The following is a 287,562-nucleotide window of genomic DNA, read 5'->3' as shown; positions in this document are numbered from 1 at the left end:
TACTTAGATACAAACCCTAGTTTGAATCACAAAGTGCTGAGTGATGGCTAAGGATACATTTTATTAACTTAGAAATCATACAAAAATTGTAAATATATAAAACATTAAAAATATAGAAGTTGGGGCATAGAAATAAAAAGAATATGAGAATACTGGCCTCATCTTACACAAAGAAGAGAGGCAGCTGGAGAGGTGGCTATTCTTGGAGAGGACCTGGGTTCAAGTCCCAGCACCCATGTGGTGGCTCACAACCATCTCTAACTCCAGTTCCAGTGGATCCAAAATGCCCTTCAAAGACACAGACCTACACACAGGCAAAGCACCCATGCACATAAAATAAAATAATAAAGATGTGGCGGTTTGAATGAGAATGTCCCCATAGGCTCAGATATTTGAATGTTTGGCCCAGTTGGTAGACTGTTTAGGGAGGATTAGGAGGTGTGGTCTTGTTGGGGGAGATGTGTAGCTGGGCGTGGCTTGGGAGGTTTTGAAAGTCCATGCTAGGCTCAATCTCGATTTCTCTTGGCCTACAGCCTACAGATCAGGATGTGAGTTCTCAGCTACTGCTCTAGCATCCTGCCTGGCTGCCTGTCTCCATGCTCCCCGACATGTTCATCATGGACTTGCCTCTGAAAGTGTAGGCAAGTCCCCAGTTAAATGCTTTCTTTTGTAAGTTGCCTTGGTCATGGTGTTTTTCACAGTGATAGGACAGTAACTAAGATAAATTATATTTTTTTTTAAGAAAGGAAAGAACATAAAGAGAAGAAACAGAATGTTCTTTCTAAACTGGTTCTGGTTTTAATCAAAGGGATGATGTCTAAAGCAGACACAACTAATATAGAGATCTAAGGTTAGTATTTTCTTAAAAAGTCATTAACTCTGATGAAGCTATCAAGGCGATACCATGGCTATGTTGAAAGGAGAGATGTGCATACATGAGAGAAATCTTCCCTGATCATGTGGGAAATCGTGTTTAAAGTTACTAGTCAGCTATTGACCAGTAAGCAACAGTGAACACGTTACTCAGGAGGAGCATAAACAGAAACACAGTCCATTAAAAGGGCTGACACTGTTCTGTGGGGCAGGAGTGAGTCTGAGAAAGCTTGACAGAAGACTGAAGCTCTTCACAGAAAACCTTCTGGAGCTTTTGAAAATTTCAGTCCTTGCCACGTATTACTTTGAAGAAAAATAAAAGCACTTAACTATATGTTTACAACTTCTGTGAGGGAAATCCCGCAATTGCTATGGTTTAAAAGACTAATTTCCATTTACTAACAGATTGTATTATCTTCAAATTCCTATACAAAGATCAAATGTCTTCACATACAAGCTTGCAATGTTGAATAAATATTTTAAAGTCTCCCTCATCCCATCCCCACCCCAACCCTGGCTGACACACACACACACACACACACACACACACACACACACACACACACACACACACACAGAGTTGTGCCCACACACAACTTCTCTCTTAGCCCTGGCTGCCTTACTATATAGACCAGGCTGGCCTTGAACTCAGAGATCCACCTGCCTCTGCCTCTCAAGTACTAGGATCAAAGGCGGGCATCACCTTGCCCCGGCTCTGAATATTTTAAAAGTTTAGGTATACCAAATTGCTAATTTTCCTAGGAGGCCCTCAAGCCCTGATCTATTCTGAAATCATGTCAAGAACTGGAAGGTTGGTGGTTGCGGTGGCGCATGCCTTTAGTCCTACTGCTTGGGAGGCAAAGGCAGGCAGATCTCTGAGAGTTCAAGGCCAGCCTGGACTGATTTTTGACTTCCAGGCCAGACAGGGTTATACCTTGTCTCAAGAAAAACAGACGAGGAGGAGGAGGACGTGGAGGAGGAGGAGGAGGAGGAGGAGGAGGAGGAGGAGGAGGAGGAGGAGGAGGAGGAGGAGGAGGAGGAGGAGGAAGAGGAGGAGGAGCAAAGAAAAGTTTTGCTCGACAGTTTTCTAGAGCCCGGATAAGCTCCCACCCTCACTGTCTAACACACGCCATAGTTTTGTTCCCTACTTGGGAAAGAGGGGAAGCTAAGAAGAATCAAGAGGCTTCCTTTATGTTCAGGAGGAAATTCAAGCCTTTTGGAAGACGCCTGGGCCCAATGCCAGAGGTGAATCCAACAGAATGGGTGGTGTGGTTCAGTGAAGCCAGAAGCCCCCGCGTTCCCACCAAGCCGATGGAAGGGATCGAGGGAAGAGGACCAAGAGCACATCTTCCTCTTTCTGTCAGGGCACCCGCATAGGCAGCTTTGCAGTTTTTGCTCCAGCCTATAAAGAGGAGTGTCACTTCCTGTGACCCACGTCCATCCGGAACTTTATGGCTTCCCTTAATTTCAGGAGAGGCCTGCTTGCAATTAAAAAGAACAGAAACGGGAAACAGAGAGTCCTAAAGGCTCCCGTTCCGGGTTCTGGCTTCAGGGACTCTTAGATCCCTGCCCTCAGGACCTCTTTTCTTCTGTCTGTTTTGCTCACTGAGAGGAGCACAGGGTCCGGGTACATGGGTCTCTGTTTGTTGGCCTCACTAACAAGAGTTTTCAGATTCACAGCGAAAGCTCTACCCACCTGTGACCTCATAGCTCCCGGGAATGGAGACGTGCACCCCTAAGAAAGAGAATTTCCAATCCAGCTGCTAAAGGTTAAGAATAAACGTAATAAGAGACTCCATAATAAAAATATTGCCCAAGGAAATGCGTCATAAACCACTTCCCGGCCATATTCCCTGTTATTATAACCTGGAAATGCATTTCCAAACATAACTCCCATTGCTGCTATAATCTTTAAGGAGCTTTGGCTAACCGGAAATTGGTACCCGCCTTTGTTTCCTGTTCCTTGAGGGACAGCTTGGTTAGGGAGCCAGCTGGGGGGAGTTACCATCAAAGCTGCCTATTCTGCCCCTTTGAAGGAGGTAGACTCTTGAGTCTTCTGTTCCCATAAAGTTTAATGATCCATATTGACTTTGCATCAACCAACCAACCTTTGTCTTCATGGTTGTTTAAGAAAGGATATTACATCATCTGGAGAGGGGCCCTGGACCTAGCCATGTTTCCACACCAAGATAACAAGCAAAAAGAAATTACATTAGTTTACTTGTGACCTATTAAGAGCCTGTCAAGAATGTGAATGGTCCTCTCCTCCCTTGCATCAGGAAATGCTGAACTTTTATCGGTTTTCTGCTTGGAAGAATATTGATCATAATTTCACACGAACAGACCCTTGGTGTAGAGAGACAGTAGTAGTTCTATGTATTCCATTGCCAACTAGAAAACGTATTGGATATGTAGAGTTTAGATCCAGCTGTTGATTTTTTTAACTGACCAAAAGGATTTCCAGCTCACTGCTTCTTTAAAAACTAAGATAAAATGCAAACATTATAAATCTCACCCATCTGAGGAATAATTTGGTGGGCTTTTCTGTGTGCCCAGAGCTATGCGGTCATCATCATACCTCTAATTCCAAACATTTCTGTTGGAACCAGCTCGCTCCTACACAGTCTGAGAAGCACCGCCCCTCTCCTCAAACTCCACCCTCTCAGAGAATCACAGACAAAGACAAGACACCAAAAAGCCCAGGTCCACATTACTGGTGCCTGCAGAAGCTTCCTCCCCTGAAGTTGCCAGCAGCCCAAGTCCCTGCCTAAAGCATTCAGTTTTTGACCATACTTGGGCACAATCCCAGCTTGTGTTGGACACGTCATCACCTCTCGCCTGCAAGCTACATAACCGCCCTGCTCTAGTTCGGGCGCGCGACTTCTCTGGCCTGGATCTCTGGGACTGGAGAATTCATCTGGGAGTTGCTTTGCTCAAATAAACCTGTTCTTTTACTTTTTCAATTCGGCTTGATCTGGCTTACTGTGTAAGTGGAGAAACCTATTTTCAGGGTACGGAAAACCTATTAATTTCCTTTTAAAGAAACTCTGTAATGGCTAACAAAACTCCATGATTGTTAGCAGTCGCTTCCCATCTTCCCTCTCTTTGATCCTTTGCAACCATAAATCAGCTTTAATCTACAGCTTTTCATGTATGGATTTTCTCTTGATCTGCAAGCACCACCAAATTAAGCATTTTACACTTAAATGTGAGACTAGAGACAGTAAAAAAGAAATTGAAATATGAAAAGGTTTCTGGCAAGCGTGGTAAGCATGCAAATGTTTCTTTTGCTCATGTATCCACTTATCATTTACATTTACTGAACACCTTTAATCATTGTCTGGCTATGTATAAAGCAGGAGCATTTACAAAGACACACACTGGAAAAGACAAGAAATACAGCATAATACAAGAGTCTATAAATACAGTACCCCCTTACCAAATGGATACCAAACCCAAAGTAAGAAAAGATGAAGGGCTAGAGAGGTTGCGCAGCAGTTAAAGCATTGGCTCCTCTTCCAAAGGACTGGGATTCCCAGCTCCCACATGGTGCCTTGAAAGCATCTGTAACTCCAATTCCAGGGAATCTAGTTCCTTGTGGCCTCCACAGGCACTGGGCATGCAAACCAGCCCAAACTGGCTGGTTTGGTGTCAACTTGACACAAGCTAGAGTCATCAGAGAGGAAGAAACCTCAGTTGAAGAAATGCCTCCATGAGATCCAGCTGTAAGGCATTTTCTCTATTAGTGATCCATGGGGGAGGGCCCAGCCCATGGTGGGCAGTGCCATCCTTAGGCTGGTGGTCCTGGGTTCTATAAGAAAGTAGGCTGAGCAAGCCATAGGGAGCAAGCCAGTAAGTAGCACCGCTCCATGGCCTCAGCATCAGCTCCTGCCTCCAGGTTCCTGCCCTGTTTGAGTTCCTGTTCTGACTTCTTCCAGTGATGGACTATGATGTGGCAGTGTAAGTCAAATAAACCCTTTCCTCCCCAACTTGCTTTTTGGTCATGGTGTTTTGCTGCCGCAATAGAAACCCTAATAAGACACAACCAAAACACAAATACACATTAAAGAAAAAAAGGAAAGAAAGAAAGAGAGATAGGGATGGGAGGGGTGAACTGTATTAATGTCAATGTAAAAATGCTTTCTGTAAGTGTAGATTATAGAGTAAGGATGATGGAAAGAAAATATACCACTGCTTCTTCAGAAAAGAATGGGTACAAGGTGACTTTCCCTCCTTCCATGAACCTGGTACAGTGGTGCACACCCAACACTCAGGAGGCAGTTGGTTCTATGTGAGTTTGAGGCTAGTGAGGTCTACATAGAGAGTTCCAGGCCAGCCAAAGCTACATAGTGAGACTCTGTCTCAAAAAATAAAAGACTATTACGCTTGAGGAACTAGAGCCAACAGAAAGAACTATATTCAAATGCCAGGTTCCTCTCTTACAATGAAAGTTGAAAACTACATCCACTTTATATTGTTTCCCCTCATCTCCTACCAGTTATCTGTTTCTGAAAACAAAATACTCCAAGACATTGTGGCTTGTGGTGATGTATTGTGCACCCCAAAAAAGCTTTCCTGGGGATCAGAGGACAGAGCCAGCCACTAAATTAGACATAGAGGTCAGGCAGTGGTGGCACACACCTTTAATCCTATCACTGGGAGACAGAGATCGGAGATCTGTCTGGATCTCTGTGAGTTCAAGGCCACACTGGGCTACATGAGAGAAACAGAGCCAGGCAATGGTGTCACATGCCTTTAATCCCAGGAAGTAATGTGGCAGGACACAGAAAGGTATATAAGGCGTGAGGAAACAAGAACTCCCTCTCTTGAGGGGGAGGATTTCGTAGGGGTAAGAACTAGTAGCTGGCTGCTCTGCCTCTCTGATCTTTCGGCTTTTACACCAATGTCTGGCTCTGGGTTTTTTATTAATAAGACCATTCAGCAGTTCGTGTTACAGTGGTTGAACCCAGAAACCACTCATTCTGCTCACAGACTTGAACTTGTACAGAGCTCAGAGGAGACTGTGGTTTGGTTTTGCTTTGTTTAGTTTTCCACGTTGTTTTTGTGTAGAATGCTTTCAGTATGACCGACAAGTTGCTTCTTACTGTTGCCTGGTCTGGTTTATGGTCGTGATCTGTGTTTTGATTCCTATCCACATGGGCCTTTCAATGGGCTATTGGGTTCCAAAAGCAAGCATTTCAAGTGAAGGGACCAGTTTTATAAAACCTGGCCCAGAAAGTGACACAGAATTGCTGCCATGTTCTGTGGTCAAGAAGTCAGAGTTCAAATTCAAGAGACAGGATGTAGATCTCCCCTTTATACAAAAAGGATATCAAAGAATTTGGAAGGCATATTTTTAAGCTGAAATCTCTCTCTCTCTCTCTCTCTCTCTCTCTCTCTCTCTCTCACACACACACACACACACACACACATACACACATACACACACACTTTGCATATACACTGAAGTCATGCGGTCTGTTCGGAAAATCTAATATGAAGTACACACACACTCAGATGATATATCCAATTTCAGATCTGGAAAGTGATTTTAGATTCAAGAGTGAAAATGAACAGTTAGTGAGAAGAATGCCAATGGGGCAGGAGGAAGATATGAAGAGGAGAAAATGAAAAATGAAAGAGAAGTTAAGTCTTAGTCTTAAACACTGGGTTCAAAAGCAAAAAGTTGATAGTAAAAATTGTCATCGGGGATGGGCAGTGGTGGTGCACACCTTTGATCCCAGCACTTGGGAGGCAGAGATAGGCCGATCTTTGAGTTTAAGGCCAGCCTGGTCTACAGAGCAAGTTTCAGGACAGCTAGGGATACACAGAGAAACCCTGTCTTCAAGAAAGGGAGGAAGGAAGGAAGGAAGGAAGGAAGGAAGGAAGGAAGGAAGGAAGGAAGGAAGGAAGGAAGGGAGGGAGGGAGGAAGGAAGGAAGGAAGGAGAGAGAGAGAGAGAGAGAGAGAGAGAGAGAGAGAGAGAAAGAAAGAAAGAAAGAAAGAAAGAAAGAAAGAAAGAAAGAAAGAAAGAAAGAAAGAAAGAAAGACTGTTACCAGGACTTATATCTCTTCTACTCTTACAGTGTGTGCTTGTCAAATTTAGGCAATGGATATATATATAGTGTTCTATAAAGGCATAGTATAATATATACCAATCTTAAATACTCCATCAAAAATAGACATTTCAAGCAACACTGCCAACATAATCAAATCTGATAAACAATTAAAAAAATCTGTACTAACGACTTGTCTTTTTGCTACAATAAAATATCCCACAAAAACAACTTCAGGAAGTTATTTATTTGGCTTACGTCTCTGAGGGAAACAGTTCACCACAGCAGGGAAGATATGGCGGTAGGAGATGATGGCTGGCCACGTTGGTCCAGAATCAGAGGAATGGATTCTTATGTTCAGCTGGCTTTCTCCTTTTTATGTAGTCCCATGGTTTGGATCGGCTTTGGAGATGTTGGCATGAAGTCGTGACCTAAGTAGATAGGTAGATAAAGGTGTATCCATGAAAATACCTACATAAATATGCATGTGTGTTCACAAATATGTAATCATGTATCCTATCTATACTAACGGGGCCTAAAAGCAATGCTAACTCAACAGTAATGAGTGCTCCTAGGAACCCTAGCTGGGTTTCTAAATACCCTTCTGAAAAGGCATGCTGCTGTCACAGAGAAGAGCTCATTCTGGAGTGAGAACAGGAAAACACAAAATGAATTTGGGATATCTTGTGATGCCAGAAAGCAAAGTAATGTTCGTGAATGATGTGTGTGTGTGTGTGTGTAAGAGAAGCCAGCCTGAATGACCTGGCCTCTCTAAGGTCAAAGCTGGACAAATTGGGACAAGAAAATGAATGATTGCAATTTATAGATTGTTGTGGGAGGTCTTTCTGGATGATGTGACTATGTGTTACTCCCATTGGCTAATAAATAAAGCTGCATTGGCCTATGGCAGGGCAGGATGGAGCCAGGCAGGAAAATCCAACAGAGAGACAGGAAGAAGAAAGGCAGAGGCAGAAAGAGAGACTCCAGCCACCACCTAAGGAACAGCAAGATGTCAGCAGACTGGTAACGCCACAGCCACGTGGTCATACATGCAAGCAACTTATATATTAACAGAAATGGGTTGAGTTAAGTTGTAATAGCTAGCTAGCAAGAAGCCTGAGCCATAGGCTCAGTTCATAATCCAGTTCATAATTAATATAAGCCTCTATGTATTTACTTGGGACCAAGCAGCTGGGGGACATGGGTGGGCGAGATTCATCCTGACAGCAGGGCTGGGCAGGACCAGAGAAACTTACTGCTACAATAGAGTAAAATGGTTATTTATGTCTATATTAATATATATCATTTAATGATAAGTTAAGGGGAGACAAGAGAATTCTAATTAGTGAAACTCTCCTAGTCTGAAGTGTCTCCTCTAAGAGCCTTAGTGCTTCTAGGGGGACAGCCACACAGTGGAGACAGCACACACCAGTTCCCCAAGGGGTCAAAGTCAACATTAGCAGTGCTGAGACATGCTGACGTCATCGCCGCTCTGATAGCATCACTGAGAAGAAGTCAGAGGAAACCAAACTGAGAGATGTTCTGCAGAGTAGCAGGCCGGCCCTCTTTACACTTGTTGGCCAAGATAAACAGGAAAACCACACATCCCTCAGTTGGTGGAGCGAGAGAAGACAGATATGGCAGGGAAATGCGGTGTGCAACCCAAGGTCAGCTACTCGAACACAGAAAAGGACAGACTCTTGAGAGCCAACTGATGTTTGTAGTCTTGTTTACATTATTGACCGATGTTAATTTCTGAGATTCTTTTCTTGCAGACCCAGTAGAGCTGTCTGAGGAAGAAACAAAAACAAAATCTGTGAAAATACAAAATCATGTATGACTTGAGCTTATTTCCTGGACCATAAAAACTTAAATATCGAAACTTTAGTCTGGGCTGAGTTATCACGATAGTGACTGTTAACAGATCATTATTTAAAACTGCTTATCTTCACAACTGTTTATAAGTAATCATTGAACACAACTCATTTCTCTCTTTGGAAAGTCCATCTGCCATTCTGCATGTTTCTGGTGGATTAGTGAGCTATGGTATTGAGAAGGCTGTGTTCCCACATCTGTTATCAGGGAAAGACACAGTGAGATCACATCAGGCTTGTGGACATTGGCTGGTGAGTAATATCTGTAAAAAGAGAAGTAGAAGAAGGGTCGGCAGGGAACCATGAGAACACCAGTCCCTAAAATCTAGCTCTCGGGCTGCAGAGATGGCTCAGTGGTTAAGAGTACCGAGTCCCAGCACCCACATGCAGTCATGGCTGCTGTCTGCAATGTCACAACTGTCTATCCCTCTAGCTCCAGTGGATCCGACGTCCTCTTCTGTTCTCCTTGGGCACTAGGCACCCAAGGGGTGCGTGGTCATACATGCAAGCAAAACACCCATTCACACAAAATAAAAAGAAATAATTTTTAAAACAACAACAACAAAAATTGGCTGTTAACCACAGCCATCACAGATGTCCCACTGCTCATTTCCTGAAGAGAGGCCTTGCAGGGCCATCAACATTATATGACCAAGGTTTAGCCAGAGGTCTCCCAAGCCTGACTGAGGCTGACTCAAGCATGTGACCTGAATCAAGCCAATGGGAATGATTTCTGAACGTTATGGAGTTTAAAGGAAAAGCCCTTTTCTATGGTATTTTTTTTTTTTTTTAACCTGGAGTGAGAACCTGGTGTGGCTGAGGTGTCCTCTACGCAGGCCTCTTGAATGAAGTCTTGACTGTAGAGCGTGCCTACAGCAGACAGGTGACAAGTGAGAGGCGAGGAGACCCTGGTGGGGACAGTGAGACTCAGTGGGATTACCACTGAACTACCCCAGCCTCGGTTCTCCTCAGGCCACTCTCCTGAGTTGAATTCTGTGAGTGACTTGAGAATCCACACAGCTGGTTAAGCCAACAGTTACTCACCCCAAAAAACTCTTGTTCCCTTTGTTTAGAGAAGCATAAATCGAATGTAATTCCCGTCACTTGGTGGTTTAAACTCTTGAGCAATACTGTACTTACAATTATACTGTCCTGGCAGCAGAAATCTACTCTTTAAGAGAAGAAAGACTGGTTTTTTTTTTATCTGATTTTGAACTTTCAAGTAAACGATGGAGAGCAGTGGCTCTTGTCCTGCATACAAGATCACTGTGACCAAAGAACGCACTGGGGAGTTCAAGTGTATAAACTGGGGGGCCGGTGTGCTACTGAGGATCTAACTGAAGGCCTTGTTCTCACTGGGCAAGAATTCCATCCCCAAGGCACACTTCTGGCCCCTTCAATATTTCTTTCTTTATTTTTTTTTTTTCCGATTTAAAATTTTTTTTATGTGTGTGAATATGTTGCTCACATGTACATCTGTGTTCATGTGCATGCCTGGTGCCTTCAGAAGCCAAAAGAGACTGTCAAACCCCCCTGGAAATGGTGCTATGGATGGTTGTGAACCACCATGGGGATGCTGGGAATTGAGCCCATGTCTTTGCAAGAAGAACAAGTGCTCTTAATTGCTGAACCATCTCTCTAGACCCCTTGCTCCCTTCAATATTTCTTCAAGCTTGAACCAACTGTAGATGTAACAGAAAAGTTGCAAAGTTGGGGATAAAGTTTCTGGGTGTCCTTCAATAAGTCTCCCCTGAAGTTAACCTCACATGTGACCGTAGCCATGGTTAAAAACAGAAGTACGTAATAAGGGAGGTATCGTGTATCAATCAGGAAAAATAAACTTTTTATTTTTATGTGGTGTTGATGTAACTGGAATGCCCTGAGATTGTCTCTCTTCTTCTTACTACACACACACACACACACACAAAATTCTAAGCCATGACTTTAATCTCAGCATGAGGGAGCATAGGCAGGTGGATCTCTGTGAGTTCGAGGCCAGCCTGCTTTACACCATGAGTTCCAGGACAGACAGAGCTGTTATACACAGAAACCCTATCTCAAGGAAAAAAAAAAAAACCCACAATATATATGAGAGATGGTTCAGCAGTTAAGAGCACTGGCTGCTCTTCCAGAGTACCAGGGTTCAGTTCCCAGCAACCACATGACAGCTCACAACTGTAATCTAGCTCCAAGTGATCTGACACCCTCACACAGACATACATGTAGGCAAAACACCAATTCACATAAAATAAAAATAAATAAATCATTTATGCGCGCGCACACACACACACACACACACACACACACACACACACACACACACTTCAAAGTGACACCCAGCTCAACTGTCTAAAACTCACGTGATGACGTAGCACCTGCCCACATCTGAGACAGCCAACGCCAGGTGTGCCCCCACGTGCCAGTCCACTGAAGGAGGAAGTCGAAGGGCCAGGAGGTCAAGGTCATCCTTAGCAACAGAGAGCCCAAGCCTGAGCTACTGAGACTTTGTCTAAAAACTAGTGAAGTAATAGATAAATGAAGTGAGCCAATGAGAACGTTTACTCTGGCTCAGTGCCAGCCCCTGAGTGGTTGGTCCTGATGCTCTTGAGTCTGTGGTGCAGCACACCATCATAGCTCACCTCAGGGCTCAGAGAAAGAAAGAAGAAGAGGGCAGGGCCCCCCATCCCCTTCCAGGGCACAATGGTCACATATGACTTCCCAGTGGTACTCAGCCAGGGACCAAGATGACATCAGATGGGCCTTTGGAAGACAGTTAAGATCAAACTACTCCAGGCATGTATTTGGAGATTCAAGTTCTTTGTAGCAGTTTAATTCGGTTTTTCCCCTCATTTATCAAAAACTTGAATCACAGGAAATTCCTGTTACTTTCAGTTATGGAGACTCCATCTGTGTGGTCGTCCAGCTCTCTCATGACCGTTGCTTGTTTATATTTAAATTCTATTTGGAATTTGGTCTTTTGTTTTGGTTTTTGAGACAGGGTTTCTCTGTGTAGCCCTAGCTGTCCTGAAACTCACTCTGTAGACCAGGCTGGCCTCAAACTCACAGAGATCTGCCTGCCTCTGCCTCCCGAGTGCTGGGATTAAAGGCATGTGCCACCACTGCCCGGCCATCTCATGTATTTTTAAACATCATCTCTACTATACATCTCATGCTAGCCTTTCTTTTGTCTCAGCCTCCTAAACGCTGGCCTAACAGTTGTGCATCAACACACCCAGCTGAATTTTATCTTTAAAATACGTTATTTGTTTGCTTACTCCTATTCCTCAAAAAAGCCCCATAGTGATGAGTACCCCTGGTACCGAGCAGTGGTCTCTGAATGACGTCTCACACTAACAGAAACCTGGAGTCCTTCAGGAAATGATCAATTCCAGAAAAGAGCCTGAAGTATGTAAAAGCCCTGGGGGACGGGAGGGCTCAGCTGCTAAAGGCAGTTGACCCCAAGGCTGAGTTCACTCCCGAGGATGCTCACATGGTGCAAGGAGAGAACTGACTTCCACAAGCTGTCCTCTGACCTCCACACCTGTGCCACTGCGTGTACATATGAGTGTCACACACACACACACACACACACACACACACACACACACACACACACACACAATGAACGAATGAACGAGTGTGAAAAATATGTGGAAACGCAAGAAAGCAAGTAAGATGTCAAACACACACAATTGTAGCACCAATAACAACAAGAGAGATGGGAAGAAAGCCTTCCCTCCTGACTTTGTGACAATGTCTACTAAGCAGACAAACAAAACACATCAACTGGAGAGCAAGTCCTTTCCCAAACCCACCAGAATAAGTTACGGTTGGGTGGGGAGCTGCTTCCGGTGGGGTTGTGGTAGCTCTGTGTGAGCTGAAATGTGAACTTGAGTGAGAACCTGAGTGAGACCACAAGGAGAGGCAAGTGTAAGAGGAGGATGAGTGAGCTTTTGTCTCGACATCAGAAACCCTGCCGAAGTGAGGAGCAGGCGGGGCTGAATTTGAATTGTGTTCCAAGTGCCAGGGAAGGCAGCTGGAGTGGTTTTGCCAGGAAATAACAGAATTTGATTTGCATTTTAAAGAGGAGGTTCTGGCTGCTGAGAAGAAGGGGTGACTTAATAAAAACAACGTAAAGGCAAATAAGGAGATGTGTGTAGCAGTCCGCAGAATAACAGCATAGCGGTGCAGTGGAGGAAAGCGGGTGGGCTGGGCCGACACATCCGAGAGAAAACCGTACGGGACGATCTAGGCTTTCTTCCCAAAGCAATGAGTAGATTGTGGGGTTATTTGCTGCCAGGCAGAAGGTGAGGAAGAATCCATGAGAGAGGAAGCAAATCCAAGATCGGAACAGGAACACACACGGGAGCCTTGGTGAGCTGATTTGAATATTTACCTATTGAAAGATATGTAAAGTAGAAAGGTTTCACATATCTCACCATCCTTGGCAGTCAAGGTTTTTCGGGTCATCGCTGCGGCCACCTTGCCTTTTGTTGATCTATATCCCTTTCTTCTCAGCTGCTTGTATTCACAGCTCGGCATCATCTTCAGTCAAATCCGAGCTCCCGAGGGTAACCTCAGGCGGACAAATTCTCCTGCTTCCCCAACCTTAGGTAAACAAAAATGGTTATTTCCCATTGCATTGCACTGTCTCCATTTCCCAGCGGTCTGTAACTCACGATCTTGTGCCGTTCTCCAGTCGCTCCTGGTACCCCTCGAGAGGGTGGACTCAATGGTCCAGCACTTTCGTGCCCCACTCTGGGTAGCATGAAGCTATGTAACAGTTAGAGCTTGGCACGGTCAGGCCTTTTCTTGGGGACTCAGTCATTCAGGGTCAGGACCACATAGAGGCAAAGAAGGTACATATAGCCACAACATGTAGCGTGTTACTCACCATGAAATCGCAGGGTCAAAAAACACGGATATTTTTTATTCTTCTATGTACTATATAGTCGACAGTGCCTTCCTAAAAGACAGTAGCCACTTACAAAGCTGTCACAAATCAGCCAGTCTATCACGTGATGTTTTGTCAAAATTGGGTATCTACTTGCATGTGTATGTGCATGTGTGTGTGTGTGTGTGTGTTTATAATCATTATTGTTTCAGATTATAGTTGAGACTTAAAGCATTCTTTAATGACATTGCTTTACACATTTAGCATTAAAAACAGACCAAGCACAGTCAAAATCAGCGTGACATGGGATCTGTAGGACATACTAAGAACCAACTTAGGCGGGGCATGGTGGTGCACACCTTTAATCCCCACACTCAGAAGCAGAGGCGGGTGGATCTCTGAGCTTGAGGCCAAGCTGGTCTACAGAGCGAGATCCAGGACAGTGAGGGTACACAGAGAAGCCCTGTCTCTAAAACAACAACAAAAAAGAACCAACTTGAGGCTTACATTGTGAAATGAAAATTCAACCCACCTCTTTTCTTCCTCCCATCCTTCCTTCCTTCCTCTTCCTTCTTTCTTTCCTCCCCCTCCCTCCCTTCCTTCCTTTTCTTTCCTTCTTTCCTCTCCCTCCCTCCCTCCCTCCCTCCCTCCCTCCCTCCCTCCCTCCCTCCCTCCCTTCCTTCCTTCCTTCCTTCCTTCCTTCCTTCCTTCTTTTTTTTGCTTTTTCTCACAATCTAGTCCGTGCTGGCCTCAAACGCATGATGTTCCTGGCTCAACCTCCCCGGTGCTGGCATTCCTCACTCAGGACCAAGACCAAGTCAAGGGAAGAGGGTGAGGGAATCCTCCACAGTAGCTGCCAGTGTGACCCAGCTGGTAACGGTGTGACTGCCAATGTCCTTAACCATGGGCAAACTGTGAGGAGCGGTGATCTCTGCACGTCTCCATGTTTTCACCCAAGTTAATCACTGAAGGATTCGCACCTGCAAGAGAAAGGCCCTTCGAGTTCGGGAACAAATGTAAGTATGTGGACAAATGGACAGGGACAGACAGTGTGGCCAGAGCCTCTCTGCTAACCAAGGTTCGTGTTGAACTTGCAATTTCCTAACAAAGGCTGCAGTGGACGCCATAGGAAAAAAATTAGACCAGTGACTAATTCATGACAGAGATTATCGAGATAAAATATAATTCTGAGGCCAGTTTGAGCTTAATCGGCTTACCTGGGATTGTGGGGTATAGCACCCGAATATGAAGAAAAGAGCATAAAACACATTTCCTACATGTAGCAGGTCATTAGAACATGAGAAAAAGACACGTATCCTGACTCTTCATATTGTTACAAGTACAGGATAGAGGAAAAAAATCTAGTAAAAGCTGAAAGAAATTCACTGAAAACAGTTTAAACTACAACTAAAAAAGAAAGTCTGTCAGGTGTGGTGGCATGTTCCCTTTAATCCCAGCACTCAGGAGGCAGAGGCAGACCGTTCTCTGTGAAGTAGTGACCAGCCTGGTCTACAGGGATTTCCAAGCCAACCTGGTCTACCGAGCGAGTTCCAGGACTACACAGTGAGACCCGTCTCCAATCAGAAGAAAAAAGTCTATCAAAGAGGATAATAGACTTTTCCTTAGGACTTCTAGAACTGGAAAAGGGCCTACTAGACCTGTACAGAACAAAAGAAGTCATTTTTTAAAGGTATTTACATGTGTATGGTGTATGTGTGTGTACATACGTGTATGGGAGTGCCTAGGTAGGATGTGGAAGCCAGATGTTCACGTCAGATGTCTCACTCAGTCACTTTCCACCTTATTTTCTGGGACAGGGTGTCCCACGGGATCTGGAGCTCATGGATTAGTTAGACTGGCTGCCAGGCCCTGGGAAACCCAGCTCTACGTCTCAGCGCTGACACAGGTGTGCGTCACCACACCCAACTCTTTACGGGAATGCTAGAGATCCGGACTTAGGTCCTCAAGCTTGTACAGTGAACATTTACCCACTCCGTCCCCACCCCACCCCCACTTCCTCACCACCCCCACCCCCCACCCCCCATCCCACCCTGCTGAGCTCTAATGTCTTGAAGATGTAAGTCCTGGCTGTTTGGGCCACGCAAGACTTTTCTGAGTATATGCTGAGACATGCTCGCCTTTACTGAGGGATGTAATTGGTCAGAGGACTCAATGGACACACTTCACTCACACCAAAAATGCAATGGGAGATGGGTTGAGGAATGTCAGAATGTCAAAATGCTCTTGACGGTGGTTCCATAATTCTAGGCATCACAGTGAAAGTGGCCCCGGCAGAAACTCTCGTTGAATATAAGCCCAGGGTAAGGGGCTCGGCCCAACCTGGAGGTGGCTCCAAAGGTTTCCAGAACTCCTGTTTTGACCATCAGGAGCCACTGGTTAACTTTTAAGCCGAAGGACCGAAAGGTAACTGCTGCTAACCATGACGGCTGCTGGCGATTCCCGAGGCGCACGTGGTGGAAGGAAACTGTAGAGAGTGTAAACTGAGGCAAAGATATAAACTGAGGGAAAGGTGTGGTTGGAGGTGTGCACCAGTCCGGACGCTGTCAGGCTCGACTCTTCAAACCTCTGAACCTCCTGTGCAGGTGAAATATCCACCCCCAACCCCCTTCGATCACTTTTTTCCAACCCAAATTACTGTCATTCCTATGAAATTGCTTTTCCAAATGGGTGGATCCCTGGAATCCACTTGGTAAAGTAGAGAATGGATTCTAGAAAAATGTCTTCTGACTCTACACTCTAGCTCTATGACTTGCATGCACACAGACACACACACACACACACACACACAGAGAGAGAGAGAGAGAGAGAGAGAGAGAGAGAGAGAGAGAGAGAGAGAGATACATACACACCTCATGCACAATAAATAAATAAATAAATAAATAAATAAATAAATAAATAAATAAATAAAAATTTTAAACGTAGACCAGTCATTTCAAAATTGCTCTCCCAGTAGGGTTGAAACAAAGCGTATATTAGTTACTTTTCCCCACATGCTGACTGTCAGGTCCAAGCCTTCCTCAGGAACTTACGAAATGGGGTGGGGACAGGCGCCTGCCAGAAGGATCCACTTCTCGTGGGTAACTGAGGTTGCATGTCACAGCCCACGCTGACCTCTCCGCTCCTTTGATCCTTATCCACATGTACCTGCCATGCATTTCAAAGCCCACTCGAATGTCCTGGCCTGTCTCACCTCCTCCTCTACCTAACGCAAGCTTTTATTAAATACTGGCCAGGAGACTGGACTCTGGACTCTGGCCAGGTCCATCTCTGGATTTCTAGAAAATGGTCACGAGCCATGTTTTATAGAGGTTAAAAAAGGCAACCCCATGCCAGGATGGTGGTGGGACACAACTTTACCTCTGAGTTTAAGGCCAGCCTGGTCTACAAAGTGAGTTCCAGGGCAACCAAGGCTACACAGAGAAACCCTGTCTTGAAAGAACAAATAATAATAATTTTTTAAAAAGGTCAATCCCATAGGGAGATCCTGCCCCATGCCTCACAGAAGAGCTGGTCCCATCTGTCTGCCAAGGACCCACAGCTCTGTGTTGTGTGGGCCTAGGACAGCCAGCCCCACCCTGCTGCGGCCACCACAAGGCTCTCCTCCTCAGCTGATGGCTTCTGGCACAGATGCAGGCAGAGAAACACACACTCTCCCTTTGGGGACTGCCCACTAGGAGTTTTCCCAGGGAGTACATGGACCACACAAAATGGGCTTGGTTTTTGTTGTTGTTTGTTTTTGTGGGGAGCAGTCACGGGGAAAATGGTGGGCATGGGGAGATTGGGAGGTGAGTGCGATCGGGGTGCAAGATGTGAGATTCCCAAATAACCAATTTAAAAAAAAAATAACTATAAAAAAAAAAAAGGCAACCCCACAAGGCCATCGTATTTCCCATCACGTCTAATCAGGGGCAAGCAGAAATACTGGCGTACTTCTTGCGTTTGTGCCTCCCGTTTACACCCAACCAGGGACAATCGTACATCCTGATGTATTTCCTGCCCACATACCTCCAGCCTACATGTAATCAAGCACTCCAGTGAAGATGAGGTGTAGATGAGTCAGGCAGACTTGCCGAGGTGATTGGAAACATGCTGCTTGTTATCTCCCATAAGCAAGAGCCTCCAGCATCTCAGGAAGTATCTGTCCTTGGGCAAGGGGCTCACAGGTTAGATGCATTTTTATTTCATGGATCTCCTAGATACAGAAATGAAAACTTAAAGCATAGCTTTGGACCTCACAATATGCCCCCCAAAACATTAAGAATCGTGTCTTCAGGCCCAGTGAGATAGCCCAGCAGTTAAAGGCACTTGCAGCTAAAACCTGACAACTGAGCAGAGAGATGGACCGGCAGTTAAGAGCACTGGATGTTCTGCCATAAAACCACCCACCTGGTGGTTCACAACCGTGTATAACTTCAATTCCAGGGGATCCAACATCTTCTTTTGGCCTCTGTGGTGCATGGACACACACAATCAAAACATACATACACATAAAAATAAATTCAACTTTTTTAAAGAGTTGGGGAGGAAAAAAAAAAAAAGAAACCTGACCGTCTCGGTTTGATCCCTGAAATCCACAAAAACAAAACAAATAAACAAACAAAAAAGACACCTGATGTGGTGGCTCATAACTGCAATCCAGAACTTCCATAAGAGATGAGAGACAGAATTGCTCAGAAGCTCACAGCTGTGCAGCACAGCTGGAACAAAGACAAGGCTTTTCAACGGATGGATGGAGAGAGCAGACTTCCAAAAGCTCCCTTCTGACCTCCACATGTGGCTGTGGCACTCGGGTGGCTGCATGCACGGGCAGGCACACACCACAGATAGAGGGGAGCGGGGAATAATGATAATAATAATAATGATGATGATAATGATGATGATGATAATAAAACATTATAATATTTTCAAATAAAAAGAACTATGCCTAACGTCTGGCAAGTGCTCAGTCTGTTGTAGAAACAAAACAAAATAGGGCCAAGCATGTGGGTCAGAGCAGAGTGTTCACCTAGCATGCCCTGGCCATGCGTTCAGTCCCTAGCACTTCAGGGAGGAAGAGAGAGAGAGAGGCAGGAAAGAAGACAGAAGAGAAAGACAAAGAGAAATGTCTGATCAGAAGCCTGGCATGGTGGCACACATCTCTAATCCCAGCATTCAGGAGGCAGAAGCAGACTGATCTCTCTGAGTTCCAGACCACCCTACAAGTCAGTTCCAGGACAGTCAGGACTACATCGAGACCCCTGTCTCAAGAAACAAACAAACTAACAAAACACAGTCTGCTCGGGTCTGTAATTCCAGGTTGCCTAATGTTTCCTTATTTATTATATTAAAAGAGGGAGATAAGGTGTAAAAATCAGTAAGCTTTGCCAGGCAGGTAACACCCATCAGCTTCTGAGTGATTCACATCCCCTCCCCAGAAAGGTGTACAATCACAGTTAGTCCATTGTAAGGAAAGGAACATACCCTATTTGGTAAGAGAGATCTCTTATCCACTTCTGTCTGGTTTACCACAGCCAATCAGAACACAGGACTCTGCTCTTTGGCCGGCTGGCCGCCCCTGAAAGCTGATCACCTCGGCTCTCCTCCGAGCTTAACTTCTAGGAGGATTCCTCTCCAGACCACAGGACACTTCCTGCTTCAACCCTTTTCAACTGTAAGTACTCTGGTATTAAGAACTTCTTCAAACATGGGGGGGAAGTTTCCTTTAAAAGTGATTCTATTGTTTTGTTGTATTCCTACCGTAGCTTGAGATTCTGTTGGAAGATTAGATTTTTCCTCCCTTAATTGCTTTAAACTTAATAGATTTAGTGAAACTCAGCGATCACGGGGCAAGCATTTTGCTAAGTGTCATGCTTTGAGACATCTCCACTGGAATCCTCTGGAGACACTGTGCGCAGTGGGGGATGCATTTTATATGCTTTATTTACCAACTTGATCTGTGCCTGCCTCGCTTTCTTCACCGGAGCTGGCTTAGCTTCTTTGTGCATGAAAAATGTTTATCTGTTTAAACTACCTGGCAAAAACTAGGTGGGATTTTTGTAGGTTTCGTTTGTGAAGTTTGAGAATCCTTAGGCATTCTCATGAGAGCAAACATCTAACTACTACAGAAATTTAATTCTGGTACTCACTGATGTGCAAAAAGAGAAAAGCCACCTTTCACGTCTCTCATTTGATAGAGAGGTCATGTGTGACAGACAATATACAACAGAAAGAAGAAAATCTAAGCACATTGTTTAGAACCTGAGCTAATCAATATTATTAAGATTTATTAATATAACCAGGGCCATATAGCATGATTTTATTAAGCAAGTGTACTGTCTTTCTAAAGAGTGGGGTGTTCTGAGGCAGAAATAGAGGTACAAGAATGAGTCTGAGACTGATAGTTAAAATTAAGAGGTTCCACATGGAAGCCTAACAATACCGCAAGATTTCCTGGCAGAGACGTTCATTCCTTGCAAAGAAACTTCTGAAGGGGAAGGTGGTCATGCCGCTTCTCAAGGCTTGCCCACTGAGATTCCCGTTCCAATCTCCTCATCTCCATTTTTTTTTTTCTTTTTTTCCCCCGAGCCTTATCACTCTCTTCCCTGTTGTACAATCAAAGACGGTGTTCGAAGCCGAGCTCCGGGCAGGGCTGCCCCCACAGACAGGAAATTACAGGAACCTCCTCGGTCCACAGCAAATCTATCACAAGACGGTTACACTTGCGGATGGGTCAATACATGCTTTTTAAAATGCATGTGTAATTAGTAAAAACAGAGAGAAACAGACAAACCAAGAGGCTACAAGGTCTGCGAGGTACTAGAGTGAGGATCTCCACCCCAACCAAGGGGCCTGTGGGGTACCACGAGCTGATTTTGCATGTGCTGTGGCTGCCTGGGGAAAGAAAGACCTTTTTCTATAGATAATTGCCTTCAAAGCAGCCACGTGCCCTGTGGCACAGGGGCTGCAGCCCCGAAGATGCTGATTACAAACTCCCAGACCCTAGACTAACCAGTTTCCCAGGGTAGTGACCAGGAATCTACATGGCCATCAGCTTTCCTTTGAGACAGGTCTGGCAGAAAGGAAGACATTCTAAAGAGACACATGTGTCTCGATCTTACTATCAGGCTTGCGTGTTGAAAGAAATCCCCCAGGAATCTCATGCTGGGAGTAGGAAAAGGCTTTTTAGCCAGAGGAGCCGGTTTCTTAGAAAGGGATTCCACACAGTTCTGACACAGTCAGGCCACCTTACGGGATGCCACGAAAGCCCACATGGTACAGCAGCCTTCAGTTTAAACCTTACTCGGGATCCAGAGGACAGCCTCGGGGGTGGGGGGTGGGGTGGAGGTGTTACTGGGTTTCTCTGCCGTTTTTCCTGCTTTCCACTATTAATTTGACTCCTAATTGGCTTGTTGAGAAGGTGGACAAACACGGTTTGGGGCACAGTCTTCACATATCATAAACTCTGAGGGCGACGGAACAGGCACAAACATTAGGTCACAGAACACTTAGAAACATGACATAAACAACGTTAGGCAGATGCCGGGAAGATTTTTTTTTTTCCTTCACTTCCTGGTGACCTTTCATTTGAGTTGACTGAGGTTAAAGGCTTCCGCATCTTGATGGTTGAAGCCAATAGAAGAAAAAAAAAAGTCAGGTCCTTGGGACAGTCCGCATTGGATTTTACATTTTGTTGTAACTCCCAAGTGAGGCAGAGTTGCGGCAGGCTCACAGGGCTTCCTCAGAGTGCCCTGAGTCTGTTTGCCGGCTTCTCTTAGTGCTTTGTGGTTAGTTCTTCTGTGGGAGGGTTTTGGTGGTTAGCAGACTGAGGACCGGGAGCAGGGCAAGGTCGATGGCGCGTGCGTGATCAGCCAGCGCTTCTCTGAGCTGCACTTTCGGCTCCGCTCTTGGGTTTTTACATATGGAGGGGGGTGTTTCTTCTGTAAGAAACCGTGGGCTTGACAGTGTAAAATCCTCTTCAGAATAAGCCGAAAGTGGCAAATGGCAACCCTGGACCGCTAGTTCTCCTCTAGGAATGCTCTGGAGTGTACCGGGCAGAGCATCCTACCCCACACACAGCTGCAGACAACCTCCACCGGGGTCTGGGTATTCAGAACCTCTTGCCCCGCCCCCAGTCCCCTCACCCTTGCTTGGCTTCGGTTTCGGAAACACAGTGATCCCCCCAGTTTCCCACTCGGCAGTTTCCCAACTTCAAAAGAGGAACTTAGCTGGGCATCTTAGCGTGCACCTGCCGAACGCGCACGCAGGAGGCCTTCGGTTTAGTCCCCGGTACCACAGAGAAAAAGAAAGAAAAAGAAATCCATGAAAGAAGCACGCAACAGTTTAATGTATTGTTTTATTTGTAATTTGATTTTGTCTGCATTAGAAATAGAAAAAAAAAATACTTAGAATACCAAAGAGACTGAATATAATTCCGGTGTGTGTAGGGCATATTGTATATGTTTTCAAATTTCTCCTGGGTTAAGAAAATGAAAAGGAAGGGCTGGAGAGATGGGTCAGTGGTTAGGAGCACTTGGCTGCTCTTCCAGAGGTCCTGAATTCAATTCCCAGCAACCACATGGTGGCTCACAACCATCTGTAATGAGATCTGGTGCCCTCTTCTGGTATGTAAACATACTTACAGACAGAACCCTCATACATTAAATACATACACACATACTACATACATACATACATACATACATACATACATACACACATACATACATAATTTTTTAATGAAAAAGATATGAGGTTGTGTTATGGTTATTATTACAATATTTTTTCTTCTGCCTCCACCTTCCAGGTGCTAGTATTATAGGCACCACCACCTTGGCTAATAGCATACAACTTAGACTGGTGACTTTTTAAGCTACTCGTAGAGAAAGGAAAATATTTTTTACCGATTATCTGGCAATAAGCAGACAGACGTTCGGGGCACCTCTTTGCCTCAGGTGCAGATTGCCATGGACTTTAGAAGCACTTGGCCAGTGTTCAGGTCTCAAGTGATTGTGAAGTCAATATTCAAATAATACAAGAACACAAACATCTGCAATATGCTGAGTGAGGGTTGCCAGGCAAAGGATAACTACAGAACCACTGCCCTGTGCTTCTCTCTCAGAACTCTCCTGCTGCCCACTAGAACCCCAATGTAGGCTTCTTGCAAAAGAAGTGAGTTAAGGATTATAATTTCCCTCTGAAAACAATGGCAGAAAGGATGTTCCTTCCTTCCCTCAGCTGTCACTTATCAAATGCCAGCGTCATGCTGGACATTGAGCCCAGGAGTAAAACCAGAGCTGTAGATGACGGCTTACTCCCTTTAAAGATGTTAGTTGTCGATTTGATTTTCCCCCAAAGGGTTAAAAAAAAAAAGCTACCTCAAGATTTCATTATAAAAGAAATAAATGCTAGTTCTAATTTTTTTTTTGTTTTGTTTTGTTTGAGACAAGGTTTCTCTGTGTAGCTTTGGAGCTTTTCCTGGTAGTTCTAATTTTTTGTTGTTATGGTGGGGCTGCAGACCAGGGCCTATCAAATGCTAAGCAAGTACCCTACCACAGATCTGTGTCTCCCAGTCCTAACAGTTTTTTCAACACTATCATAAAAAAATTAATAATAAAGATAAAAGTGAAAAAATTATCAGCAGCTCACTCTGAGGTAACCACCCAGTATTCTTTTGTGTTCTTTCTGGCATTTGAATATTCAAAGGTAATGCAAAGCAAACTTGGATACACATGCTTTTCTGTTTTCTAAAATGCTTTGCTTTCCAAGGCATTGTGGTAAGTAATCATACAGAATATAATTTCTGACATTATAGTGTTGGAGTTTGGGATGGAGGGAAGCACTGGGAGACTTACGTGGGGAGGTCTGAACAGTCCTGGGAAACTTGACCCATTGCTGAGGTGCTTAGGGTCTGCCCACTCATCAGTGGGTGAAATGCGCCCCCTATGAGGGCATCAAGCGTATCCCCAGCAGATGGGGAAGCAGAGAACTTCCTAGCGGGGTTAGTGAGACCCCTTTCAGGGACCAGGTGCCTGCTACATTTTCAAGTCTTGCACCAGTAAACACTGCTCACAGACACCTGCTCTTGTTAGTTGTGAAGAGGGTCAGCAACGAAATCGAATTATAGCAATGTTTTTACTTTCTTTTTCTGAAACTGATGAAATAAATGTAGGGAGCTGCTGTTGCATCCTGTAAAGATATTTCAAGAAATTGGAAGATGGACACTCCAGTCAAAAAAAAAGAAAAAAGAAAAAGAAAAGAAAAGAAAGAAAGAAAGAAAGAAAGAAAGAAAGAGAAAAGGAAAAGAAAAAAAAGGGCAGGTTTTGGTGTTCAGTTGCTATGGTCCTTGCCTAGCAATGCAGGAGGCCCTGGATTCAATCCCCGGAATTGAGTGGGGCAAGAGATCCAGAGTACAAGATTATCCTTGGCTAGAAACAGTTTGAGGGGAGCTTAAGCTATATGAGACCCTATTTCAAAAAAGAAAAGAAAAAACTATGTTATATTGGGGCTACAGAGGCAAGGCGTATGTAGAGATTTCTGGAACGGTATACCAGGTGTGGCCCATGGTAGTTATAAGTTTCAGATAGACTTTTCTGGTCAACCATCTGCTGTTATTCATAGGTCATCAGACCTTATGGGTTCCACAAATCCAAGCGAAGTTTTGATTAGCATGTCTTATGGCTCGGTGTTAGCCCCTTTCCTGGAATAGCAGGCCTTGTGGTTAATCATTAGTGTACAATTGGTATCGTTCAGTGGCTGGGAAACAGAGACATTTTTCTTCACTGGTGTGGTCACTGGCTAGTTGCCCATGCTCCTGTGAGTAACCCTAATTACACTCATTCATACACACACACACACACACACACACGAGAGAGAGAGAGAGAGAGAGAGAGAGAGAGAGAGAGAGAGAGAGAGAAGATGAATGCATGCGAACATGAGCTAAATAAATCGCAAAAGAAAGAAAGGAATGGAGGAAACGGGAGGAAGAAAACAGAAGGAAATGCTTTCAGAGGAAGACCCCCCCCCCCCCCCCCCCCCGGCAAAAGTCCCAGGACAAGATAGAAAAATGTGGCCTTTTACCAGCTTGAACCTGTGGGGTGGCTTCAGTCAGAGCTCTCATCAACAGCAAAGCTAGTGAGGAACCAATAATACACAGGCCAGCTGTGTGTCCTCCGCAATGAGTGAAGTTTTAAAATGAACTGAAAGCAGCAGGAAGAAGTTTGTTCAACTTTCTGGTCAGTAAAGCTGCTGCTCCTTAACAAGTGAGTGTGAGTCACCATAAATTGCCCTTCACCTTCTGGTAGCATCTCTGTTTCCTGGTTTCTCTTCCAAACCATTCAATCGCAGCCTACATTCTCTAAGAACGCTTTCCAACAACTTCCTGGCAGACCACCATGCCTTACTATGAGCCTTCTCCCTTGAGCGAGTGCATCTCCTTACTTAATTACCTGTAGACTTTCTGTGGGGCTGTTGTCTTTTATTCTTGCTACTTAGTTGCTTTTGCTTTGGATTTGCATAGTCTCCCTACAGAGCACTGCCTGGCTTCAAAGTCACAATCCTCCTAACCTCCGCCTGGCTTACAAGTGTGTACTACCTGTTGCTCCAGACTCAAGTAGACTTCTTGCTGTTGTTACCAGACAGGGTTTCCTGTAGCTCAGGTGTCCTCGAACTCACTACTTAACTGACTTCTAATCCCCCTGCCTCCGTCTCCTGAGTCCTGGGATTGCTGGAATGTGTTACCCTGCCCACTTTTATACAGTGCTGGGGATGGAAACCAGGGCTTCTTGCCTGCTAAGCAAGCACTCTACCTGCTGAACTACGTTTCCAGCCCTCTTCAAACTCTGTCCTTTGGGCATTTGTGGAGATGTCGCTTTGTGGCCACCAATGCCTCACAGACTAGGTGGGGAAGCATCATGCCCGGTCTGGGCAGATTCTTCAGTGTTCTTCCTCGAGGGCCAGATTATCCAGTGGGTATATGTGATTGGCTGTCTGACAGAGGAGATCGGAAACTGTCTATATGGCCAACTCCAAGACAGAAGGATGGGAAGGAAAGATTAGTTTCTTTGACTTTGGGGAAGTGAAATTCCAGTCTCTATGGCTTGCTTTGGAGAAGGAAAAATCAGCCAGGAAGTCCAGGTAAAAATGAAAAATACCCTAGGAATATCACAGACTCCGCCCATCCATCTTGCCCGCAGTGGTTAGTACTATGGTGTCCACCAGGCGACGGTCTTATATTTCTGTTATTCCTTCTATACTCACTAACTGGAACTTTCTAAGGAAGAAAGTACCATCCTTTCTCTCCATTTAAAATTTAGTTTATTTACTTATACTAATATTATACAAAAATGATACAGATAATATATAGAGAGAACTACAGATTGTTTATTTTATGAGTTATAATCTGACAATAACATTACTTTTTGCTCAAATTCTAAATCTGGCCATCGAATTGCTCAGAAATCTACCCCTTCCCCCACTCAGCAGCGTTCCATTTGATTAGATCTACTCTTGAGGCCTCTTCTTGCTGATATCATACTCCCCGGGTTCATCTCAGGCCTCCTCTCCCCAGCTCTGGAGGAACGCATTAGTGAACCCTGCTTTTCCTTTTGAACAATGGCATTTGGTAATCAATGGGCACTAGGTGTACTCTCTCTGTGGATATAACCAGAACATATCTTTATGTACCTCTATCATATCTACCTAACATAATCAGAACGTTATCTTTATATACCTCTTATCATATCTATCTATGTGTCTATGTGCTCGTAAACCTGCTTGCCTCGTGGTTTCCTGAATCCTGGCACATGCCCTGATGATATTTAATTCTTTTGGTTTTGTTTTTTTTTTTAGACAAGATCTTGCTACATTGCTCAGGCTGGTCTAGAACTGGGCCCCAGCGATCCTCCTGCTTCGGCTCCCCAGGTACTGGAGACTATAGGCTGACAGTTTTGAAGTTTTGCTCGTCTTTGGGTCCTGCACCAATGTGTCCATAAGCCTCAGAGGGACCTCACCATTTGCATTTTCCAAGTTAACCCAGTCACAATCATATTATTCAACATAGTGCTTCCTGTAAGCTCTTCTCACCTAAGACACTTGCCTGTAGCTAGAGTTTTCCTGCCTTGCCCACAGTTAGGACAAATCTTTGTCACCCGCCAAAATCACATTTCAGTACAAATAAAATATCAACATACTTGCCCTCCAGCCCGTCCATACAATGTTCTTTCCTGACTGCTCTGACCAAGTTTTAGTGCTAAAGATCCACACTGGGGCCCTCCGCATACCGGGCAATCGCCTCACCCAAGCCCCCCAAGTTTTCAATTTTGCCTAACAGGTAGCATTTTTTCCTTACTGTTGCGAGACTTTGAGCATCTTTTTATATATTTAAGCTTTTTTTAAATTTCCATTTCTTTTGTAAACTATTTGATCCTGTCTTTTCATCATTTTCCTAACCTTGGGACTCTCAAATCTCTCTTGCTTTGGATTTTTTTTTAAACATTCTCCATGTCAAATATTGTACCCTACCTACTTATACTTGCTTTACTAAATCTTTTAAAACTACAAACTATTTGTATAGTATACTCAGTAATGGGAAGAGAAACATTTAAAGTTATTTACTGGTTATTACAATAGTCAACAGATGCTGGGCTGGGAATGGTAACACACACCTGTAATTCCAGCATTTGGAAGGCTTGAGGCTAGCCTGGGCTACGTGATGAGAGCCTGACTCGGGTAAACAGATAAACATCACCGCTGACAAAACACAATAGGAAACCAGTCAGGATGATTATCAGGGCTTGCTAGTTCCTGCCAGGTGTCAGGGGCTAAGCAGCCCGGACAAAGGCACAGCTTGGAATCAAGAGAGGTTGTCAAAACCGGAAGAGACAGATCAAGATGGGGAGGAGGGTGGCTATGCACTAAGTTTAGGCCATTCAGCTTAAGAGAAGGTTGTTTCCCATGGTCCCCTGACCCCACCACTGTCACAGGCCAGTCATTTGTTCCCCCTTCCTGGACAGCAGGTACCTGTCTGAAAATAGCTTACGATCAACACTCTTTCGTTTCTTCTGCCCATGAGACTCATCTGTTCGCCTTTCCAGTTCAGTGTTTTCCCCTGGGGCCTCTGCCCCTCAGAGGTGGAGACTGAAATACTCTGAGAGATCAACAAGCTGATTTCTCCAACCACGTCCCCAGCCAGCGGAACACAGCAGTTAGCTTAGGAGCAGGACCTGGCGCCTACCCACAGCAGCTCCAGGCAGCCAACGCCAACATTTTCTTTTTCAGACCAGGGCTTTTGAGACCTCGCATCGAAGATGGCTCAGGCACCCACAGTCATCGTGACTCAACCCGGATTTGTTCGTGCTCCCCAAAACTCCAACTGGCAGACCAGCCTGTGCGATTGCTTCAGCGACTTCGGAGTCTGTAAGTGGGGGGAAGGTGCCCCCAACATTGATACACTGCCCCATTCCTCTCCCGCTGTGTTGAAAGTTGCTAACTTATTACAGACGCCTGGGCAGCCCGGAATGATGCAGTCAAAATCAAAGACAGCCTAATGATTACAGCTGATTTTTCTCCTGTCTATCAAAAGTAATCATGTTATCCCTAAAATAACTCCTAGAGTTAAGGTAACATTGGAAGTCTTAAATGATTCTAAAACTGAATGGGCTTGGCCTAATAATTATAAACAGATTATACATGAATGAAACATTTTTACTTGAACCTAATTTTGTTTGTTTTTTGAGACAGGGTTTCTCTGTGTAGCCCTAGGTGTCCTGGAACTCACTATGTAGACCAGGCTAGCCTCAAACTCACAGAGATGCCTCTGCTTCCTGAGTGCTGGGATTAAAAAACTAGAAAAAAAAAATCTCTTTTTGGTTACACATATATTAAAATCTTGTTTCATAGTTACATCGTGTCCCATCACAGGACACTTCTCAGCCAGTTTTGGCACAGCCTCAGAGAACTAATTCAATCTGTACAGTTAAGTTTTCCTGCATGCAGCAATAAGATCTCTGTCCAAGCGATCTTGGAAGAAAGTGAGGTGGGGTAGCAAAGGGGACCAGAGACTGTTCTCAGCAAATCAGGAACAAAAGGTTTGCTTTGAAGCCTGTTCCTAAGAATTGTAAGGAAATACACAAGCTTTAACTTGCAATGGAACGGAACTTGAAACCGAAGGAGGCTAACAATTACAGGAGAGCATAGACAGAAGGAATTACATAGAGCGCTCTTTGACTTACTAGGTAACAGGGTCGACTGACTAACGTGTCTCAGGACATTGTTTCTGACATCTGAAAATCAAAGTGATAATAAAGACTTACAATAGTCAAATTTCCTAAACATTAACACTTAATCCTCCAGCCCCAAGTCACCACTCAATTATCTGAATGTACAATTACTTGGATACTCGAACTTTAATGTCGGGTTGTCAGGACGGCTCAGTGGGAAAAGTGCCCGTGGCCAAGTCTGACAGCCTGAGTGTGAGCCCCAGGAGCCACGTGGTGGAAGGAGAGGCCCAGCACCTGAAAATTATCCTCTGACTTTCACACTGTGTGCGCACTCACTAAATAAACTGTGGTTTTTAAGGGGAGGGGGTAGTCTTCACTGTTTTGTGGCAGGATTTCTTTCTTTTCTTTCTTTCTTTCTTTTTTTTTTTTTTTTTGTTGTTGTTGTTGTTGTTTTGGTTTTTCAAGACAGGGTTTCTCTGTGTAGCTCTGGCTGTCCTGGAACTCACTCTGTAGACCAGGCTGGCCTTGAACTCAGAGATCTGCCTGCCTCTGACCCTACCTCTCGAGTACTGGAATTGAAAGCGTGCACCACCACCACCACCACCACCACCACCCGGTTTATGGAAGATTTTCTTAATGCAGATCTGACCAAATCATTCTCTCCTTACAAAATACTTGGTGCCTCTTCCTGGCCTTGGTGGCAGACGTAAACACCTCCTAGTTTGTCATCACACACACACACACACACACACACACACACACACACACACACCACCTTAGGCCTGTCACCCCCTAACTTCATCCCTACCCTATCCCAGGACCTTGGCCACAGTGAATGGATATGACAAATGATCTCGAAGAGACTCTGTTCCCTTTCATTCACTTTAAAATTTTCTAACCACGCTTCACTCTTCGGCTCAGGAGGTATTTACCACTCAGGGCCTTGTGGGCTCCGCTCTGAAGTGAGCTGGTTCTCCACTGGACATTCTTTCCTGTTAGATCCCTAACGGATTCCAGGTGGGAGCATGGTTAGTACTGAGGGTTTTACCTGGAACCTGGGTAGGTTTCGGTAATTAACACCTGAGTGGCGCTGCTGCAGAAAGAGCCGGATCTTTTCCATGTGCAGTCGCTCTTGAAATGACGGGGGAGGGGGGCGTGTAACGAAGCTCCACCCAGACAGTGAAGACGGACTTGGCACCGAGAGGGGAAAAGCCTCCTGTTGTGACCGCTCCTGGTGGAGCTGCTGGGGGCAGACGAGTGACTTGTACCCCTGCTTTCCTGTTTCCAGGCCTCTGTGGGACGTTCTGCTTTACGTGTCTTGGGTGTCAAGTGGCAGCTGACATGAATGAATGCTGTTTGTGTGGGACAACTGTGGCGATGAGGACCCTCTACCGAACCCGATATGGCATTCCCGTGAGTCTCTCACCTTTTATCATTCCAGTCTGCAACCGGATTTACTGTAGCCGTTGGAGGGGTGGCTGCCATTTGATGGTGTCCAGGCTCTGAGTCTGATTAGCCAGAGGTGTGTGGCGTGTACAGTCTTCAGTCAACAGAGCAGTAGATCCTCTCCTTGTGTGCCCTTTGAACATCCTGGAAAGCAAGGACTTCCTATTTGCAAGTGTGTAACACAGTAGAGGAGGATTATTTGGAACCTATTATACTTCAGGTGCCTGAACTCTCCACCACACCGGTGATGCCTGTGTGTGGTGCGGGAGGGTCCGCCATATTTTACCAACAAAGGCTTCCAAGTGTGTAAGAGGTGTGCCCTGGTATCACAGAGAGTTGACATCCAATCCAAACTGTCCGTGGGTGCACTTTGCGTTACACCTACATCACCGTATGAAATGGGGTAGCATTTTAATCAGAGTTACACAAAGAAACAGCCCATAGGTAAGTAGATGTACATGCACATGTGTACGTACACATATTTCTATATATCATATAGGAATGTGCATTATATATGTATATATATTAAATATATATGTGTATACTTGCCTCCCTCTGTGTGTGTAGAGAGAGAGACAGAGACCGAGACAGCAGTAAAGAAAAAGTCAAATGGTGGTGGTGCACTCCTTTAGTCTCAGCACTCAGGATGCAGAGGCAGTCTGGTCTATAGAGTGAGTTCCAGGACAGCCAGGGCTACCCAGAGAAACCCTGTCTTGAAAAACCAAAAGAAAAAAAAGTCATAGAGAGAGATGTGTTATAAAGTCATGCAGTGATGGAAACCACTAAGTCCAACACTCAAAGCAGCTAGATAGTCATGAGTGAATTGAAGTCCACAGGCAGTGTACGAGCAGGACTCTTCCTAATTCAAGGGAAATCCATCTCCTCCTCTTCTGCTCCCTCTTCCTCTTCTTCCTCTTGTTCTTCTTCATCTTCTTCCTCTTCCTCTGCCAAGGTCTTCAACTATTTGAGCATGGTAGCACACACACCTGTAATCTTAGGACTTGGGAGGTTGAGGTCGAAAGGTTGGGCGTCTGAGCTACACAGTGTTTCCCTGTCAGAAGGAAGGGAAGGAAGGAGGAACAGGAGGAAGGATAAAGCTGAAGAGAGCTCAGTCAGTAGAAGGCTTGCTCTGCAAGCCTGAGTTCAGTCCCTGTCCTGGAAAGGGGGAGACAGATGGACCCCAGTGGCTCCCTGGCCGGCCAACCTAATCAGTAAGCCCCAGGTCCTAATTGTAAGAAGGTCTTCAACTAATTGGAAGAGCAGTCCATCTACATTATGTGAGGTAATCTGCTGTATTCCAAGTCTACAGGTTTAAATGTTAATTTTATCTCAAATAAATCTTCGGAAACCATCTAGAATAATGGTGAAGCAAACGCCTATGTTCAGCTGTGGCCTAGACAAGGAAACACACAAGCTTCACCGTCACAGGGACAAACGAATGTGCGACATTTTCTAGGGACCTATTTTATTTCAGTGAATTTTTTTTTCACTTGAAAATTTTAACTAGTTTTATTTTATTACAAAGCAATGTTAAAATACGTAGCAAATTTAAACAGAAATATATGAAATAAAAAGTGAAAACGGAACCTTTTAATAACCAAGTCTACCACTTGGTAATAAATAATAACTTGTTTCTATCCCTTTAACTCATAGAAATACATTCGTGTAAATGCTGATGGTGTGTAAACTGATAGTCTTGGAAGAATACTTGCCAGTCTCTCTCAGAGTGTATGTACCCTGTGAGCTAGCAATCTAATATTTAGGACACTACCCACTGTTTCCTGCCGGGCCTCTCCTGGAGCCCCGAGACCCACATGAGGGGGCCCTGGGTTTGATCGTCCAGGAGAACCACACTGCCTGCTTCCCACCTCCCCTGCTCCGTGTTTCTGAGCTTTGGGTTTATCTAGTGCAGTGTCCCCACCCATCCCCTAGTGCAGTGTCCCCACCCGTCCCCCAGGGCTGCTTCGGGGTGACGGTGACGGATCTGCGACTCTGCTTGACTTTCTCCTCCCCCGCGTTAAACTGCTCAGGATCTCCGGCCTTACCAAAGTCCCTGCTCCCTAGGTTGGCGTTCGTTTTTAACGGATGAAAACTCTGAACCAAACTGTTCTTTAAATGATAAATCTCATTTTGTAGATCGTCAAGAAAAACAACCATTCCCTAACTCCTTCACCTGTGTGACCCTCTACAGAGCAGTTTTTTTGTTTTTCCGTTGAATATTCGCTTCTTGATGTAGGCTTCGCCTATGGACTTCCCGGAGGCCTGGGCTGTGGTCCTGTGTCCTTCCTGGCTCCTACCCACTCCCTCCTACACAGGCTCCGTACCTTTGGCTAATTCCATGTCCAGCTTCTACATTGTGACCACAGTGCTGCTTCATTCAGCATCACAGTCGATGTCTCATGTGGTCACATTTCCTGCCAAACTTTTACTTTTTTCATTAGTACTTTGACCCCAAACTGTTTGCCACTTCCCTAATTCTCTTCCCAAAAACGTTCACAGAATCACGTGTCTCGAGTTTTTCATTCTGCTGTAACAACTTAGAACCAGGAGTTTCCTGGTTGTGAGATCTGACTTTCTGAATCTCTTTATTGTATTCTTGGGCTTGATAGTTAGAGTGGATCTTCTATTCTCAGAATCGTAGAGCACTGCAATGGAGAGGCAAGTGTCTTGTGGTCAGTTATGGTTTTCCTGGAGGTATCCGTCTAAACCGAATCCAGGGCCAGTGAGACGGCTGAGCAGATAAGCACTTCCTGTCAAACTGGAAGACCAGGACCCAAGTGGGGGAAGGAAAGAAATGACTCTTGAAGGGTTCCCTCTAGCCCTGTGTGCATGCTTTGGTTTTCTTTAAAATCCACAAGCCGCAGCAGGTTGTACATTCACACGCCTCCGTGTCTTCCGCAGGGATCTATTTGTGATGACTATATTACCACCCTCTTCTGTCCTGTTTGCTCTGTGTGCCAAATCAAGAGAGACATTAACCGGAGGAGAGCCATGAATGCTTTCTAAGGAGCTGGATTCGGTGAGTCAACGTGCGACTTGGGAAACAGAACTAGGGGCTGGGTAAATTATTGTTGGGAATAACAACTCAAAATAGCAGTTCCTTAAGTCTCCCAAAGCGCTTTCCAATGTCTCCACAGTACCAAAAGAACCCAATCAGTCTGTCAGTCTCTGCTCTGCAGACACAGACTCTTTCCAGAAGACCTTTTGTTCACAGCCAGATAGACATAGCTCCCCACCCCACCTAATCCTGGGAATTTTCATTCTCAACATTAACAATGTGAACAAATCATGTAACCACATATACACACTAATGGGTCAGCACAACTGAACTTTTTTTTTTCTCCAAGACATTGTTTTTCTGTGTAACAACAGCCCTGCCTCTCCTGGAACTTGCTCTGCAGACCAGACTGTCCTCGAACTCACAGAGAGCCTGCATCTACCTCTTGAGTGCTAGGAATAAAGGTGTGCACCACCAGATCCTGGCTGAACTTTTGTTTTTAATCTTAGAGAAATTAGTTCACTGAATCTTTGAGCTGGTTCAAAATAAAATATATTCCACGCTTCTGACTTCTGATGATCAATTTGGATATTCTGTCATTCGTTGACAATAAAACTGGACACAGGAAAGGGGTGAAGCTGGGTTGGTAGAGTGCTCACCAAGGGTGTACAAAGCCCTAAATTTGATTCTCGCTATTTTATAAAACAGACATACACCTATAATCCCGGCACTTGGGAAGGTAGAGGCAGGAGGATCAGGAGTTCAAGGCTAGCCTCAGTTGCAGAGTGAGTTTGAGGCCAGCCTGGGCTACATGAGACCCAGTCTCCAAACAAAACAAATCCACAGGGCTAGAAGGAAAGGTCACAGGTTCGATTCCCAGCACCCACATGATGGCTCACACTGTCCGTAACTCCAGTTCCAGGGAATGTGATGCTCTCTTCTGGACTCCATGGGAACTAGGTGCACATGTACACAGACAGGCATGCAGGCAAAACAGTCATACACATAAAATAATTTTAAAAAAAATTAAAAACAAATAGACAAATAAGGGGACTCTGATACACTATTAGATGAGAGGAACCTATAGAATATAATGACCCAGTGCAATTCAGCACTTGAACTGGGTCCCGGAACAGAAAAGGCAGCTTGGTAAAACTGAAGGAATCTGAATCCAGTCCACGCTGTGGTAACACCTGATGATAACTAACAGGAAAACGGGGCACAGGGTGTCTGAGAACTCGGCACCACCTGTGTAAATTCCCAGTGTTTCTAAGATGCTGTTGCAAATTAATGTTTATTAAAAACAGAAAGGTAGATTGAGGAATTCTGTGCTACCCTCACAGGGGAGAGCTCTTGCTGAAGCCGCTGAACCCAGAACACACCTCTTCAGCCGGAGTCTTTCCAAATCTTTTGCAACTGAGATATGATGGATGACGAGATAATTCCAAGAGGATGGCATTTTAGAAATTCGACTTTCCGATTTATTTTAAATGGATGTTGCTGTTTGACTTGGCTTCTCCTCGCTCCCGTATCATCAAATATTCCAGCTTATGATTTTTTTACACTTGAAACATAAACCAAATAAAAGATTTTACTAAGAGGATTGTTTCATTTTGGGTGTGGTGCCTCACAGGTCCAAAGTAATTGCTATACCCCCAAGCCGCTCTTTCAGCCCTTGCTACATACATTCTTTACGCATCTTTGCCTTCACCCAAATGCTTCCATCACCAATTAATTTTAAGGATTCAGCCTCATCATTGCACCCCCGCTTCCCCCTCCCGCTCAGGTGTTCAGTGTCTGGACTTTCAACAACAGCAGTTCAGCACTTGGATCCTCGAAGCTTGAGGTGGGGTGTGGAAGCTACGAGCTACAGATAATGAACTGTTCTGAGACACTTTCCTTCCCTGTTACTTATCAGCATGTTTCTCACAAAGCAAGGCCTTCCATAGTGAACATTCCAGGAGCAGTCAGACTTTTCTTTGGTCTGCCAGCTCACAACAAAACAAAACAAACCACTCAGAGACTTACTAATTATGAAAGCTTGGCCTATAGCTAAGACCTTGTCTCACTAGCTCTTATAACATAAATGAATTCATTTATATTAATCTACATTTTGCCCCATGGCTTTTTTTACCTCTCTTCCATTTCCCATTTCCTCTCTGTCTCCTCTGGCACCTAGATTCATCTCCTTTTCCTCTCTCTCTGCCCGGAGGTCCTGCCTAACCTCTTCCTACTCTGTTCTTGAATGATTTCTGAAGAGAAAGCCAATGTGACTCTTATTCATGTTTCCTCTACAGGTGAGGTGTTTTGTCTTTTTCAACATTCCCTGTCTTTGGTTGCTGCAATTCAAATGATATATCCGGGTGTTAAAAACAATTCATACTTTCCCGTTTGTAATAAGAGTTCTTGTTTTGTTTGAGACAGGGTCTTCTGACGTAGTCTAGAGGGCCAGGGTTAATGGTGTCAGCCACCACACGGACTATTTTCTGACGTAACTTTTTTCTACGTTTGTTTTTGGGACTGGAGAGTGAACCCAGGCCACATGCATGCTATGCATGGCTTTACCCCTGAGCTATACCCACAATTCCTACTTGATGTTTGTGTTATTTTATTTTTCCGAGACAAGGTGTCTCTTGGGCTAGCCTCAAACTCCAAATCCTCCCGTGTCAGCCGCCTGAGTGCTGAGACAGGCATGTGTTTCCATACGTGACTGCCACTTAGGTTTCTGAACTTCCTGCATCTGTAACTTGGTGTATATTACTAGCTTTGGAATATTGTTAGGCATTATTTCAAATATTCTCTTCCTTTCTTCTTCTGGTATTGTCATTACATGTGAACTTTCCTAATTTTCCCCGGTTCTTAGACATCCTTCCAGTCCCACTTTGTTGCTTTAGACTTTGAGTTTGGGAAGTTTTTACTATGGACAGCTTCCGTATGGATGGCTTTGGGCTCACCATGTCTTCTCTCGGCCACCTCCAGCCTGATGATAAGTTCAACAGTGGGCATTCAGTTCTTTCTCTGATTTCAACCTGTTTATCTACCCATCTGTTCTTATGTGTTGTCCACTTTTAGAGCCCTTGGCATATTAATCATGGTTGCTGTCAATTCCTGGCCTGAGAATTCCAACACCACCACCCCCCCCCATTTGACGTATTAGTCTTGTTCTGACTGTTAGCATTCTGAACCGCCCCTTGGGGCCGTCCAGCCTCTTCTTAGAAAAACAAACCCCCCCCCTCCTTTTTCTTCCTTTCCCTCTCTTCACGAGGCGTATCTCCCCCACCCACTGGGGCACCTCGCCCACCCTGCCAAGGCCTACGTGTGCTGTTTCACATTAACACTGACGCCCGCCATATCTCTTTTTTTTTTTCTGGAGCTGAGGACCGAACCCAGGGCCTTGCGCTCGCTAGGCAAGCGCTCTACCACTGAGCTAAATCCCTAACCCCGCCTGCCATATCTCTTGCAATCCTCGTCTTTTAGCGAGTTTGGTAATGTTCTGGCTGGAAGTCGGATGTGATGCATGAGGTACCAGGCTACTGGTAACTAGGCTTTTGGTAAGAGTAAATGCTAATCTGAGCAGGAGCTGGACTGACCGTCCCTACACCTGTAACTGAAAGAGGCTGCGGCTTCCTGCTTTTCCTCTTTGAGAGGAAATCCCTCAAAATTCCTTCTTCGGGTCTGTCTTGAACTCTCAAAGTCACAAATCAATCGACCCCTGAAGATATGGTAATACCTGGGAAGCACTCTATATTATGATCATGTTTAACTACGTATGATGTATGCGTGAAAGGGGCCACACATGTTCCATGATTTACATGTGCCAGTCAAAAGACAATTTTTAAATTATTTTTTTAGGATTTTTTTTTATGTGTATGTGTGTTCTGCCTGCATGTGTGTCCAGGCCTCACTTGCACACCTGGCACCTTCAGAGGCCAGAAGAGGGATATGGATCCCCATAACTGGAGTTAGATGGTTGTGAACCCCAAGGAGGGTGCTGGGAATTGAACCCGGGTCCTCTGGAGGAGCAGCCAGTGAGTACTCTTAACTACTGAACCCCATCTCCAGTCCCAGGAGACAAGTCTTTGGAGCTGGCTGACTTCCAGCCCCGCTCTGCCGCAGGGTCTCCTTGGGTTTTGCCACACTGCACACATACTCCAGGCTAGCTGGCTCTTCGGATTCAGGCCAGTTCTCCTGTCTCTCGCCTCACGTCTCGTCACCACCGTGTTTGGAATAGAGAAGCACGCCATTATCTTTTCCCGTGGGCTTCAGGGTTAACCTCAGGTCAGCAAGGTTGCTTGGCAACTGCTTCCACTGCATGAGCTGTCTTTCTGACCCCATGTGTCTAGTTCTTACTTAGCTGGAGTCCCTGGGCCTGGGCCCTTCTACAATTGCAGGAAACAAAAGATTTAAAGGAAGGTGGAATTGTGCATCAGTTCTCTAGGTCGACAAAGTCCTGGCAGAGTAATTTCCCTAAAAGGTCAAGTGTGTCTTATGGAAAATAATTTGGGTATTCTTTCAAAATAAGCTATTATTTCCCAGGTGTATTTCAAAACAATGAGAGTACTTCAAAAGTCACCCCCCCCGCCCCCCCCAACCACCCCACCCCCACCCCCGCCCAGTGCTGAAATGCATGGAATTCCAGTGATCACCTGAGGATCTGGTCTGCAGGAAGGTCAGCTCTGCTGAGGTGCTAAGCAGGCCTGGCTCCAGTGGCCTCACCTCCACCTCAGCCGATCTCAGCAACAATTCTCCACCCGCCCATCTGTGCAGGTTTGAGGGAGTTCATGTGACTTCAGTTTTCTGATGGATCTAAGACACTGATTTTCAATGGCCCAGCTGGTTTTTGTTCTAAATGTTGTAAATGGTGGGTTGCTTTCAAGCTCTTTATTTGCTGGGGTTAAATAAGGAGTCCTCTACCCTTCCTTTCTGCAGTCATCACAGTCCAAACGCCCCAGCTCCCCCGGTGTGCGTCCCAAGCACTCACCCTGCTCCCTTGGCTGGGTGGCTGGAAGGCTGCGGGCAGGCACGGTAACCTACTCTTGTATTTGTAGCACAAGATAGAAGTCACGGTTTCTAAATTCAAGGAAAGGGATACCAGATACCACGCTTTCCCACTCATTCAAACCAGCACTCCCTTTCTTTGGGTCATTGCTCCATTTATTAGAGTAACCACGTTTGGAGAGGCACAAAGCACTGAGGTTACATGACTACAAAGTTCTCACAAATCCCAGTTCTCTCTCTTCATCACAGAGCTTTCACTTCTGCTTAAAGAACAAGCTTTCAAAATATCTGAGCTGGGTTAACACACAGACCCCAAATACGTGGGAACCGCTATGTTTAGATGCTCAACTTCCTCTCTAGCGTCTTCTTGAAAGGATCCGCGTCAAGGGCTGAAATGTAGAGGTCATGATGCAAATGCTTTGGAGGGCAGTGAAGTCAGCCCGCACCAAGTGGCAATGCTGCAGCGTGCGCAGAGCTCGCTCGGCAAGGGCTCACTGGGCCATCTGGGCCTCCATGGCCTGTGCCGTCCACTCCGGGGCTGTCTGACTAATCTTCTCTAGAAGGTTGTTTACTTGGAAACAAAGTGATTGGATCTGCTTGTCCCATGTTGGCAGGGCTTCTCGTGCTAAAGACAGAATAAAAATGGAAAAAAAAAAAAAAAAAGAAAAGAAATTACTTACAAATCAAAGATAAATTACAACAGTGCTAATTTAAAAAAAAAAAGTTTATTCCGGAAATCTTGGCTGAAAATATCAATTAAGCAGCAGTTAAGAACTCCAATCAGGTGGAGCATGGCGGCACTCAGAGGGCAGCACTAGGCAGGATCTACAAAGAGACACTGTCTCCAAAACCAAACCAAACAAAAACACAACAAAACTCAAATCACTAACAACAAATATAAAACATAATTAAAAACAAATACATGTTATTATCAATGCCCTTGAAAACAAAACCCACTACTGAACACACCTATCAGGACAAAGCCAGCCACAGAAGAGCCTCAAAGCAGCCTTGCTGGAGGGCTGGTTCCTCACCAGTGTTTACAGGGGCGACACTGCCATCTACTGGGAAACACTGGACTTACATACAAGAACGTGCCTACCTCACCTAAAAACACAGCAGAAAAGGAACATAAAAGTAAAATCTACTCAAAACAGGATCTTGAATCTACAACTTTTTTTTTTTTTAAATGAGCAATAGTCAGAAATGAAAAACTTGGAAGAAGTCTCATTTAAAATAACATTTTAAAAGAACACAGACTGGGGGCTGGGGAGAGGGTTCAGCAGATAAGAGCACTGGCTGCTCTTCCAGAGACCCGGGAGGGTTCAATTTTCAGCACTCACATGTTGTTTCACAACCATCTGTAACTCCAGTTCTAGGGGATCCAGCACTTTTCCTTACATATATGCATGCAGGTTAAAGACCCACACACATAAAAATAATTTTAAAAAGGCAGTGTGAGCCAGGGGGATCCCTTGAAGCTTAAGGCCAGCCTGATCTACATAGTAAGTTCTAGGACAGCTACATAGAGAGACAACAACAACAACAACAACAACAACAATAAATTAAGCTGGGTATAGTGGCACACACTTAAATCCCAGCACTCAGGAGGCAGAGGCATGCAGATCTTTGAGTTTGAGTCCAGCCTAGTCTACAGAATGAGTTCCAGGACAGCCAGGGCTACACAGAGAAACCCTGCCTTGAAAAAAAAAAAAAAAGATCTGTTCTCTAACTTCGTTGAAATCCTCAAGGGCCACCTCTTCTGAAAACAGAAAAGCAATTAATCACACACACACACACACACACACACACACACACACACACACACACACACACACCCTCCAGAGCAAACACACTACTTTCAAGACTGCTCTACAGAAACACGAATGCTACTACCTAGATATGTACATGACAAACCACTCAGGAGTGGTGAACAGTGAACCCATGTGTTATTCAGCTGTAAACAATCAGACTGCTGCTTCCTGGTGTGAAAGTGTCCCCAGCACAGTGGATGAAAAGGAACCGCACTTTAAAATACACCCCACACTCCTACCTTTAAAACCTCTCTTCCCTACAAGTCTGCACTAACATCTACAGAGCGCGTGCTGGCAGAGGTGCTCGTCACCTCAGGCCCAGAGGGTGTGGCGGGAATGCAGACGGTGGGCTTCCCCTTGTCGCTCTCTGTTTAGCCTGTTCGGAACATGCTTATCAGTTTTCATCTGAACAACTAAAAAATTCCGCATTTTATTAGCTGTATCTAGACTTTTGTTTGTGAGTGTGATGCATGGATGTGGACATGTTCACATTTATGTTCACGTGTGGGAGTATACACACAGGGGTAGGAGTGGAGGATGTCTTCTATGCTCTCCACCTTATTTTTTCAGTTTTTAAATTTTATTTGTGGCTACTGAGATGGCTCAGTGGTTAACAGCACTAGCTGCTCTTCCAGAGGGCCTGGGTTTGAATCCTAGCACCCACATGTCAGCTCACTACTGTCTGAAATTCTGGTTCCAAGGGCTGCCGTCATCTGGCCTCCACCAGGCACTCGGTACACAGACATGCATGTAGGCAAAACACCCATTCACATAAAAATAAATCTTAAAAGAGAGAGATTCTCTTGCTCAATTTAAGTAAATATATGTGTGAGTGTGTGTGTGTGTGTGTGTGTGTGCGTGCGCAGGGGGGGGCAGGGCATGCACACGCAAGTGTATGAGGAATGAGGCAAGGCAGATGCCACAGAGAACAGCTCTGTGGAGTTTTCTCCCCTTCCAGCTGTGTGCAGGTCCAGGAATGAACTAGTCTCCAGGCTCGCACAGCAAATTCCTTACCCACCACCAATCTCACTGGCCTCTCCACCTTTTTGAGACAGGAGCTGATGTAGTCAGACTGTCTAGGACTGACCACCGGCCCTGCCAGCACAGGATCACAGCTGCACGGCTGCCATGCTTCTCTTTGTATGGGTGCTGGGGTTAAACTCAGGTCCTCGGGCCTGCATTGTAAGCACTTACCTACTGAGCCATCTCCCGGATTCTATCCCAATATAAAGAGATGTGAATCGTCTTTTCTTTTGGCGACACCTTTGTCCTATTACTTATTACATGTTCTGCTTCTCCCTTATTCCCAAGGAGCAGGACATTGACTGGGTACACCACGGAAAATAAGACAGACTTAAATGCCTACCCAGGGAGCATGGTTTGTGAGCAGATGCACATGTTCAGATAGCCCCACAGTTAAAACTCGGGGTGACATAGGAGCACATGATTTAAAGCTACACCTAGTGTGCAGGGATGGGAAGATCACCCATTGACACTGCTGATGCAAACTGAGACGTGAGACAAAGACGGCAGCTAGAGAGGGTGGGTGGTTTTTGTTTTTGTTTTTGGTTTTTTGAGACAGGGTTTACTCTGTGTAACAGCTCTGCCTGTCCTGAAACTTGATTTGTAGACCAGGCTGGCCTCAAACTCACAGAGATCCACCTGCTTCTGCCTCCAGAGTGCAGGGATTAATGGCGTGCGCCACCACCGCCCGGCTCTTCTTTTTCTTTTCCTTTTTTCTTTTCTGAAGGTGGATATTTTGCACTGCATGATGGGAAAGGGAACCACAATGCTGGAAAAACTAAAGAAGATCTACATGGACTGACAAAAGAGAGCTACAAAGGACCTGGTAGGGATGTGGGGGCTTTTAGACAGGCCACGTGATGTAGCCCAGGCTGGCCACAAGCTCAAGATCCTCTTGCTAAGACTGCATGCTTCCACCACCACATCTGGTGTCTTTCTTTATGTTTTCTTTTTTCAAAAGAAGACTCACTTTATTTTCTGTATGAATATTTTGCCTCTATGTATGTATGTGTACCACGTCCATGCCTGGTGACTAGAGAGGCCATAAGAGGGGGTAACCAGGAACTGGAGTTACAGAGGGTTCTGAGCCACCTTGTGGGTGCTGGGAACTGAACCTGGGTCTGCTCCAAGAATAGCAAGTGCTCTTAACTGCTGAGCTATCTTTCCAATCTAATTTTCTTTTTATTTTCCTGCTTTAGTTTGTTTTTAACTGAAATAGAGCTACATCACTTTCTGCCCCTCCCTCTATGTTTTCTTTCTTTTTTTTTTAAACACCACAATCACTCTGGCTACACTGGAAAAACTAGACTGGAAAGGAACTGTAGACAAGAGAAAAAATCCAGAGGCCAGGACAGCAGTGTTCAGGTAAGTTAAATAGAGAATACAAAACTATTTGTATTAGAGGGTAAAAGCACTTTCCAGGTGAGCATGACTTGAATTCAGTCCCTAGGACTCACAGTGAACAGAGAGAACTGACCACTGAAAATTGTCCTCTACCCTTCACACGTGTTCCAAGGCATGTGAGCGTGCGCGCGTGCGCGCACGCAGTCACACACACACACACACACTAATAATAATAATAATTACATTTAACTTTTTTTAAATGTTTTTTTGGAGACAGGGTTTCTCTGTGCAGCTTTGGCTGTCCCGGAACTCATTTTGTAGACCAGGCTGGTCTCGAACTCCAGAGATCCGCCTGCCTTTGCCTTCCAAGTGCTGGGATTAAAGGCATGTACCACCATACCCAATGGACTCCTGACCGTACTAGGAGCTATAATTATAGGGTAGGGAAGATGAGAGAGTTAAAAATAAGAAACTGAAGGAAAGGTGAACATGCAGCTTTTTCTGGCTAGCTATACTGGACACATGTTCACCCTACATGCCTGTTAGATAATCTGGTACAGACACCTTAAGAGTGAACTGGAGCCATGGGGCTGAGAACGAGGAGAGACCGGTCCACGTTAAATGCAGCCACTTCCACATAGATAAGCTCGGTCCACGTTAAATGCAGCCACTTCCACATAGATAAGCTGACAGGACCAAAGGGAAGAGATCACCACAGAGACCCAGTGCTGAGAGCAGGAAAAGGCCTGGGGTTAAGCCCAAGTCCCTGCCTGACGTTAAATCTAAAGGCATCAGCAGGCTCCATAGAGATGACAGCAAAGGAGGAGGACACACAGGAAGAGCGTCAGGGCGCATGGCTATGCTGCTGTGCTCAAAGGGGCGTGATCCACAAAGGAAGCTGACACGGGAGGAGCTCACAAGTCCCAGGCCAGCCTGGGCTACACAGAGCGTTTAGGTCAGTGTAGGCTACAGGGCTGCAGACTCTGCTTGCCTATGTGGGAGACCCCCGTGTGTTTAAATACAATGGAAAGGAGTCAGCAGAAATGTAAAAAGCTGAAAACAAACCAAGTGTTAATTCCAGTCTTCTAAAGCAGTTCTTTTTGGTGAGTGTGTGAACAGCAGGGTTAGAGAAGCAGCCTGAGGGATGGTGAAGGGTGGATGGGGCTAAACCCTTCTTCAGTTTACAGTGGTGTCTGTCTGTCCTGCCTCTTACCAGCGACACTGACTAGCTTAACTGAAAACATGAATGATAAGGAGGGTTTCCCTGGACAGCTGGAATAAAAGGTCAGTAAGTTCTACTTGCTGAGAGCTGGAGAACCAGTGTTCTCGGGGAAGAGCACACCAATTGGTTATCCAATACCAAAAGGTCAGCCCCAAACAAACATATATACAAGAACATTATACGGACAGAGCAGATTATATTTAAGAACATATATGTATCTGCATTTCCAAATACACAAATCACAGCAATTAATGAAAAAAAGATGACATGAACTTGAAAGAACAAGGAGGGTTTATGAAAGGATGTGGGGGGAGGGGAGGGAAGAGGGGATGTTGTAATTATATTATAATCTCAAAGGTAAAAGTAATTTAAAAAAAGGTCAATAGGCAGGTTAAATGTCCTAGGGAACCAGTGAAAACAGCACTGAACAAGGGGATCACAGGATCCAACCTAATCAGAAAGAGAAGGCAGAAAGGCCAGCACTTGTGGGGTGTCTTTCTGTACACTGTGAATGTGTTGCTCTCACTGGTTGATAATAAAGCTGTTTGGCCAATGGCAAGGCAGAATAAGGTTAGGCGGCACATTCCAACTGAAGACGGAGAGGAAGAGGGGGGAGTCAGGCAGAAGCTGCGAGCCACCACCAGGAGAAGATGTGAGAGAACAGGTAATGTCATGAAGCCATGTGGCAAAACACAGATTAATAGAAATGGGTTGAATTAAGTTATAAAGGCTAGTTAATAATGAGCCTGAGCCATAGGCCACACAGTTTGTGATTACTATAAGCCTCTGTGTGTTTACTTGGAACCGAGCAGCTATGAGACTGGGCAGGACACAGGAAACCTTCTAGCTACAAGCAATGACTAGAAGGAAGTAGAGGGCTGTGCGGCAGCAGTGGCACACGCCTTTAACCCCAGCACTTGGGAGGCAGAGCCAGGAAGATCTCTGTGAGTTCGAGGCCAGCCTGGGCTACAGAGCGAGATCCAGGACAGGCACCAAAGTCTCGGAGGAAAAAAGAAGGAAGTGGAGGTCAGCACACTCGTGGCCCTCCTGGTCCAGGAGGAGTTGTACAGAAAGTACAGTGATGGAAGTGCACTGCCAGTGCCCACAGCCGGCCACACCCACAAGTGAACAGTGTCCCAGCCCCAGATGTAAAGTGGGACTAAGAGCTGGAAGTCAAGGGTCCACTCCCCTGCCTACCTACGTTAGCTCACTGAGCTCGAGGAGGAAAGGCAATTGTCATGCCATGTGTCCCACACATGGCTTAGTTCAACAAAGGTCAGGTGACAAAATGTGCAAACTGATACAATCTCAGTTAAATTTCTCTTGGCTTAGAAATGTCGAGATTAATATATTCATAAGTATAACCTTTAAAATTATTTTAAATTATTTCTTTTGGAACAAGCTCATTGAGTAATAGATTTCAGGGTCAAAAACAATTCAACATATTTGAATCACAAACAAACAACAGCTCATTGCTATTTCACTGTAATGAGAATGCACAAAACTTCTTACTTTCAAAATGAACTATTCCATCAATCTGGTCAATAAATCCATTCATACGTCCTTCTGTTATCATTTGAGATGCTATCTTTTCTGCCTATTAAAAACAGAAACAGAACAACCTCTCAGAAACTGAGTATCACATAGAAAACCATTCCCACATACTCAAGTGAAAGCCTCTGGCTTACCTCCCTGTCACTGTGTGCTTGTCTGTCATTTGCAGAGGAACATGTCTTGTATTCCTAGTTTCTTACCCCATAGCTTAAGTTTACTGGGACCTATTTCATTGTGTTGGGAGTTGTCTGTTTTGGAAACAAGGTCTCACTATAGACCCTGGCTGACCTAGAACTCATGATCCTCTGGCGTCAGCCTCTCAAGTGCGGAGAATACAGACATGCCATACTTTTGCTGGATAAGATTCTAGCCATTTTTTTTTACCAACTTTCTCTTCTATTTAAAATCAAAATATCAAATTTTCTTCTCTCTTTTTCTTTTCTTTTCTTTTTTTTGATGAAGAGTCTCATAACTCCCAGGCTGGCCTCAAGTTGCTATGCAGCTGAGGATGAACTTAAACTTCTAGTCCTCCTGCCTCCACTACCCAAGAGGTAGCATTACAGGAGTGTACCCTCAGTCTAATTTATGCAGGTAAGACTGACTCCAGAGCCTTGTGTATGCTAAGCAGACACTCTACCAACAGAACTGCAAAACCAGCCTCAAAATTTCACTGAGGTCCACATCTTAAAAAGATATTTTTTTTTAATTGCAGGCACACAGTTCTGCTGCTGCCCTTGCCCAGTGCTGCCTCTAAAGCACCACACAGCCGAGCTCGGTGGCTGAGAGCGCCGGCTGTTCTTCCAGAGCGCCGGGGTGTGATTCCCACATGGCAGCTCACAACAGTCCGTAAGTCCAGTCCCAGGGGGTCCAGCCCTCTTCTGACTTCTACAAGCAACAGCATACATGTGGTGCAGAGACACACACACAGGTAAAACACCCATACATACAGGGCTTGAGAAGTGGTCATTGTAGAGGGGGTCTGAGTTCAGTTCCCAGCATCCACATCAGTGGCTCACAACTGACTGTAATTCTAACTCCAGTATATCTCAAGTCCTCTTCTGGCTTTCCTGAGTACACACAAACATGTGCAGAGCATACACATAAATAAAAATAATAAATCTTAAATTCCATAATAATTAAGTATCCTAAAATAAATAAATAGTTCTGGGGGGGACAGAAAAACCTGTTTTTCTTATATCAATTTCTGTGTATTCATTACAAAACACTTTGGTGTTTGGTCTATGTAGCCAAGACAAGCTTGCTACTTTCCTGCCTCCTCCTCCTGAGTCCTTCGATCATAAGATGTCCCATATTCAGCTATTTAAAAAGCCCAAGAACCAAACAAAGATACAGATGTTCATATTCACAAAGGAAATGAAGAGGATTTTAAAAGATAGAGAGGCAAAAGCAAAATGCTCTAAAGCCAGCTCCTATTGCCACAGTTAATGTTTAGCACACATGAGCAGATTAGACTGTGACTGGTCATTTTGTTTGGCTTGGTTTTGAAATGTGTATGGATGTTTTGCTTACATGAATGTCTGTCCACCACATGCATTCCTGTTGCAAGAGGCCAGGAGAGGGCATAGGATTCCCTGGGACTGGAGTTACAGATGCCTGTGAACCACTGTATGGGTCCTGGGAATCAAACCCAGGTCCTCTGCAAGAAAAGCCAGTGCTCTTAACTGATGAGCCATCTCTCTGGCCCCTGACTTGCTCATCTTTTACAGACATCCTCACAATCAATACTACATCATCCGACTGACTGATTATAATCTATTACTAACAATATATTCACTTCCCCTAGTCTCCACAAGAACCATTTCCTCAACCCTGAGAAGAGAGCTTGTTTGTCTTACTCTGTAGCCATCTTCCTACCTCAGTCTCTAAAGTGCTGAGATCATAGGTGTGAGCTACCATTCTTGGCTAAGAAAACATCTTTTAAATGGCAACTGTAGTCTCAGTTCCCAAATCAATCCACTTCCTTTACCAAACATGTACATGCAAAGAATTGTCAGAAAATCTTGAATTAAGACTGGTATTACACACCTGTAATCTCAGTAATTGGGAGGTAGAGGCAGGAGGATCCAGAGTTTAAGGTCATCCTTGGCTTCAGCCTCTTACTGAGTTTGAGACCAGTCTAGGCTGCATGAGATCCTATCTCAAAAAAAAAAAAGAAAGAAAGAAAGAAAGAAAGAAAGAAAAAATCCTAAATTAAAACTTCACAATTAAATAAACTGCATGACTTTACTCTCAGTATGATTTGAAATGAAGATGATATTTCACAAACAATAACACTATAAATACATTTGGTACTGTGTAGGGATTTGTGTATGACCAACCAAATCCAAAACATGAAGTAAGACTCCCTTAGTACATCAGTCAACTCCTTTGCAGAAATCACAATAGAACATCTTGGGGTCAGAGTCAATCCAGGGCAGAGAAACAGTACGCACCATCTCCATCTCACACTTCAGAAAGAAGACATCCTTATGGAAAGAGTATAACTTGGGACTTCTCTAAGATTTCCATCCTAAGTAACTATCATAAAACAGTCTGAGAGCTAAAACCACTAAGTTCATGGCATCAGTACTTCACCATTTAAACAGTCTCTTCTACTTACCCAGGGCTTTAAACACGTAGCTTTTGTTGTGATGGCGAACATTATCAATTATGCATTTTTTCCATTACTTCAATAGTTTTGGATTTCAATTCCCTGTTATAAAGTATCGAATTAATAAAATACCTTAGCTGCAGGGATCTCTAAAAGCGCTCCAAGTTCTTCAAATGTGATATTGTTATATAATTTGCTTGCTGACAACAAATTATGCTCAATAACAGCTCTGTCCAAGATGCTGGAACCTTAAATAAACATAAATAAACTCATTAAATGTTTGAAACTATTTTATGCTTTAAAAAGATATACCTTTTTTTTTTAATTTCTAGGCATGTGATAAATCATTAAAGTCAGTGTTACTTCTCTGATCAAGACATTACTAAATCTTACATTTGATATAATATTATTATTATTATTATGGTCCTCCCTGACAGGATTTCTCTGTGTAGCCCTGGCTATCCTGGAACTCACTCTATAGACCAGAATAGTTTCAAACTCAGAGATCTGCCTGCCTCTGCCTCCTGTGTGCTAAGATTAAAGGCAAGCACCAATATGCCAGGGTACATTTACCATTTTAGTTTATATACAATTAAATAAAATACAGTATTTAGAAAAGCAGTGTGACAGCTAATCTTCAAGAGCCAATCACATATGGAAACACATCTCTGGGCGTGTCTGTGAGGGTGTTTCCAGATAGGTTTCACTGAGCAAAGGACCGCCCTGGAAGTGGGCACACGGTTCCCTGGGCTGGGGCCTGGACTGAACGAAAAGCAGAAAGCCAGCAGAGCGTCCTTACTGTCGACATCTCCCACGCCTGCCATCATGCCTTGCACACTATGGTGGTCTGTATGCTCCTTCCTGTCTTCAGCTGCTTTGGTCGGGTGTTATGTTGAGGAAAGTAATACAGCGAGTAATTAGTAACTACCAAGGATGGATTTAGCCCTTTGCACGGGGGCTTTGCTTCTGGCTGACAAATCTGTTACCTTTTCTTTTTATGCTTCAAGCACATACTTTTATTAGCAAACAGCAGTATAACAATCATGCAATGTGCTCTGGGAGCCTCATAAAATCCCTCATCCTAATTTTTTTTTTTTTTTTTTGGTTTTTCAAGACAGGGTTTCCCTGTGTAGCTTTGTGCCTGTCCTGGATCTCGCTCTGTAGACTAGGCTGGCCTCGAACTCACAAAGATCCGCCTGCCTCTGCCTCCTGAGTGCTGGGATTAAAAGCGTGCGCCACCACCGCCTGGCAAAGATTCATTTATTTATTAATTTATTATGTATACAATGTACTGCCTGCATGTATGCCTACACACCAGAAGAGGGCACCAGATATCATTACACATGGTTGTGAGCCACCATGTGGTTGCTGGGAATTGAACTCGGGACCTCTGGAAGAGCAGTCAGTGCTCTTAACCTCTCAGCCATCTCTCCAGCCCCCTAATTTTTGAAGGTTTATTTTTATCTTTAACTATGTGTATTCAGGGGCATCATATTCTCTGTGGCTGAGTTACAGTAGGCAATGTGAGATGTGGGTGTTGGGAACTACCACAGGTCCTTGGGAAAGACAGTGCACACTCCTAACTACTGAGGCATCTTTCCAGCCCCTCATCGCCTTCTTTTGGTCACCCATAAGCACCTTACTGTGAGGCAAATGTGAGACGTGTCCCAGAGGCAGGATCAGCTACTTTTACCCAGAGCTCAGGAAGAGAACCCCACTTTAAGTTAGGGTTCACTAGTGCCTTGTGAAGCCCTGGCCTCAGCCCCGCCTGCCTGCCTGGCTCACTCAGCTGGTGTGTCTTTGTTGAGCATTTACTACAGATCAGGAGCTACAGCAGGGATACTCAGAGACCTCCAGGGAAGTAGTCTACAAAACCCTTTCTTACAACTGCCCACCATCCCTGTCACAATAAAGAAAGGAGGAAAGGAAGAAAGACAAAAAGACGAAAAATGATTAAGCCAAGGTTGGGGATGTAGACTGGTATAGTAGTAAAATGTTTGCCATTGAAGGCCACGAAATCAATCCCAAGCCCCAAAGAAAGGGAAGGAGGGACAGACAGTGGAAAAAGAGAAGACTGTACATGTACATACATACATACATACATACATACACAAATACACACACACATACACACACACACTTACAAAAAAAACCAACCAACTAACCAAAAAACCAAAAAACAAACACCTTGAACACAAAAGCCCAAAAGTGGAAACAATTTTCTTGTCCATCGGCCCACAAATAAGTAAAATGGCACATCCACGTAAGAGAATATTATCTGGCAATAAAAAGGATCGAAATAACATGGATGAGTCATTACACTAAATGGGAGAAGCCAATTATGAAAGGCCATAATAATATTATTATGATTCCATTAATATGAAATGTCCAGAACAGACAAATCTATAGGGCAAAATATATTGGTAGTAATGCTACATGACTCTAGAGAGAGAATAAACGGAAATGTTCTTGAAAGGTAGTTAAAGGATGGCTCAGACAGTGGGGGTTTGAATAGGAATGGCCTCCATAGACTCATGTGTATGAATGCTTGGCCCGTAAGGAGTGGCACTATTATGAGGTGTGGCCTTGTTGGAGGAATGTGCCACTGTGGGAGCGGGCTTTTGTGGTCTCTTATGTGCTCAAGTCATGCCCAGTGTGACAGTCTCCTTCTGCTGCCTGATGATCAAGCTGTAGAACTCTCAGCTCCTTCCCCAGCACCACGTCTGCCTGCACACTGCCATGTTTCCCACCATGATGATAATGGACTGAACCTCTGAACTGTAAGCCAGCCCCAATTAAATGTTTTCCTTTATAAAAGTTATCATGGTCATGGTGTCTCTTCACAGCAACAGAAACCCTAAGACAATATTTTTCCACTTACCTTTTATGACAAGAAAGCTCAAATTCAAATCCAAAGATCAACTATGTTAATTCTGGAAACTTTCTACCTAGCTTTTAATTAATTTATATATCAGGCATTTTTAAAAAAGAACCCATGGCTGCTTAGAATATAGAGGGTTAAAAATTCAAAAGGTAAAAAACCAATCAAAACAGGAGGAATAACTTCAATTAAAGCACATACATATTACTCAGTTGGGCTGCAAATTTAATTTTAATATTTCTAGAAGCAAAGCAAAATATGAGAATCAACTTATATTCACAATGTGTTTGACTAAGATAAAAGCTAATTGCTTAGAAGAACCAGAAATAATCCTACAACCATAAAAGAATTTTTCTGAGATTCCACATAGAGAAAACAGCCTGAAAAAGAAAATCTTAGGGTGGGACACACAACTCAGTATGTTTAGGACCTGAGTTTGAGTTTCCCCACAACCACACTGGGTGGATTACAATGGTTTCTAACACTAGCTGATGCAACATTATCTTCTGGCCTTCCAGGACATCTCCACATACCAGGCATATACTCATACTGACACACACATATACACATAAATTAAAAAAAAAAAAAGAAAGAAAGAAAGAAAGGAAGGAAGGAAGGAAGGAAGGAAGGAAGGAAGGAAGGAAGGAAGGAAGGAAGGAAGGAAGGAAGGAAGAAAGAAACCTTTAAAAAGTCATTAAAAGAAATGTCTTTAAGTAGAAAGATGGGGAACACCTGAGTGCTTCTTAAAGTATAATCAAATACAGAAAATGCAACAGGTCACTCATCTGGCTAAGCTCCAAGCAGTAAAGACTGGATAAAACGTCACCTTTCCACTAGCCCCAGTATAAATGACTCCTCACAACTAATTTCTCTTTGGTACAGGGTGACAGTGAGTCCAAGTCAGTGGGTCTAGCTGACATGCATGTTGAATCTGTTCCTTGAATGTTTCTCCATGTTTACATCTATATGTTTAGTATCATGGTCACTATAGCAAGTACTTTAAAACATCTGTAGACAAAGGTACATAAAATAATACTATGAAGAAAATATTTAAAAAATTTTTCCTGGCAAAGACATTCTGATTTAAGTAGACACATCATTTAAGCAGAAAATGCAAAGGAGCTCTATACTGACCAGTGAGCTCTGACAAACCTTAGGCAAGCCACAGAGCTGAATTTTGCTCTTAATCAAGAATGGATAATTATGCTCTATTACAGTCTATTATTTCATGTTATTTACTAGTGGCTTAAGCTTTTTAAAATCCAGGTGCCATAAGTATTCTCTATAATTTTTCAGTTTTCACAAGTTTCAAAAAAAAAAAGATAAAAAAGAAAAAGCATTATTTCACAAAATGCTCTCTAATAGGGACTCTTTTAGACTGTACCACAAACCCATGTCTGTGTTTGACATTCCTCATCTGTCAACAGTCCTCCTTGTATGAATCAGGAAAAGTTACTTGAAATACTCATCTAGCGTACTCCTACTAGCCTGTACCTAAGCGTCCACCGCACACACACGTAAGACATGGCCATTACCGTCGGCTGTAGTTGCTTTCTGGTGAGGCATCAGCATTGCAGCAAACTCTTGAAGCTGGTTCCCTCGGATGATTCTGTCTAGGTACATTTTCTCTAGGATCCCATATGCAGCGAGCTGCTGGCACCGTTCATCCTTAAAAAGAGTAGCGAGCATCCGAGAACGTTGCTGTCCTAGGGGAACACAGGACTGTCAAATATTGTTTCTTCAATGACAAAAATCATCGCATTCTATGACCCCACGTCTGCCTGCTAAAATACAATCTCCGTCACAGATATGTAGTATAACACACAGAATGTTCTAGGAAAGTCATTGCACCACTTAGTTAATACTCTGCTGCTGCTTCTATGGGAGATACAGAATTGGGTTCTTCTAAGCCCATAGGTAATTTTTTGTCAGCCTTAATCAATCTGCAACTTTGTCTCATGTTTCTATTTAGAATCTTACTTAACATATACTGTTAATTCATTAGCCTTGAACTCACAGCTGACACTAATTCTGCCAAAATAAAGTTTACATGACACCATTTTGTCACACAAAATCTCTACATCAGACTGCCCCTCCTTAGGAACACTAGAGGGCATGGTAGTGCACACCTGCAATCCCAGCTCTCGGGAGGCTGGAGTAGGAGGATTGCCGTAAGTTGGAGGCCGAGGCCACAGGTCAGCCAAGATCTGGTCCACAGCAAGATCTGGTCCACCTCTAGTTCCCACCAACACCGACACACACACACACACACACACACACACACACACACACACACACACACACACACACACCAAAACACCAGAGAATATCCAGCAGTATGTCGGGGACCATTTTAAACAGTAAAATCACCAAAAAACTATAGAAAATGAAACCCCCATTAGCCCACAAGAAGGACACTTGTTTACAGTTTAAAAGCTGAGCTACTACAAGATCACTCTCAGCTGGAAACAGGAATTGGATAACTCAGATTTTGCTACTTACTCTGCACATATCTGAAAATGATTTTTTAAAGAAAGCTGAGAGTTTGGGTTAGTTAAAAATAAATGTTAATGAATAGATATGTTCACCAACAAAAGACTACAAATAAATGAGGATAACTGAATATTCACATAAAAACTATATACGCCCAGCATGGAACACCCTTCTGTAACCCCAGAACCAGTCTGAACAACACAACAAGTTCTGGCCAGCCAAGCTGAACACTAAGATCTTGTCCCAGAAACAATAATAAATTCTTCTCTGCTAAGAAACAATATTCAGTTTCAACTTCTACATTGAAGGATCTTTATACAGCTGATGACAAAAATACCAAGTGAACAGAAGTAGTACTGTCAATCACCCGCCCCTTTAAAATATAACTCTAGGTTTATAGAATAAGAATGTAGCCACAAGGGCACCTAGCATCATCCAGTGTCTAAAGCTTGGATTTTGTCCTGGCTAGTTTTATACCAACTTGACTCAAGCTACAGTCATTTAGGAAGGAGAAACCTCAACGACAAAATGCCCACTAGACTGTTCTGTGGGCAAGCCTCTGGAGACATTTTCTTGACAGTGACTGATGGTAAGAGGGCCCAGCCCACTGTGGATTCCCACCCCCCCACCCCCGGCCCCTTGGGCTGGTCCTCCTGGATGGTATAAGAAAGCAGGCTGAGTAAGCAATGGGAACAAGGCAGTAAGCAGGCAGTAAGCATGGCCTCTGCTTCAGTTCCTGGTCTCCAGGTTCCTGCCTTGGCTTCTCTCAATGGATTAGGACCTGGATATATAAGCAAAATAAACCCTTTCCTCCTCAAGTTGTTTTTGGTCCTGGTGTTTTATTACAGCAATAGAAATCCTAACTAAGGGGCTGGAGAGATGGGTCAGTGGTTAAGCACAACCGGCTGCTCTTCCAGAGGACCCTGGTTACATCCTCAGCACCTACACAGCAGCTAACAAAAGCCTATTAAATCCAGTCCCAGGAGTTCAGGTATCCTCTTCTTGCCTCTGCACACACAAAGCATACATGTGGTATACAGGCATACATGCAGGAAAAACACTCATACACGTTAAATAAAATAAATGAGAGGAAAAAAAAAGGAATCCTAACTAAGATAGTATTCCATTTAAAAGAAATAAAAATATTTATAAACTAGATCTTAAGGCATGATTTTTGGCATGTTTTTTGTTTTGTTTTCCAGTGCTGGGAACGGAACATATTCCTAATGTATAGTAAGGTTATCTTTTATGTTAGAATGTAGGGAAATATTGAGAGACTAATAGGAACATGTCCAAGTCATACTGGGACAGTGGAGCATCAAAAAGTATAACAACTCAGGAGGCAGAAGAACTTCTGGGAGTTCAAGGTCAGCACGGTCCACACAGCAGGCTCCAGGACAGCCAGAGCTACACAGAGAGACCCTGTGTCAATCAAACAAATAACAATTGTAACACCATCAATGAATAAAAATAATCTCAAATATCTAAGAAAGACTCAGGCCGGGGATGTAGCTCAGTTGGTGGAGCTTGCCTGTCATGCACACCCAAACGGGAGCCCAGAACTGCACAAACCAGGCGTGTAGTACATGCCTGTAATTTTTCACATGTCCTCTTATTAGTTATTAATTTATTTGGGACAGTTTTGTATGTAGGCTGGCCTCAAATTTGTGACCCTCCTGTCTCCATCTGTGGGATCACACCACTGTACCCAATGAGAACATGTCTTTCTACTATTTTGTTTGACAAAATAGGAAATGTCCACCAGGCAGTTCTGCGTGTACAACAGCTGTCCCAGAGAGACACTGCAAGCTTAGTGTTCTTACTGCACAGATCCCTGAGATAACTGAGGGACAAGGTATGACTAGCCAGAGGGGTGGGTGTGTGTGTGTGTGTGTGTGTGTGTGTGTGATTTTGAGTGAGAGCATGAGTGTGCCATAGCATACAAATGTGGAGGTCAGAAGATAACTGTCAGGAGTTGGTTCTCTCCTGCACTAGATGAGGACTAAACTTAGGCCACAGGCTTGCATTTTGGAACCATCTTGCTAGCCCTTGGTACTTTTTTATAAATGAACATATAAGACAGGGTGTGGGAGGGGAGAGGTAGAGGACACAGCTCAGTAAGAGCGCTTGCCCACTATGTGCAAAGCCCTAGATTGAATCCCAGCACCACAAAATACTTTCAAAGCAAAAATGAGCAAAGTGAACCTGTAACAATAATAGAAACAAGCAGTGGTATTTGAAAATTAGAGTTTTCAAGTGCAATTTAAAACTTATACTTGTTTCTATGAGCTTGATAGCTTTTTTTTATACTTGAAAGTTTTTCTGATAAGATCAATAATAATATATTCAAATGTAATTTTTATAATGTCCACTAAAATGTGTCACTATTAGGAAGTTTATATAATTCAGGAAGCCAGTATTTTCCAAATCTAGTAAATGATGGCAGAAAATTGTGCCAGGGTAGACGCTTTCAAAGTGGGAGACAAAACGGCTGGGTGAGGTTCATGGCTGTAATCTTCACACTCAGGAGCCAGAGTGTAGGGGCAGGTTTAAGGTCAGCCTAGTCTAAGCAGAGAGATGCTTTCTCAAAAAAAAAAAAAAAAAAAGAAAAGAAAAGAAACGAAACGAAGAAGAAGAAGAAAGAGAGAGCGTACAAGGCAAACCAAAGCTCACCAGTGGTGTCTCAGATCCCACACAGCAATTAAAGTACAGGAAACTACAGCATTTGTAATGTTAAATATAGTGTCAAAACAGTATACCCACAATTCCTTCAAAAGTCATTAAAATGCGCCTCGATTCTGGGCGATACACCTGGCGAGCTAGATTTCCTTCACGCACTTAAAATGGCTCATGGAGACAGTGCCTGGAGGAGCACCCAGCACAACTCCTCGGTGCTCTACTAACCCAGCCATGTGACAGCTGCAGAACAATGGCAGAACATCCTGTGATGTGCTTAGCATGCATGAGGCCCCGGGGTCCTTCCCAGTGTCTGTCTGTCTGTCTGTCTCTCTGAACATACACATATGCACAAATAATAATGAACTTATGCATGGCAAGGTTTCACAAAGTCCATTATAGGCAATAAATTGGGGGAAAAATTATCATTTTCTTTTATACGTGAAGAGCTTTTACAACTCAAAAAGAAAAGGGTCAATGGACATGCAAGGAGCCAGGTGTGGTGGTGCACACCTTTAATCAGGTGGGACATTGACAACTGAGGCCTGTCTGGTCTACAAAGTGAGTTCCAAGACAGCCAGGGTTACACAGAGAAACCCTGTCTCAAAGAGAGAGAGAGAGAGAGAGAGAGAGAGAGAGAGAGAGAGAGAGAGAGAGAGAGAGAGAGAGAGAGAGAGAGAGAGAGAGAGAGAGAGGGAATGAGAACAAAGGGTTATCAACAATGACTTCTTAAATACACAAGAAAAGATGCATTCATTATAATAAAATATGAACTAAAACCAAACTGAAATGTTATCTTTCATCTACTAGATGGACAAATAGTGAAAAAAAAAAACTGTTAATACCTGTGAAAAATCAGGTACTCATGAACATCTTTGTTTGGAGTGTATTATCATAGCACAATATACATTTTCTATCAAAAGATTAAGAATATGTACCTTTGGACTTAGAAGTTTAACCTATCCACAAACGCATCCCTGTGCACAATCGCTGCTGCATACAGGTGTGTCCAATCTTTTGACGCTGTGAAATGATGTTATCAACTACAAAGTTCACACCAGAGAACCGTGCAATTGAGTTACAAAAACAAACAAACAAAAAAAAACCTCACACTTTAGGTGAGTTTACAATTTCATGTTGGATCATGGTCATAGCTATCCTTGGCTGCATACAGCTTACAGGCCACGATTGGATAGGTCTGGATGATAAAGTAAAACAATAGAAAATCAAAGTGAATTTATATACTAACATGCAATAATCACTGATACTTAGTTGAAAGAAAAAGTGGTGGCTTAACCCTTAATCCTAGCACTCTGGAGGCAGAGCAGGTGGATGTCTGTAAGTTCGAGGCCAGCCTGGGCTATATAGGGAGTTCCAGGACAGCCAGGACTAAATAAAGAGACCCCGTGTCAAAACAGAAGAGGAAAATAAATGAGAGTTCTAGGTATGTCATGAGCTCTCAACTTATTAGAGTTCCTGGAGGATTTGAGAATGGTTAGAAAAGCCACAGCTTAGAACTAACATTCCTTCACAACAGTCTTTTCTATTTAAAAGCTGTGTGCTTTATAATGCCACACTTTAGTAAATGTTGATGTGCTGAGGAAAAGAATGAATGCTAGGTCTAAAACTGAAGCTCAAAGGGTTAAACAACTGAAAGGCAGAATACCTGAGATTCTTTGAAGATTGTGTTACATTTCTTTATTTTGTATGCATGACATGATACACCTGTGGAGGTCAGAGGACAACTTCCAGGCGAGGTTCTCTCCCTCCACCATGGGTCACCAGGCTTGTCAGCAAGACCCTCTACTGAGGGGTCATCTCACTCACCCAATCTCTAGACTTCCTCTCTGCTTTCTCCTCAGTAGTTCTCAGTTAATTCAGCAACCAATTTTTTCTTCAATGAAATTTTAGAAATAAACTTACCTCTTAACCATTCTTGACATGTGGTTTACAGGCGGATTACATTCACCTTAAATTTTTTAAGAGAAATCGTTTTGTTCCTGCTTTTGTTTACATGTTTAACTCACCTTACTGTACACAGACACCCCAGAAGGAGAGTCCCTCGCTAAGCAGGCCAACGGTTACCTTACCCTAGCGTCACTGAGCAGAGCCCTGCTGCCCTGTGAGCACAGCGCACGCGTACCTGCCGATGCCAAGATGGTGCAGTGTAGGGCGTGCTTCAAGGCCTCCAGCCTCTCGCTCTCGTGGACGATGGTCTTGTAGGAGAGCTCATTGTATCTCTGGGCAGCTTCAATAAATTTTCTTCTGTAATCAAGGACACGTGCATAGCATACCTGCGGAGGAAAAACGTCCAATTAGGGGGAACTGGAAAGACAAAGTGTCACAGTTAGGGGAGGAAAGGGTTTACTTGATTTCTGATGACTTGAGCTTGTGTCAAGTTGACACAAAACCAGCCAGGACACACAAAGAAAAGAAGCAAAGGAAATTTCCCAAATTTATAAACATTCGTCAGATGTTTTGAAACATCTTGGTATATAATTCATCAATACAAAGTTAATTCCAAACTAGCTCATTTGTTACCTTATAATGTATTTGTAACTGTTCATTGGTGGATTCATTCTGAAGCAGGGATGCTCGATTTATATAGGCCTCAGCCTGAACAGGATCATCATCCTCCAGATACAGCCTAGCAATCTTCAGGTAAGTCTCCAGTTTATAATCTACATTGTACTGTCTAGGATAAATAAAAATCAAAACAGGACAAACAGACTGAGTATTTTGTCAAGAAAATTTTTAACAAATAATAAAATTCTTAATATAATACATTATAGAAAAAAGCTAAGATTCCCTGATCTTTTATATTTTTATCATCACTGGTCATATCAAAGCTGCTCCTAGTCCTCAGATAGTCTCATAGAACAAGTACACAAGTGCCACGTTTCAGGCTTATCAGACATTGCTAGTGGAAGTACACCCAGGCTCAGCCTGCCTGGACAACAATCTGGCATTAATTCCCCAGTGATCCTCTGAATTCTTTACATTGTATGTCTTTAAGCCACTATACTTTACTTCCAGATACCAAATCCTAAAGACTCAAGGGGATGTAATTACAGTAAGTAACAAGAAGTAACTTGTAAAGTTACTCATAATTACTTATGCTAGGAAAAAATGGAAATCACTGTATCGGATTTATAGGAATGAAGCTGTGGTGTGTAAAAAGGTGGAAAAATACGTAGTGATAATCATTACTAGGTGCTTACAGACACCATCTATTTTTTTTTTTAAGTGAAAAGGCTATGGCTGGGCATGGTGACACACACCTTTTATCCCAGCAATCTGGATGCAGAGCAGGCAGATCTCTTTGAGTTTGAGGCCAGCCAGGTCTACATACCAAGCCAGGGCTATATAGCAAGACCCTATATCAAAAACATAAACTGTGGAATACAGTAGCATGTCAAACATCATTACAATGTATTTCTGCTACCCAAGTAAAGAGCGTTTGTATACAGACAACAAAACCTCGTCTTGATTAGGGAAGTGGGGAGAGTGCAGGTGGCTTGCCTGCCTGCCTGCCTGCCTTCCTTCCTTCCTTCCTTCCTTCCTTCCTTCCTTCCTTCCTCACTGGTTACATCGTATTCCAGGAATGAAGAACTGGAGACCTTACATAACTCAAACCCACAATTCAAGATGAATACTCAGAAAAGTAATCTTTTCTATTTGCCAGCCAAAGCAATAATACCTTATAGCAAGAAAGGGGAAAAAAAAAAGCCAATTAAAATTCACTTGGCTCCCACCCTGAAATTAATTCTTGTTCTGATTGTTGTGGGGAAGGGACAGACCATGGGAAGCATGTCTATGAACTGAAATCGTTTGTTCAGCTTATTTATTATCAACAGTTTATGTTTTCCCACTCACAACTTAACTGATATGAATTGTTATATCACGTTAAGCTTCTTTAATTTTTCAATTTTCTATCAGGTAACCTATTCACTATTTTAAACATCCAATGAATAATTTCTAAGGAAAGGAAGTTCCCGTTTATCCAAAGTTCGACTCCTCTATTTCCCACTTTGCGGGTTCCCAGCCCCTCTACAACTGCAGCTGGTGCCTGCACCTGACTTCACTGAGAGAGCAACCCGAGGACCTGCACAAACCCCACTCGCACACACGGCCTCTTCTCCGTGTTCCTCACATCCCTGCGCCAAGTCTGCCCGCCAGGGAACATCTGGCATTTCTGACGGTTACGGCGAGGCATGGCATTGCCGCTGCCCTGAGAAAGGAGGGCCAGGGCTGCTGACCTTGCAGGACAGCCCTACACGAAGTGTGGCGAGCCAAGATGACGCCTGTCTAAGATGCCCACCCTCCTACCAGATTCCTCTCTTTTTATACTCTTCTTCGAGGTTCCTTTGCCAATTTCTCAACATCAAACTTTTGTTTTTTGAGATAAGGTCTCTCTATGTAGCCCTGGCTGTCCTAGAACTCACTCTGTAGAGCAGGCTGGCCTTGAACTCACAGAAACCCACCTGGCTCTGCCTCCAGAGTGCTGGGACTAAAGGCGTGCACCACCATTCAAATCTTAATTTCCAGATTTAGTTTATGGATCATAAACTAAAAACCTCTGAGCTGGAGAGATGGCTCAGAGGTTAAGAGCACTGGCAGCTCTTCCAGACGTCCTGAGTTCAATTCCCAGCACCCACATGGTGGCTCACAACCATCTATGATGAGATCTGGTGCCCTCTTCTGTAGTGTAGGAATATATGCAGACAGAACATTTTGTACATAATAAACAAAAAACAAACAAAACCCCTCTGGCCTTCACTGTGGTCTCCTACACTAATTATTGTCTCCTTTTTTATGAAAACTCCACCAGAGAGCTGTCTACATTCACTTCTCCAATCAGGCTTCAGTTCTCCTCAGTCTCACCAATACCTCCCGTAGCCTTGCCCGCCCCGACACCTGATGAATGCTAACCCCAGCCAACCCTTAGTCCACTCGTCATCAGCATGGCCTCACGCCTGCTCTTTCCCTCCTTTGGTGTCTAGGAAGGAGCACACTCTACTGTTCTCACCCCAATGGACAATCCTTCCCACGTGCTACGACTCCCTCCAGCCAATTCTCACTTAAGGTCGGAGTGCTCCAGGCCACAGTGCTCACTCCTCTTCTCTAACTACATCCTTTACCTCCCCTGGAAAGGATCAATCCAATCTAGTAGAGAGGCAATGGCTCCCAAATGTCTACTTGTAATCAAGCATGCTGCACTACGTGCAGACTAAAATACTCTACTCACTACTAGTTAACTTAACCTAGTTATCGCAATACAAAATGTACACTTGAATGCCCCTTAAAACCTACTCCCTACAGGGCACGGCAACTCCATGTTTCCAACTGCTCAGGACTTGACTATTTTGTATATTCCACAGAGGAAATTAAGCAAAGCCACAGGCGATCTCCAGAAGACAGCATTTCTCAGATCCTCCCCCTCAGCTATGGCTGTGCATAAGCTTAATATCGATATTTCTACTTCTGCTGCTAACAGTTTATTCTCTACCCAGTAGTCAGTGATTCTGTAAGACACAGATCACATCATGTCACTTTGCTGCTCAAAGTCATCTAATGGCTCACTCTCATTTTCCTTTTTTTGTTTTTGAGGGAAGGTCTTACTATGAAGCCCTGGCTAGCCCACTACTCACTGAGTAGACCAGCCTGGCTTAGAACTCACAGAGATCTGCCTGCCTCTGCCTCTTGAGTGTGTGGCCTTCTCATATTTCTTTGAATCAAAGTCCTTACAAATGGCTTCAAGAACCCATCGGCTCTGATCCCTAGTACTGACTTCCTTCTCTTGTCTTTCTCTGTGTTACCTCTACTCACACTGGTATCCTTATTCTTAAGAAAACACTACAAGTACGCTGACACCTTAAGACCTCTGTGTTAACAACACAAAGTGACTTGTCCCACGCTGCCCTCGGACAGCTCACAGTCACTTCCTGAGAAGCACTTCCTACCATCTGACACATGTATTTGTATTGTCTACACTAGGAGTAAGAAAGGGTGTTAGTGAGCACTTCTACACGTCCATCCAGATCCACTCTTTACTATACTTTTGTCCTGTTTCCAGAGGAATCCCCACCAACACTTGGGCTGCATTTCTCCAGTCTTCTTCTTTCTCATAGATGGAGGCAAGATGCTGTCTTATGGAAGCCACCTGGAATGACAGAGATGTTACTCTAACAGTGCTCTCCTTCAATACAGTAAGCTGACAAGAATGCACAGGTTTATGTAGATCATCCAATTTTTTCTATCAAGTGTGCATTCACAGAATATCAAAATAATGCACTGAAAGGACACATTTCTGCAATGTGGATTGTGGCAACATTTTGTTTTCAGTATTAAATTTTGCTTTTGTGTTGTAACATACATGATGTTGGAGTTTCCCTATGTCTTTAATCTTAACTTGTATATAATCTTACTAGGGCTACTGAGATTGCTCAAGACAAAATGCAACAAAGGCCTATAATCTGAGTTTGAGCCCTAGAACCCATAGGCACGCCAAAGAGCAGAACTAATTCTACAGACCTGTCCTCTGACCTTTACCTGTGCATGGTGGCACCTGTTTACATACCCACATATCACATAATAATAAATAAAATCAAATAAAAAATCTTTACTAGGGCTGGAGAGATGGCTCAGAGGTTAAGAGCAGTGGCTGCTCTCCCAGAGGACCTGAGTTCAATTCCCAGCAACCACATGGTGGCTCACAACCATCTGTAATGAGTTCTGGTGCCCTTTACTGGCCTGCAAGGATATATACAGGCAGAACACTGTATACATAATAAATAAATAAATCTTTAAAAAAAAACAAAAAAAAAAAACTTTACTAACTCTCCAGTTGGAGCTGCAATATCCTAATACTTATTGTAAATGCTGTTTGACACAATTTTATACAAAATATGAAACCAAGCATGTTTTTCCCTTAAGGAGTTAATAACATCAGATCATAAAAATAACCTATTATTTTAAGATCAAAATCTGCTGTTGTAACACAACACGTCTGGTACACATGTGAACGCACAGAGACTGAGCAGCCGGCACAGGGCCTGCAGAGGTTAAGCCAGCCTGGGCTCCAGCCCCGAGAGGTGCAGTAAACACACAGCCGTACACCTCCCCAAGAAGATGCTTACAACGGATACCCTATGGCAAAGGGACCATCAGTCTCTGTGGGTCTATCAGGCCCACACCCAACTCAATGGGATTTCCGTGGACTTCCTGTTTCATTTTGCTTTGTTTGGACATTTTATTTATTTTTGTTTTATGTGCATTGGTGTTTTGCCCACAAGTATGTCTATGTGAGGGTACTGGACCCTGGCATTACAGACGGTTGTAAGCTGCCATGTGGGTGCTGGGAACTGAATTCGAGCCTTCTGGAAGAGCAGTTAGCTCTTAACCGCTGAGCCATCTCTCCAGCACCCAACATATTTTGTCTTATTGCTCTTTTGTTCCTTTGTTTTGATTTTTGTTTCTTTGTCTTTGTAGGTTTTGTTCATTTGTTTCTTATTTTGGTTTCTTGGAGGTTTTTATGGATTTTTGTTTTTTTAAAGAAAAAAGAGGCCGGGTGGTGGTGGCGCACACCTTTAATCCCAGCACTCGGGAGGCAGAGCCAGGCGGATCTCTGTGACTTTGAGGCCAGCCTGGTCTACAGAGTGAGATCCAGGACAGGCTCCAAAGCTACACAGAGAAACCCTGTCTCGAAAAACAGAAAAAAAAAAAAAAGAAAGAAAGAGAAAAAAAGAATATAAAGTTGGGGTGGGTAAGGAGGTGGGGAGCTCCTGGGATAAATTGGGGGAGGAGAAAACATAATTAAAATACATTTTATAAAAATTTCTTCCAGGGCTGGAGAGATGGCTCAGAGGTTAAGAGCACTAGCTGCTCTTCCAGAGGTCCTGAGTTCAATTCCCAGCAACCACATGGTGGCTCACAACCATCTATAATGAGATCTGGTGCCCTCTTCTGGTGTGCAGACATACATACATACAAACAGAACACTGTATACATAATAAATAAATCTTTAAAAAAAAAATTTCTTAAAAAAAAAAAAAAAAAATTACCAGGAATTAGGAACTTCAGTCTCCTGATTCATTAAAACAAAATGAAACAAAGCAACAAAATCTCTAATCTAGACTTTTACCTGTTCCTCAAAGGAAATGACTCGAGGCTGGATCTTCTCCAAGGTGAAGTGATAGATCTCCTTGGCTGTGCTGTCCGGCAGGTTAGGGAGGTGTGTGCAGAAATCTGTCAGCAGTTGCCGTGAGATCACAAGACTGACGTTCTCATTCACCACTTATTAAAAATAAGATGAGAAATATGAAACATGAATAATCCTAAGTTTCCATTAAGTAGTTCAATTTCACTTAAAATTATCATTTAAAACCTCTATGAGGGCAGCTTTCAATGTATTACTCAGAGACTTATCATCTCATGCTACATAATTAGTTTCCTTATGCTGGATTTTACTAATTAGATTATCTACCACAAGGCAGGAAAAATATAGTAACTTTTCTAAGAAATGGAGAGACTGGGGAAAATTTATTTCTTGAAAATTTTATACTTTTCCTTTTTTCTCTTTATTTTTGTACAAAGGGAAAGCAAAGAGTATCTATACAAAACCTTAATTGGGGTTTTCAAATTTGAAGATAATTCAATTGAGAATTAACCCAACTGTAAGCAGTTAAAAGTCTGGAATAAAACAATCTCAAAGCACATTTACTGTTGGTTGTTGTACAACAGGTTGACGAGGCTTTCAAGAACTACTCAGTAACAGAAGACAAGCAGGACACTTCCAGTCTACTCACTCGCTTCCACAAAAGCTTTCAAAGCTTCTAGTTGTTCTGTCCCAGATAACTGGATGGCTTTTTCCAGAATCTGACGATACCTAAAACAGTATCACATAAAAATAATGAATGTTTAGTTCTACTTATCAACTTAAACTGATCTAGGACCACTGAGGAAGAGTCTCCACGAGGAGTGTCTTAGACTGGCCTGTGGACAATTCTGCAGGAGACCCCGACTGCACTAACTAAAGGTGAAGACCCTCCCCCTGCTGGCAGCACTATTCCCTAGGCAGGGGATTCTGAACACAAGAACTGAGAACGAAAGCTGAGCACAATCACACACGCACTTATTCTCTCTCTGCTCTTGACTGTGATGTGGAGCAGCCTCAAGCTCCTGCTTCCTTCACTTTCCAGCAGTGATGGACAGTCACCTGGAACTGTGACCTGAAATAAACCCTTTCTCCTAAGTTGCTTTCACCGTATTTTATAGTAGCAACAGAAATGAAACTAAGACAGTCACTGTCTAATAAATAAATTCCTAAGTTTGTTTATTCATCTTACTGTCTGTCTGTTTCTGGGTTTCTGAGTCAGAGTTTGACTGTGATATAGGTCCAAGCTGGCCGTGAATTCTCTACGTAGCCCAGCTAACTTGGCAACCCTGAGCTTCCCAAATGCTAGGATTGTGGTTGTGCCACCATACCCTGCCTATTTATTCATTTCTACCACTAACTTTGACACGTACTCAGTCTTTTCAATTTACCATACTTTCTCTCATTAATCTGTAGTTGGCAGTTTTCTTTACAGCATACTGAAAAAAAAAATCTGTATTTTTTAAAGTTTCCAGCCCATCACAAGAAATACTAAGCCTCAGGACTGGTGAAACAACTCAACAGATAAAGTTACTTTCCACCAATTCTGACACCTGAGTTCCATCCCAGGGACCCACACACTGGAGAGAACTGATTTTCCAGAATTTGTTCTCAGACCACTACACACACACACACACACACACACACACACACACACACACACACACCAAAAAATAATAATAATAATAATAATAAAATAAACAAACACAATCTTAACAATCTGGGGCATGAGCGGGGGTGGGGGTGAATTCAAGGCGGGGTTAGTTCTCTGTGTAACCCTGACTGTCCTGGAACTCGCTCTGTAGACCAGGCTGGCCTCGAAGATCCGCCTACCTCTGCCTCCCAAGTGTTGGGATTAAAGGTGTGCACTATCCCCCGACTGCAATCGTAACAATTTTAAAAATAAACACTAAACCCGTAAATCTAAGGTGCTACCTCTAGTTTTTAATATTGGGTACCAGATTTTTTTTTTTTAATGTTCAAGCCCATCAGAAGAGAAGTAAATTCATAACTGTGTTACTAGCTCTATATAATTGAATCTAACATGCCTTTTTCTTGAAAATTCCCATTTAAAATTAGAACTAAAACACTAATTTTGGGGCTGGAGAGATAGTTCAGCTGTTAAAGGCTTAGGTTCACAACAACAGAATACCAATTTTCTTCTTTGTTTAGTTTTGTTTTGTTTTTTGAGTCAGGGTTTCTCTGCATAGCCCTGGCTGCCCTGGAACTCTTTTTGTAGACCAGGCTGGTCTTGAACTCACAGAGATCCGCCTGCCTCTGCCTCCCAAGTCCTGGGATTAAAGGCATGCACCACCACACCTGGCTCTTTCAAGTGTCTTAAACAGTGAGCTACATTTTTCTTCAATTGTATGTTATACAGACACACAAGACCATTATTTGAGGTGACCAGCTTGTCAACCTCCTGAATCTAGGATCATCAACAATAAGATAATATTGCCTAGACAGACTTAATGTCTTAGTATGTCCAAAACAAACTCCACCAAGCCCAATGCACTAACAATGATCTTTATGTTGTCAGATGTCTGCATTCAGTTCTAGCAACTGGTTTACTATCCATTACCACATATGGTTCAAATTGGCACTATAATACAAGTAAGAGAAACGCTAAAAGTAAACAGTAACGATTACCAGGCAACAGTGAGTTCCTTCCTGAAACACAAGCCCAAAAGGACGGGAGCTTCGCCACTGAAATACACTGTCTTGAAGGGTATGTGGCACCAAGTGAGCAGATATAACATTGTACTTCTTAAACTGAGTCAGAAGAGGGCTAAATTTTATTATTTTCATCTTTTTATTAATCTTTAAGATTTTTTTTATTTATGTATCTGTTGGTGTGAGCATCTGACACATCTGTTGGTGTGAGCATCTGTCACATGAATTTGGGTGCCCATGGAGGCCAGGAAAGGACATCAGATCATCCCTGGAGTTGGTTACAGGTGGTTGTGAGCCGCCCAGTGTAGATGCTGGGATACTAACACCAGTTCTCTAGGAGTAAGTGGCCAGCACTCTAACCAGTGACCTATCTCTTCAGCCCTCTCTTTTGTCTTTTTAAAAACATTAACTGCCAGCAGTGGTAGTGAATGCCTTTAATCCCAGCACCTGAGAGGCAGAGGCAGGTGATTTCAAGGCCAGCCTGGTTTCCAGAGTGAGTGCCAGGGCAGCCAGGGCTACACAGAGAAGCCCTGTCTCAAAAAAAAAAAAAAAAAAAAAAAAACAGAACAAAAACCAAACCATTTACTATTGAGCCTCATGCGATGGAACAGTGGTTACTCTTGCAGAGGACCAGGTTCACTTCCCAGCACCCAAACGGTGGCTCACAACATCTGTAACTGCAGTTCCAGGGGTCTGACACCCTTCCTGGCCTCTGTGGACACCAGGCACACACACAATGCAGAAACACATGCAGGCAGAACACCCATACACATAAAATAAGTCTTAAAAATATTGTGGGTGAGGGCAAAAATGCCATGGTGTACATGTAGAAGTCAGAGGACCACTTTGTTGAGCTGGTTTTCTCCTTCCCCTTTACATGGGCTCTGGGGATCAAACCCAGGTCTCCAGGTTTTCCTAGCAAGCATCTTTACCCACAATCCAGGTCAACTACACCAATCTTTTTGCTTGTTTGTTTTTTGTTTTTCGAGACAGGGTTTCTCTGTGCAGCTTTGCACCTTTCCTAGAACTCACTCTGTAGCCCAGGCTGGCCTTGAACTCCGCCTCCGCCTGCCTCTGTCTCCTGAGTTCTGGGATTAAAGGCATGCACCACTACCACCTGGCTCCATTCTTTATCTTAACACATTATTTTTAAAAAGCACTAGTTAAAAACATTTTATTTGTTTCTGTTTTCTGAGCTAGGATCTCCCTTTATAGTCCACGTTGACCAGGAATTCAGCATCACCTTGGCTAAACTCAGAGACTCCTCCTTCCTCAGTTTCCCCAGTGTTTGAACTATAGGCACGAGCCAGCATATCTGGCTAGTTAAATGCATTTACAAACATAACAACATTTCAATAATTCAGAAAGTGGTTCAGAATGAAGCCTAGAAGAAAAACTTGCATAAATAGGACAGAGCATTCAGACTGGTGATATATTTTGTAGGGCCCATTTTCAAAGCTACCATCCAGTTTCATTCCCAACTCATCCAAAATCCCCATCCCTAGTTACAGAAAACCACAATGGAAGCAGGCGTGCTAGCAGGTGTAAAAAGAAAAGATGTAGTTAGAAGTTTTCCTGTGTCCTAGCCGGCCAGCGGTCAAGACAAATCTCTCCCACTCACTTCCCCCAAGTAAACACACAGAGGTTTATATTAATTATAACTGCTTGGCCATTAGCTCAGGCTTATTACTGACTAGCTCTTACACTTAAATTAACCCATAAATTCTTATTTATGTTTAGCCATGTGGCTTGGTACAGTTTCTCAGTTCTGCCTTATCATCTTGTTTCCTCTATGTCTGGCTGGTGACTCCTGACACAGTCCTCCTCTTCCCAGAATTCTCCTCATCTGCTTGTCCTGCCTATACTTCCTGCCTGGCTACTGGCCAATCAGTGTTTTATTAAACCAGTGTACAAGGGCATTATCCAACAGCAGAAAGGAAACAGTGAGCCTTTAGAGACAGAAGTGTTACTTTATGTATTATTAAGTCAGACTCTTTAAGGGATAGGAATGATATTAGAAAACTAATTCTAATGAATATCTCATTTTAGCTTTCTCACTCTTATAGTATACACACACACAAATTCATGTATACACAAATTATCTACATATTTATTGATCTGGGTACATTTTCAGATAGGTAATGCTTAACGATGTATCATTTTTTTGACTGATTTATTTTCAAATTCAATTATATTCTATTAAATCAAAGTTATAGCTAAAGCTTATATTTACATACTTCTAGAGTTTTTTACACATGCTAATATTCAAAGACGAGTACTTACATAAATTTGCTGCCTAACCTAAAGTTAAAATTTTCTGATGCCAGGTGTGGTCGCCCACACCTTTAGTCCTAGCACTTGGGAGGCAAAGCCAGGTGAATCTGCATAAGTTCGAGGACAGCTTGATCTACAAAGTAAGTTCCAGGACAGCCAGGGCTACATAGAGAAACCTTGTTTCAAAAAACCAAACAACAACAAATTGAGATTTATTTACTTTTACTTTGTGTATAGATGTTTTGCCTACATAGATGTCTGTGCACAACAAGCATGCAGTAACCACAATGGCCTCTGTGGCCCTCTTCTGGAAGAGTCTGGAACTGGAGTTACAGATGGTTGTTAGCCACCATGTAAGCAGGTACTGGGAAATGAACCTGAGTCTTCAATAAGAACAGTGTTAACCTGAGCCATCTCTCCAGTCCAATTACTCTAAATTTTAACACATAGTTTCAAAACTTATTAGTCTGTACTAGTAATAGGAAGAACAACCAAAAGCAAATAAAAGTTTTCAAATGAAGTTTTCAACTGACCCAAACGGCCTGCTTAAACTAGGTGTGGTGATGTGCCTATTACCAGCACTTGAAGGCAGAAGCAGTAGTAGGATCGTAAACTCAAGGCTAACCTGGGCTAAAAAAGGGGGACCTTTTTAGGTCTCAAAAAAACCCAAAGATAGCATGTAAGATTTTATGTATGGTACCAAAAAAATTTACAAATAACTTTAGTCTATGACAGTCTTATAGCAAAGAAGGTAACAGTAAGAAGTTGAGCAATGTATAGTAGCACATGGCCTGTAATCCCAGCTCCTGGAAGTCTCAGGTAACAGGGTTAAGAGTTCAAGACCAGGGGGCTGGAGTTGGCTCAGCAGTTAGGAACACTTACTGCTCTTCCTGAACTTGGTACTCATCACCAACCAGGTGCTCACAGCTGCCTATAACTCTAGCTCCAGGAGATCTGATATCCTCTTCTGACCTTCCTGGTCACCTGCACCCATGTGACATATACACTCAGACATACAAACACAATACATATAAGTTTAAAATAATTCATTTTTAAAATGATTGATACAAGTATGTACTTACTATTGGATTCCCATTTACAGTAATGATGAATATGTGACTGGACCAACTCTGTTAAAAAACAACATGGCTGGATTGGAGAGATGGCTCAGTGGTTAACAGCACTTGCTGCTCTTCTAGAGGATCTAGGTTTAGTTCCTAACACCCACATGGCAGCTCACAACCATCAGTAACTCTAGTTCCAGGGGACTGATGCCTTCTCTGGCCTTCAAGGGCACAAAGCACACACACGTATACATAGATGTAAGCAAACACTAACACATATAAAATAAAAACAAGCATCCATTTTTTAAAAACACAGCCAGAAAGGCTCCTAACCCCCCTGTGCTGGTTTGAAAGGAAATGGCCCCCAAAGGGAGTTGCACTATTAGGAGGTGTGGCCTAGTTGGAGTTGGTGTGGTCTTGTTGGAGGAAGTGTGTCACGGTGGACGGAGGCTTTGAGGTCTCATATATGCTCAAGCCACACCTGTAGCATGAATTCTAATTGGTCTTAATAATCAAAACTCCGTGTCAGATATCGGGGTAAATGCTAAAAGATCAGAGAAGTAAAGGAGCAGCCACAGTCACCTCTTACCTCCACGGCTCCTCAGACTGAAAAGGGGGCCGAGCTCCTGTCTCCGCCCATCTTATATTCCCATCTACTGGAGCTGCTTGTGCAGGGGTCAGAAGGTGTCTCCCACCCGAGTCACCACCTTGCCATCTAGGTTTTCCTCTTTTTCCCCTAAGCCTCTGAATGAGCTTGAGATTTATTCTGTTGCAGTCTCTCTGCAACAGACTCCACAGGTGCTTGGGCTCAATATACTGCCAGAGAGGCCCCTCACCACCAACCAGTGCTGCTTTTAGGCAGTTCCTGCTGCACATGTTTCTTCCCCATGATCCCTTGTGTACCTTCTTCATACAGTGGGTTCCCTGGACCCCCTCCTCGGGCTGCTGCCACACTAGGTGGCTGCCTTGACACACGCTCCAGCTTCTACTGTTCTATGCAACAGCAGTCAGCCTGACACTTCATCATTATCTGAGTCAGCAGCAGATTTGGGGAGACAACTGGGAATTCTTAAAGGGAGGAATTGGTTAAAAGAGAGAGATTTTTCCAACATTAAAAAATGGGAAATACAGCAGGACATGGTGGTGCGTGCTTTAATTCCAGCACTCGGGAGGCAGAGGCAGGCCTCTGTGAGTTTGAGGCCAGCCTGGTCTACATCGTGAGTTCTAAGGCAGTCAGAGCTGTTACACAGAGAAATCCTGTCTTGGGAAAAAAAAAGGGGGGGGGGCGACACTATTACAATGGAGGGAATTAGGTCTGATAATATGCTGGATGGTTTGAAAATAGAAGAATTAAATGAGAGCATAATTAATTTAGATGGGATTTATATAATGTCACTTATAAACATTATTGGTTTTATCTTTATCAATAAAAAAGTTGGTTAATATGAGTGCTAAGATACAAGTTTTAGAAAAACTTATTTAAACAGATCATAGAGATATTCAGACCCAGACAGAGGAATTTAAGGGAGAACCAATCTCAGTGCTGCATTATAAGGTTAGAGAGGAAACAGCCTCAGGTTTTCAAACTACCAACTTTAATTTATCCAGTAACCTTACTGGAATTGCCAAATGACAGATACCTCTAATGCTGTGTAAGAGCTGAATGGACTCCTGTGGAAATGTTAGATCTGAGGAGATTTAAGGAAGCAACAGTCTCATATGGCATGCAATCACCTTTTGTGAAGCCGATGTTAAACCATGGTCAATTTGTAATAGAATTATTATCTCAAGACTGGAGAGACTTGGTTACGGCAGTCTTGGAGCCTGGTCCTCAATTACAGTGGAGGACCTGGTGGAAGGATGAGGCTAAGCGCCTTCAACAACGAAGTAGAGCCGGGGGTATGGAAATGTCCCAAGATCAACTTCTTGGAGAAGGTGATTATGCTAATGTAGAAAAGCAATCTCTATATGATGACCACATTCTGGCTTTATACCACGCAGCAGCCTTGAATGCTTGGGACAGAATTGAAGAAGCAGAAAAGAAAACTGAGTCATTTACTAAAGTTATACAGGGCCGAAAAGAAACTTTCACTGATTTCTTACAAAGATTGACTTCAGCAGTAAATAAAATGATACCAAATTCAGAAGCTAGACAAATAATAATTGAATCTCTGGCTTTTGAAAATGCTAATACACAATGCAAAAGGGTAATTAGGCCATTAAAGGCAAGGTCAGCACCCTTGGAGGAATGGATCCGAGATATAATTAATATTGAATCTCATAACAATGATGATGCTTGGATAGGAGAGGTGATTTCCAGAGGGTTGAAGAAAAATCAAAATGTCAAGTGTTTCAATTGCAGTAAACAAGTTCACCTAAAAAGGGATTGTAAACGTGGCATTCCTAGAAACAATGTGTTTTCTAAGCATAATCCAAACAGAAAGCCCTCCCTTCTGGATTATGCAGGTGTGGCAAAGGCAAACATTGGACTAATGAATGAAAATCAATGAGGGACAGAAAAGGTAACCTGTTGCCATTAGAAAACGCCTTGAGGGGTCTCTCGTAGGACCCCATGTCAAATTCAGTTCAGTCATTTCCTGTCATCATGGAGGAAACTCCTTCCCAGAGCAATTAAAGAACTTAATGTTTATTGTAAGAAACCACACTGCTCTGGATGATAGACCAGCTATAGAAGAGAGAAGAAAAATTCAGGAGAAACCATATAGCAAAATTGATAAAAATTAGATTTGAACAAGAGAGACCACTTACTTAGAAGAGATGATAGTTCATCAAACAGCATGGCTGTTCAATCTAAACTAACCTATAAAACTAACAAATGCTTTTCATTTGATCAGATTTAACTTTCCAAAAGGGAACTTCCCCAAATTAGGGTTGGGGAAGAGTTTTGTTTTTGTCTTTCAGAAGAATGAAGGCATTCAGATAAGGAATCTGAAGAACACTGAACAAACAAGACATGAAGAAAAAGGACAAATTATCCAGAAAAAAAAAAATGTCCCAAGAAAGAGAGTAAATTGACCTATTGGTGTGTCACATATCCAACAGGTAACTTTCATAAATCTTCCCAAATGTTTGTTTCTGCTGTTCTGTACAAATATAAAATGCAAATAGTCTCTTTGTAGTCACAGTTCAATTGAAAATCAAAGCTGGCTTTAAAGTTGGAGCATGGCTCTCTCCTTCTCTAAACCCAAGCATGCTTGTTAAAGTAAACTCAAAATCTCTGTCTCAAGTCGAAGAGCCACCTAATATGAGACAAAAGAAAAACCAAAATTAGGGACTATTCTATTGCCACTAATCTCATGATCCTTTGGTTTTATTTTGACTCTGTAAAGCTTTTCTTAAGGTATATTATCTCAAAATTTATAAGATCAATATATTATATATATATGTATTTTTATTTTGTCATGACATTAATAGTCATATAAAGTACTAATTCTAGAAAAAGGCTTCATCTAGTTTCCTGTACATGATTTCAGGTCTGAGTCTCTATCAGGTAATTAGGAATTAAGATTTGTACTCTGGATGTACATAACAAATATTCATCCTTTAACCTCTTTGAAATCTACTGCAAATGACATTTAAAATGTTTAAGTTTTCTGCTGTAAACCATGACCACACCTAACAGCGACCTTTGAAGTCTCCAAAAGGATGATGGGACCCCACAATGACAATTCCACCTGCACTACAATAATGCCACTAAGCTGACAAAAGCCACCTAAAGATCAGCTTTGGAATACAAACTGCTCAGGACAATTTTGAGGTAGCTAGCTGAGACGACCCAGCCTCACAGACTACTCCAGCCAGGACTTGAGACAAGTCCACCTGCACTTTTCTATTACCCAGAGAATGGACAACAAATAATACGGTTACCTCTCCCAGGACTTGACAACCCAAATTTTTCTTCTCAGGATCCCCTAAAGATGCCATTGCCCCAGGCAGCAGGAAGTAATTTTAAGAAAACAACACCCACATTCCCAAGAGGTGGGGTAGGTAGTTTTTGGTCTTTCAATGGGTTATGGATAATTGTCATTGTTTAGGGTGGTTGGCTACAAGTTATATTGGTAATGGTCAGGAAAAAAGCTGAACAAAGGAGATTAGATTCAGGGTTCTTGTTTTGGAAAGAAAAAGGGGAATATAGAAATGATAGGATAAAAGGATAGACTGCCTAGCAAGCGCAAGTCCCTGGGTTCGATCCTCAGCTCCAAAAAAAAAAAAGAAAAAAAGGATAGATTATTGAATCTATTCTGAAAAATAAAGTGGGATATAGATATGATAGGATAAAAGGGTAGATTATTAAATCTACTTTTAAAAAGCAACTACTTGTTTTAAATATTTTACATTGATACGGATCTTTGTATATTGACACAAATTTGAGTTATTTTTGTTAGAACATACTGTATATACATTTCTACTGTTGTTTAAACTATTATACCTATACAACTCATCTAACAATGTAATGCAAATTTCTAGTCCTTGAAAGTTATTATTACAAACTATTAAGGATAGAAAGAAATTCAGGTAAACAGTCACCTATTACAATCAAACTTGTAGTCGTTAGGTATGTTTTCAAGGTTAAACAGGTATATTTTAGATAAACAAGTGGTCTTCAAACACTTCAGAGATCTACAGAATATGGCATTTAAGATGTTTTAAGCCGGGCAGTGGCAGCACACGCCCTAGCACTCGGGAGGCAGAGCCAGGCAGATCTCTGTGAGTTCAAGGCCAGCCTGGGCTACCAAGTGAGTTGCAGGAAAGGCGCAAAGCTACACAGAGAAACCCTGTCTCAAACAAACAAACAAACATACATTCTGGGTTAGGTCTTCAGCTCCGACAAAAAAAAAAGTTTTAATAACATAGGTTCTTTTTTTTTTTTAAATGACAATGAGACATGTCTGCTCCTGGCAGTACCAATCTACTTCAGAGAAGATGATGAGCATCGAAGAAACTCCATATGCAGTTTACTTTCTTTGTGGCAAAAGTTAGCCACTGGGCAAAAAAGCACTCTTGCCTCGACTGCTGACAGTATGCTGTCCAAAATGGACAAACAGGACACAAAAGAGAGTGACTGCCGAACTTTGCTAAGACAAGATGGGACAGCCCTTCAAAAATCCTGCTTCACAGATAAGTCTGTCAGATGTTAGGCCTGTAGGCCAAAGATGGATGCCCCAATGTTGCAGAGGAACCTTGGGTGACTGTCCAGGCCCCCAGCTGTCTCTGTCATTTCTCACATTTTTGGAAGTTGCTTGCTTGTACTTCCTGCTTACTCAGGTAATATTTCCTTCTCTGGTCTCTGATGGAGTTGAAGACTAGATAGTTATGTTATGGTTTTCCTTGTTAACAAATTCAGAAAAGAAACTCACTAAAGAGGTAGAAATGTTTTAGGGTTGAGAGACATTAAAAGATAGTTTTGGTGATGTAAGTTAGAATAGAAATTGAATTAGATACAACATTTTGGACTCACCAAGATAGGCTAGATAATGAAGTATGATCTCTGAATTTGTCAAATGTTTATGGACTAGACATTGTTAATGTATTTATTGCCTGTGTATATTGTATACAGTTATTGTAGTTACTGTATATAATTTTTCTTATATTGGTTATAACCTTTTATTTTAGACAAAAAGGGGGAAATGTGATTATTTTGTTTGTGCTCTACCAAAGCTTGCCTGAAGATCAGAGGGTGGGGCTAGCCATTAGTTAACCATAGAGGTCTAGAGGTCTGTATAGACAGGAGACAGGAAGTGATAAGGCAGGCAGACATAGGAGCTCAGCTCCCTTTTTGGTCTGAGTGTTGGGGAATATTATTTTAAGGTATGTTACTTTTGTTTATGTTGCATTTGTTTAACTCTGTGAAACTGTGTTATTGTGCCTGTCTAAAACACTTGATGGTCTAATAAAGAACTGAACAGCCAATAGCAAGCAGAAGAAAGGATAGGTGGGGCTAGCAGGCACAGAGAATATATAGAAGGAGAAATCTGGAAAGAAGGAGGACCCAGGGGACAGCAAGCCACAGAGTAAGAAACAAAAAAAGGTATACAGGAATAGAAAAGGAAAAGCCCAGATGCAAAATAGATGGGGATAATTTAAAGTTAAGAAAAGCTGGCAAGAAACAAGCCAAGCTAAGGCTGGGCATTTATAATTACAAGTAAGCCTCCATGTGTGATTTATTTGGGAGCTGGACGGCAGGATCCCCCCAAACAGTAAAAAGCAAAAACAAACAACAACATCTGAGGAGTTGTGGAGGTAAGAGGTGACTTTGTTCCTTTATTTCTCTGATCTTTCAGCATTTACCCCATACCTGACTTCAGGTTTTGATTATTAAGTCCAATTAGAATTCATGCTACACATGCCCAGTACTTACTGTTGCTTACGTATTAACATGTAGCAGCTCCTTCTCCAGCACCATGTCTGCCTGCATGCCACCATGTTGCACCATGATGATAATGGACTAAATCTCTGAAAATGTAAGCCACCTCAATTAAATGTTTTCCCTTTATTGAGTTGTCTTGGTCATGGTGTCTCTACACAGCAACAGAAACCCTAACTAAGACACACTAAGACACACACACACACACACACCAAACAACATAGGCAATTACCATTGCTGTGGTTTGTCCACTAGAATTAGATGGTAAGGTGCTATTGCTGAAAATCACACATGCTCTGGTTACAAGACACAGAGATATCAAGCTGGGCTAGAAGCTTCTGCTCTGCTGGTTAACCCTCACTGTGACAGAAGGTACTGTTGAAGGAAGAATTGTCAACAAGTCTAACTTAGCTGTGGACCTTGTATTCAACACTACTAACTGACCAAGCAAGGTATGCCCACTGGCATAATAATGCCAAGTCAATAATGGAGATAACCAACCACTTTCTGATTGGATTTGACTTTTGTGGGGGGAATTCATGTCTGATAGTGTAGACTGAGTCAAAAGCCCAGGGCTGGAGACGCTATAGGCCCTAGTATGGAAGCTGCTATAGGCATTTTGCAGACATATGCCCATCAAATGGCCTTCAAAATAATTATGCTTATTCTATAGATAGTGCTACTATCATCTTTAGTCAGAGCAGCTTCTTTTTACAGTGGGCAGTGGTAATTTATAAAGACTCACAACTGGTTCTAGAGTGACTAGGATAAATGACTGTTGAATATTCATCAATGAATGGGATTTCTACACCACCCTCTCCAAGGCTCAAGGAACATCCCAGTAAAGGGAGTGGAAAGACTCTAAGAATGCCAGTGAGCTAGCTCAGTAGAAGAAACACCTCTCATGCAAGCCTAATGTCTTGAGTTCTATCCTTGAAACCATGATGGAAGGAGAGAACTGATGACTTCTGAAATTTGTCCTCTGATCTCACGTGCACCTGCACACATGTATGCACGTGCACACAGTTTAAATAAGTAAATGGAAAAGACATGGGGAACAGGGAAAAAATAAGAATGTAAAGGTGAACCACAGCTTCGTCCTGAAGGCATTTTCTAGTCCTCAAAGCAATGGAGGGAGAAGTGAGGTGGTAGACACTTCTAATACAAAGAAAAGGTGGGCTCTACTTTGGAGCACTCTGTAAATCTGCTGGAAATACTGAAAAGCAAGTTGCTGTTTCTGGGAGACTAATTCAAGTTCTTTGTCTGCCAAACAAGGAAACTTAAGCACCTTGAAATAAGGTACAAATTCAATACCAAGGATTATCTAGAAGGAAAAAATCGGAAGCCCTTTGTCTTAAGACTGTTAGCAGGTGCTGAGAGAAGGAAATGAACATTTTTTGACACACGATTCTGGCTCCAAATTGTCTCTAAAAATAGCTTTGAAAATAATTTGCCAAAAGACAAAGATTAGTAAGGCACATGATAATATTAACAAGCATCAACAAAAGTAACAATTAATGCAAGAACTAGGAACTTATGCTGAAGCCAGAAAAACTGTAATACAATTACACTAGGGAGATAAGGTAAGCTCTGAAGCTCAACAAGGAAGTAGGAACTGTGTTGTGTCGTTTGGAAAACAAACCATAAGGAATTACAGAACTGAGAAACACTATAACCAACTTAAATACTCAACAGCAAATGAGACAGTTGAAGAACTTATCTAGAATGAAGCATAAAAATACAAAAAAACATGAGAGAGAAGATATACAAGTTCCAGTACATTGTTCTGAACAGAGGTTTCACTGGAGTCTAGAGGAGAAATAAGACAGAGCAGAGGTAATGAAGAGGTATTACTTAGACCACAAATAGCAGCTTATGTCTATAGTTGCAATACTTGGAAGGCCGAGGCAGGAGGATTACAGTGAGTTCAAAGTCAGTCTGAGCTATACAGACACTGTCAAAAAGGGGGGGGGGGGCGCAGGCAGACAGGGAAACAGATAATCTAACAAACATTCTCAGAACTGCTCACAGAATCTAACCCATTGGGCTTCCCAGTGAAGCTCAGCTGAGTAAGTTTGAATATTTTCAAAAGGTGGCCACAATTCTTTCACTCCCAGTATCTATGTCCTTTTGCAATTTGACTTGGTAGTTTTTCACATAAATTTTAAAAAAAAGTTTATTTCCCCACCACATTCTAAACTTGTTGACCAAGAAAATGTAGCAGAAATGAAATGCCCGTTCTGTCATTATCTTTGGAACCTTGTTGTCACATATAAGCCAACCAACTCACAAGACAGAGCAGTGCACCTGGTCTGCAAGCTTGCTGTAGATGCAGTCAGTGCACCTGGTCTGCAAGCTTGCTGTAGATGCAGTCAGTGCACCTGGTCTGCAAGCTTGCTGTAGATGCAGTCAGTGCACCTGGTCTGCAGCTCACTATAGATGCAGTCAGTGCACCTGGTCTGCAGCTCACTGTAGATGCAGTCAGTGCACCTGGTCTGCAGCTCACTATAGATGCAGTCAGTGCACCTGGTCTGCAAGCTTGCTGTAGATGCAGTCAGTGTACCTGGTCTGCAAGCCTGCTGTAGATGCAGTCAGTGCACCTGGTCTGCAGCTCGCTGTAGATGCAGTCAGTGCACCTGGTCTGCAAGCTTGCTGTAGATGCAGTCAGTGCACCTGGTCTGCAGCTCACTGTAGATGCAGTCAGTGCACCTGGTCTGCAGCTCACTGTAGATGCAGTCAGTGCACCTGGTCTGCAGCTCACTGTAGATGCAGTCAGTGCACCTGGTCTGCAGCTCACTGTAGATGCAGTCAGTGCACCTGGTCTGCAGCTCACTGTAGATACATGCAAATGACTACTGTTTTAAGTCACTGGGGGTTAGGAGCTCATAATATGGGGCTATATGCTGGCTTGACTACTATGTGACTTCAGTTTCTTTGTGTTTGTGTGTGTGTATTCCTCCCCCTGGAGTCCCTCCCACTCTCAGAAGTCCTTTCTCACTTTTCCTAAATAAAGCTGTTTACTTTGAACAAATAAAAAGTATATTTTCTGCTTTTTCCTCCATATATAATGCTAATAACATTATCTACTTGCTCCATAGTGTTTGTACACAAACAGCATTTATTCTGGACATGGGAAATCACTAAAACTGTCCTGGAGGATTAACAGAGAACCAAAGAACTTGAGTTAGAAGGGCCTTGGAGGTTACTGTCTCTCTGCCACTGCAGACACTCATGCATATGCTCATTTTAACATGTCTATTCCATTATTATTAAGAAAATTCTAATCCAAAGTCTACCTCGCTGGAGCAGAGTACACTCTTATTTTTTCTTCTGAAAAAAGTCTTCTCAGAAAGCAAAGGCAACTAAGAAGTCTATTACTAATAACTTTTTTTAAAATAAAATGTTAGTTGGTCCTGGCAGGGCACATTTGTAAACCCAGTTTGGGGGAACCTGAGGCAAAAGAATCAAGAAGGAGTTTAAGGCCAGCCTGGGCTACAAGAAACCCTGTCTCAAAACAACAAACAAAAAGAAATGTTTAAACTGCAAAACACCTCCCAGCCTTCTCTGGATTCCTCCCACACTCTAGAACTGGAAGGAAGAAGTTTTAAGGGTTGTATTTTCTTTTTTTTTTTTTTTTTTTTTGGTTTTTTGAGACAGGGTTTCTCTGTGTAGCTTTGCGCCTTTCCTGGAGCTCACTTGGTAGCCCAGGCTGGCCTCGAACTCACAGAGATCCGCCTGGCTCTGCCTCCCGAGTGCTGGGATTAAAGGCGTGCGCCACCAACGCCCGGCTTAAGGGTTGTATTTTCATAAGGATGATTCAACAAAGACCTATAACCAATGCCCTGATACCTGACCTCAAAGAAACAACATTTTAAAAATAAACTATATTCTGGTCCAGGAAGTGGACAAATGAACAAACAATCTAATCTATGTCCAAATAAAGGTAGGCTACTGCTGGGCCCAGGCAGACCAACAAAGCAAGCTCAGTGTGGGGATGGGTCTGAGTATGCCTTTGGTGCCTGTCCTGGATCTCACTCTGTCGAACAGGCTGGCCTCAAACTCACAGAGATCCACCTGGCTCTGCCTTCTGAGTCCTGGGATTAAAGGTGTGCGCCACCACTGCCCGGCCTAATTGAGTTTTTAACAAGAAAAGCAATATAGTCTTGTTGGTTAAAAGTGAGCTTTTGAGACAAACCTGGGTTCAATTAGTTCTGTCCCCTCCTGGCTATTTACTGATTTAACAATATTTCTTGAACAGCACACTGCATGGGAACCGAGGGCATCAGCATTAGGAATCTTGTACTTCCTAATTCCTTAACGTGGAAGCTGTTGTTTCTCAGTTCCAATATGAAAACCTTAGATGCACAGATGTCGCGGTGTTTCACAAAGGTATGTGGCTGGAGAACTGTTTTGTTAGGAGGGTAAACATCCAAACACATTCTTTTTGGTTTTTTGAGACAGGGTTTCTCTGTGTAGTTTTGGTGCCTGTCCTGGATCTCACTCTGTAGACCAGGCTGGCCTCGAACTCACATAGATTCACCTGTGCTGGGATTAAAGACATGCGCCACCACTGCCGGCCCCTAACACATTCTTACTGGTAAATACCCAGAGGCAAGGCCAAGAATATTCTAGAAAGCAGCACTGAGGGCTGGAGATGGCTCAGTGGTCAAGAGTGCTTGCTGCTTTTCCAGGGACCCTTAATTCAATCCCCAGCACCCGTCAGGTGGCTCACAACCACCCGTAACTCCAGGTCCAGGGGGTGATGCCCTCTTTTGGCACCCATGGGCTCCTGCACACAGACGGCACTCACTCACACACACGTAAATAAAAATAATAAACTGCATCTTAAGACAAGAAAGAAAGCAATATTGAGGGAGGACACCCCAGCTAGCTAGGACTGCATGGCCTACCATTTACCAAGCCAATTATTTAAACTCACGTGGCAAACTACCACAGTAACGGTGACTCACACCACCCTTGTCCATATTCCTTTGCAGTATCACTTGGCTACTAAAAAGTTAGTGGTACATTCTATTTCCTTTTCCCGTGAGCCCGGGCTGGTTTTGTTATTGCTTTCATCAGTCTTACAGAGTTGATGGGAAACTTCTTAACTAGCCTCAAGCCTTGCAGCTTCCATTCTAATCCAGGTAGAACACTCTGATGGAGGAAGTCCCAGAAGAAAGCCAGAGCCAAACTATGGAATGAGCATAAAAGACCCCGCCAACAATCAGATATCTACACAAGCCCAGCCCTAACAGAACTGCCAGCCAAATTAATCTGCATAATTGAACCAGGTAAGATCAGGGATACAACCCAGGCAACACCAGAATCCTGAGGGGAAAAGTACTTTTACACCACTAAACTGTGTATTGATTAAGCAGCAATAGACAAAAGAAACAACCCATTGGAGGCATACTGCTGTTCATCTCCACTTCAGCTTATGAAGTAGATAGAAAGTCAAAGTTCCAGAAGTCTTTCCAGTTGGAAAAGCTGTGTCTTATCTGATAACTGATTATGTTTTCTGTAATACAGTGGAGAAGCAAACGAAATACAAGAGAATACACAAGCTAGCTTTACTTTCATCCAAATCTATAAAAAGTATTAATACACACACACACAAAAAAGACTAAACAATGAAGACATAGTCAACTATTTGCAACTCCTGGAATAAGTCTGTTTGTATTTACCGAATGCTTAACAGTAACAATTCCATGACGTCTTCTATATACCAGGGACTGAATCAGTTATTTAAGTGTGGTAAGTACATAGACACACTCATTTTTTTGAAATTAGATAAGACTAAGTCTCATTTAATTATACTACCATTTTTTTAAGCAGAAAAATGAAGCATAAAGTAGTTAAGCCCAGGGTATAACTAAATTTACCAGCGAAAAACAGCACAGCCGCCACACAACATACACAGCATTTCAACGTGCAGGCCTGAGCAAGAGTATCCCACCAATTAGACTAACGTGCTCTCAGCAGAAAGAGCCGGGCTCGTCCTTAATCCCAGGACTCGGGAGGCAGAGGCAGGCGGATCTCTTGAGTTTGGGGCCAGCCATGTCCACAGAGTGAGTTCCAGGACAGCCAGGGCTACACAGAGAAACCCTACGTCGAAAAACAAAAAAACAAACGAACAAAAAACAAAAAACGCCTTTCCGCAGAAAGCAAAGCTGTGAAATCTACCAAAAGAGAACGACTTAAACTGTTCCACGACTACCTGGGGGAGCTGACACGTCTCCAATTCTGACGTGGAGCAGACCTAAGCATTCTAAGGGTTCGACAAAATTCCTAGGCAGCCTACGGGAAACATCACTGTTCTTGACATCCTAGGCCTAGGGCAGTCTGCCTGTGTTCTCCTCTACGGAGTTGGTGACAGACTGAGCACCCAGGACAGAAAGGACCCACACACGCTTAGGAACTTGAGAGGTGCTGGACGTCATGACAGCGGCCATACCTCCTCGGCGCCCCTGTCATCCTGGAAAGCCTTCTCTTAGAAACCAAACACAAACAAACAAAAAAACTCTGCCTCGAATCGTAGCATTATAAATGTATCTCCAGCAAGGCGAGGGCGGAGGCGGCCGCAAACCCAAGTCAAACTCGGTGTGGCTGGGCCGGCCGGAGACGCTAGCGAAGGCGGCCACCGCCGAGGGAGGCAGCCGTCATCTTCCTCGCCACGCTTCCCGGGGCCGAGGGAACCCACAGAGGACGCTATCAAGGACTTGAGACGCTGGCGGTCGGCCCGGGTCTCGGGGCGCTCAGGACCCAGCACACGGTCCCCTGCAGGGCTCCGCTGCTCCCTGCATTTACCGCCAGAGCCGCCTCGAGGCCCGCCCCCCTGAGCCCGCGGGCCTACCACCTCGGCCCCAGGCCCGGGGGACCTCCGCCACCCCCGGGAAGGTGGATGGGTGGCTTCGCTCCCGCCTCTGGACTCCCAGGGAATACTCACTTGCCCGCCAGATCTTTATGGGAGCCGCTCGAATTCATGAGCTGGGCCAAATCCTGTCGCACGGCAGCCGCCATCTTTCTCCCAGCGCAGCCACGGCGGCGGGACCTCTCGCAGCCAAAAAGGAAACGAGCGCGGTCCTCCAGGGCGCGGGCAGAGGGAACCCGGAGGGGCCATAGAGTCGCGCCTTGACGGGCCAGAGCGCCGCGTCTGGGAGCCGGCATTGGCTCCGCCCTCGGGCTTGAGTGACACGGAACTCCTCTCCTCCGCTTTGAGACCCGCCCAGGCCTCTCGAGGGACGCCGGCTCTCACGCTCCGACCTGGGATTGGCTGAAGGGCCTGAAGGCGTGTGCCTTGTGCAACTGCAGGAAGGGCCCGGCCCCGTTAGAACTAGGGCGGCGGTTGTCAGTTCCGGGCCTAAGGATGATCGTTCTCCCCTTCTTTCTTTAAGGCCTCTCTTAAACTACCCGGGGTAAAGAACGAGCTGTGTGTGGTTTTTATTTCCAGGCACTGAGAAAACAAACAAACAAACAAAAACCCCAACACACACACACACACACACACACACTTTACCTAGGAGGGAATGCACCATGATCAAGAAAATGACCCTCCCAGGACAAGGCTGCACCATTTAGGTGTGCTGGTGTCTGTGTGTCGTCTCCCCACACACACACAAACCCACCTGTGAGAAACTCAGCCTGCATACTTTGTGATAATGGTGGACCGCTTTCAGCTCATTCCCCTAAAATAAAAACAATAAACAAAAAATAAATAATTTTTATTTAAAAAAGCCAAGCTGTAATACCAGAGCTTCAGAGGTGGAGGCAGGAGAATCAGGATCAGGAGTTCAAGGCTATGTCCCTGAATTTAGTGAGTTCGAAGCCAGCTTGGACCACGAGAGACCCAGTCCCACAAAAGTCTAAGATACAGATTTCATGTACACACACTCCCCTTTCTCTGTTGCACCCTGTATCTTTTAAAAGTATTGGTCACATATCCCACTTTGTTCAGAACAATGCTATTGTTCATCTATTGTCCTGAAGTAATTATTAGTGATACTGCCTTCGCTTTAGAAACTGTTACTTGAATGACAAGTTACATGGTCATCTTACTTTTACATGAGACTGCGTTAGTACATTATTCACGTATTCTTACAAAACTTTCCAAAAGTACAATCAAATTAATGTAAGACTTGGTATTCTCTTCTTTTCACAATAACACAGCTTGTTGGTCTGCCTTTGGTGTTTTCACTTTTCAGGTGATCTAGCCATATAAGTCCAGTTCTTTTTTTTTTTATCATTATCCTTAAAAGTAGTGATGATAAATTATATTTAGTCCTTGTTTTTAATACAGCAACAATGGTGCAGTGAATATCCTTATATATGCATGATTTAAGACAGCTGCAAGTAAAATACACTCCCAAAAGTGAACCAAGGTCCACAGTTTGGGGCAGATATTGCCAAATTGCACTCTGCAGGAGGATTCTAGTATTTTGTCCTCCAGTCAGATATATTTAGGATTGCAATGCAATTTCTTTTTGTTTTCTTTTTTGTTTTGTTTTGTTTTGAGACAGGGTTTCTCTGTGTTCCCCTGGCTGTCCTTGGACTCCCTCTGTAGACCAGGCTGGCCTCGAACTCACAGAGATAGGATTGCAATTTCTTACAGACTTACCTACAACAAATACTAAATTGAAGCATTTTACCATCCTGGTATGTTATAAATACCATATTCTCTCTATTGGAAAGGGCACAGAACAAGGGGAACAAAGGAAAGTAGAGAGTATCCACACCAATCCAATCATGTTCTTTTCACAAGGATGCCTAGCATCACTGAGACTGGAAACTTACTTCCCAATAAGGTTTTAAAAGGGGGGCTTATGCCCACAAAATGGTAGGTCAGGTCTGTTGTCACAGACCTCTTAAGAACTGCCTAGAGAACTTAGAGGGACCCTGTCTAAAAATAGCGAGTAAAAAGAAGACTAGGGCTATACTTTATACCTAAGTGGTAGAGCATTGGCTTACCATATATGAGGCCCTAGACTAAGTCCCAGTCCAAGAGTGAGGGAGAGGAAAAAATGAAGGAAGAAAGAAGAGAGAGAGATGGACCCAGGGGATGAGGGATAGAGGGAATTGGCTGTCTCTACTACAACCTGTCCATCTGACCACCTAAATATCTGTGTGTCCTTTTCACAGTAGAATAGCTTCCTTCCTTCCCCGAGGAAGAGAGTTCAGCTTCCCACACAGTGTTAGCAAAAAAACAAAAAACAAAAAAACACTACAATATAAAGATCTTCAGTTGGATATACTTTTTATTTTAGCACTTTTCAAAATAGAGTACATGATCCAAGAAGAGGCACACAGTTATATAGAAACCACCACCCCCAACCCCAAAAAAAGAAGACACAGGGAAAAGTGAGCCTGGCATAGGAGCTGGTGCCTGCAATCCCAGCACTCAGGCAGCTGAGATAAGGGGACGCACACAAGTTTAAGGCCATCCTGGACTACATAGCGAGTTCCAGACTAATCTGTACCACAGACTGAGATCCTGTCTCGAAAGGAAAGGAAAAGTGGTTCGGCTATTTCAAAGTTGTTTTCTTTGTAAGACAGGACCAAAAATATAATTTGAAAAGTCCCAAGTTACTTTGGGTTGATTTAGTTTTTTGTTTTGTTTTGTTTTTGAGATTGGGGAGGGGGGTTTTTGTTTTGTCTTTTGTTTTGTGAAAGAATAAAATGTTGAAGGAGTTTCATCAATATGCTAATTGAAATTGTTTGTTTGACAATCTCTTTAATCGTATGTCTCTGAAGGTGAAATAAATAGCTTGATGATATACGCTTCTGTGAGTCATTCTATTTTTGAATTATAGCCTAGTCTTTAGGGGCAAGAGTGGGAGCTTGGTTCAAAGCAATGGGATTCTGTGATTTTATGTGACACGTTTGCATCTGCTAAAAGTCTAGGATGTTAAAACAAAACAAGACAAAAAGGTTCCTGAGGGACTGGAGAGATGATAGCTCAGTGGTTAAGAACACTTGCTTTTCTTGCAGAGAACCTGGGTTCAATTCTCAGCATCTACATGGTGGCTCACAACTGCCTGTAACTCCACTTCCAGGGGGTCTAATACCATTTTCTGGCCTCCTGGAGCTCCCACACAGAAGCGGTACACATAAGCTCATACAAGCAAACACACATACACATGAAATAAAAAGAAATCTTTCAAAAGTAATTTTTAAAGTACCGGCTAAAAGGCTGGGGAGATGGCCAGTGCATAAAGAGTTTAATATACAAGGAGTTTGGATTCCTAGCGCCCACATAAAAAGTTAGTCTACGAGAGGTAAGTCCTGAGGGCTTGCTGGCCAGCCAGTCTAGCTGAAAGAGGAAGCTTGCAGTTTTGTGAAAATGAGGTGAAGACGGATGTAGGAAGACCGCTGGCCTCCACATGTGCACGCATGGGTGAGTGCACATTCACACACTAGTGCAAAATCATAACAACACAGACTCACTCTCAAAGTTTCTAATTTACCATGCAGCTTAGCAATCTCCACATGATTAATTTTTGTTCCTTGTTGAGAATGCTCACCTTTTTGCTTAACCAAACCCTCTTTGGCATATCAGGATTGCCAATATCATTGCCTGCTGCACTCTGGGGGCATTTATTAAGTAGAATAAAGATCACTTGAATGCAGGGAAGTGATAGTAGAGCTGATAACCAGGACAGCTACTGAATGATTGATAGAAGGGTGGCATACACATTGCCGACTCACTGAGCAAAGGAATGATTCATTCCCCAAGCAGCACTGAAAAGAATGGCCAGAGAATTTATCATACTACTTAAAACAGTGCTCAGCTTAAAACCTAGGGATTGTTTGCTTCTAGAATTTTCCATGTAACATTTTCAGTTAACTACAGGTAATTGAAGTCTCTGAAAGTAGAATCAGGAAGGTGTGGCACAAACCTCAACACTGTCGTACCTCAAACACGCCTTCTTGATCTCCTTGGGGTCAAGCATGTGTGGTGTAGTGGGTGTGTAAGGGGTTGAATGAAATTAAGAGTTACTATAATTAAGGAGATGTTTAAGTTCCTTAGGGTTTGAACAACCGAGGTCTTTCCTGTTTTTTTTTTTTAATATATATTTTTTTACATTTTATTTAGATGTATGTATGAGTGGTGACATAATAGGTGGTGACTGTGGCTGTTCTGCTTCTCTGATCTTTCAACTTTTCACCCTGATATCCGGCTCTGGGTTTTTTTTTTTGTTTTGTTTTGTTTTGTTTTTTTATATTATTAAAAGACCATCTAAGATTCGAACAACATATGAGTGCTCTGTATGCCAGAAGAGGGCACCAGATCTCATTATAGATGGTTGTGAGCCACCACGTGGTTGCTGGGAATTGAACCCAGAACCCCTGGAAGAGCAGCCAGTGCTCTTAACCTCTGAGCAGTCTCTCCAGCCCCTCTGAGTTTGTTTTTACTGTGGTTTCTTTGGCTTTCAGAAAACTCTAATAGTTTGCTTCCAGACAGTCCTGATGCCCAATGTTCTTTCTAGAGGTAATTGTTAAACCTGCCCTAGTTGGTTCATTCCACACTCACATTCCCTTCCCCTCCTCCTCCCCCACCCCACTTTAACAGTTTCCTTCGTAGTTAACTGTCTGGGCATTCCATTGCACTGACGTGGATCTCCTGGACAAAATCATAAGGGTAGAAAGCATCAGCTTTACAAACCACAGATTTGGGAGTTTCCAGAATCTACTGGTTCCTGAGAGTTCTCTGGCTAAGGATAGGTACCACATCTGTCAAACAATGTTGACAATCTTATCAAAGGTGACAGTTCCAGGGCTGGAGAGATGGCTCAGCAGTTAAGAGCACTGTCGGCTCTTCCAGAGGTCCTGAGTTCAATTCCCAGCACCCACATGCTGGCTCACAACCATCTATAATGGGATCTGGTGCCCTCTTCTAGTGTGCAAGCACACATGTGGGCAGAACACTGTATACACAATTAATAATTAAATCTTCTTAAAAAAGTGACAGCTCTGCTGTGTTGAGTGTTTTCTGTTTATTTCTACCCACTGGTTGTTCCTCGAGGGAATCTGAAGATGGTGGCTGAAGCAGGAGGTGCGACTTCAACGTGGGCTCCCGTTAGAATGAGCAGTCCCAGTGTGCTTTTCCAACTCACCCAGTCACAGTTTGCCTTGGTGATGCTATTCCCAGGATGTTTTCCCCCTGAAAACAGACAAGGGGAGGGGGCGCTGGTCTTGGAGACTCGGGAAGATGTGGCACAGACCTGGACACTGGTGTGCCTCAAATATACCACCTTGATGTCACTGGGGTCAAGTGGAAGTGGTATAGTAGAAGTATCCGGCACTGAAAGAGTTCAGATTCTGAAGAACATTGCATCTAAGCCACAGATCAAAACCAACATTGTGTGTGTGTGTGTGTGTGTGTGTGTGTGTGTGTGTGTGTGTGTGTGTAAGTGCGTGGGCAGGCATGTGTGTCCGGTGTCTTCTACCAATCTCCACCTTACTTTTTGAGGCAGGGCCTCTCACTGAACCCAAAGTTCACCAAGTGGCTTGACCAGCCAATTGGTGATCCACCTGTCTCTGTTCCCAAGGGACTGTGGATTTGAACTCAGGTCCTCATGTTTGAATGACAGGCATCTTACCCATTAAACAATCTCCCTAGCCCCAATATATTCTTTGTTGTTGTTGTTGTTGTTTGAGTTAGGGTTTCATGTAGCTCAGGCTGGCCTGGAATTTGTATGTAGCTGAGGATGATCTTGAGGTTTTTGATCCTCTGGCCTTCACTCCCTAACAGCTGGAATTATATGCACATGACACGACTCCTAGCTGGGCAATCTACTGTGTGTGTGTGTGCACGTGCGTGCGTGCCTGCATGCATGCGTGCGTGTGTGTGTGTGTGTGTGTGTGTGTGTGTGTGTGTGTGTGTGTTCGTCCATTCGAGGACCACCTACCACAGCCCAGGACGGTGGTTATACGTAGCACCATGTGTCCTGCCGTGGGCAGCTGTTACAGGGGTTGGGGTCCCAGCGTGTCAATTCAGGTCCTCACAGGTACCACCCAACTGAGCTGTCTCCTGAGCCATAGCCAATGCATTCTTGTTTTTTAAGTAATTTATTTGTATTTTATGTACATTGGTAGTTTGCCTGCATGTATTGAAAGAATACAAAAAGAAAGGTGAAGTAGGCACCTCTCGGCAGGCCCTGCCAAGGTACGCCACTAAGCAAACACTCCAGAGTTAGTGCACGAGGTTTTTTTTTGGGGGGGGTGAAAGAGCTAAAGGCCATGTCAGAGTGGGGACATGTGAGAGGCAGGCAGACAGACAGACAGACAGAGAGACAAGGGAGAAACGAGAGGAAGAAAAGAGGGAAGAAAGGAAAAGAGGCAAGAGAGCGAGCACCTGGGGGGCACTTCTAAGGGGTGCATATGTCACATAGCTAAGGGTGGGAAGGCACTTGGCCACAGGTGATGTCATAACTGCTTTGGCAGAGGCAGGCTGCTGCCGGAGGAAACTAACATGTCTGTCTGTGGGAGGGTGTTGGATCCTCTGGAACAGGGGTTACAGACAGTTGTAAACTACCATGTGGGTGCTGGGAACTGAATCCCAGTCCTCTCTATGGTTAACTAATGGCTAGCTCCACCCTCCTTCAGGTAAGCTTTGGTAGAGCACAAACAAAACATCATCACATTTCCCCTCTTTTTGCCTAAAATAAAATGTTATAACTAATATAAGAAAAATTGTATGCAATAAGTACAATAACTATATACAAATATATACAGGCAATAATTACATTAACAATGTCTAGTCCATTAGCATTTGACAAATTCAGAGAAAAATACTCCATTTTCTACCCTATCTTGGTGAGTCCAAAGTCTTGTACCTAATTCACCTTCTATCCTAACTTGCATTACCAACCTATCTTTTGATGTCTCTCAACCTTATGCACTTTACACCTCTTTTGTGATTTTTCTAAATTTGCTAACAAAGAATACTATAATTATGACTATAACTATCTAGTCTTCAACTCCATCAGAGACCAGAGAAGGAAATAATATCACCTGAGTAAGCAGGAAGTGCAAGCAAGTGACTTCCAAAAATGTGAGAAATGACAGAAACAGCTGTGGGGCCTGGACAGTCACCCAAGGTTCCTCTGAAACATTGGGGCATCCATCTTCGGCCTACAGGCCTAGCATCTGACAGACTTATCTGTGAAGCAGGATTTTTGAAGGGCTGCCCCATCTTGTCTTAGCAAAGTTCGGCAGTCACTTTCTTTTATGTCCTGCTTGTCCAATTTGGACAACATACTGTCAGCAGTTCAAGACAAGAGTGCTTTTTTGCCCAGTGGCTAACTTTTGCCACAAAGAAAGTAAATTCCATATGGAGTTTCTTCGACGTTCATCATCTTCTCTGAAGTAGATTGATGCTGCCAGGAGCAGACGTGTCTCATTGTCATTTTAAAAAAAGAACCTATGCTATTAAAACATCTTAAATGCCATATTCTGTAGATCTCTGAAGTGTTTGAAGATCACCAGTCTATCTAAAATATGTCTCTGTTTGACCTTGAAAACATACCTAACATGACTACAAGTTTGACTTGTAGGTGACTAACTACTAACCAGCATTTCTTTATTATCCTAAATAGTTTGTAATAATAACTTTCAAGGACTAAAAATTTACATTACATTGTTAGATGAGCTGTATAGATACAATACCTTGAAGAAGAGTAGAAATGTATATACAGTATGTTATAATCAAAATAACCTTAAATTTGCATCAATATACAATGATCCATATCAAAGTAAAATATTTAAAACTAGTAGTTGCTTTTGGTTTAAAAGTAGATTCAATAATCTACCTTTTTATTCTATGTCTATATCTCCCCTGTCTTTTTATTTATTTTTTAATCAATAAAGGTTCTATTTGAACAAGAGAGACCTTTTGTTTTTTTGTTTTGGATTTTTTCTTAATGATTTATTTATTCTTATTTTATGTACATTGATGTTTTGCCTACATGTATGTCTGTGTGAGGGTGTCGAATCCACTGGAGGTAGAGTTACAGGCAGTTTGTAAGCTGCCATGTGGGTGCTGGAAATTGAACCCAGGTCCTCTAGAAGATCAGCCAGTGCTCTTAACTGCTGAGCCATCTCTCCAGCCCCTCCCCTTTCTTTTTAGAATAATGTCCCTGAATCTAATCTCCTTTGTTCAGCTATTTGCCTGATCATTACCAATAACAATTTGTAACCAACCCTCCTAAATGATAACAAATATCCATAACCCACTAAACAACCAAAAATCACCCAACCTACCTCTTGGGAATGTGGGTGTCATGTTCTTAAAATTACTTCCTGCTGTCTGGGGGTGATGGTATATTTAGAGGACCCTGAAAAAATTGAGTTAATTTTCAAGTCCTGGGAAAGCTAGCTTATCATTTGTTGTCCAGTCTCTGTGTAATGGGAAAATGCAGGGCTTGCCTCAAGTCCTGGCTAGAGTAGTCTGTAAGGCTGGACCATCTCAGCCAGCCACCTTGAAATTGTCCTGTGCAGTAGTTTGTAGTCCTAAGCTACTCTTTAGGTGGTATTTGTCAGCTTAGTGGTGTTATCATAGTCCAGTTAGAATCAGAGGGGCTGGAGAGATGGCTCAGAGGTTAAGAGCACCGACTGTTCTTCCAGAGGTCCTGAGTTCAATTCCCAGCAACCACATGGTGGCTCACAACCATCTGTAATGAGATCTGGCGCCCAACGTGACAAGAATCCATTAAAAACTGCTTGGCTTGGCGGCAGGTCTGCTTTCCCGCAAGGGCGGCAGGCGGCCCGCGGCGGCGGCGGCGGCGGCGGCGGCGGCGGCAGCGGCGGCACACGGCGGCCGGCGGCGATCGGCTTCTTAGTCCGAGCTGCTGGCGTCCTAGTCCGGGTAGCAACTGCTAGCCCGGGCCTAGGTCTGTGAGCAGCTTGCCTAAAGCCGGTGCTACAAACAACTCAGACCTGCCCTGCCGAACAGGGCCCTGCCTGTAAAGCCAACGCACGTGGTCGGGGCTTAAGGAAGCCAGACCCAAGCCTTGACTCGGCACAAGAGGGAACACGTGGCTGCATTTAAGCTTTAGCCGGCTACGCTTTCTTGTGCGTTCTCTCTTTCCTCTCTCTCTCTCTCTCTCTCTCTCTCTCTCTCTCTCTCTCTCTCTGGATTTACACCTGGGACACTAGGTGGCTGCTTTGAAAATCCCCTCGGATTTCTACTGTTCTACGCAGATTTGGTAAGTCATAATATATCAGATATTTTAAAGGAAACTATCTAAAAGAATTTTTTTCCACATTAAAAAACAAATGGGTTTTATGTGTACATTGGAAGAAAATTGGTTTTTGTTCGAAATTTTAGGCAGTCTGGCAATGGAACAACTATATAATATTAGTATTGGTGGAATTATGCACCTCATCACTATAATAATCCACATTTTAATATTTAAAAAGATAGTCAATTTAAGTGCCAGGATAACAGCGTTAGAAGAACTTGTTAAACCTGTAAAAATTCAGACAGAAGAAATTAACAGTGAAGTTGTTTCAAGTCGGGATCATAAGGTTGCAGAAAGAAAGCCTGTTTTCACACAGTCACCCTTAATTTATCCTGTAACAGTACAGCAGATGCCTGATCAAATGGCTACACAAAATACTTGGGCTCCAATTGAAATGTTGGATTTAAAAAGGTTTAAGGAGGCAATAGTATCTTATGGCATGCATTCCCCATATGTAAAGCAAATGTTAAACACTTGGTCAACATATAATAGGATAGTACCACAGGACTGGCGGGACCTCGCACAAGGTGTTCTGGAACCCAGCCAGAGACTTCAATTTCTGACTTGGTTTAAGGAGGAGGCTAAAAACATAGAAAAACAATGGAGGGATAAAGGAGTACAAGTTTGCCAGGATCAGCTTATGGGCGAAGGCCAATATGCTTCAGCACAAGCACAATGTTTATATGATGTCCAAACCCTAATTTTATGTCGAACGGCAGCCTTGAATGCATGGGACAAAGTTGAGGAACCAGGAAAAAAATCTGAGTCATTTACAAAGGTGAAGCAAGGCCCAAAAGAGTCTTTTACAGATTTTTTACAAAGACTGGCTTCAGCAGTAAAGAGAACGGTCTCGGATTCAGAAGCTGGTAAGGCAATAATTGAATCTTTGGCCTTTGAGAATGCGAATGCAGCATGCAAAAGAATAATCAGGCCATTAAGGGCAAGATCTGCACCTATGGAAGATTGGATTAGAGAAACAATTAATGTTGAAGCTGATGAGCATGATGATACATGGGTAGGAGAAGTAATTTCAAAAGGTTTGAGGAGTGTTAGATGTTTTGGATGTGGAAAGCAAGGACATTTGAAAAGGGACTGTAGACAGGTCATTTCCAGAAACAATGTTTCTTCAAGGAACAATGGCAACAGAATGCCCCTTCCTTCTGGAGTATGCAGAAGGTGTGGTAAGAGAGACACTGGAGCCACCGCGAGGAGAAGAGCATGTAAAGACGCTGAGAAGCCACCAGCCACGTGGCAAGGTATAGATTTATAAAAATGGGTTAATTTAAGATAAAAGAACAGTTAGCAAGAAGCCTGCCACGGCCATACAGTTTATAAGTGATATAAGCGTCTGAGTGATTATTTTATAAGTGGATTGTGGGACTGCGGGGCTTGGGGAACCTGGAGAGAAGCCCTCCAGCTACAGAGTCCCATCATCTTTTTGGAGACTTCAAAGTTCACTGTTAGGAAAGTTTATCTTTCACTGTAGAAAACTTAAACATTATTAATATCAAAACGGAAAGTTTAAATTTTAAGATAGTACTGTACCTTAAGAAAAGTTTTAAAGAATCAAATTAAATTTGAAGGATAGAGATTTGTGACAATGATGATCCCTCAATTTTGGTTTTCTTCTGTTTCATACCAGGTGACTCTTCTGATATGAAATTGAGACTCTGAATTTTCTTTTAACAACATACTTGGGTTTAGAGAAGGAGAGAGCCATGCTCCAACTCCAAAGCCAGCTTTAATTTTTAATTGAACTGGGACTACAAAAAGACCATTTGCATTATGTGTCTGTAGAGAACAGCAGAAATAAATATTTAGAAAGATTTATGAAATTTTATCCTGTTGGAAATGTGATATATCAATAGGCCAATCTACTCCTTTCCTTGGCACATATTCTCTGGATGATTCATCCTTTTTCTTCAGATGTCTCATTTATCCAGTAGTCTTCAGATTCCTTAGCTGGATGCCTTCATTCTCCTGGAAAGACAAAAACAAAACCCTGCCCCAACCCCAATTTTGGGGAGTTTTTCTTTTGGTAAGTTATATCTGATTAAATGAAAAGCATTTGTTAGTCTTATAAGTTAGTTTAGATTGAATGGTCATGCTGGTTGATACATTAAGTCTTTTAATTACTCTAGGAAGGAAATTCCCCCCACAGTGAATGACTGAACCAAATTTGACATGGTGGCCTACAAGACATTTCCCAATGGAAAAGGGTTACCCTGTCTGTCCCTTGTTGATCTGCATTCATTGGTCTAATGTCAGTATTTGCATACTCCAGAAGGGAAGGGCCTTTTGTTTGGATTATTCCTAGAAAAGATATTGTTTCTAGGAATGCCCTATCTACAATCCCTTTTTAGGTGACATTGTTTGCCACAATTGACACCTAACATTTTGATTTTTCTTCAAGCTTCTGGAAATCACCTCTCCTATTCAAGCATCACTATGGTTATGAGATTCAATATTGACTGTATCTGAGATCCATTCCTCTATGGGTGCTGATCTTGCCTTTAAAGGCCCAATTTCCCTTTTGCATTGTGGATTAGCATTTTCAAAAGCCAGAGATTCAATTATTATTTGTCTAGCTTCTGAATTTGGTATTCTTTCTATTTACAGCTGAAGTCAATCTTTGTAAGAAATCAGTGAAAGTTTCTTTTGGACCCTGTATAACTTTAGTAAATGACCAGTTCTCTTTCCAACTTCTTCAATTCTATCCCAAGAATTCAAAGTTGCTGCACAGTATAGAGCCAGAGTGTAACCCTCATATAGAGACTGTCTTTGTACATCAGCATAATCACCCTCTCCAAGAAGTTTGTCTTCAGAGATTTCCATACCTCTAGCCCTACCTCATTGTTCAATGGTTGTAGTCTCATCTTTCCTCCAAGTCCTCCACTGTAATTCAAGACTAGGTTCCAATATTGCTGGGACCAAGTCTCTCCAGTCTTGCTGGACAATTCTGTTACTAGTTGACCATGAATTTTAACATCTGCTTCACAAAAGGTGAATGTACACTATATGCGACTATTGCTTCCTTAAATCTCCTTAAATGTAACATTTCTACAGAAGTCCAGTCAGCCCTTACAAGCCTTGGGGATATCTGTCATTTGACAGTTCTTTTATGGTGACTGGATAAATTAAGGTTGGTTGTTTGAAAACCTTGGGCTGTTCCACTCTAATTTTATAATGTAATGCTGAGGTTGGTTCTCCTTTAAATTTCTCTGTCTGTGTTTGTATTATCCCTATGATCTGTTTTAATAAGTTTTTCTAAGTCCTGTATCTTGGCACTCATAACAACTGTTTTATAAATAAACCAAGAATTATCAAACTGATAAGCTTTATATTCCTGTTTCCTCCTCGAAAGTGCTGGGATCAAAGGCATGATCCTCCTAGTACTGGGATTAAAGGTGTAATCCACCATTGCCCAGCTCTATTTCTCTTTTAGACTGATTCAATCTGGTGTAGCCCAGGGTGGCCTTGAACTCATGATCTTCCTGCTTCTTCCTCCCAAGTGCTAGGATTAAAGTGTGTGCCACCACTGCTGGCCTCTATGGTTACCTAGTGGCTAACTCTGCCCTCTGATCTCCAGGCAAGCTTTATTTGTCAGAACACACACAGAATACCCCACAACCATTGTTACAATTGATGACAGCCAGAATGCTAGGGATTCTCTTTCTATTGTATTAGTGATTTTGTCCTTTTCCTTGGACAGAACTAGAAAACATGTATTTTAAAGGTGAAATAATGCATGAGTTCATACAGATACTTCCAATCCCAACCTTGTCAGGGTTACACCAGTATCTTCTAATATTCATAGCCAGAGTCCCAGTTAACAAGTATATTAGGAAACCGAGATTCAGGATATCCCATAATCACTCATTATATTTGCCTCACACTAGGCTTCCAATAGCCTCCAAGAAAATACTAATATTACTACAGAAATATGATTAAGAGAACTATTGAGGGGGCAGTGGGATGCCTCAGCAGGTAAGGGAGCTTGCTGCTAAGTCTGATGACCTGAGTTCAATTCCAGGGACACACATGGTGGAAACTGAAAACCATGGCATGTGCATACTCTCACACATACACACATAAAATAAGTAAATCGGGCTGGGGCTTTGGTTGAGTGGTTCAGAGCAGTTCTTCTTGAAGAGGACCAAGGTTTGGGTCCCAGCACCCATATGGCAGCTAACAAATGCCTGTAACTCCAGTTCCAGGTGATCTGATGCCCTCTTCTGATCTCCACACTGTATGCACATGCATATAAACAACCATATACATAAAATAAAAATATATCAATCTAAAAAGAAATTGTAAGTTATTGTTCAAATGTAAAGATGTGTGGCTGTTTCAACCTTGCCTGCCTAAGGCACCTGATTGGTCTAACAAAAAGCTGAATGGCCAATAGCTAGGCAGAGGAGGGACAGGTGGGGCTGGCAGACAGAGAGAAAAGAGAAGGGGAATAAGAGAAAGGGACCCCAGGGAGCAGCCAGATGCTGGCCATCGAGGCAGGGGCTAGACAGACAGACACAGAGGAAGCAGAAAAGTAGGACATACAGAATGAAAGAAAGGTTAAAAGCCCTAAGGCAAAACGTAGATGAAGAGAAACAGGTTAAATTAAGTTATAAGAGCTAGTGAGACAAGCATAAGATAAGACTGAGCATTCATGACTACTAACAAGTCTCCATGCCATGATTTGGGGGTTGGTGGTCTGAGAAAGCCTGCTACAGGAAGTATAATTTTAAAGAGTGAAATACTTTCCTGCAACCCCCCCTCCCCATTTCCTTTGGTGCTCACTGGCACTCACAAACACCCGAGTGGCTAGGAGAACAGACTAGCATTACTGCTCCCAGGTTCCCATTTTAAAACTGAATTATAGCTACTACTATGAACTGTCTGTTCTTCATTTTTGTTTTAAACGGGTCTTGCTGTGTATTTCATTCTGGTCCTGAACTAGCAGCAACTCTTACCTCAGTCTCTTGAGTGTTGGGATTACAGTGCTTACCACCCATCATGCCCAGGTACTTTCTTCCTTCTGATTTGTATGTATTCTTGTGTCTACAGGTGATACATATTTAATGCTTACCATCAGCTCATATATTGGTATCTCTCTAGTCATTTTAGTTTTCTGAATCAAGTTCTTTATTTTATTTTATGTGCATAGGTGCTTTTCCTGCATGTATGTCTGCGCACTACCTGTGTGCCTGGTGTCTGCAGAGCCCCGAAGAAGGTGGTGGAAATGTAGTCACAGACAGTTGTGAGCTGCCATGTGGGTACTGAGACTTGAACCCCAGTTCTCTGGGAGAGCAGCCAGTGCTCTTAACCTCTAAGCCATCTCTCCAGCCTGAGACTAGTTCTTTAATAGAGTTCTCAGAAAGACTCATGGGGAAATATATTTTTCCATGTTCTTGGACGTTGTTATAGCTAGTGTCTTATCTATTTGAAAGTCACATGTGTTAGGTACTATAAACTGATACACTTTTGTTGAAAATCCAAAGATATTTTCTTCCTGGAAAATATCTGATGAGGGTCTAATTTTATTGTCACTTGTTTACTTTCTCCTTAAATAGTCACAGGCTCTTTTCCTCTGAAGTCCAGGAGTTTTGCTAGACAATGTGTCAAAACAAGGTTTCTCTGGTGACTTTGGCTTTGGATTTTTTGTTTGTGGGTTGATTTGTTTCGCAGACTCTGGTTATACACCCCAGGCTGGACTTGAACTTAAATCCTCCTGCCTCTGGCTCCTGAATGCTGGGACTGATTACAGACATATGCCACTATGCCTGACTCTTTGGGTTTCTTTCTTCAGAAACTATTATCATCTAGGTCAGTTCTTTATCTTTCCACTTTTCTTCAAAGTCTCTCAAGGATATATTTATATGTGTATGGGTGTGCAGAGTCTATAGCTGGATTTACTCATGGCTGTGAACTGTCTGAGTTCACTGTGAGTACTGGGACCTGAACTCATGTCCTCTGCAGGAGAAGCATGCTCTCTTACTGAGTTCTCTCTCCAGCCCTTACCATTTCTCTTTTGGTATTACTTGCTTTGTTATTTACTCTTGGTTTTCTTCAGGTTTAATCCTTAATTTTTTTTCAGTGCTAGCAATCTGAACGTAGGGCCTTGCATATGTTGGGCAAATAGCTAAGTCTTGGCTGTATCCTCAACACTAATCTTTAACTCTAACGTGACATTTTAAATTATTTTCCAAGTTCTGCCTCTCATGTAAGTCTTACTATGTTATTACAGTCAGTCCTATATCATTTTCTTATCCATTTTGGTAGTATGGAAGTATATTTAAAGATTTAAAAAAAAAGTTTGCTGGGCTGGCAATATGATTCATCAGGTAAAGGCATTTGCTGCCAAACCTGATGATCTGAAGTCAATCACTGGTCCCCAAGGTGGAAGGAGACAGTCTATCTCTGAAAGTGTCCTCTGGCTTCCCAGGCACACATTCACAAAATCAGTGAAATGTGAAAAACTGGACTGTCATTTCAGTTTCATGGATTACTATCCATCTTCTAACACTCACTCACTAGTAAACATTCTCTGGTATTCAACACAAGGCTCTGTCACTTCCTTCTTTCTAGACACTCAAAACATTGCTGTCTCTTAGATTTAAAGATTTATCTTTGCTATTTTTGTTATTTGTGCTTGTGTGTGTGTGTGTGGGGCTGGGAGGCAACTTCATTATCTAAAGTTCACAACAACACTGCAGAAAATCTACAAAAGCTGCATCCACTCCTGCACACCCCAGATGCAGCTCAGCTGGCCTCAGAGTCTCTTTTCTCAAGCAACTGTTGCTGTATAAAATCTTGAGGGAGGGGCCTTGTGAATCTTGTAAGTTTCAGGAGCTTCCTGAGACCCAAGAATTTTATTTCCTGAGATTTGTAAGTTTCATTTACTTTCTGGGCCTTAAGCAGCCTACATTCAAGAAATAATGTTTCAATTTGAAGAAAGTAGTTGCAACACTTGGTCTATCTGTGAGGTGAGGCTCCACGTAGCCTCCTCACACCATTCTCAGGCCTCAAGTTCTAGAATTCCATAATGACAGCACGTCCCAGCTAGGGTTCCTATTACCATGATGAAACAACATGACCAAAATGGAGTTGGGGAGCAAAATGTTTTGTGGTCCATCACTGAAGGAAGTCAGGCCAGGAACTCATCAAGCAGGGCAGGAACCTGGAGCCGGGAGCTGATGCAGAGGCCACACAGAGGTGCTGCTTACTGGCTTGTTCCTTGAGGCTTGCTCAGTCTCCTTATAAAACCCAGGACCACCAGCCTAGGGATGGCACCACCCACAATGGGCTGGGCCCTCCCTAATCGATCACTAATTAAGAAAGTGTCCTACAGCTGGATCTTATGGAAGCATTTTCTCATGGAGGTTCCTTCCTTTCAGATGACTTTAGCTTGTGTCGTTGACATAAAACTGGCCAGCCAGCACACAGTTGTCACTCTTATTTTAGCATTCACTCTTATTGATCCCTAACAGGATGTCCACGAGACGAGTGCTTGTGAAGGTTTGCGTGTCCATGCATGTCCATCACCCTGACTACTCAATGGAACTTTCCAGTTTTGTAGCCGCCCAGACCCAGTGCTGTGCTGCCTCTCACCAGTCCCTTCTCTTCCCACATCTTAGCAACATCTGTGTTCTAACATCGGAAAGCACTTCTGTTCATAAAGACTTACCCAGGACACACTTAGGTGTGTCCTTTTTTATCCATCCTGCCTGGAACACAGACAGGTCTAAGTCTATATTTGAGGGACGGACATTTCCTAGAAGCATTTAATTTTCACTGTTGTGTTTTCTGTTCTTTTTTTCCAGGTAACCATTTATTGGGCTGTTTAGATTTATCTTCTTAGTGACCTGTATTCTTCACCATAATTTCTTAAGATAAGATACCTTTTCCAGGCAGGTGTGGTAGCACACCCCTTTAATCCCAGTACCAGGGAGACAGAGGCAGGGAGAATTGTTGAGTTTGAGCTCAGCCTGATCTGCATAAGGAGTTCGGGGCCAGCCAGGGCTACATATTATGACCATGTCTCAAAAAAAAAAAAAAAATCTTTTCCACATCTCCACTGTGGGGTCTCCCTTTTCCTCACGGTCTGTTGGCCGCCAGTCTGAGAGGACAAAGGGAGCAGAGGCAGCTTGCAGGGCTTTGTAGGGTTGTGAGTACAACAGAAAGAGCCTTCCAGGAGTCAGCTTCAGTGAGACAGCTCAACCTCATCCCAGAGCGAGGGGAATATATAGGATGGGTACAGCAGCGGGGACATCACCTGATAGGTGCTCATGTATGTCTGCTTCCTTTGCATTTGGCAGCAGGGTCCCATCATACAGATGGGGGCACACCACCTAATTATCACATGGGCAGCAGGGGAGAGCATTGACAGGGACCTGTGTCAAAGGTCACACTTAAGTCAGGCATCCAAGCTCAGGGAGCTTCCAGAGAAGGTCAGGCAGAGTAGGGAGCCCCTGCAGGAGGAGTCTTCCGTTTTGTGCCTAGCTCGGAGAGCCGTCCAGACATGGTGAACTGCCACCTTAAACAGCAGGGCCGTCCAACATCAACCTAGTAAAGAGAATTCAATAATGTAATAATTCTCCTTCAACATATGAATGTAGTTTTTCTTAGAAATCCAGATTTGGCCAGGCAGTGGTGGCCCATGCCTTTAATCCCAGCACTGGGAAGGCAGAGGCAAAAGGATCTCTGAGTTGGAGGCCATCCTGGTTTACAGAGTGAGTTCCAGGACAGCCAAGGCTACACCGAGAAACCCTGTCTTGAAAAAAAAATATATTAATTTTATGTCACATTGAGCCAATTTTTCCCACTAAATGAGTTTGTCATAAGCTTCCAGAAATCTTCCAGTCTTTAAAAAAAAATTGTTAATAAGGGATTATCAGGTGTTGTATTAAAGAGGGTAATATGCTAAGGCTGGCCACAGAGGCACATACCTATAATCCCAGCAGCTGGGAGGCTGAGGCAGTGAGACAGGCACCAATCCAAGGCAAGCCTAGGGCTACACAATCAAGAGCCTGTTTCAAAAAAAAAAAAAAAGTGGAAGGTAGCATGTTCCTGTTGACTGCGTCTGTAGAGACTTCTTGGACTTCAGACAGGAGCTGTCACAAGCCACGGACATTTCCCCCCCCCACTCCCACCCCCAACCCCCTCCCCGAGACAGGGTTTTGCTATGTGGCTTTGGAGCCTCTTCTGGAACTCTCTCTGTAGCCCAGGCTGGCATTCAACTCACAGAGATCCACCTGCCTCTGCCCCCCGAGTGCTGGGATTAAAGGTGTGCGCCACCACCGCCTGGCCGCCAAGGACATTCTTGATAATCTTTTGGAACTGACCTGTGGTAAGGACATTTTATTAACTCATACTTTGTGACTAGTATTACATCTGGTACAAAATAGGTACTCAGTAATAATTTGTTGTTCGTTTTTACTCTTTTCTTGGGGGGTCTGCCACCCAGCTTCCAAATAAATTACAAATAGAGGCTTATTATATTGCTTATGAATGACCGGCCTTAGTTTGGCTTCGTTTCTAGCCAGCTTTCCTTATCTTAAATTATCCCATCTACCTTTTGCCTCTGGGCTTTTCCCATCCTCTAACTTATGTAAATCTTACTCTTACTCTGTGGCTTGCTGTGTAGCTGTGTAGCTGGCCCCTGGAGTCATCCTCCTTCTCTGGCTCCTACATCTTAGATTCCCAATCCCAGATTTCTCCTTCTATATATTCTCTGCCTGCCAGCCCCGCCTATCCTTTCTCCTGCCTTGCCATTGGCCATTCAATTCTTTATTAGGCCATCAGGTGTTTTAGACAGGCACAGTAACACAGTTTTACAGAGTTAAAACAAATGTAATATAAACAAAAGTAACACACCTTAAAATAATATTCTACTACAGTAATTTATTTAATTTTGTTTTCTAATAATCCTACCCAATGCCTACCTGTATATTCCTGCTTTTATTTTATTTTTTTTTTCTATTCTATTTTCCTCAGAATTGCTTTCAGTTAGACCTGAGGGCTTAGCTCAGGGGTAATATACTCCCTAAGCACTCAGTAAGTGTCCTCAGCATCAATTGTTTTTCCTTTTCTAAAAAATTGAAGATCGCTTACAATGTTTCCCCCAAGAATTGCAAAGCCACCATAGAAAGACGAGTGCAGTTGGCCACCCAAATCACCAATTCCAACGGTGGGCTGTGCAGCGGAGGAAATGAATACATGGTTCACCTGCATGCTTTATTTGTGTTTAAGTAAACCACAAAAACTGCAAAGCGAAAAATAATTGAAAAAACAAAACCCAGAAACCCAAGAATTGGGGGTGAGGACACCAAGCCCTCCATGGACAGTGGCCGCCTGATCCTCACAGCTACCAAATGGCAGGCCGGGATTCCAGCCCAGCCAGCGGATCCAGACACCAATGAACCGGAGCTATTTATGATTATTTTTTAATAAACACTATTAGTCTCTACAATATTTATATTTCTCACTTAAATTTTTTTAGCTTAGTCACTATGGAAAACATTAAATAGCTGTTATATCTCTACATTTTAAATTTTACATTTATTAATTTGTGGGGGGCATGTGTATGCCACAAAACACGTGTCTGAGGACACCTTGAGAGAGCTGGGTCTCTCCTTCCTTGCGGGTTCTAGGGGTCGAGCTCAGACTGTTATGCTTGGTAGTAAGCAGCCCACCTGCTGAGCTGTCCCAGCAGCCCCCACATCTCTACTTATTTATGAAGTACTTTTTGTTGTTGTCGTTAGAGACAGGGTCTCACTATGTAGCTCTGGCTGTCCAGGTTGGCTTTAGACTCACAGAGATCTGCCTGCCTCTGCCTCCCACGAATTCTGGTGTTAAAGTTGTGTATCACCAGGCCAGGCTTAATTAAGTTCTTGGTAAGAGTACTCTTGTAATAACGGGGATGGCCTCAAACTCACAGAGATCCACCTGGCTCTGCCCCCAAGTGCTGGGATTAAAGGCGTGCGCCACTGCCGCCCAGCTTAACTGTAGTCTTGATGCAAGGAAGGAAACCTTGTCTCTCTGTGTGTGACAGGGGTGGTGTCTCACTAATTAATGCAGCCTCAGCCTCCAAGAAGCTAGGATATAGGTGTGTGCCACCCAGCCCAGCTAAAAGCTTTGATTCTTGATCTTCTATGTATTTCATTTACTTATTTTTAAGATTTCATTTTTAAATTATGTGTATATCTGTGTGTGTTTGTGGTATGTACACATGAGTATGGGTGCCCTTGGAGGCCAGAAGAAGATGTTGGATTCCCTGGAGCTGGAGTTATAGGTAGTTGTAAGCCACCTGATATGGGGTGATGGGAGATATTGGGTCTTCTGCAAGAACAGTATCTGGTCCTAACCATGGAGAGCTCTCTCCAGCTCCTTCTAAGAACTGTAATAGGGTTTAGGGATTTAGCTCAGTGGTAGAGCACTTGCCTAGCAAGCACAAGGCCATGGGTTCGGTCCTCAGCTCCAGGAAAAAAAAAAGAATTGTAATAATCAGCATATTTGCTGAGTGTTACATAATGCACCCCAAGATATCATGTTTTTTCCTTTATAATAAATTGCACCAGTCTATTTACTCATGGAAGACTATCATTCTCCACATAGACTAAATACTTTGTCATGGTGTGCGCTCTTTTTACTACCGGATTGGTAACACTGATAGAATTGTAATGGTCACTCTAGTCTTTGTAACAAAATCACAGTAAAACCAGAAATGTTTCCCTAATCTTTAGGTGCTGTTTTACAGTAGTGATATTGTGCTAGCCCTGGGGGAAGGGACTCAGAATTCTTCTATCAGGGCGCATGCGTGAGTGGTGGGGTGGGATTTTCTCCTCAAAGCCAGCCAAATTTGGGAACTCCATCTCTGCCCTCTTCCTTCCAGAGATGCCCCACAGTACCGCTAGTCTCTTGACCAGGATTTCTGGCTAGTTCTCAAGGTTTCTCATAAGCTGAGTTCACAATGCTGATCCCCAATAAAACCCGTGTGTATTCTCCAACATTCTCACTGTTGGAGAATTCCCTCTAAGCCTATGCTAATTTCATCCCGTGGGCTTGCTGAAGCGTGGTTATAGCCTAACAGTTCAGGCCAGTATCTTGTAGTTGCTCCACACTGGTAGCAAGAATTCTATGTATTTAGCTGTCTGAATCCTGGGAAGTTATTTTTATTCTGTGGATGGAAAAATAAACACGTTACATAGGAATTAGTGGAGGTACCAGAACTTAAAATCAGGAATATGTGGTTTTAAAGTGATAGCTTTAACATAACTCTCACGGCCTCCATGCTGTTCCGCAGGTACTCATGTTACCTGCATGGCTTCCATGGTCCTTTAGCGACGCACTTCACAGTTGTACATTTACACTCTCAGGTTTTCTGTTCTTTCTTCTGTGTAGTTCTTGTCTGGCAGAATAGCTTGCGGAATACTCTCAAGGCCTCTTTTATTTCTTGGATTCATATAAATATCCCAGGAAGTGAAGGAAAAGATGATTTGTAGTTTTTTTTTTTTTTTAAAACTCTTTGCCCGTTGTGGGCCCAATATCCAGCTTCCAAATAAATACACAGAGACTTATTCTTACTTATGAATGCCTGGCCTTAGTTTGGCTTTCTAACCAGCTTTTCTTAAATTATCCCATCTACCTTTTTATTTCTGGGCTTTTATCTTTCTCTATTCTATATACTTTTCTTTCTTTCTTACTCCATAGCTGCCTGGGTGGCTGGCCCCTGGCATTCTCCTCTCCTCCTCTTCCTCTCTCCTGGATCTCCTTCTCTCTCATTTATTCTCTCTGCCTTCCAGCCCCGCCCATTTCTCTCTCCTGCCTAGCTATTGGCCATTCAGCTCTTTATTAGACCAGTCACGTGCTTTAGACAGGCAAAGTAACACAGCTTCACAGAGTTAAACCAACGCAATGCAATGTAAAAGAATGCATCACGACTTTGCATCGTTAAATATTCCACAGCATAAAACGAATGCAACACCTCTTAAACGATATTCCGCAATGATTGAATACAAAGAATCCATGCTGTATTCGTATAAGATGTGGACTGTCTTGCAAATAGAAATATCAAAAACTCCCTTTCAAAATAAGTTTTTTAACTCTGCCTGCTCCTCTCCAGGAGCATTTTGGCGCTCCTCCCAAAATTCATGTCTAAACCCTGAAGAGATTGGCATTCGAGAAAGGAGGTCGACTCCCGCCTCACTCAAGCTCATCCCCCAGCGGCCCCGGGGGCGCGCTGGAAACCGCACCTACTGTGTGGTCTTGTCACCGAGCCGGGAGCGTGAACCTGCGGGGTCCCCGCTCCGGGCCTTCGCTTTGACAGAGGCCCCAGGAGGAGTCACGTGGAGCCCGAGCGCGCTCCCCGCCAGCCTTGCGCAATGACGCGCGGCTCGGGTTGCCAGGGGGCGGGGCGGCGCGCGGAAGGGGCGGGGCGGCGGCTGCCGGCGGGGGCGGGGCGGCGCAGGGGCGGGGCGGGGCGGCGCGCGGGCGGGCAGGCGGGGCGGGGCGGGGCGCCCGGCGTATTATGGGATGCGGCGGTGGAATGGCGCTGGGCGCGTGATTTTGAACAAACCCGGGTCTGTGTTTCGGAGGCGCCGCCGCCGCCGCGGCTGCTGGGAGCCCCGGGAGCGCGGCGCGAGAAGGAGGCGGCGGCGCCGCCGGCTCGGGTGAGTGTCAGCTCCGGGGAGCCGGGGCTGAGCGGCGGGGACCGGCGCCGGGCCCGCGGGGAGGTGGCGCGAGCCGGGAGCGCCGGCCGGCCGGCTCCCGGGGCAGCTGGGCCGGTGGGCCGCGGCGGGCGGAGGGTCGTCGGGGCGCGGCCGCGAGCCGCCTGGCGCCCGAGAGCGCGGCTGTCACTCGGCGGGGTCGGCGCCGCCCGCTCCGCGCTCGGGAGGAAGGGCCCGGCGGCTGTTGACAGGCTCTCGGCGCGGCCCGGGAAGCAGCCACCGGCCCCGGGCTTCTGGGAACCGGTTTTGCTGCTGTGTCATTTCGTACCAGCGCCTCCTTTCGCTGCTGCCCGCCGCCGCCGCGTTCTTCCTACGCCCCTTTGTATGGACTCCTCGGGCTGTGTGTCCGTTTCCCTCGCGAAGCCCACCAGCCAAATGTCATAATGTCCCCGCGGTGCACGGGGAAGGGAGCGGGCTGGGACTCAGCCTGGCCAAGCAACGGTAAACAACCATCCGAGTGCCGGTGGACCCGGCTGTTGGTGGGGGAATAAAGTTGAAAGATGAAGGCACTGGGAACCCTTTATACGCTCAGCCTCTAGCGGGCTGTGTATAAAAACGCGCCGGGAGTGGGTGGGAGACAGCGCTTGAGTAAGCCAGAGCCTGCTGACTTTTATATGGAGTTGTCATTCAAACAAGGTAGGGAAATGAAATGGCTTCTGCTTCTACCTTATTCTTAGGTAAACTTAAGACAGTAGAATAGCCCTGTTCACAACCCTGAGATTCAATTTTAGGGCTTATGTTGTAGCTGAATGATAAAAGAATACAGCTTTTGAATTGGCAATTATTAAGGCTTTCTGAAATGAAACCGCTAATTTTTGGAGAATGCTGGTCCCATTAAGAAGCCTTGCAGCTTATGTGTTCTTATTCCTTAGATGATTAAGCATTCCTTGTATCCTCTTTTGGCTACTTATTAAACTAAACGAGGAGAGGAACTGGAAGGGGTGGATAGGTCATTCCGGAATCTTGTTCTAAAGCAAGCTGTTTATTTTCATTGCATTGAACAAGTGTATCAGCAGCAGATGGTTCTTAATTTGGAAACTTAGATCCTAAAACCATTTGGCAAGGGATTCTAGCGAAGAGCTGTGTTTTCTGTATGTTAGAAGGCGATCATTCAGGTTTCGTTCATGTCTCCACAGTTGGAATTAATCACTTTAATTCAATACACTTTAAATTTAGTGGCACTTGTACAACTTACACCAACGACAAATTGACGTAATGGTGTTGTTCATGGACAGAAGTGGCCCAAGTTAAGTGGAGAGGGGAGTAGTTCAGAACTCTATTCTTAAAAATTAAAAACAAAGCAAAACAAAACACTGTGGGATCAGCACCTGTAATTAAGGGGTGCCCGAGAGTCAGACACGCATATGGAAATAGCTGTACTGTCAAAGTAGTTCTGGGGGTGGAGAAGAGTGCCAAAGTTGGTGAGTGGCGTTAAAGGTCTCCGTCTCCGAAATGTACACAAAACACGGTCTGCCATCTCAAGTGTCTTTCTGGAAATGAAAGAGTTTGGGGTCTTTTCTGTTGTTCTTGTGTCAGATTCCGCATGGCTTGCCCTCTTAACAGATATCTAGGACTTGGAATCTCGCAGGTATCACGACTCCCGTTGGCGTTCCTGCAGGGCCCGCGGGAGCTGGGTGTCTGGTCCTGGGGTGCTAGGTCTGGCTCTGGCTCGGCTCGCCGGTGAGCCCTAGAACCTCCGGTGCGCGTTTGAAGGTTGGCGGGGCGGGCGGGAGGTTTCCCCGGATATGTGGGTGTGTGCTGCTCGGGAGGGCGGGCCGGGGCGGGAGCAGGAGGAAGGGGGAGGTGACTGGCGGCGGCGGCGGCGGCAGCGGCGGCGGCGGCCGGGGCTCGGCTGTCGGGGGAAGCTGCTGAGCTGTGATGGTGATGACGAGGTGAAAATGGCGGATCTTTCGAAATACAATCCCGGCCCCTGACATACCAGAGGCGGCAGCCGCGGCGACATCGCCACCCCGGCTCCCTCCTGGGTCCCCGGGTACCCTGTAGTGCTTCTTTTCGGGCAAACTGGGAAAGGAAGCAGCTGGACAGAGCTACCGTGCACTGGCAAAACAAGCACTTCCCCGGGCACGGAATTGCCCGGGACCTTCTGGAGCCCGCTCCTCAGAGCCGGAGGGTGGAGAAAGCAGCAGCCTCTGGAGGTACAGGAGAAGGGGGGTACCCGGGGGCTCTCTGTCTGCAGAGCTCTTTATTTGGGAGCTGGGGGAGGAAATGCGTTGCGGATCAAGAATGACTTGTCCGGAGTGCAAAGAATCAGTAGCCTCCTAATGACATCAACATTATTTTTTTGAGTATCAAGGGCTGAGTTCGCTTACACCTAAGGCTGCTGCTGAGGCCTAGAGGAACCGCTAGTACTTATCATGATTTCCTGATAGAATACTTAAAATACCCACTCTGGGGGGGTTGGCTGATGGTGTTCAGCAGTTCAGGGAGTTGTGTTTCTTTGGGGGAGGCAGAGCATTGGCATTTTCTTCCACATTTGATGTTGGTGACAAAGCATGGTCTAACTTGTTGGGGTGTGGGTCCTCACCTATTTTTGAACATATGGACCACTGTTGGAGCAATCAAAAAGAATTTATATGGCGCTGTCATCCTTGGGGTGGCACCTTTGAACCGGCCACTTGGCAAATAACAGTTGATACTGTAAATCATATTTTCTGCTCAGTTTTAAAGGGAATTTCTTCTCTGTCTCCATCTAATTTCATGAATTCAGAGAGCGAAGTTATGGAAGATTTTATAATAGGCTGTAAACTACAAGTGAACTTCCATTCTGCTTGTGAGTTAACCTTTACATGAAGCTTGATGCAAGCCTTGAGCACATTAACCTGATAAAGATACTGAAACCTGTTAGAGTGCAGATGCAGCGTCTTTGTCCAGGTAACTGGAGCACTGCCACCTTGATCTTAAGGCTTGATTGACCTTTAGAGTGGCCCCAGCTTACTTTGGTCACCTGAGGGTCCTTACTGTCCTAAGTGTGCTGCTGGGTCCTTAGCCAGTCTCCTTGTGTACAACAGGAATGATACTGGAATTTTGTACGCTGACTTGGGGTCCTCCTTATTTCCTCAACTTCAGTGGTAGAAGGTTGGGTCAGTGACCTTGAATTAGGAGAGCAAACAGGTTGATATTTAAGAATTGCCTACTAGTTATATTTATGAGTAGCTGGAGCTCCAGTGGCGCAATCGGTTAGCGTGCGGAACTTATATGAGTAGCAGTGGATTTTTCTTTCTCAAGTTGTCTACAAAGTAAAATGAAGTACTTCATATATTAACGTAGGGTATACTGTGTATATACAGGCAAATACCTTGTCTGAATGTGTGTGCACAGTCTGGACTTCGGCTTTCACCCACTGGAAGAATGAGAAGCCAAAGAATGTCTAAAGCAGCTGTTTGAAGGGTGCTTAGAAGATTTAATGATTGTTGTTCACTAAAAATACAATTTGAGGGGCCAGCCATATGGCTCAGCGGGTAAAGGCACTGGGCATGCTAGCACTCCTGAACCTGAGTTCAGTCCCCTGGGATGCACACGGTGATAGGAGAACACCACTGTCAACTTGTTCCCTGACTTCCTCATGGCAAGTGTGCTCCCCCAACAAATAAATCAATGTAGAGAATATTAAAAGTGTGTCTGAAGACATAACTCATCCCTTACGAGTGTTGTACCTGTCTGGAGTTCCCAGCACCCATGTGAGGCAGCTTCACGGCTCCTTTGAGCTCCAGCTCCAGGGATCTGATGCCTTCTTCCAGCTTCCTTTGGAACCTGCACACACGTGGCATATACACACATACATTAAAAAATGAATCTTTTTTTAAAAAGAAGAAAACATTACACACACACACAATTTGATCTTGCATTATTCAGTAGAAATCTGTTTTTTTTTTTAAATTAAATTATGCTGCAATTTTTTGGTCCACATCAATTAACTTACTTAGTAAGAATTTTTAAAACTTAAAATACTTTGTTATTTTTAAATGGGGTCTTGCTTTGTAGCCCAGGCTAGCTGTGTGTGTGTGTGTAGGAGTTTTGGCTACATGTATGTCTGTGCATTGCATTCATGCAGTGTCCTCAGGCCTTGAATACTCTGGAGCTGGGAATACAGACGGTTGTGGGCTGCTGCCATATGGGTACTGGGTCCATTGGAAGAGCAGCTACTGCCCTTAACTGCTGAGCCCATGCTCAGGTTAGTTTTACCTACCAACTCTGTTGTCTTTTTTGTTGATTCTTAGTGATTACCCCCAACCCCTCTCCATATTTAGTCTCTTTTGGTATCAAGGTTGTCCTGAAATTTGTATTGGCACAGACTAGCCTCTAACTCCGAATGGCCCTGCCTCCCAAGTGCTGGGCTTAACAGGTATGAGCTGCCATGTCTGGTTTGTGAAACCTTTAAACTATCTTCTCTCTCTCTTTTTTTTTTTTGGTTTTCTTTTTGGTTTTTTTTTTCGAGACAGGGTTTCTCTGTGTAGCTTTGCGCCTTTCCTGGAACTCAGTTGGTAGCCCAGGCTGGCCTCGAACTCACAAAGATCCGCCTGGCTCTGCCTCCCGAGTCCTGGGATTAAAGGCGTGCGCCACCACCGCCCGGCTAAACTACCTTCTCTTTGAGACAGGGCTTCTCTATGTAGCTCTAGCTGTCCTGGAACTCACTATTTAGACCAGGCTGACCTTGAACTCACAGAGGTCCACCTGCTTCTGAGTGCTGGGATTAAAGGCATGTGCCACTATACCCATCTGTGATTACCTTTAAATTTTTTTCTTTTTTTGAAATTATAATATAATTACATAATTTTCTCCTCTTTCCTCCCTTCAAAACCTCCCATATACCCCTTCTTAATCTTTTTCAAGTTCATGGCCTCCTTTTTCATTAATTGTTGTAACATAGATGTGTGTGTGTGTGTGTGTGTGTGTGTGTGTGTGTGTGTGTGTATGTATGTGTGTTTGTGTATTTCTAAACACATAAGTACAACCCACTCAGTCTATATAACGATTATAGTTATTTGTATGTATATGTATGTGTGTGTATGTATGTGTGTTTGTGTATTTCTAAACACATAAGTACAACCCACTCAGTCTATATAATAATTATAGTTACTTGTATGTATATGTTTTCAGGGCTGACCTTTTGTTTTGGCTAACTAACTGAACTGGTATACTGTTCCCTAGGGAAGACTATTTTCCCTATCTCAACATTCCTTAGGTAATTATCTTTTTTTTTTTTTTTCTTTTTTAGTTTTTTGAGACAGATCCGTCTGCCTCTCCCTCCCAAGAGAGAGGAGAGGAGAGGAGAGGAGAGGAGAGGAGAGGAGAGGAGAGGAGAGGAGAGGAGAGGAGAGGAGAGGAGAGTGCTGGAATTAAAGGCACTTGCCACCACTGCCTGGCACTAGAGCTCAGTTTTTAGATCATTTTAGTAAGGAAAATTGCCTATTAGTAATTTAAGTGTATTTGAATGACTGAAAGTAGAATTTGCCTCTGGAGAAAGTCAGATATCTGTTTTGTTTGAAGAGGAACAATACAGATGTTTTGCTTGTTTGGGTTGGTTGCTTTTTTTGGAGACAGGGTTTTACTGTAGCTCAAGCCAGTCTGGAACTGGAGATTCTTCTTGCCTCAGTTTCCCCAGTGCTAGGATTATAGATGTTTGGTATCACACCCACTTTAGAGTTTTATCATTATTTGTCAAACAGGTTAAACATCCCTAATCTGATCCAAAATGTTCACTCAAAACCTTTTAGGTTTTAGAACATTTGGATATTAATGTAGGGATAACATTAGAAGGAAAAGCTATACATATATCCCCAGTGTGAAACTTGAGAGTCTAAAATACTTCTGATACCAAGCATCTTGGATAGGGAATAGTCAGCCTTTATTAGGGGCTGTCTGTGAGTCCTATACTATTCTAGGGATATAGGAAAAACTAATTTAAATATGATTGCCCAAGAGGGCTTTCGGTTTGAGAATTGTTGGAGGTAAAGCTGAAACTGTAGGTTAAAGGGGCCTTACTACAGTAGGCTCTGATCGCATACGACTTTTGAGTAGAGTGGCAGCCTCACGAAGATACCTAGGGACATAAAGCCAGGAGTGTTTATATACGATGCGCTGTCTTGTCTGAGAGGAGACAAGTCGAAACACCATAGTGTACTCCAGGCTGGGTGGAGTAATGCGTGCATAATCTGCATTGTACAGGCTACAATACAGACTAGTATTTATGGAGGTGTGTCAAAGATGAAAAGATCTACTTTTTAAAAATTAATTTACTGTTTGTGTGCGAACTCACATGCTATGGCCCACATGTGGAGATCAGAGGACAACTTGAGAGTTGGTTCCTCCATGTGGATCCATGAATCACACTCAGGTCATCAGGCATGGTGGCAAGCATCTTTACCAGCCGGCTGCTGAGCCGTCACTGCCGCCCCAATTAAAAGAGCTTAAGCTTTTTTTTTTTTTTTTTTTTGGCATGCTTTATTGAGAAATATAGAAAATTAATGGCCTAGAGAAGAAAAACATGCAAATAAAGAGGAAAATGAGAAAAGAGATACAATGAATGGCTGAAGAAATGAATGTAATTTAAAGGAGATGGTATTTAGCTGGATATGGTGGCACTCACCTTTAAATGCAGTACTCAGGAGACAAAGACAAGTGGATTTCTATGATTTGGAAACCAGTTTGGTCTAGATAATAAGCTGTAGGCCAGCCAGGGGCTACACGGTGAGACCCTGTCTAAAACAATAATAATGACTTTAAAAAGACATTTGAAGAAAAGTATTCGGAAACTATTGACCAGTGTTCTTTTCCTTTTTATTCATTTGGGACATAGTGATGACCTTACTGGGTATCAGTAGGAGATGAACATGGGAATCCAAGAGGCTTGGTTAGCATCTGTCTGGGTCTGGATTCTGGTTGCTGTGATACCTGATGAAACCATCAATTCTAACTCACAACTCCAGGTTTCAGTGTGCCATTGCAGGGAAGTTAGGGTGGTGGGAACCTGAAGCAGCTAGCCATACCCTCCAGTATTTGGGGCAGGGGTGTCACTTCTCAAATTGGTTGATACTATCTTCTGGACATACCATGCCATTGCACCCATGACTCAGCAGCTGTGCTTAGCTGCACAAGACTGTCCCAGAACGGAACCGGTCAATCATGGTGAGGAAAGCAGGGTGACAGGAGCACAGACGAGGCTGGCTAGCAGTCTGGAAGCAGAGGCAAGTGTTGATGAAGGAATAGTAAATGCATAAAAACGGAACTTAAAGGGAGAAGCAAGAAAGAAATGTGGAGCTACAGTGCACCCATGTCTTCATAATGACCTTGTGAGTGAGTGTGAGATTACATGTGTAATGGCTGCTTTTGTGTGTCAACTTGACAGGATGTAGAGTCATCAGAGGGGACGGAGCCTCAGCTGAGGAAATGCCTCCATGAGATCCAGCTGTAAGGCAGTTTCTCAATTAGTGATCAATGGGGAAGGGCCGAGCCCATGGTGGGTGGTGCCATCCCTAGGCTGGTGGTCCTGGGGTCTATTAGAAAGTAGACTGGCAATGTTGGAGAGGATGTGGAGCAAAGGGAACACTTTGGTGGGAATGCAAACTTGTACAACCTCTGTGGAAATCAGTATGGCCGTTTCTCAGAAAATTAGGAATCGAACTATCTCAAGACCCAGCCATCCCACTCTTGGGCATATACCCAAGGAATGTTGATTCATACCATAAAGATACATGCTCAGCTATGTTCATAGCAGCACTATTTGTAATAGCCAGAACCTAGAAACAACCTAGATGCCCGTCAACTGAAGAATGGATGAAAAAAATGTGGTACATATACACAATGGAGTACTACTCAGCAGAGGAAAACAATGAAAGCATGAAATTTGCAGGCAAATGGATGGAAATAGAAAAAAATCATCCTGAGTGAGGTAATCCAAACCCAGAAAGACGGTCATGGTATGTACTCACTCATAAGTGGATTCTAGATATAAAATAAAGAACAATCAGACTACAACCCACAGAACAATGGAGGATATATATATATATATATATATATATATATATATATATATATATATATATATATATATAGCATGGAGGTCCCTAGGACGACTGTGGCTTATAATAAATTTCGGTTTTACTCAATTACTGAGCAAACCTCAATGAAACATCTCACTATTAAGATAAGAATACATACTCTTATCAAGCTGATAATGGAAAAATAAATAAATTAATTAATTTTAAACAATAAAAATAAGTAAAAATAAAAGAAAAATTTGAAATATTAAACAAACAAACAAAAAAAGAAAGTAGACTGGGCCAGGCGGTGGTGGCACACGCCTTTAATCCCAGCACTTAGGAGGCAGAGCCAGGCGGATCTCTGAGTTCGAGGCCAGCCTGGTCTACAAAGCGAGTTCCAGGAAAGACGCAAAGCTACACAGAGAAACCCTGTCTCGAAAAACCAAAAAAAAAAAAAAAAAAAGAAAAAGAGAAAGAAAGTAGACTGAGCAAGCCATGTGGAACAAGCTAGTAAGCAGCACCCCTCCATGGCCTCAGCATCAGCTCCTGCCTCCAGGTTCCTGCCCTGTTTGAGTTCCTATCCTGACTTCCTTCAGTGATGGACTATGATGTGTCAGTGTAAGCCAAGTGAACCTTTCCTCCCTGACTTGCTTTATTTTCATGGTGTTTTATCACAGCAATAGAAGCCCTAACTAAGACAACATGATAAACATCGAGTAGAGCCAAGATTGGAAAATAGGTCTTCGATGTGGAATCCTAATAGAGAGTGTGTTGTTTGAGATGAAGTCCTCTGCATAATCCATGCTGGCATTGAATGCATGGTACTCCTGCCTCAGCGTTATGGTGTGTTTCTTCTGTGGTAACACTCTGTAGTAAGCTCTTTAAAATGGAAAAGTGTAGCCTTTTATTTCCATCTATATTATGTAGATGTAACCAACCGTCTTATTAAATAAGAAACACAGAAACAATGTAAAAGAGAAAGCCGAGAGGTCAGAGCTCAGAGCTAAAATCTCACCCTTCCTCCTGCTGTCCCAGCTTCGCGAAAAGAGACCTACTTCCTCTCGGTTCGTATTTTTAAAGTATGTTGTTCTGCCTTCTCATTGGTTGTAAACCCAAACACATGACTGCCTCGTCACTGTCTGAATGTACAGCCCCCTAGGTCTTAAAGGCATATGTCTCCAATGCTGGCTGTATCCCTGAACACACAGATATCTATGGGATTAAAGGCGTGTGCCACCACCGCCACACTCTTGCTATGGCTCTAATAGCTCTGACCCCCAGACAACTTTATTTATTAACATACAATCAAATTAATATTTCAGTACAAATCAAAATAATACTTCAATACAATTAGATTACCACCACATTTCCCCTTTTCTATTTTAATAAAAAGAAAAAAAGCAAAAGGTTATGACTAACAAAAGAAAAACTATATACAAAAGTACAATAACTATATACAATATATACAAGTAATAAATACCTAAACAGGTATTTGACGAATCAGAGAAAATAATTCCATTATCTATCCTATTTTGATAATTCCAAGATGTATCTAATGTACTTTCTATCCTAATTAATTTTCAACTATAACTAACTAATCTTCAACCATAACTAACTAATCTTCAACTCCCTCAGAGACCCAAGAAGGGAATAATATTAGCTAACAAAAATAAAAACAGGAAGTGCATGCAAGCAACTTCCAAAAAAATTTTGTGAGTTGACAGAAACAGCCAGCTGCCTGGGCAGTCATCTGAGGTTTCTCCGCAGTGTTGGGGCATCATCTTCAGCCTATAGGCTTAGTGTATCTGACAGACTCATTTGTGAAGTAGGATGTACACAAGGTCAACAGTTCAACCTCACATTGGGTGAGAGCAGTCCACGTACCAGAAACACCTGAATTCCACCAGTGTCCTGTCATGATTCAGGATTTTAAATTCTGGAAATTGTTGACAGTTTTTTAATTCAGCTGTCCATTCTTCTTGGCTGTGTATATATGGCTTCATCTCAGCATCCCCTTCTTCTCCACATCCCTCTATTAAATGCCAGTCTACTTTTGAGAGGCATGAGCTTTCAGCTGCTGTTCCATTGTACAACAGAATCCATCGGCCCTCTGCCTGTTAAGCTGCCTTCGAAGAAAAGGGCACCGTACCTTTTCCGGATGCGAAGGCCACTTCAGGGATGGGGCCATATTGTCCTGGCCTCAGAAGATGCCTTTTGATAAAGCCATAACCACACTTGTTTTGGCAAGAATCAGTAGTCCCTTGTTTCGTGATCTGTCTGTCCATTTTGTCCTGTTGATTCGAGGATACTTTGTTGTCCAGTGGCTAACTTTTGCCAGAATGAAAGTTGACTCCATATGCAGTTTCTTCAATGCCCATATTTTCTCTAAAGTAGATTGGTACTGCCAGGAGCCGACATGTCTCAAAAAAGAAAAATTTTCTAAGTTATTAAAACATTTTAAATGCCATATTCTGTAGATCTCTGAAGGGTTTGAAGATGACCTGTCTAAAACATCTCTGCTCAATTTTTAAAACATATCTAATATGACTACAAGTTCTATGATAATGTCTAACTACTAGCTTTCATTTCTTTATATCCTAATAGTTGATAATAATAACATTCAAGGATCAGAAATTTGCATTACATTGTTAAATGGATGGAATAAATACAATTAGAAATATACATATAGCATTTTCTAACAATATCAGTTTCAAATTTGTGTACAATATAAAACAATTCAATCCAATGTAAAGTATTTAAAACTAGTAATTGTCTTTTTCTTTTCTTTCTTTCTCTCTCTTTTTTTTTTAAACAAGAACTTTAAATCTAATCTCCTTTGCTTAGCCTTTTTCCTAACCCTTGACAATAACTTGTAACCAACCCCCCTAAATACTGAAAATTATCCCAGACCCAAAACCCATTAAAAAGACCAAAAAACCACCCGCCCCACACCACCTCTTTGGGAATGTGGGCGTCGTATTCTTAAAATTGCTTCCTGCTGGGTATGGGCGAAGTTTTCTTTATCCTGAAAGAAAAATTTTAGGTTAATTGTCAAATTCTAGGAGAGGTAACTATATCCTTCATTATCCAGTCAGTGTATAATGCCAAAGTTGAGGGTTTATCTCAAGTCCTTATTCAAGTAGTCTTTGAGACTGGATCATCTCAGCTAGTCATCTCAAATTTGCTCTGAGCACCTTGTAGTTCAAAGCTGATCTGTGGATGATGTTTGTCAGCTTAATGATATTATTATTGTCCATGTGGAATTGTTGTTGTTGTGGGGCCCCATCTTCTTTCTGGAGACTTCAGTTGATGTTAGGCCAGGCCGTGATTTCCTGCAGAAAACTGATAAGAGACTCGAACACAAAAACATGTATATGCAGCTAGCCTTTTTTCTAGAATTAGTTAGTACTCTATGTGACCATTCATATCTTAACAAAGTTTAAAATGTATATATATATATTAATCTTGTAAATTTTGATATAAAATTTATACTTTGAGAACAGTTTAAAGAATCAGAATAGAATCAAAGAGTTGAGATTAGTAATAGAATAGTCCCTTAATTAATTTTGCTTTTGTCCTGTACCATAGCAGAAATGGCTCTTATTCTGGCATGATACAGGGAGTTTGCATTTTCCTTTTAACAACATGCTTGATTTTAAAGAAAGAGAGAGCCATTCTCCAACTCCAAAGTCAGCTTTAAATTTTAATTGAACTGGGACTGTTAGAAGACCAATAGTGTTAAATCTTTAGAGAAAAGCAGAAACAAACATTTAGGAAGACATAAAATTTTTTTAGATAATATATACCCATACACCGTTTCACTCTGTTTCTTGGGATAGATGATTTGTCCCTTTTCTTCAGTTGTCTCATTTGTCCAGTGTTCTTCAGATTCCTTAACCTTCATTCTCCTAAAAGACAAAAACAAAAACCTTTCCCCAAGACTAATTTTGGGGATGTTTCCTTTTGACAAGTTATTATCTGATTAAATGAAAAGGCATGTGTTATTGATACAAGTTAGTTTAAATTGGATGTTCATGCTGGTTGATGAACTATCACCTCCTCTAATTAAGAGGTCTCTCTTGTTCAAATCGAACCTTTATCAATTTTGATGGTACCCACAGCTTATCTTCTCCTGTAGAAACAAAAGCAAAACCACGTCCCCAATGTAATACATACCCTGGTTTCCATTCTGAGGTCAGCACATCCTTAAAGTATATAGGCTGATTTAATTCTGTAGTTTTTTCTATTATCCAATGTCTCTCTGCAGCTGTTGTTCCTTTCTCATTGGCATTCAGAAAATTCAAAGTTAGAAGAGCATTATGCAGTCTATTTCTGGGGGTTTTTGTTACCCATTTCTGTTTATTTAGCATATCCTTTAGAGTTCTGTTTGATCTTTCTATAACTGCTTGACCTGTAGGATTATGTGGTATGCCTGTAATATGCTTTATATTGTAATAAGCAAAAAACTGTTTCATTTTAACAGAGACATATGATGGAGCATTGTCAGTTTTGATTTGTGCAGGTATACCCATGATGAGTGATTACAGAATCAGCTTTTTCAGAACTCAAAGCAGTTGCCCATTGAAATCCTGAATAAGTATCGATAGTGTGGTGTACATATTTCAATTTTCCAAATTCTGCAAAGTGAAACACGTCCATCTGCCAGATTTCATTTCTCTGAGTACCCTTTGGGTTACATCCTGCTGGTAATGGCGTCTGATTGTAGAAGGAACAAGTAGGACATTTCTTTATTATTTCTTTGGCTTGTTGCCAGGTTATGGAAAAATCCTTTTTTAAACCTTTACTATTAACGTGATGTTTTTTATGAAATTCTGAGGCCTCCAGCACATTTCCTATCAATAATTTATCAATTTCATCATTGCCTTGTGCTAGAGGGCCTGGCAGACCAGTATGGGATCGAATGTGAGTTATATATAAAGGATGATTCCTTTTCCTGATTGTATCTTGTAATTGAATAAATAGTGAAGTTAATTCTGAAGCATCAGGAATAAATTCTGCAGTCTCAATATGTAACACCACTCTTTCAGCATACTGAGAGTCAGTTACTATGTTGAGAGGTTCTGAAAAATCCATTAATACCAACAGAATAGCATACAATTCTGATTTTTGCACTGAATTATACGGACTTTGAACCACTTTACTTAAATTTTCTGATTTGTAACCTGCCTTTCCTTCTTTGTTGGCATCTGTATAAAATGTATGAACTCCAGATATGGGTTTTTGCCGTACAATTCGAGGCAAGATCCATTCAGCTCTCTTTATAAGATCAATTCTATTGCTTTTGGGATATTTGCTGTTAATTTCTCCCAAAAAATTACTGCAAGCTCTTTGCCAAGGTTCACTTTCTGTCCATAATTTTTCAATGTCCTCCTTAGTTAATGGTACGACAATTTCTGCTGGGTCTATGCCTGCTAATTGACGAAGTCTCAATTTTCCTTTGTAAATCAAGTCAGAGATTTTTTCCACATAAGTTTTTAATTTTTTATTTGGTTTATTTGGTAAAAATATCCATTCCAATATAATATCTTCCCTCTGCATTAATATTCCAGTAGGAGAACGCCTAGAAGGTAAGATAACCAAAATGCAATCCAGCTTTGGATCAATACGATTCACGTGTCCTTCATGCACTTTCTTTTCTACCAATGCTAATTCTTTCTCAGCTTCAGGTGATAATTCTCTTGGACTATTTAAGTCCTTGTCACCTTCTAAGGTTTTGAACAAATTAGTCAGTTCATCATTTTTTACCCCAACAATAGTTCGTAGATGAGAAATATCTCCAAATAATCTTTGAAAGTCATTAAGAGTCTGTAGTCTATCTCTCCGAATTTGCACCTTTTGGGGTCTAATTTTTTGTAGCTCTATTTTATATCCTAAATAATTAATAGAATCTCCTCTTTGTATCTTTTCAGGAGCAATTTGTAATCCCCAGCGAGGCAAAATTTTCTTTACTTCTTCAAACATTATTTCTAAAGTATCTGCATTTGAGTCAGCTAGTAAAATATCGTCCATATAATGATAAATTATAGATTTAGAAAATTTTTTACGTATCACTTCCAATGGCTGTTGTACAAAATATTGGCACAGAGTTGGGCTATTCAACATTCCCTGTGGGAGGACCCTCCATTGAAATCTTTTAACCGGTTGAGAATTATTATAAGTAGGCACTGTAAAAGCAAATCTTTCTTTGTCTTTTTCTTGTAAGGGTATTGAAAAGAAACAGTCTTTTAAATCAATAACTATGAGAGGCCATCCTTTTGGTAACAGAGTAGGCAAAGGCATCCCAGATTGTAGAGAGCCCATTGGCTGAATTACTTTGTTAATTGCTCTAAGGTCTGTTACCATTCTCCATTTACCAGATTTCTTTTTAATAACAAATACAGGAGAATTCCAAGGGCTGGTTGATTCTTCAATATGCTGAGCATTTAACTGTTCTTCTACCAGCTCTTCTAAAGCCTGGAGTTTCTCTGTTGTTAAAGGCCATTGCTGGACCCATACAGGCTTGTCTGTTAACCATTTTAAAGGTAGAGCTGTTGGTGTCTTTGGAAGATCATCAGTTATTGTGCCCTGTTCTTGTATAATATGGATGGCTGGTGACCACTCATTAGAACAATATCTTCTAATATTTCTCTCAGTAACATGTGCTAGTTTATGATTTGTTTCTGAGATTGGAGGGATGTTAATCTGAGTATTCCATTGTTGCAACAAGTCTCGACCCCACAGGTTCATAGTTATGTTAGCCACATATGGTTTTAATTTTCCTCTCTGTCCTTCTGGACCTATACATTCAAGCCATCTTGCACTCTGTTTCACCTGAGATAATGTCCCAATTCCTAACAGTTGAACGTTTACCTCCTGAAGAGGCCAAGTTGGATGCCAAAATTCTGGTGCAATTATGGTAACGTCCGCACCTGTGTCTACCAGACCAGACAACAAAACACCATTTATTTTTATCATTAATTTTGGTCTTTGTTCATTAATAGAAGTTTGCCAAAAAATTTTCTTTATGTTTTCTCCTGAATTTTCTATTCTCTCTGTTTCATCATTCTGACCAGCATGATTTATTCCAATAGGCATTTGGTTATTTAATCGCTCTCCAGAGCAGGCATTTCCTCTATGGCTGCCGGAAAGGTTTGAACTGGATTTGCACTGGGGGCCTGCCTGAGGCCCCTCTGGGAGTTTCCCGAAGACTGAGGCAAAGGATTACCCTGTCTGTCCTTTGTTGATCTACATTCGTTGGTCCAGTGTTTTCCCTTACCACACCTTCTGCATACTCCAGAAGGAAGGGGCATTCTGTTGCCATTGTTCCTTGAAGAAACATTGTTTCTGGAAATGACCTGTCTACAGTCCCTTTTCAAATGTCCTTGCTTTCCACATCCAAAACATCTAACACTCCTCAAACCTTTTGAAATTACTTCTCCTACCCATGTATCGTCATGCTCATCAGCTTCAACATTAATTGTTTCTCTAATCCAATCTTCCATAGGTGCAGATCTTGCCCTTAATGGCCTGATTATTCTTTTGCATGCTGCATTCGCATTCTCAAAGGCCAAAGATTCAATTATTGCCTTACCAGCTTCTGAATCCGAGACCGTTCTCTTTACTGCTGAAGCCAGTCTTTGTAAAAAATCTGTAAAAGACTCTTTTGGGCCTTGCTTCACCTTTGTAAATGACTCAGATTTTTTTCCTGGTTCCTCAACTTTGTCCCATGCATTCAAGGCTGCCGTTCGACATAAAATTAGGGTTTGGACATCATATAAACATTGTGCTTGTGCTGAAGCATATTGGCCTTCGCCCATAAGCTGATCCTGGCAAACTTGTACTCCTTTATCCCTCCATTGTTTTTCTATGTTTTTAGCCTCCTCCTTAAACCAAGTCAGAAATTGAAGTCTCTGGCTGGGTTCCAGAACACCTTGTGCGAGGTCCCGCCAGTCCTGTGGTACTATCCTATTATATGTTGACCAAGTGTTTAACATTTGCTTTACATATGGGGAATGCATGCCATAAGATACTATTGCCTCCTTAAACCTTTTTAAATCCAACATTTCAATTGGAGCCCAAGTATTTTGTGTAGCCATTTGATCAGGCATCTGCTGTACTGTTACAGGATAAATTAAGGGTGACTGTGTGAAAACAGGCTTTCTTTCTGCAACCTTATGATCCCGACTTGAAACAACTTCACTGTTAATTTCTTCTGTCTGAATTTTTACAGGTTTAACAAGTTCTTCTAACGCTGTTATCCTGGCACTTAAATTGACTATCTTTTTAAATATTAAAATGTGGATTATTATAGTGATGAGGTGCATAATTCCACCAATACTAATATTATATAGTTGTTCCATTGCCAGACTGCCTAAAATTTCGAACAAAAACCAATTTTCTTCCAATGTACACATAAAACCCATTTGTTTTTTAATGTGGAAAAAAATTCTCTTTTAGATAGTTTCTTTTAAAATATCTGATATATTATGACTTACCAAATCTGCGTAGAACAGTAGAAATCCGAGGGGATTTTCAAAGCAGCCACCTAGTGTCCCAGGTGTAAATCCAGAGAGAGAGAGAGAGAGAGAGAGATAGAGAGAGAGAGAGAGAGAGAGAGAGAGAGAGAGAGAGAGAGAGAGAGAGAATGCACAAGAAAGCGTAGCCGGCTAAAGCTTAAATGCAACCACGTGTTCCCTCTTGTGCCGAGTCAAGGCTTGGGTCTGGCTTCCTTAAGCTCCGACCACCATGTGCTTTGGCTTTACAGGCAGGGCCCTGTTCGGCAGGGCAGGTCTGAGTTGTTTGTAGCACCGGCTTTAGGCAAGCTGCTCACAGACCTAGGCCCGGGCTAGAAGTTGCTACCCGGACTAGGACGCCAGCAGCTCGGACTAAGAAGCCGATCGCCGCCGGCCGCCGTGTGCCACCGCTGCCGCCGCCGCCGCCGCGGGCCGCCTGCCGCCCTTGCGGGAAAGCGGACCTGCCGCCAAGCCAAGCAGTTTTTAATGGATTCTTGTCACGTTGGGCGCCAGATGTAGATGTAACCAACCGTCTTATTAAATAAGAAACACAGAAACAATGTAAAAGAGAAAGCCGAGAGGTCAGAGCTCAGAGCTAAAATCTCACCCTTCCTCCTGCTGTCCCAGCTTCGCGAAAAGAGACCTACTTCCTCTCGGTTCGTATTTTTAAAGTATGTTGTTCTGCCTTCTCATTGGTTGTAAACCCAAACACATGACTGCCCCGTCACTGTCTGAATGTACAGCCCCCTAGGTCTTAAAGGCATATGTCTCCAATGCTGGCTGTATCCCTGAACACACAGATATCTATGGGATTAAAGGCGTGTGCCACCACCGCCACACTCTTGCTATGGCTCTAATAGCTCTGACCCCCAGACAACTTTATTTATTAACATACAATCAAATTAATATTTCAGTACAAATCAAAATAATATTTCAATACAATTAGATTACCACCACAATATTATTTTAAACTTTTAGATACAATTTACTTCTTTTTCATTGTCACTGTGCTAAATCAAATCTGTTTATCTCTGCTGTGGACTTTTTACTGTAATAACCCTTTAATTGTCTGTCCAATATAATGCTGAGATGAGGTTGCCTCTCCCAGGGTACAGCTATGGTTGTTCTGTTTGTTGAGTTGAAATCCTCTTTCCTTGGACTCGACTTCAACATTGATGAAGATACATATGCTAGCACATAGCTTCCATTCCTAGGGATAAAATTAGGTGATGAATCATATAACTAAAGGGCCAAACCCTTTTCCTGCCATGCTCACAAGCTGTGGAGGATTTGTTTTAGTGAAGGTTAGTATGCCCTGTGTGTGACCCTAGTTGAAATATGTAAGGATATAAGATGCTCTAGAGACTTTTGAATGGCTTCTGAAGGTAGCCCTGGCTCTAGAACTTTGTGCAGTCCCTGATTACTTACAGACTGACCAAATCAATTAAGCTTTTCCTATTAGAAGCTTGAACTCCCAGTTCAAAAAGGCATACACAGCTTCTAATCCTCTGTATTGTATGTGAGTCTTCGCTGTCTTGTTCCTGTCGTCCCTCTTTTCCTTCTTCCTTCTCTGCTTAGCCCACTCTGGAGTCTGGCTATGTGACTCAGGCTGGCTTTGAAATTGCCTCAAAATAAAAATCCTCCTGCCTCCCAAGTATTGGGATTTCTAGCATGTACCACCATTCTGTGCTATTCCAAGTCTCTTAACAGGACAAATGTGGACTTAGTTTTTAATAGTGGAACTTTAAAGGATAGGACCACAGTCATATTTAGGAACTTCAGTACTCTCTCTCAGTGGTTATAAAACAACAGAACAGTTGGTTTTGTGTTTTTTATTCAATAAGTTGCTTTCCTTTTTTCCTTGCTATGTACAGACAGTCCAGGCTTGCCTGAGACTCGGCAGTCTCTTTTCTGGGGTTAGTGGAGTAAGTGTTTGAATATGCCTGACTGAACATGAGTAAGGACATGGACTATGCAAATAATACTCAAAGTCAACTTGACCTAACATTTTAGAACACTACCTTTAGTTTATGTGTTCAAGTGCACAAGGTGAAACATTCACCAAGATAGATCATAACTCACTCCAAAATCTCTTACTTCAAATTATGGAAATGCTAGAGTTTCTGTCTTCATTGATACAAGATAACATAGAAAAATCTCCAAATGTTTAGGTATTAAATGCTATCTATTATCTGTGTGTCAACAATAAAATCACAAGGACTATTAGAAAATGTTTTGAAGTGAATAAATGATAGTAGAAATTGATCTTAATGGAATGCATCTAAAGTGTTGGTATTCTTTGTTTTTGTTAGTTTGTATTTTATGTCTTAATGGCTTATTGTAGGTATAGAAAACTTGGGAATCAATCATCCTGCCCTTGAGAACTGTAACTCTGGGAGCCAATGTGGTCTTTAGTATGTCTGGGCTGCACTTTGCTTTTTAGTAATTTTTTTTTGCTTTTTAGTAATGTTTTCTTGCCATTTTTGGGAAGAAACAAAACAAAGCTTTGTCAGTGATCTGTACCACAGCTTGAAAAATTATGTTTTTCTGGAGAAGGACAGATAGCAAACATTTGAAGTTTTTCAGGCATAAACTTGCTCATATATGTTATCCTCCAATCATCTAGAAATTTAACAAACAATAACAAAAATACCCTTAGGATGAGAGTGATGTAGATAGAACTACACTGTGGGCCTCCAGGCTGGGCTCACTAAGCCCTGACCCTTGTTGCCATTTTAAGATTCTGGAAAAAGGAGGTCAGATTACACCTGAAGCACTCAGAAGGAAGAAGGGAAGCATCGAAGACAACATTGAACAAGGCTAAAAAGGACATTGAAATCTCCAACTAGATTATCAGTCAGGAAAAAAGGGGGAGAGCCAAATACCAGTGGGAGGAATGAAGAGACGGCTTTTCTACAGAGCCTGCAGATGGTGAAAGGAAAGAATATTATATATAACTTTAATTATATATAATTAAATATAATTATATAGTGCTAATAAACTTGGAAACTTAGAGGAAATACATGAATTCCTTCAAAGACACAAACTATCAAATATCAAAGTGACTCATAAAGAGTTTATCAAAGATATTAAATTTATAAGTTTAACAAAAAACCTTTTTTGTAAGCCAGGCACAGTGATTCCTTTCTATAGATGTTTGCCAGGTTGAAGCAGGATCACTTGAGGCCAGCCTGTGTGCATGTAAGACCTTGTCTCTAGAACAAAAACAAAAGAAAGCTTCCTATAAGCTACGTGTCTCTATGTGTCTTAGATAAATTCTAAGCAACATGTAAGGAGGAAGTAGACAATTCTGTGCAGACTTTTTCTGAGCAGAGAATGTGCTCCACTTCATTTTGTCAGGCTAACACTATTCCCAGGCAGATGCTACAAGAAAAGAAAACTACAAACCAATACATATTATGAATATAGACAAAAATGCTTAGCAAAATATTAATATTAATTTGGCAGTTTATACAAAGTGTGATACTTGATGAAGTAGTGTTTGAGAATGTAGAACTGAATTGGTAATAAAAATCAGTTTAACTTGCAGACTAAAGTGGAAAACCATCTGATTTTTATTTTGATAATTTTAGAAAAAGCATATGGCAGAATTAAGTGTGTGTGTGTGTGTGTGTGTGTGTGCGCGCGCGGGTGTGCGTGTGTGTTGCTGGAAATAGAACATTGGGCCTTATATATAGGAGACCAGTGTTCTACCAGTGAGTTCTGTTTTCACCCCTCACCCTTCTGTGCTTGCATCTTCATATGGACATTGGTGGATTAGTTACTTTTCTGTGCTGTGATACAATACCATGACCAAAGAGCAACTTGAAGAAGAATGTTTATGTTAGCTTACAGTTCCAGGTGGCGAGTCCATTGTGACAGGGAAGGCATGGCATAGGAGCAGGAAGCTGGTCGAATACATTTCTCTCCATATACAGGAGGTGCATAGAGCAAGCAGGAAGTAGATGAGGCTGTTAACCCTCAGAGTCCTCTCCCAGTGATGTACTTCCTCCAGCAAGGCTGTATCTATCAAAGTTTCCATAACTTCCCCCAAACAGCCCAAAAGCTGGGGATTCATTATTTATACATGAGCCTATGGGGGCCATTGCTCATTCAAACCACTACCCAAGTTAACCCTGAACTCACAATCTCCCTGCCTCATCCTCCTAAGTCCTTGGATTATATACAAGAACCACCATTCTTCATTTAAATTTTTTAAAATTATTTTTACTTCATATATCATCCATCATATATGGATGCCTTGCCTGTGTGTATGTCCATGTACCATCTATGTACAGTGCTCAGTCCAGTAGAGGGTATTGGATCCCTTGGAAATCGAGTTACAAATGGTTGTGAGCTGCCATAGGTGCTGGGAGTCCAGCCCTGGTCTTCTGCAAGAGCAGCCAGTGCTGAGCCAATTCTCTAGGCTTGTTTGTTTTTTTTAAACGATAGGCAAGATGGCTTAGTAGATAACGGTGCCTTTGGCCGAGCCTAATGACCCACCTCCAGTCCTGGTGATTCACGTGGTGGAAGGAGAGAATCAACTCCCTCACTTTGTCCTCTGATCGCCACACTTTCACCATGGTCCTTGTACACTCACCCCACCACCACACAAATAAATATAATAATAAAAAAGATCTTTCAAAAAGTCAGAAAACAGAATGGAAGCTAACATTTTCAAGTTGATAAAGGAAATCTGAGAAACCTACAGAAAAACAAATGAGATTGGAAAGCAGGCAAGGATGTTTGTTTTCATTCCCCTAAGTCATCATTTTGTGTGATGTCACAGCAAATATTGTAAGGCAAAAGAAATCAAAGGTGTGCAGATTAGAAAGGAGGAATTACAGTTGTTACTTGCAGACGATATTGAGCATAAGTAATCTACATTGAAAAGCTACTACGGTGAGTAAGTGGGCTTGGGATGCAGGATACATGGACAGCATACAAAAACCAATTGTATCTCTGTATTAATGACAAACATTTGGAAAGCAGGGGAAAACCATTTACAGTAGCTTAAAAACATAGAGTACTTAGGGCTAGATTAAACAGTATGTAGCAGATGTATACACTTGGAGCATAAAACATGGCTGAGATAGATACCCTGACGGGAGACGATTCTGTGGGTCTTTGCATTTCTGTACAAATTGCAAGGAAATCAGTGACAGCTGGGCAGCTGTTTTTTTTTTTTTCCTTTCCTTTCCTTTCCTTTTATTTTATTTTATTTTATTTTATTTTATTTTATTTTATTTTATTTTATTTTATTTTTTTGAGACCGAGTTCTGCTGTGTAACAGTCCTGGCTGTCCTTGCTTTGTAGACCAGGCTGGGCCTCAAAACTCGTAGAGATCTGCCTGCCTCTGCCTCCTGAGTACTGGGTTTAAAGGCGTGTGCTACCATTGCCCAGCATCAGCTCTTGTTTTAAAAGATCTTTTTATGGTGGTGCATGTCTGTGATCCTAGCTAGTGGGTGACTGATGCAGAAGGATCCCAACTTTCAGATTAGCCTGAGCTACTTAACCAAACCCTGTCCAAAATAAAATAGAGTAGGAATGTAGCTCAGAGGCAGTGTATTTGCCTGTCGTGGACATGAGTCTGGGTTGTGTCCACCAAAACCAAAAGCAAATGGCCTTGGATGATACAGTATCCCTCCCTGTAGCAAAGGGTAGCTTTGCTTATTGTCCAATCTAAGAAAAACACTATCTCCCTCTGCGAGCAGTAGGGATGCCAACTTCCTGTATGTTGGGCATCAGCCTGGGCAACCCCTTTGTCTTCTCAGTGGGCCTGGGGTCTAGAGGAACTGGCTTCCACATGATTCTCGTGCTTCTGTTACTACTAAATGAACAAACAAACAAACTTTGTCTCAGACTCAGGACTTTGTGGTTTCTGCCTCTGAAGCAGTAACTGGTTACTTTGTTTCCTTGCTTGCAAATTGCCTTTTTAAAAAAACAAATCTCCCACCTCAGTTTGGGCTGTGGCTCCTGGAAAGGAAGGGAAAAGACAGGCCCTTGTGGGCTAGGAAAAGGATGTGTCTGGTAGTGAATGATGTCATCTGGGAGTTAGACAGCTTGGACGGAGAGGGTTTTACCTGTTGAGTAATTCGAGGCTCAACCGAAGAGTGGAAGCTCACTGAATGATGCTTACTCACTGTGCACACTCACCCCCATGCCCCTAGCTGAGGATTGTGAGCCCACAGGATGATACTTGACTTGTTGTACACATTCAACTCCATGTAAGTTAGGGAGCCTTCAAAACTTGTTGTGTGGGGACTTCAGCAGGTGGCAGCGAGGACATGGAGCTTTGTGTTGATTGAAAACCGCAGGAGTTTGGTTGGGCTACAAGAGTGAGTTCTTAGGATTGAAAGAAATGCCAACTTTGCTTATAAATGTGGAGTCCCAAGCTCCATCTGTGTCCTGATCTGAAGGAAAGAGGTGGATGAAGGTTGGGGTGAGGTGTCCCTGTCCTTAAGAAAGACCAAAGTCCATCCCTATGTGTCTACGCCCCATTTTAAAGCACATTATAAAGAAGGGAAAAACAAAACAAAACAAAACCCAGTTGAACTACTGTAAGTCAGGGCCCTGGTGTGCTCAGTCCCTGTGACACACAGAGTTGTATAGTGTGCCCTTGCTTGCAGTATGATTTTAGATCGATCTTTACTGTTGCACTCATTACTAGTTCTCTTCCTTTCAACTGTTAAATAATACTCTACAGCACAGATCTCCCACGCCTTGTATATCCATCCACGTAACACTGGGCATTGGAACTTTCTCAGTTTGAAACTGTTGTGGATAACCCTGCTGTAAACATTAAGTTCAAGGTTTGATGGTCTTTCCATTTCTTTTGAATAAATACCTAGCAAGAGTAAGGAGTCAAACTTTGATGGTTCTGTTGGATGCAGGCACTCAGATTACCTCATTCAGTAGGGGTAGAGCATCCAGGTCATGGTTGGATAATGGAGAGCCTGTGTGGCTGTGGGTGGGGCCCTCTGTTGTGTGTGGTAGAGACTGTGGCTATGGGTGGGGCCCTTTGTGTGTGGTAGAGACTGTGGCTGTGGGTGGAGCTCTCTGTTGTGTGTGGTAGGGACTGTGGCTGTGGGTGGGGCCCTTTATCATGTATGGTTAGGATTTTCACTGAAACATGTCATTGGTGTTGGTATTTTGTGAGCCTGTACTGTGAATGCCTGTAAACCTGTCAGTGTTCATGGAGCTATATTCAATACTCAGAGTGTTTATGGCTCCGACTGTATTCAGTACCCAGTTCGTGTACCATGCTTCACTTCTCCACTTTCCCCAAAGTCTGCAAACCCTAGTAATTACTTTCAGCTACAAATTATTGTGACTGATGATTTTCCAGCATATGTAAAGAACTCACTCAGCTCAATAAGAATCCTAAAAGCTAGCATCCCCCTAAAACAGGTCTTAAGGCTGGTGTTGCTGAAATTACAGGCATATGCTACCATGTCCCAGCTATTAACAAGCGCTCTCTCTCTCTCTCTCTCTCTCTCTCTCTCTCTCTCTCTCTCTCTCTCTCTCTCTCTCTCACACACACACACACACACACACACACACACAAACACACACACACAATTTGCAGGTGAAAAGATGGTCAGCATGATTTGTATAGTTGTCAGTGGTAGAGTATATACAAGGCAAGCACAGAAAAAAAACTAGATTCCTCATTTGCAAGGAATATCTTTTCTGATTGACTAATGTGATGATTTCCAATTACTGAATTCTCGCCTATAGAAACAGGAAACAACACTTGAGGAAAACATGTAGAAAGGATTGGAGCTGTAACTCTGTGATAATAGCTCTTGTGTAGCCTGTGCAAGTTCCTATGTTCAATCCTTGTTTCTAATCTTTAAAAGAAGATGGAACAGTCTCAGTACATTGATTAAAAATATAGAGATTGGCCTGATGTGGTAGCCCACACTTCAAACCCAGCATTTGGGAGGCTAGTGGGTATATAAATAACATAGCCAAATTTCATGCCTAATAAATTATAACCCAAGGGCTGGTGAAGTAGCTCAGAATAGAGTGCTTGCCCTAAAGCTAGTCCCTAGAACCACATAAATCCAGGTGAAAAAGCACATGCTTGGAATCCCAGTACTTGGGAGGTAGAGGCAAGATTAGAAATTAAAGGTCATTCTTGTCTACAAAGGGAGATCAAGGCCTACATTTGAACCTTTCTCAAAAATTCAACTTTTTTTTTTTTTTTTTAAAATATAGGCTTTGGAAATAACTGGCTAGAACGCGTTCCTAGCCTTCATGAAGCCCTGGTGTGATGTCCAGCACCACACAAACCAACACGGTGGCTCAAACCTATAATGCTAAAATTTAAGAGATGGAGGCAGGAGGATTAGAAGTTCAAGGTCATCCTTGGCTTCAGAATGTAAGCTAACCTGAACTGCATTCTCATGTCTCAGAAAACAAGCCCCCGCCCCTGCCTCAGTGTGGCTGGAGAGATGGTCCAGTAGTTCGGAGCCACTGGCTGCTCTTGCAGAGCACGTGGACTCAGTTCCCAGCACCCATGTGTTGCTCACAACTGTCTCCAACATTGTCTTCTGGCCTCCACAGCACTTATGTACACGATGCAGTTACATAGATGTAGGCAGAGCAGGCATACACATAAAGGTAAATAAACTTTTAAAATACAAAATCTTAGCAATTCTCATTTAGGTATTTATTCAAAAGAAATGGAAAGATGCAGCCATCCAACCTTGAACTTAATGTTTATAGCAGGGTTATCCACAACAGTTTCAAACTGAGAAAGTTCCAATGCCCAGTGTTACGTGGATGGATATACAAGGCGTGGGAGATCTGTGCTGTAGAGTATTATTTAACAGTTGAAAGGAAGAGAAATAGTAATGAGTGCAACAGTGAAGATCAATCTAAAATCATGCTGCAAGCAAGGGCACACTATACAACTCTGTGTGTCACTGGGATCGAGCACACCAGGGTCCCGACCTACAGTAGTTAACTGGGTTGGGTGTTTTTCCCTTTACAACAGTGGCTCTCAACCTTCTTCATGCTCTGCCCCTTTAACTCAGTTCCTCATGTTATGGTGACCCCAACCATAAAATTATTCTTGTTGCTACCTCATGGCTGTGATTTTGCTTCTGTTGTGAATAGTAGTGTAAATATCTGATATGAAGGATATGGGACAACCGTGAAAGGGTTGTTCCATGACTCCAAAGGGGTCCGGACCCACAGATTGAGAAGCATCACTTTACAACGTGCTAAGGTGGAGCTGGAAAAAGGGCTCAGCGGTTAAGGTTAAGAGTGCCTATTGTCCTCCCAGAGAACTGGAGTTCATTCCAACACCAGTATGGGGTGGTCCACAACAGCCTGTAATTCCCTCCAAGGGATCTGATACTCTGCTATCTAGTGGTTTGGTAGGTGTAGTATATATTTGACTTAGCATTTTATGATAGTTTTTCTGGAATAGTATCTTATGCTGAGGAACATCTGTACACGATTCCCTGTACATGAAGTTCTAGTATGAGCAAAAATGCAAAGCTTTTCTGATAGACAGCACTTGTGTAGTGTGGGCTGTAGATGTAACCAACCGTCTTATTAAATAAGAAACACAGAACCAATGTAAAAGAGAAAGCCAAGAGATCAGAGCTCAGAGCTAAAATCTCACCTTTCCTCCTGCGGTGGTCCTAGCTCTCCGAAAGAGACCTATTTCCTGTGTGTAAGTCTTTTCATAGTCTTTAGTTCTGCTTTCTCATTGGTTGTAAACCCAAACACGTGACTGCCTCGTCACTGTCTGTATGTACAGCCCCCCAGGTCTTAAAGGCATATGTCTCCAATGCTGGCTGTATCCTTGAACACACAGAGATCTATGGGATTAAAGGCGTGTGCCACCACCGCCACACTCTTGCTATGGCTCTAATAGCTCTGACCCCCAGGCAACTTTATTTATTAACATACAATCAAAATCACATTTCAGTACAATTAGAATACCACCACAGTGGGCTTTCAGGGCAGGGAGTTAACTGGGAAGGATTAGGCTGATTTCAGTCTCCGTTTAAAAACTCCAGTGGTACAATGTCTATGATAGTATAAATTTTCAGTTAAAATGACCAACTTTGGACCATACAAACCAGAGTTTGAATCTTGTCTCTACCATTCACTAGTTGCCTTGGGCAAATTTTTAACCTTTCTATGTTTTTTTTTTTTTTTTTAAATCTGTAAAATAGGGATGGTAATGCTACACACATCAAGTTTGGGGAGGAAAATTATGCCACTTTTGCCATAACAAGATGTCTCTACTGATGGCTTATTTTGGCAGCAGCAATATTTGCCACGGCTGCTAAGTGGTTTGCTGTTGGTATGTGTTAGTCTTCTTTCCTGTAACGCAGGCTGCCCCGGACCGTGCCGCCCCGTGTAACGCAGGCTGCCCCAGACCGTGCTGCCCCCCGGACCGTGCCGCCCCGGACCGTGCTGTGGTCCTTCCCCCCTCAGCTTCTCAGGGCTGAGGTTACAAGCGTGATCCACGCCAGCTGTGTGTGCACCAGCTGTGTGTGCTGCTCCTAAGTGTTCAATGCTTGTTGTGTATTTTAAAGAAATAAGGTGAGTGTGGCCATGACACCTGCGGTCCACGCCACCTGCCGTCCCAGCACCCAGGAGGCTGAAGGGTTAAGACAGCCTGCTCCGGGCAGTGAGATGACGTCATGCCTTCCAGAGGAAGAGGAAGAGTTGCTGATTGGGTTCTAAAGGGTTTTGAAGTTCTCTGAGCAAACTTCACTGCTGTCTAGTCTATCTAGATGTGCTGGGTTGTCTTTAATACATGTTGATACTGGAATTCACTCATTTTTTGAAAGTTCTGATTTTTAGCTAAAAGCATGACAGCTGATTTGTCCATAATCTGGACTTTTTTTTTTTTTTTTCATGATGGGGACTGGCTGTATATTCTTTTTCTTTTTTATATTTATTTATTTTTATTTTATACGTATGTGTTACCTGCTTGTGTGTGCTTTGTGCCTGTGGAAGCCAGAAGAGGGCTTGGATCGTCAGCAACTGGAGTTGTAGAATGTTGTGAGCCGCTGTGTGAGTGCTGGAAACTGAACACTGCCCTCTGCAAGAGTGACAGTTGCTCTGAATTGCCGATCAGCTTTCTAGACTTGTAAATTCTCCAATAGTTCCCCTTTGACACTTTAAATGGCAGAGGACTGGAAAATCTTTCCAAAGAAAAATGCTCTTAGTATGAAGCTAATTGATTAGACTTAGGCCACGTAGTCCATTTGATCTCCATTCATGAAGTGGAATCATCTAGAAACTCTTTTGACACTTAATGGATGTTTATAAACAGGGTATTGCTATACATGTATAGGACCCAGACAGATCATTGAAGATTTAAAGATATTTCCATATCTTAGATTCTTAAAAGCTATGATGTGTGAAAATGGTAAAATCTAGATAATGATCAGGAATGCCCTTCATTTACTTATTTACCAATTTCAGCACTGTTGTTTTGTCATTTACATTTTTCTTGAATGTATTTTTAAAAATCTGCTTAAAACCTGGTAACGATTTTCCCCTTTTCTTCCAGCACCCGGGCATCTTCCTAGAAGCAGAGCGATCATGGAGGTGGTGCCGGCCGAGGTGAATAGTTTGCTTCCAGAGGAGATAATGGACACTGCTATAACTTTAGTGGATGAGGATAGTATTGAGGCTGTAATTGTGTCATCCCCAATTCCCATGGAGACAGAACTGGAAGAAATTGTCAACATAAATTCTACTGGTGACTCTACAGCCACGCCCATTTCCACGGAGCCAATCACAGTGTACAGTAACCACACTAACCAAGTTGCAGTGAATACCACAGTTACTAAAGCAGATTCTAATACCACAGTGAAACCAGCATTTCCAAGTGGCCTTCAAAAACTTGGTGCTCAGACTCCTGTGACTATATCAGCCAATCAGATTATTTTAAACAAAGTATCACAGACATCTGATCTTAAACTTGGCAATCAGACCCTTAAACCAGATGGACAGAAGTTAATTTTAACAACTTTGGGCAAGTCTGGTTCACCAATTGTTTTAGCACTACCCCATAGCCAACTGCCCCAGGCTCAGAAAGTTACAGCTCAGGCCCAGCCAGGAGACGCTAAGTTTCCACCGCAGCAAATTAAAGTAGTTACCATTGGAGGGAGGCCAGAGGTGAAACCTGTCATTGGTGTCTCAGCACTGACCCCAGGAAGTCAACTGATTAATACTACAACTCAGCCCTCTGTGTTACAGACCCAACAGTTAAAAACAGTACAGGTAAAAACAAAAAAGGGGGCATATTACTTAAAGTGCATGTTAAAAAAATTAAACTGACTCAAAGTTGTGTTTATAGGGTTGTTAATTGCATAACTTTTAATGAATTCTTTTGAATGTTTTAAAGTAATTGTGTGGATTTGTTTTGTTTTTAAATTTGATATGTCTAATGCTCATGAAATTTTTTGCCAGAAAACTTACAGCAAACTAAGTTTTGGTTAAATTTCCGAATTGTTTATTTATAGCCTTTTAAGCATTTTATAGATAGTGGTAGTTTGGCTACAGGGGTATTATTTTGCTGGCATAAAGGTGCCCAACTTAGTGCAAAGCCATCAAGTAATCAGTCTTTCTCTTTTCTTGGTTCGTTCATGACTAAAGCTAGGAAAGCTTGGCTCTTTGCTCCAAGAACCCTCGGAGGCAGCAGTAGCTGATGCTTGCAGTGCTTGTCTCCTACGGGGAACTTACTGTCCATCACCGCTGTTCATGTTTGCAGTTTGAGGAAGACAGTGAATGTAATGGAGCAGAGCACAGGGCTTGCTTGAGTCATCCCTGTGCTGTCCTACTGGCTGTGGAACTGTGGGTAGCTTGCTCTCTGAAGTTTCTAACCTTAGCTTAAGATGGCTACTTGATCATTTAACAAAACAAAACAAAACAAAGCAGTATAGTATTACACAGTTCTCAAAACATTGAGGATCCTTCAGAATGGTACTTAATAGTATAGCCCTTAATAGCCCTCAAATAGTAGATTACCAGGTCATACATTAAATGTTTTTCATTTTTTTTTATGGCCAAAAAAAGACTCTTTTACGCTACCTTCAGAGTGCTTAGAAATACAGTGATTCGCTTAGATGAAGGAGACCACAGTATATTCCATGTTTGGAAGAGTTGTCTGTGAAAAGAAACCAGAAGGCAGTTCGTTGTTGTGGCTCCCACCTTTAATCCCAGCAGAGGCAGGTACTTTTCTGAGTTCAAGGCCAGCCTGGTCTCCAGAGAGAGTTCCCAGGACAGCCAGGACTACACAGAGAAACCCTGTCTTGAAAAACCTTTTTTGGTTTAAAAATAAAAAAATAAAGAGAAAAGAAACCAGAAGGCATGAGTGAAGCAATGTCACGGGAAAGAGTGTCAGGAGAATTGAGAGAGGCGCTTCCTCGTAGCTGACACTGACATTCAACTTTTGGTTACTGTGTGGGGAAAGCTTAGAAACTTGACTTCTCAGGATCTCTGCATTCAGAAGCTTAAGCTTTCCCAAGCCCTGTGACTTGCTCTGTCCTTTCCGCTGCTGTTTAATAGTTCATGTCCCCTGCTTCTTCGCCATTACCTCTCGATGTGATCTGTTTATTTTGCTGAGGCACTCTTGAATGAGATAGCCTAGCCTGTCACTGTGAAGTATCCTGTCCTTAGTGTTGAAACCTGTTTTGATTGGCTTTGGCGGTGTGGATCATTATCATGTTCTCAAAGAACTAATAATAGAAATCAGTGTACAGATATGGTTTCAATAACTGATTTATTTCTATCCACTAATTTCTTACCTTAGTTTTCTAAGTATTGACAATAAAAAGACTCTGGCCTAATACGCACTTGTTTTATTGTTGTTGGTTTTATAAAACCAGATTCCATTTGTTTTAAAAGCTTTATTTTTTAAAGGAGCATATAATAGAGCTGAGCATGGTGGAGCATGTCTTAGTCCCAGCACTAAGGATGTAGAAACAGGTGGATCTCCATGAGTTTGAGGACAGCTTGGTCTACATAATGAGTTCCAGGACAGCTAGGAGGACCATAAACCAAAAAAATAAGTAAATTAATTAAATAATTAAAATAAAAAAAAAACAAGGAAACCTATTTAGAATATTTTCTAAGTATCCAGTTGATTTTAGGTAGCTCAAATCTTTCTAACTCAGAAGCAACTTATGAACCCCTAAAACACTTCAAAAAAATAAGTAACTACACATTTATAGTTTTCTACATTAGGCCCCATAATAATGAGGTTGTTTCGAGGCATATGTGTATACAAATCTGATTTTAAGTTTGCTGTGGGCACTGAGGTTGTTGTGTGTGAGCAGCAGGCAAGAATGAAGGAGACCCATGTTGAGAAGTAATGAAGGAGCAGCTGGGGCAGGGTGATGGTGGGTGTGTAGTCACATTAATTCCAGACAGCTGACCACTGTCCCGGGTCGCAGTGCCCAGGATGGGAGAACAGTAAGCAGCGAGCAGTCGGGGGCAGCATAGCCCCTTAGTGGCTCCTGAATGTGTCCAGATATTGGCTTACTTTTCTACCTTACTTGTAAATTTTCTTTTTTTCCACTTTTATCTTAATTTGCCAATTCCATTAATTTATTGAAAATAATTCTTTAAAAAATTTTAAGGTTGCTTTTTGTTTAAATTTATTTATGTGAATGAATGTTTTCCTTGAATATGTATGCATGTATGTATGTATGTATGTATACCATGTGTGTACCTAGTTCCCACAAATCCCAAAAGGCATCAGGTCTTTTGAAACTGGACTTAGAGACAGTTGAGCCTTCATGAGGGTGCTGGGAATGGAACCTAGGTCCTCTGCAGGAGTAGTAAGTGCTCCACACCACTGATGAGCTATGTGCGTGCCAGGCAAGCTCTCCACATGAGCCTAGGCCAGGAATCATCCCCTTTTCACTTTGGTTTCTCAGCTACCCTAGAACAAAAGTGTAAGTAAAATAAAACTTGAATAAAGAGTCATTTTCAAGGGCATGCATAAAGCCCTGCATTCCGTATACGTAACATAAAGCCAGGTGTGGTGGCTCATGTCTGTAATCCCCATGCTTGGAGGTAGATGGAGAAGGATAAGGAGTTCAAGGCCAGCCTAGGAAATGTGAGGACTTGTTTCAAAAACTAATTATGGTTCCTTAATGGATCTGGAAATTGTTATTTTGAGCAGTGCTCCACTAAAGGAATATAGCCATAAGAGCAAGATGAGATCGTTTGTTTGAATAATTAACTTGCTTTTGGGTCCATTGTTTAGACTTTTTCCTGTTTGGTAAGCATATAGCATATAATGGTGAAGGCCAGGAAAGGGGAAGTACTTTCAAGTCTTCCTTTTAATAGCTAAGGTTATGTGTTTCTAAGACTATCTACCTCTGTGGTCACTAGTACTGTGTGTGTATGTGAGATTCCATTTTGCTTTAGAGCTTTAGAAAGACTTGAGGAGTACTTCCCTTCATGTCTCTGGATGGCTTCAACTTTCTAAAGTATAATTAATTTACTCAGATATGTCATGGTTTGTAAGCTGTGTCTATTGTTATACACTAATGGATTTCTTGTTTTTGAAAACATGATTTCCTGTCAGAGGTACTTGTGTCTCTAATAGGTTCTGAGTGTAAGAAAGGAACATTGTGAGTGTAAGATAGCATGCTGATGTAAGCTGAGCACATGGAGCTGATATGTAACTGTGATCAATACTATTTCTGATAGGTTGCTGTTATTCATGTTGGTCATGTTTATTCATTTGAGTCATCTCCAGTAATAAGTAATACTTTAGGGTCTCATTATGTGTATCTGCCAAAAGGTAAAGTATTTAATGTTCTTCACACACTAAACTTTGAGTTTTATGCCAGGTAAGTTTCGGTTCCTTCTTTTTAACAGCTGTGTCCTTGCATTTTGTGAGAATTCCAATGTAAAAACATTGATCTTGAGTATAGTGGCTCATACCTTGGGAATTTGAAGCCAGCCTGGTCTTCTTAATTAGCTTCACGAGAATGACCCTGTCTCAAAAAATGAACAAAAAAGTAACTGTACCACACTGGTACCTCTGTCTTCTTTGACTTGTGGCAAATTTTAGTTCAGGTCAACAATGTGCCCATTATTTTAACTTCATGTTGGATATGAGTTATAAGTAATGTATGGATAGTGCCTTCAAGGAGTTTAAAGTACAATAAGTACTATTTTAGTAAATATGTTTCAGAGCCTTTTACAAATCTTTGTTCTACTAAACATGTCTCTTTGTAATTGACTTCAACTGGTTCAGTTCTTCCTTTACTCTTGGTGTGTGTGTGTGTGTGTGTGTGTGTGTGTGTGTGTGTGTGTGTGTAGCTGAAAGTTTGCTAGGCATGGAGATGTATGCCTATAATCTTAGTACTTGGAGGCTGAGGCAGGGAGATTGCCATGAGTTCAAGGTGAACCTGGGCTACATAGTGGCTCCAGGCCAGCCTGAGCTGCTGAATGAGATCCTATCTCAAAAACAAAACAAGTGAAAAAGAGAGAAAGTGAAAAGAAAGAAAATGTAGTTGTAAATCTGTAATGTGTAATAATTTATATCTTGGATCATAGGCGAATGTAGCCATGCATATGTGTGCAGCGATACTTCACTGCTTGTATTGTATGTTTTGAACTCTGTCTCTTGTTACTGGATAGCTTATTTGGAAAACTAACATTGTGCATAGTGTTTCACTATTAAACATTATTATTATTATACTTTACTATTGTTTTCTCCATCTGCATGTTTCAGAGAGACTAGGGATTTATCCTGAAACTAGAGGTATTAGGACACGTGATTACAGATATGATCATACTAATATTTTGGTGAATGGATTTGTTTTAATTGTTTTATACATTAATACATAGATGAATTTGCTAAATGACCTGACTTTACGTGTACTACTGTATGAATCTTGTCTAACTTTTACTGCATAGATTTTTATGGAAACAGATGTCTTCATAGTTATTTATATGTTTCAGATCGCTAAGAAGCCTCGAACACCAACCTCTGGTCCAGTGATCACGAAGCTGATCTTTGCAAAACCAATTAATAGTAAAGCAGTCACAGGACAGACAACTCAAGTGTCACCACCAGTCATCACAGGTTATATTCCTTTATAGTCTCTCAAGTTACATGGATATCTTTCTTTTAGAGTTAGAGAAGGCTGTTCTGCCACCTTCAGATGTTTTCAGTGCGGCAATCATAGCTTAGTCAGTAATGTTTTTGCATTCTTTTTTGATGAAAGTAAATGTTTTCATACAATATATTCTGATTACAGTCCCCCTCCCCCAACTCCTCCTGTGTCCTCATTCTCCTCCAACTCCTCCCAGATCATCCCCATCTCCCCGATCCCAGTTCCTTTCTCTCTCTTTTTAGAAAACAAATAGGTTAACAGAATAAAAAACAAAACAAAATAACAAAAAACACAAGAAACACTACACACACACACACACACACACACACACACACACACACACAGAGAGAGAGAGATACATACACACAAAAACAAAATCTATGAAAAGCGAGATGGGAAATCATAACCCAGTTCCTCTGGCTAAACCACCTTTCCAGCCCCCACATGCAATTCTTTATCAAACAATAGTTACTTAAGTATTAACAGAATTTAAGCTATATTACATTTACCAGCACTCTCCTTAGTGTGACCCAGTTCCTCCCCCTCCCCCTTCTTCAAGACAGGGCTTCTCTGTGTAGTTTTGTTGCCTGTCCTGGATCTCACTCTGTAGCCCAGGCTGGCCTCGAACTCACAAAGATCCATCTGGCTCTACCTAGTGCTGGGATTAAAGGCACGGGCCACCACCACCCAGCCCCAGTTCCTTTTTATTTTAGACTTAAAATATGTTATTACCAGTAATCATTTTGGATATGCAAACTTCAAGTATTCTGTTAGGAATGTAGTTAAGATAGTAGAAAAATTGACTATGCCTAAGACCTTGGTATCAATTCTCAGTAATACAAAACAACAAGAAAATTCCAAACAATAACAGCTCTACCTGATTAGTATAGATACTACCATGGATGCTATTGTTCAGTTTTTTGGGTCATTTATAATATGTTGCAACTTAATCACAGATTTGCCTTGTAATTGCAGACAAAATCCATAGAGATACCTATCTGTTATGTTATTAGAATTATTGGTGCTAAGTTTAGTTTGCAGAGATAATTTCTTATTTGTGGAGGGGTGGAGGGGTAGGATCTTGCTCTATAGCCCTGGCTAGCCTGGCTAGTCTGGGTAGCTCTGTAGCCCAGGCTGACTTTTGAACTCAAAGTAGTCTTTCCTCCCTAGTGCTGGGATTATAAGTGTTCATTTAGTGCCCAGCTTAATTCCTTCTTTTGATTAGTTCTGTATAGCCTTTAATTGTTTTATATGTCACATTTTAAAGTACCAAAGTAATTGCCCTGTATTACAAGTAGTAGGTTATATCATTTTTATATTGTAACTAATGCTGTTTCAAAATATGTTAAGATTGTTTTTAAATGGGGAGTTCTCGTTGAAGATGGATTTACCTATGTATAGCTGGTTTCTCTAAAATACAAATTTGATCTTGTCAAAATCCATGCTTAAAATAGTCTTTGCTTTGTTCATTTCTTGGCTTTGACCTGTTGGGATGCCGGTGTTGCCGTAGCTGTTAGGACCTATGGGTAGCCTTTTCCCTCGCCCCCGCAGCAGCCCAGACCTGCTGAACTTGGAAGAAGAGATCTCAGCATGTGGCTCAGCAGCAGCCCCCTTGCCTGGCCTGGCTTTCTTTTCGCCCTTGCACTGACTTGCTCATTTCAACTCTCGGCCACTCCTCTTGGAAGTCTCTTGGGGTTTAATGAGGCACCTTCATGCCATCGTTTTCATATGTGTCCCCTCAAGTTTGATTATTTCTATCATGTATTTACCTTTCTGTTGTAGTTTATTTGTTTTTGAGGGTCTCACTGTGTAGTCCTGGTTGGCCTGGAACTCACTCTGTAGACATGCTAGCCTCAACTCACCTCCCAAGTTCTGAGATTAAAGGTGTGCACCACCACACTTGACATATACTTATCTTTAATTAATTTTTTAAACTGGCTTATAATCTGTCCCCTAGTTATACTCTATTATGATACCTGGTTTCCTTTTTTGTCTCCCCTATGCAGTTATGATTTTTCTCGATAGTAATCCCACCCCCCCTTTTTTTTATTTCAAGACAAGGTTTCTCTGTATATCTCTGGCTATCCTGGAACTCACCCTGTAGACCAGGCTGGTCTTGAACTCATAGAGATCGGCCTGCCTCTGTCTCCCAAGTGCTGGGATTAAAGGCATGCACCAACACTGCCTGGAGATAGTAATTTTTTGTTTCTTTACCATTTAGTTCTTTAAGAATTACTTTATTTAAAAACTGTTTCCCAGCCAGGTGGTGGTGGTGCACACATTTAATCCCAAAACTCAGGAGGCAGAGCCAGGAAGATCTCTGTGAGTTCGAGGCCAGCCTGGGCTACCGAGTGAGTTCCAGGAAAAGGCGCAAAGCTACACAGAGAAACCCTGTCTCAATAAACTAAAACAAAACAAAACAAAACAAAACAAACAAACAAACAACAAAAAAACCAACAACAACAAAAAAACTGTTTCCCAGTAAGGGCCCAGTGAATTACGTAGCAGGTAAAGGTGCTTGCTGCCAAACCCAGCAGCGACCTGAGATCAACGTTGCTGAAGGAGAGAACCAATCTTAAAAGTTGTTCTCTGACCTCCAAATGTGCATCATAGCACATACATGCATGTCTGTATGTATATACACAATGAGGAAATATTAAAATGTCCCACATAGGTGACTAGCTCAGTGGCATTGAGTATATTCACATTACTGTGCAATGTGTTGTCACCCTTTGACATCTCCAGAACTTCTCAACTTGCAAAACTTTAAAGTCATTAAACAGTTATTCCTCCTCATTCCTCCCTGTCTCCATGCATCCACTGTCCTGTTTCATGTGATCTTAAGTATGTTATACCCCTGTCCAGGTAAAATCATAGAACATTGATCATGTGATCTTGAGTATGCTATACCCCTGTCCAGGTAAAATCATAGAACATTGATCATGTGATCTTGAGTATGCTATACCCCTGTCCAGGTAAAATCATAGAACATTGATCATGTGATCTTGAGTATGCTATACCCCTGTCCAGGTAAAATCATAGAACATTGATCATGTGATCTTGAGTATGCTATACCCCTGTCCAGGTAAAATCATAGAACATTGATCATGTGATCTTGAGTATGCTATACCCCTGTCCAGGTAAAATCATAGAACATTGATCATGTGATCTTGAGTATGCTATACCCCTGTCCAGGTAAAATCATAGAACATTGATCATGTGATCTTGAGTATGCTATACCCCTGTCCAGGTAAAATCATAGAACATTGATCATGTGATCTTGAGTATGCTATACCCCTGTCCAGGTAAAATCATAGAACATTGATCATGTGATCTTGAGTATGCTATACCCCTGTCCAGGTAAAATCATAGAACACTGATCATGTGATCTTGAGTATGCTATACTCCTGTCCAGGTAAAATCATAGAACACTGATCATGTGATCTTGAGTATGCTATACCCCTGTCCAGGTAAAATCATAGAACATTGATCATGTGATCTTGAGTATGCTATACCCCTGTCCAGGTAAAATCATAGAACATTGATCATGTGATCTTGAGTATGCTATACTCCTCTCCAGGTAAAATCATAGAACATTGATCATGTGATCTTGAGTATGCTATACTCCTGTCCAGGTAAAATCATAAAACATTGATCATGTTGTTTTGAGTATGCTACACCCCTGTCCAGGTAAAATCATAGAACATTGATCATGTTGTTTTGAGTATGCTATACTCCTGTCCAGGTAAAATCATAGAACATTGATCATGTGATCTTGAGTATGCTATACCCCTGTCCAGGTAAAATCATAGAACATTGATCATGTGATCTTGAGTATGCTACACCCCTGTCCAGGTAAAATCATAGAACATTGATCATGTGATCTTGAGTATGCTATACTCCTGTCCAGGTAAAATCGTAGAACATTGATCATGTGATCTTGAGTATGCTATACCCCTGTCCAGGTAAAATCATAGAACATTGATCATGTGATTTTGAGTATGCTATACCCCTGTCCAGGTAAAATCATAGAACATTGATCATGTGATCTTGAGTATGCTATACAAAATCATAGAACATTGATCATGTGATTTTGAGTATGCTACACCCCCCTGTCCAGGTAAAATCATAGAACACTGATCATGTGATTTTGAGTATGATCCCTTTATAACATTGATCGTTTTGTACTTGCCTTGCTTAACATGCTGTAAGGTCTTCAAGTCCATCTGTGTTAGGGTGTGTTTGAATTTATTTCCTTTTAAAAGGCAGAACAGAGTGTTGTATGTGTGTACAAGATTGATGGTAGTTCTTTAATGTTTGTCATTTTGGCACTGAAGCTGTTTAGGTTGGTGAGTGTTGTTGAGTGAGTATGTGTATCTTAAAGACAGTGTAGTAATATGTAAAAACTACTGGAAGATTGGGCTTTCATTCTTGGCTCTTGAGTTGATTTTCTCTGTGATCTTGGATAAATATATTATTTGTTCATCTTGTGGGAGAGTGGTGTTCACACACAGTCTTCTTTAGCCCAGATGGAGCTCAAAGCTTACTGTGTAGCTGAGGCTGACCTTGAGCTCCTGATTCTTCTGCCTCCTGTCTTCCAAGTGCTGGGATTGCAGGTGTGGGATACTATACCTGGTTTTGTTTGTCTTATTTCTTTAAAATATGAATACCATCTCTTCACATGATCATTGAGATGGTTAAATGAGATTAGCGGACCCTGTTACGAGAGCTTCTAAGATGGTGGGTTACTTCATGGTAGCAATCTTTATTGTTGTGTAAAAACATCCACCAATGAATTGATCACTCTTAGAATCTGGGCTGAGCTGGGCATGGTGGCATGTGCCAATATTCTCATTTGGAATGCTGAGACAGGAGGATTACTGTGGGTTTGAGATCAGTGGGTTCCAGGACGACCTGGGTTACAGACAGACCCTGTCTCAAAAAACCAACCAAACAAAAAAGTCTTATAATTTAATTTCAAGGTAAATTATATTACTTGTATACTTCCTTGAATTTGCAGAATTTAAGATGAATAGTGTTAAGGGTTAGATTAGAAAATCATAAATGCCCTGAATATGGAAGCTCATATCTCTAATCCTCACATTTTGGAGGCTGAGACAGGATGGTTGCTGTGGATTCTAGGCTAGCCAGAATTCAACAGCATGATCCTGTCTCAAAGGGAAAGAGCATGACAGCAGCTGGCATGATACCCAGTGGGCAAAGGCTCCGCCACCACGCCTCACCACGCGGGCTTGATCTCTGAGACCCACACGGTGGAAGGAGAGAGCTGACTCACCCAGGGTGTCTTCTGATTTGCACAAGCACATCATGGCCTGTGAACAACCAGACTCACACCACTAAATGAATAATCCAGCAGATTCCTCAAAAACAATAACTTGAGTTTCAAAGTATATCATGAAATATTCAAATATTTGGCCAAAGTTATGCATCAAGCTGTATTTGCCCCTGTGCTGTATCACAGGTTTTCAGAAGGGACCTCTTTCTATCCACAGCATCAACAGCTCATTTGTGTTGTTCATCCTAAGAGGGCGTGACTTCCCCCCAAGAGAACATCAAGGCTTTATTGGCCAGTTATGTGGCAGTCCCACACTGCCAACTAGGTACCAGGATTTACAGAGCCTGTGATCTCTTCTTGAGGCTTAAGAGCCAGGAGAGTCATTCTTGGGTGTAAGTTCGGTGTTCCCAGCCCTTAGGAGCCAGCCTGGGCACCCGGGAGCATCTATGCAGACCTGCCTTTCTGTGCCGTTGGAGAAAGATGAGGGCTCAGCTCAGCCTTGGCTACACTGTGTAAAATTCTAGGCCAGCCTGGGCTACCCAAGAGCCTGTCCTGGATTCAAACCCTAAAGTAGAAACCCGGAATTCCCTTTGTAGCTAAGGGCCTGTCTTCTCAGGGTTATTCTCCATTTACTGTCCATTCAGGAGTAGGAGGAATCGGATTCCCTCCTACCTTAGCCTGCCTCACATAGGGCGGGCAGCCCACCAGGACCCACACTGTAACACATGTACTCATCTTCGTCTTGAATTGCCTGTGAGACCAAGCTCCTGGAAGGCTTGTTGGGAGGGGGGTGTGCTTCCAGGGCCCTCAGAGAGATAGGAGAACACACTCACATTGTGGCTTGTGCACATGTGCAATAATAAATCTTATTTTAAAAACAAAATTGTCCCAGCACTTGGGAGGCAGAGCCAGGCGGATCTCTGTGAGTTCGAGGCCAGCCTGGTCTCCAAAGCGAGTTCCAGGAAAGGTGCAAAGCTACACAGAGAAACCCTGTCTCCAAAAAAAAAAAAATAATAATAATAATAAAATAATGTACACTTCATTTGCGTGTGTGGGTGTTTGTGCCCATGCATGTACCCAAAACTGAGTGCAAGCCCTTGTGTACCTTAGAGTATGTGTGGAGGTCGCAAGACAACTTGAGACAGTCCCATCTCTTCCACCGCGTGGAGTCAGGCACTGTACTCAGATGCTCCCCCAGGCTCAGGTGCCCAGGTGGCAGGTGCCGTACCCGCTGAGCCATCTCACCAGACATAATAAGCCTGAGAGAAAAAGGGAAGGAATCACAGGTGGAAACTTAGTTGGGGTATCCAAAATCCAGATAGGGTTCTCGGAGACTTACTCACAAAATGGAATCACTTTTCCCTGAGGCAGAAGGGGATTCACCCCTTCCTCAAGCACGTGAGATCATCATACTCATAGCTTACATTAAATCTTGTAAAGAGTAGCCAATTAATAAAGGGTTTGTAGGCTGGGGCGTAACAAGTGACGGAACACTTGTCTGAAGTGCTAGAGTCTAGGTTTGTTCTACAGTGACCCACACCTCTATCCCAGAAGGTGACATCTGTGAGCAGGAGCATTGAGTGGCTACTTGTTCTGAATTCCTACTCTGGGACACAGGTTATAGCTGCTGAAGCGGTCTGACCGTGTGCGCATCTTGCCCAATCCCTGAGTTCAGGGTGCTTCAGCACCTCAACTGACCTCCTGGGTAACTGTCTGTGCCCAGCTGCTGTCAGGGACTTCCACTCTCACTCCCCTGTCCCTCTCCCTTCACCTGAGCGCAAGGGGACACCTCCAGTTGGTGTAAGGGGCCAGCAGCACTCTCACCAGCCTCATTTCCCAGGAGAGCGCTGGCTCCCAGCGGGCCAGCCCAACACTGGAGTTGGTGTCCTAAGGCAGGGATCTGTGAAGGGCACAGTGGACGGCAGGAGAAAGGAAGCAAACTTTGGCTTCTGTTTTCTTCCTTACCTACAGTTTGCTTTAAATTTTAAAACATTACTGTGTTGGTAGTGTGGGTGTGTGGAAATCAAGGACAACTTTCAGAATAGGATTTTCTGTTTTTTCTTTCCGAAATGAAATGAGGATTAAACTCAGGTCATCAGGTTTGGGTGGGAAGTGTCTTTACCCACTGAGCCATCTTGCCAGCCCTCTGCAGCATAATTTTTGCCCCGTGTTAGATGATTTCCCCCTAGTATTAGTTATCTTTAAGATCTGAGATTGTCTGAGTGTGTTTTCTGGAGAGCTGGTACAGTACACACTGCTCCAGTTCGGCTCCTGCACCCACACAGGCTGCCCACACTAGCTGTACCTCCCGCTCCTCTGCACCTAGGGGCAGTCACCTGTGTGCACAATGTATACTTAGACACACACAAGGCTGGAGGTGTGGCCTAGTGGCAGGCAGCAAATCTGCCTCTACACACACACACACACACACACACACACACACACACACACACACACAGAGTTTTTTTAATTTTTAGAGAAATTAGCGTGATGAAATGTAATTAGACTCTCAGTCAGCTTAGGCAAGCGTTCATCTTGACCAGTCTTACTTCCTAAACCCTCTATCCCTTCCATCCATGCACTGTTTTAAAGCAATTTCAGACACTAAGTTTTTTCCTGTAAATCACCTTAATCTACAACATAAATATATTTATAAAGCCAACCATAACAATATCAATATTCATAAAAACCAGTGACCTTATCGGTAGGTTCTAAATATCATAAAATACCACTGCCAATTTCAATTTAATGAAATCACTTTGATGTTAATATTTTCAAATACTTAAAGAAATAGTGTTTATTATTGTTGACTATGCTGTTTTCAATTTTTTAAGATTTAAAAAGATTTTTACTACATTCTTTATCATGCATATCAAAATTCAGGCTGAACAATGAGTTCTGTATTGCAGAGGATTTATTTTTGTACCCAGCTTTAAGTCTTTGGTTACAAGTTAAACAAAAGCTCAAACAAGCCAGGCGGTGATGGCACAAGCTTTTAATCCAAGCACTTAGGATGTAAATAGGTGGATCTGAGTTCAAAGCCAGCCTGGTCTGCAGAATGAGTTCTGGGACAGCCAGGACTACGCAGAAAAACCCTGTCTGAAGAAAAAAAACAAACCAACACCAAAAACGTCATAGTAATGCTATAATATGTACAATTGTTAAAAAATAATAAAAATAAAATCTTTTAAAAAAGTGAATGTTTCCTGAAAGACAATACCCATTTAAGATGAAGTATTAATACCTAAAGCAATGAGTGACATTCCCAGTTTATTCATAACTCAGTTGCCAATGGTAGTCACATGACTCTAGTTAACCTCAAGACTGGCAAGGGCATCAGGTCAGAGGTGCAAGTACAGTGTACTCCAGATGGGAGAATCAGAATACTTGGTGAGCAGCAGCAATGATTATTCCATGGACTCCTTCAGGAGTTCAGAGCTCCAGGGCTGCGCCTGACCATAGGTGAAGGCACCTGAGAGGAAAGAGGATCAGACCTTTGGAATTAGAGGTCTAGAATGGCTTTGTGTTCTCTTCTCACTGAGGAGAGAATAAAACTTCCTGATATTTCACCTATTGAAATATGGCTTCCAGTTCCCTAAGTCATCCAGACACCTTGCATTTCCCCAGGGTTGTTTCAGAAGAGTTATTATCCAAGACAGAGCGAAGTGTGGGATCTGGCCAGGGCAGCTAGATGAAATTTTTCCTTCCCTTTTGCTGCTCTAAAATCAGTGTCCAGGTTTGTCCATTCAATTATAGCTTTTATTTTTACTTACGTGTGTGTGTGTGTGTGTGTGTGTGTGTGTGTGCTGTCATATTTGTGTGGGTACCTTCAGAGGCCAGAAGAGGGAGAGCATTAGGTCCCATAGAGCTGAAGTTACAGGGAGTTGTGAGTCACTTGATGCGGGTATTGGGCTCTGACCCTGGTCCTCTGGAAGATTTGCAAGTACTGTTAACAACTGAGCCATCTCTCTGGCCCCCAGTATTTTTTTTTAAGTGTCTGTATGAGTTTTGTTTTTGTTTTTTGAGTCTGATGTATTCCTGGCTAGTTTATTTCTATGTAGCTGAGAATGACCTTGATCCTCAGGTCTCTGCCTTCCCAGTAGTGTCCCATCTTTCCTGGTTTATGAGGTTCTAGGGAGAGATCCATGGCTTCCTGCATGCTTGGCAAGCACTCTGCCAACTAAGCTGCGTGCCAGCAGAACTGTGGATCTTAATTTTGCCCTGCACGGTTTAAATTCAGATAGGAAGACAGCCATAGGACAGGTGTAGTTCAGATAGGAAGACAGCCATGGGACAGGTGTAGTTCAGATAGGAAGACAGCCATGGGACAGGTGAAGTTCAGATAGGAAGACAGCCATGGGACAGGTGAAGTTCAGATAGGAAGACAGCCATGGGACAGGTGTAGTTCAGATAGGAAGACAGCCATGGGACAGGTGAAGTTCAGATAGGAAGACAGCCATGGGACAGGTGAAGTTCAGATAGGAAGACAGCCATAGGACAGGTGTAGTTCAGATAGGAAGACAGCCATAGGACAGGTGAAGTTCAGATAGGAAGACAGCCATAGGACAGGTGAAGTTCAGATAGGAAGACAGCCATGGGACAGGTGAAGTTCAGATAGGAAGACAGCCATAGGACAGGTGTAGTTCAGAAGCAGACTCAGGGCAGAAGCCCTGAGTTGTCTCAAGCTCGCTCTCTGATGGATATGGCTTAACTGTGTTTTGGAGCGTATTCTTAGGCAATCCTTGGGTTCACTGTAGTTCATTAGGGTCTCACTAATGTCTCTAAAGTCATATATTGGTATATGTGAAACTAAAGCCCTTGTATATATAGGTCGTCATCATGTAAGTGTTTATAACTGTTACTAAATCCATCAACTGATGGGCTGCCTCTCATTTGCAGGTAGGGTTCTTTCACAGTCTACCCCTGGAACTCCATCAAAGACCATAACAATATCGGAAAGTGGCGTTATTGGATCAACTTTAAATTCTACAACACAGACACCAAATAAGATAGCCATCTCACCTCTGAAGTCACCAAACAAGGTAAAAAATGAAATCAGTCACAGATGCCAGATATTGTGATTGCTGCCTTTATTGTTTCACAAGAAACGTCAAATACTTTAGTTTTCATATATTTCCAAGTAGATATAGGAACTCAGTGAATACAGGATTAATTCAGTAATCAAATTGTTTACTTTCTTTTCTTGCTTATTGTTTAAGACTTGGTCTACTCTGTAACCCTAGGTGGCTGGCCTAGGACTCAATGTCTCCTGCTTCTGCCTCCCAGGTGTGGTGATCAAGGCCCCCCCATTCCCCCACTCTTCCCCCTCTCTCTGAGCTATATCCTCAACCACAAACAAGGAGTTTTTGCTAGTAAAGATTTTATCTTAAACGCTTGGTGCCATGTGGTGGTGCACGCCTTTAATCCCAGCACTGAGGAGGCAGAGGCAGGTGGATCTCTGTGAGTTCGAAGCCAGCCTGGTCTACAAAGTGAGTTCCAGGACAGGCTTCAAAGCTACACAGAGAAACCTTGTCTTGAAAAACCAAAAACCAAAAACCAAAACAAAACAAAAAAAACACTTGGTAACAGAGTAATCATTGGTGATTTTTATGGCCCTTATGAATATACTTTTTTTAAAATAAAGTATATGGTGTGGTTAGTTATTCTTCAGCTAGTATTTAGCAAAAATGACTCTTGGGTAGTAATAAACATATGTAGTAAGTTTGTAGTTATAAAATGCTAAAGTAGCCATTTCTTTATGGAGATGTGAGTTTTTGCTAGATAATATTCAGTACTAGAAAAGGATATTAGATGTTGCTAAGCATATTATCAGTATATTTGAAGCTTAACTACAGTTTATTCAAAGTATTTGAAAGCTTTTCATGTTTTGTTTTCATTCTAAGGTGGCAAGTATCTAACTTACTTCTCTAAGACAGACTGGTGTCATACCAATGTAGAAAAGCATACAAAGCAGGTATATTTTAAAAGCCACTTGGGTGGAAAACGTTTTTTGTTTTTTTTTTCCCTGTGAGATGCCACCCTATGATTCTGGAAATACATTATCTTTTGTCCCTGACTTTTTCCTTGATTTACAGCTATTCATAAATTAAACAAAATTGAATGTTTGCTTTATATGATATGTAAATATGGTATCTCATACAGCTTATTAAAGTAGGCATCCACATGCAATAATAGTTTTTTGCAATAGAATGGAGTCAGCAAATTGTTTCAGGCATAATGGTAAGCTCTGGAGCTAAAACTTAAATAAGGGTTTTAACTTCAAGGAGTTCAGTAAGAACATTAGATGGAAGCATGAAAAGCTGTGTATAGAATTTTAATGATTACAAGTAGACTGGTGTGTGTGTGTGTGTGTGTGTGTGTGTGTGTGTGTGTGTGTGTGTGTGTGTGTGTGTTCATGACCAAGATTTATACAGAGAAGGCTATTCTTGTTTTGTTTTGCCTTCAGTCTCTATAGCCTCGGCTGTGCTTGAACTCAGGGCCTCTCTCATAACTGTGAGAGAGATAAATTGAGGAAATACACTCACAATTACAGAACAGAGTAGACAGCTGAACTTGTCCTCTGATCTGACCGGGAGCCAATCCACCTCACAGGCAGGAGCAGGGAGAAGGGGCATGTGACCCTTCTCCAGCTCCTTATTAGAGGTCATGTAATTGTGTAGTGGTATTTGCTCTGCCCATGACCTTGGGCTATACACAATTCTGCAGATCTGAGTTAATGCCCAGCAAGAAAAAGAAATAAGAGATTAAAGTGAATGTGCAAACTTATCACAGTTCACTCATTTACATTAATATGCACATATAAAATGTAAAGACCACACCACAGTTGAGCTGTTAGAATTAAGGATTAAATTTAGCAAGATGACTGGACATATGGCCAGTGTGTGTTGTTTCTTCAGGACTTGGGATGCAGCTCATTTGGTGCAGGTGCTTGCCTAGCATACATGAAGCCCTGGGTTCGGTTCCCAGCAGTGAATAAAAGTGGACATGATCACACACACCTGCAATCTCAGTGGAGGCTGGTGACCCAGAAGTTGGAGGTCAAGCCAAGCCTCAGTTTGACACCAGCTTGGAATCATGTCTTTAAAAAAAAAAAAAGTGTGTGTGTGTGTGTCTGGACCCCCCCCCCATGTGTACATAAAATATATATATATATTTTATACTTATTTATTTATATTTATATAAATAAATATTTATATAAATAAATTTATATAAATTTATATAAATAAATATTTATATAATATATATACACACATATACATTTCTATCTATTGTACTATATTAATTTGCATTAGGTACCTACATATATATAATATATATATATATATAATTTTAAAAATTATTTTGGTGCTGGGAATTGAACTAAAGTATCATACATTCTGAGCCCAGGTTTTATCACTGAGCTGTATGCTCCTGCTTCATTTAACCAGTGTTATATAGTTTTTATTGTAGAACTTTCACTTTTCTGGTTAAATATATGCGTCAGTATTGTGGGGTTTGTGTTTGTTTTGGTGACTGTTGTAAATGTGGTCGCTTTCCTGATGCTGTTTTAGAGAGCTTGCTGCTCTTGGCCTGAGGCAGTACTGGTGGGTTTTATCTGTGGCAGGCCTGTCCAGAAACTGTTGAATTTGTTCCTTAGTGTTAGCCAGGTTTCCAGGTTTTCTGGCAGAGCCATCTGGTTTGCATGTGTAAGAGCATGTCATCTACTGACAGTGACAATCTGACTTCCCCTCCGCTGTGCACAGTGTTTCTTCTCTTCCCGCACTACTCTGTACGGCACTTGCAGCACTTCATTGAGTAACGAGTAAAAGGAGCTTTTCCCCCTTGTTTGAGATGTTTAGAGAGAAAGTTCTTGGTTCTTCCTCATCAGAAAACTAGCTGTTGTATTTTGTGTTTAAGTATGTTCCTTCTGGTCCTTGAAAGCCCTATCCCAAAGGGTTACAAAGTTTCATAAAAATCTTTCTTTTTCTTTTTTATCTGTTGAGATGATCACATGGTTGGTTGCTTACATTTATTGATCGTTGCTGTTTCTGTCTTACTTTGTAGTCCAGGCTGTCCTGGAGCTCTGTGTAGCCCAGATTAGCCTCCAGCTCAGGGCAGTCCTCTTCTCTCCCTGAATGCTGTAGGTAACACCTTTAAGGTGCTGTGTTGTTGATGTGGTAGTTACTGTTTCATGGCACTGGGGACCTAGCTTAGGCACACCCCGTGTCAATAACCCATTCCCCTTGATCAGTTGGCTAGTAGTCTGTTGAGGATTTTTGCATCTGGATTTGTCAAAGATGCCTGCCCATCGCTTTCTTTTGTGGTTGTATTCTTATTTTTTTTTTTTTTTTTTTTTTGGTTTTTTCGAGACAGGGTTTCTCTGTGTAGCTTTGTGCCTTTCCTGGAACTCACTTGGTAGCCCAGGCTGGCCTCGAACTCACAGAGATCCGCCTGGCTCTGCCTCCCGAGTGCTGGGATTAAATGTGTGCGCCACCACCGCCCGGCTGGTTGTATTCTTATTTACTTTTGGTGTTGCAATAGTACTGACCACATAGAATATCTTTGGAAGAATTCTTTGATTTTTTTTTGTACTAATTTAAACAAATTTGGTATGTGCTATAAATGTTTTAGTTGAATTCAGCAGGGAAGCTATCTGGCCCTGTCTTTATCTTTGAGAGGACTGAAGAAAGGATTTGGGAAACTGATGTAGTCTCCTTGCTTGTTACTCGTTTCTTCAGGTTGATTCTGTGTTTTTCTGAACAGTCATTGTATAGTTGTTGATGGTCATCCCTAGTGATGATTGTATTCCTGTGATGGCAGTTGGAATCTCTCCTTTTCACTGCTATCTTTGTTTTCTTTCTGAGATGGGATCTTATTGAGTAACCCAGCTGGCCTCATGCTTACTCTAATAGCCAGGTTAATCTGGAGTTAGCAGTCTTCTTGCCTTGGCCTCTCAAGTGCTGGGACATGCATCCCAAAGCTTAGTGAGGGTACCTCCCCAGACATCGCTCTTGTATATGTGAGTAAATCAGGAGTTACTGCCCTCCTTCCGCCATACTGTCCTAGGAACTGAACTCAGGCCCTCAGGCGTGGGGTAAGCCCCTCATCCACTGAGCCATCTCACTCACTTGCCTTCCGGACTTTCCTTTCAAGTCTCATTCTGTAGCTCAGGCTTGCCTGGAACTCTTTCCAAATATTGGAATTGCAGGTATGAGGCACTGTGCCCAGAAGTGCTTTTTTTTTTTTTTTTTTTTTTTTCTGTTAAGACAGGGTCCCTCCATTATGTAACCCTGGCTGTCTTGCAGCTTGATATATAGACCAGGCTGGCTTGAATTTGCCTGCTTTCTGCCTCTGAGTGCTGAGATTAAAGGCATGTGCTACCACACCCAGGGTCTCCATTTTTATCTCTGGCTAAGCATTTATCATGTATTTTCTAGAATAACTATACTGTTGTAGCTTTAGTTTCTCGTGCATTTTTATTTTTGCATGTCTACTTTTGCTGGGATCTTTGTTATTATTTTCTCCTAACCTATGGTCTGGTTTGTTCCATTTCTAGTTTCTTAAAATGTAACATACGTTGTGTTTTGATATCTTTCCGGTTTTTGATGTGCTGTATTTCCATTTTCATTTTTTCAAGAAATTTAAAACATTTCCTCTTGGTTTCCATAATCTATTGGTTATTTCAGAATAACTAGGATGATATGGTGGTACACACCTGTAATCCCTGTACTTGAGAGGCTGAGGCAGAAGGATGGAGACTTCAAGGCCAGCCTGGGCTAAGTATAAGACCATCTCAAAAAAGAAAATAAAGAGCTTGCTTTTCATGTATTTATATGATTTTCAAAGTTTTATTATTGTACCGATTTCTAGTCTTGCTGCATTGAGATTGGAAAAAACATGAGGTGTGATTTCAGGATTCAAATTTTGTTGAGCTTTTTTCCATGACTATATGATGTGTCTTGGAAAATGTTGCACATGGTAATGAGAAAAAAGTGTAATTTATAAGGATTGGGTGGAATGTTCTGTTGGTTTTTTTTTAGGTCCATTTGGTCTAGGCTGCAGCTTAAGTGATGTTTCTCTTGGTTTTCTGTCTGGATGACATTGCTGACTAGGGTGTTAGGGTCTTACTGGAACTGTGTGGAGTCTGCCCCTTCCTGCTCTGACACTGTATTTGTGTATAGCTACAATTGTTCCTTTTTCCTGATTGCCTCTTTATCCTCCTGACAGTTTGGTTGTCAGACAGTGGTCTTCTGTAGATGTAACCAACCGTCTTATTAAATAAGAAACACAGAACCAATGTAAAAGAGAAAGCCGAGAGGTCAGAGCGCAGAGCTAAAATCTTACCTCCTGCAGTGCTCCTAGCTTCCCCGAAAAAGAGCTACTTCCTGTGTGTCTGTCTTTAAATAGTCTTTCTGTTCTGCCTTCTCATTGGTTGTAAACTCCAACACATGACTGCCTCGTCACTGACTGTAAGTACCGCCCTCCAGGTTTTAAAGGCGTATGTCTCCAATGCTGGCTGTATCCCTAAACACAGAGATCTACCTAGCTCTTCTACCAAGTGCTGGGATTAAAGGCGTGCGCTGCTGCTGCTGCTGCCGCCGCTGCCGCCACCACCACCACGACCACCACCACGACCACCACCACCACCACCACCACCACCACCACTACCACCACCACGATCTTGCTATGGCTCTAATAGCTCTGACCCCCGGGCAACTTTATTTATTAACATACAATGAAAATCACATTTCAGTACAAATAAAATACCACCATAGTCTTCTTTATTGCTCCTTACTGTTTGTGAATTGAAATCTGTTTTACTTCATATAAATATAGCCACTCCTACCTCTTTTGGATTGTTTGCTTGGAATACTCCTATTCTGCTTCTTTGTGTTCTTTTGTGTTAGAAGTGAGGTCAGTTTCTTACAACAGCATGTGCTTGGGCCTTGTTTTTTCATCCAGTTAGTTGGTGTGTCTTAATAGGAGAATTTCACATTTAAGGTTAGTACATGCAGGTAATGTGTTTTCTCTTTCTATGGTTTTTCGAGGTAGGGTTTCCCTGTGCATCTCTAGCTGTCCTGGAACTCACTTTGTAGACCAGACTGGCCCCAAACTCACAGAGATCCGCCCACCTCTGCCTCCTGAGTGCTGGGATTAAAGACGTGCACCACCACTGCCTGGCATTTTGTTGTTTTATTATTCTTTCTCCCTCTTGTTTTTTTTTTTTTCTGTTTTTTGTTTTTTGTTTTTCAAGACAGGGTTTCTCTGTGTAGCTTTGCGCCTTTCCTGGAACTCACTTGGTAGCCCAGGCTGGCCTCGAACTCATAGAGATCCGCCTGCCTCTGCCTCCCGAGTGCTGGGATTAAAGGCGTGCACCACCACTGCCCGGCCTCTTTCTCCCTCTTGTACACTCTTCCTTTATGATTAAGTAATTTACTGTAGTAATGTGTTTTGATTCCAGATTATTTTGGTCTCTATTGAAGAGTATTTCTTTATGGTATTTCTTTAAGCTTACAGTAAAACTTGTTTTGATTGTAACAAACTGTTTTGAAATTATTTCAGCTTAAGCTTATCAAAAGACATAAAAAGAAATACAGAGAGTATATATGCTATTACAAATTGTGTCTGGTGTGGTGGTACATGTCTTTAACCCCTGCGTTCTAGAGGCAGAGCAGGTGGAGCTCTGTGAGTGTGAGGCCAGCCTGGTCTACCGAGTGAGTTTAAGGCCAGCCAGAGAGGCTCCATAGAGAAACCTTGTCTTTAAATAAGTAAATGAATCTTGCATCCGTAGGGCCAAGGTGTGGTCCAACAGGCAGACGTCCTTGATGCACGCCTGGTAGCCTGGGTTTGTTCTTCAGGACCCCCATGGGAGAAGAAGAGAACTGGCTTCTGCAGTTTGTCCTCTGCCCTCCACACTAGTGCAGTGCTATCTACACGTAGGTGTACATCACACAAATAAAAAACTAAATGTAAAAAACAACACCAAATTGCATTCTAGTACCTGGGAGGCTGAGGCAGGAGGATTGCCACAACATCAAGGCCAAGTTAGCCAGGGCTACAATTAAGACTCATATAAAAAACAAAGAAGTATTATAGAAGAATTTCAAGAGTATAAATGTAATGGTCTCTCTCTCTCTCTTTTTGTCTTTGTCTCTCTTTCTCTCTGTGTCTGTCTGTACTTGAAACAGTCTCACTGTATGGCTGTCCTGAAACTAGCTATGTATGAAACCACGCTGGCCTTGAACTCACAAAGATTCCCTACTTTTGACTCCCGAGTGCCGGGATTAAAGGTGTCGCTCTCTTTGCCTGGGTACAGTAAAAAATTTTAGATGCAGCTGGGCGGTGGTGGCGCACGCCTTTAATCCCAGCACTCGGGAGGCAGAGGCAGGCGCATCTCTCTGAGTTCGAGGCCAGCCTGGTCTACAGAGTGAGTTCCAGGAAAGGCGCAAAACTACACAGAGAAACCCTGTCTCAAAAAACAAAAACAAACAAACAAACAAACAAAAATTAAATAAATAAATAAATTAGATGCTATGGAATTTAGATACAAGTTTATAAAAGACAAAATACAAAATTTTCACTGCTATATATAGTCTGTGTTTCAAAGAATACAATGAATAATCAGTTAATTATCAACAATATGTTACGATACCAACACAGTTACCCTGATGCTCCTGGAAGATTGAGGCACGAGGATCCTGCATTCAAGGCCAGTCTAGGCAACTAGTGAAACCTTTGTCAGAGAAGGGGTGGAGGACGATGGCTCTTGGGTTTAATGGGATGCACTTTAAAAACGGATATAACCATCTATTTTCACATGCTGCTATTTAATGGACTAGAAGATGGCATAGGCTAGAACTTACAATTGGCTGAGTAAAGCTTCAGTCTTCCACTGCGCTGAAAGAGAAGACACAGGAAAGGCACATGAGGGAGGCTTTTACAGAGCACACCAGACAGTAAGCACTTTACTGGGTAAAATTCAGTTGTATCACTTTATTTTATGCCAAGAAGAACAAAGATATATCTGACTTTATGCTTAAAAAGCAGAAGTACAGATTTTTCGTAAGCAACGGGTGGTCTTTAATATTATAATTATTTGTATTTTTTACACTAAAGTGCTACATTCACATGGGTTATTGTCCTTAGCTAAGCAGAGGTTACCTGGGAGGTTAAATAATGATAAGGGCTTCCTGTTATAAGGAATTGTCATGCTCAGTTGTCGGTGGCTGTCAAGGTCTGCGGTTTTGTGTGCCCTCTGCTGACACCGTGGAAGCCACTGAAGGGCTTGCGGTAGGTAGGTGACAAAACTGAATGCAAGTAAAGCAGAGTCTTGAAAGTATTGACGTTGTGGTTAGAGTAATTGATGCAGAGGTACAGGGAAGAGGGACAGACATTGACTAAAGAAGCAAATGGAATTCTTAGCCCATAGTGTTTGTTTGCTAGAGTATATTGCAGTTGGCTTGTTTATACACTTTAATAGTTGCCATTTCTAAACTAAACATATTATTTATGAAATTTTATTTTAGGTTCATTTATCTTATTTTATGTTTGTGATGTTTTGCCTGCATTTATGTATCTGTATGTCTGGTGCTCTCAGAGCTCAGAATAGGGTGTTGGATCCTGTGCTGGCTGATTTTGTCAACTTAACACAAATCTAGACAGATCTGGGAAGAGGGAATCTTAACTGAAAAAATGCCTGCGTAAGATTGGCATGTAGGCAAGTCTGTAAGGCTTTTTCTTTTTCCTCTTTCTTTTCTTTCTTTTTCTTTCTTTCTTTCTTTCTTTCTTTCTTTCTTTCTTTCTTTCTTTCTTTCTTTCTTTCTTTCTTTCTTTCTTTCTTTCTTTCTTTTTTTTTTTTTTTTTGAGATAGGATTTTTCTGTGTAGTCTTGGCTGTCCTGGAACTTACTCTAGACCAGGCTGGCCTCGAACTCAGGAATTGACCTGCTTCTGCTTTATGTAGGTTTGGGTTACCATGCCTGGCTATAATGACTTTTCTTGATTGGTGTGAGAGACCTTGCTCCCTGGGGCAGTGCCACTCCTCGGCAGATGGTCCTGGGTGGTTTAAGAAAGCAGGCTGACATCATCAGAGAAGCTTCCTCCTGCAGCAGGTCGGAGCAAATGCAGAGACTTGCAAACAGACCTTACCTAGAGGGTGTGGAACACTCAGCCCTAAATGGGCATGTCTCCATCAAATCCCTCCCCTCAGGGTTCAGGGAACCACGTGGAAGAGGAGGCAGGAAGAGTGTAAGAGCCAGAGATGGGATGGAGGACACCAGGAGAACAAAGCCCTCTAAATCAACATGAGCAAAGCTCATATGAACTCACAGAGACTGAGGCTACATGCACAGGGCCTGCACAGGTCTGTGCCAGGTCCTATGCATATATATTATGGCTTCCAGTTTAGTGTTTTTATGGGATTCCTGAATGTGAGAATGAGTGGGTCTCTGATTCTTGTGCTTTCTCTTGGGCTCTTTTCCTTGTGTTTGTCTTGTTTAATATGATTGTTTATGTTTTAATCTTAATTATATTTTGCTATGTTATGTTTTATTTTTATCTCTTAGAAGCATTTCTTTTTAAATGAGAGATAGACAGGAGAGATAGATCCCCATTGGCGGGAGATGGGGAGAAACTGGGAGAAGTAGAGGAAGGGGAAACCATAACCAAAATATATTATGTGAGAAAAAATATATTTTCAATAAAAGGAAATTTAAAAAAGATAAAGGAAGAAGGCAGGCTGAGCAAGCCATGAGGAGCAAGCCAGTAAGCAGCACCCCTCTGTTGTTAGCTGTTTTTACTCTTTGGGAGGCCGCCACCCAGCTCCCAAATAATCACACACAGACTTAGTCTTTCTTATGAATGCCCGGCCTTAGCTTGGCTTGTTGCTAGCCAGCTTTTCTTAAATTATTATGTCTACCTTTTGCCTCTGGGCTTTTACCTTTCTCTATTCTAGATTCCTTTCTTTACTTCTTACTCTGTGGTTTGCTGGGTAGCTGGGTGACTGGCCTCTGGTGCCCTCTCTCCTTTTCTTACTCCTTTGATCTTCTCTTCCCAGATTTCTCCTCCTATATATTCTCTTTGCCTATATATTCTTTTGCCTTGCTATTGGCCATTCAGCTATTTATTAATTAGACCAATCATGTATTTTAGACAGGCAAAATAACATAGCTTCACAGAGTTAAACAAATGCAACAAAAAAGAATGCAATTTGCAGGGCGGCGGTGGCACACGCCTTTAATCCCAGTACTCAGGAGGCAGAAGCAGGCAAGTCTCTGAGTTTGAGGCCAGGTAGTCTACAGAGTGAGATCCAGGACAGGCATCAAAGCTACACAGAGAAACCTTGTCTCAGAAAACAAAACAAAACAAAAGAATGCAACTTAATATTCCACAGTACTCCTCCATGGCCTCTGCTTCAGTTCCTGCCTCCAGGTTCCTGCCTTGGGTTCCTGTCCTTCTTCCTTTGTTGGTAGACTGTGATGTGTAGTTGTAAAATGAAGCGAACTCTTTCCTCCTCCAGTTGCTCTGGTTATAGTGTTTTTCACAACAGTAGAAACCCTAACTAAGATGGATCCCCTGGAGTTGGAGTAGGGATGATTGGGAGCTGCTTTGAGTCCAGGGAACAGAACCAGGTTTTCCTCCAGAGCAGACGGTACTCTTAGCTGCTGAGCCATCTCTCTAGCCCCAACTAGTTTTCCAACATAAGGAAAGAAGATGTGAAAAAGAAAGAAAAGGGATAGGTACGTCCTAGTGTTCACCCACCACTTAGAAGCATAGACTGAAGGCCTACTGTATGTTAGTTAGGGCAGTACTCTTTTGAGGGAAAGGTGGATATATGAAACCTAAAGGTCTATGTAGGGTAAAGAAAATATTATTTTAACAATGAGCCAAATAATGGTACAAACATAAAATTTCAAAATCAAGAAAAGATAAAAGGGGTGGGTCGATGGCTCAGCAGGGCAGGCTCCTCCTGCCAGGGAAGGACCTGAGGACCTGAGCACCTGAGCTTGGTTTTGGGGACCCACATGGTGGAACAAGAGCACCAGCTCCAATGGTGCATCAGCTCCAGTGGGGAACACTGGAGGATGTGTCCCAGCATGGGAACACTGGCCTGAGCTATGTTTTCATGTAGATGTGTTTCTGGGATAGACGTCAGCCACAAGAGCACAGGACTGGAGATGATGAACATGTTACAGCCACTGTGATTCGAGGTGGTAATGCCTTGGAATGGAGAGGAAATAAACAGGGTCAGATGATGAATAATCTACAAAACAAAGCAAGTTTAGGACTAGTTGCCTTCCTAATTAGAAGGAGGTATGCACCTGCAGTGAGGTGCTAAAGTCAGAGAATGCTAGTCACTTAGTGTCTGACTGGCAGACGGGGCAGGCGAAGGCTCCTGAAACCAGTTCTGGGTGTTGTACAAACATCTGGAAGGAAGTGATCTGAGCGGTGACAGTACAGCAAAGCTGAAGGTTAGCACCGAGTTTGAGAAGTGGCCCCAAAGGTGGTCACTTATGCTGTGAGGCCTCTGTGTAATTTGAAGAGAAAGGATGTTATCTTCCTTGTATTCTGCTATAAACCAGTAAGAGTGAACTAGAGTAGGATCCTTTGAGTTCTCTGAATTTGTATTTTGTTTTTTGTTGGTGTTTTGTTTTAATTTTTATTACAGTGTATTGTGTGTGTGTGCTTGTGTTTGTGTTGGAGTGTGCATGGAAATCAGGACAGTTTGCTGGGAGCCTCACATATGTTCAACAAGTGCCTGACCATTGAACTATATCCTTAGACCTGATAGGAAGATCTTCAAACAAAAACTTTAAACTGAGATTAAGAATTCAGCAGTTTAGATGCATAGTAAGAACAAAGCTCCTTCCTTCCTTTTTGAATTTCCTGTCAATAGACCCACATTTAAGAAAATCCCACAGTGAATTCTTGAGGCAAAAGGTAAAGTAAGAAACATAAAGAAAACAGGACAGTAAAAGTAAGTTTGTAGATGTGCAAAACTAGTGCCATAAGACATTTGTGTGTGAGATGTCAGGGCCACGTCTAGGCCTTGTACATGCCAGGCCAGTAAGGACGGTAGCACTGAGCAACATTCCCAAAGCTCATGGAATATTAGCCCAAAGAAGACAAAAAAGGAGAGAGAGAAACAACAAAAGGTTAAATTATTTGAAAGGAGACTGCAGTGAGTGCTTGAAATGAATTATGTGACTGTATGAATGACATGTGAATAGACTTGGGCCAGCGATGCCTTAGTGGCTTAAAGTGCTGGCTGTACAGGTCTTGGCAACCTGAGCTGATCACCAGGAAGAAAACTGACTCCAACCCTCTTATCTCTGACCTCCAGGTCCATGTTATGGCACACATGTGTCTGTCCTTACCCAGGCAGACACATCATAACCACACATAATATATAATAATAATAGATATGTGCTTTAAAAGTGGAGACAGATTTGTATACTGATTTAAAATGTAGTCAGATCCGACTTAGGCAGTTGGAAACCAGTTAGGGATAGCTTATAAGAGTGGTAGCTTCAAGCTTAAGATAAAGAAAAGTTTAACAATGAAAAGGTCTGAGTTTTTGTTATTAACACTTTCTTTGTATGTGTATGAGAGTTTTGCCTTTCTGTATGTCTGTGCACTGTGTATATACCTGGTACCCACAAAAACCAGAAGAGGGCCTCAGGTCCCCTGGACCTGGAATTATAAAGGAGAGTTGTGAGCCAGGTCCTCCGCAAGTGCTGGCCTCTTGAGATTGCGTCTAGAGTGGCTAGAATTCTGCCAACTTCAGAAACAGGAGGAGAGCAAGTTGAGCAGAGGTACCCATTGCATTCCCAGTTTGCTCAGTAGCTGGCGATTGGAAGACACTCTGCAGCATCACTGGGGAAGGGGGAGGGGGAGAGAAAATAGCAAGTGCTTGTAGCTAGAGTTTTTCTGCCTTGCCCATAGTCAGGACAAATCTTTGTCACCTGCCAGTCCCACAGCCGCTCAGACCCAACCAAGTAAACAGAGACTTATATTGCTTACAGACTGTATGGCCGTGGCAGGCTTCTTGCTAACTGTTCTTTTATCTTAAATTAATCCATTTCCATAAATCTATACCTTGCCACATGGCTGGTGGCTTACCGGCGTCTTTACATGCTCCTGGTCATGGCGGTGGCTGCAGTGTCTCTCTGCCTCAGCCTTCTGCTTCCCACAATTCTCCTCTATCCTTCTCCCACCTACTTCCTGCCTGGCCACTGGCCAATCAGTGTTTTATTTATTGACCAATCAGAGCAATTTGACATACAGACCGTCCCACAGCAAGTGCTCATGACTACTGAACTGTCTCTTTGGTTATCTCCACCCCCATTTTTAAAAATTTGTTTTGTTTTGCAGTGCTGTGAATCAGGCCTGAGGCCACTCAAATACTAAACAAGCACTGTACTACTGAGCTCTGCCCTATGAGATAGAAAAAAAAAGTGTGAATAGGTGAATTTAGATTGTCATCTGGCAGTTGTCTGTGTGAGGCCTTTCTGTAGACTTAAGTGGGGGTATATGTAATCTTTTATGAGCTAATATACTACAAGAGATTAAACTGCCTTTATTTTATTTATTTATTGTTTTAAGTAGGGTTTCAATGTGTCACCGCAGCAGCCTTGACAAACTCACCATCTGGCCTCAGCTTCTTCACTGCTGAGGTTGCCAAGTGTCCACCGCCCACACCCAGTTCACCTTGGCTTGTATGGACAGTGTGTTAAACATGAGTCACACGTAAATTAGGGACATCTCATGAGACTAGTTGTTTTCTGAGCTGCTTCTGAAATTTCATTTGCTTCCCAGGAGGTCTCAGCTTACTATCTGGTAGAGAAAATTATTAAAACGATTTTTAAAATTTTACTCAGATTTGTTATGCCCAAAATTGGTTAGTTTCTCTAGACAACCATTGGTTGGAATAATTTTGAACTGTATTTGGCATCATGTCCATAGGTTTGTGTAGCAGGGTGGTGGGTGTTGTAGCCTTTCAAAATCAACTAAACTTGATATGGGAATAGAATGGTCCTTCTTTAGAACATATTCAATAAAAAAACAATGTAGTTAGTTTATTTGGCAAAAACATCTGTATTCTCTTTCTAATTCTGAGAGTCAAAAAAAGATAACTTTGTCATAAATGTTACCTAATAGCAACAAAATTGTGTGCATTCTTGCATTTTTTCAGTTTTAGTTTTTTTTAAATTTTTGAGACTATAATATAATTACAATGTTTTTCTCTTTCCTTTCCTTTCTCTAAGCCCTCCCATATCTCCCTTCCTGCTCTTCTTCAAATTCTCCTGAGTTTAAGATTTATTTTTGAGTGTGTGTGTGTGTGTGTGTGTGTGTGTGGTTTTGTGCGAATGAGTGCAGGTGCCTGGGCAGGTAGAAGAGGGCGTTGGATCCCCTGGAAATTGAGTAGCAGCAGGTAGTTGTGAGCTGCCTCACATTGAACTTGGGGACCAAACTCTGGTCCTCTGGAGAGAGCTTATCGCCTGAGCCATCATCTCTCCAGCTCCAGCTGAATAGTCTTTTTCATTTCTTTCTGAACAAGTTGTCGAGACTTAAGAGCACACTCTGTTACTTACCTTAGTGACTGTCATAAGTTAACAGGTTAATGGTAGACATGTTCTGTATTATTTGACAGGCAGTGAAATCAGCTGTGCAGACCATCACTGTTGGAGGGATGAACACATCACAGTTTAAGACCATCATTCCTCTGGCAACTGCTCCCAATGTCCAGCAGATCCAAGTGCCTGGAAGCAAGTTTCATTATGTCCGACTTGTTACCGCCACAACAGCCAGTAGTTCAGCCCAGCCAGCTAGTCAGAATCCCAGTGTAAACACTCAGCCTCTTCAGCAAGGTTTGTGACCATGTTTCTTTTAACGGCAATAAATGCTTTGAACACTGTGAAAGAACATTGCTTCTGTTTTTACATCTGGCATTTCCTCCAACAGTATGAACAAGTAGTGGTTACAGAAGACAGTGAAGTAAGAGCATAGTTGTATGTTACTACTGTTTCGTTCTGGGAGAAGTTAGTTGCTATAATACCAGATAATCATGAGTATCTGTTAATTGAGTAGCTATTTTACTGGTAATTAAACCCCTGCTATTTATGTCAATGGGATAGCTTTATTTACTCTCTGAACTAGACAGCTCTTTGCTAAAGCTTGGGTCAGTTGACATGACAAGTGACCAGTGTATAAATAAGAATGTGGCCAGGTGTTGGTGCCGCATGCCTTTAATCCAGCACTCGGGAGGCAGAGCCGGGTGGATCTCTGTGAGTTCGAGGACAGCCTGGGCTACAGAGTAAGATCCAGGACAGGCACCAAAACTATCCAGAGAAATCCTGTCTCCAAAAACCAAAAAAAAAAAAAAAAAAAAAAAAAAAAGTAACAGTTAGCTTAATCTTTTTTTGAATAGTACTTACTTTAAGATTATCATTGGCACTCTACCGATCAGCTGATGGAGTGCTTGCCTTGCATGCACAGGGCCTCAGTTTGCTTGAAACACTGCAGGCTGGGTGTGGCTATGCACGCCTTGTCAACCCAGCACTTGGGAGGTGGGTGCAGAAGGAGCAGAAGTTCAAGGTCCTCGTTTATGTGGCAGTTTCAAGGCCACCCTGCAGTAAGACTCTGCCAACAGACAAGCGTTCCTGTTACCTGATACAAATGCACACACGTAACTGTTCTCGTGCTTGGCTACTTTTCAAAAGTTGAGCAGAATGAAAGGTTGAGAATAACTTAGAGCTTAGAGCCTGTTTTTCTTTGGAAAAGTGCTTTATGTTCCAACACTGTCAAATTGAAGAGATGAGGATGTGGTTCAGTGCTGGGGTGCTTGCCTAACATATGTAAGAAGGGCTTAGGCTCGATCCCAACACCACAAAACCAAGCGCAGAGAGAAATGCAAGAACCAAATACCAGAAAGCTTTTACTCTGAGTTCCCCGTGGAGGGTGGGTCAAGTGTATTGCACTCATGTGGAGGTTCTCGTGGGGAAGCTCGTTCTCTCCTTGATTGTGTGAGCTCCAGGGATCAAACTCAGGTCTTTAAGCATGGTGACCAGCACCTCACCCCGAGCCATCTCCCTGGTCCTGTCATAGCATTCCTCTTCACTTGTTTGTTTGTTATGAGTGCTCTGTCTGCACATATCCCTGCAGGCCAGCAGAGGGCGCCAGATCTCATTACAGGTGGTTGTGAGCCACCATGTGGGTGCTGGGAATTGAACTCAGGTCCTCTGGAAGAACAGCCAGTGCTCTTAACCACTGAGCCATCTCTCCAGCCCCTATCATAGCATTCTTAATGAAAAGGAAAATGAAACTTACATTTCATGAACTAAAAGAGTCCTTTTTTTAGTTTTCAATACTTATACTTAGTAGGGATGGATCCAGTCAGTGGTATTTTATGGGTGTTTGCATGTGTGTAGTGTGCCATGACTCCATTCCCAGTGTAACACGAGCTTGTTTTATTCATTGGTAGAGTAAAGATAGTGAACTGTAGATGTGGGAAGGGAGAGGAGTGGAATTGGACGTCCCACAATTCTAATGTGTTTACTCCTTCCAGCTCCCATCTCTTTCTGCATCGCTCTACTCCGTTTTTGTCCTCCTTACAGTCTCAGACTGACTCCTGCGTCCAGACCTCTTTCCCTCCCTCTTGCCTCCTCCACCCTTCTCTGCCCTCTGCTAACACACCCACATACGTGTTCTGTGTGTGCAGCTTCTCTCATAGGCACCTGTGTTTTTCTTTTCTGTCTTTACATAGGAGATCTACATATTTGTATTATGTAGTATTTTATAGGAATAGCAAGTTGAACTAGATGAGCCAAGAAGGTGCTCTAGTTCATTAGAGCCGTTGTTGCAAATGTGGGTTCCTAAGTTTTCCAGGAGGCTGTGTGCAGCACACATCTGTGCATGCATGAGGAGGGGCGACGAAGACAGCCCCATATGGATGGGCTGGGCAGGTCACAGCCCTTCAATATTCTTTTTCTGAGCACCAGGGGATTATCCCATCCATGCTGCTTTTCTGTGTGCTCACAGGAGGGTGACCGGTCTCTCTTCTGTCCAAAGAGCAGGTGCTGGGGTCAAGTGTACATTGGAACTTTCTTTTTAAATCCAGTATTGCTAGCGCTCATCTGTAGTGGTTTTTATAACTTTATTCATCCTCTGGTGTAACTGAGGAGAATCAGTCTCAGAAATAACTTCAAATCCAATGTCACTGCACTGTGTTTAGTCACTGTTCTGCTGTGAAGAGACACCATGACCATGGTGACTCTTATACAGGAAAATATTTGGGGCTGGCTTACAGTTTCGGAGGGCTAGTGCATTGTCATCATGGTGAGAGCACGGCATGGCAGCAGGTATGGCCGTCGTGGTGCTGGAGAAGGAGCTGAGGGCTGGGTCCTTTCAAAGAGTTCCACCCCCAGTGGCCGAGCATTCAGACACGAGCCCAGGGGTCATTCTTATTCAAACCACTGCATACTGTTTATGCATTTTTATTGTAACTTTATTGAAATATTTTATATACACCTTCAAATTCTCTTTTATTTTATCTTTGTGTGTGCACACACTTGTGAGTTCAGGCTTACACTTGTCATAGCACATCTGGAGGTCAGAGGACAGACTCGGTGTCATTTCTTACCCCGTGGAGAACTCCTGTTGTCTCCTGCTCAGTACACCAGGCTAGCCCACTCCTTGAGCTTCCAGGATTCCCCTGTCTCACCTCCCATCTCACTACAGGAGTGCTGGAATTAGGCATCGTACAGCATCTGGCTTTTTGTGGGTCTGTGGGGCTCATGCTTAGGAGGCAAGTGCTTACCCCACTGAGCTGGCCGTCCCAAGCCAGGCAGAGTTGTGCGGTCATGCTCACTGTGGCACTGGTATGTGCCCCCTGGTGTGTGCTCCTTGGCGTGTGCTCCCTGGCGTGTGCTCCCTGGCGTGTGCTCCCTGGCATGCCTTGTACCAGCCTGCTCTCCTTAGAGCTGTCTTCCAGGGCCATCAGTGCCTCTGCCTTTAGCTACTAGCCTGCTGGTCTCCATCAGAGTCAAGAAGAGAGAATTCCATTGCTATCCTGATGGCCTTTTACACGAAGAAGGCTTTTTCATTTATTGTTAAAACAGCTCTTTCCCCGTGCTGTCTTCGAGACCAGGCTCCAAGCTTTACTCTTGCACAAATGAAACCCCAGGTGACATCCTTCCTGTCTTCTGTTCCCACCCCCTTCAAGGCTCTGGAAATGGCAGTAAGCAGTTTTCATAATTATACCTAATTGGCCCTGGACCATTTCCTGAGTTTATCCATTGTTTCTCTACATCAGGTTTCTGTCCTCTGCAGGACAGCTCACCTTGAGTTTTCAGTCTAACAGCCATCCTTGTTCGGATAGCTCTGCAATGACCAGCCTTTTCTTCCCTTCCACCCTGTTCCTGGCTTCACCTCCCCCAGGTCTCTGGCATGCAACCCCCCTCCCCGGCAGCACCCACGCCTTCATGTTTGCACTCTCCTGCTTCGTCTTGGTTCTTGCAACTTGAGTTGGCTGTTTTGTTTTTCACACACTGCTACCAAATACATTTTCCTTTGTGCTGTTGTAATAATGTTTAGGTACCTCAGACTCCCTAGAAACTTCTCATTGCCTACAGAATTAAAGATATAGAATAAGAGTGGGCATGATGGCTCATGTCTGTAACCTCAGCACTGGGGTAGGCAGAGGTAGGCAGATTTCTGTGAGTTCAAGGCCAGCCTTGTCTATATAGCAAGTTCCAGTCCAGCCAGAGCTAGATAGTTCTTGAGACCCTGTCTCAAAAATTAAAATTAAATTTAAGAAAACAAGCCCTTGCCGGGTGGTGGTGGCAGCGCACGCCTTTAATCCCAGCACTCCGGGAAGCAGAGGCAGGTGGATCTCTGTGAGTTCGATACCAGCCTGGTCTACGTAGCGAGTTCCAGGACAGCCAGAACTACATAGAGAGACCTTCTTCTCTCTCAAAAACAAACAAACAAACAAACAAACCAACCAACGAACCACAAAATAAGTGTGCCCTGCCATGGCCTGTGGCCGCCTCCACTCCTGCCTCATGGCGGGGCCTCTCCTGGCGCCCGTCTCGTACTCTCCCCACAGGCCCATTTTCTGCCAGCAAAGGTGTATATTTGTTTTTCGTTTCTTTGAAATCTCAAGGCTGTTTACCTTCTTGGTAGTAGTTTTTTTTTTATTTCTTGAGATTTAAATATAATAACATCATCTTACTTCTTCCTTTCCCTCCCTCCGTCCCTTCCCATGCATCCCCTCTGCTTTCTCTCAAATTCATTGGCTCTATTGTAGACGAATGTCTAAATAGTCTTATTAAATAAAAAACACGGAGTTAAATATAGGGTGAAAGTCTTAGATCAGGGAAATACGGAAAGCCACCAGCCAACCTCACCTCACCAACTCTGCAGCTTCCAAATGCCACGACTTCCTGTCTACCCATGCACATAGGCCTTGCTGTTCTGCCATCTGATTTGCTCTCTCCGTTCAACTACGTCACTTCCTCTTCCTACCCAGCTCTGTTACTTCCTCTCTGTCTGTACAGACCTCCAGACCTCCGTAGTTAACTAGTTTTGAATTTAAGGCATGTGCTATCGCACCTGGCTCTGTTTCCAGTGTGGCCTTGAACATACAGAGATCCTGCCTCCCACATGATAGGATTATAGGCGTGTGCTAACATTGCATGACTTCTGTGTTGTGGCTGGCTTTTTCCTCTGACCTCCAGGCAAGCTTTATTTATTAAAGCACAAATAAAATATCACCACATTTCAGCACGAATAAAATATCACCACATTGCCCCCTTTTTGTCTAATAAAAAATTTAAAAATGTTATAACTAAGAAAAACTATATACAAAAAGTACAATAACTATATACAATATATACAAACAATAAATACATCAACAATGTCTAGTCCATTTGCATTTGACAAATTCAGAGAAAATATCCCATTGTCTATCCTATTTTGGTGAGTCCAAAATGTACCTAATTCACTTTCTATCCTATCTTGTATTACCAACAGAAAACTCTCGTATGCTGTCTTTCAAACTTATACACTTAACACCTCTTAGTAAGTTTCTTTTCTGAATTTCTTAACAGGGAAAACTATAACTATCTAATCTTCAACTCCCTCAGAGACCCGAAAAGGGACTTTTACTTTAACTGAGTAAAAAGGAAGTGCAAATAAGTGACTTCTAGAAAATGTGAGTTATGACAGAAACATCCAGAAGTTTTCTCCAGTCCTGCCAGCCCCCCCTAGTCCCTTGGCCTGCTTTTAAAATAATCACTCAGAAGCTTATATTATTTACTACTGCTTGGCTATTAGCTCAGACTTATTACTGACTAGCTCTTATACTTTTTTTTTTTTAGCTCTTATACTTAAACTAACCCATAATTCTTATCTATGTTTATCCACATGGCTTGGTACCTTTTCTCAGTTCTGCCTTGCCATCTTGCTTCCTCTCTGTCTGTCTGGTGACTCCTGACTCTGACTTTCTCTTCCCAGAATTATCCTTGTCTGCTTATCCCACCTATACTTCCTGCCTGGCTACAGGCCAATTAGCGTTTTATTTATCAACCAATCAGAGCAACACATATTCATAGCATACAGAACGACATTCCACAGCACTCTATTTCTTTAATTATTGTCATACACACACACACACACACACACACACACACACACACACGCTCACACACGCTCATAAATATAACCTGCTCAGTTTCTATAAAGTACTTGTATGATTATGATTTTCGTTTTCCTGTGGGTCTTGAGAGGTGACTCAACAGTCCAGATAGCACATGCTGCTCTTGCAGAGGACCTGGGTTCAGTTTCCAGCACCTATGTGGCAACTCAACAATCGTCTGGAACTCCACTTTCCTGGGATTTGACACACTATTAGAACCAGACATGTGGTGCACAGACATAAAAGCAGGCAGGCAAAACACTGATACAAATAAGATAAATCTAAAGAAATTTTAAGTAGTTTTTCTTTTATTTGGGTGCTTGCCTAATCTGTTCAACAATATAATCCTAAGAACAAATGCTTTATATTTTAGTTTCCTGGGGAGCACTGGCCAGAATATCATTTATTTAGTAGCAGTGGTTATTTACTTAGTAGTAGTGTTGATAACTGATGTTTATGGAGACTTGCTATTTGCTGGAAACTATTTTAGTCCCCTTTAATGAATTAACATCTTTAATCCTTATATCCAGTCTGGGTAGTTACATTCAAAATCGCAGGCAAAGAGAACACACAGTTAAAAGTGGAAGAACTGGGGTTCGACCCACTAGATCCTCTGACCTTAGAACTTACTCTTTTCTAATTACTAATGTGTGTGTATACATTCCTGTGAGTGTGTATGCATATATTTGAGTGTGTGTATGTGTAGTTATGCTCATGTATGCATGTATATATGTTTGTGTGTACACGTGTGTGTTGAATGAATGTGTTCATGATTGTTGTGTGTGCCTATGCTTATTGGTGAATGAGTGTGTTGTATGTGCAGATGTGCACATGCATGTGTGTGTGTGTGTGTGTGTGCATGAGTGCATGGCAGGAGCACACATGGAGCTGGTTCTTCCCCTCCATCATATGGGTCCCGGGGACATCATATGGGTCATGGGGTCTGCTTTACCTGCTGAGCCATCTTGCCAGCTCAAGAACTCTTTTTGCCCTGTTGTCGATTTTAAATACTGAGTTGTACAAACATGATCTTTTCTCCAGCTTGAATTAAAACACAGAAATTAGGAATAGTAGCATGGAACGGTGTACTTAGCTGAATTTATAAATGGCAGATATTTGCTTGTGTGGTGAGCACAGGCAGAAGGAGTTCCAGCGGGTAGTCCCTCCGCTGGGTGGATTACTCACCTTAGAGTAAGCACCTTGGAAAGGGAACTCCCTTTTTTGTCTGTTTGGTTTTTGTTTGAGACTGGGTCTCTCTATGTAGCCCTGGCTGGCCTGGAACTCATTGTGTAGACCAGGCTAGCCTCCAGTTCACAGAGATCCACCTGCCTCTGCCTCCCAAGGAAGGTAACTAGCTTGATTAAAGATTGTGCAAAATGAGAATCGCGTGGAATGCTTTAAACTGTTTCTTAAGCATGTCTTGAAGGAGAATTATTCTTAAGTGTCTTGAGTACTGTTCTTTGTAAATAAATTGTTCTTTTTTCCTCCCCTTTTAAAAAGCAAAACCAGTGGTTGTTAACACAACCCCCGTTCGGATGTCAGTTCCATTCGTCCCAACTCCGGCCGTTAAACAGGTGAGGATTGCACCGTTTCTCAGTTGTTCCCAAAGGGCAGCTAGAGTTTTAAGTTCAAAGATCAGATTTGGTTATAAGAGGCTGGACATGGGGGCACATGCTTTTAATCCTAGTTCCCAGGAGGCAGAGGCAAGAGGGTCTCTGGCTGTTCAAGGCCAGCCTGGTCTTCAAAAGGAGGTCTAGGCCAGCAGGCTACACAGAGGGGGAAAAAAGATTTATGTGTAGGAAATTTATACTGAATTGAGCAGCTTAATTAATTGATTTTTTTTATTATTTAATCACAAATTTACCTTTAAAAATTTTTTTAATTGTTTAGGTTGTTCCAAAACCAATTAATTCAACTTCACAAATTGTAACTACTAACCAGCCACAGCAACGGCTTATCATGCCGGCCACTCCACTGCCTCAGATCCAGCCCAACCTCACTAACCTGCCACCAGGCACTGTGCTGGCACCGGCTCCGGGAACAGGGAATGTGGGCTATGCGGTGCTTCCGGCTCAGTATGTTACCCAGGTACGTGGGAATGGAGGGCAAATGCTTCAGACTGGCTAGTTGGCGTTAGAATGGCTAGCTCTGCTGTGTTGTAAGGCTAATATAAACATCAGCTCTGTGCTGAAATAGCTCTTCCTAAAAGTGGAAATATTAACTGAACATTTGAGTTTAGTTCTTTGTTTAGAATTTAGAAATATACAGCACAAATAAGATTGGGCAATTTGGGGCTGGAGAGATGGCTCAGTGGTTAAGAGCACTGGCTGCTCTTCCAGTGGACCAGGGTTCAATTCCCAGCAACCACATGGAAGTTCACAGCTGTCTGTAGCTCCAGTTCCAGGGGGTCTGACACCTCACACAGACACAGGCAGGCAAAACATCAATGCACATAAAATCAAATAAATCATTACAAGTTGGGCAATTTGGAACAGCTTGAGAGGGCAAGACTATAGAGTAGAGAGCTAGTTGACATTAAGATGGGTGGTGGTGGTGCATGCTTTGAGTCCCAGCACACGGGAGGCAGAGGCAGGAGGATCTCTGTGAGTTCAGGCTAGCCTGGGCTAGAGAGCAAGTTCCAGTATTGCCAGAGCTACACAGAGAAACCCTATCTTGAAAAACTTAAAAAAAAAAAAAAAAAAGAAAAAGAAAAAGAGTTAACATTAAAAATCAGAATCCTAGTGATTTAGGAAAACTTGTGCCCACACTAATGTTCATCTGCACATACCCTTGAAAATAAGCTGAAATTCACATTTCTTGGGGACTTCTTTTGAGACACTCGAGCCTAGGCTGGCCTGGAATTCACCATGCCTCCACCTTCAGTGTGCTGGGATGGGGGGATAGGCATGAGCCACTGTTTTCAACAAAGGTTTCATATCTTAGAGAGAGAGAGAGAGAGAGAGAGAGAGAGAGAGAGAGAGAGAGAGAGAGAGAGAAGAGAGGTGTGCATGCATGAGGGGCACATGTCTGCAGTTAAGTATGTGTATCACATGTGTGTGCTCACGTGTTCAGGCCAGAAGCCTGTGTTTTCCTCCATCCCTCTCCACCTTATATATTGAGGCATGGTCTCTGACTTAAACTCAGAATGTGGCAGATCGCCTAATATAGCTGGCCAGCTGGGGTCCTGCCTCCACCTTCCAAGCACAGTAATTTTGGTTGGGTATAGATGTAATTTTGAATAGTTTTATTAAATAAGAAACACAGAGCCAAATGCAGAGTTAAAAGCCTAAAAAGTCAGAGCAGCAGCCAAGGGCTAAGACCAAGACCACTTTCTTACCCCTCGCTGTCACTGCCGTCCTTCCCCTGAGAAAGAGACCTACTTCCTCTGTGTCTGTCTTTTTATTGACTTTCTGTTCTGCCTTCTCATTGGTTGTAAACCTAACCACATGACCTCCTCATTACTGCCTCTCTATAGAGACCTCCAGGTCTATATGGTTGGTATTGAGATTAAAGGCGTGTGTCTCCATGCTGGTGGTGTCCTTGAACACACAGAGATCTGCCTGTCATGTGGTCAGGATTAAGGGCATGTGCTACCACTGCCAGACTTCTGCTATGGCTTGCTATTATCTCTGACCCCCAGGCAACTTTATTTATTAACATACAAATAAAATCACATTTCAGCACAAATAAAATATCACCATACTTGGGTTACCACAACTGCTGGGCATTTACATGGGTGCTGGGGATCCAGACTCTGATCCTCTCTTCTTGTTTGTTTGGGTTTTTGTTGTTGTTGAGACAGGGTTTGTCTTAGTTAGGGTTCTCTTGCTATGAAGAGACACCATGACCACAGCAACTGTTATAAAGGAAAACATTTAATTGAGTGGCTTACAGTTCAGAGGTCCAGTCCATTATCATCATGGCAGGACATGGCAGCATGCAGGCAGACATGGTGCTGGAGAAGGAACTGAGAGTCCTACATCTTGATCCAGCGGCAACAGGAAGTGAACTGGTGGAGCTTGAGCAAAGGAGACCTCAAAGCCCACCCCCACAGTGACATACTTCCTCCAATAAGGCCACACCTCCTAATAATGCCACTCCTTATGAGCTTATGGGGGCCAATTGCATTCAAACTACCACAGCATTTCTCTGTGTATCCCTGGCTGTCCTGGAATTTGCTCTGTAGACCAGGCTGGCCTCGAACTCACAGAGATCCGCTTGGTTTTGCCTCCCAAGTGCTGGGATTAAAGGCGTGCGCCACCAAGTCTTGGTCCTCTCTCTTGTATGGCAAGCACTTTGCCCACTGAGCCATCTCTGCCCCAAGATGTCATATTTTAGTGATTTGTTCCTGCTCTCTTCCCCTTCTTTGGAATGGAAGCCATGTATTACCTCTTGTCAAGTTGGGTTGGGAGTGCTGGTGACAGGAAACAGATGCAGATGGAGCTTTCCTCTGCTGTGTCTGGATCAAGCCAATGAGCACTGTGTTCCAAACTGTTGAATTGATGAGTTCTGATCACAAGACAATGAAAACCCACATGTGTTCTTTGCTATTTACTATATTTTGTGTGGCTATGGTTTTCAAAAGTTCAGTATTTTTTCCATGACATTTCGTATGCTTACACAGCCTTGCAGAATAGAAGTTGTGCATGGACGGCCCCTTTTTATTGTTTGTAATGTGATGAGTAATACAGTGCCTATCTTATAAGTTAGGACATGTTATTTCAGTACTTGTAGGATGTTCACCTAGAATTTCCTATAATCCTGACAGAGTCTTTTGTTTTTTTTATTTTTTTATTTTTTTTGGATTTTCGAGACAGGGTTTCTCTGCGTAGCTTTGCGCCTTTCCTGGAGCTCACTTGGTAGCCCAGGCTGGCCTCGAACTCACAGAGATCCGCCTGGCTCTGCCTCCCGAGTGCTGGGATTAAAGGCGTGCGCCACCACCGCCCGGCGACAGAGTCTTTTGTGAAGTATTTTTTTTTAATATCTGTAACATTCAATGCTGTAAAACAGTCATGCATTTTCACTAGTATTAGTTGAGGTCTTTGGAAACACACCATGAGGCTTATATGAAATCCCCCATTGTTTTTCCTTTTTTGAGTAGACCTACTTCTTACTCATTGTTATGCCTGAGAGTGCTATCCATTTTTGCAAATATTATATGAATTTATTTCTTTGCCAATAGTTGCAGCAGTCTTCATATGTATCTATAGCAAGCAACTCTAATTTTACTGGAACATCTGGTATCCAGACACAGGCAAGGCTTCCATTTAATGGGTGAGTACTTTTTAAATATGTAAATTCAGTTACTAAGTCAGTTTAAGTGCAGCATTAATAGATTTACTCCAAATATGTTGCATTTGATTTTCCCTTTAAAGCTGTGTATTTGTCTAAAGGACTCTGTTTTGAAATACTTCAAGTGGACAAGTGTGGAGAGCATCAGTGAGGACGCCCTATGGCTTTGCCAGTTTTACCATGTTTTCCCACTCACTCTGAACATTGTAGAGCGATGTTACCTGTTGTTTTTCACTGGGTTAAGCTTCGGCTTTTTGTCATTGTTGAGCTGTTGGTTGCTGCTTTGCTCTAGCAGCTTGTGAGCAGTGTGGAGTTAGTCAGAGGGGTCAGTCCATCCCTGCTGCCCCGTCCTTCCACACACCAGCTTCTCCTTCCTGCTTTCCTTTCATAAGTAAACCCGAGGAGCTTTGGGGCTGTTTTCAACCTCTGTTCCTTTAGAGGAAAGAATGTGTGTCACGTATTCTTGACAAGCAGTTGTTGATCATATTTTTAAAATTGTAAATGGAACAATCTAGTAAAATTTTGCTAGAAATGGATGCATCTGTTTGTTTTACTTTAGGAGGAATTTATAGATTGAAGTTGTTTCTAATTTTAAGTAACTATTTTAATTAATTGAAATTATTTTTTTTGTGTCTCTGGATAGCATAATCCCATCAGAGTCTGCCAGTCGGCCCAGAAAACCCTGTAATTGTACAAAGTCACTGTGTTTGAAATTGTGAGTAATTTATTATTCTTTGCTTGCTTGATACACCTAGAAATGTTCTTAAAATTAAATGAAGTTAGTTGGGCATGGTAGTACAAGCCACATAATCCTAGCACTTGACAATGGAATCAGAAGGATCCTCAGCTACATAGTGAGCTGGAGACTAGCCTGAACTACATGGAACCCTGTAAGTAGTTAGATGACAGATAGATAGATGGATGATAGATGGAGAGATCTAAATAAACTTAAATTTGAATGGTTGAACACATGCTGTAGCATAAAAACTATCCTTCCATTGATTCAGAAGAAGATAATCCGGGCATGGTGGCCTATGCCTCTAATCCTGGCACTGAGGAGACTGTGGCAGGAGGATGGACAGGAAGTTCAGGATCATCCTGACCTATCTGTGGTAGTGAGTGTGGGACAGCCTAGACCATAGTGTAAGACTCTGTCTGTAAAAACAACAAACAAAAACAGAAGAAAATAATGTTAGAGTTTTCCATACATGAACGAGTAGGGCCTAGGGACCCAGCAAAATAAGACCTAGGTTATGTCTCATTATTAACAAGTTTGGTCTTGTTTATAACCTCATGTGGTCCCCCAGCTAGGAAGTACTGTAGTTTTAAAGTCACTGAGTGAAGGCCTGAGAGTTGGCTCAGTAGTTAAGAGCAGTAGTTGCTCTTGCACAAGCCCAGCACCCAAATAGGTGCTCACAATCACCTGTAACTTCAATCACAGGGTATCTGACACCCTCTTCTGACCTCCATGGGCACCAGGCACACACATACATGCAGGCAAAACACTCAAACACATAAAATAAATAAAAAGCAAACAAGTTAATTAGATAATTAATTTTCTCATTAGGATTAAACTAAAAGATCTGACATGAGCAAGTTCAGTAAAATGTACTGGTTCTATTGGAGATTTGGGATCCCAGCAGCACTACTCCAGTGCCTGCGAGGCTGTAGTAAGAATGAAGCCAGTCTCCTTTTGCTCAGGACTTTGAAATAACTCACTTTAGGGCACATCAAATCACATAGCTCTTGTGTTGGCATCTGTTAGTTGGACTAGGTTTTTGGGATGAAATTCCAGGAGTTGGTGGCTCAGACTTTGAGCTCTCATATGTAATTGACAATCTGTATGTGCAGTTGTTAATCCTGTGTCTAAGGAGCTCTGAGTCCATTCCTAAAATGTAAGACATTTATCACAGAGGTAGAAGGTATGTGTATGTATAATTATTTTCTATTTTATTTAAAATGACTTTTTAATCTTATACTGATTTTTATCTTCAGATACTGTGATTGCTTTGCAAATGGTGAGTTTTGCAACAACTGCAATTGTACCAATTGTTACAACAATTTGGAACATGAAAATGAAAGACAAAAAGCAATAAAGGTGATTCTTTTTATTTAACTTACAAAAATCTCCTGTTACCTCTTTTTAAAGAACTCAGTTGTTTTACAAAGGTAAATACTACTTCTTTACTTTTGAAATATTTAAATTGAATCTATGGTTTAACCTCCGTTGGTGTTTGTTTGTTCCAAAGGCATGCCTTGATAGAAATCCGGAAGCCTTCAAGCCGAAGATAGGGAAGGGAAAGGAGGGAGAGTCTGACCGGCGGCACAGCAAAGGGTGTAATTGCAAACGGTCAGGATGTCTGAAAAACTACTGTGAGTGCTACGAGGTAAGACGCTGCTGGTGGAGGTCATCCAGCCGCCTTTCGGAAATGTTACTTCAGGACTGGCTAACCAGTGTGCTGTTAGAATTGTAAACATGCAGTTAGTGCAGGGCCCTTGGAGGAAAGGCTGGCACCTTCCAGGCAGGGCTTGAGAAGAGCCGTTCCTTAGACTCATCATTCCAGATGGGGGTCGCTTTCATTATCTGAGCTACAAGTCTGACTTAATTAATGGTCGTTACTCGAGTGTGTGAATCAGAATACCAGTATACTAATTTCTCACTTAAAATGGTAGCATCGCCACAGAGAACTTCTGGACCACGTACAGTACTACCCAGCTCCCTCCATGGACTTCTTAGATATGTATGGACACCAAGTCGCCTGCATTCTGGGTAACCCTGACATCAAAGGTTGTCCTGACTAATTAACTAGGCCCTTGAGGAGGACTGCTCTTCAGGAGGGAGCACATGACTTGTTGTAGTTGGGTTACCATTTACCATGAGCTCACTGGATCCCTGCTCACTACTTCCATGATGCTTGTCCAGCTGGGTTTGTTTCTGGACCTGCTGTTTTCTCTCTCTGGAGAATGTGTTTGCTGCTCTGTCTTTACAGATCACGTGTAAAATCATCTGCTTCTTGCTTCAGACAGAGTCTTTTTGTTTTGTTTTGTTTTTTTCAAGGCAGGGTTTCTCTGTGTAGCTTTGCTCCTTGCCTGGAACTCACTCTGTAGACCAGGCTGGCCTCGAACTCACAGAGATCCGCCTGTCTCTGCCTCCTAAGTGCTGGGATTAAAGGCGTGCGCCACCACCGCCTGGCCAGACAGGGTCTTAAACTTATTTATTTTCAAAGCTTAAGTGTAACAGTCTGCCTGTGCCTGATATTAACCCTTTGCTTGAGTCCTTCCTATAGTTAGCTCTTCTATATTTTCAGTCTTCCAAATGTCATTTTCAAAGGGGAACTCCCCTCACCCCCAGTCTTGACAGAAAGCCTAGCCTTTCATTTGGCAAAGTCACACAACTAATGGGTATACCCTTCCTTCGAAAATACCTCCTGCATTCCCATTACTTTCTCCCGTATAAAACTAACCACCATATTAAGGTTTTGTGTGCTGTGTTCTTTGTGAATTTACTATTTAAAAAGTCAAGTGCTGGTTGGTACAACGTAAAGGTAGAGCACTTGCCCAGAATGTACAAGTCCAGCTTGTATGTATTTATCGAAAATGAATAATGTAATCAAAAGGTCAGTTTCTCTCAAGGTAGGAACTAGTGTGTTCATCCCACAGTCAATTGAAGTGGAAAGCATAGGACCTTTTTAATTCTGTGACTTCTTGAAATCCAGCAAGCCAGTTTTCCAGCCAATGCTAGAATATTTTTGCTTTTTCATTGGACTAACTCATAAAACATTTGGCTTGTGTATATAAACCATGGCATAGAAAACTTGGAGTGAATATGTATGAAACAAGTGGACCGTTTTGGATTTGAAAGCCATTAGAGCAAATCTACAGAAAGAAGAGAAGACAGGCTTTGCTCTAAAGCGAAGTCCGAGGGCACAGTCGTTTGTGTCTATGGCACAGAGCAGTCAGGACAAGCTCACTCATGTGAACCTCACAGTATGTGAACGTAATCATTCAGTTGAGCTGGTAACCGGCTATAGATTAGTAGAAGTAGAAAAAACAGTGGGGTGGTTAGAAAGTGTTAGCAACTATATCCGGACAGACACTCTGCTTAACAACTGATTTGTCATTCTAAAACTCATTTACAAAAAGAACAGGAAAATGAAGAAAAAGGAATATATCAAGTAATGAATAGCAGTGGTTAATTGGCCAGTTGGATTGGTGATGTTTTCAGCAGTTTGAGGTTTTTGTTGATACCTTGACATGCAGTTGAATTGGTTTTTGGTCCTGTTGGTTTACCTCTGGACAACACATTCAAGTTTATCTCACCTGTCCTCAAGGATTATTTGATTATGTGTGACTCTGCATGCTGTTTAAATACTTCTGCTCTTTCTTGTGTTACCCAGCTCTGCTCTGACTTCTGGGGAGGCAGAGTTAACAAAGCTAAATAGATAACATACTGTTTTCCCATTGGCACAGCGGCTGCACCTGAACCTACTGCTGTTTCAGCCAGTGCTTGCGCCTCTGCAGTTACTGGCCACTTCTCAAGCAGCTGCCCAGGACTTTTACATCCTGCAGGATCCACCTCTGCCGCTGCCACCATCTGTAGTTTTTCACTAAATACCAGTAAGACTGGAGAGTCAGAGGGTGGGGTGAAAACCTGCTAGCTCAGAGAGCGTAAGGAGCAACCAGCTGACCTTCCCTCTTCAACAGTGTCTCGGAAAGAAAGCATCCTAGTGCTCTGCCAAACCAAAAAAGATTGCCACGCTCGATCCCTCCCTACCACTTCTGTGTGTCTCTCTGTCCATCTTCCAAACTCCCTGTGGCTCTCTATGATTACTTTCTGTCAACAAGTTTCTGAGCCAGCAACTAGTGAGCCTTCTCACCAAAGGTTGATTTTATTTAATTAATGCAAATGCAACTTGGGGTTCACAGTGTGATTGAATATCCCACAACAGCATATTGTTATAATTTCTTTCCTGAGCTCTGACCCTGTCTCCAAAAAATAAAAAAGGGAGGCTGGGTGGATGTGGTGGCACACATCTTTAATCACAGCAACTGGGAGGCAGAGGCAGATGGCTTTCTAGAAACTCAGCACCAGCCTGCTTTATATTACTTCCAGGCCAGCCAGAGATACATAGTGAGGCCTGTCTCCCAAAAATCAACCAAGAAACAAAAGCCCTAAGTCAGCAAAAGATAGGGAACTCCAGTTCTAGGCAGTCTAGTGCCCTCTTCTGGCCTCTTCAGACATCAGGAATGCACAGGGTACATATACATCCATCCATTCTGGCAAAACTCATACACACTATTTGAGACAGAGTTTCTCTGTGTAACAACCCTAGTTGTCCTGTAACTTGCTTTGTAGACCAGGCTGGGCTCCAACTCACAGAGCTCCACCTGCCTCTGCCTCCTGAGTGCTGGGATTAAGGCTTGCGCCACCACTGCCCGGCTGTGCTTTGCTGTTTACACCTTCCTCATCACATTGGAAGCCCAGAATGGTGGCACACGCCTTAATCCCAGTACTCAGGAGGCAGAGGCAGGCGGATCTTTGTGAGTTCAAGAACAGCCTGATTTACAGAGTGCGTTCCAGGACACCCATAGCTATGTAGAGAGACCCTGTATCAAAAATAATCAAAAAAATTATTTTGGATAATAGTACAAAGAGTTATAGTGCCTGTATTGGTGGAAATACTGGAAAGCCTTAATGTACACATTGGTGGTGAGGTGTGAGAATCAACCTCACTACTTCACTTACAGGACACATATGCTTTGACCTAGAGTCTAGTCTAAAAAATCTAGTTCAGCCGGGCGGTGGTGGCGCACGCCTTTAATCCCAGCACTCGGGAGGCAGAGCCAGGCGGATCTCTGTGAGTTCGAGGCCAGCCTGGGCTACCAAGTGAGTTCCAGGAAAGGCGCAAAGCTACACAGAGAAACCCTGTCTCGAAAAACCAAAAAAAAAAGAAAAAAAAAAAATCTAGTTCAGAGAACAAACAAAGAAATATATAAATGCCAACCCTTTTTATGAATTGCTTTGTTCCCCAAGAACTGTAAACAAACACCCACTAGGGGATGAATGACCCCAAACCATGGCACATCACGCCAGGGCCAGCCCTGTGGGTGGCTTGGAGGGGACGGAGTTGTGAAGTTAAGGAAAGGAGGTGCAGCAGAGTGGGCAGTGACTTTGTAAGACAAGCGGAGAGAGAGTTCTGTATTCGTCAGCTGCTCTTTGCACCAAAGGTTTGGGTTTTCGGGCTTATTTATTTGTGTGTGTGTGTGTGTGTGTGTGTGTGTGTGTGTGTGTGTGTGTGTGTGTGTGTGTGTGTTTGTGTTTTAAGTGGTTTCATGTAGCCTAGGCTGGCCTTCAACCACTACATAGCTCAAGCTGGCCTTGAACTACTATCATCCTGCTTCTGTTTTCCAAGTGCTAAGTTTACAGATGTGGGCCATTACCTAGCTTCAGTCACTGTCTTTATGTAAATATACTTTGTATTTTTACAGAGGGGAACATACTGGTTTATGGTTTTGGATTGTCCAAGGGCTTGAGACTGAGCGAAGGAGGAAAAACCAATGCATGAAACCTCCCTTTTCTCCTTTTGTCCTTTTGAGATAAGCTCTCATACTTGTAGCCTAGGCTGGCCTCAAATTCATGAGAGTCTTTGTGCCTCATCTGACCAAGCCCAGGCATGAAATCCTTTAATGTGAAATTGTGAGTTTATCTACCTAAGTGTGAGGTCACTGGTGTGTTAATGGTGATGATCGAGGTTGGATTCTTAGTGACCTTTTAAAAATGTTTTCATGTGTTACTTATATTCATTCTGAAGAAAATATTATTCCTATTTGTAGTCAGAGTGGATGAGAGCTGGAAGGCCTGGAGTGAAGCAGTGTTCTCAGCTAATCCTTGATTCATCCACAGACACAGCCTTTGTTAGCAGAGCATACATACTTCCATCGAAGCTTACCTCAGCTGACAAGATAGTGCCAGTACTTTCCTGTTGCGGAACAACCTACTTACAGCAATTTTCTGCTTTTGATTTGGAAACTTCCCTTTTGTAAATCTTTCAGGCTAAAATAATGTGTTCCTCAATCTGCAAATGCATTGGCTGTAAGAACTTTGAAGAAAGCCCAGAACGGAAGACCTTGATGCACTTAGCAGATGCTGCTGAAGTGAGGGTCCAGCAGCAGACGGCAGCCAAGACCAAGCTATCCTCTCAGATCTCAGACTTGCTGACGAGGCCGACCCCAGCTCTGAACAGTGGAGGAGGAAAGTGAGTCAATACTTCTCAAAGCCTTTTTATCTGGTTCTCAGACGGTCATTTTTAGTAAGGTTTCTTTGTAGGGAGACAAGGTTAAATTCGGACTCTGTGCTGTTGTCAACCTGAATTTTCCATTTCCCTCCGCCTTTCTTCCCTCTTAAGTGAGGTGAAGAGAAAGCATGGTCAGAGTCTGTGCTGTTGTACAGTGCACAGAAGGGTTGTCGTTTGCCATGGCTCTTAACTGATCTCTGCTGACTTGAGGTAAGTATGCGATCTGAGGAACTCTGAAGAAAGCCAGTGTTTGTACTTCTTTCCTTGTTCCTCTTCACTTCCTTAGTTCTCGGGACGAGTCTGTGTTCTTAGACTTTCCCACCCTGCACTGGAACAGTGTAGTCTCATTATTTTCTGTTTCACTGGACTCTGAACTCTGGAGTAGAGACAATGATTAGTCAGACAGGAGGCACAGCTGCTCAGGAGCTGAGGCAGGAAGCAGTGGAGTTCCAGGCCAGCCTGTGCAACAGCGCAAGACCTCATCTCAGAACAGCCGAGCATGGTGGTGGCGCACACCTTTAATCCCAGCACTCGGGAGGCAGAGGCAGGTGGATCTCTGTGAGTTCGAGGCCAGCCTGGTCTACGGAGTGAGTTTCAGGAAAGGCTCCAAAGCTACACAGAGAAACCCTGTATTAAAAAATAAGAAGGAGCTGGAGAGATGGCTCAGAGGTTAAGAGCACTGGCTGTTCTTCCAGAGGTCCTGAGTTCAATTCCCAGCAACCACATGGTGGCTCACAACCATCTGTAATGGGATCTGGTGCCCTCTTCTGGCCTGCAGGCTGAACACTCACTGTATACATGATAAATAAATAAAATCTTTAAAAAAAAAAAAGAAAGAAAGAAAGAAAGAAAGAAAGAAAGAAAGAAAGAAAGAAAGAAAGAAAGAAAGAAAGAAAGAAAGAAAGAAGAAAAAGAACAAAAATAGGTAGACCTGTGTTTTCTATCTTAGTTACTTCTTAGTTGGTGGAAAAAGCACTCTATGTCTCTGGTTTCAGCTTTCTGGTAACTGTAGGAAGCATTTCTATTGCCAGTGATTTTCAAGGTCTGCTGTTAACACAGTCATTTGGACTTGGATTTCTACTAGTCAGTGTATTAGAGATTTATTTGAGAAATTATTAAGAGAATGAATCTTGTAAATGATCTATTACAGAGGTTTTCAACATGTAGGTGGTGACCTCTTTGAGAACCTTTTCACAGGGGTCACCTAAGACCATCCTGCATATCAAATATTTACATTACAATACATAACAGTGGCAAAATTGCAGTTATCAAGTAGCAACAAAAATAATTTTATGATTGGGGGTCACCACACCATGAGGGACTGTACTAAAGAAAGGGTCATAGCATTTGGAAGGTTGAGAACTGACCTATTAAATACTTATGTTAAAGAAAGTTTCAATATTTGTAACAGTGAGGTGCTTTTTTGGTATAAAATTGTTTGATTATTAGGTTTTTTCCTTTTGTTTTAATTTTTAGAGACAGGATCTTACTATGTAACCCATACTAGACTTGAAATTTGTAATCCTTCCATCTCAGCCTCCTGAGTGCCAGGGTTACACACTGTGCTTCCACACCCAACTTGTGTGTGTGTGTGTGTGTGTGTGTGTGTGTGTGTGTGTGTGTGTGAGAGAGAGAGAGAGAGAGAGAGAGAGAGAGAGAGAGAGAGAGAGAGAGAGAGAGAGAGAGATCAGAGAACTCTGGAGTGGGTTCTTCCTTTTACCTTTTATGCCCAGGGATAAAACTCTGGTTGTCAGACTGGCCATCACCCCAGCCTCTTAGAACGGAAGTATCATTTACAAAACTTTCTTGACTGAAGTATGTAAAAAGGGGCAGATACCTAATTTTTAAAAAATATTTTAATGATACTTTAAGATTACTAAATCTAACCTCTGGATATTAAAGATATCACTACAGTAAAACAGTTCAGCCCCCCCCCCCAAATGTTCATGATGGAAGTATAAACACAAAACTATATGCTGTAGGGCTGGGGATATAGCTCAGTGATAGAGCGTTTGTGTGTGTGAGGAAGTCCTGGTTCAACCCACAGAAATGCAAGTGCACACAAACACACACACACACACACACACACACACATGCACACAAACACTACACACTATAATTAAAGCTATGTTTTTGAAAAATTGTATAAGGCCTGGGAGATAGCTCAATAAAGATGGACCTGAATTTGAACACCAGAACCTACATTTAAAAAGCTGGACATTTTGTCAGGCAGTGGTGGCGCACACCTTTAATCCCAGCACTCCAGAGGTAGAGGCAGGTGATCTCTATGAGTTCGAGGCCAGTCTGGTCTACAGAGTGAGTTCCAGGTTAGGCAGGGCTACACAGAGAAACCCTGTCTCGAAAAACCAAATAAAAAATAAAAAAGCTGATGTGGTGATGTACACAGCTAATCCTAGCTCTGGTCGGTAGACAGGAGAATCTCTGGGGCTCACTGACCAACAAGCATAACGGACTTGGTGAGTTTCAGGCCAGTTGAGTCCTTGAAAGACAAGGCAGACTGCCCAAGGAATGCTACCCAGGTTGTCTCCTGACCTCCACATGTGCATGTATGTACACATGCATGCACAATTTCACAAAAACATACTAAGAAAAAGGCAGAACTGAAAAATTATGCCAGGATACTTACTTGATTTTGTTGATGCCATACCCGAAATTCTTTCTTTTTTTCCTTTTGTTTTTTCGAGACAGGGTTTCTCTGTGTAGTAGCCCTGGCTGTCCTGGAACTCACTCTGTAGACCAGGCTGGCCTCAAACTTGAAGAGATCTTCCTGCCTCTGTCTTCTGAGTGTTGGGATTAAAGGTGTGTGCCAGGCATCGGGCTTTTGTTTGTTCTTTCTAACAATATAAGGGAGTGTGGTAGAACCTTGTTTTCAGTAATTCTTTTAGTTCCCAGTAAGGTTCATGGAATCCCTCTGTGTGTCAGAAGGAGGACACCAGACCAGGACAGCACTGGTGGGGTATTCGCACACTGGGAGACTGAGGGGTAAAACACCCAGGATAGGTTAGGATTCCATCTTCTCATTAGCCAGACACATTGTCTGGGAAGTAGATCTTGTTTTTTAATGTTAAATGTATTTCCTGGTAAATCTTTTTAGATATGCTCACTGAGAGCAAACCTGTGTCTTAGAGCCCTTGAGGATGTGTTTAGCTCACAACCCTGATGTCCCTTATGCTGGTGCAGCATGAAGGTACCAGTGGAATCCCTTATCAACCCCGTGATCATCTGTGTTTCTCTCTCGAAAATCATTTCAGATTGCCATTTACATTTGTAACTAAGGAAGTAGCTGAAGCCACGTGTAATTGCCTTCTTGCCCAGGCAGAGCAGGCAGACAAGAAGGGGAAGTCAAAGGCAGCGGCAGAGCGGATGATACTTGAGGAGTTTGGACGGTGTTTGATGAGCGTCATCAACTCTGCAGGAAAAGCCAAAAGTGACCCTTGTGCCATGCACTGCTAACTCCTGCACAAAAGACGGACGTGAACTGCACAGAGAATCTAAGGTGCCAGGACATTGGATTTTCTAGAAGATAGTTTAACAATTACTGCATTTTAACTCAGCCCTTGTTTTAAGAGACCTGAAACTATAGTATTGAATGAGAAGAAAATTTAAATGAAGAAATTAGTACATTTTAAATCTTAGTTAATTCTGCCTCTGTCCCTTCTAAATTTTTTCTTTAGAATTTTTTCTTTTATTGTATTATATATTTTTTAATTTGCTTGGGTTTCTTAAGAATTAGATGTTCTGTCCTTCTGATTCTATTGACAAAGTACATTCATAAATTATTGTAATATCCTTTATAATGTATGGTGTTGTATGACTTTGTTCAGTAGACAGAGCCAAAGCAGCGTGGGTAGGACCCATTCTTTGGCTCCAGATCTAGAATATTCACAGGTAGAATGTCCACATAACCAAATTCTTAATGAAACATATAATATTTTGTCTAGAAAACACCATCCTTTTAAAGAAAAATCAGCTTTTTTTGGGTGGATTCTGGAATACTGTGTTGTCTTTGGGAAATTGGAAGGGGAACAATCCCCATCACACTTTTCAGATATGAAAGTTGTATTTTCTTTAAAGAAAACAAAATATTAAGGGACAGTAATTTTCAGATGATGGGCAGTATGTCTCTGATGAGGAATGGCTAACATGTTCTGGAATGTCTTCATTTTCTTTGAAGGAAGTGGTATATTTTACAATAATTGTCGAAGTCATTATTGATAACTTCTAAAATGAGAGATTGTGTGAATTGAAGTAAACATTTTATGCCAAGATAATATAGGACTCATAAGCATCAAGTATAAAATTTGACTTGGATGGAGAAGCAAGAACACAAAGCTGTGCGATCATGTATGATGAAGTTTTTATCCACACAGTTCTCTGTAGAGTTTTGGAACTAAATTTGAATCAATGTATTACCTAATTTACTGAAATGGGCTCCTAGCAGCTTTCACTATTGTAGTGAGCTACTTTTTATAAAGGCAGTTTAATTCAGCATTGTTTTTAGCCAATGATTTGGTAAGCTGGGGTATGTGTGTTCTCATAATTGCAGAAATAACCTAAATCATTTTCAGTAACTAAAGACTGTATGATCTTAAGAGCCTATTGTAGTAGGATTCTTGAGTTTATGACAAGGGGGGAGACTATGTTGGAATTGAGGCATTTTGTAAGGTACCTTAGTTCTCAGTAACTATTAGCCTATGCGCCTATGCTTATTATTACCCTTCCTACAAGGATTTTATAGTTGTATGTAGTAAGTGTGTATATATGTTCATATGAACATGAAAGATACAGGCAATAGAAATTAATGAAAGAGGATTCCGTTATTCATTAAAATATCCTCCTTTTAAAGTGTGGATTTATAAATTATAGGGCAGTGACTTTAAATGTAGATAATGCAGACATTCTTAGCACCTCAGTCTAGTGTGTCGAAGTAAACTTTGTATAAATGTAAATTAGTCTAAAAGGACAAAATAATATCTAATCAAGTTATTTTTCAAAAGACTGCAATAAGTTTTTGGTCTAAACCTGAACTTTGTTCATTTTGTATATATTATGTGTTAATTCTAATTGCACCATTGTGATGTGTATTTATATACAGTGTGCAAAATGTTTGTGAATTTTTGATTATAATTGTAGATTATGTATGATGGCATTGCTTAAGAATGTTTTGCTTGTAAAAATTTGAAGGTGCAATCAAATGCTACTGGTTTTGATTTTTCAGAAGCTTCCTGAAGTATCACGCCCTTCCTTCTGTCTGGTACTCACTGAACAACCTTTGTATTAGGCTTTTACATCACATCACTGAACAAAGTTAATAGCCACATAATTCACCAATTTTAAAAGATTATTTGGGGAGGGTTCGGTATATAATTTTTAAGCCCTATTTACATCCCAAAGTAGAAAGATTATATTTACTAGAGCTATTCAAAAAGTACACTTTTCTATATTGTAAAAACAGGACAGAAGAATAAATCATACAGAAAATAAACATTTATACTCTTCTGTAAGAAAAAAAAAGGTTTTGCATTTTTTCTTTAGTTCAGTAATACCAGTTTTAACCATTTCCCATGCAATAAGCCTTTTTAGTTAACCTAATTTTCAAGTACACTTGACATTCCTTCTGAGAAAACTTGAAAGCTCTCATCTTTGCCCAGTTCGTTAGCATGAGTTGCATTGAAATGAGAATATGTCTATGCTTTTCCCACTTCTATGGCAGAAACGCCGTCTACTCTCCTAGATGCCTGGTGCTTTCCCGACCACCTGCCTTAGTTCTGAGGTTCTGAGACAGTGAAAGCCACCTGTCGATCTTACGTTTGAGATGGGAACTGGGCGTGTGGTTACGGAAGTGAGCAGAGCACTGGGTGAAGGAGAGGATGGACTGGCTTAGCATCCCCAGTTTTTGATACTTCATAACTGACATTTTGCAATCTCATGTAAAATGTGAATAAAAATAGCTTCAGAAAGTTTTTCTATTTTTGTTCTGTAATGCTGATTAGAAAAGGAATACTCACCACACCACTGAAGCTCACCTAGGATCTTGAGCTCCACCTCTGGGCCAATCAGATCCCTTAAGCATTCTGGTTTGTTGTTGTTAGGGGAGATGAACTCTGGGCCTTGGATAGGCCAAGCAAGCACTTAAGCCATAACCCTGTCTTCAGCCCCTTATGTAGTGTTTCTGAGTATCTATTCACAGCCCCCAAACCAGCCCATTAGAATTTAACTGTCGAAGTACTTCCTATTATGATTATTAATTAGTTTGCTTCTGTCAGGGGTTGAACTTAGAGCCTCATTCATGTTGGTCCAGTGTTCTGCTACTCCATCCCCCAGTTGGGAAGCTATTTTCTGTTACGTAAATTATTTAAGCTTACCTCCTTGTTCTGTTACAGTTTCCTTAATGCTGTATCTGTAGACCCAATGTGAGTTTTTTATTGTGTTTATTTTGGTTTTTGGTTCCCTCTGGCCCTCTCTCCCTTCCTTCCTTCCTTTCTTCACACTCTCCCTGTTTAACCTAGGATCTGGACCTCAAATTCCTAACAGTCCTCCTGACTCAGCTTTTCAGTGTGCTGGGGGAATTGCAGATGTGAGTCGCTCACCTGGCTTTCCTGTTTGGTTGGTTTGGTCCTTTTGAGGCATTGTCTCATGGAGCTCAGTCTGGCCCCAGGAAGTGAGGATTGTGCTGAGCCCTGGTCCTCTTCTCTCCTACCTCCCAGTCTGTGACACGTGTGCCACCACACTCACGTGTTGTGTGGGCTGCTGCTTCGTTTGGTTTATTTTCAGAGATTCATTTTTAATTGTGTATATGTGGCTGGGGGACATGGGGTGAAATATGTAAATGAGTATGGATGCCCCCCCAAAACCATAGTTGTCAGGTCCCCTGAAGCTGGAGTTAGAGGTGGTTGTCAACTGCCCTGCTTCAGGTGCTGACACCAGAACTCAAGTCCTCTGCAAGAGCAGTGTGAGCTCCTAACCACTAAGTGCTCGCTCTGCCCCTAGCTGTGTGTGGTTTGGTCTTTCAAGGGGCTTTTAGAGCCTCGATTGGATCCAGGGCTCTCCATGTACTAAGCAAGCGCTTCACCCTCTGAAGCAGGCTCCAAGATTAGCCATCTGATTTTTTTTTTTTTTTGAGACATAGTCTCACTGTGTAAACCTTGCTCATCTGCAAGCAGTTCAGCTATGTAGACCAGGCTGGCCTCGAACACAGACCTCTGCCTGCCTCTGACTCTGCAATTTTGAGGATTAAAGATGTGCACCACTATGCTGGCCAGGCTTTTAAAAAAAGATTATATATTTCTTAATACTTTTTTTTTTTTTTTTTTTTTTTTGGTTTTTCGAGACAGGGTTTCTCTGTGTAGCTTTGCGCCTTTCCTGGAACTCACTTGGTAGCCCAGGCTGACCTCGAACTCACAGAGATCCACCTGCCTCTGCCTCCCGAGTGCTGGGATTAAAGGCGTGCGCCACCACCACCCGGCTAATATTTCTTAAATGATATTTTTTGTGGCAACATTTAAGACCTTCTTAACTACTAAATACTAAGTAAATTCAAGGTGTTATTTTATTATAAGATCACTGTGACTTTTGTAAATTTGTAGTAAGCAAATAAAACCTGATAGTATATAAAAAGAAAACACCATAATGCAATTCGCTGGAGATTAATATATATAAATGACCATAGCATCCTAAGTCCAGAAAATGATGGCGAACATAAGAGAATTCTGAACTGTACACTTCTAAAAAATGAGTGTTATGGCATGTGAATTATATTCCATAAAATTTTTGCCAAAAATGCAGAAAAAAGAAAATTCAGCACCTATTTATAATAAAGAAAACCCCAACTCTTTAGCAAACCAAGAATAACCAGATAAAGAGAGTTTACAGAATGCCACAGTGAGCCACACTCTTGGTGAAGTCAAGGTGTTTTCTTTGTGTGACTGGGAACAGGCATTCTATGCATTATTTTGTAAAGGTCCTTTATTTAATAAGGCAAAAGGAGAAACAGGCCCACAAACTGGAAATGAGTAAGAAGCCTGTGGTTAGATTATGTGATTGCCTGCCCTGAGAAATCAAAGATTTAATGAAAACTATTACTGAGTTTAGCAAGTATGCAAGAGACAGTTGTATTTCTGCATAGAAACAAGCATTTAGAAATGGAAGTTTGGGCTGGAGAGATGGCTCAGCTGTTAAAGGCTAGGCTCACAAACCAAAACTATTAAGAAATGGAAGTTTGAGTCGGCCGGTGGTAGCACATACCTTTAATCCCAGCACTTGGTGGCAGAATCAGATGGATAACTGTGAGTTCATGGCCAGCTCTACAGATGGAATTCTAGGACAGCCAAGGCTACACAGAGAAACAGTGTCTTGAAAAAACAAAATAATAAAAAAGAGAAAGAAGCCGGATGGTGGTGGTGCACGCCATTAATCCCAGCACTCAGGAGGCAGAGCCTCCTTTGTGAGTTCGAGGCCAGCCTGGGCTACACAGTGAGTTCCAGGAAAGTCGCAAAACTACACAGAGAAACCCTGTCTTGGAAAAACAAAAAAACAAAAAACAAAAACAAAAATTAGATTAATTAAAAACACTGGGTTTTTTTGAGACAGAATCTAGTGTTGGCCAGACTGTCCTGGAGCACACTGTGTAGCTGAGCATGACTGAACTTCAGTGTGGTGAGAACATGTAGAGGTCAGAGGGCAAAGAGGGAAGCTGGTCTTCTCCTTCCACAATGTGGTCTCCAGGGATTGAAGTCAGCTGTCAGCTCTAGGGCAACCCCCCTGAGCCACCTTACCAGCTCCTACCTTGGCTTTCTTATTCTCTTACCTCTGCCTTCCAAGTGCTGAGGTTAGAGGTGCAGACCACCATGCCCATGTTTTCACATTAAAAAGTGACATTGATTTATTATGTGTATGTGTATGTGTATGTAGGTCAGAGGAGTTGGTCCTCTCCTACCACGTGGGTCCCAGGGACTGAGCTTGGGTCATCAAGCTTGGCAGCAGGTGCCTTTACCTTGGTGAAAGGCATGCTCCTCTTATATGGTGCTGGGGATCAAACCTAGGGCTCTGGGCACACTCAGCAAGCACTGTACAAACAGAACTACATCCCCAGGCCTCACAATCAGAAATTTTATATGTTTTTCAAGTGACGTTTTCATGGAAATAGCAAGCCACAATCTTGAAAATTATAAAACACATGAAATTTCATGTTTATCTAGAATATACAATGTTCAATAAGTGACTCAATAATATACACCCTCCAAAATGTGACTAAAAGATTGAGCAGACATTGCACTCAAGGAGCTGGATGTTAGACATGCAGAAAAGCTGTCAGCATTGTTAGCTGTTAGGAAAATGAACAAGAACACACAGCAGGGCACAGCCCATAACCAGCACGTGCAAAGTGAGACATGGGATGATGGCCTTGAGTTTGAGGCCACCTCGTTTACATAGATATTTCTGGGCCAGCCAGGGCTGCATACCAAGACCATGCCTTAAAAAAGGGGGAGAATGCGGGGAGGCGCCAGTCACTGCAGCTGAAGCCTATAATCTTAGAACTTGGGATGTGGAGACAGGAAGATCAGGGGTAGCCTAGGCCACATGAGTCCCCATTTCAAAATAAAACAATTAAAAAATAAAGAATAAAAATCTGTCTGAGCCGGTTATAGTGGCGCATGCCTTTAATCCCAGCACGTAGGAGGCAGAGACAGGTGGATCTCTGTGAGTTCAAGGTCAGCCTGATCTATAGAGCGAGGACAGCTACAGCTATGTAGAGAGACCCTGACTCAAAACAGACAAAACTATGACTAGAGTTATGAGCTTTTTTGGGGGGTAGTATTTTGCTTGTCATTGTGTATTTTTTTAAAACTATAAAATCTTGAATTATTTGTGAGGTAATCACTATGGGATTTGTGTTAGGTTACATATTAAACCAATCTGATATTAAAAAAGAAATCTCAGTGGTCTCTACACAACCAATAAATACTTCAGCCAGAATAAAGGCTAACTGTGATAGGAGATAGAACATTAGGAACTTCATACATGAAAAGTGGGAACTTCAGACATTACCTAATAAGTATGGTCGTCACAAAAAATGTTGACAGCTACATACGAATCCAGTGTGGCCTGACACAGCACAGTTCATTTGTTCACTCATCCTTCCATGATTAGTTCTGTTTTCCTAATTTCTGGTTGATAACTCTTTTGTTGATTTTGCTTTTTTGAGACTGGGTCTCTCTGCATAGCCCTGGCTGTCCTAGAACTCACTGTAGACCAGGCTAGTCTCACATTCAGATGTCCTCCTGCCTCTGCCTCCTGAGTCCTGAGATAAAGGTGTGCGCCACCACTGCCCAGCTGATAACTTTAAAATCTGTATGTATTGAGTGTCTTGCTGCCTTAGGTGTGTGTAGCATGTGCATGCAATGCCTGAGGCGGCCAGAAGAGGGCATCAGACCCTGGGACTGGAGTTACAGATGGTTGTGAGCCACGATGTGGGTGCTGGGAACTGAAGCAGGATCCTTTGCAAGAGCAGACAAGTGTTCTTAACCACTGAGCCATCTCTCCAGTCCCAATAACGATTTGTTTTTGTTTTTTAATGATATTTATGAATAAACTTTTTGTGTTTTCATTTCTCAGTTTTATGCCTAGGAAAATGGCCAGATTGGAAGTCATTGTTTAACCTTTGGAGGAACTGCCAACCTGTTGCCAAAACTTATGTGTCATGTATATCATTTTCCACTTTGAACAGAGAGGGAGTGTGGGGGACCAGCCCCCACCTTTTACAGGGTTCCTGTGAGGAGGAGAGAGGAATGACGGGTGTCAGGTTAGAATGATATAGGCCTAGCCAAGAAGAAGAAAGACAGAAACACAGGATAGCTTCGGGGGAACCTGGATCCTTATTCACTGGCCCAGAACTTTATTCAGAAGGGCTTTTTATAACAATGCCAAGGGTTGAGGCATAACACACACACACACACACACACACACACACACACACACACACACACACACACCGCTACACACAACCAAGTATAGACCCTTCCAAACACCTGGTACCCAGGCCCATGGTCCAATCATCCTCTTATGCAGTCCTGCTGGTAAAGCAAGCTCAGATCTCACGAGGAAACCTCTGTGGGCTCCCACAAGGAGGCTCCCGGTTCACATTCAGGATTTACATGTGTGTGAGTGCATGTGGAGACCAAAGGTTAGTACTGGTGTCTTCCTCTATCACTCTCCACTTTTTTCAAAAAAAGTTTTGAGACAGGGTCTCTTACTGAACCTGGAGCTCACTCATTGGCTAGCCAGCAGACCCCAGAGATACTCTCCTGTCTGCTTCCTTGGGGATGTTTGAGGCTGGACAGATGGCTCAGTCGGTAAAGTGCCTGCCACGGAAGCATCAGGACTTGAGTGTTGGCCACAAAAGCTGAGTGCAGTGGCACACGTGGGACTCCCAGGGTGGTGGGGTGGGGACAGGCAGACCCCTAGATTCACTCACTGGCTATTCTAGGCTAGTGAGAGACCCCCTTTCAACACATAAGATTGCGAATAACATAGAAAGATACCTCATACTGACTTCTGACCTCCTCATGCGCATGGACATGCAACTATGTGTGCATACACCCCCGTGAACATGTATGCACGCCACACGTGCACACACATACACATGCAGCTTATTCAAGGGAAAAGAATAAGAGGCAGAATAGAAATGAAAACCAATTCCTCTAACCAGATCTGAATATATCACTGTGAGTCATATTGACTAAATACGGTAAGGGTCTGAAGCCATTCAGAGTTGCAAGAACACTTAACTGGGCTAAAAGCAGCAATGGAAATATTCTCATCTTCAGCCTTTGTCTACCCAATTTATCCAGTGTTTGAAGGAATAATGCAAAACACTTTTTCAAATGCAGAGTATATAAGTACATAGTCAAATGTAACAGAGCACTAAACACAGATTTGAACCTTGCTTTAAATGTCATGCACAAAACTTAGATTTATTTAGGTTTTTTTTTTTTTTTTTTTTTTTTTTTTAATTGAGACAGGGTTTCTCCGTGTAGTTTTGGTGCCTGACCTGGATCTTGCTCTGTAGCCCAGACTGGCCTCAAACTCACATAGATCTGACTCTGGCTCCCAAGTGCTGGGATTAAAGGCATGTACCACCACCGCCCGGCAAAATTTAGATTTATAAAGGCAATAAACTAAAGGGTGATTTAGAAGCACAGTAAACCCCTCAGTCTTGGGCTTCAGTAGCATGTCACACAAAATGGAACATGACACTGACTTAATTTTTCATAACATAAGCCCTTGTTGGGTTGGAATAAATAACAAAAACGTGTTTAAAGGGGAATTTTAACTTTTACATAATTATTTTTGCATTTTTAGGTTTTCATGTTGGGATTTGCTGTAGTTTGCTGATATCCATCCAGTGTCAGTGACTTTTACACAATAACCAAGTGTATCGTATGTTTCTTCTTTATTTCTGAGTCTTTATTCCTGAGGAGCACACTCCCCATTGAGAGTGTGCACTTGTCCTTTCTCTGTCCCTTCAAATGTGAGTGAGAGAACAGAGTACTGTCCACTTTACAATTTAAACTTCCAAATTCCTGCTGGGCGGAGGGGGATGGGGTTCTAATCCATCCTCAATGACTTGTCTTTTTCTGGTTTATTAAGCACCTGGGACGGCTTTATGTGAATGTGAGTACATGGTCTACTTACTGTTCCTCATTTTAACCTCACAGGCAGGCCTCAGAGGCAGCAGAAGGTACAGACTTGTGCCTGTTTTCTGCTCAACACTGGGCTTTCTAGGAGTCACGTGAGTAGCCGCTTGGTTGCATGTTTCAAAAGCAGTGTTTCGCAGCCCAGGGCCTTGAAAGTAGAACTCACAGTCACCTGTGTTCTGCATTCCCCGGCTTATCTGCAGCACCAGGAAGGCTCTCCTGACATACCTTGCCTTCTGTCGGCTGCTATTTCTATTTTAGGCTTCCTCAGGACAAGTGGGTTTTGTGGTATATGAATCTGCACTTCTACTTAATTTTCAGACCATAAGAGCCTAAATTTTCTATTAAAGTTATACTTTAGCTTTCATAGATCTTTCACCAATATTTGATTGTGTAGGTATATGATGTCTCTGTGTGTGACTGTGTGTATGGTTGTATGTGTGTAATGTGTGTGAGATTATATGCATGTGATGTACCTCTGTGTATGATGTGTGTGTGACACTATGCGTGTGATGAGTATGTGTGCTGTGTGTGTGAGGCTCTTTGCGTGTGATGTGTCTGTGTGATGTGTGATGTGAGACTATATATGTATAATGTGTCTGTGTGTTGTGTGTATGAGACTGTTTGCATGTGATGTGCTCGTGTGGATGTTGTGTGTGTGTGAAGGTCAGATGGTAACTCTTCAAGAATCGCTTCTTGCCTTCCACCTGTGAAGAAGGGTCCTCGTTTCTGTCCAGATGCTGCATACCCCAGGCTGGCAGGGCCAGGAGCCCCAGGGACTCCTGTGACCCTCCCATCGTGCAGTGGCTGTGCTCAGATTGCAGACGCACGCACGCACGCACGCTCCCACATGCAGCTTTTCACAGAGGTTCCAGGCTCTGAATTCACACCCTCAGAATTTTGGAGCAAGCACTGTTAACCACACAGCCATCTCCTTGACCTCCAGCATCATCCTTTTTAAATTTTCCACTTAGATGTATGGTTTTGTCTACACACATCTGTGCATCATGTGTGTGCCTGGTGCCTTCAAAGGCCAGAAGGGCTCATCGGACCCCCCTGGACTGGAGTTACAGGTGGTTGTGAGCCACGGTGTGGGTCCTTTCTGGAAGACCAACTGGTGCTCCAAGCTACTCCCATCTTCTCCACTCCCATCCAGTAATTTAAACTGTCAACCAAAGCTTTTTCTGTATAGTCAATGTTTTAGTTATTTAAACAAGTTAAAAGCAGGCCTAATATTGCATATGTGTACGAAATTGTAGAAGAGTGAACAAGGTTTTCTTTTATTTGCTTTTAAACACGTTTAGCTGGGCACACACTTTTAATGCCAGCACTCAGGAGTCAGAGGCAGGCTGATGGTCTCCATTAGTGTGAGGCCAGTCTGATCTACACATCAAGGTCTAGGCCGGCAGTGCTAACAATGATACCTTGTCTCAGAGTGCACGTTTTGGAAAGCTTTTGAAAAAAAGGTCTGCTCACACTTCTGTCTTACAGGAGTAACTTCACAAGCAGCACCTGGTGGTCTTTTCCTCCTTTTTGGAAAACTCATATTCCAAGCAGCCCATACCAAGAAGTTTCTCATATGCGTAGGTCAGAAATACAAACTCAGGCACTGAGAATGATTAGATTTTAAAATAACAAGTGAACTGTTGCTAGAGTTTTCCGCCTTGCCCACAGTCAGGACAAATCTTTGTCACCCGCCAGTCCCACAGCCGCTCAGACCCAACCAAGTAAACAGAGACTTATATTGCTTACAAACTGTATGGCCGTGGCAGGCTTCTTGCTAACTGTGCTTATAGCTTAAATTAGTCCATTTCCATAAATCTATACCTTGCCACGTGGCTGGTGGCTTACCGGCATCTTCACATGCTGCTGGTCATGGCGGCGGCTGCAGTCAGTCCTTCTGCCTTCCTGTCCTTTTATTTCTCCTCTCTGTTAGTCCCGCCTATCCTTCCTGCCTAGCCACAGCCGATCAGGTTTTATTTATTGATCAATCAGAACAACTTGACATACAGACCATCCCCCAGCACAGCCAAGTGCAGACCATCTCAAACACCTGCACTCAGGCCCATGGTCCTAATCATCCTCTATACGGACCTGCTGGGTAACGCCACAAAGAACCCAAGAAGGGCTCTCACAGGACATACAGAACATCCCACAGCAGTGAACTTTATGATGAAGAGAGACCGTCATGTCCAGGCATGCCCATCATGTAATAGGCTTTAGCAGCCGACAGCCGCAGAAACCCTGGTCAGCTTTCCTTCTGACTGCTGATACTGGTGACCGTCCAACACCAGTGTGATCACTCAAGCACAGTCTGCCCTACGGAACTGAAGGTCATGGAGTTTTTAGTTGGCAGTGGTGCCACATTGAAAAGAAGAGATGTCATATTATTGGAGAGAAAACACTTCAAGTAGGAACCCCTTAGATTATCTGTTCAGATCATTGGTGAATTTTGGGGTTCTCAGAAATGTTTTTGTTATTTTCTCATAAAAATCATTCTACTATGTAAATAAATTTTTTTTTGTTTGTTTGTTTTTTGTGAGACAGGGTTTCTCTGTGTAACAATTCTGGCTGTCCTGAAACTCACTTTGTAGACCAGGCTGGCCTCCAATTCAGAGATCCACCTGCCTTGTCTGCCTCTCCTCCCAAGTGCTGGGATCAAAGGCATGTGCCACACCACCTGGCATAATTAAAATTCTTAACCATTTAAAGGGAAAGCAGACTTTAAAAACAGTTGAGCGAGTGCTCTGAAATATCTTAACATGGTATCTTAACATGTTCTGCTGAGAACATGTCTGTTGTTATTTACTTAGCAAATGCCCAAATTACTTGGTATTACCAAACTTGAACTACAGTAGTTCAGGGAAGAGAACTAGTATTTTCTTGTCAAAAACTTTTATTTTCATTCTTTCTGAATGATTTTTTTTTTCTCATTTTAAGACAGGGTTTCATGTCATCCATACTGGTCTCAAATTCACCATGTAGTTAAAGATGACTTTGACCTCGTTCTTTTGCTTCTACCTCCTGAGTGCCGGGGAATTACAGGTGTGTGCCCTGTGCCCTATCCCGAATGATGTTTTAAGGGATAGCAAACTAGTTTAGCTCTGATATTTAAGAAACTGATTTCTAGCTCCATTAGCAACTTTACAAAGTGATTGCTGGCACACATTTCTCCATCACAGATGCTCATTTTAACCTACAACAGATTAATAGGCCAAAGCTCATGGAATATTTCTTATAAAAATTACATGTTTGGCGTGTGTTACATGGCGGGTGCTTAATCAGAGGGTAACATCCAAGAGTCAGCATTTCTCTTGATCAAACTCAGATCATTCATGTATATTTGGTATGTATGTGTATGTCTGTATGCATACGTGTGGGTGAGTGCATATGCTCCTGTGTGGAGACCCAGCATTGACAGAGGGTATCTTCCTTGATTACCCTCCACTTCTTGAGGCAGTCTATCAGTGAACCCAGAGTTTGCTAATCTAGCTAGCGAAATAGTCCTGGGGATCCCTGGGTCTCCCCGTGCTGTGATTACAGGCGGCTGCCACCCTGCCCAGTTTTTAGTAAGTTCTGGGGACCTGAACTCCGGGCCTTATCTTTGCAGGGCCACTGAGCCGTCTCTCAGTTGATTCCTCACTTCTTAGCTGTCACTTAAACTCTACAATCATTTATGTTTATCTACAAAAGATAAATAATACATGTTTGATAGCTGGTGAGAAATTCATAGGCTTGGAGGTCATAGAGGATGGACCTCTCCCTCACAACTAGCAACATGTAAAACCATGAATTCAAATTGCAGGGCTCTAATGACCATTCACACTTTGTGATGAAACACCATGACCAAAAGCAAGTTGGGAGGAAAGGGTTTATTTGGCTTTCATTTCCACATGGTGGTCTATCATTGGAGGAAGTCAGGACAGGACCTCAGAGCAGGAACCTGGGGGCAGGAGCTGATGCAGAAGCCTGGAGGGGTGCTGCTTACTGGCCTGCTCTGCATAGCTTGTTCAGCCTGCTTTCTATAGAACCTAGTTCCACCAACCCAGGGATAGCCCCACTCACAAGAGGCTGGGCCCTCTCATGTCAATCACTCATTAAGAAATGCCCTGCAGGTTTGCCTGCAGCACACAGGGCCTGTCTTCACAGCCCTGGCTGTCCTGGAACTCACTATGTAGACCAGACTGGCTTTGAACCTACTTGAAGTTCCACCCGCCTCTGTCTTAGGAGTGCTGGGACTAAATGTGCCTGGTGTCATCATGCAAGTGGGCCTGTCAGTCACCTGAGCAGGAACAAAAATAAACTATCTGTTGTAGAGACTTTTGTGTTTTAAAGCATTCTAAAAATGGAGGCTGGCAGTGTCCATTCTCCCCCCTGGGAGTGAGCTGGTATGTCAGTGGTCTCTTTGGCCATTGTTTACTCTCCTTTGGGTGGACTTCATGTTCCACTGTTGAGCCCCTCATCTTCCACAGTCCGCTCTTACCTGTCTCATCTGAACTCTTTCACTGGAAACCACAGGAAATGAGGAGCTGAGTTCAGAGGGAGATCCAAGCGACACAAAATTGGTCTGAGGATACGTTAACGTAATTTATATAACTGTCCCGGGCTATTTTATTTTAGATCTTGGTAAGTTGAAACTAGTGTGGATTTTACACAGAAGCCAGGGAACAGCCAGTTTATTGCATATAAAGGGAATAAATATGTGCAGTTTGTCAAGAAAGTCCAGGCCAGTTCGAAATGCACAGATCAGCTGGGTGTAATGGAACAAGCATGTCATTCCAGGGCTCTGGAGGCTGAAGCATGTGGGTCAAGGGTTCTAGGTCAACCTCAGCTACACTGGGAGGTTAAGGCCAGCTTGACATACAGGAGACCTTGTCTCAACAATAACAGCAACAAACACCGCGCCTGGGGGGGGGGGGGGACTGTGGGGAGGGGAGCCCCACCTGTGCCAGATTCCACAAGGCTGATTGAATTTCCGACTAGAGAAATGGAATGTTACAGGTCCAGAGCCAAAATTATCTTGTGCTATCTTTAGTAAGAGCCAAGAAAGTTACTCCCCAAAGTAGCACACAGATCTGGTCAAACACACACGTCCCAGCTAGCATGGAGAAGCTTGAGGGTCTTTTTTTTTTGGGGGGGGGGAGGGGGGACAGACACAGATTCAAGAAGGAAATGTTCAGAAGAAAGCTAACATTTGGTACTTGGTCAGTCGTGTCTGTCGTCACGTTGACAAAATTTAGAATCTAGAGGACGGGCTTCTGAGTATGTCTGAGGGACTAGACAGTGACTGGCAAGACGCACCTGCTGTGGGAAGGGAATCCTGGGCAGTATACACATGGAGGCAATGAGATCAGCATATTAAAAACATGGTGGTGTGTGTAATCCCAGGCAGATAGGAGGAACTTGAGGGCTCTCTGGCCTACCAGCTTAGTCTAATTGGTCGGTCATCAGTGAGAGACTCTTTAAAATGGTTGGCTCCTGGGGAGTGACAGCTGCTGAGGTTGACCTGACCTGTGCTCGCACGCCTACGCATACACGTGCACGCACCCCCTGAAATCAAAGCACCTGTGATGGCCAGTGACGAGCTACCAATGCCCTACTTGGTAAACCAAACCCAATGAAACTCGCATCACATGTGAACTTATTGTTATGGCACTGTAGGACATAGTGCAGGGCCGCGGTCTGCGAGGCGGGTGCAGGAAGGCTTGAGGCCAGCGTGGGCTACATGGATATTCCCGGGTCAGGCCGATCTGCACGGGAGACGCCATCATCCCACAAAACCAAACGGCTCTACGTACAAGTTCGTGTTCGTAAGGATTTATTTTACCTACTCTTCTCCTTCTCGGTATGCCTTCCACATGGCATGAAAGACTTTCGGGCACCGGGATGGCAGGGTCACCATAAAGGCCTCCAACCCGGAAATTTCCTACCACGCCTCTGAAAGGCTGAGGTTCCGGGCGTTCGCCACCACGCCAGACGCCTACGGACGGCCTCGCTTTAAATTAAAAATCGGCGAGAGGAAGTCTTTGGAGTCACCCCACTCAGCCCGGGAACCCAACACGGAGCACTCGTCCCTAACGGCCGTCGCTCCCCGCCCCGCTTCCGGTTGCGCACGTCCGGCGGCGCTCCGCGATGGGCCACCGACCCACCCCGTCGGTCCCGCCGCACTGCGGGCGGGTCGGCGGCTGCGCTCGTTCACACGGCCGGAGGAGCGGAGGAGCGGAGGAGCGGAGGCGATGCTCCCCGAGGACTCCTCGGGGACTGCGGTCCTCTTCAGGTCAACTTCCGGCTGTCCTACCCGTGGAGCTCCCGCGAGACCCAACGTCGCGGGAACCTCGGTTCCGCCCGAGTACTGGGCGACCGGGCCGGAAGGGCGGGCTTTGGGTGCTACCTTGCCTTCCGTGGGCGCCGCTCTCGACGGCCTAGCCAATCGCAGGCCACGCCGTGTCTCAGCAGCCAATCGGAGAGGCCCGGAGCCTTCAAGCCTCTCCGCGGGCCCCGCCTTCGCCTCGCGCCGCTGGGCTTCTTTTGTTAGCGCGTCCGGGCGTTTCTTGCGCCTTACCCTGCTCGCGTGCGATCCGGCGCCATCGCGCCTTGAGCGAGCCTTGGCATGGGAAGGAGAGAGCGGAGCGAGCTGACGCCGAAGTGGCGCTGGCGATGGTGGCGCTTGCGCTGGAGGACCGGAGAATGGGGCCAGGAGACGGGTAGGGGCCGGACGCGATGTCCGATGAATGTTGCAGACCAGGCAGGGACAAAAGAGTGATTTCAGCCCTTGCCTCGTGCCCTCTTTTGTAGCTCACGGATGACGCAGGAGGTTTTGGTGTGACCCGGCGCTATGTCTGTGATACCACCCGGGAGCTTGACCGAGGATGCCCCGGAATCCTAATTTAGCGAACCTCCTTTCTGAAGACGTTTTGCCCTGATGAGGAAGAGGAGGAGGTAAGGTGTCTGGGGCGCTCGCAGTCCTCCAGTGCAGTGGGAGCCCCTCAAGAGCGGAAACAAAAGAGAAAGGGCCGGCCGATCATTGTTCGGACTTGGGAATGGGGCGTTGTGGATTCCAGGATTGAGAAGATTTTAGAACAAAACAAGTTCCTTTTATTCACACTTCGCAGAACGAAAAAACCGGCCAATTGAAGGCGTAGTTTTTTGCCTTTCTCAAGGAGAGCCTTAGCGTATTCATTAGCTCCTCTCTGAATAATGTAGGCCAGCTAGAGAAGCATGTAAAGTTTTCATTTCTTTTATTATTACTACCCCCTCTCCCCCATACAGAGTTTCTTTATGTGGCCTTGGCTGTACTGGAACTCGCAAAATGTAGACCAGGCTGGCCTCGAACTCACGGAGATCCGCCTACTTCTGCCTTTCAATTGTTGGGATTAGGTCACCACTGCCCGGCTCTTTTATTACTTTTTAAAAGAAAGCCCATGAACTTGGGGGAACACCGGGTGCTGGGGGAAGGCAGGGTGTAAATGTTTGCTTGACAGTTAAAATACAGGGCTTTGTATCAGTTTTCTTGAGTTATTTCACCTCACAGTTAACAGTGTACAGTTCAGTGAGGTTTAGTGTGGTCGCACATACTAGAGCAGCTTTGGGCACAGCTGTGTTTTTATATTGCCGTGCTGGGATCCCAGCCCAGGTCGCGTGCTTTCAGCCACTGCCTCGCCAACCTGCTCCTGTTTTCAGAACATTAGCGGTTTTCTTAATCTTTGTGAGACAGGTTTGTTTCCCAGAGCCTGTTCTCAAGCTGGAGGTGATCTTTCTGAATGGGTCTCCTAAAAGGCCAGGAATAAAGGCTCAGGCCACTTTCAGAAGTTTGACATCACCCTGTGAAGACACCGTTAGACTCGCTGTGTAGCTCAGGGTGACTGTATACCTCCCCTGTGCTGTGCTAAGCTCGGTTGATGGGCTTCTGGATTTTGAACCCAGGGCTTCGTGCACACTAGGCAAGCACTCTGCCAACTTCACTTTGTCTCTGGCCCAAAGAAACTCCGTCCTTATTAACTGTCCCTGTGCCTGTGTAGAGGGCCTGTTCTGTATGTTTCAGAGAGATGGGGTAATAAATTAGTACATAGGATTTTTGTGGCTGGCTTTTCCTGTAGAAAAGTGTTAGGAGTTTGCTCTTTTTGTTGACAAAGTGTAACCTTGTATGTGTAAGACATCAGTTGCCGGTGCATTTACATTGTTAATGTTTATTTTTTGAGTATTACTAATAGTGATGCCTTGAGTGTGGACAAGTATGGATACACTTCTGTTTCTCTAGATGATGTAAGTGGAATTGCTTCTCAAGTTCCTGTCCCCATTTGCTACCAACCGAGGGTGAAAGTTCCATGTTTGTCACACGTTTATAGGTGTGAAGTGGTAGACTGTAGTGCGCCCCCTCCTACACAGAAGCTTGTAAGAAAGAAAATCTTCATAGAGTCAGTGGGAAAGCATTTGGCGGTCTGGCATTGCACAAAGCTTTGGTTCGGGTTGTGGCAGAGTGAACAAACAGCCATGCTCGAACAACAGGGACAAGCCAGATAGCTCCTGGGCACGTACAGCCGCGGGCCTGATGGCATGAATCCGTCTCAGAACCCATGTAAAGGAGGAGGGGGAGGATGTAGCTGGACCGCCGCCCACAAGTAATGACAGGGAGACTTCTTATTCTGAAAGCTCGGCCATAGCGTGGGCTTGTTAATTTACTTTGTGTCTTGGGGCTTTATCACCTTTACTCTGCACTGCCCATGCTGCTTCCTGAGTCCCGCTGTCTCCTTGCGGCTCCACCCTTACCAGCGTTCTCTGCCCTGAAAATCCTGTCTAGCTATGGGCTGTTCAGCTTTTTATTAAACCAATCCAAGTGACGTGTTCACAGTGTCAGAAAGATTATTCCACAACAGAGAAGTGACTCCACATAAAAATCATGGGATGTATGTGCCTCCCCACCACAAGATAATAGAGTAAATTATAAAACCATAATAATAAAAATCCTGGGCATTTCAGGGAAAAAAGCATTTGTACAAGGGTTTATAGAGGAGCGGTGAGGTTGGAGTGGACTTCACAACATGCAGAGTTCCAGGCTAGACTGGGCTACATAATTAAATTTTGTCTCAAAAATAAAGCATACTGATTTTGTCTCTGGAGAGATGGCTCAGTGGTTAAGAGCACTTGCTGGTCTGGTAAAGGGCCCAGGATTGTTGGCAGCATCCATATGGCAGCTCACAATCACCTGTGATTTCAGTTCCAGGGGATCCAACACCTGGCCTCTGGGCATCAGGCATGCAGGTGGTGCCTAGACATACACAGATAAGATAGCTACACATGACAATACAGAAATGTTAAAGTATACAGGTTATAACTGAAGGGCATTTTGTGTAGTGATTAGTGCTTGGATACCGTTGTTAAAGTATTAGGAGAACCTGAGGCACTGGCTGCTGTGATACTGCCATAAAAGTGGGAGTCCAGGCTCTCTCAGTCAGACACCATGACCACTGCAGCTCTTAAAAAAGAAACCACTTAATTGGGGCTGGCTTACAGTTTTTGAGGGTTGGTCCATTATGTCGGGAAGCCAGGCAGGAAGGCACGGTGCTGGAGCAGTTGCTGAGAGCTTTATATTCTGATGTGCCTGTGCAGAGCAGGGCTTTTGAAAAGCCAATGCTTGCTCCCAGAGACACCTCTTCCAGCAAGGCTGCACCTCTTAATCCTTCCTTGACAGCTCAGCTGAAGACAAAGCCTTCAGATGGATGAACCTGTGGGGGCGTTTCATTCAGACCACAGGCTCAATGGTTTCAGAAGTATAACCTAGGGATTCATGAAGGAGGAGGAAGAGATTGAGCTGAGCACAAAGCCAGGTTAGCAACTCCAGTGCTTAATTGCACGCTTATTGTGGAGGGTCTCCATGTAAAGGAGTCCTGATGGCTGACACTGCTCATGTTCCTGGTCTCATGGATTTTGACTACATTGCTGTCATGAATTACAAATGGGGAACTGCAAAAACACATTTACTTACATGTCACAGACCTGGAGGTGTCTGCTCCAGATATTAGAGGACTTTCAGATTTACAGCAAGTAGTTTTGGTCTCTTTACTGTTAACTCTAGTAGCTTCATATCCGATGATTAAACCTTTTCACTGCTGTTCACATAATGATCTGCTGTGATTATTGAGGAATTAATGAGGATATGTAAGCTTTGCTAAAGACGCTGTTGTAACAGACATTGTCCTTTTCATAATGATTTAAAAGAAAAATCTCTTTCAGGGATTGTTCTTGGTGATGTCTGGAAGAGACGTGGCTTTGGAAGATGATATGAAATAAACAGGAAAGGTATAGTCATGTTTTGTGTATATTAAATGTTGTGGGAGATAGAATTGACCTGAAATAGATTATTGCAAGTAAAACTGGAATTCTAAAGGCTTTGGTGAAATCTTAATTACCTATTTTTGAATGGTGAAATTTTTTTTTTTTTTTTTTTTTTTTGGTTTTTCGAGACAGGGTTTCTCTGTGTAGCTTTGCGCCTTTCCTGGAGCTCACTTGGTAGCCCAGGCTGGCCTCGAACTCACAGAGATCCGCCTGGCTCTGCCTCCCGAGTGCTGGGATTAAAGGCGTGCGCCACCAACACCCGGCGTAAATTTTTTTATTACATTTATTTTTTGTGTACGTGCTGGTGTGTGGAGATTTGAGAACAACTTGGAGTTTGTTTTCTTCTGTGACCTTGGTCTCAGGTATCCAACTCCGGTCATCTGTCTTGGTGACATTTTTTTGTGTATGTCTTCACCAAGTGCATGCATGGTACCTGCGGAGGCTGTAAGAGGGCATCAGATCGCCTGAACTGGAGTTGCTAATAGTTGTGGAGCTGCTGTGTGGGGGCTGTGGGTGGGACCCCAGTCCTCTTAACTGTTGAGACACCTCTCCAGCAGATCCTCTAAAACGTAGCTGTGTGTGCATGCATGTCTGCTAGGCATTTTGCTGCAGCTTGTGCTTTTATATTCTGCACTATTGGTCGCAGTGGCCCTGTGGGGAGACCGTCAACTCTGTTGGAGGGTCAGTGCTGTGCCTGTTGAGCATCTGCTCTGGTCGGGCTCCTGACTAGTTCCGCTAGCACCTTCCATGCTGTGTCCTGCTATAACTCAGATACTCACAAGGCTTCCGGCTTCTGTTCTTTGCTCTAGAAAGTGTTGGAGTTCTGGGATTTTTGGTTAGCAAAATTAGATAGTCCTAAATCTTACAAGGTTTTACATTTTCCTTTTGGGATATGAATGAGTTGAGCCTCTTAATTAAAGTCAATGGTTCAACGTGACAAATGCTACTTCCTTCCTCTGTGCATCTGGGACCCGGGATAGGTCTAGGTCTAGGTCTTCTCATGGGCTTGTTGATGACTGTCTGAAGTGCTGGAGTGTCCAGTTCCTGTTCCCATGACCTCTTCATAGGCCGTAGCAGCTGGCTTCCCTTGAGGGAGAAGGCCAAGAGAGAAGAGGATTTTTGAAAATGTGTTTAGGAAGCCTGCCATAGCTAAGTATTCTAGAGAGGCTGCAGGAGTACAGGAGGTGGAGGGTCAGCACAGGATCTTGGACGTTGACTAACTGCTAGTTCCTTTAAAATTAAAGTTTCTCTTTATTTCATATTTAGCATTTGGATTTAGTATTTGAATCTAATAATGAGTTATAAGAGCATGCATATCCAAGTAATTGGTCCCTTTCTTTTAAAAAAAATCTATTCTCTGTGTATGGGTGTTAATGCCTATGTCTGCACCTAAGGCCAAAGGGGGCCATTAGATCCCCTGGAACTGGAGTGAGAACATGGTTGTGAGCCATGTGGCTGCTGGGGGCAGCTAGTTCTCAGGGGCCAGCTCTTTAGTCTAGTGGTCCCTATCCCTTCCCCTTCTCTCTTTTGCCCTGGCTGTCCTAGAACTCGCTATGTAGACCAGGCTGGCCTGCAATTCAGAGATCTTAAAGCTCATTTTTTTTTTTTTTTGTTTTTTTCCTTGCCTACATTTACATATAATTTATGTGCCTTAGTATGGAAAGTTCCTGAGTCACTTCAAGTCTTTTCAGTTAGTGTTTTTTCCCCCTTGGATTTCCTCCTAACTCTGGAGGTAGCTGGAAAAGCTGGTTGGAACTAGACTATAATTAAAAATTAGATAGCCTCATGCTTTGTGGTTTTTTTGGGGGGTGGGGTAGGATTGTGGTCCAGTTATACAAATACTTACCATTGCCCTCCAAGCTTGCCGTATGTACAGTGTGGTGAGCATAGGAAGTACTTGTGCCTTGCTGCTCATCCGTCCCTCTGTAGGCACTGGCTTCTCTTCATGAGCAAGGTGAACTATCGTGGAATCAGAATATCCCTAATCTGTAGACTGCCGTAGTCAGGGTTCTTTAAAGGAACAGAACTGATGGACTAGATGGATACACACACATATCAAAGGGGGGCTTGCTAGAGGGCCTCACAGACTATCGTCTGACTAGCCCAATAATGGATGTCTCAAAGGAGAGGCCAGGTGGTTGTTTTCTTGTTCAGTTCATGAGACTGGGTGTCTCAGCAGTTCCATTGTGGTGGAGAAACTTTGGAAGAAGTATCTTCTGATACCAGTAAAAGGTGGGGCAAACTGGTGGGAAGCAAAAGCTTCTGTGTGGCCTTCCTTCCCACCAAGAAAATCTCTCAGATGTGCCCAGCTGCTTGGGTTTTAGTTGTTCTGGCATAGTCAGGCTGACAACCCAAGACAGAAATATATCACTCTTCCCTGAACACAAAAATGATTTACTCAGGGATAAGACTTGACTTTGAAGTTGAGGCACAACATTGTCACCTTCAAAGTTGATGCTCAGAAGAACCACACACGAGATTCTTACGTGTTAAGTAGGTTGGACTGCATTCATAGCTATTCTCAACTGCGTGGGGTCACCTGTTGGGGGTAGAATGACCACACCTGCTAGGAAGATCTTAGTTCTTGACAGTTGGAAACCTTCAAAAATATTGCATACATTTATAGGGGCTGAAGAGATGGGTCAGTGGTTAAGAGACCGGGTTTCAGTTCCTGGCACTAACGTGGCGGCTTCAAACTATCTGTAACTCCAATCCCAGGGGATCTGAAGCCCTTCTCTTTGGGCACCAGGCATGCACATGATATGCATGCATGCAGGCAGGCAGGCAAACCACTCTGAAATAACATAATAAGTCTTAAGCCCAGAATAAGTAGTTTTATTATGTGGTAAGGTAGTTTTTTTTTTTTTCTTTCCTCTCCATATCAGGCTTGCTTGGTGATTAGAGACATGAGTAAGGTGATAGGAGATAGTCTGGACAAAGTAAACGCAGTAATACACTTGGTAGTCTATGAATTCCTTTTTGACATGTACTTATGTATTTACATTTTAAAGGGCCAGGCAACAAGAACAAAATGTTTCTATGTAGAGCTTAAAAATAAAGCAAGCACAGGTGGCAGTGATTGGCTTTCTGCATTGCTGTTCACATGTGAGGGCATATGCAAAGTTGTGATTTTAAATATTCACTGTCATTTCTGCATTGATTTGTCTGTTTTAATTTTTTTGTAGGAAAGAAAAGGATTTTTGCTTGAGTACCATTTGCAAACTTACTCAATAATTTGAAGATTTATATAAGGTAAGGGATTTTAAGTTGTATTATTTCTTTAGTCAGGAACTTTTAAGTTACTAGGCTGCTTTCAGTTCTAATTCTGCTTCAGCCTTCCAGGTACCTCAGATTTCAATAATTGCTGGCCTGGTTTTTCCCTAGACTCTCTGATATATAGACATAACTTTGAGGGGGCACAACCAGCAGGTAGGACACATGACTGGTGATCAGTGTAACCAAACCTTTGGCTGTGTAAGGGCTAGTAACTGCCCAGCCCTGATGCCATCCTTACCTGGGCACCTTTATATGTGGAAGAAACTCCCCAGATGGATATTCTTCCAGTCAGAGCACACCTCTGGTAATTGGGTTAGGACCCACTGCTGGAATGGGTGTGAGTGGAGAGGAACTAGCCTCTTCGACCTCTTAGCGTTAGTTTGCCAGTGGCCTATGGGACCACATGGACTAGTGGTGTTTTGTAAAATGAGGGGTGAGGGGGGCAGCCAGACCTGTTGACTGCTGAAGTGGGGGGACTCTGTCTCTTCCTAAGTGAAGAATGTCACTTCTGTGTAGACAAGTCAGGAATAATGAGAGATAGGGCCTGGCAGTTAAAGGGACAGATTGCAAAGGGAGGAAAGAGCCAACTTTGGAGTGGGATGCCTTGGCCTCTTCCTCTAACCACCCTTACTATGTACGCCAGTCCTGTGTGCCTACATCCTCATTGTGCCAGCCTGATTTGTCTCTCCTCACCGAGGAAGCACAGAACTCCAGTACCTCTCAGATCACCAGTGAATGTGTGTAAGAGAACGAGGCCTCCTACAAGAGTTAAGAGGACACAAAGGGGTTGGGTGAGAAAACTAGAATCCACTCTGAAGCAAAACCATGAAATCCGTGAAACAGCTGATTTGAAAAGGAAAGATCTTTGCCAAACAGCCTATAAATGGTGCCAGACAAAGCCTGCAGACCAGAGCCCAGACCCTGTCAGTACAAATAAACCCTTCTTCACTCGTTCTGCAGGGCCTGTTGAGAAAGTGGCGTGTCCCTTCCTTCTCTAAAGAAAGTGCTCGTCACAGCCTGATGACCACAAGCTGCGAGAGAACTGACTCCTGGCGTTGACTTCTGACCACACAGACACAATAAGAAAATAAATGTAATTTTTAAAAATCAAAATAGTAAGACAAATATTAGAATGCTGCTGTTTTATTGAAATATAAGCATGGTAAATGTGATTATGGAACAAATTGGATGCCCTGTGATAGTTTTGTACAAAATTTACCCTCTTCTGAACTGAGAGAGGGATCAAAATTGTCAAAAGAATTAACTCTTTGTAAATCTTTTTCTTTTGTATAGATCTGTTTGTAATGGTATGCTGCGTGTTTGCGGTCCCCTCAGAGTGCCGCTGGAGTTATAGACAGTTGTGAGCTGCCTGGGGTGGGTGCTGTAAGCTGAACTTGGGCCTCTGGAAGAGCAACATGGTCTCTTAAGTTCTGGGTCATCTTCCAGCGCAACTTTTTGTGAATGAATTTGAATTCGTTTGCATTGTGGAGAAAAAGCAAGAATGAGGGGTGCTGTGTTGGAATGTTGTGACTGCTGCCAATCAAAGTGAACTGTAACTTCCTGATGGAGGGCTGGCCGAGAGTCAGGCATAAACTAGTCAGAAGTGTCCTCGTTTACAGTTCAGAAACCATGCCAAATGAGGGTGGCTGCCCAATAAAAACAGCCCGTTGGTCCTCATAGACCCAATTCTACCACCATCTTAATAAACATCATTTTCTACTAGTCTGACTTGGGTGAGTTCTTTCACTGCCTGCTACTCCAAACTACAGCACTTGGTGGCCCAAGAACAGGAGCAGGGAACCCCAAACTCCTCTGAGTTAGGACTCTCAAGTCAAGGAAACAGTTCATGGTCTGTGGTCAGGGCAATGTTGATGGCCTTGAAAGGTCCCTGACTATTCAATTAATATCACTCTTAGGAGTTGGGGTCCAATGCCCCAGTCTTTGTAGGAGTTTCTTATTCCTGATGCCTGAATCTCTGGTATGTCCAAGGGTTCAACTGCCCTGCCTTGTCTGGTAGAAAGGAGACCTACTCTCTTAATTGTGGTAGCTTATCCAGGGCAAATCTGCACATTGGCCCCTCTTTACTTTCTCAGGCTTTTCTGGACTTGGTAGCCACTGAGAACCAGGATCTGGTTACTGTACTGAGGCCATATCTTACAGTCTGCAAACCTGTAGCACGTTATGTTTTTCCCTCTGACCTGCGTTCTGAGACTGATTTTCTTAGGATTTCCTCATGACATCTGATCCAGTAACTGGAAACTATAGGTTTCTTGCCATTTAGCTGTTGGCCCTTGACAATTTTCAGTAAGATGAAGTTCCTTTAGAGAATTGTGCCAAGGATATTGTTTGGACATTATCCTCTTGGTATCCTCTTGGAGATGCCCTATTAGTAATCGGGGTCACTGGTCCCTTTCATTATCAGGGGTCACGCCTCTTTGCTGTCAACTAACTCATTGAGATGTTAGTTTCTGGGGCTTCCTTAAGGAATGGCATGTAGGTGCCATTGTGTCTTTCCCCACAGCACAAACCCCAGTCCTGGGTCTCTATTAACAGGCTGCTTGCTTACATTCCTTACCTCACTGAGGGGCTATGGAAATTGTTTTCTTGAGAGAATCTGCCCAGGCTGGCCTCAAACTCACCATGTAGCTGAGGATGATCTCAGACTGGTCTTTGTTCCTCTACCTCCCACGTACTGGCGTAGGCATGTGCCACCATGCCCAGCTCTTAAAATTTTTAAGATTCTTGTTTTCTCTCTTTGCCTCCATTGTACCCCAGAATTACTTGTCCTTATTTTCCAAAAATCGGTGAAACCCTAGGGTTCAACAAAACAACCAGTTGTAGCATTTTTGATAATACGACTTCGGGAGGCTTCCTAAGGTGTCATCTCCTTTTTGGTCACACTTGGCCCTTGAAGTGAAGGTGCACAATGAAACTTACACTAGTCTTACCAGTTAGATAAAAACCTGTCTTAAAGGACCTCTCAACAGTCTGGCATTCTGAGGGTATTTTCTTTGAGGGACAACTGGACAATCCAGTCAAACCTCTGGAAAGAGAGTATCTCACTAGTTATAACTGGAGTCAAATCCTCTAACTTCAGATCTTACACTTGGACCTAGATGCTGAGATTCCAGTTATAGACCTGAGTCCTGGCCCCAGTGAAAATCTCCAAACCTGAAAACTGGGCAGTTTTCACTGGCACTTCAGCTTGTCCAAACCCCACTAATTGGACCCCCAAACGGGCCCTGTCCTAAAAGCATGCAGAGTGCATGTTCAATAGAGAACTAGGTTAGGACCCCACTCAACCTCTACTGGGTTTAAACCGTGTATATTCTCCCAATGGCCCTATGAGCAGCCATGGGCTCCCCTTTCCAGACATTACTGGAAGCATTTCTCAATAGTCTTTACTGACTAAATCTTGTGGATAGTTACTCCAAGAACTTCCAGCAATCTAAGCAAAGTCACTTGAAAGCAAGTTACATTTCACAACTGCCCGGACCCTACCCTGTTACAGGAAGAAGATTGCTCACGCACGTATCAGCTAAATCTTGACGAATACAACAAACTCCAGAACATGAAATGCACTGTTCAGAGAAAATGGATGTTCTTAGGGACAGAACAGAGCAAGTGGTTTCAAAGGGTTGGGCCATAGCCATCCTAGGTACCTTTCTGTCTAGGGCCACTTACGGCTGTTTGCATTTTATATTTGGTCCTTACTTATTTTTATCTTTAAGTTAGCATACAAAGTCATAGGTTTCATGTTGGTGTTTTCAGGCTCATATTTTTAACCTATTTGTCATGTTCATGTCTAGGATTCAGCAATTTTAGGTCCAGGTGATCTTCACTATGGATTCCAGCCAGTACCCTCGAATTAATTACCATAGGCCCTTTAGGCCACCAGGACTTTCTTGACAGCCATTCTTAACTGTCCCTTCATGACTTCTCCCTGTCACCCCTTGACAGATCATCAACAGGAAGTAAGGACAGCATTAAGATTTCATGCAGGGGCTGGAGGCATGGCCCAAGGGTTAAGAGCTAATGTTCTTTCAGAGGAACTAAGTTCAGTTCCCAGCAACCACAAGGATGAACTGATACTGCTTATCTCTACAGGTATCCACCCCCGTCTCCATATACACATAATTAAAAATAAATCTTTGAAGAGAAAAAATAAGATTTCCTGCTGCCCGGAGCTTCAGAAGAGACCTCCTAAACTGCAAACTGGCCTAGAAGAACAGGTGTGGGGGGCATGTGACAGCAGTGCCACAGAGCCCAGCCCTGGTCCAGAGAACATGAACCAGTCTGACTGGCTCTTGTTTACAGGATCCAAAAGGAGCTGTGTGCAACAGGCATCTCTGCCGCCGCTCCCGGGGTGAATTGACTACCTGTGACTCCACATACCACATGTATGTAGTTACCTCCTCTTCTGGCTTCAAAGAGTAAATCAGAGTCTGGAAATGACCTTTCATTTGATCCAGAACAAGGCTTGATTAGAAGTTCACTAAAATGAGCTAAAAGTATACTTTTGTGAATGATGCAAGTTTTCCTCTTTAGGTACAGGCGTCCTTTGTGAGCTTTGATTCTGCATGAGTCACTTCAATACCAGGCCACAGTCCACCTAAGGACATAGGACTGTAACCCCAGCTACTCAGGAACCTAAGACAGGTTATCAAGTTCACGGCCAGCTTGGACAACTTAGTGAAAATCTGTCTCAATAAAAAATGAGGGTTGCAGATACATATTTGTGGCAATACACTGACCTAGTATATGCTTTGTTTCTCCTTTTTATCCCACATGCCTCCTGCTGTGTGGACACCCACAAGTCCCACACAGGGCACTTGTGGGGGAGGGATGACAACGGACACTTGCCCCTTTAATGAACCCTAGATGTCCTTTAGGTTTGTTATGCTGGGGATCAGTGCCTATCAGCCTCTCACAGTCCCTCTACTGCTGGAGTTACAGCTGCTGGCTGCCGCCCTAAGCTGTTACAGGGGTCCTATCCTTGTGCTGGGGTGTGTGTGTGGGGGGGTGGGCTACCATTTTCAGCTCGGTAAGCTTGCTTTTTTAAAGTGAAATCCATATGCAGGACACTGAGAGGGTGAATTAAAAACATTTCCATTTTCCAGTACGTAGGATTACTGGCTTGTGGCTAAGAATCAAACAGAACCTTGTGGATGCTTTGCAAAAATTTTACTGGAAGTATATCCTCATTCTGTAAAGACAAGATCTCACCATATAGTTCAGGCTGGCCTCACACAATCTTCCTGCTTCTGCCTCAAAGTCCAGCTTGCTTACAGTTTGTGTTCAATAAAGAAGCATCACTTTGCCAGGCAGGAGTGGCAAACATCTTTAATCCCAGCACTTGGGAGGCAGAGGCAGGCGGATCTCTGTGAGTTCAAGGACAGCCTGGTCTAGAGTGAGTTTCAGGACAGCCAACGGTACACAGAGAAACCTTGTCTTGAAAAACAAAAAACAAAAAACAAAAAAAACAAAAAAAAAAAAAAAAGAAAAAGAGAAGAAAAGTATTACTTTAAGGAGGCTAAGAAAAGTGTTACAGAAGAGTTGATGTGGTCAATAGGTGTAATAATAAACTTAGGGGACCTCATTCCATTCCAGGTGCTAATTAATACCTTATAGCAAGTGATTCTCCTGTGGCTGGATTTCACGGATAAAATAATTCCTAAGTAAAAAGTATAAGGCAACACATCTATTAAGATTGGAAGCTCTAGGGAAGATAGAGTGTTTGGGACCCTGTGAACCCAGCTTCGTTTGGTTAAAAATTACAGAATATACTAGAGCTAGCTTAAGTTGGGAGATAGGGTTCATTAATTATTATAGTTATTATAATCATAATAGGGAATTCCAGTGTCCACTTTTATGTTTTACTCGTTTTATATGTTGAGTTCCTGTCTGTCGGTATGTGCCCCCACGTGCTCGTAGATACTGTGGGAGGTTAGAAGAGGGTGTGGAATCCTCTGGAACTAGAGTTACAAATGGTTGTGCATTCCCGTGTGGGTGCTGGGAAATAAACCCACGACCTCTGCAAAAGCAGAAAGTGCTCTTAACTGCTAAGCCATCTCTCCAGCCTTTGCTATCATTATTATATTTTGCTTTGCTTTTTGAGACAGGCTCTCTTGCAGCGCAGGGTAACCTGCCTGACCTTACTATGTAGCTAGCCTAGACTAGCCTTGAATTCCTCCTCTACTTCCTGAGTGCGGCATTACATGCATGGGCTGTGATGCCCACCCAGCTCGGCCCCCATGTCATTCCTGTCTTTTGCTCTACAGACCAGCTTTTTCTACACTTTTCAGTTACTAGTTTATATCCCTAATCGAAGATCCCAAATGCTCGGATCTGAAAGTGTCATACCTTCATACACACACACACACACACACAGAACGCACCTTCCGATTTTCAAATTAGGATGCTCACTTTGTTCCAGTGGCCGGACGAGTGCTAATAGGTATGAATGCCATGGATAGAGATATTGAAATATCAAGGATACCAACTGCATTCGATATAACTCACTCACAGGATCTAAGACTCTGAAGTACAAATAATAGCCTTGGGTGTGTGCGACAAATTCACGTAAATTCTCAAAAGGCAAACGCAGGCTGCAAGCCTTTCACCCCAGCCCTCGGGAGGCAGAGGCAGGAGGACCTGTGAGTTCGAGGCCAGCCTGGTCTACAGACCGAGTCCCTGGACAGCCAGGCTACACAGAGAAACCCTGTCTCGAAAAGCAAAACATAACGAAAACCACAACAACAAAAAGGCAAACGCAGAACCAACAGAAGAGCCGAGACACAAACTGAGCCGGCGCTTGCCCAGCTTCCGCGCTGTTCCTCCGCCCGGTGTGGGGAGTGTCGCCAGCTGCTGCTGACGCCTCGCGGGAGAGCTACGTGGCGTCCTCGGGGTCACCGCGGCTCTTCCCTGACGGAGACGCCCAGCAGGACCTCCCCTTGACCCACCGCCAAGCGGCCGCTTCCCTGCACGGCGCGCCTCCTCCAAGAACACCGCGGAAACCCGTCCTCCAGCTCCACTCGCCTCCTGGGGCCACGGCTCCCGGAAGTGCCGTCCCGCCGGGTGGGAGGGGCGAACCGTTGCTCCCGGAAGTGCCGGCCGGCAGGGTGGGCGTGGTGAGTCCCCGCACCCGGAAGTGCCGGCCCGCAGGCGGGGCTGCGGCTGCCACGTTGGAGCGGAGCGTGGAGGTGGCCCTGGGCCGCGGAGGAGGGGCGGCGGCGGCGGATGCTGGGAGAGCCCGACGGTCGCCGGCCATCGCAGGACAGACAGGTCGCCGAGGTCCGCCAGGTGCGTCTGCCGTTTGTTCCCTGCCCCTCGCCGGGTTCGGTGTCCGCTGCCGAGGCCCGAGGCCCGCTCTCCGCTGACGCCGCGCCCCTGTCTCGTTTCGGCCCCGCCGGGACAACGCCTGGAGTCGCAGCAGCCCGGTGATCGCGCCCGTCATCCTCCGCCAAGGTTTCCAGGCTGCCCTGCTCCGGAGTGAGCTTGAGGTTAGGACCCTTCGGACCCTGTGCACAAAGGGGTGCGATCCCCAAGGGCGTGGAAGGGAAACAGACCTCAGGATCATTGCTTTGACTTCAGTTAGGTAGAGATTTAAAAAAAAAAAAAAATGGTGTTTGAACTGTTGCCAAATTTGAGGGTTTAGCGATTGGAAACTGAGACTACTATCTTTTTACTACGTTTGTATTATTTAGGGTCAACAGTCGCCAGTCATAGCCTTCAAAAGTGTATGATTTTGCTGCTGTTGTTACACAAAATTAAATCGTGAGGCAGTTGTAAAATAATTGCCTGGACTTGTGGGCGTATAAACTTTTTCTGTGAGCTTGTAGAACTAATTCTGCAGGTTTTTTTTTTTTAAGTTGCAAGAGGTTTTTTTTTTTTTTTTTAATTTGCTAGTTTCTCCAAATCGTTAAACTATAGAAAGCTGGTACTTGATTACTTGATTCTTTTGTGTACAACTGTAACTGTTAAGTAGATAATTAGACGCTTGCTCTTTTCCCTTAAATCCTGATTATTCAGGAGTTGGCTAAAATTTACTGCCCTTTTGAGTAGTTCTGTCCTTGTTTCTCTAACTCCTAATTATAGCTCCAAGAAAAGTTTGCAGGAATGAGAACTTTTGGATAATTGCTGTCTAATTGTGAATATGTTACACATATATAGAGTTTGGAAATGTGAGGTTTGAGATGAGTTTTGGATTTTACTGATTAATTTTATGTAAACAGGTTTTTTTTCCTGAAACATGTAAGAGTAAGAAGACGTTTGTAAACTGTGAAAAGCAGTGACTATCAGTCTTTTGGCATTTTTATCCCCCTTTGAAAGCACTGGGCTATCTTCCTAGAAAAACATGTTTACACTGTATGCTCATGCCTGGGTAGAATTTTTATGTAATTTCATGGGGATCGAAAGTCCCACATTAAAAGCTTGTAAAGTGATACTGCTAAATTAATTTCTCTTTGTTTCTTCTCTTCTTCCCTCCTTCCTTCATTCTTTGAGATAGTCTCGTGTGGCCCAGAATGGCCTCAAACTCACCAAATAGCCAAGGATGGTTTTGAATTCTGACCCTCCTAACTCTTACCTCCCAAGTTCTGGGATTTCAGGGATGTACCACCACACCCAAGGTGTTTCTTTTTTTGTAGGTTAATTTCATCTTCTAAAGTTTAACATTGCAGATTAGTGTGATATCATTTAGTTCAGCAAGGCATGGTTGATTTTTGAGTTTGGTTGAATGAGGCAAGCCTCGAACAGTTGATAACACTAAATAACATTTGGAGAACAAATATTCCTATCCTTAGTGAGATATTTTGCCCACATGCACTTTTACTAAAAATAGTGCCAGTAAGGGATTTGTATTCCTCATTGAGAGACAAAGGTGCTGGGACCATTCCCTCTGACTTCGCACTTTCCGAGGTGTAGGGTGGCTCTATAGTGTTGCAAGGTTGCTACTTTTGACAGAACAGTACTGTCGGCCTTCATATTGCTTCGTAAAGCTTGCAATTTGAAAATCAGTTACCTGCAGTGATGGCTCATGAGTTAAGAGCACATGTTGCCCTTCCCGATACCCACATCTGGTGGCTCGCAGTCACCCACAATATCATCTCCATTTCATCTGACTCCTCTGGCTTCTGCAAGTACCTGTCCGTACTCATGTACCCTATACCCACACAGACACAAACACACAGCATATAATTTAAAAAATAGTGACGAACATCAATACAAAAAAGAAAATTGTCACTTAAAAGTAAGTTCTTGTCTGGAACATAATGTTCCTCGGATGTTAGGTTTTGATCTCTGTTTTCTATTGAGGGAGTAATGACACTAGAGTTGAAACACAGGGCCTTGGATATTCTAGGTAAGCATTGGGAGCTGCATCCCCAACTCTTGGTTTTCTTAGAAACAGGATCTTATCCTTGTAGCCCAGGCTGGCCTGAAACTGCTGACCTCCTGCTTCTTAGTCTCCATAGATTGCATACCTCTGCATGCCACTTTCCTCAGCACTTAGATGTATTCTTGAAGACTTGTTGGGATAGACCTTTTAAATTGTGAATTGAGAGCTAGAAACATTCTTGATGGGTGAGCCTTTTCTCCAGGCCCTTTAAATTGTGATTTTGAAATAGCTGTTGTTTGTGAGTTTTTATTTACTATGAGCTAAGCAGTGTTCTAAACACTCTAAAACCTCATTTAATTCTGTCAGTGTATAATGGGATTAGCTTTGTGGGAGAGGAGCAAAAACACATATATTTAGCGCCCTGAGATTTAGAGCTGAGACTCAGGCTGAAGTTTAAGCGTAGGGTGTGTGTTCCAGGCCTCAGTCTACCTGCTGTGCTGTAGGTACTGTGCTGTGGGTGACAGATACAGATGATCACTGCCCTCAAAGTCTTCATTCCCTGTGTTCATTATGATTATGCTCTGGGTAAAGTGGTCTTGAGTGCAGCAGTGATGCGCAGTGTGACTGCAATCACATGATGTTGAAAAGCTACACAAAACTAGAAGATGAGCTGTAATTGAGAAGCATAGATGCTTCATTTAGTCCCGTATAGTCTAAGGAAGTCGCTTATCATTAAATAGTAAGTGTTTCTAAGAGAGGGAAATGCTCATATGTCCCGTGAAACAGTATTTTTGTAGCATTCCTACATAGATTGTGGTAGTCTTCTTATTTGATTCAGAACTTATCGCGTAGTTCTAGAGCATATTGTAACACAGTGTTTTCTTTTCATAGCTGACACTCAAACTTGATTCTGTGCAGGTTAATAAGAGGAACTACTTTATATTAGAACCTTGAGTTAGATACAGGTAAGATTGCTTTGAGTTCCACTTTGTGCCCCTGTGGTTATCTCTGTGTTACACATTAACTGAACACTTAAAATTAGGTAGCCTTTGTACCTTAGCTGTCAGAGATACTGTCATTCTAGTCAGGAGTTTTTTGGGGGGCGGGGAGGGTGTTGTTCCAGACAGGGTTTCTCTGTGTAGCCCTGGCAGTTCTGGATCTCGCTCTGTTACCAGGCTAGCCTTGAACTCACAGAGATATGCCTGCCTCTGCCCCACCCGAGCGCTGGGATTAAAGGTGGGTGCCACCACCACCTGACCCAAACACCAGCTTTTAAAAAAACATAGATGTTTGTTTTTATTTTTTAAGAAATTACTATGAAGTTAACCCCTCCCCCACCTTGATGGTATTTTTCTTGGGTTTTTTGTTTGTTTGTTTGTTTGTTTAACATATGAAGAGATCCTCTAAGTAGTTAAATTAGAAAAAGTTTTATCTAGCACTAGTCTTTTTAGCTTATCTAGGTCTGAGTACATTTGTTTCCTTTGAATATAAACATTAAAATTGAAACAAAACTTCTGTGTATTTTCTACATACCTCAGGCCACCCTAGGCAGACTTGGGGTTATTTATTTATTTATTTATTTTTGGTTTTTCGATACAGGGTTTCTCTGTGTAGCTTTGCACCTTTCCTGGATCTCACTCTGTAGACCAGGCTGGCCTCAAACTCAAAAAGATCCGCCTGTCTTTGCCTCCAGAGTACTGGGATTAAAGGTGTGCGCCACCACCACTCGGCCTATTTATTTGTTTTTAATGTGCATAGGCTTAAGCTTATGTCAGGTTATGTGTGTCACATGCATGCAGGAAACCCTTGGAGGCTGGAAGAAGGCATCAGACCTTCTGGAACTGAAGTTAGAGACAGTTGTGAGCTGCTGTGTGGGTGCTGGGAGCTGGACCTGGGTCTTCTGCATGAGCAGTAGGCACTTGGAATCACTGGGCCATCTCTCTAGACCCACCTTAAGCAACCTTGAATCCCAAAAGGATAAGACTTCCTACCTGATTGAAAACTGACAGGATGATACTCAAAGCAGTTTGTAAAAAGGCAGATTGGAAAACAGATGAACAATATGTGCTAATGGGTTATAATAAAGTATCTTGTTAAAATGGGACGATATCGTATTATAAAATGCCTAAAGTGTGACCCTTCTCATGTGAACAGTCATGAGCTTATTGAGATCCATGTGAACTGGATTTTCATAAATGAACTAGAACTTGAATTTTCTGTTAAAGATTAAGTCAATTGCCCAAAAGGAGGAAGAAGGCTCATAAGAAGAAAATAGGTCCTGTTTTTGTTTTTTCCTTCTTTTCCCCTACAAAATCAGAATCTTTTTTTTTTTTTCACCTAGGATGATCTTAGGTATGGTATTTCCTCAGTCTTAGATAAAAAGGAATCTTACTGTTAAGACTGGGTCTTCTGGGTTCAATTCCCAGCACCCACATGGCAGCTCACAACTGTCTGTAACTCCTATTCCAGGGGATCTGACACCCTCACACAGATAGACATGCAGGCAAAAACCAATGCACATAAAATACAAACAAATAAATTATTTACAACAAAAAAAGACGGCTCATTAGGCAGCCCTGCTTAGCCTGGACTTTACTGTGTAGGTCAAACTGGCCTCAGACTAGCAAAGTTCCATCTGCCTCTGCCTTTAGCACTAGAATTAAAGGGATATGCCACCACGTCCAGGACGTCACACCCCTCTCCCTTTCATATGGAGACATGAGCCCAGGGCTTTCACAGGCTAGCCACAGGTTCTCTAGCGGTGAGCCGATTCCCCTACCTACCTAGTGTGTGCGCGGGTGCATGTGTGTGTGCTGGCTGCCGAGTGCTCCTGTGTGCTGTGAGTGAGGCTAGAGGTCAGTGTGTGTTTCTTTGTCTGTTGCTTTTCACCTTGACTTTTTTAAGACAGGAAACCTGTCTTATTGAACCTACCTGGATCCCCCTGTCTCATGCCAAATGTTAGGATTACAAGAATGCAGTCTCTTTACTTTTTGTTTTGAGAGAGGGTCTCACCAGGTTGCCCAGGCTGGCCTGGAACTCAATCTGTAGCCCAGGATAGATCTGTGATCCATTCTTCCTTCCTTCCTTTTCTTCCTGAAAAGCTAGAATTACAGCTCAGGTACGTCAAAACACTCATCTATGTGCAGGACACTTTGAGTTTCTATAATACATGTTATCCTGTTTAAAAGTCATACTATCCCATGAGGTCACCCTTAATTAATTAATTTATTTATTTATGTATGTATTTTTTTGGTTTTTTAAGACAGGGTTTCTCTGTGTAGCCCTGGCTGTCCTAGAACTTGTTCTGTAGACTGGGCTGACCTTGAACTCAGATCCTCCTGAGGTACTCATTTTTTCCAAGTGTAGAAACCAGGGCTCAGGAAAGCTAAGCAGTGTCTAACAGCATACCGTATCTAATAGTAGCAGGGCCAATGTCCAACGTCAGAGGTGACTGTTGACCAGTAGTACAAGAGTGCAGTCCCACTTTACCCAGCTCATTCGTTCTGTTTTGTCTTGTTTTCTTTCAGGTTTTTGTTGTTGTTTTGTTTTTTGAGAGAGGGTCTCACTGTGTAGCCCTGGCTGTCCTGGAACTCATTATGTAGACCAGGCTATCCTTCCAGCTTTTGTAGCCAGGCTGGCCTGGAACTCATTATGTAGACCAGGCTATCCTTCCAGCATTTGTAGCCTGGCTGGCCTGGAACTCCTGATCCTCCTGCTTCCAGTTGCCAAGTGTGGAGATTGCAGTCCTGTGCCACTGTGCCCAGCTTACCTAGTCCCCTTTCTAGAATGAAGTTCTTTCCTTTTTTGCTTGTTTCGAGGCAGGGTCTCTTGTAGCTGAGCTGGCCTCACACTCGCTGTGTAATGACAGATGACCTTGAACTAGTCCTCCTGCTCCGGCCTCTTGCGCTGATCTTACAGGTATGTGACATCATGCCTAGCTCCCAAAACGAGTGCCTCGTCCTCTTACTTTACTGTGCATGGTAGGTGCATTGTCGTTGTTTCTTCTGGATAGTAATATCTTTAATTTAAATTTGTGTGTGTGTGAATGCACGTGTGCAAGTGGAGTCAGGACAGTCTCTATCCCGGGTGCCACGGGTGCCACGTGATTAGACTTGGGTTGTCGGTTTGAAGTCAGGCACCTTTACACATTGAGCTATCTTGCCAGCCTGTTCTCAGTATTTTTTTTAAGTCTAACTTTTTTATTGTTTTTGTTGATTTGAAACAGGCCCCATGTGCCTAGTCTAGCCAGGAAGTAGCAGAAACAGAATGCCCATGAACTTCTGATTGCCCAGTTTCTCTGGAGAGCTAAGGCTGTGGGACTGTGTGTGTGTGTGTGTGTGTGTCGTCATGTGTAGAGGGCCTCTGCACGCTAGCTTGGCACTCTGCCACTCAGCTGCATCCTCTGACAAGGACAGAGAAACTGAATCACCAGCTTACAGGCAGTTAGAAACAAGAGCTTGAATTTGGGAGGTAAACTTCTGAGTTCAGTCTTGGCTGTCTCTTTGGAGTTTGTACAAATCATCTAACTTTCTGCAGCTGAATTTTGCCGTTTGTAAAATCTTCCAGTGGAAGAAACTATTTGAAAGCATAACATTCAATTCTGAAGCCCTTCTCTGGAAACTAATCAAAGGAACTTGATGCTCTGAAGAGTGAGGAAGCCGCCGAGTGTTGAGAGCATTGATTCACCAGGCAGGGAACCAGGAGGGGTGGAAGGAGAAAGGCTAGGAGGGTAGAAGTCCGTAATGCAGGATTTGATGTTCAAGTAGCAAGTGAAGAAGCGCAGAGTAGGAGATGGGAAAGTCTAGAGCTCTACTCTGCAGTGATCGGGGTCAAGTCGGTCAGGGGAAATCTCAGCACATTCAGCCGTACAAAGGGAAATACTAACGATAACGCTGTTGACTTAAAGGGCGGGGGTGGGCACGCCTTTAGTCCCAGCCCTCGGGAGGCAGAGGCAGGCGGATCTCTGTGAGTTCGAGGCCAGCCTGGGCTACAGAGTGAGTTCCAGGACAGGCTCCAAAGCTACACAGAGGAACCCTGTCTCGGAAAAAAAAAAAAAAAAAAAAAAAAAAAAAAAAAAAAAAAAAAAAAAGAGTGCAAGAGCAGCAGCAGGACTGTATGAGCCAGGACTGGAGGACGGCTCCAAGGTGAGAGCGCTTGCTGCTTTGGCAGGGACCCGGGTTCAGTTCCCAGCACCCAAAACCACCTCCAGCCCCAGTTGCAGTGGATCTTACGCTACCTTCTGGCCTCTGTGGGCACTGTACTCACGTGGTGCACAGACATATGTGCAGGCAAAACACCATACACATGAAAATAACCTTTATTTGTGCAGCTAGCAGTTGGTGAGTTAATGAATAAAGAAACTGGGGATTAATGTCATTAAATAAAATTATTTAGGATTTCAAAGTTAGAACCAGAAATGTGTAGAAATGAAAATATAAAAGGTCTCAATTACAGAGAAATAATAGCTACACAAAAAGAGCCCTGGGATTAAAGGTGTGCAGCGCCACTGTGGACCGGCACACGCGCGCGCGCACACACACACACACACACACACACCCTTCTGGTGGGGTGTTTTTTTACAGGCTGATATTTTTTTTTTTTAGCTGAGGACTGTACATTGAGCACCCCTAACTGAAACATCTAAAGAGTTGCATATTTTGAAGCATTTTAGATTTTGTACCTAGGCATGTTCAGCTCTAGAAAATATTCTAGGATCAGAGAAACTCTGAAATCTGAAGCATTTCTGGTCCCTGTCATTTCAGATAATGGGCACTCAACTGTGTAATCCATAGAGAGTTAGAATAATAGAATATTTGTCCCCAAAATAGTCCCACGTTTATGTCTAATATTGGACATTTCCAACAATACATTTATATTATTGGTACTGGGGTATTATTAATATTTTAGTGATTTGTTCAGTATGTTTCTATGAGTTATTTTAATATTCTGTGTTGTATTTCTCTGTAAAATGTTCATTTTAGCAGAATGAAGTTAAAGGAAATAGATCGTACAGCTATGCAGGCATGGAGCCCTGCCCAGAACCACCCCATTTACCTAGCCACAGGTAAGTTCAAAAGAGAAGACAGTGTGATTACCTAAGTCTATGCCTGCCTTCTTCGAACTTGTATTTTAAGCTTTAGTTCAAGCTTCATCTTCTCTGTAAAGTTTCTCCTTCTCCAGCAAGATGCCTCCATCCTCCCTGTATTTAATGTGGTGATCTTCCTGTGTTTACAGTGCTGTACTTGATAGCACTGATCGTGTGTTACGTACATAGTATCTTTCCCAGTGCACAGGAATCAAGTTCATCTTTAGCCCACCAGAAGTTGGAGCAGCAGATGACATAACAAGCGAGTTTGAATGAATCATGAGCAAACTTGACAGAAGCACTTTAAATAAAGAGTACTTTGTATAGGACTTAAAGCAGATGCGGTGCATTATGGGACTGTTTGTCCAGAGAGATTCTAAGATAGCTACAGCCTTTAAATCTTACCTGTAACTACCTACTCTTGGAGACATCATCTCCCAGCCTTGGGCCAGAATTTTATTGCTGCAGTCACTTTGACATGCTCAGTGGCATGTGTGTTTCAGCCACAGATGTATTCATGACAATTAAAGACATGCTTTTAGTTTCTCTTTCCTGCCACTTTCCAAGTCTTTTATTTTGCATATGTAGTTACCATACATATATTTCCTGTAGGAACATCTGCTCAGCAGTTGGATGCAACATTTAGTACCAATGCTTCCCTGGAGATATTTGAGTTAGACCTTTCAGACCCATCCTTGGATATGAAGTCTTGTGCTACTTTCTCCTCTGCTCACAGGTATGAGATTCAGCCTTAAGGTCATATTATTATTTAAGTATATGTTGTAGGCTGGGTAGTGGTGGCACAAGCCTTTAATCCCAGCACTCTGGGGCAGAGGCAGGCGGATCTCTGTGAGTTCGAGGCCAGCCTGGTCTACATACAGAGCGAGATCCAGGAGCAGTACCAAAACCACACAGAGAAACCGTGTCTCAAAAAAAAAAAAAAAAAAAAAAAAAAAAAAAAAAAAGGTGTGTGTTGTGGTAGATGGCTTTATTTTATTTTATTTTTTATTTTGAGGCAGGGTCTCCTGTAGCCCAGGTGGACCTGGAACTCACTTGTAGCCAAGAATGGCCTTGAAGTTCTGCTCCTCCTGCCTCTGTGTCCTGAGTGCTAGGGTTATGGTCAAGTGCCACCACTGCTGGGTTGTGTAGTGCCTGTGCCTGAACCCAGGACTGTGCATGCTGGGCAAGCACTCTACCAAATGAGCCACACCCCAGTCCTGTGGTCTACCTCTGTCTGTAGTTAGGATTGTTAAAACTCTAAGGAGTACTGCCAGTGACATGAAAAACTTGTGGATAAGTGTACAAGTGCGTTTTTGTGGAAGTAAAGTATTGGTAAGTCCTATTGAAGGTTTCATCGCTGTTAGGTGTAGTGTGGCCAGAAGACTCCAGCCCTAACATCCTTCTTTTCTCAGTGTAGGAGAGTTGTTTGTCTCTTTTGTCTTATAAAATGTAGGTATGACTAAAGAAGGGAGTATACACACACACAGTTTATACACACACAGGATCTCTCTATGTAGTCCTGGTTGTCCTATGTAGACTAGGCTGACGTTGAACTCACAGAAATCCTCCTGCCTCTACCTCCTGAGTCCTGGGATTTAAGGTGTCCATTATGGCTCCATTACTGGCTACCATGCCTGGTTATTTATTATTTTATGGGAGTTTATGTGGGAAGGGGTATATGTGAAAGAGTGGACAACTTGTAGAAATTGGTTTTCAACTTTTACCATGTTGGTCCTGGGATCAAGCTCACGTTGTCAGGATTGGCAGCAAGTGCCTTCACTTTCTCAGCCATCTCTCAGGCCCACTCACACTGTATTATATGTAACGTAGAGAAAGTACACTCAATTTCAGCAGTTTACTTTGTTTTGAATATCTTGTTCCTGCATAAGTACAGGGACAGATGTTTCAGGATGTCTCACAGCCTCCTAAAGAGACCTCTGGCTTCTTTAGGTGTGTCACAGCCTCCACGGTAAGGAAGACCTTCAAGTAGATAAGGATAGCTCTCTAAAAGTGGGAGGGCATAGCATGTTCAGGACTTTCCTGGGGAACCTTAGAAGCAATACTCCTGGGAGAAGGCATAAATGATACATAAGATATTTTCCATCAATTTAGTATCCCCAAATTATATAAATATTAAAAGTCTCCCAAGTGTGCAGCAGGTGGAGATGAAAACCAGAGGTGGCGTGGCAGCCATCCATGGCTCAGCTCTGCTGGGTCTTGGTCAGGCAGCTGGGCTGGCCTTACGGCCTCTGCCGTCCCATCAGATGTGGCCGTGCTACTAACCACTGAGCCTTGTCTCCAGTGCCTGTTTGGAGCAGGTTTTAAAGAGGCGTTCAGGAGATGAGAATATAGCTTGAGTCGTGGAGGTCTGTGGGTCCTCTCAGGCTTTGCAGTTTCTCCCGTGATAAGATCCCAAGGTGCACTCTTGGTGCAAAGGTTTTCCACCCACTGTCTGTTTCAGGCCATATACTTTCATTCCACAGTCTAATTTTATCTCCACATGAGGCCAGGATCATTGTCCTCTACTAGAAATAAAACATGTAATTTTGAAATCATGTCTCAGAAAATTTCCAATGACTCCCTTAACACTTTTACTGTTCCTGTTCCTTAGGCTACATATTCATGAACACTTCTATAATCAAATGGAAAGCTTTCTTTTTCTTTCTCTCTCTCTTTCTTGAGACAGGATTTCTCTATGTAGTCCTGGCTGTCCTGGAACTCATTCTGTAGCCCAGGCTGGCCTAGAATTCACAGAGATCCTCCTGCCTCTGCCTCCCACGTGCTGGGATTAAACCATCTGGCCCGATGTTTTATTCTCTAAGAAAGTAGTTGATTAGCTCTGTTGTGCAGGTGAACAGAATACATTTTGGTATTATTAAGTACTTGCCCAGGGATGCACAGTTTTTAAATGATAAAGTCATTTTTAAGTTCAAGTAAACTTCTATATTTTTCTGGAAAGTCTTCACTGTTTAGAGATCAGGTAATCAAATATAAATACTTAAGTAGACATTAAAATTCTGTTTTACTGGGGATACAGTCAGCAGGAGTCAAAGAGAAAAAAGAAACTACAGTTTGTATTACATAGGAAGTTATAGATAAAAATATAATTAAAAATATTTGGACATTAGCTAGGCAGTGGTGGCACTCGGGAGGCAGAGGCAGGCGGATCTCTGTGCGTTCGAGGCCAGCCTGGTCTACAGAGCGAGATCCAGGAAAGGCACAAAGCTACACAGAGAAACCCTGTCTCGAAAAACCAAAAAACAAACAAACAAACTATATATATATATATATATATATGGACACTTATTTGAGTCTAAGAATGAGTTGTTTATTTTCTCCTTAAGGTACCACAAGTTGATCTGGGGACCTCATAAGATGGATTCCAAAGGAGATATTTCTGGAGTTCTGATTGCAGGTGGAGAAAATGGAAACATTATTCTTTATGATCCTTCTAAAATCATAGCTGGAGACAAGGAAGTTGTGATTGCCCAAAAGGACAAGCATACTGGGCCAGTGAGAGCCTTGGATATAAACATTTTCCAGGTTTGACTTTGTTTGACATTCATTCATGGTTATTTTTATTTTTTCCTTTCATGGTTCTTAAAATATTTGTTCTTCATTTGAAATAACTACTAGGCTTCAGTATTAGAAATGAAAGGTAAAGACTTACGCTTGTACAATTCAGAGTTCAGATTAGAAGCCAGGCATAGACATGGTGTCACACGCCTGTTACCTCAGCACTTGGGAGGTGCAGGCAAAAGGATCAGGAATTTGAGGCTAGCCTCAGCTACATGGTAAGTTCAAGACTCTGTCTCAAACAACAAAACCCCAGGGCCCTGAGGAGCTGGCTGGATTGGAGAAGTGTTTACATTGTACGCAGAATACTTGGTTCAATCACGGGACCCTGTGAAAGGGGTGATCTCAGTCCTGGGGAGGTGGAGCCAGGACCCCTGGGGCTCGCTGGCCAGCTGCTCTGGCCTATTTGGTGGGTTCCATGCCAGTGAGATCTTACCTCAGAGGAGGTGGACAGTGTTTCTGAGGATGACATCTGAGGTTGGTCTCTGACCTCGTATGCACATGTACACAGATGCCTGAGCACCCACATTTCACGTGATGCGTTACCCAACCAAATACGCACAAAAGGTAATATCTGCCCTCAGCAGGCTGGGACTAAAACATTTAGCTGATAGGCTGGCTTGTATTTACATTTAGAAGTTTAAAATGTCATGCCTTCTGCCTGGACACCTGTAGATAGTAGGAGCCCCAGACTTTGGAAACTTTAACGCTTATGTTAGGTCAGCTCATAGCACCAGTTGATAAAAATTTATGAGCATGAAAAGTAGCCTATGAGGTCAGTTTGTGAAACCCATTATTGTACTTCTCACCACTTTTAGGATCGTTTTAACCCAATGGACTTGAAGTAGAAATCGTCCGGAAATACTATTCATTGTAACGAAACTATGTGCCCATGAGCCAGACGTATGTGAGCACAGCGGCCATGAGCCAGACCCGTGTGAGCACAGCGGCCATGAGCCAGACCCGTGTGAGCACAGCGGCCATGAGCCAGACCCGTGTGAGCACAGCGGCAGGCTCTCCTGTCTCCGGGCGCTGGCTGTGAGGTGCCCGAGAAAGATGCGGCAGCTGTAGGGTGTAGTTGTAGGATTCGGGTGTCTTGGAGAGCCGTAATTGGCAAGTGCTTTTGTCTGTGGTCACATTTTCTTCCAGAGATGCACAGCCACAAACAGAGCTCCCTACGTGGTTAATGTGCTTGACTTTTTACAGTTCAACTCCGGAACTGCTCTTTTTTGTAACGCATTGCTTTAAAATAGTTTCACAAAAAGTTAACTTGGATGAAGAATTATGGATAATTAGGAAGCCAAACGTGATTGTTTTGAATCAATAGAAAAAGTGTGTATTAAAGTCAACATTTTAGTTTAGTTATTCTGAGTTTTCAGTTATTTGTTATTTGATTATTGTTTCTTTTTGCAGACCAATTTGGTGGCCTCTGGTGCTAATGAATCTGAAATCTACATTTGGGATCTAAACAATTTCGCAACTCCGATGACACCAGGAGCCAAAACACAGGTATAATATGAATGGTTGATCAGTGTAATCAAAGGAACCAAAAGCCCTTCTTTTAAATGTATTTATGTTGATTTTAAGTTTTTTGAATGCAGACTAGTACTTACATATCATTAATTTTCTATGGCATAGTAAAGTATTGATAACTATGTTTCTCTTATAAGTTGGAGGCAGGAGGATTGCTTTGAGCTTGAATATAGAATGAGACCTTATCTAAAATAAAACGTTGATAGGTGTGGTGGCACAGGCCTTTAACCCTGGCACTCAGCAGGCAGAGTCAGGAAGATCTCTGTGAGTTCAAGGCCACTATGATCTACAGAGTGAGTTCCAGACCAGCTAGGGTTGCATAATGAGACAGTGTCTCAAAAAATAAAAGAAAATACAATCTTTCTGCAAGGAAGGTATCAGTGATTCTTTGAACAGTAAATAGTCATTCATCACCTACCAACTGGCAGTATTTGTTGTACTAGGCCTAGAGAAGTACACCAAACAGACAGATGTTTGATAATTGTTTCACAGTGACAGTCTTGTTCTTTGATAAATAGTAGCGGTTTTATCAGCATTCAGATTTACTAAATAAACTCACTCCTGTGCATTTCACGTAGGCTGGGCAATAGCAGCTGCTCATTTTAAATTTTTCATTGTGTAGAGTCCCAGTTTTACTGGCCCTTGTAACTGCTCCTACCATTTTGAAGTCTTGAAAGGTAGCTTAATGATAGCCTATAGTCTACCTTTTATAAAAGCATTTTTTCCTGGTTGTCTAGCCTGTCCTTTTTGTCCTGTGTAATTAGAGGTCACACTCACCAGCCATCAGTGTTGTAGTTTGTGGTCTGTCTTGCGACAACTACAAATAAAGAAACGGCTTGGTTTATAGCAAGAACTCAACAAATGGTTGGTGGATTGAGACGATATTAAACAATATCAAGTATTTGAAGCTATGTAGATTTGTGTTTTTAACAATATGATACGTGTTGTGAATATATGAATAAAAAGGAAATTTGTGGAATAGATGGATCTAATTTTTAGATAATAGATTTAAAAACAAACAAACAAAAAAAGGATCAGCCAGGTATGGTGGTATATGCTTTTAACCCCAGAACTTGGGAAGCAGAGGCTGATGGATCTCTGTGAGTTCCAGGGGAACCAGAGCTACAGAGTGAGACCCTGTCTGTCTCAGAAAGAGAGAGAGAGAGAGAGAGAGAGAGAGAGAGAGAGAGAGAGAGAGAGAGAATTATAAATGAAGAATTAGAATTTATGATTAAATTTATTTTTTAGGTTTTTGAGGCAGGGTCTTACCATGTAGCTCTGGCTGTCCCAAAATTCAGTATATAGACCTAGACTGGTCTCGAACTCAGAAAATGGCCTGCCTCCATCATGCTGGGATTAAAGGTGTGTGCCCCCACACCTGGCTTTATAATTAAATTTGAATGTAGTAATGTTCTAGTTACTTTCTGATGCTGTGATTAAACAGTGCCCAAAGTCAACCTGGGGAAGGAACCTTATGATGTCACTTCCATGTCGCGGTCACAGTCTGTCACTGGGGAGAGCTTGCTTCCCCTGGCTTGACCAGTTTCTTTCCTTCTATAGCCTAGACCCCCCTGCCCAGGGCTGGTACCTCCCTCTCTGGGCTGGGCACCCCCACATCAGTCAGCAGTCAGAAAGTGTTGTACAGACACCCCTCAGAGCTGGCTCATGGAGGCAGTTCCTCAGGGAGGCTCCCGTGACTCCAGTCCCTCGGGTTGACAGAGCTGACCAGCACAGCATGACAATGGTTTTAATGGTGTGTTCCTTTGTAGCCACCGGAAGACATCAGCTGCATTGCATGGAACAGGCAAGTTCAGCATATTTTAGCATCAGCCAGTCCCAGTGGCCGGGCAACCGTGTGGGATCTTAGGAAAAATGAGCCCATCATCAAAGTCAGTGACCACAGTAACAGGGTAAGTATAGGACTGACTTAAAATACACACAGTACTTCTACTGTAAGTGCTCTGAGGCTTGTTTCAAGAAGTCAAATTTTTGTAAAATTAAAATCCTGTCTTTTATAAATCGGCTAATATTGGGATGAATGCTCCCTACCCCTCAGCACAATAATTAAATACCCAGTACACCATGTTGGATATGCTTTTTGTTTTTTAAGCACTGCATTTAGTAATTTCATGTGCCTGTGTGTGTGTGTGTGTGTGTGTGTGTGTGTGTGTGTGTGTGTGTGTGTGTGTGTGTGTCTGTCAGCACATGTGCGGTGAAGCACATGTTGAGTTCAGAGGACTTTTGGGAATTGTTCTCCTCTTTCCATCAGTGGGTCCCAGAGATCAAACTCAGGTGTGGGGGGCTTAGTGGTAGGCACCTTTGCCCAGTGAGCCCTCTTGGTGGCCTGATTTTCTTCCCTCCCTCTCACCTCACTCCTTTCTTTCTTCCTTCCTTCCTTCCTTCCTTCCTTCCTTCCTTCCTTCCTTCCTTCCTTCCTTCCTTCCTTCCTTCCTTCCTTCCTTTCTTTCTTTCTTTCTTTCTTTCTTTCTTCTTTCCTTCCTTCCTTCCTTCCTCCCTCCCTCCCTCCCTTCCTTTCTTTCATTCTTTCTTTTTTATTTAAAACTTCAAAAATACTTTTATTACATTTATGGTGTTCGGGTTTTTTTTGTTGTTGGTGGTGTGTGAGCATTCACGCTCCATTGTGCACTGTGTGGTCCTTCAAGGACTTGGTTCTCCTTCTTCCATGGGGTCCCAAACTTAAACTTCGCTCTCCAGGTTTGGCAGCAAGTGCCTTTACGTGCTGAGCCCTGTTGCCCACCCTGGTAAAGATTTTCTAAAACAAGAGTGCCTAAGTCAGAATGTGTGTATCATTTAAAATGCCACAGAACTGTTGAAAAGAACCTTCCTCTAGATGACTACAGTGGACCAGGAATGTTAACACAAGTTCCAGTGGAATAAAGCATGCGAAAATAATCTTAATCATTATGTAGAATATTTATTAGAATTTAAACTTTTGGGTCATTCCCAATAATAGTAATTATCTCATGAAACTTTGGATGGTAGTTGTTGCTTAAGATACGGTGTTGTTTTTTTTTTTAATTTATTTTTTTATTTTTATTTTTATTTTTTATTTTTAGGAAAGGTAGAAGGACTTTTAGTTTTTAATTGAGAACTTTTATCTATTTTTATTTTTGAAAGTGTTATATTTTAAGTTTGTATAAAACAATTCTTTTTTTTAAATCTACTTATTTATTATGTATACAGTGTTCTGCTTGCATGTATGACTGCACATCAGAAGAGGGCACCAGATTTCATTACAGATGGTTGTGAGCCACCATGTGGTTGATGGGAATTGAACTCAGGACCTCTGGAAGAGCAGCCAGTGCTCTTAACCTCTGAGCCATCTCTCCAGCCCCCAAAACAATCCTCTAAGTTACAGTATTGATAGTGAAATTCATTTTAGATGATAGAATTATTTTGATTCTGAATTGCTTTATGTGTATCAAGTAGATGAGTAGAAAACATGCAAATGCTATATTTCCAAGACTATTTAAGCCTGTTTAGTAATATTTAAAAGGTTTGGAACTAGTCTGAGCTGATGCTTTTTCCTGTTCATTTCAGTTGCGACATAGTCTTCAAATTCTAATTCTGCTTTTCATAAAGTAACATGGTTGCTAAGATGTGAGCCTTACCTGTCTGCAGATGCATTGCTCTGGGCTGGCATGGCACCCTGATGTTGCTACGCAGATGGTCCTGGCCTCTGAGGATGATCGGTTACCAGTGATCCAGATGTGGGATCTTCGATTTGCCTCCTCTCCTCTCCGGGTTCTGGAAAATCATGCCAGGTACCGTGCTGCTGCTTCAGGGAACTTCGTCTCTTCCTGTTTTTGTTCTAAAACATAACTCCTCATTTTCATTTTGAGCAGTAGTCAGGATTTTCTCTCCAAAATGGTAGATAGATCATATCATGCTGACATGAATCCTTTGCTAGAACGTTTTCCCCTGCTTACTTCAAATACTGAAGCAAGGCATAGACATATGTATCTGTAATCCCAGCACTTGGCAGTCAGAGGCAAGGAGGTCAGGGGTTCAAGGCTGTCCTCAGCTAGAAACTAAAATCACCTAAAATAGTAAAAATTTGAGGATATCGAACTCTTGACATTAACTATAGAGTTAGATCTATATTAGTCATCAGACCTAAGAAAATTGATGCCATATAGCAACAGTTTAGAAACTGGTTTGATTCTGTTTCCATTTTCCTTTAAAAGCAAACATTTTTGAGAAATTAGGTTATCTGCTTTCAGTTTGCATTAATATGTTGAGTAGATATTCTGAAAAATGGAAACTTTCTGATATTTTAGTGTCATTGTATTTCATTAGTTTGGCAAATTTCCTATCATTGATATTTAGGTAGTAGCAAGTTTATGTAAATTAGTTCAATGTGTTTAAATAAAAAAATTCCTTATAATATTTTACTAGTTTCTAGCCAGGTAGTCGTGGCACACATCTTTAATCCCAGCAGTCAGGAGGCAGAGCCAGGAGGATCTCTGTGAGTTTGAGGCCAGCTTGGTCTATAGAGTGAGATCCAGGACAGGCACCAGAACAACACAGAGAAACTCTGTCTCGAAAAAACAACAACAACAACAACAAAAAAAAAAAAAAAAAAAAAGAAAGAGAGCATTTAATTGGGGGCTTGTTTCTAGTTTCAGAGGGTGAGTCCATGGCCATCATGGTGAGGAGCATGGGAGCAGGTGTGGTGCTGGAGCAGTAGCTGAGAGCTCACATCCGATCCATAGGCAGAGACTGGGCCTGCCATGGGCTTTTGAAACCTCAAAGCCAGCTCCAGTGTTACACCTTCTCCATCAGGGCCACACCTCCTAATCCTTCCCAAGTGGTTCCAGCAGTTGGGGAGGTCTATTCCAAAGTGAGCCTAGGGGGGCTATTCTCATCCAAACCACCACATGAACTTCAGGGACCTGCACTGTAGAGGGAAGAAAGACAGCTAACTTAGAGACTTAACATAGACAGTGTGCAAGCCTTGCACACGCACTGTGATCCAGCCTCATCACAGAATTAACTCTAGAAACTGCTATTGAGTGTCTCACAGGCCAGAAATTGAAGCTCAGCAAGGTTCAGCTTGCCAAGGTTCAGCTTGTCATATATAAGCAGTCCAACCTCAGCGCTGATCTCAGAGTGGTCTAACACCACACTCTACCGCAGAGCTTGGGAAGGAACCATCAGAATTTAGTAATGCCCACTGCTGGATGACAGAAACTATCTCTCTAGTCGGCAGTTTTCTTATACTAATAAATGATAGATTATTTGATCTTTTGGTTCTCTTCCATCCCTATAGTTCTAGTTTCCTTAATATATATATTTATTTATATCTTAATAATGGTATAATATATAATATATTGGGCCGGAGAGATGGCTCTGTAGTCAAGAGCACTTGCTGCTCTTGCAGAGGACCCAAGTTTATTTTTCAGCACTCACATGGCGGCTCACAGCCATCTGTAACTCCAGCTCCAGGGACTCGATGGCTCCAAGCTTACTTGGGCACCTGCTCTCTCATGCGTGCGCGCATTAAATTTTTTTTTATTTGTTGTTGTATTGTTGCTGTATTAGAGATCAAACCCAAGACCTTGTATATACTAAGCAAGTGCTTGCCACTGAGCAAAATACTCAGACCTCCAATTGTATACTCTTAAGAAATAGCCAAACATAATTCTGGTTTCTCATAGAATCTCTGAGTAACATAGATATGGATATAGAAAAGACAAAATCATTAATTCTGACTCTCTCTAAATAGAGTACAGAAGATTGTGTGGGGTGGGGGAGGTGTACACACATTTGTGGCAGCCACAAGTCATCGTCTGATGCCTTGCCGAGCGTTCCTCAACCTATATTCTTGATACAGTCTTTCACTGAGCCTGGAGTCACCACTGGACATAGAGCTGGCAGATGAGCTCTGTGGATCTGCCTTTCTCCACCCCGCTAGCTGGGATTGCAATGTGTGCTGTCATACCTGTCCTCGTGTGGAAGGAAGGGAGTGTGGATGTGGATGCATATACACCACTGCACATGCTGTGGAGGTCACAGTAGCCTGTGGTCAGTGTCCCCTCTCACAAGATTGAACTAAGAGGTCTTAGGGCTTGGCGGTAGGTGCCTTTACTTACTGAGCATCTCTGTGGGCGGTTTTTAGACACAGTGTGCGGCAAGCACCTCACTGTTGAGTCGTCTCCCCACCCGAGGATTACACTATGTGCCCCTTTACTCTAAGACAGTGATCTGTAAGACCATGCTTCTAGACTGTAGAGTTTAATGTTTCTTTGAAAAATATCTAATTTTTTTTCTTCAGTATACTCAATAAAGAGTACTTCCTGACAGAAGCTAAAAACAGGACTGAGGATGCAGACTTGTGGAGAGCACTGGCTTCCCATGTAGAGGCTTTTTTTTTTTTTTTTGAGACAGGATTGTTCTGTGTGTAGACCAAACTGGACTAAAACAGAGAACCATTTGCCACTGGTATTAAAGGCTTGCACCGCCACCACCCGGCTATATGGGGCGTTTTATCTGTGCTCTGTCTCATAAAGAGCCCGCCTGTGAGTGAATCTCCACAGCCCGGGTTGTTGGGCATTCACTCTCATTGCTTGCCATCTGCACCGTGCCCGGTGCTGAGCGTCCTGTGCCGTTGTAGCATCCGTGTTACCAAGTTACGTGAGTTCCACTTCTGTTAACATAGGTGACTCCACAACCTGCACAGGAGGGATTGGAAATTTGCTTTCTTCAAGACTGAACGTTTCCTCGTATTTTTGTGGGTTTTCTACCAGTGTGCGTTTCTTCCTTTGTCTTTTTCTTTCTTAAGCTGACCGTTGAAGTAGTAAATGGACAAGGGAGCTCCTCTGTGGTCTCAATCTGTGTGTGACTAGACTTTGTTCTCACTTGTTCTTTTCTCCCGCCTGTTTTTTATAGGGGAATTTTGGCAATTGCTTGGAGCATGGCAGATCCTGAATTGTTACTAAGCTGTGGAAAAGATGCTAAGATTCTGTGCTCTAACCCTAACACAGGAGAGGTAAGAGGAGGAATGCTTCTCAACCTTTCAGAAGGCACTCTTTATACTTATTTCTACCTGAGTAAGATATTTCCAAATGGTTTTTAGCCCATGATTATAAAAGACCATTGGAGGGGGGTCTGAGATTTGTTCTCTGTCAGGAACATTAGCCAGGCTCATTTCCTTGTACTTTAAAATTAATCTTTCTCTGTTGAAACATAGATTCTAGCCACAGCCTTTTTAAAAATGATTCATTTTTATTTTAAGTGCATTGGTGTTTTGCCTGCATGTGAAGGTGTTGGATCCTGGAGTTACACAGACAGTTGTGAGCTTCCATGTTGGGGCTGGGATTGAACCCATGTCCTCTGGAAGAGCAGCTGGTGCTCAACTGCTGAGCTATCTCTCCAGACCCTAATTGCAGCCTTATACCATTGCCTTTTCTCTATTGAAGTGTATTGTTTCAGGTGCTTTTGAAGTTATTTTGATGGAAATGTGAGTAGCTAGATTGGGAGTGTGGCTCAGAAGTCGTGCTTGTTTATCATGTGAAAGGCCTAGGCTTGATTTCCAGCACCATTAAAAAAAAAGTCTTCCAGCTGGCAAGGTGGCTCAGCAGTCAGGTCTGGAAACCTGATTCTGATACCTGGAATCCACATGAACAGGATGCTGTGGTTACATGTGTAACCTTAGCACTCCTGCAGTGAGATTGGAAGCAAGAGCTGCCTAGAGTTCATGAGCCAGCCCACTTGGATGTGCAACATGGCAGAAACAACAGAGAATCCGCCTCAACAAGGTGGAAGGAGAGAACCGAGTCCCCAAAGTTGTCCTCTACATGTGTACTGTAACACATGCCCCCCGACAGTTACCCATAAAACGCACACACACACACACAGGAATAAATGAATAAACAAAAAATGTTTTAACAGGTTTTGTTCTTTTAGCTGTTGAGCATTGAACTTAGGGCCTCAAGTGTAACAGTTCTGATAACTATTTATTTTTAATTTCCTCTGTGTGTGTATATGTTCATGTATGTACAAATGCATGAGCACTTCTGTATCTACACACCGGGCTGCCGGAGATTGATAGTGTGTCTTTGTCAGTTAGATCTCCAGCTGTTTTTTGAGACCGGCTCCTTGACCTCCCTCGGTGACTGGCCAGCGAATGCCAGGGGCCTTCCTGTCTCTGCCTCCGCAGCTGTGGGTTATAGGCAAGTAGCAGGTCTGGCTTTTCTGTGCAGGGGCCGGGCCTTGTGCCGCAGTCCTCATGAATGCATGGCACGGACTTTACACATGGAGCTCCCCCCGGCCTGGAGTAGTGTTTGTAACGTTGTCCCACGGCCCTTTCCTTCTGTAGAAAACCTAGAGGCAGGTCTTGTTAGGATTCTTCAGCAATAAGAATGAGATAGACATGTTTTCTCTTGGCTAAAAGCCAGATTTGTCAGTGAGTTCTTTCTGAGAGTGGTTTAAAGTTTGGTCTTCAAATGACCTAAACATAGTTCTTTGGATCTTGCCAGGCAAAAACAGTTGAAAAGAGTAGCACTGGAATTTGATAAAATGTTCTAGCCTTTCCAGCTTGTCTACTGCTGCCATTTTAGGAAAAGAAATATTGACTGGCATTCCTGTTATTAGTGGACCATCCCGGGACCACTGTACTATAAGAGACACTTACCATTGTGGACCATCCCGGGACCACTGTACTGTAAGAGACACTTAGCATTGGTTTTCTTGGCTAAAGACTTTTTAAAGTAATGTTCAGCTGTACTTATTATCAGCATTACTTCTTTAGGTTATGATCTGGCTGTACCTTTTTCTAACTTTTGCTTGTTTGTTTATGTTGGGCTAGGTATTATATGAGCTTCCCACCAGCACACAGTGGTGCTTCGATATCCAGTGGTGTCCTCGGAACCCTGCTGTCCTGTCGGCTGCTTCTTTTGATGGACGAATCAGTGTTTACTCTATCATGGGAGGCAGCATGGATGGGTTAAGGCAGAAACAAGTTGACAAGGTAATAGGCAGTATTAAGGCACTTGATGATGACAACTGAGAAAAAGAACCATGTTGTGTAATTATCTTTAGTGATTTTTACCAACCAGCAATGCTGCTGTAGTGGATAACTGTTACTAGACATTTTTTTTTGTGTGTATGATTTGAAAAATTGCAACATAGTTTATGTAGGTTACTAACTCATACTTTTTTTTAAAATAGCTTTCATCGTCTTTTGGGAATCTTGATCCTTTTGGCACAGGACAGCCCCTTCCTCCATTACAAATTCCTCAGCAGACTGCTCAGCACAGCATAGTGCTGCCCCTGAAGAAGCCCCCCAAGTGGATCCGAAGGCCTGTCGGCGCTTCCTTCTCAGTAGGTGGAGCTTGTTTCTAGGGTTCTGTGTAACATTAACTGAGGAATTCTGGGACAGCACTAGTCCATTTCATCCCAGGGGACTTGTGAGGACTGAAAAGGAGGACAGTTGGGGGCTGGAGTGACGTTCGGGAGCCTGGGAGGGTGTGCCAGTGATCCCCATCCAGTTCCTGACCTGAGCAGGCTGCAGTCCATTCCCTCCGGGGCAGCTTAGTGGCTGATGAGTTCATTCTTTCTCGAAGTTCGGAGGGAAGCTGGTGACTTTTGAGAACGTCAAAGCGCAGCCCCAGCAGGGAGCTGAGCAGCAGCAGCAGCAGCGGCCGCAGCACGTGTTCATCAGTCAGGTGGTGACCGAGAAGGACTTCCTCAGCCGCTCGGAGCAGCTGCAGCAGGTTGTACAGTCCCAGGGCTTCATCAGTTACTGCCAGAGGAAGATTGACGCTTCTCAGACTGAGTTTGAGAAAAATGTGTGGTCCTTCTTGAAGGTAAAGTTGAGCTTATTTCTAATTTTTGTTTGTGTGTGTGTCTACGTGCATGTTCATTTTACAGTGAGCACATTTATCTGCTTAGCCGTCTCTCTGGCCCTAAAATGGTTTCATTTTATTATCCATAATTGTTCCTATTATAATTAAAGTCTGTCTTCCTTTTGAAGAAACATGTGAGATAATATGATTTCAGGAATGCATGATGAAATTCAAGAAACGCAAGCTGAGCACAGTAACACACAACTGTAATGCCAACACTCAGGAAGCTGAGACAGGAAGATCTCAAGTTCAATGCCAGCCTGGGCTATAGCAAGACTTTGTCTCAAAAATCCAAGATAATCTCAAGAGAACACAGCCTAATCTCTTACACCATTATAAGCTAAATAGTGTGAAGATATATTTAAGGGAGAGCGACATCATTCAACAGATCTTAAAAATTAGAACATGGGAGCTGCTGTAATAAAACAGAATTTAGTGTCTGTAGCCAGTCTGGTCAGTGAACGTGGTGAGAGGAATGGGAGAGGGGAGGGGAGACAGGAGGGGTTTCTCTTCCTGCTGCTACAGGAGAGTCCAAGGAAAAACAGCCTCGCAGCAGCACACTGGCTTTCTTCATAGCGGACTAAGAGTTTGGCTTTCACAGATATTTCTTGATACTGAGTTTTCCAAGAAAAAACCATCTTGAATACAATGAGGATAAACTCTATCAATGTAGAAATTGCAGTTTGTTAGTTAGGGTGCAATTTTGTTTCCATTTGAAACAGTCTCTCTTGGTAGTGAGACTGGCTCACCTAACTGCTCTCTGTTGATCGGGCACCTGCAGAGATCCACCTGACTGCATCTAGTGCTGCAGTGGAAGGTGTGTGCCTCCTTGCCCAGCTTAGGTGTGAGATTCAAAAAAGTTCTGGGATGTTGAATACTGCATACACTGTCTTGCTTTCTCATAGAACCTTTGAACATGAATTACTTTGTCTTTAACAAAATTATAGTTAAAAACAAGCCTCATTTATCCAGAATGATGAGTTGCTGAAATATGTACTTACTCTTAGAACATAGCTATTTTATCCATGCATGACGGTGCATGCCTGTAATCTCAGCAGTTGGGCAGTAGAGGAACTTAAAAGATTATCAGTTGCTGTATAGAGTTTGAATTTGAGACCTGGGCTATGTGAGACCTAGTCTCAGACAAACAGAAAACTAGTTTTTAAAAAATGTTATTTATAAAGTCAGGTGGAGGTGGTGCACGCCTTTAATCCCAGCACTTGGGAGGCAGAGGCAGGTGGATCTCTGAGTTTGAGGCTATTCTGGTTTTTGGAGCAAGTTCCAGGCCAACCAAAGCTCTATGGTGAGACTCAAATAAACCACTCCAGTGCAGGAGAGGTGGCTCCGTGGTTAAGAGCAGGCATTGTGTTTTAGACCCAAGTTGGGTCCCCAGCACCCATAACTCCAGCCGTAGGCACTGGATGCCCCCTCTGACCTCTGCCAGCACTGGACTCGCTGTGCACAAATCAGCTCCCAGCCATATCCATGCCTGCATAGTTAAAACAGTTTCTAGGGGCTGGAGAGATGGCTCAGAGGTTAAGAGCACCGACTGTTCTTCCAGAGGTCCTGAGTTCAATTCCCAGCACCCACATGGTGGCTCACAACCATCTGTAATGAGATCTGGCACCCTCTTCTGTATACATAATAAATAAATAAATCTTTAAAAAAAAAAAAAAACAGTTTCTAAAGTTATGTAAATTCTTTTTGAACAGTGAATTTTCAGGATTTTATAGACTTTAGAGTTTTTGGTCAATTCTTAGAAAAACTAGGTTTTAAATGTAATCTTTGAAGATTATGTCTCTTTTAAAAGGTGAACTTTGAGGAGGATTCTCGTGGGAAATACCTGGAGCTTCTTGGATACAGAAGAGAAGATCTGGGGAAGAAGGTAAGGTCCTGAGATCAAATGACCGCCGTAAACAGATGCTCGTGTGCTGGGTGGGGTATCTGTGTATAAAGTTCTAGACAGAGTCTTCAATCAGTCAACTAACGTTTAGTAAGAATTGGTGTTTGTCACCCAAGTTTTCAGATGTGAAACTCCACTTTCTGCCTGGATGTAGAAGCTACCAGACCCACCTTTAATTCAGCCTGGACTGTCAGGGATAGTTTGGCCATGACAGATAAGTCACACACACTGAGGTGTTCCTTAAGGTGTGCTAACAGTGGCCTCGAGAGAGGAGAGCAGGGATTAGGTGTCTCCCCAACTGTACAGTGTATGGGAAGTCCAGCACTGTTGGGGCCACTGCAGTTTCCCACCCTTTAGCATAAAATTCTTTTTCTTTTCGAGACAGTTTCTCTGTGTAACCCTGGCTTTCCTGGAACTCACTCTGTAATCCAGGCTGGCCTTGAACTCACAGAGATCCACCTGCTTCTGCTTCCTGAGTGCTGGGATTAAAGGTATGTGCCATCACGACCCAGCTAGCATGAAATTCTTAAATGGCTTATTGTTGACCAGCTCACAGGTAGCTGAAACAGGATGGAATTTTCATGAGCCTAAGTAAACAAAGGCCAAGTAGTTTGCTTCATAGTTTAGCTTTTGAAAGAATTCCCTTTTTAAAAGAGAAACACACATTATAGTTTTGTAGTCTTCTCAGAAAGGGTCTGAATTGTGTCAGTGTTGACATCAGAATCAGTAGCAGTAAAAACCGTAGAAACCTTGAGAATACTCTTATTCTCTTTCACCTCTGTTGGCGGTAACTAAAGTTTTTCTATAGAATTGCGTAGCTGCCTAACTGGTGTGGGCTGCATCTGGTGTCGTCTACGTATGTGCTCCTCTGAGGGCAGCCACACTGCTGGTGTCTTTGCTTACTCCTTAAAGTGTTAGTATTTGTTTGATTTCCTTATTAGCTGCTCTGACTTTTCTAAGTTTCCAGGAGATTAAAGTTTTACTTGTATGCCTGAAAGCAAAAAATTAGGAAATAAAATTATCAGAATACTTCTAAAGCAATTTGTTCTATATTGAGTACCTGAGGACATCTTTTTAAAAAGTGTTTGTAAGCCAGGTGTGGTGGTGAATGCCTTTAACCCCAGCACTCAGGAGGCCGAGGCAGTAGATCTCCATGAGTTCAGGCCATCCAGGGCTACATAGTAAGACCCAGTCTTAAAAAACAAAATAAAACATTAAGAAAAAAAATTAACAACAAGACAAAAATATAGTTACTTAAAACAACAAAGTACAAGGGAGCATGTTTCTTTAAGGTTGATTTTGTGATTAGACAGCAGAGCTAAAGATCATCGGAGCAGTAGAATTCCATGTAAATGAAACTAGAACCAATAAGAACCAATTGTGCGCAGATGTTTGCTCTTCCTAAACATACTGGCCCTGATAAGAACTTTGTGGAGTTTGGCTGAGAACAGAATAAAGCCAAACCTTGCTGTCCACCCGGATTAGCATTGCACTTAGTAGGTGGGTTGTTGTTTTCATTTCAGGTTGCTTTGGCCTTGAACAGAGTGGATGGATCCGACATGGTAAGACCTCAAATCGCTGTCTTCCAAGAGTGTGGTTAGAGCTGGACAAGCAGTGTAATTAGAGCAGTTGATCTGTTTTGTCCTTCCTGGTTTAGAAAATTCTAAGTATTTTAGTAGTTCGTAATTCTCATCTTAAGTTTAGCTGGTAAAGCATGTCTTTTGGTATATTTGAACTTCATAGAAGGGAAAACAGAATCATTGCCTGCTCAGACAAGGTAAAGCGCCTGTATGTCACATGACACTTGGTGACCAAAAGGGAAGGTGGTGGTAGTGATGGTTTCTGCTTTTCTTTTAATGTTGTTTCTGGAATAAATTTGTCCGGTTGCTTCTCATGATCAAGCTCTGGGTGTGGTTGGTTGGGTCTTTTGTCTGTCTTGTTACTAATAGCCTTTTAATGCTACATTCTTCAACTTCCTCTGTGATTGTTTTATGTACCAAAGGCTCTTAAAGACCCTGACCAAGTAGCACAGAGTGATGGGGAGGAGAGTCCTGCTGCTGAAGAGCAGCTCTTGGGAGAGGTACTTATTTTTTTATATTCTATTGGACAATTGTGTGATAATTGTGTATCTCACTTGAAAATACGGACATTTTCTGACTACTTGTTGCCAGTGATGTCTGACTGTATTGCTTTCTCAGGTGTGTTTAGGGAGATACTAACAGAAGTGTCTCGGCACACTGGTTCATTGGCCCAGCTTCTTGATTGTATGGCTTAAAATTAGCAGTAGATGTGAGTTCTCCTTAATTGGGTCAGATGGTTGCAAGGATGCTAAACTGACAGAATTTACTCAGAAATGCAGTTGCCCTGCATGTCAAGGGAATGCTTTTTTCTTGGCACATGAATTTGTATAGCCCTGTCAGTGATAGAGGCTTCCAAGTTGTCCTGAACTGGAACAGAAACAAAGAATAGTTTATATAGCTAAGCTAATTGTGATGACTTACTCTTAGTATGTCCTTAGCTGTGCTTGGTAATTTCTGTAACTAATTGAAAAAAGACCTTGAATACAGAGTTGTACCATTAATTAATTTCTTTGTAACTCTCTCTCTCTTTCTTCCCTCAACTAACAACTAATTCTATAGTTTACTCTGCTTGCTTTCTGTTTTCATTTCATCTTAGAAAGTTAATCAAGTTCTTACTATCTAATCTTTGACTTTTTCCATTGCCTTTTATGGTGGGGGACTAACTTGACTATGAGATGCTTATAAATATAATTCATGAATATATGGGGCTGCTATAAATTGATTGTGAAGTATATTTTCTATCAAAATCAATCTCCTAGAATTTAAGAAAGAAATAGGGGACATTGTAAAATCTTGCTAAAATTTTGAACTAGTTTTGGAGATACCTATGGAAAATTATAGATACCTACAAGTATGTTCATTTGTGTATGAGTAGATTTACTATGTATTATCAAATTAATGACTATTTGGTCATGCACTCATGAATAATAGGTGATAAAAATACTTAGCCAAACAGTAGTCATCATTGCATACTTTAAAGGTTTGAAACAAATTATGCATAAGGGGGTAAAATCTTCCCTTTTGTCTTGGTGATACTATTTGCTTTTTAGATATAGTATCTTGTACATTCAAGGTTTTTTCATACATAAGAATTTAAGCATTATATCTCCAGGGTTCATAAGTAAAGGTTAGTTGTATAAAGAAAGCTCATTTGAAAATGCTGAGTTAGAAAATAGGAAGATTGCATTGTTTGTATAGACCTGGGGATTGAGCCCAGGGCCTCATGCATCCCAGGTCTTGTGTATCTATACCATTGATATACGTCTCCAGCCCTGAAAGCATTGTTCTGTAACTTTGGTAAACAGATATATTGAGGATGGGTGGCTGATTTATTCCTCAGTGTGACTGATGTAAACTGACAGCACTTTTCTAAACTTTGAAATGCTAAAAGGGAGAAGGAAGTAGGCTTAGCTTCCTTCTGTAGGGGCAGTTAATTAACTAAGTCCTTTAGATGAGTCTGTGCCGTACTCTGCACAGAGTGTGAGGCGTTCACATTCAAGTGTGTAGGCAGCATGGATGCCTGTGTGAACGTTTGATTTCATGTAGGATAACTTTGTTTTTATTTCAAAAGAAAAGCTTGGGGATGTTTGTAGAGTCTTTATAAGCAGATTGTCCCTAATATGAAAATCTAAGAAGTTTTCGATTTCAGATCATTTTGTATAAACAGGCTTTTTCTTTTGGGCCACAAACCAGCTTCCAAATCATGACACGGAGGCTTATTATTAGATGTGAATGCTTGACCTAGCTTAGGCTCAGTTCTGGCTAGCTCTTTTGCCCTAAATTAACCTGTTTCTCTTTAGCTCCCTTTTGTCTCAGGGCCTTTTACCTTTCTATCCTCCTGTCTGTCTTCAGCTCTTTATTAGACCAGTCAGGTGCCTTAGGCAGGCAGAATGAAACAGATGTAACACATTTTTTTTTTGTTTTTGTTTTTGTTTTTGTTTTTTGAGACAGGGTTTCCCTGTGTAGCTTTGCGCCTTTCCTGGAGCTCACTTGGTAGCCCAGGCTGGCCTCGAACTCACAGAGATCCGCCTGGCTCTGCCTCCCGAGTGCTGGGATTAAAGGTGTGCGCCACCACCGCCTGGCGCAACACATCTTTTCATCCCTAAAACAAATGCAGCAAAAACAAATGTCACACATCTTGCCCAGTTAAATAATATTCCACAACAATTTTGTATTAGATTTTGAATTGAGTCACTCAGTGTGTAACTTTTGTAATAGGAATGTGTGTGTGTGTGTATTATTCAACTATGTGCTGTTCCATATATAATTTAAAGGAAAATGAAATGTATACTTAAAACAATGTTTGTACTGCCGTGCGTGTGCGTGTGTGTGTGCGTGTGCGTGTGCATGTGCGTGTGTGTGTGTTCAGAGACCAAACCTACTCTCAGGCGTGTGCTCTCTGACTGTGTCATTGGTCCAGACTCTGCTTCACTTTTGTACTGAGGATACCAAATGATTTGTTTTTGTGATTCAACTTGGACAAAAAGACTTTATATCAAACCTATAGACACTATCATTAAAAACCCATATATTTTGCATCTTTGAGCCACTCAGAGTTGGCAGTCTGAGAAAATGTTCCTTATTTTTGACAGCAACTTTTCAGGTCTCTGACGAGTGTGGACACGATTTGGTGTTCAAAGATGATGGGTTTTATTTATGTCTCCTGGGAATTAATGCCTTAGGAAGTCAAGATTCTAGTCTACACTTGAATTGGGAACATTTTGAAACAGCTTGGTGTATCATCTTCTCAGTAGATGAATAATCACATATAATTTTTGGCAGTAAATCATTTCAGTTTCACTTTAGCTAAATTGTGCCTTTTTCATCTCTTAGCGAATTAAAGAGGAGAAACAGGAGTCTGATTTTCTGCCCTCAGCTGGAGGGACATTTAACATCTCCGTCAGTGGGGGTAAGTGCTGTTGGCTTTGACTGAAATCTCTCTTAGCCATAAGCAAGTTGTCTGTCTTCAAGATAATTAATGAGAGAGAGAGGGAGAACAGTGCACTGTTGTTTCTTGTTTTTGAAACAGTTTTCTGTGTAGATTTCAAACTGACAATCCTCCTGTCTCAGCCTCCTAGACCTGGGATTTCGGTTATCTACCAGTAGTCATAACTAGAAATATGTTGTCCCGGTGGGCAGGGTTAAGCAAGAACTTGGTCATCATTTATAGTATTACCAGTGTCTTGAAAAGGGTAATGATCTGACACACCTAAGTGATCTTTATTAAAACACAAAAAAAAGTTACTATGTATACATCCTGGTCTATTTCCATAACTTTCATAAATAGTGACAGTTTATTTTACAAATTTAATCTGGTAGTAATGATAAATTAGCATTGTGTTCTCCATTTGTCTGTGTATAAAAACTGGTGTGCGTAGTTCTCTTGTAATTGTTATCCGTAACAAACTCTAATTAACTTGGATGTTGTGTTTCCTTGTTGCAGATATTGATGGTTTAATTACTCGGGCTTTGCTGACGGGCAATTTTGAGAGTGCAGTTGACCTTTGTTTACATGATAACCGAATGGCTGATGCTATTATATTAGCCATAGCAGGTGGACCAGAACTCTTGGCTCAAACACAAAAAAAATACTTTGCAAAATCTCAAAGCAAAATTACCAGGGTATGTTATTTTTCAAAATAAATAGTAGCACAGAAACACATACACTCGTATACACCTTAAAATTTTTTCTGTTAGCCAGGTGTGGTGGCACAGACCTTTAATCATAGCACCTGGGAGGCAGAGTCAGGTAGATCTCTGAGTTTGAGGACAGCCACGGCTACACAAAGAACCTCTGTCTTCAAACTGCTCCCCCGCTTCCCCCAAAAAATTATTTTTCAGTGGGAGTCTTGCTACATAGCCCAGGCTTTCTCTGAATCTTCAATCCTTCTGCCTTAGGCTCCTGGGTATTAGAATTATAGACTTTTATTATTCTGATTATGAAGATAGTATCCTATTGTTATTATGGATAATTGAGATACAGAAAACAGGAAAGAATTAAGTTCTTTGATGCAGAAATGGTTGTTTATGTTTTGATGTGATAAAATTCCAGTGTTTCGATTCCCTTGCAGAGATTTAGTATAGAAAATCTCAAGGTAAGAATTTTAGTTGTCTCTTAACCTTGTTAAGAAGTTAGTGTCCATTTCTCCACACCTTTATGTGAAGAGTCACGGTCCCATGTGGATGCACGTGTCATTCTCTCTGTAGACAGTCACAGTGTCAGCTTCTCTTGCCTTGTTAAGGACTGTTAGACTTTTATCTAATATCTTGTGACACTATTTTATGACCAGGATGTATTATGTCACTATTTAGGATTGTTTGGGCTCGTTTTAATGTTTTCCTCATATAGGCAAACAACATTGTTTAATGTAGTGATTAAAACCTTTGTTTTGCCTAAAGATTTGAACAGAGTTTTGATTATTCAGTTACATGGCATAGAGGGTCTGAACATTTTTAAGTTTGGTGTTATTTTCCATATCTTAAAAAAAATAGTTTTGGAAATTTTTTGTTTTTGTTTTTTGAGATATGGTTTTTCTGTGATATCAGCCTTAGCTGTCCTGGAACATGCTCTGTAGACCAGGCTGGCCTTGAATTCAGAGATCCTCCTGCCTCTGCCTCCCAAGTGCTGGGATTAAAGGCGTGGGCAGCCATGCCTGGCCTGGAGATTATTTTTCATGAAATTATCTCAATATTGAATCCTAGTGGCGGCTGTCCCCAGTTTCCAAGCTTTGCCTCGTGCGTCTCTGTCTGTCACATTGGCTGCCTTTCAGTTCCTCCTCCCATGCTCTTCTTCCTAAGCCTTGAGTTCACCCATGTACCACAGAGTGTTTGTTTGAGGTCAGACAACTGCATGGATTGGTTCTCTTCTACCAAGTAGGTCCTGGGGGTTAGGTCATCAGCCTTGACCCTCAGACTTGCCAGCCAGCACTCTGCCCTGCTTGGCCATCTCACTGCCCTAGAGGGCTTTTTAACCTTCTTCATAAAGTTCCTTCCTGCTTGTCCTTCAAATCAAGTCCCTCAAGACCCAATGGCCGGCAGCTTTTCCTGAACCATTGGACCCAGGAGTATCTTCCTGTACAATGTTCTGCTAGTGTCCTGTGCTTTTCCCTTGAAGCCCTTTGTAAAATGTGTTGATGCAATTTTCTTTTTGAAGGAAAATAGCATCTGTTATTTGGTTCAAGAATGTTTTTCACTTTGCTGCTGTGTGATTTGTCATGAAAGCTGTAAATCGTTGTTTTGAAAGATGAGGTTGCTAGATGGGGGGCTCGCTGGCAGTGCCTGTCTCCCCGTGTTAGGTCCCAGCACTGCAGACATGTGAGGATTAGACAGGCGGTCTCCGGGGGTAGTAAAGACTTCATCTCCTGTTGCTTCCTTTTCCAAGCTCATCACTGCAGTGGTGATGAAGAACTGGAAGGAGATTGTTGAGTCCTGTGATCTTAAAAACTGGAGAGAGGCCTTAGCTGCGGTGCTGACTTATGCCAAGCCGGACGAATTCTCAGCCCTGTGTGGTAAGAAGTAAGCCCCGTATGGAACGTTATATAGGGCAGGGTGTCTTTGTGTGTCTAATCTCAAGTAAGAATTACAAAATATGAAGGTGGGCTTTGCCCCGTGTTAGCTGATTCTGAGTAAGAAGAGAGAAGACAGACAGACGAAAGAAGGGAGAGCAGATATAAAATATGTCATTTAAAAGTAGGCTGTTGAGTGATAATGGTTTCCGATAGACCAGGATATAAATTTTGCCTCTGCCGCTTACAAGCTGTGTGGCCCAGAAAAGACCATTTTCTAAGCCTCGTTTTATTCACCTTTAATTGGCACATATACAGTTCGCAATAAATGTTAGTTGGGATCAATTAGTAATGGTAACGGGTAAAACTTACCATTACAGGCCAGGGCTAACTTCGTGGCTTGGGAAACACAGAGGCTTACTTACTGGCATGGATATTCACTATATGTTTCCGGATTTTTGTATTTGTAGTACATTTGTAGTGTACTTAGCCACCACTGTATTCTATATGTATTCTATATATGTATATATCACAATGTATTCTATATATACCATTTGGAGTTCTATGTTCAAATTTTCCCACTGTTGTTCTTTCCTGATGTACTTGATGGAGAGCAGTTCTGTATTAGAGACTCTTATACGGTATGTGATATGCTATCCGCCTCCATTCTTTAACAACTAAGTAGTCACTGAACATTTAGAGTGACCGTGTTCCTTTCTGGTTCTCACTGGTTGTAAACCAGTCCCGGCCTCTGAAACGCCGTTGAGTTGCTCCCAGCCTCACACAGGGAGGGGTGCCGTCTTACCTCGTTTTCCTCTGACCCACAGATCTTTTGGGGGCCAGGCTCGAAAGTGAAGGAGACAGCCTCCTGCAGACTCAGGCGTGCCTCTGCTACATTTGTGCGGGGAATGTGGAGAAGCTAGTTGCTTGTTGGACCAAAGCTCAGGATGGCAGCAGCCCCCTGTCTCTGCAGGTTAGTGTTCTGACAGGGTCCGCATGTCTTAGTGTCTTCCCACCTCCCCTCACATGAAGTTAGAGACACTTCCGTCCCGGAAGCTCATCGCCTTCGTCATCTTAGGAGTTCTTTGTGTGTTCATTGTTGTCTTTAAAGAAGCCTGGTGGGAGATGATGGGCAGTCAGGCCGGGCGGCGTTCTGCACTCTGGGCCGGTGGGTAGCTGAGCGTTGACCGTAGCCCAGAGTTTAGCTGCTTTCTCTCAAGCTCCTCCCTCTCAGACAGCAGCAGAGTAGGCTGGGGAAGAGGCGGCATCCCAGCCCGGAGGAGACTAGAGAATATTTACCATCAGGAACCATGGAGTACAAGACACAGGGACTCAGGTTAGAATCGCTATACAAGCTAGAAAGCCGGACTGTGGGGACCGTACAGCGTCAGCTTTCCCCGGTCTTCAGGTATTTCAATATAGTAGTTAGTTTTCTCTCTGGAAAAACATTTTATCCATAGTCATTGTTTTAAAGATCATTCTTGTCATCTTTTGAGACTAAAGGCCAGGTCTTAAAAAAAAGCAAGCTTTTCCTTTCAAGTGCTTCTGAGAAGAAGATATGTTTCCTCTTGTGGATTGATGGCTTCCCCATCAGGGAGGGTCTCCACACACTCCCTCCTGCTCCCCAAGATCAGCCCCACAGCGTTGCCACATTGTGTGTTAGTCAGTTCTGCATTACCGTACTGAAGTGGCTGTGTGGATTAACTTACAGAAAAAGGGTTTTATTTGGGGTTCTAGGGTTGGGTGGCCCATGGCTTTGGGCCTCTGGCGAGGGCAACATATTTTGATAGGAGCACATGGCTGAGCCACAGAGAGCAGACGAGCAGCAGAAGGCGACCTAGGCACACAGTCCCCTTAAGGGATGCCCCTAGTGACCTAAGGCCCCACTTCTTAAAGGTTCTACCACCCCTCAGTAGTGCCAGCCTTTGGGGGAACATTTAACTCAAGCAGTGGTGAGCCCCTGTGGAGGTCATGTGCCTCTGTCAGGAGTCTGTGTGGTAGTGTGTTGTTGCAGGAACCGTGGTATGTTGTGTTTGCACGTAACTCCTCTTCTGCTTGCTGGGTATCTGCCCATCACATTCAGTTTGGATACTTGTCCATCTGAGATCAGTGGACAAATGTCTGGCAGGTTGAGGATGCTTAGAAAATAATCTATGCTGTCCATGGAGGGCAGGCTTCCTCCTCCTCTTCCTCTAACTGTGTGCTGTCCATGGAGGGCAGGCTTCCTCCTCCTCTTCCTCTAACTGTGTGCTGTCCATGGAGGGCAGGCCTCTTCCTCCTCTTCCTCTAACTGTGTGCTGTCCATGGAGGGCAGGCTTCCTCCTCCTCTTCCTCTAACTGTGTGTTGTCCATGGAGGGCAGGCCTCTTCCTCCTCCTCTTCCTCTAACTGTGTGCTGTCCATGGAGGGCAGGCCTCTTCCTCCTCCTCTTCCTCTAACTGTGTGCTGTCCATGGAGGGCAGGCCTCTTCCTCCTCTTCCTCCTAACTGTGTGCTGTCCATGGAGGGCAGACTTCCTCCTCCTCTTCCTCTAACTGTGTGCTGTCCATGGAGGGCAGGCTTCCTCCTCCTCTTCCTCCTAACTGTGTGTTGTCCATGGAGGGCAGGCTCCCCCCCCCCCCCCGGCTGCCATCCAGATGGTGCTCAGTTCTCCCATGGTTTTCAAATAGGGATGAGAATAGATGCTGGACTTTGGTGGGTTTGGAAATCTCAGTGACTGTTTCTCTCCTGCTTCTTTCATACACACGTGGGATCGCTGATTGTCTCCTTCTCCCTTATTTTATCATTTAGGATCTGATTGAGAAAGTTGTCATCCTCCGAAAGGCTGTGCAGCTCACCCAAGCCATGGACACGAATGCTGTAGGGACTCTTCTGGCTGAAAAGATGAGTCAGTATGCCAGTTTGTTGGCAGCCCAGGGTAGCATTGCCGCAGCCCTGGCCTTTCTTCCTGACAACACCAGCCAGGTAATTAAGCTGACGGTGCATCTTGATTCGGTTTGGTTTGGTTTAGTTTTTCAAGATAGGGCCCTGGCTATCCTGCAAACTAAAAACCAGGCTGGCCTAAAAATCAGAGATGCCCTGCCTCTGCCTCTGTACTTCTGGGATTGTACCACCAAGCCCTGATCTATCTATCTATCTATCTATCTATCTATCTATCTATCTATCTATCTATCTATCTATCTTTCTTTCTTTCTTTCTTTCTTTCTTTCTTTCTTTCTTTCTTTCTTTCTTTCTTTCTTTCTTTCTTTCTTTCTTTCTTTCTTTCCTTCCTTCCTTCCTTCCTTCCTTCCTTCCTTCCTTCCTTCTCTCTCTCTCTCTCTCTTTCTTTCTTTTTAAGGCTCCTTCCTTCCTTCCTTCCTTCCTTCCTTCCTTCCTTCCTTCCTTCCTTCCTTCCTTCCTTCTCTCTCTCTCTCTCTTTCTTTCTTTTTAAGGCTCTTATATACATAGTCAATATATATGGTTAGTTTTTGTAAATCTATGTATTTGTGAATCTGTGTGAGGTCCAGGTTTGAATTTAATCCCTTTCTCTTTTAATTATTTTTAAGAATGTCTTCTAATCTGATGGATCCTTTTTCCATCACTAGCTGCAGTAGTTGATTCTCTTTGGAGAACTTTCTTTCAATTGTGTTGTTTAAAGTAGCCCTGTGATTTGGGAGCACTGTTATTGTGCCATAATAGACCCAAAGAGCAACCATAATATGACACTGAACTGTGTCCTAACCAAGAAGCCCCATAGTTCAAAGCCCTGCCTCAGTGAAGTTACAAGTTGCACTGTTTCTCTGTGTCAGAAACCAAGTGTTGACTCACAGGTACAATATAGACGATGTTGTAGAATACTCAACATAGGAATTTTGGAGGGGGTCTCTTAAACGATCGGATTCCTTTAAGAAAGGAATCATACAGTTGGGTGAATTAACAGTTCTGTTTTCTTTCATTGCTTCCTACAGCCAAATATTGTGCAGCTTCGCGACAGACTCTGCAGAGCACAAGGGAAGCCTGTGCCGGGACAGGAGTCATCTAAAAGTCCTTATGAGAGGCAGCCGCTGGCCAAGGGTAGACCAGGACCAAGTGCTGGCCACCCGCAGATGCCCAGAGTTCAGACTCAGCAATATTATCCCCATGTGAGTGTTATGGTCCAGATGACGTGGGAACCTGTGTGTGCGTCTTCCAGATGTGCTTGGTAAAAGACACAGTGAAGCCAGACAGGGCCTGTCGTGTCAGAGTCACACTTCCTGTGCCCTTGAGACTCGTGTTTATGACCTGCTTCTCAGAATCACCTCTCTCATGCAGTTGTCATAGGTTTGGTTGAAAATAGTTTTACTGTCCCTAGAAAGAGTGGCCAGTCCTCCCCTACACATGTCCATCTGCTCCCTGAATTTCTACTGAATCTGTTTAAGCAAGTATGTAGGTACAGTAGTAGAATGAATAACCCGCTCGGTGATCTGGTGACTTTTCAGACAGTCGTTCTTGACAGTTCTTTTCCATCGCTGGTGTAAGTGTGCTCTGTCCTCTGTATCCACACAGTCAAGTGTGTCCGAAAGACACATTTGAGTGGACTAACTTACACATTGCAGAAAACTGACTGAAGGCGTTGTCGAGTGTGGACAGGATTACTCACTTTATCTAGTCTCATGTTTGTGGCATAAAATGTGATTATACTGTAATTATTTACAGACCAACAGATAGTCTGCCTGTCCTTCTCTCTTTCTCTCTTTGACCGGGTCTCACTATGCAGCTCTGGCTGGCCTTGAACTTACAAAGATCTGCCTGCCTCTGCCTCCAGAGTATAGGGGTTAAAAGTATGTGCCACCACACCCTGCCCTACCTTCCTATTCTTAATGGAAGATACTTTTTAAAATATATATAAATTGTAAATGGTCTTGATTGATAGCAAAGTTGGCATTTTAGATAGAACAAATTGGTGATAGGGTCAATCATTTTTTTCATTATAGAAAAGGTAAATCTAAAATCCTGAGGCCTAGATCTAGTTCATGTCTTTTTTTGACTTTGGATCAGTCCTTAATCAAAACTGATTAAGAACAGAACATAATCACATTATATTTGAATATAGCTTGATTATCTAGAACACTGTGTTTCTAATTTTTTTTTCTAATTTTTTTATTCATTTGGCAAATAATTATTGCAACTCTTCTGTGAATGCCTGGCATATTCTTGCTGTAGGGATTATCTTGGTAAACAAAATATGCAATTTTTCTATCCTCTGGATGTTGTACTTATAAAGCCTGTGATGTAAATGGGGATAAAATGTTGGCCAAGAAATCGGAGAGGTGGGATGTCACATGACCTAGCAGAGTTCAAGGCACAGAAATGTCATTTCTCGGCATTGCATGGCTGCTTGAAGGCTAAACCAGGATTAGAATTTTCAGTCACCTTGTGTTTGGACTAAGCTGTTTCTTAAGGTACTAAATAAAGCAAGACTTACTCTACACTGGGAGAAAAGAAGAGTTAGTTATTCTTTCTTTGTTTGGGTTTATCTTTCTGAGAAACAGTAAAGACGTGAAGACTGTTGACCTTTTGTGGGTATGCTGGTGCACCCCTGTAATCCTTGCACTCACTTGGGAGGTAGATGCAGATGGATCTCTGAGTTGGAGACCATTCTGGTGTCCATAGGAAATCCCAGGCCAACCAAAGGTATATATTGAGATCCAATCTCAAAATAAAACCGCACAACCCCCAACAAAATCACAAAATAATCTGCTTCCTTTTTACCAACCTTATATTTTAAGAAAAACAAGTTCAGTCAAATAAAACAAGGATTTTCTCTCTGCATGGGTGAGGACAGTGGTGGAGCTTTAAAATAGTTCTGCAGGCAGGAAAGGGGAAGGAAGAGAAGCTGCATCAGTAGCAGTCCGTCTCCTTATAACAGCACAGCTTTGCTTTGCTTTATTTTCTGTGTGTGTGCTGGAGTTTCTGTAAAGATTTGTAACCAAAAAGGATTTTGCTGGCTTAAAAAGAAAAACTTTGAGACAGGACTTAAGAGTGAGCAGCATGGTATAACAGGGTACACTGCCCAGAGATTGGAAGGCCAGTTCAGTCTTAACTCCATTACCGGTGAGCTGTGTGGGCCTTAACAGTCTTAAGTAAAAGCGGGGACTAGATGAGTCATCTTGAATATCCAGCTTGAGTGTGCTTTGATTATGTGATTTTGAATCTTCAGACAGAAGCAAGTATGCAATTCTTGTGAAATGGCCTGATAGAGCATGTTGCAGATCACTAGTAGCATGGACAAGATTTTACTTATTATCCCAGAGTAGCTTCTTTCTCTACCTAAAGGGCCTTTCTTCCCTACTTACTCTTTTTATTATTTGCTTATTTATTTTTATGTGTTATGGGTGTTTTGCCTGCATGTACGCCAGATCCCCTGGGACTGGAGTTACAGACAGTTGTTGGGAATCGAGCCTGGTCCTCTCTCAACAACTGAGCCATCCATCTCTCAGCCGCGGCCCCTCCTCATACGCTCTTGAATGGGCTTGTTCCTTTGCTTTGGTGGAGGTTTTCACGCTGAGCCCTGCTGCCTCCCGCCTGCTGCTGTGCTGGTTTCCTTTGGAAGCAGCTGGCCCTGGAAGCAGTCGCCCGCCCGCCCGCCCGCCTACTACATGAACTCTTACTGCTTTTACTTCTTGCTGCTGAGACCTTTGGAGTTGTTTTTTCTTTTAACGTTTTTTACTTTTTATTTTCTGTGATTGGTATTTCTTTGTTCAATTCAGGTTAGAGTTGCCCCTACTGTTACTACCTGGAGTAACAAAACTCCCACTGCCCTTCCCAGCCAACCACCTGCAGCCTCTCCTCCCTCTGACACACAGGTATAGCCTTCCTTATTCCTCCTTGAGCAGAGTCTGCTCTCGTCAATATATATAACTACTACCTGATTATATATATGATTATCTATTCTCTGCCCTTCTTCCTCCTCCTCTCCAGTCCTTTCTCTGCATCCATCTGCCTGCTCATTGCATTTTATTGCCTATGGGATGCAAGTGGCAATTTTTAGGACAATTAATTTATTTTCTTATCCTTTCTCTTCTTTTGCAGTTCTAAGTTTCTTGAGCTAGAAAAATCTCAACTAAGGTTCAAATAACGGTTTAAATTGAATTTTACTGAAGATGTTTCTCTTTTTTGTTCTTTTTTGTAAGCATTTCAGAAATCAAAAACCAGAAGTCCCCTTTATGATACTATCTCCAGAGTCTGGAGTAGTGAACGGAAGTCAGTAGAGATGAAAACTCTGGTGCCTTACCGTAGTGTGAGCACATGACCACAGTGTTATGGACCCTGTTCTGGGGCTCTTAGCGTTTGCCATTCAGTGCAGTTCCTTTGGACCTTTAAATCACTCAGAATGTGCCCCCTAGAAAAATGGGGGTGTTCTCAGGAAGATAGCATAGACAAAATGCAACTTTCTTCTATAATAGCTTACAAAAATAAACACCAATTCCATTTCAGAGGTTACAAGGCCATGATGATGTTCTTGGTCCCAAATATAATCTTCCTTTTTATTCTATTCTCATTTCCTAGGGAGAAAACCCTCCACCTCCAGGTTTCATAATGCATGGCAATGTTAATCCAAATCCCGCTGCTCCGCTTCCTACATCTCCAGGCCATATGCACAGCCAGCTACCACCTTATCCACAGCCACAGCGTAAGTAATGGACCCTTGTAGTCTTCACAGTGGCCTGCCCTCCCTCAGCTACTTAGTGGCAACAAAGCCATGGTCAAGTCAGCTTTGACAGATAAAATGGGAGGAGGGGGCACTAGGATGTAGCTCAGTGCTGGAGTACTTGCAGTGTTCAGTCTCCAGCGTGGGGGGGGGGGGGCGGGAGGTGGGGTGCGCAGGGCAGAGCAGACAGAGTCCTGAGTCAGTGTTAGGAAGCAGCTTTTGTTTCATCCCGTTGAGAACAGTGCTCCATTCCTGAGTCATGCATAGACCTGCTAAAGAGAATAAATAGTGTGCCTGGTTTTGGAATAGAGAAACGGAGCTGTAGAAATTATCAGTATATATTGTTTTTCTTCAGATAACATGACACAAACCACAGTTGTGAGGAGTGGTTCATGGAACATTTGTTGCTGTTGTTTTTCCATTTTATTGTTATTGTTGACTTTATTTAGTGTAGATTTTTAAAAAATAAATTTAGGTTCACAGCAAAATTGAGCAGAAAGTGCAGAGTACCTGGTGTGCTCACTTCCACATACTCTGCACCCTGCTCCACACTGCTGTGCTTTGCAGCAGTGAACAAATGATGCTGTTCTAGCATGTCAGATCCCGTGGTTTATGTGAGTGTTCACTCTGGGGTTTGTGTAATCTGTGGACCTTGACAGAGAGCAGCTACACTTGAAAAAATAAAAATACAACCAGATGCGGTGGCAGAGGCAGGCAAATCTCAGTTTGAGGACAGCCTGGTCTACATAGTTCCAGGACAGCCAGGGCTGTGTAGAGAGACCTTATTGCAAAAGAAAAACAAACAAACAACCCCCCCCCCCCCAAAAAAAAAAACTACTGTTTTATAACTAAAAATAAAGAACCTAAATAAAAACCTTCAGGGTAAAATTATTGAACAGCTATTAAAAATTAAGAATAAAGGGCCTAAATAGTATCAGGGGTAGTTGTAAGATTAAACAACTGTACAAACGGAGCTGCCCCACGTAAGAACTGATCCTAACAAGAGCCTTCTGGCCTGTTGGGTTCTTCACATGGCGCCTTTTCCATACAGTGCTCAGCAGAGCTGTTTTGGGGTGACAGGTGGAGGGGGGGCACACTGAAGATGCCCCTCCCTGCCCTGCTCATGCAGAATGTGGCGCTGTTGGGGTCTCCCAGGGTGGGTTCGGGTTGAAAGTTGAAGTCTTGAGCTACCAAAAAGTTCTTGAAACTATAGGGTTTTCAAGACAAGGACATGCTCTGGGTACAGAAGTCCTGCATGGCTCCATCTGGTGGTAGCTAGCTGTCTCTGCAGTCTTCACAGGACGTCTCAGAAGAGGGTCAGGTTTAACAGCTCTTGGATCTCATGGTCCAGAATGTTCATCACCAGCAGCAGTATTCTAGGGATGGTGGTTTTCCTGTTAATGTTTTCCTTCTTGAGGTGCTGGAGATGGAAGCCAGGGCTTTTCCCATGCTGGGCAAGTGCTCTGTCACTGAGCTGCATCCCCAGTCCTCAGTGTTAGGTTTGGGTCTTACTGTTTTAACAGTAATGATTAAAGGCATCTCTCTAGGGTGAGATTACTTTTCCCCCCCGTACTTCTGTCTGAATAAACATGTAACTAATTAAAATCTCTGTTTCTTCCCCTGATGTAGCTTACCAGCCAGCCCAGCAGTATTCCTTCGGAACAGGGGGGTCAGCAGCTTACCGACTGCAGCAGCCTGCTGCTCCTCCTGCTTCTAACGCTTACCCTAACCCTAACCCGTACATGTCCCCTGCCGCTTCCTACCCTGGGCAGCCCCAGATGTACCCGGCACAGCAAGCCTCCTCTCCTACCTCCAGCTCTGCTGCTGCCTTCCCCCCTCCCCCCTCCTCCGGAGCATCCTTCCAGCATGGCGGACCAGGAGCTCCTCCATCATCTTCAGCTTATGCACTGCCTCCTGGAACAACAGGTACACCGCCTGCTGCCAGTGAGCTGCCTGCGTCCCAAAGAACAGGTCTGCGCTTGGAAGGGATTGCTTGGGCCTCCTGTTTCATGAGCAGAAGGGTGGGTGGAGGGGCGTTCTTTGCCAGTGTCTGTGAACTGAGTAATGTGAGGTACTGCTTGAGTTTTTATAACAAACTCTAAAACTGTCTGTATGAGCCTCCCATAATGAACGTCAGCTGCTAAACGAGGAAAACCTTAATCTAGAGCTTCCAAATGCTAAGAGTGTGTAACCTGCTGCTAACTTACTTTGAAAGGTAGGAAATTAGTTGACAAGACAAATGGTGGTTAAAATCAGATTTAGTTGATACCGTTATGTGAAATGCAGAGCTTGAATTTTTGTGGGGGACAGGGGCGTCCTGGATTGAACTTAGACCTCACGTGTGCTAGCTAAGTGATCTACCACTAAGCAGGCCTTCATTAGAGTCCTTCATTTCTTTACTTGAGCTGAAGTGTGCTCAGTGCTCTTAAAATGTTCTTGATTTTAAAACTGCCCTGGGGGCGTGCAGGCTGGCTCAGTGGGTAAAGTGTTCACTTGCTACAAGCCTGACAATCAGTTTGATCCCAGTGGGACCCGTGAGGGAGAATAGAAGGGCAGAAGTGACTCCCAGAGGTTGTCCTCTGCCCTCCACATATGCAAATAAAGAAAACCCTAAAGTAAGGCCTCTGTCCATGTCAGCAATTGAGTTTTCTTTTCTGATTATAACGGATGTTCACACTAGTGGGGCAAAAGCTTGAAGTGAGACTTGGTCAGCCCCTAATCCTGAAGCTGTTCTGGAGAGTCTGTTCTGTAGTTGGCTGGTTTTAATGCTAGCTGTAACTCAGATTGATAAAAGATTTTCCTAGGTATGTGGTAGAAACATTCTTTTTAAAGAAATACAACAATAAATATGGATATGAAACATTTTTTAAATATTACTGCTTCTAAAGTCTTATGCGTAATGGGCCTTAGAATTATAAACACACCTCTTTTCCCTTCTCTAATATGTAATATTAACATCCAGAGAACGAAAATGACATACTCTCAGGGTTTAGACACTTAGTTGTCTTCCCTTTATCTGTGGAAGCTCCGTGGGTGCTCAGTACCAGCCCATATGTGATAGAACAGGTTAGTAGTTAAGAGGAATAGGAGATTAGCAGTAACTCCAAACCAAACAGCAAACTGCCATAGCTTGTCAGCATCAGTACTTTTGCTCTGCACTGGAGGTGCTCTGCTCTGCACTGGAGGTGCTCCACACTGGAGGTGCTCTGCACTGCACTGGAGGTGCTCTGCTCTGAACTGGAGGTGCTCTGCTCTGCACTGGAGATGCTCCACACTGGAGGTGCTCTGCTCTGCACTGGAGGTGCTCCACACTGGAAGTGCTCTGCTCTGCACTGGAGGTGCTCTGCTCTGCACTGGAGGTGCTCTGCTCTGCACTGGAGGTGCTCTGCACTGCACTGGAGGTGCTCTCCACTGCACTGGAGGTGCTCTCCACTGCACTGGAGGTGCTCTGCTGACTGAAAGGGCAGCCCACGGGGGGTGGGTGCATAGACAGAGTAGACATGCCAGACAAAGGGACAGCTTGCACCCTTCTGTCTCGAAGTGAGGTACGACAGCTGAATAGCATCCGATGGTATCAGGCTGCTCAGTGATACATGATTTTAAAGCTTTCATTGTTTATTTTACAAATACTGCTTACAGATTCTTAATATTCCATTTAATAAATTTGGACTGAAGTTGACCGTGGAAAACAAAACTACCTATAAGGCGAGCCAGCCACACCCATTTCACTAGTACACTGCAGACACATTAGTAGTTTGATCGTTTAGAAATGAGTGCCAGCTCATAGAGTTCCAAAAATGCCCTGTAAGCCTAGATTAGCAACCATTCAGAGTAGCTGGATATGATTCTTAATTCAAAGGTAGTGTGGGTTCAAGTAAATCCCTCTAAAAAGTAGTACAGGAAGTAGAAGGGGAATTCACATTTATTAAATGTCTTGGACATATTCTAGCATTCACTGTGTGTTTTGTGTTTAGGTCCTCACACATCCAAGAAACAGAAATTCTTTGTCTTGTTAACATTGTAGATGAGGAGACTAGAGCTCCTGGGAGTTGTGAACAGTCAGTCTCAGGAGTGTGCGCATTGGATTCTGAGTTCGAGAACAGTATCAATAGGGCGCGCCCAAGTCTGTGTCTTCACAGTCTGTGTCAGAGTTCTGTGATAGACGCTTCCCAGTGGAACTACAGAAATTGCCCACACCACTGCTGGGGGCATTTGTCACTTTATAATAGAAATAAATATTTGCACAACATTGTTTTCCTCCTTGAGCAAAAGTGCATTTTGTCATGAGGTTATGAGCGCTGTACAATTGTTCTAATCTGGCTGAGAGACAGAAGAAGAGCCAAACTAACATCCCTGGTACTCAGCATGCACTGGGTATGCCCTGCTGCCTGTTAACCTCCTACATACTAGCCTTCCTTTACTTCTTTGTACAGTACTTCACCATATTTCCATTGTGGATTTCCTAAAGTTTTTGTTGATGTTATGTAATTGTGGCTGAAACTGAAATTTTGTCATACTGTAATGTGTCTTGGATCGTGGGTTTATTCGGGATTTAGAAATTCCAGTTGGCCAGTGCATAAAATTCCTGTTAGATCCTGCAGAGTCAAGCTTTCTGTTAATATATGAGAGTGTGTGCCAAAGTCTCAGAGAAATGGATGTTGTTACTCAGTCTGTTCTTAATGAGAGCCTGTTTAATCTGTAATTGGAATTACCGCAGAAGGAGTCAGGCAGAAAACGACAGTGTATTTCTAGGGAATAGAATTCCTGGTATATGCTAGAAAATAAGATTTCTCTGCAAGTTTTGTGTCAAGTTTTGAAGAGCCTTATGTACTAGGATAGGAGTTTATAGTTCATACAGTAAGAAAATAATAGTCTAGTGAGAGATTTTGAACTGCTAAGCGGTACTTCAGGGTCAGTAACCTGGAGCTGTCCTTGCAGGAGAGATTGTGGACAGATTAGCAGAGTTAGAGGCAAGACAAACGCTGCCCGCCCGCCCTGTGGTGAAGTGATGATGGTGTAGGTCTGAGAAAGCGGCTTCCTAAGAGAAAACACTTTGAAAACTATGAAGGCTTTAGAATTTTACTCAAAAATTATTTTACAATAAATGGCCTGTAAGCTATGATGAAGCAGTCTTTGGGTGGACATTACTGTTTTTGTTCAAAATGGAGTCATGTACTTGATGTTGCTTATTTTCATGGGACTTTCCTTAGTTCATTCATAGTCCTTGATTTATTTAGTCCTTCACATGAAGGAGAGGCACAGGAGAGACATCCTTTTCTCTGAGTGCTTTTATTTCTATTTTGAACAATGGTTTCAAGGATTCTTTATCTTTCTCATTGTAATAGTCAGTCTTGTGACCCCCTTAAAAATGCCATGCTGGGCTTATAGAGAAAGGGAGTGGTTCTGTAGAGTAGAGTCGTTCTGTAGAGTAGAGTCATTCTGTAGAGTCGTTCTGTAGAGTAGAATAGTAGAATAGTTTTGTAGAGTAGTTTTGTAAAGTAGAGATCAGTTGTGTTTGTAAAATGTCATATGTAAATAATTATTTAAACTGTCAAAGCAAAAAAAAAAAAAGCTAGAGCTAAGGTTCAGTTCCTGCTCATGAAAGAGAGGGAGAGAGAAAGAGGGAGAGTGAGAGAGGGAGACACACACACACACACACACACACAGAGACAGATACAGAGAGAGAGAGACAGAGAGGGGGCAGTGGAGGGGCAGGATTGGACAGGGTTGAGGACTAGGCCCTGTCTCTGGTAAAAAGTGCCGACTCTGCAAGTCTCACAGCCTGAGTTCTCCAGAACCTGTGAAGCTGGTGGGCCAGCTAGCCTGCAGTGAGACTCAGTGACAAAGACAAGAGAGACTCCGCTTCAGCACTCCCATGGGTCTCCTGCTTCCACACGTGAGCTGTGGTACACCCACATGCATGAACGCTAAGTTAATCACCACATTTTTACAATAGAATATGGCTGAGCCAAAACTATGTATTAACTTGAGAAAACGTTTAGCCAGGACTTATTGAAGCAGAACCCGTTTAAACAGTGCATGATTTGACGTTAGGCAGAGTCAGGGAGCATCTAACGGGAGAGGGCTTCATGATTGTGCAGGTTCTCCTCCTCGGCAAACTGCATCACTGCCCGTGTCTCCTGGCTCCTCATTCAAGCTGGAGAACTGGCCGCTCTCTTGAGAGTCGATTCTGATTTGATTCCAGTTCACTGCTAACTCTGAATTTCTGACTTCATTCTGACCTTTGTGTCGCCACTGAGGGGTCATGTGAAAATTCTCCCCAGACTTCTTTGTGCTGCTACTTGGTGAAAGCCATTCCCAGGCTTCTGCTTGGAAGAGTCTTTGTCCCCTGTCCCTTCCTGTCAAGAGGGCGAGAAGAGGGCATATTACCGACACACTCCTCAAAGAAGCTCACATCCAGCCTGTTTCTGGCACTTGGAGGTGTCGGCTGTGGTATCCCCAGCCCATAAGCCGGGGTCTGGGTGCAGACAGTGCATCTGTAATTGGAACCAGGCTAGTCTCCTTACAGAGTACACGTGGTGACTCTCCAGACGTTGGCTAACTGTGGTTTGAGTTGGGTTGTATGGAATAGTCATCATGTAAACATTTCTAGACAGCATTGATCACTCTTCAGTCAAGCCCTAGATGAAGAAATCGGCCTGCATTTGGGAGCCATATTGTAAGGGAAACATGTCAGTCAAGACTGGAGCCATCTTCCAAGCAATAGACCTCAGGCTGTGGGATCCTTTCCTACTGCAGCCTGCTTTCTCAAGGATGTGTGTGTCTTGGGTGAAGCTCACACGGAGTTGAGTTCACCTTCTTAATTGCTGTTTTCTCTTGGCTCTTCCCTTGCCAAGTGAAGCTGGTGCACTCTGAAAGGCTGTGTGCAGATGAATGTAGCTACCTTCATGCTTCTGAGCTGCACCAGGCCGGCCTGACCCTGAGTGCCTGCCGGGGACAGGGAGTGTGGTCAGACTGTAGCTCCTGCTCCAGTGCTGGAGGCTTGAGGACAACACTGGTGTCACCGAGGAACTCTGGAAAGATAACGATAGGCCATCTTAACCTCACCAATTAGAATCTAGTTTAACAGGGTTCTCAGTCAGCCTGGTTCACAGCTTTGAGTGATGCTAGCGTGAAAACACTTGGTGCCGTATGGCGGAAGGAGGTATCATTGGGAAATGCCAGTCAAACAGAGAAACCGTTAGGACGAGGACTAGGGACACTGGCTTCTAAACGAAGGGCAAACCTCTCTTAGAGAGAGCATAGTCAGAGGGAAGTGCTGTTTAAGAGTTCATTGTATTTGTACAACTTAAAGGAATTCACCCAAGAAACAGAGAACTTCCTTAATCGGACAGAAGACATTTCACATCACTTGATTTAAAAGTAAGCTTTAGGGCAAATGTGGTAGTGCACATCTGTAATTCCAGCACTTGGGAGCGGGGAGGCTAAGGCAGGAGGATCATGAGTTTGAACTTAGCCTAGACTACATAGTGAGCAGCCTGAACTACAGAGTGAGTAGCCTAGGCTACATTGTGAGCAGTCCAGGCTATCTAGTTAGAGACCTTGTAAGAACTAAATTTTAAAAATTGTAAAGTAAGTTTTGTTGCTTTGCAGTAGTGCATTTGCATTTTCTGAGTGCTGGTAAGCAGGGAAGAAAAAGTATAACGTGATAATTGAGCTTAGAATGTCTTCCATAATACTGTCTAAGTGACTTTTACATTTTATCTACAGAAAATCAGTCTTTCCAAGACCAGGCATCTGTATTGGAAGGTGAATTGGTTGTAAAATATACCTTTAAAATGCTTTAATCATTAAATACAGCTAATGAATGGCATCAACAATAATGCATGTGAACTTACCCTAAATCTGATTGGTATCATTTTTATTTGGCTTCTTAATTGAATCAAATTTTAGAAGTGATTGAATGTGTATGATGACTCACAGCTTTAAATCATAGAAGCCATGTGTCTTCTATGAATATGACAGATTGCTCTACGCAGGTAAGAATATGAGGTGATGGGAGAGATTTGAATGATTCCTGTGTGACTCAGTAGCTTGTGACCAGCTCCTAAATGTTCGAAGCCCTCCCTATTCAGCCTCCTGTCTCAGATGAATTTGTAGGAAGTAAGTTCTGTTTAAAAAGCAAAGCAGCTAAGTCCACCGTGGTTAGGAAAAGAGCTGACCGTGTTCAGTAACATTAAGCATGAACCAGTTCCTTTGGTGTGCTAAGCAATTTTGTTGTGATTTAGTGTGTGTATCAGCTTCTCTGGCAAGGGGGAAATCCTGAGGAAAACACACTGGGGGGCGGAGGGGGGGACTATCCATCTTCACATGTTCTCTCACACACATGTGCTTTAGCAGCCGTCTGTGTCCATAGTGAGGTGTAACGTAACCTCGTCCTAACTGGGAAATTGTTGGCTTTCAGCGCTCTCTGTAAGGTACTGGCACTAAAACACCAAGCAATACTGATGGCCACTTTTACTTGGAGATGCTGGGGTACTGGGTTTCCAGTTTCTGATGAAACGTACTGTAGTTGTCTATAGTTTCATAAGACAGGAAACTGAGAATTACTGCTGTTATATAGCTGAGCGCTGTTGGATTTTTGGCGTTTGCCTTGTGGTCCTGGGAACGGAACCTGGACTTCCTATTCTGGGCAGACATTCCAACGTTGAGCTGCTGCTTGACCTGGGTGCTCACACTTTTTAAGAGGACCGTGTTGAGTGTCTGTGATGTGCATACCGCACTGCATTTCCTGTTAGTCTTCTTTGTCCGTCGAGGATGACGGACACTCTGCAGAAGCACACTCGCCGATCTGTGCCCCTAATCTGGAGAGGAGAATGAACTGCCTGCCTTTGGAGGCTGCTGTCTGTTAGACAGAAGGACTTCAGCCTCAACTAGGACGACAGTCCCTTCTTTCTCAGTAGCAGCGCTGTCAAACATGCTGCCTACGAGGGCATGCCCTGTGTGACCCTTGCTGATTGGTAAAGCCCGTATGGCAGTTACCTCACTGTTGAGGAGAATTTCTAAGTGTAAGATGAATCATTTTCTTCCTTTCAGGGTTTTGAAGGAAAATGTCTTCTGTTGTCTGTTCTAGGTCCTCAGAATGGTTGGAATGATCCTCCAGCTTTGAACAGAGTACCGAAGAAGAAGGTAATGGAAAAGTTCACTGTCTAGATCACCTATAGCCATGCAGAGCACACCACACTTGACTGATCCTTTTCAAGGCAGAGCTTGCAGGTTAATGCATGTCAAATGCATTGCCCAGTTTTTCTCCCGAAAACCCATCTCTAAGCAGTGGCGAAAGGAGGGGAATAGAGAATGTGTTCAAGCCTTCCCTGTGCTGAGGAGGGCGGCCCACACCCCAGTTCAGTGTGGAGGACCTGGGAGGCTGAGGCAGGCAGCCATGGGGAATGGCTGAGGAACCTGGGACTCAGCTTGGGATGAGCTTACATTTCCTCTTCTCATGTTCTTGGCAGCCTGAGATGCTTACCTGCACATTCCGTGTCCACACTCCCTCTCTGAACAATGCACCTAGCAACTCATTAGCCACTTAGGGCTTCCACTTGGATTGAACTGCACAGGTATCCCACTCTGAACAATGGAATAAGTTTCTCCTCTCCTAATGACCACCAAACTTGGACAGATTCTAGCTGAACACGTACTAGATTAGAAAACCTGATCTGGCCTGAACTAGTTTTGAGCACATGTGGAATAAAGCAAAACTGTGTCCACAAGTGAACTTTTAGGAAGAATTTCCTGCTTACCATCTCTGTCTACACATGATTTAGCTTGCATGTGTAAAATCAGATGCATTGTGAGGTGGGGCCCGAGCAGTGGATAAATGGTTCTATAAATTATTCTGTCAGTCAAAATGGAGAACAAAAGCCCCTGCCTTTAGACTCCATAACTAGAAACCTCAGGGAACAACAGCAACAAACGTGGACTGTTGAGCGACCTTGTTCATGGGGCCTGCTGTCTGTCAGTCTTGACCGTGTGTCTCTCTAATCCGAACCTTCTTTGTTTTTTGCTTTGAATAAAGTTACTTTACCGATTTTGCAAATGTATGCCAGCCTTAATTTTAGTCCTCTGAATAAGAGGCCAAGAACCTGGAAACACAGCCCAGATCCCAACTACTGGTCAGAGTCTGAGGCCGACTGGGCTTGACCCTGTCGTGAGACTGTGTCAGCTGATCTCTGCCTGTACCCACCCCGGGAGAACCTTGTTCTGGTGACAGGTTGTTCTGGCAAGGCAGGCTGTCACTCTCCTACAGGCCTCAAGCAGCAGGAAACAGGATTTCACACTGGGCTCTTGATTATTTGAGTTCTAGCAATAATCATGATTATATTTTGTAATCAGTGAAATTTATAATTACATTTTAGATTTCCTTTTGCAACATTTTTTAATGATTGTGTTTTGTCTGCATGTATGTCTGTGTGAGGATGTCAGATCCCCTGGAACTAGAGTTCCAGACAGTTGTGAGCTGCCTGTGGGTTCTGGGAATTAAATCTGGGTCCTCCGGAAGAGCAGCCAGTGCTCTAACCCCTCAGCCATCTTTCCAGCCCCTCCCAATATTTTTTTAAAAATAAGTTTCTGATTTTTTTCCGTGTGCACACAAGCACTTCAGTGTGTGTGTGTGTATGTGTGTCACATACTCATGCACATGCCACAATGTGTGTGTGTAAGTCAGAAAACACCTTGTAGAGAGTTGGTTCTTTTCTTCCACCATGTGAGTCCCAGAGACTGACCTCAGGTCCTTGGGCTTGGTGGCAGTTGCCCTCACCCACCGAGCCATTTTGCTGTCCCTGTCACAATATTAAATGAAGAAATGCCCTGTATTTAGCATTGTTTATATGTCAGTAATTATTTTACAGTGTCAGTAATATGAACACAAAATGGTATTTTTCTTTTCCCTTCTTTGAGACTATATATATTGTAAATTCTTAGTGATTTCTTTCCCTCAAGTATAATATTGAGAGGCTAGAACATAAAATTAGAAGATATTAAGTTAGTAAGGAAGCCCCAACAAAAGGTTAATAATAACCAGAAACCTAACTTGCTGTTTTCAGTACCTAGTAATAGCTACTTAGTGATTTAAGAGATTGGAGTTATGTCCCTTGTCATTTAATATGCACATGCTCACATGAGCACACACACAGTCTGTACTGCTAGACGAAAAGGCCATGGCCTTGGTGACTGTATGAGATCACAGGGAGCTGGCTCTTAGGTGTATTCCTTACCCACGTTAGCCACACTAGGTCTACATTGATGTTTTACCCTGCGATTCTGCATCAAGTTTCATTTGAAAGTCTTCTACTGCAAAGAAAATTTAACTGTGAGGTACTCTAATTAGCTAAGAAAACGTTGTTTTCCTTTTTATTCTTAGTTTTGGTGTTTTAATTTTTCCCCCCATCTTTTAAAAGACTCCTGAAAACTTCACGCCTCCTGTTCCCATTACGTCACCAATCATGAACCCTTGCGGTGATCCCCAGTCCCAGATGCTCCAGCAGCAGCCTTCAGCTCCAGGGCCTCTGTCAGGCCAGGCCTCCTTCCCACAGCCGCCGCACCTCGCAAGTGGCCAGCCCTTCCATGGCGTCCAGCAGCCTCTTGGTCAAACAGGCATGCCACCATCTTTCTCAAAGCCCAACATTGAAGGGGCCCCAGGAGCTCCTATTGGAAACACCATCCAGGTAACATAAATCATGGGAAGATGGCTCCCTTCAACGTGTTTATTACACAGTTCTACCCATGGTGTTTTCAAAGCAGCAACTCCATTTTAAGAGATTGATCGTGCACATGCATGTTATTTTTCAATTACATGATTATATGTAAGCTTTTGAGACAAGAATTATCCATTTTCGGAGTGTATGTTTACTATGTCGCGGTAGTGATAGTCTTAATCTAGTCAGTACACAATTTAAGGTTGGATGAGTCTTCTCTACATCTGAGGTCGCTAAGTAAAAGCTGGTTTATAGGCTTTTCTTAACATGTTAAATAAAAATGTTGTGCGTTACATCATTTAATGTGTTTGCTTAAAACCTGCTAAGCCAAGCTGGGCATGGTGACACACACCTTTTTAATTTTAGCACTCAGTGGCGGAGGCAGGCAGATAGATCTCTTGAGTTCAGGGACAGCCAGGGCTACAAAGAGAAACTCTTTGGGAAAAAAACAATAAAACAAACAAACAAAAAACCCTGCTAAGCTAGCTGTACCGCTAGATGGCAAGACACATTTATACTTTGTCAGCGTCTCAGAAGTTTAAGAACTCCTAATACATTTCCAAGTGAGACTTAGAAAGACAAAGATGTCTTGACCTATACACAAAAATATGAAGAGCATGGGTCATCCACTATGAGGAAATGGAACAAAGTCCTGCCTGAACTTAGAGCATATGGATGGTTGTTGAGAGATCATCCTGCCTAAAGAAGTTTTCAGTACTGCAGATTGCGTCACCTGGGTTGGTTCTCACCTCCCCTTTGGCTAGAACGTTACAGCTTCCTGTTGTAATGGAGAAGGACAAATAGTCACCATTATTCATTATTCCTTGCTCTCTGCTCCAACCACATTGGCCTCCATCTGGTCCCTTGTGTGGTTGTGGCCCTTCCTTTGTGCATGTTCTTCCCTCTGTCTGGGATGCTTCGCTACCTCCTCCAGTGTTTGGCCTGCTTATCTTCTATAAGTTTCTGAAGTGCATTCCCTCCCTTTGGTCAGATTTGAGTTTTAGTGACTTTTAGTTCCCCTAAGCATCGACTTAGTGTAGTTTACATTTTTAAGCTTTGCTTCTTTCCCAGTGGCCTCTGAACTTTCTTCGTCTGAGATCATTTCTATATTGGCTCACCAGTGAGTAGCTAGTCCTGGTGCATAGTTGCCTGGCATTTACTGTGTGCATGAGAGAATTAACTGATGAGCAGAAGTGTAGAAAACTGGAGTCCCCGTTTACCCTTTCGTCTTTGTTCTTGGCAACGTTGTGATCTGTTCTGTCTTACCCTCTGGCCTAATCTTGCCGTCTTTTGTAGTCATTCAGCACACTTTTCTAAGAAGAGTGAGAGAGTGGCTGGGTGTGGTATACACTTGCAGTTCACGCACTTTGGAGGCTACGTTAGAATCACTGCGAGTTCAAGACAGCCTGGGTTGTACATCAGAGCCCTGTCCCAAACACAGTGAATGAGAAAGGAGTACACGAATAGAAGAACGCTAGGATAAACGAAAATAAGTGACTCAGTATATGACTAGTCCGTTACTTCAAGGTGTGTGTGAGTGAGAGAGGAGAGAGAGGAGGGGAGGGGAGGGTTAGAGCAGGAGAGGAGAGGAGAAGAGATAGGGATGCATCCCGGGGCCTCACATTGGTTGGACACGCAAGCATTCTCCCACACAGCTCGAGCCGCAGCCCTCGGCTCAGGCGCATCCAGCTGCCCAGGGAGGGCTGCGCTTCCTCCTAGTGTCATCTTGTGCTGGGTGATGTCACACATGAAGTCTTCACTGTGTTTCTAACTGATCTCTCTAAGGTGATTGGTTCTCTTTCCCATAGACTCAAGACTGTATATAAAATACTTCCTGGGCATTTCTGATTGTTTGTATACCACTAATTCTTACAGCACGTGCAGGCTCTGCCAACAGAGAAAATCACCAAGAAACCTATTCCAGATGAGCACCTCATCCTCAAGACCACGTTTGAGGACCTCATCCAGCGCTGCCTCTCTTCAGCCACGGACCCTGTATGTATTTTCCCTCTTGTGGTTTAATTGATTATAAATATAACCTGGGGCTGGAGAGCTTTTGCAGAGGACCTGGGTTTCATTCCCAACACCCACATGGCAGCTAACCACTGTCTGTCACTCCACTCCCAGGGGATCTGACACCCTCTTCTGACCTCTGAAGGCGCTGCACACATGTGGTGTACATACATGCAGGCAAAACACGTGTACACATAAAACAGTAAAATAAAAATCTTTCAATCTTTTTTAAAGTCCTTTTAGTGTCCCCTCATTATTGTTCCAAGTCCTGCAAATTGTGTGTCTTAGAGGTAATAAAACTAGCACTTGCTTTACTCAGATTAGTGAGTTACATTTAACCTTTGTAACAATCCTGTGATGGGTCTTCGTTCTTCTCCCAGATGAGAAAGGGGAGTCGAAGAACAGCCTGCTCCGGGTTCTCAGCCTACAAGCTGAGCTGCCTGTCGTCTGCTGACCTTTCCCATGCAGATGTAGGGCACAGCAGTGACAGGCCAGGGGGCTGCTACTTGGGAGCTCTTCAGTACTGGAGATGTGGCCATGGTCAACATAACTGCGTAGGATGCCTTTGTTTTGGCAGCAGAGCCCATAAAGCCGGCCCTGTGGGAAATGAAGTTTGATTTTGTACCAGCAAGCACAGAAAATGTCTGTTAAGCCATTGGCCGCTCATCTGTTGAAAATGAGAAGTTAGCCTCTGGGATTTGTTGTTTCTTCAGACATGGGTGTGGATTTGTTCAGTCTTTTGCCAGCCTAGTGGGAAGCTGTGTTCTGTGTTGAAAATGTCCTCAGAGACCTCAGCACTGGTATTCTGGGAGTGATAGAAAGACCAAGTAGACTAGGGGGCAAATGAAGCCAATAGCCAAATGGACGCAGTCTTGTGCACAGTCTTCCACAAATGGGGGTGTTCAGTGAGGCCACGGCAGATTTCCAGTACTTCTTCAGGCGTGGGTGAAGAGGATGCAGTACATGGCTCATCTCTCAGCTGGTGTTGAGTCCAACCTCCTCTGTCTCCAGAACTCCTTCCTTCTGCATACCTGGGAGCCCGGGGTGAAGGGAGCAGGAGGAGCAGCTCTGTTCTGCAGTTAGCCCTCCGTCCTGTCCAGCTGTCTGTCTGTACCTAGATGGCAGTAGCTTTGAGCAGGGACCCTGGGGTTCCTGTCTACAAAGTTCCCTTCACTTAGCCGTGTAATGGGGATTTCTTCTTCCCCTTTATTCACACATGGGCATGCAGCACCGTTAGTGTACAGTGCTGCCCTGAGTGCCCTCACCCTCCGCTGAGACGCAGGCTGGCACTCACTCCTGCCCACACCCCGGGCGGCACCTGTGCTTGCTGCCCCTTCCGCCCTCAGCCAGCCCCCAACACTGCCAGTCACCATGAAAGTACTGCGATTGTTTAGTGTTTTCCCATTTATTAGAAGTTTTGATATGTAATCTGTCTCCAGTACAGAACATGGTAGATATTCAATAAAAATGATGAGGTATTTCTAAGGCTGATCATTTATCATATTCTATTTTTAAAACCTTTAGTTTTAGTGTTTGAAAGTTTTTGGCTCTACACATAAGAGTGTGCACATTGAATCAGGAGAGTGATCTTCATTTAAGTCTGTTTCCCTCTTGGTCATCCTCTTTGGAGGGAGGAGGTCTGGGGATCAACCCAGGGTGTGGTCCATGTTTGGTGAGCTCTCACCCCACCACCCACCCCTCCTAGTGATCTGAATGCCAGAAACGTGAGGCAGATGTTGGGAAGTGTGTAAATAGGAATTTTGGAAGGTGAGAGAGAGATTCCACAATTCCTCCTCTGTTTCCTTTTTACACACATAATCTCCCGTCACTGTCCTCTTCGGTGACACTGATCCTTTGCTGCTGCCCAAGGCCTTTGAACATGTCACAGGCTGCACATGGCACTCCTCGTCAGGGGAGTTGGCGATCCACATGAAACCTACTTAAAACCCATTTTGTGCTCATCCCCTCCCTGCCTTCAGTAGATCATTAATGTCCGTTCCAGCAACCTGTTCGAGCTTGTGCTCCTCCACATGCTGCCTCCACGGTAATAGCATCGAAAGATTCGTGTGTAACGCCTGTTCTTCCTGTCCTATAGCAAACCAAGAGGAAGCTAGACGATGCCAGCAAGCGCCTGGAGTTTCTGTACGACAAGCTTAGGGAACAGACAGTAAGTTTTTCCGGGGGGGAACGGTAGATGACGACAGTCAGTTCTTTCTCGTTGCTATAAAGGAAGCGTCGCGTCAGCACTGTCCTACAGTGTGTGGAGGGTCAGATGGCCAGGATAGCTGCAGAGAGGGCTTTCCAGATCTCATTCATGTGGGATGGGAGAGACAGCCTCAGGGAGATACAGACGGGACTGTGCTGGGCCCAGGAGAGCTGGCCTGCCGCTCATGTTCACAGCCGTGTGTCAGAAACCAGAGACAAGCCAGGGGCTCTGTGGTCTAGAGAAGGAATCTGTCGTCTGTCTCTGGAGTCTAAGACTCCTAATTTTTTTCTCCCAAAACAGCTGATACAGAAAGCAAAACCAGATGTCACCACCAGGTGGTCAGGGTAATGTTGTGTGACTGTGAAGAGAACCCACAGCAGGGAGTCGCTGTTGGTCCCTTGAACCCACCTGCTGCTCCACTGAGAGGTTAATAGTGAATGCGCTAAGATTGGAGAGATCAGACGGCATGCTTGACAGGGCTGTAGTAATCCTGTTGGTCACATGAAGTTCCATCTGAGAATAGCATTGCTCATGAGAACCAAAGCAAAGAAAGCTGGCCTGATAGGAAGGGGCGTGGTCTGTGACTGATCCTAAAGAGAGTCTTCTTCTAAAGGATGGGAAGTACTGAGTGACGCCATGGCAGAGTGCTAGACTTTGATTTTAAGAGGTGGGGGGCGAGCCAGGTGGTGGGTGCAGGAGAGTCAGAAGTACATCCTCAGCTACCTAGTTCAAGGCTACTCAGAATACATGAGACCTTGTCTCAAAAAGACTTAGAGAGGGAGAGGATACAGCCAGGTAAACTGGAGAAAGTAACCCAGGGGTGTGAGACCAGCCTGCACAATGTAGCAAAATCTAGTCGCAAAGAAAAAGTAAAACAAATTTTTGTAAATGCCAGAAGAGACTGGTGCATGTGTAATTAATTCATAAATGATTTCATACGAATCATCTTACCATGGTTCTACTTTAAAATGTAACTTCTACTTGGTCTAAAAAATGTTTGCTTGGTTTAAAATATTCCAGAAATGCTCACTAGTTATACCTCCTTAGAGAGAGTATTTCAGGCTGTGTTTCAGAGGGTCTCATAGGACACCCCTGATGTAACCTCTCCTGCCAACACCTTCATTTCAGCTCTCCCCAACCATCATCAACGGTCTACACAGCATTGCGAGGAGCATTGAGACGAGGAACTACTCAGAAGGGTTGACTGTCCACACCCACATCGTTAGCACCAGCAACTTCAGTGAGACGTCGGCGTTCATGCCGGTCCTCAAGGTTGTTCTCAGTCAGGCCAGTAAGCTGGGTGTCTGAGCACAGCCGCGCTGTCCGCTGACATCGCCTCCTCTCCAAAGAAAGCCATGCTGAGACTCGGGCAGCCCCTCAGTAGCATGTTTCCACGGCAGCCACCCCCGAGCTTCAACGTGATTTCTGCAGGTGCACTCACCCTAGAACTGCTTGGAGCCTGGTGCTTTCTTTAGTTTTAATCTTTTGTTGCCCATTATGATTCTCCTATTCCGCAAATAGTGTCTTTCCTGGGTTACACACTGTGGTTTCCTGAGGGATTCTGACAGAGTGGTTTTTAAAACTTTGCTGTACTTTTTGGAAAAACTGCATCTGGCTATGTATAAAATGGACCCACAACGAAATTTCTCTGATGTCTTCCCCACTTTCTCCACGTCAGTCAGATTAAAGTGTGTAATCCGAGCTTACGTGTTTATAGTCTTTTTTCATCTTTATTACATGTTGTTATGTATATGAGTGGGTGTGGGCACACCACTGTGTGTATGGAAATCAGAGGACAGCCTGCGGGGACCAGTTCTCTGCTTTCTCCATGTGGCTCCCAGGAATAGAACTCAGGTTGTCAGGCTTGGCAGCAATCGCCTTTGCCCACTGAGCCATCCCACCAGCCCTGTCGTCTTTTTAAAAATCGCCTGCTGAGCTGGGGCTGTAGTTCTGTGATGGAGCACTTCTTGGCATATGTGAGGTCCTGGGTTCCATTCCTGTCACTATAGAGCAGTGGTCCCCACCTTCCTAATACTGCGCCCCTTTAATACAGTTCCTCGGGTTGTGGTGACCCCCAACCACAAAATTATTTCCATTGCTACTTCATAACCAGTTTTGCTTCTGTCATGAATATGAATGTAAATATCTGATATGTGATAATGGAGAAAGGGTCGCTCAGCCCCTGAAGGGGTCTTGGCCCACAGGCTGAGAGCCACCATTAGAGAGAGAACGGCACCTTTGCTGCCTGGTCCTCAGCATGGGCGGACGTGTGGAAGTCGCTACGTAGCTATTAGCAAATGCCAATTCGGAGTGGATCGTTAGCTTTAAATATATACAGGAAGGCGCTGGGCATTTGCATGTCTGCAGCGCACATTACTGAGTTCTCTGTTTACAAGTATTTTCAGTGTTCTGCTTGGGTTCAAGATTGTCTCATTTCATAGTTAGAGATTTGCTCCCCCATGTAGGTAGTAAATTACCTATGCTCTTAAAGTTCAGTTCAAAAAGAAACCGTTGTTACAGCCAGGCTCCTAAATAAAGCCGTGTGTTTTCCAGGCAGTTTTCTGTCAGGTGGTTTAGTGTCTGCCTTTACGTAGATCGTGTGACAAGCAAAGATCACGAGCCCCGCAGAATCTGGAGGAGAACTGGGTACTAATAATCTTCATTTATGCCGTCTTTTCTAAGCAGGTTAGAACACCAGAAAATGCATAGTGAGACTGCTCTGTGGGTAGTTGGGCTGTGGAGGGAGTTGGTGCATTTGTCCAGTGGCCTCTCCCAGCCTGCATGAAGCAGCTTTCGAGAACCTCTCCGCTTCCTTTGTAGAGGACCGCTCCTCCCAGATACACACTTTAAAAAATTAACTTTGTAGTTGAGAACAGTTTGTAACAAGAAGCCAAAAAGCACTGTGCTAGCATCCCGGTATCAGGATAGTGTCTCGTCAGAGACGGCGGTGCTGGATGAGTCTCCTGTGACTTCCGCAGACGTCTCAGCTCCAGGAACCGGGGTGACCACTTGGCCTTCTGGACAGGTGAAGGAATTGTTTTCACGCATGGCCTACTATTAGGCTTTATTTTCCTTGGTGTGAGGATGTCATAGTTGGAGGGAAAGAAGGAGAGAGAGAGAGAAGGAGAGAGAGTCAAAGGATGAAAGGAATGAGTTCCCGAAAGGTAAGTCACGTGATGGGTAGCAGTGTGTGTGCAGCCAGTGCCAACAATTCCACATTATGGAAAGAGCAGTTTGTTATTTGGAGATAAACTGAAGTTCTTTTAAAAAGAGAACAAAAGTCAACTGGATTTTGTAAATGGTTCTATTTTAATATATGCCTCTACCACTCAGGAACTTTGGTTTAAGGCTAACCTTGCTTAAAAATCAGTGATGATCAAGCTGTGTGGGGTAACACGTATAATTCAGCTGAGGCAGGAGGATGATAAGATCAAAGTCAGTCTGCACTGCATAGAGAGGTACTGTCTTAAAATTCAGGTATGGTACAGTTTTTTGTTTGTTGTTTAAACGCTTTGTTCTTTGGGGGGCCTGCCACCCAGCTCCCAAATAAATACACAGAGGCTTATTCTTACTCATGAATGCCTGGCCTTAGCTTGGCTTGTTTCTAGCCAGCTTTCCTTAAATTGTCCTGTCTATCTTTTGCCTCTGGGCTTTTACCTTTCTCTCAGGGCCCTGGAGCCCGTGATCCATCTGCCTTGTAAATGATCTACAAGCCTCCTGAGGGGACGGGAAATGAACTTGGGTGAGCAGCAAGCTTTGAAGAAAGATGACAGGAACTATTGGGAGTTCTTCCCCTTGAGAGTTCATTTGCTTTCCGGTCTGGAGAAGAAAAGTATCGTGCACCTTGATTGGAAATTAATGGTTGGCACAGAAGATATGGTTTATGATCTGAGGATTCCAGACATTGCGTCTAAGTAGTGAGCCTCCTTGAGCATGTGCTTACACCCCAGCCCTGGGTGCGGGCTGCCTCTGGGTGCGGGCTGCCCCCGGGTGCCCCTGGGTGAGGGCTGTCCCTAGGCGCGGGCTGCCCCTGGACAGCACCTCCTACTGTCCCTTTGGTGCTGCAAGTCCGGTCACCCTTTTGACATTCCTGAACTCTGTTTACGAATCCCTGCCCCCTGCTGGAGAACAACCTGTGGTAAATGACACCCCAGGAAGAAAGAAGCCATTGGAACAGAAAGTCACAGCTGATGCTGAGAAAACCACAGGGACTTGTCCATCTGCCCTTGGGACTGAAGCAAGCCTCCAGAAAGAAAAGAAGATGGGTGTTAGTGCAGCAGGGAACCAGAGGGCAGGGGGACCAACCTCAAGACCCAGCCATCCCACTCTTGGGCATGTACCTAAGGGATGCTCAGTCATACCACAAAGACACATGCTCAGCTGTGTTCGTAGCGGCACTATTTGTAATAGCCAGGACCCGGAAACAACCCAGAATATTTTTTTTAGTTCAAAGTTAAGGTCATTTTAGATACGAAGGGCAAGCCGTTGCTGACGAGGAGGAGAGGTAGGTTTAGTGTTTCAGTCCTTCCGAGACCCTCCTACCTGTCCTAAACAAATGCTGCCGCCTTAGAGCTTCATTTCTGTCGCCAAATCACAGCGGTTCTATCAAGAACAACCAGGATGATGAGGGGCTCTGTGGAGGAAAAACTCCGACTCTCCTCACCCAAAGCAACGCAAGTCTTCATCTGAGAGGACCAGGCTTCCCTCTTCCACTGCCCTGCACCAGCCCTCCTGTGGCAGGGCAAGCAGACGAGACTGATTGAAGTGTGTGTTGGGGGGGGGGTTGCTGACCCTCCCTGCAGTCTGGGAGTCTGGCTTCCCTCCTCTGCTCCCTGAACCCCTCTGGTGTAAGTCTGAGGAGTGCTCCATACCCTGGAGTGGACTGCTCCCTTTACAGAAGTTGTCAGTGACCTCCCCACCCCTCCCCACTTAAATCCAAAGAGTTGCAGGCAAATTCCCTCTGCAAAGGAGCTGCCTTTCCCAGTCACAGATGACAGAAAGCCGAGTGGGTGATTGGATCTCACAGCTCTCCTCACGGCACCGCTGCTCTGTGGCTCCTAGAAACCATGTCCAGAGCTGACCCTGGGGCCCACTTAGTCACACTTCTCTCTCTCTCTGTTCAGCCTGGAGCCCACGCAACACCCAGGCACTAACCCATCTCTCTCAGATGCCGTGAAATAACAAAACCACACTAGTCAGTACTAGAACACTGTATTGGTGAAATTATTATGGCCACTCCACGTAGTTAAAAAGGATATTTATTTAATGGCGTAACTCACAAATTAAGTGATAGGTAGGTCACAGGGTCTGGGGAAAGTGTATCGCAGTCCAGCGGTGTTCTCTGGAGCTCTGCTCGGTCAACCTCCAACGTTCAGGGTCCCGGCACAGAGAGCGCACAGAGAGAGCGCTGGCCCATCCAGCTCTCGGGTCTCCAGGCCCCTCTCCTGGCCCCGCCTCGCCTCGTAGGCATGACAGTTGCCAGAGTCTCAGTGGGGGTTGGAACTTCCAGATCCAAGCTGGAATGGCTGGCTACCCACTACAACACTGCGCAAAGTTCTTGGAAGTGTGGTGCCGTCTCGTGTTGCACATAAAACACTGATTTTTGAGACTGATGGGTAATTTCACAGAGAAGATCTGTCTGAATTCCTGTATTATACAGGATGACATTGAAAATCGGAGAGGCTATGCCTGCCTCCAGGTCACAGAATTCTCAGATTTGTTGATTCAAAGTGGGTAGGACTAAATTAAAATCCAGGTCTGTGGCAAAGCTTGGTCATTTTCATAGACGATAGCACCTGTGGTCAGAATGTACATTTATTTAACAAGTGCATACAAGTGAAACTCATGTCTTTCGATTCAAGAATGAGGCATGCTTTTCATTCTCTTCTCTAAAGCCTGAATTTTCTTATTAAGATATTTTTGTCATGGTTTTAAAATACCTTGGCATTCTTTTACATGTGTGCATGTGTGTATACATGCTTATGTGTTAGGTGAGTACATATGTGTGTGAGTGTGTGTGTGTGCATGTACATGTATAATTGTTCCTGTAGAGGCCAGAAGCCAACCTTGGGTGTAGTTCTGAAGGCACTGCCCACCTTTTTTTGTTTTTGTTTTTTCTTGAGATTGATTCTTGCTGACCTGGAGCTCACTGCAGTGAGCCTCAGGGATCCACCTACCTTTGCCTTCCCAGCACCCCAGCTTTGTTAGATGTGTGTAGCTAGAGTTTTCCTGCCTTGCCCACAGTCAAGACAAATCTCTGTCACCCGCCAGTCCCACAGCCGCTCAGACCCAACCAAGTAAACACAGAGACTTATATTGCTTACAAACTGTATGGCCATGGCAGGCTTCTTGCTAACTGTTCTTACAGTTTAAATTAATCCATTTCCATAATCTATACCTTGCCTTGTGGCTTACCGGCGTCTTGGCGTCTTCACATGCTGCATTATCAGACTGCAGTGACTGCAGTGATTCCTCCCACCTTCCTGTTCTCTCAATTCTCCTCTGTTAGTCCCGCCTATACTTCCTGCCTGGCCACTGGCCAATCAGTGTTTTATTTATTGACCAATCAGAGCATTTGACATACAGACCATCCCACAGCAGATGAGTTCTGGGGATCAACTCCAGTCCTCATGTTATAAGGCAAGCACTTTGCCCACGAAACTGTCTCTCCAGCCTTCCACACATCTTGGCACATGGGCTGTGGATATGGATAAGTGGGCAAAGTGTTTGCTCTGCATGTGTTAAGATCCCCAGAATTGCACAGCAGGGTAACAAGAAGGATAAGCAGTCAAGTCTAACAGCTTATAGTGCTCTCTGTGGACCACCTGTTTATATGATTGACATCTCTTGATGCATGTGCCCCTAACACACATGTGTGCACACACATGCACATGGCACCTGGGGCTGTAGCCTGGTGGCAGAGCACTTCCATAGCATGCAAAAGGCCTTGGATTCACCCTGGGGTGGGAAGTCTGATGATGGGCTGGAATTTCTTGTCTTGGTCACACAAGTGACCAGTCTTGGTTTCAAGATGGATAATGGGAGACTGGTTTTATCTTTGGCACAGTGGCTGCACCTTAATCTACTGCTATTTCAGCCAGCGACTGCGACTCTGCAGTTACCTGCCTGCTTCTCTCTGGCAGTGATCTGGCCCCTCAGGCTGCAGTCTGGTGGGAATTCTGTTCCCGCGGGTGCTGGCTCTGTTGCTGTTAAAGGTAGCTTTTACTAAATCTCTGTCATTCTATTTATAAATCAAACTCAAGGCTGGGATGAAAACCTGATAGCTCAGAGAGGTTGAATAGCACCTAGCTAACCTCTCCTTGCTGGCCTCTCCCAAAAAGTCCATCCTTCAGCTCCTCCAAAACAGAAAAAAATGATGCCACTCAAAACCCCTCCCTGCTACTTCCGGTGCATCTCTTTCTCTCTTCCAGATGCCCTCTGATGCTCTATGATTACTTTCTGTCAACCAGCTGCTAACTGAGCCTCCTGACCCAAGGTTAATTTTGTTTAATTAACACAAATGCAAACTCAGGGTTCACAGTGATAGAATATCCCCCCACAGGAGACCACACCTTACTCATTCTCGTACCCACCGGATCTGGCACAAAAACAGTTGTTCAGTACACACCAAACAAACAACTGAATGGTGAACATGAGTGCAGGGGGAGTCCTTCCCAAGAATCTCAAGGGAGACCTCATGCCAAGTGAGTGGTCCAGCTAGGGAGAAAAGACAGTCTGAAGTGGTCAGTCTTACGAGGGGCTGGTGGGAGCCAGAGTTTCAGAGAGGAAGGAAGAGTGATCTTATAAAGCCCAGTTCAGTGCATCCATTCTCTGGGGTGTCACGTTCCCTTGTCTCACTGGTTGTTACATAGTGCGACATGAATCTGGTTCCAGACAATTTTCCTCTCGTTCGACAATGTCAGCTCCAGCAGAAGCACCAGAAGCCAGGACTCCCCCAGCCTCAGGTCTGGTCTTGGTTCTAAATTAGGCATCATTTTATCTGGCTGATGGGACCCACCAGATCTGTTATGATTAAGGGACTGGTGTGTAGTCCTGTAGATGAATTTCTAAATGGTCTTATTAAATAAAAAACAGGAGCCGAATATAGGGGTGAAAGCCTTAGAGAGATCAGGGAAATAGTGAGAGCCACCAGCCAACCTTACCTCACCAACTCTGCAGCTTCCAAATGGAGTTACTTCCTGTCTACCCACATCTATATGTCTTGGTGTTCTGCCATCTGATTTGCTCTCTCTGTCCAGCTATATCACGTTGTTAATAATCGTCTTATTAAAATAAGAAACACAGAACCAATGTAAAAGAGAAAGCCAATAGGTCAGAGCTCAGAGCTAAAATCTTACCTCCTGCAGTGCTCCTAGCTTCCCCGAAAGAGAGCTACTTCCTGTGTGTCTGTCTTTAAATAGTCTTTCTGTTCTTCCTTCTCGTTGGTTGTAAACCCAAACACATGACTGCCTCGTCACTGCCTGTAAGTACCGCCCTCCAGGGGGCTGGAGAGATGGCTCAGAGGTTAAGAGCACTGCTTGCTCTTCCAGAGGTCCTGAGTTCAATTCCCAGCAACCACATGGTGGCTCACAACCATCTGTAATGAGATCTGGTGCCCTCCTCTGGCCTGCAGGGACACATGCAGAGAGAACACTGTATACATAATAAATAAATAAATCTTTAAAAAAAAAAAAAAAAAAGTACCACTCTCCAGGTCTTAAAGGCGTATGTCTCCAATGTTGGCTGTATCCCTGAACACAGAAATCTACCTAGCTCTTCTAACCACCATGCTCTTGCTATGGCTCTAATAGCTCTGACCCCAGGGCAACTTTATTTATTAACATACAATTAAAATCACATTTCAGTACAAATAAAATACCACCATATCACGTCCTCTTCCTGCCCAGCTCTGTCACTTCCTGTCTGTCTGTACAGACCTCCAGACCTCCATGGTTAACTAGTGTTGGAATTTAAGTCGTATGCTACCACGCCTGGCTCTGTTTCCAGTGTGGCCCTGAACACACAGAGATCCTGCCTGCCAAGGGATAGGATTAAAGGTGTGTGCTAACATTGCTTGACTTCTGTGTTGTGGCTGGCTTTTTCCTCTGATCTCCAGGCAAGCTTTATTTATTAAAGCACAGATAAAATATCACCACATAGTCCTTTGGGTGCTTAGTTCTTAGTGGGTTTTTTGTTGTTGTTGTTGTTGTTAGATTTTTGTAGGATTTTCCCCCTTTAGGAGTCCTGGATTCTTAATAACAATTCATCAAAAACAAAACAAAACAGCTGGGAGGTGGTGGCGTACACCTTTAATGCCAGCATCTGGGAGGCAGAGGCAGGTGGATCTCTGAGTTTGAGGCCAGCCTGGTCTACAGAGTGAGTTCCAGGACAGCCAGGACTACACAGGGAAAATCCTGTCTCAAAAAAACCAAACAAAATCAAAATAAAATGACACCCTATCAAACTCAGATGCAAATAATTTGCAAGCTGGAAGGAAGAATAGTTCTGTTTCTTTGAAAAGGAAATTTATGCTGAGATGGGTTTAAAAACCAACAAGGGACTGGGCGGTGGTGGTGGTGGTGCACGCCTTTAATTCCAGCACTTGGGAGGCAGAGCCAGGTGGATCTCTATGAGTACGAGGCCAGCCTGGGCTACAGAGTGAGATCCAGGACAGGCACCAAAACTACACAGAAAAACCCTGTCTCGAAAAACCAAAAACCAAAACCAACCAAACTAACTAACAAAAAACAAGGGGCTGGAGAGATGGCTCAGGGTTTGAGAGTGCTGCCTGCTCTTCCATAGGTCCTGAGTTCAAATCCAGGAAACCACATGATGGCTCATAACCGTCTATAATGAGATCTGGTGCCCTCTTTTGGCCTGCAGGCATACGTGCATGCAGAATTGCTGTGCAGCGATCTTTGTACACTGTAAGTATGTATTACTCTCACTGGCTAATAAAAAAAACTGACTGGCCTATAGCTGGACAGAAGAGATTGGGCAGGAGAGCCAGGCAAGGAGACTGCTGGGAAGAAGGGTGGAGTCTGCAGTCTCAAGCAGATGTAGAGAGAAGCAAGATGCACATGGGTTACTGAGAAAAGGTACTTAGTGATGTGGCAAAGCATTGATAAGAAATATGGGTTAATTTAAGTTGTAAGAGGTAGTTATTAAAAGCCTGAGCTGGGCTGGAGAAATGGCTTAGAGGTTAAGAGCACCGACTGTTCTTCCAGAGGTCCTGAGTTCAATTCCCAGCAACCACATGGTGGCTCACAACCATCTGTAATAAGGTCTGGTGCCCTCTTCTGGTCATATATGCTGTATACATAATAAGTAAATAAATCTTTAAAAAAAAAAAGCCTGAGCTATCAACCAAGCATTTATAATTAATATTAACTCTCTGAGTGGTTACTTGGGAAGTGGCTGCCAAGACAAAGGGAAACTCCAACTCCACAGAGTATTGTTTTTGTGATAAATAAATCTTAAAAAACAAACAAGAACAACAACCAAACCAAGTCAAACCAAAAGCCATCAAGTCAGAAGAAGAACAGAGTCCCCCTTCTCCGTGTGTCCCCTGTAGTGGCACTTGCTGGGGCACCAGCTCACCCTCTGTGTTTCTGCAACTCCCACCCTCCGGGCAACTAGAAATCTGCTTTGGAGGGGAGAAACAGGTGGGATCAAGTTTTCCTTGAAATGTTTTCTGTGATCTTTCTAAAGCCCAGTTCCTCAGGGCTACTTTACGTGATTGTTCTGTCTGGAGGAAAAAGAAGCCTGAGAATTCACCATCAACAGAACTGCAAAGAAGTCCGAGAATTCACCATCAACAGAACTGCAAAGAAGTCTGAGAATTCACCATCAACAGAACTGCAAAGAAGAATGAGAATTCACCATCAACAGAACTGCAAAGAAGAATGAGAATTCACCATCAACAGAACTGCAAAGAAGTCTGAGAATTCACCATCAACAGAACTGCAAGAAGTCTGAGAATTCACCATCAACAGAACTGCGAAGTGGAGCCACGCTGCTGCTGCTGTGTGTGGCAGGGTAGTGCTGCCTGCTAGCCCCTCCCCAGATCATCTGTACCCCCAAAGGTATTCACGGGGCACTTACTGTGTGCTTACATCATCCATGGCCACCTAATTTGAGCAGAGCAACTGCCGGTCTTCGCCATCGGTCCACGGTCCAAGGAGTTTTACATATAGACACAAGGACTTCACAGTCTTTTGGTGGATCTGGCCTTAACTCTGAGTACAAGTTAAGGCTAGAATTATCCTACAGAGGTGGCCTGTGGTTTCAGAAAAAGGGGGTGGAGGTGGAGTTCCTAATAAGGTATTGCCCAGAACTGGTATTTGAGGGATCTGAAGAAAAACACGCATAACCACAACAGGAATGCTATGAGATGCCCCACAGGCTGCCTGCCCAGGGAATCTCATCCCATGCACCACCAGAGGCCACAGCTGCTAATTCCAGCTCCTGAGGTCAGGCAAAGGCTGCCTTTCTCTTTAAGACACCCTGCAGGCGATCCTGATAGGCCCATGTTGTGCAGGCCTTCTTTCCCATTCTCTTTTCAGTGTGCCCTCCCGTGTGGTGCTCCCGACCTCCCCTCCCTCCTCTGTACCGCTCTCCCGCCCCTGCCTCTTGCCGCCTCCTCCTCCTCGCAGCTGAGTAACACTCCTGCAGCTTCGCCGGTGACAGAGCAGCAACAGATGCCAACCGCTGAGATGTGCACCCTCGGGCCACTCCGAAGAAGAGGATTGGAGAAGAGAGCGGAGACCTGAAGTGCTGTGCGTCCGGCTCAGAGACAGCAGTGTCCACTTCTCTCCAACCATTCCAGCCTCGGCCGCCGACCCGTCCAAGATCCCCTTGTGCAACACCAAGGAGGAAATCCGTGCCGGGCTCCAGGGATCCGCGAGCAGCTGGGCACGCGCGGGAAGCGGCTGAGCATCGTCTGGAGGAACGTGATCCTGATGAATCTGCTGCACTTGGGGGCTGTATACTCGCTCATGCTCCTCCCTAAGCCAAGCCGCTCACTCTGCTCTGGGTTAAGTCCCGCTGCGCCCCGGGCACGGTGCGGGGCCCCCGGAGGGGCGCGCGAGGTTGCTGCTCTGCCGCGGGCTGTGCAGAGCGCCCCGCTGTCCCGCAAGCGAGCGAGCGCTGAAGCCAACGTGTGCAGTTCTCCATCCTTAGGACCAGGCAAGTATTTCTGTCTAAGGAGTTTGCAGTTTCTGTTCGCCCTCCACTCCTCAGTCGGCTGATGGAAAGTCGAGGCACCCGGAGTCCTCTGTACCGCCATCCTGTATTGCCACAGCTGCCCGCCTTGACGCGTGGAGGGGGCGGGGGGCGTGGGAACCGAGGCTAGGGATTTGACTTTTATGAGCACGGTATATCGCCTGTGAGAGTCGCTGGGGTTCCATCTGCCTTCCTTCAGCTTCTAGGTCTCCTGAATCACAGTCCTTGAGGCTGAGTTAAGACAAGAAAAGGAGCCTGCCCGAGGTGGGTAGGGCGCCTTTCACAGGCTTGAGCCCTGGAGTTTGCACACCGGACAGAAGAAACTATCTCCTTTTCTGCTTCTCCGATGCCCCCCACCCCCACCCCGCGCATGCTCCATGGTCTTTTATGCCCAGTTAGAGGGCAAGAGAAGTTTCTTGATGAAGGAAGGAGCCCATGGCTTGAAGTGTGGCTATGCAGAGTCCTCTCCAGACCTTTTCCCCCAAACAGCCAGTGTGGCTCTGTTCCCCGCTTGTGAGTGCCCATGTGGCTCTACCATCCTTCCCTACACCCCCAACCCCCAACCCCAGGGAAGGGAGCCTCTGCTGACTTTCATCCCTTAGGGACTTGATGCCTGCCCTGCAAGCCACAGTGGCTGATCTGTGGTCAGTCTAGCAGGCTTTTCTAGCTCAATGACTGAATTTGGCGTTTTATCAGTCACTCGGAGACAAAAGGCATAGACACATACAGGTCGGGCTGGGAATCTAACGAGGCAATCAGAGATACCTTAATAAACGTCCTCTTAGTTCTAGTTTCTGAGATCTCGGAGGAAGAGGGCGAGAGAAACACAACCTACTTTCATTTCCAGAGCGGGGAAGGGAGGAAGGCAGTGCGAAGACTGCTTCCTGTGAGTCTTTTCTGACATGGACACAGCTGCAGATTATGACTAGCCGAGCCCCGAAGCGCTGCAGACCCGACCCTTGGCAGCAAACCCATCTAGATGCAGCTTAGAGAAAGAACTGTGGTGAGGGATGGTGAAAGAGGCCTGGGTCTTTAAGAATCCCTAAAACCTTTTAAAAATAATTAATTTTACATCCCGGCCTTAGTTTCCCCTCCCTCATCCCTAAAGCCTTGCCCTCTCTCCAAAGCTCCAGATGACCCGCTGCCCATCCCTCCGCCTTTCACTGCCCTTCTTCGATTCCTTGTCTTTGCTGAGAGGTTTAATTCTCATCGTTCCTCTCGATCTCTAAGTGACAATAGTGTATGATGTTCACCATTGCTCAGTGGACATGCTGCCCCGGCTGACTCCAGCCAGCTCCTGGCTCCCCCACCTGTCTTCCAGCTTCTCGGCTGTTTGTTTATTGAGCTCCAGAGCCCATTAGCCTCTAGGGCTGGGGATGATTTTTAGTAGCCGCAGTGGTCTGAGAGAACTCAGGGAGACGTGAGCACTTAAAATATTATCTTACATGCCTAGAGCTCACAGGGGCCCACAGACTCCAAGCCTGATGGCTGCTGGGCCACAGGACTCTGGCATTTGGCCAGGAACCACACAGTGAGGCCCCTTTTCCAGGGTTTGCCAAATGACCTCTGCCTTTTCCAGACTGTTCTTGGTGTCAGAGATGGAACATTTATCCTGAAAGACCTTGACCCAAGGACATATCCTGCAGCCCTAGACTCTGGTAGTTGCTGCAGAGAAACCATCCCGCAGCAGAAACCTGGTCTCCCCTCTGTGGGTGATGCTGTCAGACTCCGTCCCTGAAGAGATTGTCTTGAACAGACATCTTCATGGGTTCTGAGCTCTAAAACTCAATATTCTCCCTTTCGTTGCTCTCAGTGATGGGTA

General features: G+C 43.4%; 5 protein-coding genes and 2 non-coding genes across 81 annotated transcripts; 4 read left to right on the top strand and 3 right to left on the bottom strand.

Annotated features, from left to right (window-relative positions):
- Positions 1–7,160: 7,160 nt before the first annotated feature.
- On the bottom strand, positions 7,161–33,265 carry LOC121820977 (uncharacterized). Of its 5 annotated transcripts, none has more exons than XM_076546716.1 (5): positions 32,682–33,265; positions 30,338–30,501; positions 13,242–13,410; positions 9,597–9,672; positions 7,161–9,065 (listed from the first exon to the last, which is right to left on the bottom strand). In XM_076546716.1, the coding sequence occupies exons 3-5, from the start codon at positions 13,345–13,347 to the stop codon at positions 8,897–8,899; spliced, it is 351 nt and encodes a 116-aa protein (XP_076402831.1). In that variant the 5' UTR covers positions 13,348–13,410; positions 30,338–30,501; positions 32,682–33,265; the 3' UTR covers positions 7,161–8,896. The 5 variants fall into 5 exon arrangements, with proteins under 5 accessions (XP_076402831.1, XP_076402834.1, XP_076402835.1 ...); XM_076546719.1 differs by lacking the exons at positions 30,338–30,501; positions 32,682–33,265 and adding exons at positions 17,723–17,909; positions 19,178–19,294; XM_076546720.1 differs by lacking the exons at positions 30,338–30,501; positions 32,682–33,265 and adding exons at positions 13,697–13,768; positions 14,056–14,256.
- On the top strand, positions 19,228–34,955 carry Plac8 (placenta associated 8). Of its 4 annotated transcripts, XM_042257708.2 has the most exons (6): positions 19,263–19,367; positions 26,543–26,614; positions 27,971–28,108; positions 30,200–30,324; positions 33,259–33,376; positions 34,699–34,955. In XM_042257708.2, the coding sequence occupies exons 3-5, from the start codon at positions 28,000–28,002 to the stop codon at positions 33,361–33,363; spliced, it is 339 nt and encodes a 112-aa protein (XP_042113642.1). In that variant the 5' UTR covers positions 19,263–19,367; positions 26,543–26,614; positions 27,971–27,999; the 3' UTR covers positions 33,364–33,376; positions 34,699–34,955. The 4 variants fall into 4 exon arrangements, with proteins under 4 accessions (XP_076402837.1, XP_076402836.1, XP_042113641.1 ...); XM_076546722.1 differs by lacking the exons at positions 26,543–26,614; positions 34,699–34,955 and adding an exon at positions 33,730–33,924 and having other exon boundaries at positions 19,228–19,367; XM_076546721.1 differs by lacking the exons at positions 26,543–26,614; positions 34,699–34,955 and adding an exon at positions 33,705–33,924 and having other exon boundaries at positions 19,229–19,367.
- A 3,532-nt stretch (positions 34,956–38,487) lies between these two features.
- Positions 38,488–83,731, bottom strand: Cops4 (COP9 signalosome subunit 4). 5 transcript variants are annotated; one of them, XM_006975393.4, is made up of 10 exons: positions 83,472–83,731; positions 64,779–64,858; positions 64,115–64,266; positions 62,031–62,134; positions 58,513–58,666; positions 58,115–58,265; positions 52,338–52,508; positions 48,054–48,169; positions 45,269–45,353; positions 38,488–38,978 (listed from the first exon to the last, which is right to left on the bottom strand). In XM_006975393.4, exons 1-10 carry the CDS (start codon positions 83,690–83,692, stop codon positions 38,845–38,847), a joined length of 1,368 nt encoding a protein of 455 aa, XP_006975455.1. In that variant the 5' UTR covers positions 83,693–83,731; the 3' UTR covers positions 38,488–38,844. The 5 variants fall into 5 exon arrangements, with proteins under 5 accessions (XP_006975455.1, XP_042113639.1, XP_042113640.1 ...); XM_042257705.2 differs by lacking the exon at positions 83,472–83,731 and adding an exon at positions 82,980–83,014; XM_042257706.2 differs by lacking the exon at positions 83,472–83,731 and adding an exon at positions 80,718–82,744.
- A 22,522-nt stretch (positions 83,732–106,253) lies between these two features.
- On the top strand, positions 106,254–211,755 carry Lin54 (lin-54 DREAM MuvB core complex component). 15 transcript variants are annotated; one of them, XM_076546771.1, is made up of 17 exons: positions 106,254–106,430; positions 134,552–134,604; positions 139,972–140,095; positions 150,322–150,464; positions 165,072–165,288; positions 172,617–172,690; positions 173,007–173,204; positions 176,299–176,390; positions 177,052–177,123; positions 178,404–178,506; positions 178,658–178,795; positions 183,462–183,664; positions 186,976–187,220; positions 203,215–203,358; positions 206,650–206,715; positions 209,937–210,003; positions 210,988–211,755. In XM_076546771.1, the coding sequence occupies exons 2-13, from the start codon at positions 134,584–134,586 to the stop codon at positions 187,175–187,177; spliced, it is 1,587 nt and encodes a 528-aa protein (XP_076402886.1). In that variant the 5' UTR covers positions 106,254–106,430; positions 134,552–134,583; the 3' UTR covers positions 187,178–187,220; positions 203,215–203,358; positions 206,650–206,715; positions 209,937–210,003; positions 210,988–211,755. The 15 variants fall into 15 exon arrangements, with proteins under 15 accessions (XP_076402886.1, XP_076402889.1, XP_076402882.1 ...); XM_076546774.1 differs by having other exon boundaries at positions 106,262–106,430; positions 187,040–187,220; XM_076546773.1 differs by lacking the exon at positions 106,254–106,430 and adding an exon at positions 106,912–107,123 and having other exon boundaries at positions 187,040–187,220.
- On the bottom strand, positions 148,275–148,397 carry LOC121821041 (small nucleolar RNA SNORA40). Its single transcript, XR_006061744.1, has one exon. It is a non-coding gene; the product is annotated as a small nucleolar RNA SNORA40 (small nucleolar RNA).
- LOC121821036 (small nucleolar RNA SNORA7) lies at positions 163,158–163,294 on the top strand. The gene has a single exon (XR_006061739.1). It is a non-coding gene; the product is annotated as a small nucleolar RNA SNORA7 (small nucleolar RNA).
- A 5,390-nt stretch (positions 211,756–217,145) lies between the features above and the next one.
- Sec31a (SEC31 homolog A, COPII component) lies at positions 217,146–275,219 on the top strand. 50 transcript variants are annotated; one of them, XM_042257685.2, is made up of 30 exons: positions 217,395–217,529; positions 220,283–220,329; positions 225,346–225,428; positions 226,062–226,185; positions 228,794–228,992; positions 230,439–230,534; positions 232,328–232,468; positions 234,201–234,343; positions 237,471–237,570; positions 239,389–239,550; positions 239,751–239,903; positions 240,146–240,388; positions 242,238–242,312; positions 243,854–243,892; positions 244,333–244,410; positions 247,244–247,319; positions 247,854–248,032; positions 249,792–249,918; positions 250,743–250,888; positions 252,704–252,877; positions 253,861–254,034; positions 256,642–256,737; positions 257,441–257,564; positions 259,212–259,553; positions 265,314–265,352; positions 266,677–266,732; positions 269,003–269,269; positions 271,175–271,294; positions 273,408–273,479; positions 274,647–275,219. In XM_042257685.2, the coding sequence occupies exons 3-30, from the start codon at positions 225,350–225,352 to the stop codon at positions 274,824–274,826; spliced, it is 3,804 nt and encodes a 1,267-aa protein (XP_042113619.1). In that variant the 5' UTR covers positions 217,395–217,529; positions 220,283–220,329; positions 225,346–225,349; the 3' UTR covers positions 274,827–275,219. The 50 variants fall into 50 exon arrangements, with proteins under 50 accessions (XP_076402865.1, XP_076402860.1, XP_076402874.1 ...); XM_015994267.3 differs by lacking the exons at positions 217,395–217,529; positions 220,283–220,329 and adding an exon at positions 217,197–217,329; XM_015994265.3 differs by lacking the exon at positions 220,283–220,329 and having other exon boundaries at positions 217,390–217,529; positions 225,349–225,428.
- Positions 275,220–287,562: the final 12,343 nt, after the last annotated feature.

This window comes from Peromyscus maniculatus, chromosome 10 (assembly GCF_049852395.1).
Source record: "Peromyscus maniculatus bairdii isolate BWxNUB_F1_BW_parent chromosome 10, HU_Pman_BW_mat_3.1, whole genome shotgun sequence".
NCBI classification, from domain to species: Eukaryota; Metazoa; Chordata; class Mammalia; order Rodentia; family Cricetidae; genus Peromyscus; species Peromyscus maniculatus.
This window is presented reverse-complemented; position numbering and strand designations above follow the sequence as displayed.

Excerpts from the sequence above, each read along its gene's own strand:
- LOC121820977 (XM_076546716.1), bottom strand. The coding sequence starts at position 13,347 with ATGATGCCGAGCTGTGAATACAAGCAGCTGAGAAGAAAGGGATATAGA. Across the intron at positions 9,673-13,241 it reads AACCTTGACTGCCAAGGATG|GCACGCTCTACAGTCAAGAC; the intron begins GTGAGATATGTG and ends TGTCTGCTGTAG. Across the intron at positions 9,066-9,596 it reads ACACCAGGTTCTCACTCCAG|ATATTACTCACCAGCCAATG; the intron begins GTTAAAAAAAAA and ends CTCTTTTTACAG.
- Plac8 (XM_042257707.2), top strand. The coding sequence starts at position 28,000 with ATGGCTCAGGCACCCACAGTCATCGTGACTCAACCCGGATTTGTTCGT. Across the intron at positions 28,109-30,199 it reads CTTCAGCGACTTCGGAGTCT|GCCTCTGTGGGACGTTCTGC; the intron begins GTAAGTGGGGGG and ends TCCTGTTTCCAG. Across the intron at positions 30,325-33,258 it reads GAACCCGATATGGCATTCCC|GGATCTATTTGTGATGACTA; the intron begins GTGAGTCTCTCA and ends TGTCTTCCGCAG.
- Cops4 (XM_006975393.4), bottom strand. The coding sequence starts at position 83,692 with ATGCCGGCTCCCAGACGCGGCGCTCTGGCCCGTCAAGGCGCGACTCTA. Across the intron at positions 48,170-52,337 it reads GAAAGCAACTACAGCCGACG|GTTCCAGCATCTTGGACAGA; the intron begins GTAATGGCCATG and ends TGTTTATTTAAG. Across the intron at positions 45,354-48,053 it reads TAGAGATCCCTGCAGCTAAG|GCAGAAAAGATAGCATCTCA; the intron begins GTATTTTATTAA and ends TGTTTTTAATAG.
- Lin54 (XM_042257700.2), top strand. The coding sequence starts at position 106,871 with ATGTCCCCGCGGTGCACGGGGAAGGGAGCGGGCTGGGACTCAGCCTGG. Across the intron at positions 172,691-173,006 it reads CAACTCCGGCCGTTAAACAG|GTTGTTCCAAAACCAATTAA; the intron begins GTGAGGATTGCA and ends TTAATTGTTTAG. Across the intron at positions 173,205-176,298 it reads CGGCTCAGTATGTTACCCAG|TTGCAGCAGTCTTCATATGT; the intron begins GTACGTGGGAAT and ends CTTTGCCAATAG.
- Sec31a (XM_015994267.3), top strand. The coding sequence starts at position 225,350 with ATGAAGTTAAAGGAAATAGATCGTACAGCTATGCAGGCATGGAGCCCT. Across the intron at positions 226,186-228,793 it reads ACTTTCTCCTCTGCTCACAG|GTACCACAAGTTGATCTGGG; the intron begins GTATGAGATTCA and ends TTTCTCCTTAAG. Across the intron at positions 239,904-240,145 it reads CTGTCGGCGCTTCCTTCTCA|TTCGGAGGGAAGCTGGTGAC; the intron begins GTAGGTGGAGCT and ends TCTTTCTCGAAG.